This window comes from Hemicordylus capensis, chromosome 1 (genome assembly GCF_027244095.1).
Source record: "Hemicordylus capensis ecotype Gifberg chromosome 1, rHemCap1.1.pri, whole genome shotgun sequence".
In the NCBI taxonomy this organism is placed as follows: domain Eukaryota; kingdom Metazoa; phylum Chordata; class Lepidosauria; order Squamata; family Cordylidae; genus Hemicordylus; species Hemicordylus capensis.
This window is the reverse complement of record NC_069657.1, coordinates 33,153,320-33,370,326: the sequence shown is the minus strand read 5'-3', so window position 1 is coordinate 33,370,326 and position 217,007 is coordinate 33,153,320. Positions and strand designations below refer to the sequence as shown.

At 43.9% G+C, this 217,007-nt stretch overlaps 4 protein-coding genes, 2 long non-coding RNA genes, 1 other non-coding gene and 1 pseudogene across 13 annotated transcripts; 5 read left to right on the top strand and 3 right to left on the bottom strand.

Annotated features, from left to right (window-relative positions):
• Positions 1-12,554: 12,554 nt before the first annotated feature.
• On the bottom strand, positions 12,555-12,625 carry TRNAS-UGA (transfer RNA serine (anticodon UGA)). The gene has a single exon. It is a non-coding gene; the product is annotated as a tRNA-Ser (tRNA).
• Positions 12,626-17,165: 4,540 nt separating this feature from the next.
• Positions 17,166-17,340, top strand: LOC128341423 (uncharacterized; annotated as a pseudogene).
• An 8,716-nt stretch (positions 17,341-26,056) lies between these two features.
• On the top strand, positions 26,057-41,522 carry LYSET (lysosomal enzyme trafficking factor). Of its 3 annotated transcripts, XM_053253847.1 has the most exons (3): positions 31,512-31,759; positions 36,392-36,511; positions 40,592-41,522. In XM_053253847.1, exon 3 carries the CDS (start codon positions 40,608-40,610, stop codon positions 41,001-41,003), a length of 396 nt encoding a protein of 131 aa, XP_053109822.1. In that variant the 5' UTR covers positions 31,512-31,759; positions 36,392-36,511; positions 40,592-40,607; the 3' UTR covers positions 41,004-41,522. The 3 variants fall into 3 exon arrangements, with proteins under 3 accessions (XP_053109832.1, XP_053109822.1, XP_053109813.1); XM_053253857.1 differs by lacking the exons at positions 31,512-31,759; positions 36,392-36,511 and adding an exon at positions 26,057-26,202; XM_053253838.1 differs by lacking the exon at positions 36,392-36,511 and having other exon boundaries at positions 31,517-31,759.
• A 4,833-nt stretch (positions 41,523-46,355) lies between these two features.
• LOC128326649 (EKC/KEOPS complex subunit GON7-like) lies at positions 46,356-47,648 on the bottom strand. The gene is made up of 2 exons (XM_053253870.1): positions 47,363-47,648; positions 46,356-46,667 (listed from the first exon to the last, which is right to left on the bottom strand). Exons 1-2 carry the CDS (start codon positions 47,550-47,552, stop codon positions 46,558-46,560), a joined length of 300 nt encoding a protein of 99 aa, XP_053109845.1. The 5' UTR covers positions 47,553-47,648; the 3' UTR covers positions 46,356-46,557.
• Positions 47,649-49,006: 1,358 nt separating this feature from the next.
• UBR7 (ubiquitin protein ligase E3 component n-recognin 7) lies at positions 49,007-77,073 on the top strand. Its single transcript, XM_053253878.1, has 11 exons — positions 49,007-49,403; positions 51,312-51,445; positions 52,021-52,081; positions 53,265-53,357; positions 53,796-53,849; positions 54,318-54,423; positions 58,602-58,757; positions 60,890-61,038; positions 61,662-61,824; positions 62,846-62,907; positions 76,727-77,073. Exons 1-11 carry the CDS (start codon positions 49,230-49,232, stop codon positions 76,817-76,819), a joined length of 1,245 nt encoding a protein of 414 aa, XP_053109853.1. The 5' UTR covers positions 49,007-49,229; the 3' UTR covers positions 76,820-77,073.
• Positions 77,074-87,382: 10,309 nt separating this feature from the next.
• Positions 87,383-107,984, top strand: LOC128335886 (uncharacterized). Its single transcript, XR_008311762.1, has 3 exons — positions 87,383-87,728; positions 96,797-96,949; positions 106,672-107,984. It is a non-coding gene; the product is annotated as an uncharacterized LOC128335886 (long non-coding RNA).
• On the bottom strand, positions 88,685-204,506 carry BTBD7 (BTB domain containing 7). Of its 3 annotated transcripts, XM_053274650.1 has the most exons (12): positions 204,328-204,485; positions 172,521-172,708; positions 150,955-151,137; positions 148,230-149,309; positions 112,237-112,445; positions 109,191-109,266; positions 106,279-106,439; positions 105,860-106,003; positions 103,702-103,891; positions 101,350-101,528; positions 99,068-99,496; positions 88,685-94,426 (listed from the first exon to the last, which is right to left on the bottom strand). In XM_053274650.1, exons 2-12 carry the CDS (start codon positions 172,600-172,602, stop codon positions 93,611-93,613), a joined length of 3,549 nt encoding a protein of 1,182 aa, XP_053130625.1. In that variant the 5' UTR covers positions 172,603-172,708; positions 204,328-204,485; the 3' UTR covers positions 88,685-93,610. The 3 variants fall into 3 exon arrangements, with proteins under 3 accessions (XP_053130625.1, XP_053130634.1, XP_053130644.1); XM_053274659.1 differs by lacking the exon at positions 150,955-151,137; XM_053274669.1 differs by lacking the exons at positions 150,955-151,137; positions 172,521-172,708 and having other exon boundaries at positions 204,328-204,506.
• On the top strand, positions 204,467-207,777 carry LOC128335880 (uncharacterized). Of its 3 annotated transcripts, none has more exons than XR_008311761.1 (3): positions 204,467-204,703; positions 205,930-206,091; positions 207,423-207,777. It is a non-coding gene; the product is annotated as an uncharacterized LOC128335880 (long non-coding RNA). The 3 variants fall into 3 exon arrangements; XR_008311758.1 differs by having other exon boundaries at positions 204,469-204,703; positions 207,418-207,777; XR_008311760.1 differs by having other exon boundaries at positions 204,514-204,634; positions 207,418-207,777.
• The last annotated feature ends 9,230 nt before the right edge of the window (positions 207,778-217,007 follow it).

Genomic DNA, 217,007 nt, shown 5'->3' with positions numbered 1-217,007 from the left:
CATGAAAACCCCAAATCCACAATCCCAGAAAATTAGAATATTACATGAAACCAATAAAACAAGGATTGTAAATAGAACAATATCGGACCTCTGAAAAGTATAAGCATGCATATGTATTCAGTACTTGGTTTGGGCCCCTTTTGCAGCAATTACTGCCTCAATGTGGCATGGCATGGATGCTATCAGCCTGTGGCACTGCTGAGGTGTTATGGAAGACCAGGATGCTTCAATAGCGGCCTTCAGCTCTTCTGTATTGTTTGGTCTCATGTCTCGCATCCTTCTCTTGGCAATGCCCCATAGATTCTCTATGGGGTTCAGGTCAGGCGAGTTTGCTGGCCAATCAAGCACAGTAATCCCATGGTCACTGAACCAGGTTTTGGTACTTTTGGCAGTGTGGGCAGATGCCAAGTCCTGCTGGAAAATGAAGTCAGCATCCCCATACAGCTCGTCTGCGGAAGGAAGCATGAAGTGCTCCAAAATCTCCTGATAGACAGCTGCGTTGACCCTGGACTTAATGAAGCACAGTGGACCAACACCAGCAGATGACATGGCTCCCCAAATCAACACAGACTGTGGAAACTTCACACTGGACTTCAAGCATCTTGCATTGTGTGCCTCTCCATTCTTCCTCCAGACTCTGGGTCCTTGGTTTCCAAATGAGATGCAAAAGTTGCTCTCATCAGAAAAGAGGACTTTGGACCACTGAGCAACAGACCAGTTCTTTTTTTCTTGAGCCCAGGTAAGACGCTTCTGACGTTGTTTGTTGTTCAGGAGCGGCTTGACAAGAGGAATACAACATTTGAAGCCCATGTCCAGGATCCGTCTGTGTGTGGTGGCTCTTGGTGCACTAACTCCAGCCTCAGTCCACTCCTTGTGAAAGTCCCCAACACTTTTGAATGGCCTTTTCCTGACAATCCTCTCCAGGCTGCGGTCATCCCTGCTGCTTGTGCACCTTTTTCTTCCACACTTTTCCCTTCCACATAACTTTCTATTAATGTGCTTTGATACAGCACTTTGGGAACATCCAACTTCTTTTGCAATTACCTTTTGAGGCTTTCCCTCCTTATGGAGGGTGTCAATGATGGTTTTCTGCACAACTGTCAAGTCAGCAGTCTTTCCCATGATTGTGATTCCTAATGAACCAGACTGAGAGACCATTTAAAGGCTCAGGAACCCTTTGCAGGTGTTATGGATTGATTAGCTGATTGGAGTGGGACACCTGGAGCCTAGACTGTTGAACCTTTTCACAATATTCTAATTTTCTGGGATTGTGGATTTGGGGTTCTCATGAGCTGTACACCATGATCATCACAATTATAACAAATTAAGGCTTGACTTATCTCGCTTTGCATGTAATGCGTCTATCTCATATATCAGTTTCACCTTTTAATTTGCATTACTGAAATTAATGAACTTTTGCACGACATTCTAATTTTTTGAGTTTCACCTGTATATATAGATGTTACTTAAATAACTTTTCCTTTTATTAAAATGAAACATAAAGAGAATTTAGGTTTCTGCTGTTTCACAATGACTCGCATAACATTCTCGGAGAGCTCTTAGATTCTGCCTCACAACATCTCTGGACTAGAGGCCTGATGGGTCTGTATTTCACTTTGCAGCAATCACGTGGTGAGTGTGATGGTTATTCTGACATAGGATTTGTCCTTCACAGAGCAACATATGTGGCAAGTGTTATATTATACGTGTACCGCCAACATGCTTGATCACTTTATTTCTTTGGTCCTCTGGCAGCCCAAAATCATGCATATCCCATATGCATATGCCATCCTGTCTGAGATTTGCATATTTGGGGTTTTTAATTAATAAACGCTAAATGTGCAAAATTATAACATCTTGCAACACTGAACAGCAAGAGCAAGATAATTTGCTGGTAAGTGAACTCCCACAAGCCTCAGGGACATATTGCCAGGAGGCACAGGCAGCTGCAGAGAGAAGGAAAGATAAGTGAAAACTGCCCCTTCCTGTTACATGCATGGAATTCTTTTTTGTGTGCACAACATTAGTCTGGATGTCAGCCATAGGAAACAATCACACAGGAAACTCCTTTGCAAAAGCCATTCTCTGCATCTGGAAATACTGCAGTTGGGGGAGGCTGTTCTTTCTTCATTAGCCACCTCTCTTAACAATCCCTTTTGTGATGACAAAGATCATATTATCCAAATATATTACAGACTCAGCAGTGGTAGCAGGCAGCTCTGCCCACTCTCCCTCTCAGCAAATGAAAAGTGGTGTGATTGTTTGTTTATTCATTGTTCAATTTATATTCCACCTTTCTTAAGACTCATCCAAAGTGATTTACAAAGGTTAATACATTCACACTCCATAAAATCACATTGAAATTTGAAAATAAATTAAAAGACAATTAAAAAAACATAAAAACACCAAAAACCAGCACCCATAAAAAGACAAACATAGAGTGGCCAGAAAGCAGAGAGACTGACAACCTCTAAGGGGCAAAAGCCTGAGCAAATAGGGGAGTTTGTTAGTTGTTGTTGATAAGCAGTCATCCCTTTTAAAAAGGATGTGGTAGCAGTGACTCTTTCTGACCCTTGAAAAGTGAGAGAACGAATTGCTGCTGCCACTGTCTTATTCTCCCAACCCTGCTGCCCCCAAGTCTGTTCTCTGGGGTTGGAAAGAAGCTAATCTCGCTGAGTTTCTCCCTCCTCCACCTCTGTCCTCCCCTTCAGCAGGTGGGCCTTCCTCCTAGAGCAGGGCTTCACAACTCAAATGCCCTAGTGGGCCAGAACCATCCACAACTTGTCATGCAGGGGCCAAGGTCAATTTTTAGCACATTATTACATTAAAATTAAAAGATTATTAATTACTTGTGGATCTATTCCCCCTATCAATGGACCCAAGAATAGTGACCAGAAAATAGGTCCTGTACCTGCTCAATCAGTGGGGCCCTGCCCTGGAGTGCAAGCAAGCCCAAAATAAATGCCAACTCCTCTCCTCTCCCTAAATTGTCATTGCTTTCAGGCTGCAATCCTAGGGATGCTTACATGGGAGTAAACCTCACTGGGAACACCATGGAACATATTTATGAGAAAACATGCATAGGATGGCGCTATAAGGCAGTTTCCAGCCCCTGTGTTGCTGCAGGATACCTGGGGCCCAATAAAATATTCCCCGCAGGCCAAATCTGGCCCCCTGGCCTTATCTTGTGCAGGCCTGTCCTTGAGCCTCCTTGTTCTGTCCCAACTGTGCATGTTGTTATTTCTTACAGTGCCCCTAATCTCTGTTTTGAGAACTGTCATAATCTTCCCCATTTGTATCTGTTAACAACTGGTTAGGCCTTGCTGCTACCATGCACCATCTAGTTGCACCTAGAGAGGACATTTTTCTCCCCCTGCTTAGGCCGGTTTCCCTCAAAGTAAAAAGCCTCCCCCTCAGCTTCTTTTTTGTTACCACCAGTTGCAGCCTGAAAGGTCTCATCCTCCTACCTCAGTCATATAACTCGGTTTATTTGGTTCAACTTTCCACAAATCTTCTTTCTACAGTTAAGTTCATCCTCTGCCCTTATCAGTGACTGACTTTATGTTCTGTTAATAAAGTTGAAATTTAATTTAGAAGAAAGTGTGGATTGAATGTGAGTTTAGCTGTCCGGATAGACAGACAGCCTAACACAGAAGTGGGCAAACTTGGCCCTCCAGCTGTTGTTGAACTACAACTCCCATAATCTCCAGCCACAATCAAGTGTGGCTGGGGATGATGGGAGTTGTAGTTCAACAGCAGCTGGAGGGCCAGGTTTGCCCACTCCTGGACTAATGAATGCTGAGGCCAGAACATTCTTGTGTTATCACAGGAAAGGGATTCTGGAAAATAGTCCCTTTCCCAAAAGGGAGGGCAGGAGAAGACAAGCCACTTGGTGTTCATATCTACCCCACTTCCATGCCACTTCCATGGGGCACATCAACCCTGGGACCACATCAGCCCTGGGACCCCAGGGGTGGGCAATGGGCTGCCCCTGAGCGGAATTCAAATGAAGACAGTCCACATGATGCAGGGGCATATCTAGGGTAGGGCAGGCAGAGCATGTGCCCTGGGTGCCACTTGAAGGGGGTGCAAATTCTTAAATTTAATTTTTTAAAAAATAAATGGCCACCAAAAACAAAATGGCCACTGCACATGCTCAAATGGCCTCTGTGAGGCCTAAGCCATGCCAGGCCTCACAGAGGCCATTTGAGCATGCACGGTGGCCATTTTGTTTTCAGCAGCCATTTAAAAAAACACACAATTATTTTTAAAAATGGCCACGGCACATGCTCAAATGGTCTCTGCGAGGCCCTAGAGGCCAGCGGTGGGAGGGGTAACCTTTGCAGATGCCCCCCTCCCACGGCCTATAGGAAGCACCCCGAAGGGGCTACAGGTTTAAAAAAAATTAATTTAATATAATATAAGTCACTGTACACATATTCAGTTTGGCACTATGTACAGAGAATCAGGGATTGTGAATACAGAGCTGAAACTTGTAAGCTAGGATTGTATTCATTTGCTCTTTGCTTCTTATGATAAGTGAGTTAAATGTGGTGTCTTAACAATATGGCTATTAATGGTGAGTGTGTCTTTGAATCAGTGTGAAATCCTTAGTATTAAGGCTCACTGGGAGTTTCTTGCTCTCTTTCTCTCATTTTAACTGTCTTTCTGAAATACTAGAATATATTCCAAGCAGTGACACAGTTTACTCTGCATATCCTTTAATTATTTTCAGAGTATCTGGGAAAAGCCAAATTCTCCATTTATTTTTAAAACTGATGTAATAGTGATGCTACAATGCATAATAGAGAATTAGATAGGCACTTCTGTTTATTTCCAAGTATACCTCCAAATAGTATTTGGGTATTTCATGAGCCCCAGCATACTGAAATTTGTAGTTTTCCAGCATTTTTTGGTCTGGCTACGTCCACTGCTAAATAGTTTTTGAAATTTTAAAAGATTAACGAGCTTGACTTATATTTTTCAGCTGATATTATAGTAAAGTTATCTAAAAGATGGGTGTCAGATGTTTGGACAGGGGGCGCAATTTCAGTGCTTGCCCTAGGTGCTATTTTCCCTAGATACGCCTCTGACGTGATGTGATTCAGATGATGCCCCCACTCGCATAATTGCACCAAAAATTTGTTAGAGAGCTTGGAGGGGAGATTGCTTTATCTATCCCAGCTGCAGCGGAAGTGCACAGGGAAGGAGAGCACTGCTAATTAATATTGTCCGAAGACATGGAGTTAAACTTCTAAATCAAGTGGTTTATATAGGGAATCTATCGGGGAGATAGATAAGGCCCACATGCCTTGCTGCGAGCTACAGACAGGAAGAGGGGGAAAGGAAAGAAGGAAGTATATCTCAGGTGAGAGAATGAAACCTAAGACAGTGAGGCTATTCTCACAACCCAGGTTAGGGCAGACAAGCCAGGGTTAGGCTGCTCATATGGAGCGCCAGGACCGAGGCCGATCCCAGTGCTGCCGCCCCACCTAACCCACATTTTTACCCCAGCCTTTAGCCAGGGGATTAAGGGCAAAGGCTCACCCTTAATCCCCGCACCAAGGTTGTGTGTATGCTCAGGCTGCACACAGCCCTAGCATACACATAATTGGGCGCTCTGGGTCGGGCACTCCTTGCGTGGTGTATTTAGGGATTCCTGGCGGCCAGGACTTGTTTTTACGGCCTCCAGGGATCAGCGCGACCAGGAGCAGCGCGGATCACGTAGCATGGATTTTGTGGGACGAAGCAGCGTGGATCATGTGGGCACATGAGCAGTGTGTCCCACACATTGGGGGGAAGTAAGCTTGATCTTGCCTCCCACCCCGTGCCTTCCCCGCCTGCAGTAAATGGTTGCGTGCATGACCTTTATCAGTCTGACAAAGGGAGATCCGAGTCGAGAAAGCATGGTCAGAGAGGGAATGCCCTTACTGGCTCTCTCCCCCTAGTGGACAATATGATTGCTGGTGCTAAGAGTAGATGCCATCAGGAGCTGCATCTCCAGCAAAAATCACCAGTATGAACCCAGCTGAACTGAGGGGGAAATGCCACTTGTTCTTTCTAGAACATTCACAGTCTGGGCTGAACTGAGGTACAGAACATGCCCCAGAGAAGATCTTCTGACAAGGAAATGTCCTGATCATATTAAAAGTTAACAACAGCAACAAAACACCTAAGAAGCTGAAGAGGTTAAAACAGTGTAAACTATATGTGTTCTGTAATTCTATTTTAAGGTTACATAACTTTATGTAAGAGGGGATGTTGGGCTTCTGGACAAAGCATGTAAGAGCTACTACAAAATGGCTGGGATCAAAAGTTTCACTGTAGAACAGCCTAAGGTCTTCTGCTCACCCCAGTGGGATTTTTGACCTTTAGCAGGAGACTTCAGTGCCTTTGTGGCCATTGTGGCTGGGGATGATGGTAGTTGTAGTCAAACATCATAGGAACATAGGAAACTGCCATATACTGTACACTGCATTGTACACATTGGTCTATCTAGCTCAGTATTGTCTTCATAGACTGGCAGCGGCTTCTCCAAGGTTGCAGGCAGGAATCTCTCTCAGCCCTATCACCATGTGGAAAAGATGGAGCATTGCCATGTACCAGAAAGCGGTTTACATCCGGACTTACCTGATAACCCCCGGTGCATAACCTGGCGGTAGTCTATCCTCCCCCTCTCGATCTCCTTCGGAGAGTTGAAAGCCAGATCTTCCGTCTAGTATGGCACACAGCATCCTTCTCTTTGGCCCGTGCGGTAGCATTTAAGGAGGTTGAGCGGGGAGGCCTAGCCCTACCTGCCCTACAACCCTATTCTGTAACTGAATTCATGTCCTATAATTTGGGAAACTGGATTTTCGTGAATGTCCATAATATGTCTAACCTCCTGCAAAAAACCTGGGTCTCGTTTTTCGCTCTGCGTTGGTGAAAGTCAGCATGAGGCATAGCATGGTGGGGGAAAGGATCTTTCAACAGTAATATCACACAAGTATTAAAAAGAGAACACCCGGACTACTTGAGAGATTTGCTATTCACACTTAAAAAATGGAAAGTTAAACCAGATCTATTTAAAGGATCCTCCTCAGTTAAGCAGCTAATGAAAACAATTTATGGAGAGATTCTAGAAGTGGGTTTTTAAAAACCTGATTTAGAACGTAAATGCTACAAACACTGCACTTCACGGTACTTGTTGCAACCCGATCACCCTATCACTCTTTTTAGGAGAAAAAGGTCCCTTTCCATTTATGGGAAACAAGGTGGCGTTTATACCACCAAGTACTACCGCTTAATGCGGCTAAGCCATGGCTCCCAGAGGACCAGCAAGAGTGTCCTAAAATCACCTGTAAACAGAAAGCTAGTGAGCTAGGCAAAACATTCAGGGAAACCCATTCACATTTCTTAAAAGAGTGTGTGGTAGCCAAAAGAGTGTGGCAGGGAGTAAGCAAGTTGTTAGAGTGGCCTGATTTGGAAAAACAGACTTGGGAAGATCTAACCTCGGGTTTGAGCGATAGAACCTCTTTTCGAGGTCTCAGAAAGAAACCTTCAAGGAAATGGGATGGAACAGGTGCCCTCATACTAGGGAATTGGAACGTTCCCCTTCTCGTAATCAGGTTAGTAAACCTATATGTCATTTATGCAATGCTCCTGCATAGGAATAGGGAGGGAAGACGAGACCAAGAGGTTCACGTGGACGAGACAGTAAATCTCTTCTGGAAAAGTTTGTATGGTTATGTGCAAAAAGACAAGTGTATCTCTTCTAAACAGCAATGGGACAAATTATGGAAATTGACGTTGGATGTAACCCTCCCCCCCCCCCCCCGATTACCTGATGTGCCTTGTAATCCCCCATTCCCAAGTTACAGTACTGCCTGCATATACTTTATAACCCTGTTGGTTTCCAAATCCTTCTGTGTAAATCTTTGTAGATATATGATGTACAAACAACCACTTTGTATATAATTGTGCTTTGGTAACGTACTGTATGCTTTGGTAGTTTGTTGGTTCAATTAAAAAAAAACTTGTCCTCAAAAAAAAAAAACACCCCCCAAAACTTGTCCTATCTTGGAGAAGCCAGGGAGGGAACTTGAAACCTTCTGCTCTTCCCAGAGCGGCTTCATCCCCTGAGGGGAATATCTTGCAGTGCTCACACATCAAGTCTCCCATTCAGATGCAACCAGGGCAGACCCTGCTTAGCTATGGGGACAAGTCATGCTTGTTACCACAAGACCAACTCTCCTCCCCTAGCATGTCACAACGGCTTGGGCTCTGGATATTTAAGAGAACATTTTCTTTGTTATGTGCCCCACTGCCCATTGAGGTCACTAGAGGAGGTCCGTCTCCAGTTACTGCCAGCTGGTCTGGTGGCCACACGGAGACCAGACAGGCCTTCTCAATTGCTGCCCCGAGGTTGTGGAATGTGCTCCCTGCTGAGATACAATGCTCCCCATTTCTGGCTATTTTTAAAAAACATTTGAAAACCCATCTCTTCACCCAAGCTTTTCCAGCTTTTTAAATTTGTAGGTTTTAATTTTATGCTGTTTTTAAATTGTTGAACTGTTTTAACCTTTTAGATTTGTTTTAATTGTTTTTATGTCACTGTTAACCTCCCAGAGACGAAAGTTTGGGCGGTATATAAGTTAAATAAATAAATAAATATTAATAATCTGGGAACCCAAGTTTGAGAATTCCACTGAATGCAACTCCTCTCAGTTTCAAAAGTGGGCCCATTGAAGTGGAACCAGTTTGTAAGAAACACACTTTGGGATGTGCAGAATTAGCAGAATGGTTTGTTGGACCCTGGCTAATAACTGCATACCAAGGAGTAAGGACACTGAAGGAACAGAAATAACTGGAGGGATGCTTGAGATGCAAAGACACAAGTCTTGTTCACACAGTTGTTTGAATCTAGATTTAATGTGGGTTACCAACACTGAATGATTGTGTGAACCCATGTCAAGGTGAGAATCTCGGGTCATAAACCACCTAGGCATGGGTTCACAATCACTTCAATGTTGGTAACGCACATTAAACTTAGGTTCAAATTATTGTGTGAACAAGCCTATAGGGTAGGCCAGTGTTGTTAGGAGAAAAAAAATAGTATGGATGGGATTTTCTCAATCAGCTATAAATTATGCATTCAATAAGTTTCTGTGTCATTTAACTGCAGGGTATACTGTCACAATTTTTAAGTTGTATTCCAACTCAATAATAGCATGCAAGCTCACCTGAAAGACAGCTTGCCTGCCATTACCAATAAACTGCAAAGCACCATTGCCTGGATGCACACTGTTGGATGTGTTCTAGGCCACTCTTTGTTCACGCAGGCAGAACAATGGTGAGATCCAACAGACTTGTCTAGTGCCTGCCCCATGTGACTTGTTTGTGCACTGTCAAACACGCCCCAAAATCCTCTGTAACAAGCAAAGATTATGTATCTCTGTCCAGATCCAGCACATGCTCCTTCACAGCCCTAGTGCACCAGCTGCATCCCTTTCTGAAGAAGGCAGATCTGCCAACAGTGACCCATGCCTTAGTCACGTCATGGCTAGATCACTGTAACCAGATCTGCATAGGGCTGCCCTTGAATATTCGGAAACTGCAGCTACTACAAAATGCGACAGATAGGATTTTATTTGGAGCTGCCTGCTAGAATCGTATTACACCCACTCTGAAAGAGCTGAACTGGCTACGAATTTGTTTCCGGATCAAATTCAAGGTGCTGGTTTTGACCTTTAAAGCCCTTAACAGTTTGGGTGCTGGATATCTGAAGGACCGCCTGCTCCCAAGGGTTTCTGCCCACTCAACAAGACCATCAGAGGGGGCTCTGCTCTGTGTGCGGACGGTGAGAGAATCTCAGCCATCGAGCACACGGGACAGGGCCTTCTCAGTCATTGCCCCCAGGCTTTGGAATGATCTGCCAGCTGGCATTCGCTCCTCAGCCTCTATCACAGTTTTTAGAAAACAAGTTAAAATGTGGCTCTTCACCCAGGCTTTTATATGATAGTATAGTTTTTACTGCTGCTTCTCTGTGTTTCATGTGTTACTGTTTTATGTAGGTTTTTAAACTTTTAAGTAGAGATTTTGTAAGGCTCCAAGGGGGAGAAGGTGTATTCCTGGCCTTTCTTGAACCCAGAATTACAGGATGGGAACAGACAAGGTCAGCCTCAGAGTAGGCCAGGGGATGAGGTTACTTCATCACCTCAGCCCTTTTCCTAGTTTGCTGCATCCAGCCAGTTCCCTCTCCAGGGACTTTTACACAGCAGGCTTTATCACGGGTTTACTGGGAGGCTTTACTGCAAACGTGAAGTTGTCCCAAAAAACCGACACAAATAGTAGATTTTTTTTACCCCAGATATAAATAGGACTACACTCCAGCACGCAGTGAAAAACCCGAATTGTGTGTGAACTGTCATTACTTTGGGGTAAATCTGTCCGATATGTAAATGCACCTCCTCCATTCTGGAGGATATGTGAGTTAAAGGGCTTTAAAAGCCCTGTGTGAAAAACTTCCAGGGGAACTTACTTATTAAATTTCTGTAGTGACCCATCCAAAGGCTCTGGGCAGTGCACAACAGTAAAATACTACAACAAACAGCATTTAAAACAAACAGGTTATAAAACAATATTAAACAAATCTAAAACAGTTCAGAACAATTAAAAACCAGTTAAAAATACTTAAAAGCAATTTTAAAACCTTGGAAGTTTTGCAGGTTGTTAATTTTGTCCCCAGTAGTAACCAGCAGAGCACTAGGGATGAGCACACACTCCAGTTACTGAATTGGTGGCAGAAGATGATTTAGTTGTTGCAGCTATTTAGAGAAAACACATGGAGATTCTTGTAGAACTAAATACTAAGTATTTATTGGTTAAGTACACTTGGATAGGAAAGACCTAATCCTTAATCTAAAGGACTGCATAATGAATAGGTAAGGAAGGAGAGAGATTAAGAGGAATTTCTCTTAGGCTCAGATTTTAGACTCACAGGAAGTGCTGAAGAATGAGATCAGGGATCATAGAGTAGGGACAGATAGGGAGATCATTACTCACCATCTCTACTCCCAATGCCCCAAGTGGTCATTAGGATAGTTGGTGCAAAAGGTCAATGCACTGGAACTCCATCTCCAACAGGAAGGCCAGGCCAAACAAGTAAGTCTTTAAGGCTCTCTTGAAGGCCAACAATGAGCCTAGACTACAGATATCTGCCAGCAGCGCATTCCACAGGCCAGGAAGTTTTACAGACAGGGTTCCCCTCCTCCCCAAATCCACTCCTGACTGGAGTGTGCCAGTCCACATATTCGCTGGATTTACCCCCAAACTCCCTGTGGGCTATCAGGGACCAGGACAGACAGAACTTTGATTCTCCCCAAGGGAGGCTGCAAATTCTGGCTTAGCCCGAGTTATGTCCAGGATAAAAACATCCTCTATTTCCAGCAGCTTTTGAAAAAAAACTCCGGGGTTTCTGCTTTCTTCGAAGGTGTTGATGGAGGTGCTGATGGCTATATGAAGGGTCCATCTAATCCCTCATATTGAAATGCCTCGGATCTTCTGCAAAGCAGATTCGCTCTTCAGATACTCCAAGGCATAGAGCCATGTGTGTGGGGAAAACCAGGAGCAGCTACAGAGAAGACCCAGTTCCAAGTCGCCACCAGAATACCAGTGGTAACTGGAGACAGATCTCTCCAAATGACCTCAACATGCAATGGGGATCATCCAGAAGAAGGTGCTGTCTAGGGTAACTTCTGACTCCCATGCTCAAGAGGAGCTCTTGTCATTGGCTGCCTTGGCTTCAAATGTCCCAATGCAGAGCTGAGAGGACTTCAAGCCTGCTTCAAGCCTTGCCCCATTCCTGGACTCACTTCCTGTTTCCTGCCATGCCCAACATGGCTGCTTTACAGGAGCTGTTCCCTGCAGCTCTCCCTGCTTTGCCTGCTCAACCCCACTGGCACCTGACCAGCCTGGAACTATTTCAAGCCCCTGCCCTGCTCCCTTCAGGGGAAGACAGAAGCCCCAAAGGAGGGATGCCGCGCTCCCTGATGGACTCCACAGGGCCGCACAGGCAACCAGATAAGGCGGCATCCAGACAGATATATTCTATTTATAATTAATCCCTGTACTTTTAAATTGTGCATTGTTTTAATTATACTGTAAACTGTTTTGGGATTATTTTAATGAAAAGTGGTATAATATCAAATAAATAAAAATAAGTAAATTGCTCCTTTTATCTTTCTGCTCTTATATGCTGAGGTTTCTCTGCTCATGATCTTAGCTCCTTCAGCCCTGACACCTCAGACAAATTTGCTTCCTCAGACAATTTCTCCCTTGCTGCCCCCTTATGCCTGGAACTGCCTCGCAGAATACCTGCTTCATGTCACCTCTTTCCTCAAACCCCGTCTCAAAATCCATCGTTTCCACGAAGCCTTTGGCAGAACCCCTTAGTTGTAGGAACATAGAAATGTAGGAAGTTGCTTTATACCATTGGTCCCTCTAGCTCAATACTGTCTACATTAAATGGCAGCAGCCCTACAAGATTGCCGGCAGGAGTCTTTCCCAGCCCTATGTGGAGATGCCAGGGATTGAACCTGGGACCTTCTGCACTCAAAGCAAATGCTCTTCCACTGAGCTATAGTCCTGTTCTCCATATCCTACTGGAAGCAAACCTAAGGGTGTGAAATAAATACATATTCTTCCCATTATACTCTCCCTCTGTGTCAAATGTTGTGTCAAACGTTATAGATCAGGGTTTCTTAACCTTGGGCCCCCAGATGTTGTTAGACTACAACTCCCATCATCCTCAGCCACAAAGGCCATATCTGGGGATGATGGGAGTTGTAGTCCAACAACATCTGAGGCCCCAAGGTTAAGAAACCCTGTTAAAGATTGTAAGCTCCTCAGGGCAATGACCTGTCCTCTTGTACTTTAACTTTTTAAAGCCCCCGCCCCCCGCTCCCCATATTAATAATGCAATATTTTCCTCCACATGAAAGCTTGTACCTAATAAGATATATACAAATATTCTTGCGGGTTGTCTGGCCAGAAGTCTTGCTTCCCTCCTCTTTCCATGACCATTCTTCCACATTTTTGTCTTCATTATTAGAACTGCCCTTTTTATGTTCATGATGAGCCTGTGCCATTGTATTTGTTTGTCCATTCACAATTTTTGATCCATGCACCCATTCACTTGTAATAAAAGCTAAATGTTAGAGTTAACATAAAAGTTAGAGTGCTGGACTAGGACCGGGGAGACCCAAGTTCAAATCCCCATTCAGCCATGATACTTGCTGGATGACTCTGGACCAGTCACTTCTCTCTCAGCCTAACCTACTTCACAGAGTTGTTGTGAGGAAAAACCTAAGTATGTAGTACACCACTCTGGGCTCCTTGGAAGAAGAGCGGGATATAAAATGTAAAAAATAAATAATAAAATAATAAATAAAATAAACCTGGCTCCTTCACAATCCTGTCTCAGAGTTCCCCCACCTTTTTACAGCACATCACATCTATACATTAAATTATATATGGATGTGCAAGTGAAACAGTGCAAATTTCATACTATTTAAGATGGAAAAAGATATAAAACCAAGCCAGGTTTGCAGTTCTGGGCAGAAGAAATGCCTGGATCTAGAAAATACACACAGATTCCTGCCAGGACCCTGAAAGATAAACTGAATTACACAAGTGACGGTTTAGACACACCCTAACAGTTTTGCTGAGCTGTCAATAGCTCTCTGCAATACTAGGCATTGTTTGAACTGGCTGGCCCTACAAGGTAAACAGCATTACCAAATATATGGCACACACATTCTCCAAGGAAAGAACAACATGTAACATTAGGAATATATTAATCGCTTGTGATCTTTCATGGACTTATTAACTTATTACTCAGATCCTTTAGTGACTAGATAAGCAGTAATAATTAAGATGCAGGGTCTGCTTGCCCATATAGGTGACCTAAGTGGTTGCCTAGAAGAGCACCAAGTTTTATGGGGTGCCAACGCTGCAGTATCAAAGTGAATATTTCTAGCCTTCTTGACATGATGTGACCTCCCGATGCAACCGCAGAAAGCCAACGCTGCAGCCACAAAATCTTAGCAAAGCGCCCTTCTCCTGAAGAAGATTTGTTTGCTCTCTCACTTGCATGCAGGCATGACTGCCCCATCTTGAAGGGATCCAGAATCTTCCTCCAGCCATGGCACACATTCTTCTCTCATTCTGGTTATCTAGGTCTCCCCACCCCACCCCACCCCGCTAAGCCCAGCTGCCAGTGTGGGAGGGACCAGAATGGAGCAGTCAAGCACACGACTACAGTCTACAGATCACAGAATAGAAAGGCTGTGCCTTCTTATTTCAGCCCTGTTCAAGGAGCAGTTTGGCAAGCTTGTGGATCACACAGAGCTCTTTTTCAGTATTGGAAGTTTGTTAATAGCAATGGGGCTCTGGAGGAGGATTCTGGAGGAGTCTACAGGAGTTGGGGGAGGTCTCCATGGAGTAGTGATTGAGGGGGACAAGCACAGATTAATAACTGAAATAGTTTGGCTCCCAGCAGTAAGAGATAGTGGAAATAATATTTTCTCTAACTACTACAAAGGGGAGGATTCACATCAAACCCAGCAAAGATCAGCAATGTGGCTTGATGTAAGTGGTTGTATGCTGTTTCAAGATAACACATCAACTTGTTAAGACTAGATTTTTCTTAGAACAATGAAAACAAACAGAAACCTCACCACCAAACAATCCTTCTATTTGTTTTTACAATATGATATGTAGGGAACAATTGACATGCAAAATAAGGTCTCAGCTTTCTTGCTTTTGCTTCTTCCAATAGCATCCTAAATCTCCCTTTGCATAGAATTTTGAACTGTGCATCACTGTTATTCCTGTAATGCTGGTAGTTTACAGTAGCTTTGCATATCTTTTAGGGCTGTCATGTTTTTCTTGGCTCCTGTGTCATTTTATGTGATAAGCAGAAAATCAGCAGATTTTAACCATCACTGCTTTCATATTCAATTAATCCTGCTGATTCTGAAAATGTACTCACCTGAGTGTGTGTGTGTGTGTGTGTGTGTGTGTGTGTGTGTGTGTGTTTGTGTGGGCAGGGGAGGAGTAATATTTTGCCTAGGGTGCCAAAAACCCTAGGGCTGATCCTGTTAAAATGGATGACCATAAGCTATTCATTTTAACTATTTCTGATTCAATTTCTTTCAAATGCAGCATGGCACCACATGTACATGGTATTCAGGAAATACTATACAGTGGTCCCTCGACTTACGAAGTTAATCCGTTCCGAACACACGTTCGTAGGTTGAAATTTTCGTAAGTCGAAAAGCGCACCACGGAGGTCTGGAAACATTCGTAAGTCGAGGAAACCGCATCTATAAATTCGTAAGTCGAGGAAGCCTCATCTAAACTGGCAACGACTTCCGGTCATTTTTGTCGTTCGTAAGTCGAAAACTTCGGATGTCGAGTAGTTCGTAAGTCGAGGGACCACTGTAGTAGTTATGAGATAAATCTCCCCCCCACCCCAATAAAAAGGGTCTCGGAGGAAAACAATAAAGGCTTGGGGGAAATATATATAATTTGCTATTGCAGTGGCTAACAGATTGAGATACACGTGAGGAAGTCCTTGAATCTCACCTCTGCTATTAACTCATTAGATGGCCTTGAGCAAGCCACTCTCTGTGAGCCACACACACTGGATGTGCTTATCCCATTCGCCTTTTTGCTCTTATGATTACTGTTTTTTTTTTCTTTAAAACATTTGCAAAGGTGATTGTTACAACTTGTATATTTCTTTCAAGTAAAGATTTCACCTTTGAATCAATTATTGTGTGTTCTCTGTCTGTTATCCTTACCGCAAGCTTAGATGCAACACCACCCTACCTAGACTGAGTGAGAGATGGTGGGCTTTTTAGTGGAGATGGCCAGGAAAAATAAAGCATTCCACTTGCTGGCAGCAGTAAGGTTGTCAGATCACAGGGTTGGTTGAGACCAAGCCTTGACAACCTTTCTTTTAATCTGATCCATTTAACCTAACTATGGCTCCACCTTTATTTACCTTTACCTGCTTCTTCTACAATTTATACTGGATTCTCTGGATAAATCACAGAGTACAGCAATATCCTCCTCTCTAAAGCTACACTGTGTGAGAGATAATTTCTTTGCAGTTTCTCTCATGCTTTAATAATTCTCTCTCCCAAAAACTGAATACCAGAATGGGTGAGATCTAGTGGTATAAAATAGGACTTGGTTTCCATAGATGGTATCTCCCATCAGGAAGCAGTGATGGCTCCAGAGCAGTGTTTCCGAACCAGGGTTCCTCCAGAAGCCAAGCCACAACATCCCACAGGGGAACGGCTCGCCCTCTTAAAACCCAGAGGAGGGGAGCCACCCACGGCTTGCCCCGCTACGCCCACAGGGGGCAAGCCAAGCCACCACACACTCCACCCTACCCTGGTAGGGAGGAGCTCCACCAGAGCTGCGGACAAGCCCAGTGAGGTTTCTTTCTTCCCCTGCAGGAGGATGCCAGACCACCTGGAAACCCCCAGAGGACACCCTGGATGATGTGCCACCTCCCACCCACAAGTTGAGACCGGGTTACCCCGCTCTCCTGGCTTGGACTCTACCCTGGACTCTGTCCAGATTCACATACGCGTGGAACCGAAGGAGGACTTACATACAGTGGCGATGCCTTGCAGCTCGCGACTAACTCAGATGGACACTTGTTTTCTTATGGCTGTCTTGACCTGCATGTATGTATGTCTGTAACCTCCCGCCTCGGGAACGCGATCAATAACATATCTGCATGCTAAATGAACCATGCCAGCACAGCGGCTGACCACGCCAGGAACTCCTGCTGACAACACCCCTGGAGGACCCCCTGGACCTGGAGAAGACCCTCCGCCATCAAGGACCCACGCCCAGAGGTTGCAATTGGCAGAAGAAGATTGGCACGGCCCTGCCGGCCACACGCAAGGTGAGGCTGGGATCTGACCCTCCCTTGGACCTTTTGGACATTCCTCTCACTGAACTCTTTTAACCGGACTCTACCCAAACCCGTAGGAACTCGCGTACAGTGCTATATTCTTTCTACCATTGCAACCACACATTCGTTAGTACGTGACCGTGTTTTATCGGGAAATTCTATTCACTGTTGCTTTTGTAAACCATATGTTAAACATTCTCTAATAAAAGTCAACCTGTTCTTATCAGTTTAATATCGGATATGTCCTTTATTTAAGGACTATATGTCAATTCAATTTTTAGAGCTAGGAAGTGAAATGAAGCTTGCTTCATTCACTCCATGCATCAACCTGGTATTGCAGTGTTTCCAGGAATGGTGCACCTCCCTTTTGGGAGAATATCACTAGTTAAAAAACAGAAAATATGCGTTTTCATTTTCTTCTCTTATTTTTTTCTTTTCCTCCTTTCGCTTGTTTGAGTTTAAACAACTCCCAGCATCCCCAGCTACCAGGGGCGTAGCTAGAGGAGAAGGGGCCCGTGTTCATCTCTCTCTCTGGCGGCCCCCCCAGAGTGAGGGAGATAATGAAGAAAATAGGGAGGGATAGAGCTGGAGGGCCCTCAGGAGCTGGGGGCCCATGTTCTTTGAACCCTTTTACTCAATTATAGCTCCGCCCCTGCCAGCTACAATTTAATGTGGCTGGGGATGCTGGGAGTTGTAGTTCAGTAACATCTGGAAGAACCCTGGTTAGGAACCACTGCTCTAAAGCATGCCTGAATATGTGGAAAGAAACAAGTACACACACATACACATGTTTCTTTCCCTCATTAGTGGAGATTGTTTTTTCTCAGTAGCAAATACTACTGACAAATAAAAGGGAGTGCTATGGCAGATGCTCCCAAGCTAGGATGCCCAGATGTTGGACTACAGAGCCCATCATCCCCAGCCTTTAGCCATTAATCCTGAGAACACTCCTTCGAGGATTAGGGTGCTGCTGCTAAATGCCAGGTCAGTTAACGCAAAAACATCTCTCATCCACGATTTGATTGTGGATGAGCGTGCTGACCTGGTATGCGTGACGGAGACCTGGTTGGATGCGCTGGGCGGGGTTGGTCTCTCTCAGCTTTGTCCTCCAGGTTTCCAGATCGTGCAGCAGCCCCGCCTCGAGGGTCGGGGAGGAGGCGTTGCGGTCATCTTTCGAGAGACCCTCCCCGTTTCCAGGTGCCCGGTCAGGCAATCTCAGAATTTCGAGTGTTTGTCCTTGAGGGTGGGCCTCCGAGATAGGCTGGGGATTCTGCTGGTGTACCGACCACCCCGCTGCACTTCAGTCTCCCTACCTGAGCTGGCGGGGGCGGTCTCGGAGGTGGCCTTGGGTTCCCCCAGGCTTATTGTCTTGGGGGACTTCAATGTCCACGCTGAGGTCCCCTTAGTGGGTGCGGCTCAGGATTTCATGGCCTCCATGGCAACCATGGGCCTGTCTCAGTTGGTATCGGGCCCTACCCACGTGGCGGGACACACTCTGGATCTGGTTTTTGCCGATCGGGAAATAAATGATCTGGAGGTGGGGGAATTTGAGATCACTCCCTTGTCATGGACAGATCATCACCTGGTGGGGTTTAGTTTGACTGCTCCGTCTGCCCTCTGCAGGGGTGGTGGGCCGATTAAGATGGTCCGCCCCCGGAGGCTTATGGATCCGCTTGGATTTCAGACGGCCCTCGGGGAGTTTCCAGTGTCCAGAGCTGGTGACCCTGTCGAGGCCTTGGTTGATCTCTGGAATGGAGAGATGGCCAGGGCTGTTGACACGGTTGCCCCCAAGCGCCCTCTCCGGCTTGGTGGAGCCCGTTCTGCTCCTTGGTTTTCCTCGGAGCTTAGGGCGATGAAGCAACTCGGACGACGGCTGGAGCGACGCTGGAGGAAGAGTCGTCACGAATCCGATCGAACACGGGCTAGAGCCCATTTTAGGGACTATGCCGTGGCGGTGGGGGCGGCGAAGAAATGTTTTTTCTCCGCCTCCATTGCGTCTGCTCAGTGCAGGCAAACAGAGCTGTTTCGTGTGGTGAAAACATTGCTCCACACATCCCCCCGGACAATGGGGGAGGAGTCATCTACGGCTCTTTGTGATCGGTTTGCCTGTCGCTTTGCAGATAAAGTCGCTTGCATCCGTGCTGACCTGGACTCCAGAGTTTTGGCAGTTCCGGCAGACGTGCCTCTGGTACCATCTGGTCCCGTTGTGTTGGATTCTTTTCAGTTGGTGCGGCCTGAGGATGTGGACAAGATCCTGGGCAGTGTGCGGGCAACTTCGTGCGCTCTTGACCCTTGCCCTTCATGGCTAATAAAAGCTGCCAGGGAGGGGACAGGTAGATGGCTGGAGGTGATCGTTAATGCTTCGTTAAGGGAGGGCAGGATGCCATCGTGCCTCAAGGAGGCGGTGGTAAGACCTCTATTAAAAAAGCCCTCCCTTGATCCCTCCAACCTGGACAACTATAGACCTGTGTCTAACCTCCCCTTTTTGGGCAAGGTGATGGAGCGTGTGGTGGCGTCCCAGCTGCAGAGGGTCTTGGATGATACGGATTATCTGGACCCTTTTCAATCTGGCTTCCGCCCCGGGTATGGGACTGAGACTGCCTTGGTCGCTCTAGTGGATGACCTACGCCGGGAACTAGACAGGGGGAGTGTGTCCCTGTTGGTTCTGCTGGACCTCTCGGCGGCGTTCGATACCATCGACCATGGTATCCTTCTGGGCCGCCTCTCGAGTATGGGAATCGGAGGCACTGCGTTGCAGTGGTTCCGGTCCTTTCTTGAGGGGAGGGTTCAGAAGGTGGTGCTGGGGGACTACTGCTCGGCCCCGTGGCCGTTGGCCTGTGGGGTCCCGCAGGGATCGGTCTTGTCCCCCATGCTGTTTAACATCTACATGAAGCCGCTGGGAGAGGTCATCCGGAGATTTGGACTGAGTTGTCAGCAATATGCGGATGACACTCAGCTCTATCTCTCCTTGTCATCTGATCCTAGGGAGGCGGTGGATGTCCTGAATCGGGGGTTGGAGGCCGTGATGGGTTGGATGTGGGCTAACAAACTGAAACTGAATCCGGATAAGACGGAGGTACTGTTGGTCAGTAGGAGAGCCAATCGGGATGAGGAGATTTTACCGGTTCTGGATGGGGTTGCACTCCCCTTGAAGGAGCAAGTACGCAGCTTGGGGGTACTACTGGACCCGGCTCTGCTTTTGGAGGCTCAGGTGGAGGCGGTGGCCAGGGGTGCCTTTGCACGGCTTCGGCTGGTGCGCCAGCTGCGTCCCTTTCTCGAGAAGGCAGATCTGGCCACGGTTACCCACGCCTTAGTCACGTCGCGGCTGGATTACTGTAACGCGCTCTACGTGGGGCTGCCCTTGAAGAATATCCGGAAACTGCAGCTAGTGCAAAACGCGGCAGCGAGGGTTTTATCCAGAGCTGCCTGTTGGGAACATGTCACTCCCATTTTGAAAGAGCTGCACTGGCTGCCGGTTCGTTTCCGGGTCCAATTCAAGGTGCTGGTTTTGACCTTTAAAGCCCTAAACGGTTTGGGCCCAGGGTATTTGAGGGACCGCCTGCTCCCAAGGGTTGCTGCCCGCTGGACGAGGACATCTGAGGGGGCCCTGCTCCGGGTGCCGACAATGAGGGAGGCCCGGTTGTCGTGCACTCGGGACAGGGCCTTCTCTGTTGCTGCCCCCAGACTCTGGAATGCTCTCCCAGTGGCCATTCGTTCCTCGGACTCCATCACGGCTTTTAGAAAGCTTTTAAAGACTTGGCTTTTTACCCAGGCTTTTACATGATTGTTTTCTACTGCGGCTTCTCTGTGTTTCTATTTGTTGTATTTGTTGTGTTGTTTTTATGCCTGTTTTTATATGTTTTTGTAGTTTTAATATGATGTTTTTATTGTGTTTTTATTGTATGTTTTTAACTTTTGTAAACCGCCTTGGGGTTATCTTTTTAATGAAAGGCGGTATATAAATGCAAAAATAAAATAAAATAAATTGTTGCTGCGGATAAAGGGGGATGTAGTTGGACTACGGATACCAAATGGCGCAGCGGGAAAATGACTTGACTAGCAAGCCGGAGGCTGCCGGTTTGAATCCTCACACTAGTATGTTTCCCAGACAATGGGAAACGCCTATATTGGGCAACAGCGATATAGGAAGGTGCTGAAAGGCATTATCTCATACTGTGTGGGAGGAGGCAATGGTATACCCTTCCTGTATTATACCAAAGACAACCACAGGGCTCTGTGGACGCCAGGAGTCGATACTGACTTGACAGCACAATTTACTTAGTTGGACTACATCTGGGGCAGTGTTCCCAGGGATTAACAGGGATTCCCAGCTTTTGTTGATTACCACTCTGAGAATCCCCAGCTGCAATGACTTTTGTGTGGGGATTCTGGGAATTGTAGTCAACAACAGCTGGGAATCCCTGTTAGAGGGAACACTGATCTGGGGACCCAAAGATGGGAACCCCTGTGCTTAGGGACACTATGGCATGTGGGCTTGCAAATGTATAAATTTGGAATGAAATGTATTTTTAGTAAATTTGAAGTACATTGAAGTACATTTGAAGATCCACCTGAAGATTCTATATCTCCCCAGAAGATTCTATATCTATATCTGGGGAGATTTATCTGTATCTCCCCAGATAAATCAAGGTACCACCCTGGGGAGATATAGATTAAGTTATTCTATATAATATTATGAGAATAATATTATGTGAATAACTCCACATGTAGAACCCTAAGGAAGGGTGGGATACAAATGTCATGTTATTTATGTACTTATTTAGTTGCTTTTACATATTTAAATCACCCTTTGTTTTAAAAAATCAAAACAAATATAAATCAAAATCAAAACAAATATGATATCATTAAAATAATAATGTTACATAATATTATTCACATATTAAGTTATTCACATAATATTATTCATAATTAATCACCCTGGGGAGATATTTATTATTTATTTATAGAATATTTATCTATATAGAATATAGACAAATCAAGGTACCACCCTGGGGAGATATAGAATCTTCAGGTGGATCTTCAAATGTACTTTTGATTTGTGATGAGAAAATGCAGATATATGTGAGCATTGACCGTTGGTTTACTAAGAGAGATGATTATTTATCCTTTGGGTCTGAGGCCGCATTGAGAAGCATCATGTCCAGATTGTGAGAAATCAGCACTCCACACTTTATTTTGCACTGGTCAGACCTCATTTGGACTACTGTTTCCAAATATGGGCTGCACAGGAATTTGAGGTGGGGTCTTAGCTCAGTGGTAGAACAACTGCTTTGCATAAAGAAGACCCCAGGTTCAATCCCTGGCAGCATCTCCAGGAAGCTTTACAGACAGGGCTGTTACCTGAATCTTCTTCGGAAGAGTGTGTGTGCATTCACACACCAGCCAAACTTAGCCCAAAGTCCCTTCAAGATCCTTGGACCCACTCCACACACAAATTGGGCTTTGTCTTGCAAGTTCTAGCTTATCTTGGTGTATTTCTAGGTTTTTAAAATGCTGGTTTTAAGCTACTTTTTCTGAAAACGGAGCAAATAGGGAGAGGCACTGACTTAGAATCATTAGCATGATAAGAGCCATACCCTCTTTAGAAAGCTCTCACCCGCCCCCATTGGCTAGAAGGAAAACATGAAGGCATGCCATGTGAACTTGCATCAAAACAAAACCCGAGAGCAGAGGGGAGGGTCTGCTTCCCTCAATACCGCGAGTGTGATTCAAAGTGACTTCAGTGGCTTCATTCAACATTTACCCCACAGCGTGAAGCCATGTGCTAGGGCTAGGAAAGACACCTGCCTGAAACTCTGGAGAACTACTGCCAGTCAGTTTCGATACTGTGCTAGATGCATCAATGGTCTGACTCATTTAATATACAGGTGACATTTTGTGGAAGGACAGTGCCTTGTAGTGATGCATCAGGCAGAAATTAATCAGGAACATCACTAGGAAGTGATTAGCGAAGGTGCATCTTTTGAATGTATGCCTGGATACATCTCACCCCAGTCCAATGTCCAGCTGAAAGACCAAGACAATAGGGTGGGTGCATAGCAATGTTCTCTCTAAGGCTTGCGTGCATGTGTTCACACATTTTTTCATGTCCGCTCAGTTAATTTTATATTCCGCTCAGGTTTAATCAGGAAGGCCCCACTCTGAATGCTCGTGCACACACACTGCCTTGATACTGCCACCTAGAACAAAACTCATTCTGCACACAGATGAGAAAAAATAGAGAACACTGGTGCATAGGATCTCATTTCTAAAACCATCATGATATACCAGACAGTACAAAGTCTTTACAGCTTCTATGGTGCAGAAGTTAAGATGGGAACCTCAACTTGCAATTTCCATTCTCTTTAGAGCATGAGTGAAAATGTAAAGCTTAACTCTCATCTTAAACTGAAGTTTTTGGATTACTGATTTATTATTTTAATGGTATTGTATTGTATTTGTTTTGATTTTGTTTCGATTTTGATTTGTATTTGTTTTGATTTTTTAAAACAAAGGGCGATTTAAATATGTAAAAGCAACTAAATAAGTACATAAATAACATGACATTTGTATCCCACCCTTCCTTAGGGTTCTACATGTGGAGTTAACTCATTTCATCTTCATAACAACCCTGAAAGATTACACTGTAAGAAAATACCTTGCTGTAGATTATGCAGTAACTTTCATGAATGAGCAGGGATGTTAGACTTCCAAGATTCTTTTGGATGTCTAACTCCTATGATTGAATTGTCTCCAAAGATGGCTAATTCTTGACTTGTGTCTCTGTCTCCGACACGGACAAGTTCACTTCCAGTAAAGAAAAGATATCAGGGTGAATCCACTGAATTAACTGCTGAAGAAGCAACATGGTGTTTTCCATTTTGGAAAATAGAAATATGGACAGACAGATCAGACAGTGGCAGACTGGCGTCTGCTGCATAATGTTTGAGTAGCTACTAGCTACCAAGCAATCATTCAATCCAATCTCTCTTTCCCCCAGAAAGGAGATTGTGCATTTTAATAACTACGGATTTATTCTGAGATAAGTCGTGGGCATAGGGTCAGGACTAAACAAGGGAAAACAAGCCCCAAACGCATAACACAATCCTTCTGTGATGTATTCTGGTCAGAAATACTTATAACAAAGGGTGGGTGGGTGGGTGAAGAGTGCATAGAAAGACGATTTTCTCCATAGAGGGGTCCAGATTTCCCTCTCCATTTCAAATTGGGGGGGGGGATGAATAAGGAAATCTTGTAGTGTTGGGCTAGGACCCGGGAGACCCGAATTCAAGTCCCTGTTCAGCCACAAAAACTCCCTGGGTCATTCTGGGCCAGTCACTTATCTCTCAGCCTAACCTACCTCACAGGGTTGTTGTGAGGATAAACATAACCATGTACACCACTCTGGGCTCTTTAGAGGAAAAGCAGGATATAAATAAGGTTGGTGGTGCTTCTGAATCCTAGCCTCAGCAGAGGCCCTGATTCAGCCCTAAACAAGATAACCTGTTCAATGCCTTGTTTATGGAGCATCCTTCCATGTGATGCCTGCTGCCCTCACTTTTAAATTTTAGGTGTCTGGCAAATTCATCTCATTTATAAATGAGATTAATGGATACTAATCATTCATAAAAGAGCCTGAATAATCTTGTGTATTAGAAACATGAATCTGTGTTTACATTCATGCCATGGACCATATATAATGATATCAGTGCTTTAATGTCAGGAATTAATGACTTTTCCATTTGTGTGCCATTTCTAAACTTGCTGCCAGCAAGAGAAAAACGATGAGATTTTTGTGTGCAGTGCCCTGAATATCTTGTTCAAAAATATTAAAAACAACTGTTTGGCAGTTGATACAAAACTACAATACAAATGTACAAAACTACAATTTTGTCAAAACGTTGTTTCCAGGACCTATTGATAACAGTTTATGCCCACCAAATATAAAACTATGTTCCCATGTCTCCAGTTTCTCCAGCATTTGGGAGAAACAGTATTATCAATACAATTAAGGTTTAATTGATACAGGTACCAATGATTTATTTTATTGAATGATTTCTTCTCCTTGGTAAGGTAAGGACCTTACCTTAAATGGTTGTTTCTTCCACAACCCTATCCCTAAATGAGATAATTTCTCCTCAGTTTGCTTCCCATCATTTCACATTAAGCCTTCCCTTTGGACCAATTGTCAAATGGTTTTATAGTGAGCTATTTTATTCCTGTTTCTTAAAGTGTGTGGTTTTTATCTTGCTCCTGACTCTTGTCTTTTCAGCTGTTTAAATATTTTAGCTGGTTTTTTTTAAAAGCCCTTGTTAAACAATCCTTGTTGTTTTAGTCTGTTATTACCCACTGAAAAGTGGACCACAAACACTTTAAAGCAGGGGTTTTCAAACTTGGGTCTCCAGATGTTGTTGGACTACAACTCCCATCTTTGGCCACTGTGGCTGGGGATGATGGGAGTTGTGGTGCAACAACATCTGGGGACCCAAATTTTAGAACCTCTGCCTTAAATAATAAAGGAACATGATAGCAGTAAAGGCAATTGGCACCAAAGATCTATTGAAGCTACACTTCCAGCTGGAGTTTGGGACCTCATTCCTATTTGCAATGTTGAACATTATAACGCTTAAGGTAAAATGTGCTGTCGAGTCAGTATTGACTCCTGGTGAACACAGAGCCCTGTGGTTTTCTTTGGCAGAATACAGGATGGGTTTACCATTACCTCCTCCCACGCATGAGATGATGCTTTTCAGCATCTTCCTATATCACTGCTGCCCAATATTGATGTTTCCCATAGTCTGGGAAACAAACCAGTGGGGATTCAAACTGGCAACCTCTGGCTTTCTAGTCAAGTCATTTCCCAGCTGTCCCATTAGGTGGCTTAGCCTAGAGGAAAAACCTGAACCAGAAAAGCCTTTTCAAAAATCCCACAGCACTTGCCAAGTCTTATTCCTGAAGGTATAGCACTCCACCTACTGGTCTTCAGTAGAATGCAGTGTATAAGAGAGAATTTCATTGGGGGATTTAACCTAGTGCTTTCAGAAGATGTTATAGATTTTTCAGGTTCAGGGCCAACTCTCACACACATTTCTGGTGCAGCACACAGGAGGACTGTACCACCTCCATTTTATATGGGAAGATGTTTATCTGAAAAGGACCCAGCATGGGAAAAACAGAACAGAACTTGCCATGCCAATGTGAAGGCTAACTTTCAAACATAGTTTCTGGTAAGAAGTTTTGAGAACACCAGGCTTCTTTTTTTAAGCATACCTGCCAACATGTCCCTGTTTTCCCATTCACCTGAAGCAAGAGTGAATGGAAGAAGAGCCACTGAAATTGACACATGGGATTTACTTGAATAGTAATTGTGATTACTTCACAGTAATTATTTGTGATTACTTCACAGTAACTACTTCACAGCCTATGAATATCTGCTCAGAAGTTTCCCCTTGAGTTAAATAACACTTATTCCTAGATACACGTGTATATGATTGCAGCCTTTTTTATATTTATTGTTTTTCTGATCCAGCAGTGCACTGCAGTCATTCTGTGAAACTATTATTATAGCTTGCTGTAGAAGTCTGTGTACAGAGAATCCTTTTCCTGGAGTAATAGAAGTTACTCCTCCCATAAGATCTGGGCTTTCATTTGTAAGAGTAATAAAATACAAGAACACATGGGAGATGTGTTTTATATGGAATAAGCCATTTTTAATCATTATGTTATTGTCACCCTTTCCCCCCCAATCCCTGATTGGGCAGCAAACTTCTGTTGTTAGTGGTGAGGGAAATGTACCTTGCACCTGCTCAGGAGCACACTCATCACCTGCACTTCATGGATTGTACTCTGAATTTGAGCCTGCCGGTGAAAACACAGGATAGAATCTGGTCCTGGTATAAATTAAGCCTGGGAGGGGAGGAAGAAAATAAAGCTAGTCATTCTGCATCAAGGAATAAGAGCTGTTGGGGTTCCTATTCCCTTTCAAGTTTTTCCTGGAAGCTCCCTTTCCTTGTTGCAAACCTATGGAAGCTGCCTGCCTTCACTAACTGAAGAGGCAAAGTGCTTTGTATAAGCTCAGAAGCACTCTCCATTTCTTCCCTATGCTGAGCTCTGGATCAGATTACATTCTGGAGAGCTGTGGAATTGTGGAGGATAGGGGAAAACCATCATATGATATTTTAACCACAGTGCCAATGGAAGGGTAACACAGTTTGGTAATGAGTGGTAACCTACCCATGAGCCTTAACTACAGGAGAATGGGTTTTAACAATAATTTTATGCAGTAGGACTAGATTTTGAAGAGAGGATTGAGAAAAGCTAAAGTAGATAAAGACATTCAAAAGGTATCCACCTAAGAAGTGGATTTGTTTTCAGTTTGGATTAAGCGGTGGGGGGGACCCCATCTGACAGATGACAAAAATGATAAGTCCTATATTGCAGCTGGTTCCACTTCTTCACATGCTTACTGTAGGCTAGTCTTGCTTCACTGGGAGTTGACATGGAGCTACTACTCCAAAATTGGTAGGTTAACAATTACAGTTGATATGTCACTATTACACAGAGCAACTGCTGTCCTTTTAAAGCTCTCCTTGGGGTGAAAGTGAGAGCTCACAGTCCCACCCTGTACAAATCAATTGAGAAATGCAAGATTTTGTGTAGTTATGTTTAGCCACTGTGTGTTTAGCCAGAGTGGGGGTAGGGGAGCCCTGAGGGAAGGGGACTCCCACCCACACTGGGTCTCAGCTTGCTCTTTGCTGTTTCCCTTGCACCTCTCTGAAGAATAGGGTGGCCAACATTTCATTGCCAGAATGAGCGACACAAGTTGGTGGCGGCGGGGTGGTGGTACTCAAGAGCCTGAGTATCATTGATGTATATGTAATTGATTTATATGCTATTGAATAATGCCAGCATTGTCTGGGTTACCTTAGAGAGTGCCTTCTTCGGTATGATCCACATCGCTCATTGAGGTCATCTGGAGAGGTCCGTCTCCAGTTACCACTGGTACATCTGGTGGCGACTCCGAACCGGGCCTTTTCTGTCGCTGCTCCTGGTCTATGGAATGCACTCCTGGCAGATATCCGTCGTTTAGGCTTGCTGTCGGCCTTTAAGAGAGCCCTAAAAACTTATTTGTTTGGCCTGGCCTTCCAAGGCTTGTAAAGTGTTGTTATTTTTAAAAAGTATTTTAATTGGTTTTAAATAGTTTTAATTGTTTTTATATTGTTTTTAGCACTGTGTTTTGAATTGTGTGTTTTTATGTCTTTGAAGGAGTTGTTGTACACTGCCTGGGGCCTCTGGATGGGGCGGTTTATAAGTGTAAATAATAATAATAATAATAATAATAATAATAATAATAATTAATGAAGATGTAAAAATATTATGGGACTTCCGACTACAAACAGACAAACATCTGCCACACAATACACCAGATATAACTGTAGTTGAGAAGAAAGAAAAACAAGTTAAAATAATCGACATAGCAATACCAGGGGATAGCAGAATAGAAGAAAAAGAAATAGAAAAAATCACCAAATACAAAGATCTACAAATTGAAATTGAAAGGCTGTGGCAGAAAAAGACCCAAATAATCCCAGTGGTAATTGGCACCCTGGGTGCAGTTCCAAGAGACCTTGAAGAGCACCTCAACACCATAGGGGCCACAGAAATCACCATCAGCCAATTGCAAAAAGCAGTTTTACTGGGAACAGCCTATATTTTGCGCCGATATCTATAATAACCAACAGTATTGACGATACAATTCTGGCATCCCAGGTCCTTGGGAAGGACTCGATGTCTGGATAAAACAAACCAGTCAATAACACCTGTCTGACTGTGTAAACAAGAAATAATAATAACAAGCCGACCCCGCACAGAGCATCTGTGTGCTCTTTGGGGCCGGCTACCTCTCTCCCCCTCACCCGCCATTGCCGTTGCCGCACCTTGCTGGTCTCTGCGGCCGGCCTCCTCTCCCCCACCCTCTTGCCGAGGCCCACCACTGGCCGAGGCCTGTGGCTCTGTCCGGGCCCACCGGCGCCGCCCACGGCTCCGCCCCGGCCCGCTGCCGCCGCCTGCGGCTCCGCCTGGGCACACCGCCGCCGCCCGAGGCCCGCAGCTCTGCCTGGGCCCGCGGCCTTGCCTCACCTGGCCTCGCCCGGCTGGGCCCGCCGCCTCGGCTCCGCGGCCACCATGGCCGCCCACAGCCTGGCCCGCTGCTGGTTGAGTTTTCCAGGGTGCGCCTTAGCCAATCAGGCGCCGTGCAGTGCAGCCAATCAGCTGGGCTGCCGGGACGCACGTTCGAAAGGCACACCCAGGAGAATTAAATATATAGATAATAATAATAATAAATTTAGAACATATTCAAGTTATATCAATTTTCAACAAAAAACTTTTCAAAATAAGAAGCCGCTTCCCCCTCCCCCCCAAATGAGGGACAAATGCTGTCCCTATAGGGACCAACATTTCATCCCTGAAATAATAATAATAATAATAATAATTATTATTATTATTATTCAATTTCTATACCGCCCTTCCAAAAATGGCTCAGGGTGGTTTACACAGAGAAATAACAAACACATAAGATGGAACCCTGTCCCCAAAGGGCTCACATTCTAAAAAGAAACATAAAATAGACACCAGCAACAGTCACTGGAAGTGGGACTGGGGGTGGGACGTGGTGGTGAAATGAGGGACGTCTTGCATTATGAGGGTCAGTTGGCAACCCTGGGGGAAAAGGTGTGGAAAGAAGGGGCCCATCTTAACTTTTTGTCCCAAGGCCCACTCCAACCTTGCTATGCAGGCGTGGAGCCAAACTGCCAGCAGCCCATGTCTGGCCACAGCGGCGGCCCCACCCCCCACATCTGACGTCAGACAGGGGGCGTGGTCTGGCTCCTGAAAGGAGCCGCATGGCTCCGTTCGGGAGTTTGAGTAGGGGTGTGCAAGGTCCGGAGGCCCCCTGGTCCGGCACGGGGGGCGCCTGTTACTTTAAGTGCGGGGGGTGGTAGTACTTAACACACACCCCCGCCGCTCTTCCCCCTCCGGCGCTGTTCCGTTTAAACATCTTCTTGGGGCGGCAGAGTTCCGCCCTGCCGCCCCTGCCCCCGTCGTTATTCCTGAAGGCTTAAAAGAGACGAGCACTAGCGGTGCGCATGCGCCCTGCACGGCAGTCAGTCTTTATTAATACAGCCAATGGCCAGAATTACAAAAATAAAATCATTTAGAATTAACAACTTCATTCCGAATAACACCACAAATATAACAGAATTTAGCAACATTGAGTAAGTTCTCCTCTTTACAATCCTTTAAAATTAAATTTAAATAATCAGTTTCAGTTAATCCTGGAAACAGGATAAGTTGAGGTGAAATGTATTTCTTCCTAATATCACTGTAAAATTGGCAATACAAAAGAACATGAGCCGTCGTCTCAACTTCTCCCGATCCACACGGACAAACACGGCAATGATAAGGAATATTTTGGAATCTCCCCTGCAGCACAGCTGTATTCAAGGCGCGCCAGCATTAGAGACGAGCGTGCGCACTGCGCAGGGCGCATGCACGCCGCTAGTGCTCATCTCTTTTAAGCCTTCAGGAATAATGACGGGGGCAGGGGCGGCAGGGAAGAACTCTGCCGCCCCAAGAAGATGTTTAAACGGAACAGCGGCGGGGGGGGGGGGTAAGTACTACCACCCCCACCCCCCACTTAAAGTAACAGGCCCCCGCCCATCCGGACCTCCGGACCGCCGGACTGCCGAACCGGTCTGCCGAACCGGTCTGGAGGTCTGTAACAGTGTGCTGGACTGAACCATGCACACTACTAAGTTTGAGTCCAGCCGACGTTGCAGGTGAGAGCTGCTTCTGAGCGAAACCAGCAGACATCAGACACTGGGGGAGTGTCAGGGCCACGAGGCAGGGCCTCAGCTTGGCAGCAGCTTGGGTTCTTTGAACCCGTTCACCCAATGATGGCTCCGCCCCTGTTACTATGCCCCAGTGAACTCAATTGGAAGACAAGAGTTATCTGGGGGGCCACCGTGAGAAACAGGATGCTGGACTAGAGAGGCCTTCAATGAGGCTGATCCAGCACCACTGTTCTTATGAAAAATGGTCCGACGTGGTATAAGGCAGCTTAAGAACAGCCCTGCTGGATCAGGCCCAGGCCGGCCCATCGAGTCCAGCATCTTGCCTCATTCACACAGTGACCCACCAGCTGCTTCTGGGAAGCCCACAGGCAGGAGCGGAGGGCATGCCCATGCTCCTTTAGCTGCCTATGTTCCTTTAGCTTCCCATAAAACCAAGAATTCCTTCCCTCCATGGTCACACTTTCCCACAAAGTTCCTTCCCACTACTTCAGCCTCATTGACCAACTCTTTCCTATGGGTTAGGCTCCAGTCAGTACTTTTTAAAGGTCTGTCTCTCAACAGAGTGGTTGAAGTCCCCTCTCTTCTACTAATTCTCGCTTCCTCGATTAAGGACTCCGTCTCCTAGAGGGACGGCATGGCAATACGGAACTCAGAAGTCTATCGCTTTCTTATCTCTATGGGCTACCGTATCATATCGGCGTGCCGAATGGTGACTGCCGCCCGGAAGTGGGCCAGGAGGGCGGGCCCTCGGCGGGCGGAAGGGATGGCCGGTGCCCGGCGCGGGAGGGACGCAGAGAGTGGCTCGAGTCGCGCGGCGCCCTCTCCCTTCCCCCCCCTCCCCCGGCCCGGAGCAGGGGGCTGATGCTGGGCTGCTCGCCGGTCCTCTCTTCGCCTCTCCTCCTTCTGTTGTTCGCGTGTTTCCCGGCGGAGGAAGGTAAGGGCGGCCGCCGGGCTGGAGGGAAGCTTGCCTAGGAAGCGGTAGCCTGGCTGGCGCTGGGTCGGAGGAGGAAGGGGCTGCTTTTCTGTTTCGCCTGCCCATGGGGGAGCCTGTTTGAGAGCTGAGGCTCAGGTTTATCATGCAACATGCTCCCCCCGCCCCACACTCGCTGGCAGCCTTTCCCCTTCATGTCTCTGACCGGGGCGGGATGGATTTTTGTTGTTAGTAGTGAGGGCGATGCACTCTGTGCATGCTCAGGAGCATGCTCGCCTGCACTTCATGCATTGTATTCCAGGGTTGAGCCCCGCTATGGAGAACACAGGGTGTAGCTTGGCCCTGGTCCAAATTAAGCCTGATGGGGAGGGAGGAAAGAAATGAAATATGGCTGGTGATTCTGCACCAGGGAGTAATAAGAACTGCGCGGGTTCCATCCCTTTTCAAGTTCCACCGTGGGAGCTCTTTTTCCTCCTTGTGAACCTTAGGAGCTGCCTGCCTTCACTCGCTTAGAAACTGAATGTACTTTGTACAAGCTCGGAGGCACTCTCCTGTTCATTTCTTCATGTACCCCTATGCTGAGCTCAGGATTGGATTGTGTTCTGGGGACATGAATTGTGGATTATAGGGGTAGCTGTCAGATGTCAAATGATATTTTTACCACAGTGCCATTGGAAGGCTGTAACCTATTGCACTTGTAGTGTTGAATGAGTGGTAAGTAACCTACCTATGAGCTCTATGTATTGCAGAAATGGGTTTTGGTGGAGTCACTTTGTGCAGCAGAACTAGATTTTAACCGCTTTGAGAACTTTGGTTGAAGGGCGGTATATAAACGTAGTAGTAGATTTTGATGAGAGCATTGCGAAAAGTAAAAGTAGATAAAGATCTTTATCCAGGAAGTGGAACTGTTCATGTGAGTTAAACTGACAAACGTCTGACGGATATGACCAAAACATAAGCTCCAGAATATAAACTGTAGCTGGCTCTAGTTCTTCATATGCTGACTGCAAGCCAGTCTCTTCTGCTTCCGTGGGAGTTGACATGAAGAGTCTACTCCAAAATAGGTAGGTTGACAATTACAGCTGCTTTGTCATAGTTACAGAGTGCAGTTGCTGCTGTTGACCTGGTGATATGGTCCATACAATATAGGTAGCTAAAACAGCAACTGTTATTGCTGTGGTTAAAACCACGGAGACTGGTTTGGTGAAATTTTTTACTGTTGACAGCATAGTGTCTCCTAGTTTCACCTATCGCTTGAGGCTTAGATCTTTGGAGGAAAAATGGGGAATAAATGTCCTAATCAAAGGACATCTAGTAACCCTAAGTATATCAACTCCACTGATACTTGTGACTCTGCTGATTAACTGTGTCACGAGTAGGAGGGTGGGTTGAGAATGTCAGTGGAAGAGCAAGAAAAGTAAAGCCACAATGAATCTCCTATGTTATCTTAAGTTATGTTATTTCTTGTCTTTGTTTTATACAATCAAAACCATCCTTTGTCCCTTGGTGTTGGTCACATCAGGGTTGTGGCTTTTTGAACAGTCTTCTTCGCTATCATGGGGGAATGATCTGCAAAATAAGTCCAGTGGTAGGAATGAGGCTTGTAAAAGTATGAGTGTTGCCCTGAGACTTTGCCCTGGAACATACGGTCCAGTGATGCATGCATTCAGATCTGGTTGTTCTCAAAAGTAAAGCTTCTGCAGGGCTAGCTGTACATGTTGCTTGGTTTGATTGATTGATTGAATTGAATTGATTGTGCTGGAGGGAAATGGTTGGTGTGTTGCCCCTGAAGCCTTTTGCTTGCTGTCGGAGATAAGGAAATACTTAGTGTCTAAAGTAAGTGTGCCTTGGAGTCAGTGTCGACTTCTGGCGACCACAGAACCTTGTTGTTGTCTTTGGTAGAATACAGGAGGGGTTTACCATTGCCATCTCCCGCACAGTATGAGATGATGCCTTTCAGCATCTTCCTGTATCGCTGCTGCCTGATATAGGAACCAGTGGGGATTCGAACCGACAACCTCTGGCTTGCTAATCTAGTCATTTCCCTGCTGTGCCATTAGGTGGCTAATAAATCAGTGATCTTCACTATTTTTCAGGCAGGGGCCACTTGGGCAAAAAGTGTGAGAGCCATTTCTCACTATATTGACTGCTGCACAGTGCTGCACCTTCCTCAGTGTTGGGAGGGCCTTTTAAGAGAGTTGAAGCCCTCTCTAAAGAGCACTTGAAGGAAAGCACTGGGAAGGGCTACACTTCTCAGCACTCTGTGCATACCTTCCAAGAAGGTGCAGGGACTTGAGGGTTACATTTTCCTCAAAGTAAGCTGCCCTTTTCTCCCCTGTGCTGGGCAAAGGGCAGCATTACACAGTGAGAATGGTTGTCTCTGCATGGTGCCAAGGAACTGTGCAGACTATTCAGCTTTGGCCACAGCTTCAGACAGCCCCAATAAAAAATTAGGGTTGATGGGGGATGCCTTTGCTCACCCACCCCACCTTACAACAAAGAACGTCACAATATACAGACAAGCTCAGATTTGCCACAGCGGGTACATGCATTATGTAGGCAGTCCCAGCTCCTTGACAAGTGTTCCTGTCATCTGTATCTGTAAACATTTGTTTATCACATTCTCACTTTAAATTTTAGCTGGACATTAAAAAAATAACAGCAGCACTCTAAGTTTTTCATTGAAAAATATATTTCAGGTGCTCTAGAGGTTTCATACAGGCTTCCACTCAGTAATCTTTATAATATTCATAATACAGGGCTAGCCAACTTGAGGCCCTCCAGGTGGTGTTGGACTACAACTCCCATAATCCCTGGCTTTTAGCCACTGTGGCTGCAGATGATGGGAGTTGTAGCCCAGAACTGCTGTAGAGCCTCAGGTGGGTCATGCCTGGACTAATATTATTATCTGTACATTGTAGGTGGAGATTAAGAGGCTTTCCTAAGCCCCCTGATACAGGGTTGAGCAGAAGGAAGGCAAAGTCCACTAACAGACCACTGGCCAGTTTCCTGTAATTTCCTTATAACGCTCATTTCTTGGATTTTTTGTCTGCCCCAGCAAGGCACTTCTTGTGTTTTGAAGCACAGGGGCATAATCGGGGTCACTTGTGATAAGTTTATTGTATATATTTATTTGACATTCCTATCCTAATTTCCAACCCTCAAAAAGGTCCCTCGGGGCAGATTGCAAACATCAAAATCAATATGATCCACATACATAATAAAACCACAAGAGCCTTCCAGTGCTCTTAAATTGTTTTAAAGGGTCTTTGATGTTTGTGAACCGCCCTGAGCTATTTTGTAAGGGCGGTCTAAAAATCAATCAATCAATCAAACAAATAAATTTACAGCCATTTAAACCAGCCTTGACAAGTTTTCTTTGGCTCTAGGAGTCAGCCTCAAAATGTAGGAGCCAGACAATGGACACTGGACTCATGGCAAAATTACCAAACATAGTGATGGACGTTGTGGAGCGGGAGAGTAAATGGGCTACTTTACCAGTAACATACTTAGAACAGCAACAGGCCTGCCTGGGACAAATAAAGATTTTATTAAATAACACTGCCTCTGAATATCCTAGTCAAAATGGGGAGCCAGCGTGGTGTAGTAGTTAGAGTGCTGGACTAGGACTGGGGAGACCCGAGTTCAAATCCCCATTCAGCCATGAAACTAGCTGGGTGACTCTGGGCCAGTCACTTCTCTCTCAGCCTAACCTACTTCACAGGGTTGTTGTGAGGAGAAACCAAAGTATGTAGTACACTGCTCTGGGCTCCTTGGAGGAAGAACGGGATATAAAATGTAAAAATAAATAAATATAGGGAGAGGTGATCTGTTCTTTAAACGCCTTAACTATTCAGAGCGCTTGAGTATGCTCTCTTGCTCTGTAAATTTAAAATACATTGTACCATGAGGATTCCAGTAAAAGTAACAATAACTGGACCATGCAGGATTGAAATCAGCTCACACTGCCCTGACAAATGTGTGGCTGGGACAAGATTTGAAGTAGGAACTTTGTGACTCATAGGCAGTCTGCCAGCTCAGCTACCCCATGCCAGCTCAATACTCTGTTCCTAAACATGTGGTCATGGATTGTATTAAGGAATAGGATTAAGGTACATTAACTTGCCACGAAATATTGCCTTTTATGGACATTTGTCACTCCCGCTGCACCTCGTAATAAAAAAAGATGTGAATCTGTGACTGTAGATCAAACTGATCTGACCTGCACTGCAACTTATCAAAGTTGCTGAGGCACAAGAATGTCCCTTAACTTGCTATCTTTATGAACTGTCTTTGAAACAACATCTGCAACTGCATCATGTAGTCAAGGATGAGTTGGTTTCTGGGTGTCTCATTTCCTAGGGGGCAAAAGATGGTGTCTGCATAGCAAAGATGGCTGAATTGAAATGTCCTCTGATCATCATGACTGTCCATGTTCAACTTGATAATGATGTGCTCTAACTGTTGCCTGTTGAAAATCTAAATAAAAACTTAAACATATGAAAATAAGAACTTCCTTGTTCTTCCAAGTTCTGTCTAGTCTAGCATGCAGTTTCCAAAAGCAGCTGACTACATGTCTTTGGGTGCTCATGTGAAAGGCCTGATGGTGATGATACTCTTATTTTTCCCTACCAGCACATACTCTTCAGAAGTAAACTGCCTTTGTGTGTGGAAGTTTCATGAATTACAGAAAGTAGCCATTGGTAGATCTCCAACAATTGCAGAATTAGACCAAATGAAATAAAAATGAAATAGGTGAGTTTAAATATGCATGAAAATGTAGGCTACCAGACTTATCCTGGTTAAAAGGAAAAGAATCTATACAGTATCTTTAAGGAGATCGAGAATATAGGGAGTTCCTGCCTTATACTGAGTCAGACCATTGTTCCATCTAGCTCAGGATTGTCTGCACTGACTGGCAGCAGCTCTCCAAGGCTTCTGGCAGGACCCTTTCCCAGCCCTACCTGGAGGTGCCAGGGATTGACCCCGGGACCTTCTGCATGCAAGCAGATGCTCTACCACTGAACGATGACCCCATTCTCAAAAGGGAATATTCTAGAGCAGACAGTGTTCACATGTAGTCACCTATCCACATGCAAACCAAGGCAAACCCTGCTTAGCAAATGGGACAATTGCTCTTTATATAATAAATTAAACATTTATATAATACTGAGTATCAGAAATATACTCACTTCCACATGTTGGTTTGCTGCTATCTTGTAGATTGCTTTTTTAGGAATCTCCTTGAGAGAGAGTGAGCTGGTTCCATTCTGGCATGGACCTCCCTTCTCCTTGGCCTGGAGTCTATGGGAGGGAGCCATTTGCAACAGGGTGATAAGTCTTATTTTGCCATTGCTCCCTTCAGAGTTCACTGCGGTCATGATTTGAAAACAAAGCTGTAAAAAGACTTTCTGATTTGATTGTTACTAAGGTCAGGCAGAAGGCTCTCAAATTTGCGAGCGGAGTTTATATTAAGCAGCTATTAAAAACACTAGGCATTCCCTCTTGGCCACAGTGTGTGTTTGTGGGGTGGGGGTAACCTATAATGTGTTTAGTAACTGCTTGATCCAGTCTTGAATTCTGCACTCAGTTAAATATTTTGGGATGACTCATGATTGCAGGGAATGTTTAGTTCTATAATGGATTCTTCTGACCAAAATGTGCTTACAAATCTCATGGTCATTCTGGAGTGAGTGATACCAACAGCTACATGATTATTACTTGGCTGTAGTGTGCATTTCTCCCCCTTCTCTCTCTCTGTCTTAAATAGGAGATGGAGATTATGGTCAAAACAAGTTCTACAGGTTACAGCTATTAAATGATAAGAATACTTGCAATAAAGAATGTACAAGGACAGTATTGTTGAGCACATTCACCTGAAGTTCAGTGGCAGCACTGGAGGGTTTAATTTTACTCAGATAAGAGAACACTGGTGAGCTATAGTGTGTTTGCAATATATTTATTTCCAGCTATCAAGGGACATTAATGTTCTTTTGTTAAGTCCATAACTACCTGTTCGTTGTCTGGTGATAGGCCCATTTGTAGTCATCAAGACAGTCAAAGGCCTAACAGTTTTTTGTGTTTTTTTTTTGGCGGGGGTGCTTGTAAAGACGGGCTACATGGATAAAGCAGACTAACATAAAGAGTTAAAGTAAAGAGCCCCTGGTGGCACAGTGGTAAAACTGCCGCCCTGTAACCAGAAGGTTACAAGTTCGATCCTGACCAGGGGCTCAAGGTTGACTCAGCCTTCCATCCTTCCGAGGTCGGTAAAATGAGTACCCAGAATGTTGGGGGGCAATATGCTAAATCATTGTAAACCACTTAGAGAGCTCCGGCTATAAAGGGGTATATAAATGTAAGTGCTATTGCTATTGCTAACATGGCTGTACAGTCTTATAACCAGCTGTAGTGGTGTGTGTGTTCAAACAGTAGCTTGGTGCAGGTAAAGCAATATTCTGTGATGGCAGAGGTGGGCAGAACCACTAGGCCTTGTCCAATACCACTGCCAGCTATGGACACTTTCTGTTAGCAAAGCCCAATGTGAGGTTGTGTGGGTATTCCTGCAGACTTATCGGTCCTTGGTCTGCAAATATGCCACACAGTGGAGTCATGTGTGGCTGCCCTTACCAGTGCACAGCTCACATGATGTGGGCCAGCTGCAGCAGGTTCAAAGGGGGTGAGCCAGTACTGGGATTGTGGTTGTGTGCTAGCTTTCAAAGATGTTCACTAGTTGTGTTTGCCTCCATATGAATAGTACTCAATGCTCTGAACTGCTTTGCTGCCATAATGGCTAATAGGATTGGGTCATCAGACATTGTCTTTCATAGTAATGGACTGACTTTCCCTCCGTCTTCCAGGATAGAGGACTTTCTTATTGAGCATGTGTTCACTGTAGTTCTCTCTTTCTAGTCTAAAGCAGAATTCAGGTTGATCAAGTCTGTAATTCATGGGGTCTAGGGAAGAATTATTATTATTATTTAAAATATGTATATACTTTTTTCCTCAAAAAAGAAAAAGTTCACAAAGTGGTTTACACAGCAAAATATAATTCCTTGGCCCAAAAGGGTTCGCAGTCTAAAAAGGGCAGACTGAGAAGATGAAATTAAATAAGTAGCCCTGCAACTGGGATATCTTGCAGCCACAATAACAATTGCATGCTCAGGGACCAACCAGAATTTCCTTGTGCTTCTTCTCAGTTCCTAGTCTAGGTCAAAGTTGAGATAAGAAAAAGTTGTTTGAAGATCATGGCTTTGGACTACTCGAATGGTTTATTCTTATTGGGAAAGAAACAAAGGCTAGCTAAATCAGGGCTTATCGTAGGCATGGAATTTCCTCAATATTTCACTGCAGAAAAATGAAGTAAACTCACAAGGGAGTCAAATATGATAAAGGTTTGGGACTTGACCAGTCAAAATGAGGAAGCTTGGGTAATCCCAGGCTGAAACTTGAAACTGAAATGACTGGCTCAGCATAGTCTGTTTGCCCTACGTATGAGTAGCCTCAATATGTGATCAGGCACTTTTGTGGGGAGATGTTAGTAAGAGCTAAGCTGTACTAGAATCCATTTGCAGTATGTTTGATCAGTTAAAGAGCTGTTTTGAGGCTTCCACGGAGTCGTGTTACTGGAGTAGAAATGTGCTGCCGTGATTTCAAAAATGGATTCTGACTGTATCCATGTCCTAAGGTTTCCCATTCAGTTGCAGGGCACATACATGGCTGCAGGGGTGTGTGTGTACTTCGTTGCTCATGTTTACGAAAAGCTGTGTAAACTAGCTAAATGTCAACTGGCACTCAGGACTCTCATAAGGTGTTGATTAATGCAAGGCAGCTGCTGTGTGGTCCCTTTTGATGCACTTTCAAAATTTTACTCACTAGAGATGCAGCATCAATTCCCAACTCAAGTCAGTGCAACATGAGCAGCCTTCTGCATTGTACATAATCCTCCCTAAGGATCATTGGGCTTCATAGGAACCTGCTTTCTCCCACGGCCATCCCTGTTGAATCCTCACAACAACACTGTGAAGTAGGTTCAGGTTTTAGAGAACAACTGACTTGAATGTGCTACAGGGCTGAGCAGAGATGAAACTCTGGTCTCCCCGATTCAAGCTGGATGCTCTCTAATCTTAACTGCCTTTAGATCAGTGAGAAGCTGGACAAGGCTGAAGAGAAAACTAAACTAACAGAGTTCTATCAACAGTGCAAATAGATAGATAGATAGATCTCATATTTTGTCAGTTTTGTGATGACATGTTCCTGGATGACCAAAGAATGACAAGAGGGAGTTCTAGAAACAGACAGGCTAGAACATCTCCTACATTATCCACAGTAGATGATAAATTATCAACTAATGTTACTGAGCCACCTTAAGTCACCGACACTGTGTGGATATCAGCCAACTATATTAAAGGCACTGGCAGGCTAGACAGCTCAACTAGCAGCACTTCTTCCCAAGCTGGGAACAAGTAGTGAAAGAGGAGAAAGCAGGTTCCTATGAAGCCCAATGATCCTTAGGGAGGATTATGTACAACAAACTAAATAAACTGGACAAAATGAACTAGAATTATTGCAGGATATGTACTTTGAAGATTGCAGCTTACATTCTTTTGGAGTCACCATCTAAGCCAACCCGTTTGTTCCTTTTACTCCTGTGGAAAATGTATTACCCTGTGCTTAGTATGTTGCTGATATCAAGAGGAGGATTTAAGCAAAGACTTGAAATACTGTAGTACTTAATTCACTTTAGTGATGCCACATAAATGTTATGGCATTTTGCTATTCCTCTCCCCCCCCCGCCACCCCAAAGTGCTTAATAATTTGTTTTCTTTTTGTATGAAGGTGCAGAGCATGGAGAATGATGAACTTCCGTCAGAGGATGGGATGGATTGGTGTGGGATTATATCTAATAGCAAGTGCAGCAGCATTTTACTATGTCTTCGAAATCAATGAGACTTACAATAGACTTGCACTGGAGCACATTCAGCAACCTCCTGAAAAACTCAGAGAAGAAACCACCTGGATGCACTCCTTAAAAACACGACTGCTGTCCCTCCCATTTTGGCTGTGGGCCCTTATCTTTTTAATCCCCTATTTACAGATGTTCTTGTTCCTTTATTCCTGTACAAGAGCTGATCCTAAAACAGTGGGCTATTGCATCATTCCTATCTGCTTAGCTGTGGTTTGCAATCGTCACCAAACATTTGTAAAGGCCTCCAATCAAATCAGCAGACTGCAACTGATTGATACTTAAATCGATCTGCATTTCCCCATGAGCTGTTTTAGCTAATCTGAAGATGTTTGGCTGCATCAACCGAACAACAACAACAACAACAAAAAATTGGAACTACAAAGCCTTTTTGTCAAAATGTTCAACTACTGAATAAAGCATCTGCCTTCTATTTTTTAAAAACAAGTTTGATTTTAAGTATGGGTGCAATCTACATGGTGGAATGGCTGAGCCTTCTTTGAGACTTGAGGGTGACATTCTTCATATTGCCTTACGATGCAGAATTTCTACACTCCACCTGAAGTTTTTGTGGGAAAACGTATTTGAAACCTTACTTCACTGTGCATCCGCTTCCCCAAATCTTTCAGCTTTCCCTAAGAGGAGAATCAGTGAAAATGGACTCTTCCTTTCTTATAATGTATAAAGTTTGGAATGATCATAAAAGTGGCATTTAAGACATTATGCTTCCCCCCCACCCGCCTTTAATAATGTTGCACTCAATAAAACAGGGCTCCATTCACACTCATGAGTGAAAGAGAACGAGGCCTTTGTTACTTGTCTATTTCTAGCTAGGAGTGGTTTAGTGTAACGTGCTGGGGCCTGTTCTTATGAGACTGGAATATTCAACTATATAATAACATGTGTTGTGTATCAAATACAGGAACTTGCATGCAGTACATTTTTAATTAGTCCCATTTCTCTTTAAAATACATGTGGAAAGAGAGACCTAATTACGGCTTTTACCTTACAATATTTGACATTTATTAACTGCCTCTACCCATGACATCTAAAACTGTGCACAGCAATTAAAATACAATAACATTCTGTCCAATAAAAAAGCAATCAAACATTAAAACCAACAATTAATAGCAATAATAAACTAGCCCCCAAAGCTCAACACAAACTTGCTGAATAGAAGATGCACAGTCCTGGCAATCTTTGAAAGTTGTAAGATAATAAAAACATTCCTATCCAAGTATCTGGGCTAAGCAACAGACTTTGAAGCTCTATCCCTGTTCACATTGTGTTCAATGTATGTACAGTGGTATACTTACTGTCTGTTCCCTGTGTTGAGGGGTCCTGTTCCCAAATTCACCTTAAAATGAACCCAGGTACACTCATTCATACAACCATGTGCATGTACACAACACCTATATGCACATACAACATAACATCTGAATAGGACTTTTGTGTCCCTGTTGCTTCTACCACAGAGCATATTATACTTTTCTATTGATTAATGTCCTCAGTAAACATGTGATTTTCAGCAATTTCCCCTTCCCTTTGTAGCTGCCCATGCCCTCTCAAAAACATGTTCCTGAAAGTTGGAAGACCCTCAGGAGCAGATCTTTGGGGGCCATGGAGTGGGGGGAGATGAATTGCTAAAAATTGCCCCTCTTGTGTGAGCAGAAGCATTTCACTTATACAGTGTTTACTCTGGATTCTGTTGTGCTTAGTTCTGTCTCCATATGCAATCTAGCAGCAATAAGCACAGGAGAAACTGACCCCCAAATTTCATTTCCTAGACTGATTTAGCAGTAATGGCCACAAAAGCATAATGCTGGGCTACAGCACTTATGCTGGATCCTATACACATTTTCCTGGGAGTAAGCTCTATTGAGCATAGTATGCCTGACTTCTGAGTAAACATGCATAGATTTGCTCTTTGCCATAATTTATTAAAGACAAGAACAGCATCCGAGATCTAAAATTTAAAAGAGAGAGAGAGAGAGAGAGAGAGAGAGAGAGAGAGAGATATTGATTTAAAGGGCAAATGCCTGGCAGAAAAGAAATGCCTTCAATAAGATCTTAAAGGCTGAAAGGGAGGAGGCAGACTGAATTTGCGGGGGGGGGGGGGTTCCAAAGTGGACGGGCGGCAACAGAGAGAGCCCTAGTACTACGGACCTCACTGAGACCAGGGACCGAAAGAAGGGGCAACCTGAGAAGATCTCACAGGACGGGGCAGAAGTGGCCGGGAGAGGCAGTCCTGAAGGTAAGCAGGTGCTAAGCCCTGAAGGGTTTTAAAGGTGAGAACCAACACTTTGAATTGGACCCGGAAGCAAATAGGTAACCAATGCAGAGAGGTGTCACACTATCATATCTCCTAGTGCCCGTAAGCAGGCAGGCCACTGCATTATATGCTCTTTGCTGTTGAATAATGAAGTGAGCAGTGAAAAAATAGTATCTTCTGTTCATAGTTGGAGGACTTACTATAAAAGGTTTAGAGCCACTTTGCAAATAAATAGAGAAATCCTATCAACTTGTCTAATTGTTCACATACTTGTAGCTTGAGCCAGATGCCTGAAGAGAACTACTAGCCCTGGGAGAGTGACTGACTTGCATGTCTAATTTAAAGTGTATAAAGATCTGATGCTGTACCAAAAAAAAGCTCAACTTGTAAGTTCTGCTTTTGGATACCCAGACAGCTGACCGGCTTCCTACAGGCTTTGTTTTGGGACTGCTGCAGCAGAATAGGCAGCTCTTGATACATATGTGGCCTGAAGAGACCACTTAAGCTTCTTAGGCCAAACATGTGCGTAAGGGACCACATGAGGTGCATTTCTGCAGCTTTTCAAATAAGCATCCATAGTTTTGATTGATTTAAGCAGGAATGAAGGGTTTTGCCATTGCAACTTCATAGAGATGAAATTTAAATGCAGAGAGATACTGCAGTCCTGTAGACCAAATTGAGGTACACCTGGTTATAATTAATTTGCTCCATTGTCCTGTACATTGTAATACAGTAAAAAGAACAAATTAATATGAAGTGTTATAATCAATTTTTCCTTTATTTTTTTCAAGTAAAAGTAAACTCTTGCATTTACTTAGAACACTGAAGCATTAAGCTGAATACCTGTAAAAAATGTAAAGTTCCAGAGCTGGTGCTTCATCATTTATTTATGTTGGAAAGTTTTCAAAGTTGCAAGTAGCCTATAGTCACAGGCTTGCTTCACAGGAGTTATTAAAAGAAAACAATATGGCAGTTCCTACTTTAAACAATGTTATTGTAACACCTGAGAGCTTAATGTACACCACTTTTTTCTGGGTGGTATACACAAGAAAGCCAGTATTACATTATGGGCTTGGAGACTAAAATTTGTGTTTCTACATATACATTTGGAAACTGCAAATGAACACTGTGTGTATTTATAATAGTACCAACACTTCTGTTGTATAAAAACAACTGTAGTGTTATGGTTTCATTCAATACATTTGATAGGAAATAGGTTCCTCTGAATAATAGGTAAAATTATTCAGACATGAAACATTTAGCCTTCAGTCACCAGACCACTGCGCTTGTAGACATCCTGTTCAAACATGTCACTTTAGGTGATGTTTCTCACATGCATCACTACTGAAACTTTTACCCATGCTGTGCACTGTGAATGCTTGAGTTTAAAAGATTATCATCTTCATGCCAGCAACCTGCCATCCAAGAGTATGGGCTGTGCCAGGTGAGTGCATCTAACCCTGTTGCACACTGAAGCCTATGGTAGTTGGGCCAGCTAGATTCAAATCTACTATGGAACCATTGCCTATGCTACGTATGTGTTACTTGCATACTGGTTGTGGCTGCCATGTTTTCTTGCGTACATAGGTGTGCAGGTACAGTATCGGGGGAGATGGCTAGACAACACAAATGACACAGTTCTGAGGAATAAGGAAATATGATGGTCAACCTGGAAACCCTTACAAACAAGATAGGAGTACAAAAGCACCAGAGACATTGCTTAGGTAAGAAACTTTGTACAATTATCCCATATTACCTGTCTTATTAGTTCTAATATTTTGGGGGACTATATTGCATCATATGTGAATGCCAAGCCAACCAGGATGTATAATTTGTAAGAAGGAACGGAACCTATTTGCCAGGACAAATTCTGCTTAGTGGATGCAGTGAACAGACAGGTCCCAGAGTTGCTGAAGGAGAAGAGAGCATGAAGCCTTTCCATAGGCCAATACAAGCAGATCAAATGAAAAATAAGGCAGCACCCTTCCATGGGCCAGTACAAGTACTGTATTACAAATATAAGATCATATTGTTCTTGTAACTGTTATGAACTATTGCTCTTGTTTTTCACAAAGTTTCAGTGCAAAATACTGTTTAGATTTCTTGGGTCACAACATTAAACTATTACATTCTTGATTATAGGCCAGAATCTTATTAGTCAGCATCAGATATAGTCTACTAATTGGTTGCTACAGCAATTAAAACATATCTTTTTGCAGCTGAATAGAGTATAAGTCAAGGAGCATATTCCAAAATGGCTATGCAGATCAGATGCCTTTTGCACTACATAATTTCTATTTTCATAGTGGAAAAATTATGAAATTAATTTTAAAAATTTATGCTCTGCATACTTGCAAGGACACCAAGGCTTAATTCAGACATCATGCCAAATTATTAAGGAAACTCAGCTATGTGTGAATTGACAAACCATAGTTTGTTATTGGCCAGGAAACCAAAACAAAATCATAGTTTTTGCAAATTATAATATGACATAACTGACTTGACAAAGCGTACCAGAGGCTGCTGCACCATGGAGAAGGGAGTGATATCATGCAAATATAAACCAAAAACAAAAGATAAGCATATCTAAAACAGGGTTTCCTGGTTGTATATTTGGAAGTCCGAACTGGTGTGAGCTCTGGATTATGGTTAGGACAAAGTTATTCTGAACTGAGGGGGAGGGTGAAACTGATAAACATTTTTTGCCCATCTTCTAAAACTCCAGTAAGAAAAAATGTCAACCCTGTGTTTACTCAAAAGTAAACCATACTGTGTTCAATGGTGATTACTCCCTAAGTGGTTCAGTGAACAGCCTATCAAAGCAAGAGAGGAACTTGTTCCTTCAAACCCCATTGAAGGCAAGGAGGCTTGGAAGTTACTAGCTAATTATATTCCCATTATTCACGGTGGGAGTAGGGGGAGGCACTCCATAGTAGCATCAGAGCCTCCTGACCTATGCAAGCTGCACCAGCAGCGTTTAAGGGGGATTGGGAACAGCAATCTATCACTTAGGTGGGCAGCTCACTGTGTGGGATGTGGGCCAATGTGTTTAGGACTGCAGTCATACACACAGTAGGATTCTTACCACCATACATAGATTTCTCTCTTGAGCTGTTGCTGCTTAACATGCTTTACAAGGATCAGACAATCACAAAGAATGCCTCCTTGTGCACATGGAAGAAGACAATTGTTACTGTTTCATTTTTAACCACTATTTCACAGCAGCCACTATCCTCATGTTGTTGGTACACCAAAGGCATCTGAGATACTGGGTGCAAAGAAAAAGATCAAATGCTAAGAAATACATATTCAAAATTGTTTAAAAATATTTAAGCAGCAAAACATTGTAAAACAGCACAACCATCTCTCATGCATGCCATTTAATTTAGTTGGTTGAACATTTCAAATGATTCTCTACAAGACAGTATTTACAAATGAACAACAAACTTTCCTTTTGTATTAGTAAACAATTAAAAGGCCAATGTATTTTTAGTTATCAAAACAGCTCAGAAAAAGTGCCAATGGGATAAAATTCAAATTTCTTACAAAAGAAGTTTACAACTCCCATCAGGAGTGAGTTTTTGTCCGTTTTAGTGGTGGTCCATCAGGACATGCTTTGGCATTAATGTGACTTTCTTCCTCATCTTCATCCTCTTCTTCTTCATCCTCTTCATCACCTTTTTGGTTTTTTAAAAAAAGGATAATTATATTAGCTGACTTCATACAATAATCCTTTTTTCATAAATACCTACCTCAACGCTCCCATTTTACTTGGTGAATATATATTTATTATTTCCACAATTTAAAGTTTTGCTTTATACTTAGTCTTCTGGTTCGAACAGAATTTGAGAGCTCAACCAGAGGGTGGCAAAACAGCGGTAGAAAAGTGGACTTTTCAAGAAGATGTAAGCAGAATGTTCTTTAATATGTGGGGAGGGGTCCTAGTCTATGTAGTAGAATGTGGTGGGCATACAGTGACAGCGAGTAGGGACTATGTACTATTTTTAATTTTGTATGCAGGAGAAGAAAAGCATGAGCACCCTCCACTCGCAGTCTTCAGTTCATCTCCTCAGGATTGCATCCCCTCATTCAGCTACGGGGTAGACCGGTGCTTAAGAGAGGGTTTTGTTTTGTTTTGTTAAAAGAGGAGTTGATCTATCTGTGGGGTAGCAAGTCGACTATCAAAGGCTGCACCTCCAGGTACAGTGGCAGCGTTCCTCTGAATTATATCAGGTGCCGGAAGCCAGCCACTGGGGAGTGCTGTGGCCCGTGAGGCTTGCTTGTAAGCGTCTCAGCGGCATCTGGCTAACCGCAGCGGGGCCATATCCGGCAGGATTCTTCTCAGGATGGGAATTCAAGAGCAGCCCCTCACCTCCAGACCCAACGCGGTCCCCGCCGCCACCGCTCTCTTGCTGCACCAGACGGCTGAGCAAGGCAGTCGTTTGTTCCCGCAGCTGGGCCAAGCCGCTCAACAAGCCCCGCAGCTCCGCCTCGGGCTCGCAGCGAACCCGCAAGGGTTGCCTCTGCCCGTCGCGGCCTGTGAATTCCGCCCGCAGCTCCATCTCTTCTTCCCGCTGGAAGCAAGCAGCCAATCAGGTGAGGCACCTCCGCTACCCGGCACGTGCACCCGGAAGAGAAACCCGCCCACAGAAACATCCTGTTGGCGAACCATAGAGGTAGACAAAAGCAAGAGCGTCGACGTGTTTCGAAATAGTTTGTTTCCTTTTTCCGGGCGGAAGTGAGCCGTGTCCATAGAAATTCATGGAATGGAATCGCAACTTTATTTTCCCCAGAATGAAACAAAACGGCGTTTGTGTGGGAGACTACCTGTGTGATCACTGAAAGATATAGGGGCTGGGGCTGTTCTAGGAAGAGCACCTGTATGCTGGCATGCAGAAGGTGCCAAGTTTGAAGGCTCCAAGTTCAAATGCCGAAGGAGATGCCAGGTCCTTGGCATCTCCAAGATAGGGCTGAGAGAGACGCCTGCCTGCCTGCAACCTTGGAGAAGCCGCTGCCAGTCTGGGTAGACAATACTGAGTTAGATGTACCAATGGTCTGACTCAGTATATGGAAGCTTTCGAGGTTCCTTAACTGTACTGTTATTATTATTTATTCGATACTGCCCTTCCAAAAATTGCTCAGGGCAGTTAGAGAAACAACAAACAAATAAGATGGAACCCTGTCCCCAAAGGGCTCAGCCTCACAATCTAAAACATAAGATAGATGTCAGCAACAGTCACTGGAAATACAATGTAGCACCAAAGACGCGAATTCATGCGCTCTCTAACTCAGGTTTTATGTTGTGTGATTTTTATATTGAGTTTTGAAACATATAAAAGTGCAAGGCGTCTGGATGGAAGTCAAAGGAGCACAACAGGCTTCTGCTGGCCACTGAACGAGGGATTTGGGCTGGGAGATGGCCTGAGGGGGTAATTTAAGCAGTCTGACCTTTTTTGCAACTTTAGGGGTGTTTTGTCTGGGGGGCCTTTTGGCTGGAAAGCGAAATGTGCTTCAGGCACACATCTAGTCTGCAGTATTCTTCAGTCTTGACTTTCGCAGCCTCTATTAACATCAGGGGACTATATCACAGGGCTATTGTAAACCAGCCACAGCCCACTCACCCACCATGGTGATTGTCAGTGGCAGGACATGTATTGTCAGAGCCAGGGCAATTTTTAAAATGTCTTAATTTAACATACACGCACACTTGAGTTAGAAAGCAAACACATGCCTCCCTGTTTTTGCTGGTACCTTTTTTCGGGGCGGGGGAGACACGTTACCGTCTTTCTCACTTCCTCCCTGGCCAAGATAGAAAAATATAAACCCGGAAGTCCCTTCTCCAAGTAGAGATGAGTCACTCTGGCCTTTTCTTTCTCCTTCTTCTGGAGTCCCAAACCGTCCTCGGGGCTCCACCCACTTCAATCACGCACCAGCCCCCCCTCTTTCGTGTGTTTTGGTCACGGGGCATAAGGCGCGTCATCATATCAGGCATTATCTGCTACCCGCCCGTATCCTTCGCGTTGTGATTGGCTCTGGAGGCTCACGTGCGCTTCGTCGGGGTCACGTGCCCTCGCTTCCTTTTGTTCTTCGTGAGGCTCCTTTGATGCCGCTGTTGTTGTCGTCGTCGGGGCTGGGGGCTGAGCTTCCGTTTCCGGCGGTGCGTGGGGCGCCCCCTGGCGGAGCTTGAGCGGTTTCCCGCCTTTTCCTCTTCGCGGAAACGCCTGGGCTGAAGGATCGGGATGGAGAAGGAGGCAGGAGAACCTGAGACCGGCCTCGGGGGCGACGAAGAGGAAAGAAATGCGGAGGAGCCTGTGGTGTCGCTAGCCGAGGTGCTGGCCGAGAACGAGGAGCTCGAGAAGGAGGCGCGCGCCGTGCTGGGCGGGAGCGACCACGAGCGCTGCAGTTACTCGCAGGTGGGGGAGGCCGCCCGTCATGGAGGGAGGAGGGACCCGCGGCCTACCCTGTTCAGCTACGGGCCCCTCCTCTGTGGGGTGGAAGCGAGGGGGGTAAGGAGTAGTGCTGTATTGGCGTGGGTTACTCGTTGACTTGGGACAGGAGTAGCCCGTCTCGGACTCCCAGTGATGGTGGACTACGACTCACCTAATCCCACTTTTCGTTAGGGATGAAGGGAATTGTAGTCTATCAACAGCTCGAGAGCCTCAGGTTGCTCTCCTCTTCGCCCCCCCCCCCGGAATATTTGTAAATCGCTTTCCCAACAGGGTCAGGTGGCATAACAGTGTTCACACAAGTAAATAAGGAGCAGTGAAACAGCAGCAATGGGACATTTTGCATAAGCAGTTGCAACAACAAGGTACCAAGAATTCATGGCTCCTGGAATTATTACCGGCTTTGAAACAACAGATTTAACTTGACCTGCTGGGAACAAGGAGACCAACTGAGGGAGATCTTGGCGTCTTCCCTTCTTGGTCTTGGGTTACTCTGTCAGGGATTGCCAGATGGCATTCTGAGTGGACCACCTTAGTAGCTTCCAGACTCTGGGATTGCCCACCAGGTGTGCTAAAGCGCGTTACACTGAATGGACATTGTGATGGTGCTGTTCTACCAATATTCAGTAAGGCCATTCCCAATCTGTCCTTCCTCTTAATGGAGGAAACTCTTTTGCTGCTCCAGGGGTGTTTTCTGGCCAGTGCTCATCTTTACAGTTTCTGTGCTTTTTTTGGTGTGTGTTGTGGTCCTGTAGAAAAGTCAGACTTCACTTTAAACTGGTGTTCTTCCACAGCCCACTTAACAGTGTTCAGTGTTAAGTTCAGTCCACTTAACAGTGACCGAAACAAGACATAAGCTTTTGCTATGTGTGTGTGTGTGTGTGCGTGTGTGTATGCCTAAATTTATGAACTTTACTTTAGATTAAGACTGTTCTTGTGCATAGTGAGCAACAGAAATGTCCTGCCCTATCTCTTAAGGTGGGATTTCATGCCTGATGGTGATATATAGTAACACTTTCCCCCACCCTAATACTGATTAAGCTGTGACAAAGACAGTCAAAAAGATCAAGTCACACATTTGCCATGAGTACCTGTGGCCAGTGTTTCCTCTAAGGTGGGCACATGTGTGTGTACACACAAGTTTTTTGTTGTCCAGTCAGTTAATTTTAGATCCCATTCAGGTTGAATCAGGAAGGCCCCTTTCTGAATGCACGTGTGCACACACTGCCTTGATATTGTCACCCAGAACAACTCATTTGGTGCACAGGTGAAAAAAAATTAAAGGGAACACAAGTGCTCTGTAATACAATATGGATTTATAGGTGCCTTCTTCAGTTCTTAGATTTTAGGCATTGGCAGTACTAACGGCTCTCTTACTTTGTACCCTTTCTTATGTCAGAGACCTGGTATCTGGGTAACCAGAATTTCAGACTAATCTGAATATAGTTTGTTTTTTACTGATAAAACACCATTTACCATCCCTGCAGTACTTAAACCTTTATAAGTAACTGTTTCAATTAATAAAGGTTTACTGCTCATATATTTGTTGCTGTTTGTTCAGGAGTAAACATTTTAGTGAGTACACAACATTATTTCATTGCTATTTATATACCTTGGCTGTGGAACTGCCTGTCTAAATGCAAACTGCAGTGGCAAATAACTTCTGGTTGAATTGGAAATAAGTGCCTGGCCCTGTGTGTTCGAATGGATTCTACTTAAGAAAGTAGGAGCCTTTATGGAATCTTCTGTGAGAAAGAAAGCTGGATCTGGTTTTTGTGATTCAGATGGCTGCTTTTGCTATCTCACTGTACAGTGAATTCCCAGTGTGTTATTCTTTTCATTATCTGAAATTTTATGTTGCTCTTGTCTTGTCAGGGTGCAGTAAAGAGGCAAGCCTTGTATGCCTGCAGTACGTGTACACCACCAGGAGAAGAACCAGCAGGGATCTGTTTAGCATGCAGTTATGAGTGTCACGGTACCCACAAGTTGTTTGAACTGTATACAAAAAGGTAACTTTAATTAGATAAAAAAGTAACCTTTCTATTTAAAGCAACTAAATGTAAGAATTGGGCTGTTACTTTATATCTTTCTACACAAGAAAAAGGCTACTGAATAAAAGGTTTTTAGCAAAAAATAAATCTTACTGATAAGAGATGCAGGGCATACAACATTCCTTATGTGAGAATTAAAGAAAAACCTTTATTGGTAAGGTAAAATGGTGTTTGTTTCACTTCCGAAGATTCCTTCATTGGTTCTCTGGAGCTGTATTTATGGTTTGTGAGCCTGCAGTGAAAGACAGGTGAAATGAGCAGTGCTATGAGCTAAATAAATGAAAAGCTCAGACTATACTGTTCACAAATATATAGCTATTATAATGCTTGTAAACCAGGTAAAGTGTGTTTAAACATTTGAGTAGGATGGAATCTGATGGTTGGAAACTAATTGGAAGTATAAATGTTATAACTAGTTACCTATAGAGGTTTTTCATCCAAATATTAATACAACTGTGGCCTGCCTGTCTGAGATGTAGGAGAAGTGCACAAGAGTAAAACCCCCTTAGTATACTGGCTTTTTTTCCTTCCAGAAACTTCCGCTGTGATTGTGGGAACAGCAAATTCAAAAATTTGCAATGCAAACTACTTCCAGTAAGTATAAAAATAAGTTTATTTTTCAAGAGAAGCAGTAGTTTCCCCCCTCCAAGCAAAAGGAGTGCTTCCTGTAATGTCTTTGTTAAATGTGTGAGCATTTCAGAAGTAGAATTAATGCACTTTTTTTTATACTTGAGAAGTTGTGAATATTGCCTTAGTCAGCTTTAGATGCCTAATCTGATTGGGAGCCCCTCTGAGATAGTGAACCATTTCCTTATTTGTATTCCTTTGGCTGTGTAAACTCGTTTGAAAACTTTGTTGAGAAACTGTAAATAAATAATAACCACTGGTGGCCCTGAATGGGTCTGTGTTTGCCCAGTCACAAAAGCATGTATTCAACCAGCTCCGCACAGACTGGTTGAGTACCATAATGCATATGTGGTACAGTATTTAGATGCTCTTTCATCTGGATTAGTTATGTGTATGGAAACCTGCATCAGCGCACAAATTTCTCTTGCTAGATCGGGGGTTATCTGTAAGCATACCATTAACATGCTTTTGGTTCATTTGTTATACTCGTTCAGTTTTGGAGGAGTACTGGTCAGTGTTCCTGTGACCAGGATTCCCAGATGTTAAAACTCCCATTATCCCCAGTTGCAGTAGCCCTTGGCAGAGGATTATGGGAGTTGTAGTCAACATCTGGGAATCCCTGTTACAGGGAACACTGGTGTAAGTATGTTTCTTAAGTTGTGGTAGATACGTTTTGCTACAAGTGACCTGATTCACATAGGCAAGGGTCAAGAAATGTTGGCTCAGTTCACCAGCCAGACAAAATATTTTACAAGTCAAGATGGTTCCTTAAGCTATGTTGGTATATCACTCATCAGGATTTTTACTCGTCGTGAACATGTGGACTAGTGGATTTCCTGAGCTGGATCAATAGGTGCTGTGGGGGTGGGGGGCTGCCAACATTCCGTCGTACAATCCTCTTTCTTCTGATTAGCCATTATGTGTCATGGTTCAGAAATGTTTCAAATTACATCATATAGCAGAAGGCTCAGGCCTGAATCAACAATCAAGAAGAGATACTTGATATGCATACAGTATGGCAGGACATAATATCAATGTTAAGTTCTTCCTGGGGTAGTTACATTAAGATAAGTAACTTGGTTTAAGGGACCTTTATCTAGATACTTGCCCCCATGTTCTGTATTCAGGACACATCTCAATTTATTTCTAGGAAAAGGCAAACGTGAATCCAAATAAGTACAACGACAATTTCTATGGTTTATATTGTGTTTGTAAAAGACCATATCCAGATCCTGAAGATGAGGTAAGGTATTGATGGCTCATTGTTGCCTCTAACCTGAAATGCAAATACTTTTTAATGCAGTGATAGTTCTTATTTAAATCAGGGCTCAGTAATTTTACTACATTTATCTTGTTGTCATGGAGGCTAACATAGACACGAAAGCATGAAATCTGTCACAAGGCCTTATTAGTTAGATGTTAAGTGCTGGGAAGGTACGAGTGGGAGGAGGCAGCATTCTCTGAGGTAATTGGGACCCAGACCATTCAGAGTTTTAAAGGCCCAAGCCAGGAAGCAAGTTGGCAGCCAGTGCAGATATTTTAAAATGATAATGCATGAGAATGTTTGCTTAAGCCCATCAATAAACGAGCAGTAGCACTTTGCAGAAGCTGAAGTTTTCAAAGCAGCTCCACACAGATCTGAAGAATTCATGTGCATTGTAAAACTATGACTCTGTGTTAGATTCCAGATGAAATGATCCAGTGCATAGTCTGTGAAGACTGGTTTCATGGAAGGGTAAGGCTATCTAATAAAATCCTTTCATTAAATAGATGAAATGAGTTGGAAATGCAATAGTGAAAAAGTAACCTGATGGATCAGATTTTTCTAACTTGTACAGGACTTGCAATCCTGAGCCTGCTTAACTGAAAGTAATAACAGATCCCATAAATATTATTGTGGAATAATAAAGTGCAGGTTCCATCCCTATGCCTTTAATTCTGTTGGGTAATTAAATCTCTGTTTTATTGGAGCAGGCAATGGCTTGATAATTCTAGCTTAACTATTTCCCAAAGAGAAGCTGTAATGCTTAAGACTTGATCTGTTTGAGTGGCTGGCTCCTATTGTATGCTGTCGATGTATGGATTGGGATATGAAAGATCCTGATGCTTGGTTAGGACTGATAACTCTGTTCCATTTTTGTGAAAGAACACTTATTTGTAACTCGTGTGCCATTGCCCTGTGTTCCTGTTTTCTTTTTCTCAGCATCTTGGCGCAGTCCCTCCAGATAGTGGGGACTTCCATGAAATGGTGTGTCAGGCTTGTATGGATCGCTGTCCTTTCCTTTGGGCATATGCCTCACAGTTAGCAGGTGAGAAGAATAAGGGCAGCTGTTGTACTCATGCTTTTATTCATAGAATTATTTATAGTCTCTTAACCTATTTAAATGAAAGTAAAAGCCACCTAATGGCGCAGCAGGGAAATGCTTGACTAACAAGCAGAAGGTTGCCGGTTTGAATCCCCACTGGTACTATATTGGGCAGCAGCGATATAGGAAGATGCTGAAAGGCATCATCTCATACTGTGCGGGGGGAGGCAATGGTAAACCCTCATGTATTCAACCAAAAGAAAACCACAGGGCTCTGTGGGTGCCAGGAGTTGAAATCAACTTGACGGCACACTTTACCTCTAATTGCATATAAACCACTTCAGTTTCATTGAAGTAAATGGAACTTTGGCTTATTCAGGTTTTATATATTTACTGGGGGATTTTTATCCCACTTTTCCATTCAGACAGCACCCAAGGTATCTTAGTATTGGAATAAAAAATAGAATTAAACAAACCAACATAATGAAATAGCAGTAAAACCAGTACTAGATCTTACTGTTGCAGCTCCTCTTTGAAGATTCTGTGGTGACCATAGAGGGAAATAGCTGCATGTTGTCCAGCAATTACGGCCAAGTAGCACCAGGTGGTTTGGCACCTGGGTGTGCAGTACTTCCTGATGTGGACAGCTAGATAATGTCTGGCTCTTGACTCTTCCTGGCATCAGTGATGAAGGGTGAAGTCTGCAGGACTTGGGGGCAAGGTGATATAAAATATCCATTCCTACCAGGGCTTGGATGTTACTGTTGCTCTAGTTGCTTATAGAGTGCTGGACTAGGACTGGGGAGACCCGAGTTCAAATCCCCATTCAGCCATGAAACTAGCTGGGTGACTCTGGGCCAGTTACTTCTCTCTCAGCCTAACCTACTTCACAGGGTTGTTGTGAAAGAGAAACTCAAGTATGTAGTACACTGCTCTGAGCTCCTTGGAGGAAGAGCGGGATATAAATGTAGTAGTAGTAGTAGTAGTAGTAATATATAATAACTCCATATAGCAATGGAGTTTGGATTAGACAAGTGTGCTGCATTAATAATGAACAGAGGGAAAATAAGAAAAACAGAAGGAATAGAACTGCCCAATGGAACCAAGATCAAGAACCTGGAAGAGAAAGAACATTACAAATACTTGGCCATTCTGCAGGCTGATAACATCGCACACACTGAAGTTAAAAGAAAAATGGGAAGTGAATACATCAGGAGAGTTCGAAAAATCCTAAAGTCCAAACTCAATGGTGAGAACACCATACAAGCCATAAACACCTGGGCTATACCTGTTATCAGATAGACTGCAGGAATAATAGAATGGACCCAGGCAGAGCTAGAGACGCTAGATCGTAAGACCAGGAAAATCATGACCATCAATCATGCTCTGCACCCCCGCAGTGATGTCGATAGGCTATACCTCCCTCGCAGCTCTGGTGGAAGAGGAATGCTGCAAGTCCATCAAACAGTAGAGGAGGAGAAAAGAGGCCTTGAAGAATATATCAAGGACAGTGAAGAAGATGCACTTCAGATGGTCAATAACGAGAAACTATTCAACACGAATGAAACAAAGCAGGCCTACAAGAAAGAACAAGTTAAGAACCGAGCAGCAAAATGGAAAAAGAAGCCACTGCATGGTCAATATTTGCACAATATAACTTGAAAATCAGACATCACCAAGACCTGGCAATGGCTTAAGGATGGCAACTTGAAGAAAGAAACTGAGGGTTTAATACTGGCTGCACAAGAACAGGTACTAAGATCAAATGCAATAAGAGCAAAAGTAGAAAAATCAACAACAAACAGCAAGTGCCGCCTTTGTCGAGAAGCAGATGAAACTGTGGACCACCTAATCAACCTGTTGTAAAAAGATCGCACAGACTGCCTACAAACAAAGGCATGGCAAGGTAGCAGGGCTGATATACTGGAACATCTGCAAAAAATACAAGCTGCCTGTAGCCAAAGATTAGTGGGTCGATAAAATTGAAAAAGTTGTCAAAAATGAAGATGTAAAAATATTACGGGACTTCCGACTACAAACAGACAAACATCTGCCACACAATACACCAGATATAACTGTAGTCAAGAAGAAAGAAAAACAAGTGAAAATAATCGACATAGCAATACCAGAGGATAGAAGAAGAAAAAATAGAAAAAAATCACAAAATACAAAGATCTACAAATTGAAATTGAAAGGCTGTGGCAGAAAAAGACCCAAATAATCCCAGTGGTAATTGGCGCCCTGGGTGCAGTTCCAAAAGACCTTGAAGAGCACCTCAACACTATAGGAGCCACAGAAATCACCATCAGCCAATTACAAAAAGCAGCTTTACTGGGAACAGCCTATATTCTGCGACAATATCTATAATAACAGCAGCAACATTGACAATAAAATTCAGCCATCCTAGGTCCTTGGGAAGGACTCGATGTCTGGATAAAACAAACCAGTCAATAACACCTGTCTGACTGTGTAAACAAGATATAATATTCTGTAGCTGTGGATCTGGTTGTAGTAGTCTAAATTCTAGCTATTTAAATGGTTTGTGGTCAAGTGCACATGCTCTAATGCTCTCAACACTATAACCCCGCTGCTAAAGATACATGAAAGAAAATCTTAGTTTGAGAGCTGGTTGTAACAATCAACCAGCAGCTTGCTTCTGTTGAAGGGTAGAGGGACTTCAGTGGTCTACCCATGTGAGCAGTATAGCACTAGAGCTGCCTAGTCAGGCAAGATTGCAGCTTGTAATTTTCCACAGAAGGGAAGGAGCAATGCCTTATGTGTGTGCGCGCTGCTTCCACATCCTGCTGCTATTGTGAGCAGCTTGATTGTGTAAACAGCCTTTGCTCAGTGAATGGCTGATTGTCAGAACCAGAAAGAGTATATTTGGACTTCCAAGAATAGCGATTTGTGAATGGATTTCAGGCTTGCTGGTTGCAAAAAGGGGCAGGAGGGCAGTGGCACAACTATTCAGGAGGTCCTGTGTCCACGCCCCACCCCCAATAGCATATCAGTATTGTGAAATATGGTGCCCTTTTTCTTACTGACAGCTGATCACTGTGGTGGGTGTTTGACTACAAAGCCTTATGCAATCCCAGTCAACTGTTGGACAGCAGGTGTGGGAGGGAATTTCATTGAGATGACGCCTGCACTGGTGCTAGGAGCCCTCCCTCTTGCTGTTTTTTCCCCCTTGATAGTTGCTGACTGCTGGGAGAGGCTCAGCATTCTAGCCCAGATAATTTTGCCTACACACAGCAGCATGAGCCTAGCTGTGAAATATTTCAGACAATCTTCTTTTCTTATTCTAGTATTTGGAAGCATGATGCATGTGAGCAATTGTCCAGAATGTTTATATTGACTATGGGGCTTATACCATTCATATGTTGTGGACCTTAAAGTCCAATATCTTATTTTGTGTTAGAGGAAGCAGCAGGCAAGACTCTATCCCCAGCATCCTCATTCTATTAACGGATCACTTTATTTCTAGTGTGTTTTTAATTGAATCAATTTATATTGATATTGGGAAGTTCTGAAGTTTGAAGCCCATGAGTTCAATGCCACAGATTGCAGGAGGAGCTGACAGGAGTGTTGTCAGATACCTGGCAGGACAAGCTGTGAGTCTGAGTTGTTCTAGGACATACTTTAAAAGTAGCTCAGTTTTCATGTATGCTACTTGAGAATTTTTGTGATCTGGAACAGGGAATTTTTGCTTTTTTAAAAAAAGATGTGTAACTGCTATTCAGTAAATTGGTAATTGCAGCATTCTTCCAAAAATATGAATAAAATGTGTCCTAGCAATGTGCTGGTCTTCATTTAAGGCATATGTTTCCCTCTGTTCTAGCCATAATTGCTAGGGTCTCTTTGCATGAAAGCACAGGTTTTGTGGAATCTTTTTCATGAAAACGGGTGAGGCATAGAAGGTGAAGAGCGTTGGCTGACATTTTAATGGAAAAGTATGTGATGGTGACTTATGTGATTGCTGTATGCTTGTAAACTAAACCAGCTGCACCCCTTGGAAACCGGGTTCAAAGATGTTGTAGTGAATAGTGTATGATGGGCTAGATCTGTCTAATCAAATGTGACCCTTTGCTATGGAGTGCAGCTGTAATGCTGCCTAAGACTTGGAAATAACCACTTGTTTCATGGACATGCTAATATCAGCTGTGAATGTCTGTCTTTTGTAGTTCCCACTGTGACCAAGGTTACTCTTGCTACTGAAGATGGAGTTGTGCTGAATGTTGAAGAAAATGAAGATGTTAAAAAGGAAAATGGCGCAGATCACCAGGTGAAGACTGAAGAAGAGAAATTGGTACAAAATAATGAGCCATCCACCAGTTCTGGCTCTAAATATTCTGAGGCAAGTCTTCCTTAGTTCATGGATCAAACTTGTCATTCTTGTCTGAATTAAAGTGGTGGTGGGTGGAGAAGGTGAGATACTTCTAAATATGTCTTTGTTTTAATAATTATTCAGCAGCCATTATTTGCATTCAACTTTCAAGAGCATCTTGGAGAGGCCTAGTTACTCCCTGCTAGCTGATAGTGGCTGCTTGCCCTCAAGAGGGTATCCGCTAGGACTGATTCAGCAGGCACAGACCTCTAGTGGTCTAGTTTGGTCAGGCACAGTATGGCTGTGCATGCAGTAAACACTGTGTGTCTGCTTGGTAGCAATAGCCTTGGGTTAATTCAGGAAGCCTCCTGGTGCCATAGTTGCCTCTAATACATGAACATGTAACTCCATGGGTAGCCACTAGTGTGATTCACATGGAGTTTCAGCTTGCAGACAAGCACTGGAGTGTGCATATTTCCTAATGCAGTAGAAAATTGACCGAATTCTGGGAGTTTATCCAAGTAACTGCCCAAGCTTTTGGGCAGACTGTGTGGCTTGGGAACTTGGCAGTAGCCAATCAAAGCAGTGTTTTTATCTGTCCCTAGTAGTGTGGTATATGGATAATGGAACAGAATGTAGCATGCCAAAGAAGACCCCCAACTTCAGGTATATGCTGATGGGATCTGAGCTGTTGGTGATGACGAGAAGAGAGATCTTGGGGTTGTGGTGGACAGCTCATTGAAAGTGTCGACTCAATGTGCAGCAGCTGTGAAAAAGGCCAATTCCATGCTAGGGATCATCAGGAAAGAGATTGAAAATCAAACTGCTAATATTATAATGCCCTTAAACAAAACTATGGAGTGGCCACACTTGGAGTACTACATACAATTCTGGTCACCACATCTAAAAAAGGACATTGTAGAACTGGAAAAAGTGCAGAAGAGGGCAGCCAAGATGATCAGGGGCCTAGAGCACCTTCCTTATGAGGCAAAGCTACAACACCTGAGAGCTAGTGTAGTGGCTAGAGTGCTGGACTAGGACCGGGGAGACCTGAGTTCAAATCCCCATTCAGCCATGAAAACTAGCTGGGTGACTCTGGGCCAGTCACTTCTCTCTCAGTCTAACTTACTTCACAGTATCGTTGTGAGGAGAAACCTAAGTATGTAGTACACTGCTCTGGGCTCCTTGGAGGAAGAGCGGGATATAAAATGTAAATAAATATATATATAGAGAGAGTTGGTTTAGGTTTAGTTTAGAGAAAAGACGACTGCGGGGAGACATGATAGAGGTCTATAAAATCATGCATGGTGTGGAGAAAGTGCATAGAGAGAAATTCTTCTCCCTCTCCCGTAACACTAGATCCAGGGGTCATCCCATGAAATGGATTGCCAAGAAATCTAGGACCAACAAACGGAAGTACTTTTTCATACAACGCATAATCAACTTGTGGAATTCTCTGCCACCAGATGTGGTGACAGCCAACAACCTGGATGGCTTTAAGAGGGGTTTGGATAACTTCATGGAGGAGAGGTCTATCATCGGCTACTTGTCAGAGGGCTATAGGCCACCTCCAGCCTCCAAGGCAGGATGCCTCTGAGTACCAATTGCAGGGGAGTAACAGCAGGAGAGACGGCATACCCTCAACTCCTGCCTGTGGCTTCCTTCCAGCGGCATCTGGTGGGCCAGTGTGCAAAACAGGATGCTGGACTAGATGGGCTTCCTTGGGCCTGATCCAGCGGGGCTATTCTTATGTTCTTAAGCCTGTAGAGTATTTCTGGTGATGAGTTATTCTTACATCTTCTGCCATTTCTTTTATACATCTCCTTGTTATGATTTGCCTAGTTGGGGTGTTTATCACTTTCATGTCTTGGAAAAACATTGGGATTAATACTCTGTGGGAATCTGAGAAATATGGGCAAGTTAAGGTAGGTAAGGCTGGTGCCTGCTGCCTTGGCCCAGTCCTGTGGATATAGCCTATTGATGTTTCAGTTTTTGGACCACCATAATACCCAAATGCTGAAAAACCAAGGTCAGAAGATAATTTTTTGGACAGCTAATAAATAAAGACGTTAGAATGCACAAAGTCTTTGGAAGTTGAAGTGAAAAACTGACCTTTCATTTTACTGTAGACTGTTAAGAATGAAGCATCCACCTGCAAGCTGCCGACAGCTAAGAATGAAGCATCCACCTGCAAGCTGCAAGAACTTCAAGCCAAGCAATATCTAAAGAAAAACACAGCCACGTTTTGGCCACATACCTGGCGGAGCAAACTGTGCACTTGTAGAGAATGTGTGGTAATGGATTTAAAAAAAAAAAAATCTTCCGTTTGCTGCAGAAATATTCTAGATGATAGGGTTTGTTTTTTAAAACTGAAGTGCCTGTGTAGAAATGGAAAGCATGGGGAAACTTTAACTGGCAGTAGACACTTGCTGAATTTTGTCTAATATATTTAATGAATAGTATAGAACAGCTTGCAAAAAGGCAAACTAGTGTTGCTTGCCCTGTGTGTTCTATTAGTTTGAAAATCGTATTAATCAGTTGCCATTGGAGTCTTTGAAACTGAGGCTGGTAATTGGGAAAGAGAAATCAAAGTGTGTGAATGTAAGGAGAGAGCCACTGTTGTAGTAAAGTGCCCTCTGCAGGAGGCCTCTCCCTTTGCCTGCAACTCTGCAGCTGCATGTTCTTCCACATACAAGATGGCTGGGTTTGCCTTCCATCTGCCTAGATATTTTTTACCAGTGTTGTCTCCCTGCTTCCCTTGGCTGGACTAAAGTCTACAAGTTTCAGCAGTTTACCACAGCAGTTGAAAGTGTTCAGTTCAAGCAAACTTCTAAATGGACACCTTTTTAAAAGAAGCCAATGCACAGGTTTCAGATAAGATATGATGTATAAATGATGGTAAATATTTGTGTTTCAGAAAATGTACTCTGATCTGGACATCCCATTCCTAACAGATGAATGTGATACAGTCTTAGCCTATGAGAACAAAGGGACGAGGGATCAAGAAGCAGACAGGAGAGATCCTTTAATGGACACACTTAGCAGCATGGATAGAGTTCAACAGGTGGAACTTATATGTGGTAAGTAACTTCATAGTGGAATTAACAGTTAGATAATATTTCCGTTTTAAAATCCAACACATCCTACTATATTTCCCAGGAGCAAATTGTGACTACGTATTGGGGATGAGATACAGTGCTTCCCTAAGAGTTCCATTCCATTCACAGCTGGTGAAATTGGGGTAGGAGGGCGGAGCTCACCAACTGATGGATGGCTTCCCCTGATTACCACTGGGGTTAGCACTCTTGTCAGCCAGTTGGCTCAGCGTATTACCTCTTGTCAGGACTGTAGAATGCTGGACTAGGACCGGGGAGACCCGAGTTCAAATCCCCATTCAGCCATAAGACTAGCTGGGTGACTCTGGGCCAGTCACTTCTCTCTCAGCCTAACCTACTTCACAGGGTTGTTGTGAAAGAGAAACTCAAGTATGTAGTACACCGCTCTGGGCTCCTTGGAGGAAGAGTGGGATATAAATGTAAAATAATAAAAAATAATAATTTTGTTTGTAAATGATATAGTTGAGTAGAGTATCCTGGAAAACCTCAGATAAAATTCTGTATGGAATACATTCACTTGTGAGCCACACTAAATTAGGTTTTGCTGGGAAGAAGAAAGTGAAAAGAGGGAAAGCAGAGAGGCAGTAGCTGTATTGAGTGTTCAGACACTTTGTACAGACACTAGCTGTACAAGTGTTCAGATGCTTATACATGTTCTTGTGTGAATGACTGACTACCTGTGTTCATTTAAGAAGTGAACCTGGGTACAGACCCCTCGAATGCATGGTAGAAATGGGAAGAGTACTGCTGTACCTGTATTGAATGCAACGTGTGACTAACTGTACAGATCTGTTCCTGTGTACACTGTGCACTCATAAGAGTGTTGAACAGAACATGTGAATGGAGCTAGTGTGGCTAAGGTAATGTCTTTAACTGGATCTGCTCTGGTGCCAAGTGGATAGCCACACTGGAAGTAAGAAAACAATCCCTGAAGTGAATGTATTGCTCCAGCAAATCTTTTTATTTTTTTTACAAATCCACCCAGAATACAATGACCTGAAAACAGAATTAAAAGACTATCTGAGAAGATTTGCAGATGAAGGGACAGTAAGTATATTTAAGTTCTTATTCAAGTGAATACTCTTAAGGGATCTTTGGATAACAGAGTTGTACATGAACCGGTTCAGAGGCCCTGTTACGGACCTCTAAATAGGGGTGTGCACGGAACTGCCAACTGCGGTCTGGCACTGGGTGGGGGGGGGTATCTTTAAGAGCAGCGGCAGGATTTACTAATCCCTCCCGCTGCTTTCCTGCTTGGCGCCCGTAATTCTACGAGTAATTGGGGCGGCAGGACACCAGCCGACGTCGCTGCCCCCACGCGACCGGATTACGGGCCAAATCGGCCCAAACTGCTGCCGCCGCCGCCGACCACCCACCCAGCCGCCCAACACAAGGCCCGATTTCGGGCCAAAGAAGCCACCCCCACATGGCCGGATCACGGGCCAAATCGGCCCAAACTACAGCCGCCGACCACCCGCCCAGCCGCCCGAGTCCCAACCCCAACAAGGCCCGCGTCAGTCGGGCCAATCAGGGCCCCACAACTCGAAGGAGAGGAGCTTGCAAACAGAGCTCCTCTCTCTGCAAAGTCTCGAGCCGAACTGGGGCTTTGGGTGCAAAGGACGCCTGGGAGTTTTGAAGAGCAACGTCGGGAAAGGGGCGGCAGGGAGGTGTTTGCTTAAGAAGGGGGCAGCAGTGATTAGTAGGCAGGAGGGAAGTGGGGAGCAGGCTAGGCTGTGCGTTGAATAGGCATCTCACCAGGTTCACGAAGAAGGCTTCTAAGGATTTGTTCATTGCTGGAGAGAGCAATTGAGAGCGGTGCAGGCTTCAGGTGGAGGAGAAACGCGGGTGCTGGAGAACAGGAGCCTGGCGTGCAAGCTTCAAGCAGGCTGGTGGTAGTTTGCTTAGAGTGAGGCGGAGAGCGAGAGCACCATGGCTGTGGAGTCTTGACTACTCACTGCTCAGCAGAAGTCACCGACAGTTCCTGTCCATGGAAAGAGTTCCTGCTTTTAGTCCCGCGGCTTCAGCAGCAAACTCTGGGATGGCTCTTGAGCACAGATCTGCTGGTTAGGCAAAGCTTGCTGGCTCTCTGTTTGGCTTGCGCCATTTATTTATTTATTTACACAGTCAGACAGGTGTTATTGACTGGTTTGTTTTATCCAGACATCGAGGCCTTCCCAAGGACCTAGGATGGCTGAATTTTATTGTCAATGTTGTTGCTGTTGTTATAGATATCGTCGCAGAATATAGGCTGTTCCCAGTAAAGCTGCTTTTTGTAATTGGCTGATGGTGATTTCTGTGGCCCCTATGGTGTTGAGGTGCTCTTCAAGGTCTTTTGGAACTGCACCCAGGGCGCCAATTACCACTGGGATTATTTGGGTCTTTTTCTGCCACAGCCTTTCAATTTCATTTTGTAGATCTTTGTATTTGGTGATTTTTTCTATTTCTTTTTCTTCTATTCTGCTATCCCCTGGTATTGCTATGTTGATTATTTTCACTTGTTTTTCTTTCTTCTCGACTACACTTATATCTGGTGTATTGTGTGGCAGATGTTTGTCTGTCGTCGGAAGTCCCATAATATTTTTACGTATTCATTTTCTACCACTTTTTCAATTTTATAGTCCCACCAATTTTTGGCTACAGGTAGCTTGTATTTTTTGCAGATGTTCCAGTGTATCATCCCTGCTACCTTGTCATGCCTTTGTTTGTAGTCAGTCTGTGTGATCTTTTTACAACAGCTGATTAGGTGGCCCACTGTTTCATCTGCTTCTTTACAAAGGCGGCACTTGCTGTTTGTTGTGGATTTTTCTACTTTTGCTCTTATTGCATTTGTTCTTAGTGCCTGTTCTTGCGCAGCCAGTATTAAACCCTCAGTTTCTTTCTTCAAGTAACCATTCTTAAGCCATTGCCAGGTTTGGTGATGTCTGATTTTCCACTTATATTGTGCAAATATTGACCATGCAGGGGCTTCTTTTTCCATTTTTCTGCTCGGTTCTTAACTTGTTCTTTCTTGTAGGCCTGCTTTGTTTCATTGGTGTTGAATAGTTTCGTTTTATTGACCATTTGAAGTGCATCTTCTTCACTGTCCTTGATATATTCTTCAAGGCCTCTTTTCTCCTCCTCTGCTGTTTGATGGACTTGCAGCGTTCCTCTTCCACCTGAGCTGCGAGGGAGGTATAGCCTATCGACATCACTGCGGGGGTGCAGAGCATGATTGATGGTCATGATTTTCCTGTTCTTACGATCTAGCGTCTCTAGCTCTGCCTGTGTCCAGTCTATTATTCCTGCAGTGTATCTGATAACAGGTAAAGCCCAGGTGTTTATGGCTTGTATGGTGTAGCTGCCATTGAGTTTGGACTTTAGGATTTTTCTAACTCTCCTGATGTATTCACTTCCAATTTTTCTTTTAACTTCAGTGTGTGCGATGTTATCAGCCTGGAGAATGGCCAAGTATTTGTAATGTTCTTTCTCTTCCAGGTTCTTGATCTTGCTTCCATTGGGCAGTTCTATTCCTTCTGTTTTTCATCATCATCAGTTTTATTACGGCCGTTGGCCAGCAAAAATGGTAGTAACAAATATACACAGTACGTCAATAAAACAATGCTAAAACACAATATGACAGATTACAATCAATAGTAATAAATTATTTAAAAACAACAGACAGCTCTCGCAGTTAGGCACTTAATAGGGACCTCAACCTAATGGCAATATAGAAAAATTTAGCCACAACTGCTGTAGTCCCAGGGCTCGAATCCGCGAGGCAGTAATAAGTATAAAAGAGATCACACCTTCCGGGAAATTTAAGTAACAAAGGGGAAATGAGCTCTTCTCTAGCGTCCCGATACAACGAGCAGTACAACAACACATGGGTGACAGTTTCCAGAAGGCCAACGCCACAAGGGCAGAAAACCGCAACAGGATTATCTTTTGTAAACCTCCGATCCAAAAGGGAAGAGGGCAACACATTGAACCCAGCCCGGGCAAATGCAGCCCAAAATTTGAAAAAATGTAGCGTTGTCAAATAACTAGCACCTCTATCTCCCCAGGGTGGCAAAATCCCAAAATGTAAAGGGGAGCAAGTCCTATTGGCCGAAGACCTAAGTTCCTGCCGTTCAATATCGTGCAACCGGAGAAATAATATTTCCTTCACCTTATTATATTCCCAAGTGAGGAGTTCTGAAGGAGAAAGGCCCAGTTGAATAATTTTATTATTTACAAATGTTAGCCAAGGGTTAGGATAAGAATCCACCCATAGATGTTGGGAAAAAGAAAATTCCTGAATCTCAGAACAGAGTTTACTCCATCTAGTGAAAGTAAGCTCCCAGGCTTTACAGACAATAGAGAAAGACCCAGATTCCAAACATAGAGCAGAATAAGGCACACATCTAGGCACTGCAAAAATTGCTCTCAGAAAAATAGACTGTACTCTCTCCAGTTCAGCTGTTACACCCTGGATCCATAGCGAAACTCCAAAAAGTAGTTGGGCCACGATCTTAGCACGAAATACCTGGAGTGCCATGGGAACAAACTGGCCCCCTTTAGAGTAGTAAAATCGCAAAAAGGCACTGAGGGTATTGCGGGCTTTGTGAATTGAAGACAGCCTTTGGGTTTTCCAATTTAGATTATATTGAAATGATATGCCTAAATATTTATAGTTGTAAACCTGCTCAATGTGGTTCTGATTTATTACCCATTTATATAGTTTCCTGGATTTAGAGAAAACCAGGACCTTTGTTTTTTTGTAGTTAACTGTTAGTTTGTTATCATTGCAGTAGCCGGCAAAAGCACACAACAGTCTTTGTAAACCTAATCTGGACTGAGATAGCACGGCTGCGTCATCGGCATAGAGTAAAATGGGCACTCGTTTGTTAGCCAGCTTTGGGGCATGGGAGTCCACACTCTCCAGAAATGGAGCCAAATCATTGATAAAGAGATTGAACCGTGTCGGGGCCAAGACGCAGCCCTGTCTAACCCCTCGAGTAGAGGGGATAGAATCAGTTAGGGCCCCATTGATAGCATATCTAACCCGTAATGAGGAATTGGAATAAAGCTGCATCATCAAAAATAGCAATCTCTTATCTTGTTTTTTCAAGTTTGGACCATAATAAATATCTGGAGATAGAATCAAACGCAGATTTTAAGTCAATAAAGGCAACAAAAAATTTACATTTGGGGCCGCTAGAGTATTTCTTTGCTAGATGGTGCAAGATCATACAATGATCGAGAGTAGAGCGGCCTGCTCTAAAGCCTGCTTGTTCAATCCCGAGAATTTGATTTTCTGAGATCCATGCCTCAAGCTTATCCAAAAGGTACAGAGCATATAATTTGCCAACCACTGACAGCAAACTAATGGGTCGATAATTGGATGGGTCTGAATGGGAACCATTTTTGAATATGGGAACCACTATTGCTGATTTCCATTGCTCTGGAACAACACCTGAACTATTGATCGATGTAAATAAATTAGCTAGAACTAAAGCCCACCATTCTATATTAGATTTTAATAGTTCAGGAAGAATAAGATCAGGACCAGGAGCTTTTCAATTTTTAAGGTGACCTATTAGATCCATTATTTCAGTGGGCGTAACAGGAGGCCAATGGGGCAACTCCCCAATCAGAGGGAGAACAAAAATCTGGGCTAGGCTGGGCATCCATTATAGACGGCAAAAAAGTGAGATTCCCACGATCTAGCCGGAATTTTACAAGGGATACTAACCCGGCTGGTTGCCAAAACCAATCTCCAAAAAGTGTGGCTATCTTTATTAGTAGTGGCCATGATAAGCTTGTTCCAGACATTTCGCAGTGCTTGTTGTTTAGCATATTTAAGAGTACTTTTGTATGCCTTTTAAATCTGATAGTAGATTGATGGGACTGTTTGTTCTGTACCCGATCTGTATTCTCTATAGATAGTCAGCAGTTGTTTACGTAAAGCCTTGCAATGCAGATCAAACCAGTTATTAGCTGCTCTTTTACTATAGGTCTGTGTGGAATGTAGCTTACTACAATGTAGGAACTTTTGCATAAAAGCAGTTTCCAATTTTCCGTATGCAACAATTGTTTGAGGTCCCAAGTGAGCTTGCACAATGGAATCAAATAAATCTCTACCTTCGGGAGAATCATAGAACCTGGAGATCTCATTTTCTACCTCCTTGGACCATTTTATTTTGCAGCTAAGATTGGCAGAACTTTCCTCCAAAAGCACAGGGGAACAAATTAACCCTCCTTTCTTGAGGAAGATCTAAATAGATGTTCATGGGTAAGTGATCACTAAAAATTTGCTCACCCACTTCAAAGGAAGATACATAGGGAAGGATCGATTTGGAAGCCATAACATAGTCCACTACACTATTTCCCCGGGAGGAAAGAAACGTATATTCCCCAGGAATATCTGAGGGTATAATACCGTTTAAAATGGTCAACTCATGTATCTTAGTTAAATAGAGCAATTGAGCTCTTGATGAGTTGATACATTTATCTTTAGAATAACGGTTAATGAGAGAAGCACCATCTATGCAATCTCCCCATTTCCAAAAATGTGAGGCCATCAACGTTTTATCATCGGTACCACATCTGGAGTTAAAATCCCCCATAAGAATTACAGAAGCATGGGGAAAATTCAATAATGCTTTGGTTATATAGATATCCAACTGTTCCCAAATTGTAGTAGTGGAATTAAGTGATTTTTTTCCTCTGTTCATTATTAATGCAGCACACTTGTCTAGTCCAAACTCCATTGCTATATCGCTACTGAATATATGGACAGTGTTTAGCAGTGATTCGATTTCTGACTGGGACTTTACATACAACTTCAGATCGTCCATGTTCAGCAGATGGTTGATTTGACTTGATATTTTAGATGTTTGGTATCTGAGGCCTGTTTTGTTTAGTATTTGTGAAAGTGGGGTCATGGCGATTACAAACAACAGAGGGGATAGTGAGTCCCCTTGGAAAATGCCTCTTCTAATGCTAACCTGTCCAAATGTCTCACCATTGATTGTTAACTGTGTACTCCACATGCTCATTGCTTTTTTATAAATATCTGAATGTTTTTGCTGACACCAGTTGTTTCTAAACATTTTAGTATCCATGTGTGAGGCAATGAATTGAAGGCTTTCTTGTAGTCAATCCATGCAACACTTAGATTTGTTTTTCTTCTCTTGCAATTTTCTAAAATCATTTTGTCAATCAGCAGCTGGTCTTTTGTGCCTCTGGTGTTCGGGCAATTTCCTTTCTGTTCAACTGGAAGCTGTTTGTTAGTTAATAAGTGTTGCATCACTTCATCTGCTATTATTCCAGTTAATAATTTGAACATGGTTGGCAGGCAGGTTATCGGTCTATAGTTACTTGGAACTGCACCTTTTGCTGGGTCTTTCATGATGAGATGAGTTTTCCCAGTTGTTAGCCATAGTTCAATATCACCTCCTTGCAAAATGTGATTGAATTGTTTTGATAGTTGTTTATGAAGGCTTGTTAGGTGTTTAAGCCAAAAGCCATGCAGTTCATCGTCACCTGGAGCAGTCTAATTTTTAATTTTCTTTGCTCTTTCACTTATTAATTCTGGTGTTATTATTAGATCTTACATTTGTTGGTTACATTTTTTGACCTCTTTCACCCAGCCTGCTTTTTTATTATAATCTATTGGATTGTCCCATAATTTCCGCCAGAATTGCACTGTTTCTTCTTTATTTGGTGTTTCTGTTTCTTGCAGTTTCTCCTTCTATGCTTTGGTAGAAATGTCTCTGATTCGACTGGAATTGGAGATTCTGCCTGTGTTGTGTAGTTCTGGCTTCATATCTGCTAATCTTTTTTGACACTGCTGTTATTTGCTGCTTTATTATTTCCAGGACTTCTCTAATTCTCCTTGAATCTAGGTGGTATTTTTGGATCAGATACTGTTTGGTGTTTTCATTCTTCAGCTTCTTGTCTTTCATATCTTTCAATTTACTAGCATCTGATCTAAGCCTGGAGATTTTATTTTCTAATCTAATCTTCCATTTAGGTGATGTACTACTTTCTTTTTTGACAGGTTCATTGATCTTATATCTGAGCTCTTGTGGTGTTGTTGTTGTTGTTGCTGCTGCACTGTACATTAGTTGGTTTGTTTCTTGCAAATTATTGGTTGTTATTTCTGCAAGTGCAGCATTGACATCTTTTAATACCTGAGCAAGTTGTTTTTTGGCAACTGTTTTTAGAGCTGGAAGGCGAATCCTGGTGGTTGTTTGGTTCTTGTGCTCAGTTATTTTTTGCTTTAGTTCTTGTTGCTTTTCTGTTAAACGGCATTTGGGTTTTTGAGGTGAAGGCAAAGGGGAGGTTACCTGGTTTTGATTTTGAAACAGTTCAGCAACAGTGGCATCCTTCTCCACCTGCGCCCGAGCAACTGCTTCAGTTGGTGGTAATTCTTCTTCCATATCTTGAGCCTGTGTTGCTCTTTGCAGTTCTTCCAGCTCAACTCCTGTGAATACTTTGTTTCTTATTATGAATCTTCTCTGATCTGCTAGCCTTTGTTCTGTTATTTCTGTATCTGGATGCTTCTCTTCCCAAATTTGGTACATCCTTTTAAAATAACCTCTTCTAGTTGGACTAGACTTGTAATAGCAGATCATTATTTCCTTGTTGGCATTTTTCGTATATTTTTTTCGGTTAAGCGACGTTTCTTCCAGTAACTTCGTTGTCTTCAGCCCTGGTTGCTCAACTGAAGATCCTGAGTCCTGTTGCCCACTTGCCACCAGATGTCAAGGGACTATAGCACCTGGCGCGGTCCTTGTTGACTCGGGCAACGACCGATCCAGTATAGATTTAGTAAAGTTACATCTCACCATATTGTTGATGGGAGAGGCACTCTTTGTCTGGCTCCTCTGGTGAGACCTGTCCAGTATGGTTGGACCTCTGGCATAGCTCTCACCTTCCTCAGAGCATGCAAGCCCCACAACTACGCCAAGGTAGTGCCTCACCGGGGGTGATTATTATTATCTTATATATTATTAATCCCTGTAGACGTGCCTCTGTGGGGATGCGTCCCGGCAACCCAGCGGATTGGCTGGGAAGCCGAGGCGCCAGATTGGCTGGGCGGTGGAGCTCACGCGCGGCAGTATTCATGAGACTGTTGAGCTGCTGCCCAGGGAAATGGCGGACGGCGGCGGGACCAGCTGTGGCGGGCACTGCGCGCCGCCAGTGTGAGGAAGCGGCAGCAGGAGCAAACGGGCCAGCAAGCCGGTCAGAAACCACAAGCGGGGCGGGGGGGAGAGAAGCGAAAGGGTGGGCGGCGGTTAGAGACACCTGGGGGAAGAGCTAGGGAAAAGGGGTTGACGGGGGGTAACCAGGGAGAACTAGGGGCACAGATGCTATGCGCCCGGTCAACTAGTTGTTGTTGTTATTTTAATCATTATTATTATTTATTCGGTTTCTAGACCACCCTTCCAAATATGGCTCAGGGCGGTTTACACAGAGAAATAATACATAAATAAGATGGAACCTTGTCCCCAAACGGCTCACAATCTAAAAAGAAACACAAGATAGACACCAGCAACAGTCACTGGAGGTACTGTGCTGGGGGTGGATAGGGCCAGTTACTCTCCCCCTGCTAAATAAAGAGAATCACCACGTTAAAAGTTGCCTCTTTAGTTGTAGTTGACCCCATAGTCTGAGGATCTTTCCAAACTTCTGATCATGGAGAGTCAAACTAGATGTGACTACATGATGCATCTCTGATACTTTGTTTTCTGTTGAGAACAGCCAGGGAGAGAAGGCCAAAGAAGGGGTAGAGGGGCTAGGTGCTCCCCCCCTGCTAAATAAAGAGAATCACCACATTAAAAGGTGCCTCTTTGCCAAGTTAGCAGGGACTCCAATTTTTGTAGTTGCTTCTCCCTTTGATTTCCATTCCTGTTATCCTCTGGGTATTGTCTTTTAATTATCAAAATTAGCTCATGATATTTGGTCAGTCAGGGAACACAGGATCTCAGTTCATCTTCTGTTAGCAGAGTATTGTTCTATTGTCATTCCCCAAAACAAATCTACATCTTCTCCTGCCTTGTCCCAAGAATGGTAAAATTCAAAGATATTAAGAAAGAAGGAAGAAGCCAAACTATGTGTGTTAGAGAGCAATTAAATTACTACTTGTGTACATCTATGTGATTCTAAGAAAAAGAATGTTTAAAGTAACATCAAAAGGGGGTACTTGTGTGAGGCTTAATCAATACATTTGACTAATGCAGAAGCATCCTGTCAGCAAGTTAAGGGAATTACCGGAGAGCAAGTTAATTTTAGCAGTGTGAGACTGGTAACTAACCCTAACCCATTGTGTCTCTTGTGAGTTTCACAAACACTGATACACAATGCTAGATTGCCCCTGCCTTCACAAATCATTTACCAGGCAGTCATGAGGTCTGGGTGTCATGCACTGGTCAGTTCATCTGAATTCAGGCATTAATTGATTCCTTAATAAACTGAAATTCAGACACAGGCCTGAATTCTACACAATTCTGGGTTGGTAATTCTGGGTTTAATGTTGGGGTCAGGTTGTCCCCAACACTGCCACCCTCTGGGACCATTTTTAAAGACACTGCTGGCAGGGGAAACAGAGCATGGGGAGCACCCTCCTTGCTCCTTAAAGATAAACACACACACCAGCCACCACTGGTTCCGTGCACATCCCTATTGGATAACTGACTTCAACACTGGCTGCAGAGAATTACGAACGCCTGTTAGGATGGAAAGATTTTCTGCGCAATTAGTTTGAGCTGATAATACAACCATATATTTTGAAGAATTTAACAAAAACTCTCATTTTGGTTAAAGGAGCCAGCGTGGTGTAGTGGTTAGTTAGAGTGCTGGACTAGGATCGGGGAGACCTGAGTTCAAATCCCCATTCAGCCATGATACTAGCTAGGTGACTCTGGGCCAGTCACTTCTCTCTCAGCATAACCTACTTCACAGGGTTGTTGTGAGGAGAAACTCAAGTATGTAGTACACCGCTCTGGGCTCCTTGGAGGAAGAGCGGGATATAAATGTAAAAATAAAATAATAATAATAAATAATAATAATACCACCACCCTTGGGAAGACTCGATGTCTGGATAAAACAAACCAGTCAATAACACCTGTCTGACTGTGTAAATAAATAAATAAATAAATAATAACTGCCCGTTCTTTTAAAACTTGAGATGAAAATCTGAGAGTTCACTTCAACTGCTACAGTAAGAACAACTTATTTTAATTAATGCTGCTACCTAATGCTTGGTATTTACACTCCTATAAAGGGTAGGATTCCCCCCCCCCCGCCAGGTGGTGGTAACCTCCCCACTCCCCCTTTTCTTTGTGGAGCCTTTATGGATCCTGCATTGTAGCAGGATCGAGAGAACAAAACATCTTTGGATTATGGTTCTGGACAAAAACATGATTCAACCGCAACCTCTGCAAGGTCTTTCCAACCCCACACAGAGCAGGATCCAGATTAAGTTTGCTATGACTAAGTATCATTGAAAGTTGCAGGTTAGAGGGCTTGACTGTCGCTTCCCCCTTCCCCCACCCTTGCCTGGACTTTACATTTGGCCCCCTCTGGGTTGTATTTCCATCTTCTACCCTGCCAGCTTGCTGCCTTCAGAAGAGCCTGATATCAAACACCTGTGTTAGCCCAGTAGTCCTTTGTGGCAGGAGGGGCTGCTGGGTTGCCAGAGGCTTATAAATCACTGAAGGCATGCCTGAGGCATGGCCAGTGGCCTGCCTGTAGGCGGCTGCCAAAGGGGTCCAGCTTTGGGGGCTGGGGGGAGGCCATATCGTGGTGGGTGGAGGTTTGGGTTAGAGGGCTGTTCTTATTGTCCTGAGTTGTGCCAGGCCTATTTGATGAGATGTGCTTGGCCAATCCTGAGTGGGATGGTGCGGGGGTGGGTGGGCTGCGTCTGTTGCTGTGGTGGTGGGGAATAGAAGAATTGGCGCTGGCAGAGCAGCTGTCCATTTACAGGGGAATTTAACTATTTCCACTTCCAACTGCTCTGTCAACTCTCATCACCCTGCAGAGGTGATGGACCTATTGGGATGGTCTGCCCAAAAAGGCTGCTGGATTCAGTAGGTTTCCAAAAGGCCTTGGAGGGTTTTGAAGTTGGTGCAGCCAGTGATTCTGTTGATGCCCTGGTGGGAACCTGGAATAAGGAACTCACCAGGGCAGTAGACACGATTGCTCCTAAGCGTTCCTCCAGACCTGCTTCAAAAATGGCCCCCTGGTATTCTGAGGAGTTGCGAGGGCTGAAGTGGCTGGGTAGGCGACTTCAGGTGGAGAAGATCTCGATTCGAATCTGACAGGATGCAGCATAGGACCCATTTGAATGTTTCTGCAGTGGTGTGTGGCAAAAAAGGGATTTTGGTCAGCGTGCATTGCCTCTGCAGGTTCCGGCAGAGCTATTCCGGGTTGTGAGAAGTATAATTTCTGCTTTAAATCAGTACCCAGAGGCACTCTGCTGTGACGCTTTTGGTGGGTTCTTTGTGGACAAAATCTCCTGTATTTGGACTAACTTGGACTCCACTATTTCTGCAGGGTCTATGAAGGAGGTGTCCAGCGATCCCTCTTGCAGTGTTAGGTTGGATCAGTTTCAATCTGTGACTCCTGAGGATGTGGACAAGCTGCTTGGGGTGGTGCGGCCTACCACTTGTTCTTTGGACCCTTGCCCGACCTGGCAGCTTCGATCTAGCAGTGAGATTGTTGGAGGGGGCTAAGTTAATATAAATGCATCATTGAGGGAGGGTAGGATGTCTCCATGTTTGAAGGAGGCAATAGTTAGACCTCTTCTTAAGAAGGCTTCCTTGGATCCCTCAGCGATAGATAGTTATAGGCCAATCTCCAGTCCTCCTTGGTTGGGCAAGGTGATTGAGAGGGTGATGGCTGACCAGCTCCAGGCAGTTTTGGAGGAAACTGATTATCTAGACCCATTTCAAACTAGCTTTAGAACAGGCTACGGGATTGAGATAGCCTTGGTCGGTGTGATGGATGACCTTTACCGGGGAATCGACAGAGGGAGTGTGACTCTTGATTCTCTTGGATCTCTCAGCGGCGTTCGATACCATCGACCATGGTATCCTTCTGGGTCACCTGGGGGAGTTGGGGATAGGAGGCACTGCTTTGCAGTGGTTCTGCTCCTGTCTCTCGGGTAGATTCCAGATGGTGGAGCTTGGTGTGAGTTGCTCCTCAAAACGGGAGCTGTTGTATGGAGTCCCCCAGGGCTCCATTCTGCCACCAATGCTTTTTAATATCTACATGAAACCGCTGAGTGAGGTCATCAGGAGTTTTGGTGCTGGGTGTTATCAGTATGCTGATGACACCCAAATCTACTTCTCCTTTTCATCTGCATCATGAGGAAATGCTGTCCATTCCCTAAATGCCTGCCTACAGGCAGTAATGGGCTGGATGAGGGATAGCAAATTGAAGTTGAATCCAAGCAAGAAGGAGGTACTCATTGTAGGGGCTCAGAATCTGAGGGATGAGCTAGAACTCCCTGTGCCGGATGGGGTTATACTCCCCTGGAAGGAGCAGGTACTCAGCTTGGGAATACTCCTGGACCCAGGCCTCACCCTGGTATCTCAGGTGGAGGCCATGGCCAGGAGTGCTTTCTATCAGCTTCAGCTGCGTCCATTCCTTAAAGAGGACAACCTCAAAACAGTGGTGCACCAACTGGTAACCTCCAGGCTCGACTACTGCAATGCGCTCTGTGTGGGGCTGCCTTTGTACGTCTGGTGGCAACTCTGAGGCAGGCCTTCTCTGTAGCTGCTCCTGGGTTGTGGAATGTGCTCCCTGCAGAAATCCGTAGTTTGAATTCTTTACTGACCTTCAGGAGAGCCCTTAAGACTTATCTGTTTGGCCTGGCCTTCCTGGGTTTTTAAATTGTTGTAAGGGATTTTTAATGTATTGGTTGGGTTTTTTAGGGTTTTTAAATTGTTTAACTGATTGTTTTATGGTATATTAACATTTTTGTTTTTATTGTTGACTGATTTTAACTGTTTTGTTTGTAAACCGCCCTGAGCCAAATTAGGAAAGGCGGTATAAAAATTTAATAGAGACAACCATCTTAGGTTGGATCTTGCCCATTGAATGGTGATGGCAGTCTTTGTCCTACAAAAAAGCTACCGATTTTACCTGGGTGCAAACATTTTGTAAAGCTTAAGCCAGTGGAATTTCCTAGTACCTGGATGTGGGTTTTGGGGGTGAGTAATGGATACCTGAATGGGTCATTGGGAAGGATTCTGTACTCCTCAGTATGTGTTAGTCTTCTATCGCTGCTGGTTTTCATTTAGGCAGTGTCTAATTGCCAGGGAAACCTATGTGGAAATTATACCCTCTGAGCTGGGAGTCTTTCCTCAGTGGCTGGCTTTGGTTGGGATTACTTAGTAGTAATGGTGGTAAAGCACTCTTGAAGTGTCCAGCCATTGTTCTTGCTTGTGCCGTATATCTTGCAAAGCTAAGATCTTCGAGCATTCCGAGTTCTGGAATTGTGCTCTGTATCACTCTTACTTGAGTAGTGTGATTCCTGGGAAGTCTCAGACTGGGGGAAGGCAAGCGTGGCAAGGTTGTCTGCAAGGAGCAGGGGGTGTCTGGTCTTGCAACAAGCAGTACACATGGGAGTAGAGGAATAAGACTCAACTTTTAAAACTATTGATATTAAATATCGTGAGACTGTTTTTGAGATGGGTTTTTTGCATATCTGGTCATTATAACCACTTTGTTTTGAGTGTATCAAATCTGGAGGTATGGCATAGAGTGACCCACTTTTGAACACAATTTGTTTCATAGTTGGAGCTCTTGATTGGAAAACAAGATCTCAAGTGTTTTTCCTGTTTCCTTACATGCGAAGTTAACTCTGTGTGTGTGTCCCTTTATTTGCGAACAGGTTGTTAAGAGAGAGGACATTCAGCAGTTCTTTGAAGAATTTCAATCTCGAAAGAGGAGGAGGACAGACCGGATGCAATACTACTGTAGCTAGGCTGGCTTTTGGAAGTCAAAGGACAAGCTTTTCAGTCATCTCCCCTAGTTTTTTATTCTCTCCACTCCTGTTTAATCCAATTTATTGTTCATCTAGGCTTTTGCCCTATAAGATGTCTATTGCTTTGCAGCTGAAACATGTGCTTCAATTTCATGGCAATTCTGCTGAAAAATAACAGAATAATGGTTTCATAACATGTCACTCATCTTGAGGAAGGTGGGGGTAATGCTACATAAAGGTTACTTAATCTTTGATCCAAGATTTCCTTGTCCTAACTTAAGATCAACAAGCCTCATAAGTTGGTATAGGTGACTAGTGCTGATGGCTGAAAGGAAAGTAGATCAGGAAAAGATCATTATACCTAGCAAATTGGCCTAGTCTCACAAAAATGTAAATTTCAGTACAAAGGTTCATATCAGCTCAGCTTACATGTATTTCCTATACTGATTTCTGATTAATCCTGTTTTTAAAAGCCACACCCTGACTACAGGATCAAAATAGGGATGAATGAACCTGTTGAGGTGCAGTTTTTAGCACATATTCCAGAATAGTTATTGTCTGGAAAAATTCACTTACTGTACAGAACATTTTACAGTGAAATGTCTGTTTTACTTTCTTGCTCCTTTAGAATATAAAGTGCTGTCTACAGCATGGTTTTACAAAGTTACAACTGCTTTTTTTTAAGACTGCACAGGAGGTCTCATGTTGGAAGCTTATCTTGCTCAATTGTGTTAGTTTGTAAATTAAGAGGAGTAGCTGACACAATTAGTAAACAAATTTAAAATATGAAGTTGTCACCTTTTTGTAATCACTAGATAAACTGAAGACAGGGATACTGAAAAGGATGTTAAAATCAACTTTCAAAAGCAGATCAGTTTTCTAAAGCTTCACTTTAGAAAGCTTTACTAATCACTCTTAGTAAATGTCTTGATGTGTATGTTCACAGTACTCAATGTTAGTCTTCTGACATCATTTAGGTTACACAGTACATCTCAGAATTGATTGCCATTAGTGATGAGTTTGGAAATGTTGAGAAGATAGGTCGGAAATAACTTGGGGTAAATATCTACAGCAAAATGGGGTAGAGCTTTTTTTTACATTTAAAAGCCTTAGTACCAGAATGTCTTTGCACAGAGAGTCCTGGGGAGTTGAACTTTGGCACCCTTATGGAGGATTTGGGAACCCTCAAACTACAGTTCCAAGTTATCTTTGCACTGGAATATCACTACAAATTTTTGCTGTCTAATCAAGAAGTAGTCACATTATCTTGCCCCAAGGCAGGAAGATGTTTGTTTTTACTATGCCAAAGCCACTCATTGTTTAAGATTTCAGTGTTGTGTGCTGTTTTTCCCCAGATGTTCTAACATAGTAAAGCTGCTGCCCTCTATTCTAAAGGAAACACCTCTTCTGTTTAATAAGGCATCTGTGAAAGTACATACACAACTCAGCTACTCTTGTCTAGATAAGGAACACAAAAGGCCTGATCAGAGTGATCTGGCATGATACACTATGTCACTGAGCAGAACAGACAGGAAATTTGTTTTTTAAAAACTGTGCTTTCACAAACTAACAGCAATAGAGGTATTGCTTTAAATAAGCCAGCTGGAAGTGTTTCAGGTACGACTAAGCAATGATAGGCTTGGATTGACACCCAAGGATATCCTGAACCAAGAAACCAGTAATAGCTGCCTTCAGATCTTACACTTATGCAGCCTTCCTTCTAATTATCAATCTATCATAAATACTGGAACTAGCTTTAATAAGAACATGCCATGCTGGATCAGGCCTAATGGCTATCTAGTCCAGCACTGTTACACACATGACCCACCAAATGTCTTGGAGAAGCCTACACACACACACACACACACACACACACACACACACACACACACACGGTGAGGGTTCCCCCTCTCCACCTGCAACTGGTATGTGGAGGCATCTTGCCTCTGAGACTGGAGGTGGCCTGTAGCCACCAGACTAGTAGCCATTGATAGACTTGTCCTGCATGAATTTGTCTAAGCCCCTTTTTAAAGCCATCCCAGCTGGTGGCTATCGATACACTGTGTGGCAGAGAATTCTATAGATGTGCTGTGTAAAAAAGTACTGACTTTGTCAGTCCTAACTTTCCCAACCCTCAGTTTCATGGGATGACCATGAGCACTGGTTCTAATGCCAAGCGGCGGGGCAGGGAGAATCTGCCCATTCCCTGCTCGATGCATAATTTTATATACGTATATTCCCTGCCCCCGGTCACCTCTTTTCCAAACTAAAAAGCTCCACATACTTTAGCCTTGCCTAATAATGTACGCCACCAGGCCCCTGATCATCTTGGTTGCCGCCTTCTGCACCTTTTCCAATTCTACAGTGTCCTTTAGTGACCAGAACTGCACACAATACTCTGAATGTGGCTGCGCCATAGATTTGTATAAGGATATTAGCATTTTTATTTTCAATAGCCTTCCTAATGATCCCTAGCATGTAATTGGCTTTTTTCACAGCTGCCACACACTGAGTTGACACTTTCAATTAGCTGTCCACAACCCCAAGATCTCTCACCTGATAGCTCAGAACCCATCAGCGTATTTGTGAATTTGGGGTGGGTTTTTTGCTCCAGTATGCATCACTTTACACTTGTTTACATTGAACCACATTTGCCAGCCCATTTGGAGAGATCCTTTTGGGTTTAACTACCCTAAATAATTTGGTGTCATCTGCAGATTTGGCCACTTTGCTGCTTACCCTAACTTCTAGATCATTTTTTAACAAGTCAGAACACTGGTCCCAGTACTTGTATCATCACCCATAATTATTCTGTGGAGGACTCTGGTCTTCCTGGGTTTTCTGCCTTGTTGGATTCTATCCCTTTGATATACGGTGCTATTCCACCCCCAATCTGCCTCTCCCTGTCCTTTCTGTAGAGTCTGTATCCAGGAATGATAGTGTCCCATTGGTTCTTACAATTCCATGAGAATGTCCAGTATGTCCGTTTTCATTAGCAATGAAGCATTCCAGCTCACCCATCTTGGCTTAGAGGTTTTTGGCATGGTATATAGCCACCTATACACAGAGTCTCTTACCTGGCATTGGTGGGTCCTGTCTCCCTTACTGTCACATGACCTTTTTGAACAGGTGTCAGCTCTACTCCTGGTTCTACTCTGTCCCCTTCTGGTTTATCAGAGACATCTGCACCCTTGCATCTTTTGCTTGCCGAACCAGATAACACCCCGTTCCCGTCAAGAGTAATTTTTAAAGCTGCACTGTGACCTTTTTTTTTATTATAAGCACTTTTAATAATAAGCACTAATAATATAATCATATGTGGAACAGGTAGCATTTCATAGAATGCTACCCTGGGGGCTCCTGAACTTCAATATGCTGCCCACATTTGGCTTCCAGGACCACCTGACTGCATTTGTGCCAGTGTGCACCATGACAGCTGACTCATCCCACCACTACCTAACAGCCTATCCAGACACCACATGACACCCACAACCTTCGTACCAGGCAGGCAGGTCACCATACTGTCTACATATGAATCACAAACCCATCTCTCTATGTCCCTAACAATTGAATCACCCTCTACAAGGAGGCCTTTAACCCTCAAAGGAGTATTCTCTGTGTGAGAGGATATGGGCACATCACCCAAGGAATGGTTCCCTTCTATGGGAACATTCCCTTCTTTCTCAGACTGATGTCCTCCTTCTCAGAGACCTTCATTCTCCATGACAGTAGAGGAGCTTTCAGCCTGGGACTGGGATGCCTCTATCACATTCCTGAGGGTCTCACCCAAATACCTCTCAACCTGCCTTTTGCTCCAGGTCAGCCACCTTGGCTTTGAGGTAAGAAACCTGTTCACTAAGAGCCAGGAGCTCTTTGCATTATTTTATTTATATTTTCATTTTCTTTTTAAATTTATTCTATTCTATTCTATTTCTATATTGCCCTTCCAAAATATGGCTCAGGGCAGTTTACACAGAGAAATAATAAAAGGTTGGATCCCTGTCCCCAAAGGGTTCACAATCTAAAAAGAAACACAAGATAGACCCCAGCAACAGTCACTGGAGATACTGTGCTGGGGTTGGATACGGCCAGTTACTCTCCCCCTGCTAAATAAAGAGAATCACCACGTTAAAACGTGCCTCTTTGCCAAGTTAGCATTAAGCACACACCCATGACTTCAGTCCCTCAGACAGATAGTCATACATATACTCAGTGTGATACATGGGAAAGCACTCCCTCCCCTCTGGCCACCTACCTTCATAACTGGAAGTTATGAAGAATATGTAGAGCTTGTTTACTTTAAGCTAGATTTTGCTACAGTTGTCAGTTAAGTAAAGGTTTTAAGCTATGTTCTCCAAGAAAATTTAAAAACTGGGATAGTACTTACCTTCTCCTCGTGCTGAGTGTCCCCTTTGTGATCAAGGGGGATCGTTTGTGTGCCTCCCCACACACTTCCCACCAAACTCTGTTTGCCAGCTCCTGTTCGCAGAGCTCCTCTGGTCTGAACCTTGTCTTGTCAAGAGCTGCTTTCAAAATGAGCCACTTCAGGAATGTGGCTCCTCCCAGAAGCTGTGTGACTCACCTGCAGCCAATCCCCCCCTCACTGTCTCTCTAGGTACAACTGGGAAACTACCCTGTCAAGAAACACACCTTTAGGCAGCCAGAATTCAAACCCTAGAAAATACTAGCCCTAACCAACTTAGCTAGTCCTTTCCCCCCTTGTTTCTTGTCAATTTATATAGTTTGCTGCCTCCTCTGCTCTGAGTCGAGTCTTGCCAAGAGCTCCTTTCAAAAACAGCTGTGGTGATGCATTATTCTGTGGAAATGCATCTTGTTGCAAAGTAGCTCTTGTTCTAGCTTGATGTATCACTGTGAGAAAGGATACCCTCTGCAATAGGTCCATCTGTCTGATTCTACAAGAAAATCATGCTGTAGAGCAATATGCTTAATTCTTGGCAAATTATCTAATATATGTAGAACCACCACCACATCTGAGAAGCATGTTACAATCTGTAGCTTTCTTATATCATTAGAGTGAAGTCTGTATCTGTGCTCCAGGAAAAGAACCTAAAGATCAAAGTGAACTTGCTTATGCCTGGAATTAATCTATGATGACATTGGTTATGCTCCTACAAATAACTATTCCAAAAAGGGGGGGAAATCTATGTAAAGTGAAAAGGGTTAGTGACATGAATGTTTAGCCTCAACACAATTCTATATATAAACTGGCCACTTCCAGAGCCATGAGTGAACCCTTAGCTGCTACTTTGACCCCCACCCCCAGTTATTAAGTACAATGGACAGGATGGCTAAAATCACTTCTAAGAGTTGAAATATGTTTACTAACTTACATAACCTCATCCAAAGGAATGCTGCTGAATAAAGACAGCATCCATAGTAACTATAATAGCATTATCAGGAATATGATCTAAGTCACAGATGAAAACTGCAGAATCTTCGATGGCAACTGAACAACAAGTGTTTTGAGAAAATAGTCCACATATTTAGATAATGGTTGCAAAACAAAGTACAAACTAAATCATGGGTCTGTGGAAGGTTTTGAATATTTTCTTCCCAAGATCAATTAAAAAATGAACAGGCATTTGGGTTTAAACATTGAGGAAATTATTCTGCTTGTGTTCTGTATCCTAGACAGGCCCTCTTCTCTAGAGAGCTAAACTGCTACTAGTTCTAGTTGGATCCTTAGAGCATTGAAAATGAAGTGAAGAATCACAATTGTCAAACCTTGCTTTGAATGGCCACTGCTCCTACTCTTTCTGCTGGTTTGACAGATAATGAATCGTTGGCACTTACCTGAAAGGTCATTCTCCTCAGAAGTATGGGTTGTTTCTGCTAGGAATCATGAGTAGTCAGGACCTCCTGCTCCTAGACAGGGCCAATCAGAGCTTTTGCTTCTCAAGAGGAGGGAGGGGCAATCCCCTCAATCTTCAGTTTGTAGCCAGATCTCAGATGCTCCGAAGGTAATTTAAGGTATAGAATAGAATGAACCAAGGAACAGTAATGTGCCCTAACACTAACTCAACACCCTCCAGGGAGAACAGTCCACCCCAGAAAGGAAACTGCCCAACAGACATATAGGGGACATCAAGAGAAACTCGGATAAGACGAAAAGACAAGACAAACAAGCAGGTGGGGCAGATACAATCCATACTTCTGAGGAGAATGACCTTTCAGGTAAGTGCCAATAACTCATTCTCCCTCAGAAGAGGGTTGTATCTGCTAGGAATCATGGGACCTACCAAAGCCCCTGGTAAGGAACAGGGCGGGAGTTATGGAGTCTGGTCCCTAGATGGGACTACTTGCTGGAGGACCCGCCTGCCAAAGGCGGCATCAGCAGAGGTCCAGTCATTGATTTTGTAATGCCTCACAAAAGTAGATAAAGAGCCCACGTGGCAGCCCGACAGATGTCAGCCAGTGGTGCCAAGGTCGAAAAGGCAGCCGAAGGAGCCGCTCTCCTGGTCGAATGAGCGGTAATCCCCTTAGGCATGGACACACCAGCAGCTGTATAGGCTAGCTGGATGCATTGACAGATCCAGCGGGCCAGTGTGGAAGAGGAGACCCTTCTACCCAAGGAACATTCCCTGATGGAAACAAAAATGGATTCCGAGCCCCGGAAGGACTTGGTGCGTCTCAGGTATATCTGGACCGCCCTATGCATGTCCAGTGTATGCCACTCTTTTCCTTGGGGGAAGAAGGGTTAGGACAGAAGGAAGGGAGCATCAACTCCTGGGTCCTGTGAAAAATGGAATTAATCTTCGGAAGGTAAGTTGGGTCAGTGCGCAGCAAAACAGTCTGGGTAAACTAGACACAGCTCCTTCCGCACAAACAAGGCCCCCAGGTCAGAGACCTGCTGGGCGGAGGTGTTAGCAACCAGGAACAAGACCTTTAGGGAAAAGGAGCCTCAGTGGCACAGACCGCAAAGACTCAAATGATGATTTAGTGAGAGCCAAGAGAACCAGGTTCAGGTCCCAGGTAGGAAACCTGAGGACCATGGGAGGCTTCAGGATAGCCACCCCCTTAAGATACCTTTGTATGTGGGGGTGCAAGGATAGAGAAGGGACCCCTTGTACTACCTGGACCGAGGAGATAGCTAACACTTGATGGCCGAGGATATTGGGGTCTAAGCCATTGTCCAGACCCTTCTGCAAAAACCCTACTACTTGGGCCACTGATGCCGAGAGTGGGTTGACTCCTAGGGAACCATACCACTAGGAGAAGGCCTTCTAGTGGACTGGTACACCCTGACTGTGGATGGGTGCTGGGAGACCAGGATAGTGTTCTGGACAGCTGATGAGTACCCGCAGGCCCCTAAAGAGCCTCGCTCAACCTACATGAGTGGAGTTTGAGCCATTTTGGCTCCAGGTGGAACACCGGGCCCTGGCTGAGAAGGTGGTTGTGGGACCCCAGGGACAAGGGGGATGAGCTGGACAGCTCCACTAGGTCCGAGAACCAAGGCCAGTGAGGCCATTGTGGAGCCATCAAGATAACCTCCGCTCTCACATGGCAGCTTCTCCAAACCGTCCGTGGAATGATGGCGAAAGGTGGAAAGGCGTAGTTCAGACTGGAGTGCCAGGGAAACATCAGGGCATCCACCCCTTCAGCCCCGGGAGTCAGGTACCTGGTCAGGAAGTGATCCAATTTGGAGCTTTTTGGACTGGCAAAAAGGTCTATGATGGGCCAGCCAAACTTCTCTACTATCCACTGAAAGACCAGAGGTCCAGAGACCACTCCGTGGGATCTAGCTGAGACCAGCTCAGCCAATCTGCCACAGTGTTTGAGGCCCCGCTTATGTGGTCAGTCTCCAGGGAAAGAAGATGGTCCTATGTCCAACTCAGCAGAATGGAGTTCTCCCGCATTAGGGACTGGGACCTTGTCCCACCCTGCCTGTTGACATGTGCTTTGGCCATGGCACTGTTGGTCTGCACCAGCACGTGCTGGTGCTGTATGATGGGCAGGAACTCTGAGGGCATATCTGATTGCCCGCAACTCAAGCCAATTTATGGACTGTGTGTTTTCACCTGCTGACCAGAGGCCCTGCGCCACGAGGCGCTGGCAATGACCACCCCAGCCCAAGAGACTGGCATCCCTTGTTTCCTGGATGCGATTCACAGGAAGAAACTGTATGCCTCTCCCCAGAACCGGGGACACCCACCATGCCAGGGACTGCCAGACTCGGGGCGGGAGGGACCTCAACCTGGATCTGTGAAGGATCTAATCCTGATGGGGAAATAACATCCACTGAAGGGGCCAAGAGTGGAACCGAGCCCAAGGCACTATACCTATGGTTGAGAACAGCAGTCCCTGAAGCTGACTTAGGGTCAGTATGTCGGACCCGGGGCAGGAGAACAGAGATTGGTATTTAAGAAATAGTTTGTGTCTATGGAAGGGATATGGTTCCCCTGATAGTATTGATGAGGGCTCCCTGGTGGAGGACTTCAGTCGTTGGGGAGAGAGAGCTCTTTTGGTAGTTTATGATAAAGCCGTGTGCCTCTAACACAGACAGGGTCGCCTGGACGTCTGCCTGACCCCTCTTGAGTAAAAGACCAGATCAGCAAATCCTCTAGAAAAGGATAAAGATGGAACCCCTTGCTCCTTAAGTACGCCACAAGAGCTACCATAAGCTTGGTGAACACCTGTGGCGCAACTGAGAGACAGAAGGGGAGAACCCGATATTGGAAGCGTTGTGGTAGGCAAACTGGAGGAACCATTTGTCCTGGCCATGAATAGGGACATGGAGATACACCTCCTTCAAGTCCATGGAGGCCAGAAAATCACCCCCCTGAAGGGCCATCAGGATGAAGTGGAGGGTTTCTATGCGGAAACTCCTGGACCTCAGGAACCGGTTGACAAATTTCAAGTCCAGGATGGCCCTCCATTCGCCATTCCTCTTGGGAACTAAGAACAGGATGGCATAGACCCCCCTTCTCTTGCTCCCCCGGGGGAACGGGTTCAGTCGCCTGCAACATCAAGCAATGCTTCAGCCACTTGTGGGACCGAGGCGAGGGAAGAAAGCGGTCTGGAAGCTGAGAGGTCAGTTCTAAGGAGCACCCCATGCTACGGTCTGGAAGAGCCATGCATCCAAGCAGGTGGTCACCTAGGTGCAGGCGAACTGCAGCCATCCCCCCAATCAGGTCCGAGGGGTAGTCATTGGGTAGAATTTCATTTAAGGCTGGGCTTGTAGGCTTGTCAGGCATGCTGCTGCCTGGAGGAGGCATGGTCCCAAAAGGAAGGTTAGGGTTTTGACCAGGAAAAACCTGTCCTGCCTGCCCTGATGGGGCCAAAAGCTACATTTGTAGCCCTTGGAGCAGGATGAGTTGGATGGAAAGGAATTATGGTCCTGATGTTGCATAGCAGAGGGCATGGCCTTTTTCGTGTCTTTCGTCTCGACTAAGACCAGCTCCAACACCTCTCCAAATAACTCCCCCCTCCTTTGAAGGCCAAATTGGCCAGGTTGCTTCTAGACTTCTGGTCCACCTTCCAGTTTGGGAGCCAGAGAAGCCGAGGGAACTTAACATCTGAGGCCAGAGCCCTAGCTGACAGCTGGGCAGTGTCCGAAGAGGAAACAGCCATAAAGGTGGCAGCCTTCCCTAACTTGTTGAGCCCCTGACGCAACCCAGGCAATTAAGGAAGAACCAGGGGAGCTAGCTGGTTCCTCCTGAATTGGAAAGGAATTCAATTTCAAAGGAAAGCTGCGCAAGCGAAGATGGAGCTGGCCATGGATGCACGCAGGGAAAGAGCTGTAACTTCATGAGTCCTGCGCAGCACTGTGTCACACTTTTTATCATCCATATTTAAAAATCTTCATCCCCATCACCAGCGCTGCCCCTTCGGCATCAACGGAAGGCACCTTAAACTTATCCATAACAGGCTTACATGAATTGTAGAATCCCCAGCAGGAACCTTTCTGTTGCCCAAAATGGCCACCACGGCAGTTTGAGCGGGAACAGGGATAGTGGCGGGTACGGGCAGCCAGGGCAGCTTACCCAGTTAGTCTGCTACTACACGACAGAGTAGGGCAGCAAAACTGGTGGGAATCTCCTCCCCACCATCCGCTTGAGACAGAGCCCCAAGCCTTGGCTGGGCAGAAGCGCTTGGCGGGCAGGGGAGTGAGAGTGATCAGCAGAACTCGACTGCCCCATAGAGCTTCCAGTGCCTCTGCCCTCTGGGCATCCCACGGCTGAAAAATCACCCGGCGACAAAGCCACCGCGCTAGCCCCCCCAACATCTGACAACCCCCCCCAAATTGACGAAGCCCCCCTTTTGTCGGCTTGTGAGGCCATGACCTGGGTGCAGGTGTAGTAGCCGCCACTCACTCGGCCTGGCACACTGAATGTGCCACAGAATCCTCTGAGAGGGAAAGACCTCCTTCTCGCTGCGTGAGGCGTTAGCAGCCATCAGAAAGGGCGCGCTTAGAGCAGAGGACTTAAAAAAAAAAAACCCGCAGCACCTGTCTGCCCAGATTGCCCTGACTATGCTGTGACAAGGAAGAAGACTGAGGATAAAGAGACAGGCCTTGGAAATCGAGTAGTAAAGTAACGGAACAATCAGGAACAGCAGCTGCTGGAGCGAGACAGGGTGAAGAACTGAAGATTGAGGGGATTGCCTTTCCCTCCTGTTGAGAGGCAAAAGCTCTGATTGGCTCTGTCTAGGAGCAGGAAGTTGTGACAACCCATGATTCCTACGGATACAACCCTCTTCTGAGGGAGAATTCCTCTAATATCTTGTGAATAATAATGGACTAAGATGCAGCGGAACATTGTTCTCAACCGTCAGTTCTTTGGTGAGCATTTTCCAATGTGGGCTGTTGGACATAAAGCTGGAGTAAACGTGGAAGGAGGCCTAAAGGGAATATTACATGGCGTCTGGTCTCTAAAAAAATATCCGTGATGTAAGTAATGCACAACTGCATTGTATGTGCATTTGTAAGGGATCATATCTAGGAGTAGGTACAAAAGACAACCTCCCCCGCCCCCCCCCCCCGCCCCCAGATAGCATATTGTAGCATTTTTTATTGTTTCTCCCCAGGAACAATTCCCCTGTGAGAATTACAAGTTTTAACACACTTTACCCCTTATTCTCATGCTTCTCTCCAGGTATTGCAGCTATATGGTGTCATGTTTTCCAAGTCCCATATTCATATCCTTTCTCTGGCACCAGTGTTGCTCTCTATGGCTTGTACCCCCCACCCCCCACTTCTGGATCTCTAGTTAACAAAGGTGATAGTGAGCCTCTGGGTTGAGCTTTGAAGTATTTGGACAAAGTCTTCCTTTTCCCTAGTCCAACTGTATTTAAACAATGGCCATTTTATAAATTTTGTTAAACAAAGTAAACACTTAATACAGGTTTATTTTCTTTGCCAACTGCAAATTTAGTTCACATGCTTGATTGTGTTTGAGGTGGAATACTCCTGTATGAAGAGCACTAAGGGAAAATGCGCAAAACGGCAGCCAAACTCCACTGTAGAGCACTCCTTCCAATCCTGGTCAAAAAAGTAGGTTTTTAAAATTTGCACCGCTACCCAAAAAGCAAACATCAGTTCTGTCCAGGAATTCTATTATATATGTGGCAAGCTACTCCCTATCCAATGAGATTTTGGATAGTCTAGCACTTTTGATGTAGATAAAACATGGAAGTATCTTATAGTAAAATGCAGATCGGGGACTTCATACATTCCTAACAAGTTGCTACTTTAAAAACATATTAATATGATCAGGTGTGATTTGACAGCTGTGCCTGGTAATTAAGATTGTTCTAGTCCCCCAAAGAAAGGGAATTGTTTCTATACTTCAGCATCATGCAGACAGAACATTGCCACTTTTGACTAAATCAAGTTTTACACATGTATTTTTCTAGACAAGCCATTTATTTGAAATGCCAACTATATGTAGGATAAAGTCAGTGTTAACATGCTTCTCAGCAACAGTAGAAAAATAGAACCAGTGAAAACCTTTTTACAACTGTAATGGTACTCAAAAGAGAAATGTATTGTTTTACAATGCATCACACAAGACTAGAATTCAATTCTAGGAGGTACCTAAAAAAATACTATATTTTCTTAAAAAACCAATATGTACAATTGAAGCATAAACAAGTTTTATAAAGTACAGGTTATGCAGGTTGTAGAAAAAACACTTGCATAGGACATGAAGTTGGTTTAAGAAAATTTCTGAGCCTTTAGCATTGAAGGCACTTGACTTTATACCAGTAACAGCACAAGAACAACATATCATGGACACTGAACACCTTCCAGAAATACATACATGTACAGAATTGCCAAATGTGTTTTTCCCCTTCAGCTTTCCCCAACAATCCACACATAACCCTCCACCATATAAAACACAGTCACCGGCAGTAGCTAGAATTGTACGGCCACTCACAGCCGGTTTCAAAATAAGTTACATAGGAGATGGAAAAGTTTGTAATATTCCAAGTCTACAAGCTAAGTAGCAGGGAAGGGCCAGTCGCTTGATTTTCTTTTGACAGCAGGAAGAAATAACCAGACAAGTAAAACGTACTGAGACAGCTATTGTGACTTCATGAGGAAAGAATAACTTTAAAAATAGCCCTAATCGTGTTCTTAGAAGAGTTATTTCAAAACACCCTGGCCAGGATCTGAAGTGCTATGTACACATGGGAGGTTTTTCATCTTCCCTCCTCGCAGCAGGCCCTCCCTGACAAAAGTCAAGGTATTTTTGGAATGAAAGCCCCTTACATCTCTGGAAGCAGGAGTCAGATGCACATGGGGTGTGTACACGGAAGCACTTTGCAAACAGGCACCTTTGAATCCTGGCCATGGGTTAAAACAAAGTAATTTTTCCATAGCAGGGTGAAGTTGTGGACAAAATTCTGCACTGTCTTGAAGTAAAATTAGCTAAGATTATAGTTAAGTTTCCATACTCAAGTATCTTTTCTTGTAAACCAATTGTTCAGTAAGCAATTATTTCGCTTTCAAAGCCACAGCTGTACGGTTACTAAATACTTGGAATTCTCAGCAATTTATTCAAAGTGCTTCATGCATACAGAGGATTATTATTTCTTTAAGCAGCTAGAATTGTATTGTGCATGGAAAACAAACACGCAACATAGCTGTTGAACTGCTACAACATTAAGCAGTCTGAACTTGCTTTATGTGCCCTGCTATCTGGAGACAAAGGGACTGAAGCTGTGAACTTCTGAGCAAATTGTCTGTCCAGCAGAATGTACAAGTTTCAGTTATGGCACAAATCATGATGCTTGATCAATCTATTCCCAAGCCAAGAACATCTGACAGAACAGTTTCATTCCCATTGGGTCACATATAGTTAAGCTAGGCATTAATTAACTTCTTGCTTGTATGCTGTTTACAAATATATAAAGACAAAGATGTATTTTTTAAGGAAGCACAAGAGGAATATAGGATGACATCTTTATGTGGGTCAACGAAAGAGCTACCTCAAGGGCCTGCCGAGGCTTTACTGACCTGATCAAACCTAATACACAGTTGCTGGGGAAGTGGAGAACATTTAAGCCAAAAAATTTCAATGTGCTATGAACACATCAGAAGAAAAGACCGTCTGACATCCAGACTAACTTAGTGCATGCACGCTGCAACAGCAGGACAATCTTTACTGATCTCCCCTTCTCTCTGCAGTCCAGTGTGCCTCCTGGAAATATATCCCTAAGGGTCCTGCAACTCTCAAAGACTTATTTTCAGGAAGCACAAAGGGCTGCAGCGAGAAGGGGAGATCAATGAAGGCTGCCCCGTTCTTGTTGTGTTAAAAATCACAAGTTCAAAAACTCGTATCTAACCACCTCATATTTATAGGCATTTTCCATCTCGGTTTCCAGCTTAATAGGGATTTAGTTCTGAATTGTCTAACTGTCCAATTGTCTCCAGGTCTACCATATAAAATTATGCCCCTTATCACGATTTGCCTTCATCATCCAGAACATTGTCCTGTGGTGTGAAAAGGCAACTTAACTTCAAAAATTGAAACTTTGATTTCTAGGAGCCAATATGTATTTAAAAGTTTCTTGCCAAGCTATTCCACAGTAAAAACCAAGTGTAAACTAATCCCCATGGATTATCTCAACCAACTCTATAGCTACTATTGAGACTGAGAACGTACCCCTCAAATCTCCCATGTCCAGAAACTATCACATCACACTACCAGTTTGTTGAAGCAGGTTTTTGGTACATGTCTCTGTTAAGGACGGACAAAATGAGTTAATTGAAAGAGCAGAACATCTAAAATCTAGTATATAGGATATGGGTTTAGTGGGTTCTTGTTTGGGAGAGTGGGCTTAAAATGATAGTTCAGTGGGTGTGAGAGTGTATGTGGGGACAATCAGAACAGATACAATCCTATTCTAAATTCTCTACAAGGCAAACCCAACCTCAAGAATCACATCAACTTCTATGCCACAAAAGACTACTAAAAAGCACTGGACAAAATGAGGGGCAATCCAATGGATTCCTCATCTTTATTTGCAACCATTTTTATTTTATTTTATTTAAGAAAAGGCAAACATCAAAGGACCAAACAGCCATTTTTTAACTTGACATAGGCCTGATAGAATATGGTCTTGTGAATGAAGACCAAATATGGTCTTCTGTGTCAGCAAGGCTACAAAGAAAAGAATGAGGCTTGCTAAGCAAACAACATTTTAAATCCATCATTATAGCCATTTAATCCAACCATCTGCAGAACATGTTGTTCTTAAAAAGGCATTGTAAAATTGGATTTACACTTTGAAAAGACAACACCATACGTGAAGTGTAGCAAAGTTAATGTGGTGTGAAAATTCTGGAAAAATATACCATCTTCTCTCCCCTCACACCCCACATGAACAAAAATGAATGAAGGCTCCCAAACATCTGCTCTCTTTAACAAAAAGTGTTTTCCCCAAAAGAAGTCAGGATAGGAGAAGAGCAGCAGGAGTTGGTATTTAAAAGACAAATATCCCCAAAGATTTGATTAAACACTGAAACAACGTTTACATTTAAACAATGTCAAGTATCTAAAAACAGAATCACCTTTAAGATTAGAGTAGCCTTTAGCTAATATTCTGACTGAGGTCCCCTGGTGATGGAAGAGCTTTAGAGTTGGCCACCATATCAAGTCAAGCCTTTGTTAAGAGTTACCACAGTGGTCTTGCAGCATTTCCATTACTTGCAACAGAAAGATGTGATAAGTACCTGCAATTACTGACTGTTGAAATGGCCTTCATTAGTGGCAATGGACATGTCTAAACTATCAGCCCTACGTCTCTGTGTTCATAAAACCACGGAATCCCCACCACCTTTCATGAACAAAAAAGAAAATGTTACACACATTCAAAGGGCTGGGAATGAAGAGATTAAGTGCTAAACCGCTTATAGCGAATGAAGCTACAGCCATTACTCTTCAATCTGTGATTTCTGTCCACAAAGCAAGAGATTTACAGGACTGGTTCAGATATAACATGGAGCCAGAATCTCCTGGTTTATTTTGAAACTTTGGCTAGAATAAGCAAGGATTGCCTCTTTTGGATGGAATAAGTAGTACTAGCTTGTTCTAAGCCAAGATCAAAAGCAGGATCTTTTCTCCCCTTGTGTGCACAGAAGAGCACAGGAGCTTGTACCTCCGAGGGTAGGAGATGCTGCCCGAAGCCATGATTCAGTCTTGCTCTGTGTTATGTCTGAACCAAGCCACAATGTCAAGGAACACAGGATGACATCACTAAGTCTGCAGCCCTTGGTTTCTTAATTAGAGGCAGAATAAAGAAGGCAGTAAGCATTTCCCCTTAGTGCCTCTGCTGGAGAGGGAGCCCTCCTCTTCCAAAAATGGAGCATTAACTCCAATATCAGATGTCAAGCAACATCTTCATACCTTCCTAGGCTTGGTATGAAATCTCCCCATCTCTGCATAGCCTTATTAAAAAGGAAAACTCGATGAGTGTTTACAATACTGGCAATTTGCAGCACTAGGTATAAGCTAACCTAGGGAGTAATAAGCATTTCTTAGAGGTTCCATGACAGTTCATCCAAGAATGCACAAAGGGAGTTGGGTTTCAAAGAACCCCAAGGGAGTTGTACTCCTCACTCACAAAGACAATCCCTGGTACCAGCATTAGTGAGGGCTTGCTACATTAAGATGAAGGCCAGCTGCCATGGACTTGGTAAACAGAACAGAAATATTAGGCTGGATTCTTGCACTAGTGGTAGACAAGAAAGGTTTCAGACCTCACCAGCGCAGTGAGATGTGCTGTTCTTTGGAATTCCTATAGTCATTCAAAAATAATGACAGACATTGTCACCATCTTGTACGAAAATACATCTCAGCATGTGCAACTCAAATGCACATGCAAAACTGGGAGGTGAAAGATTTAAACACAAACACACACACCCCCTCTGGAAGAGCATGAACATACAGTCCTTTAAAATGTGACAAAAGTTTAACATACTAATACAAAAACAAAATTAAATGTACAGGTGCAAAAGGCTACCTTCTTTTTAAGGTGATGACTAATATATATATATATATATATTTATATATATATTTAAAAGGTTTAACAAAATCTCTTCAGAACACAAACCCTGAAGCAGCATTCCAAATAAATGGGTAGCTCGCCGCTCTAATGAAGCCATGTATGTACACACACACACACACACACACACACACACACACACACACCCTCACACACTAGCGGCTGGCATGAATGAACTTGCCCAACAAAAGTCAGGCCAAAGGTTGCCAAGACTAGGCATTTCCCGACTCTTAGGCACAGAGAAGACGTGGAGGGTGGCTTTCAGAGGGCAGATTTTTTGTACAGGAAGTCTGGTTTGCTAGGAGACCTCCTCCCTCTGCTTACTGCCTCTTCCCTTTCCAGTTCTGCATTTCTCTGCGCTTCATGCTCTAGAGGTTCCATGTCTCCCAGTCTCCGGCTGGATTGCTCTTCATGGATTTCTGAGCTGTATGCAGGCAGAGAAGGCCTGCTAGAGGTTAGGCCGTAGGTTAAGTCTGTTTCTGTTTTTGTTCGTCCCCTTGCGTGAGCTGGGCCATTCCCAGCATTCTCTTGAGCAGCTAACGCCAAGTCCAGCCGCTGGGGAGGCTGCTCTAAGACATCGAGGTGGATCGGTTCATTCTTGTGTCTGTGTGGATGCCCTTCTTGAGAAAGTGCATAGTCTCGCCTTGAGTCCTCTAGCTTTTTAGGAGAGATGTGATTCGATAAGTGGGCAGCCTTTAAGCCACTGGGAGATGCTTTATTGTGGCTATACAAATCTGGGCCAAAATAGATGCCTTGAGAAGGTGAAGGAGTGTGCCGGCCAGGGGCTGGAGTGGAAGGCCTGCACGCAGCATTGGAGAAATCATAGAAATCTGGGTATTCCTGCTGATTCTCTCTAGTATCCAGTTTTTGTTCCACTGAATGTTTTTTCCTGGAGCTGTGTATGTGCCTTGTCTGAATGCATACGATGTGTTGGGGTGGTCCTGGTCCAACCTCCAAAACAGGCTGGCTTAGTTCTGTATCAACAGTGAGCTCTGGCAGCCGCCTGTCCTTGAGAGACATTGTTGACACACCCATAGCAATATCTGGCATCAGCTCATTGAGCACAGGTTGAGTACTCTGTGGGGTAGGGGTGGGGGTGGGAGGGGAGAGAGAGAAAAGAAACTTTCAGATTGCTTGTGCTGTTTGTTTCCTTACATGCGAAAGTCACCTTTCCCACCCGCTTCTAGTACTACTTCAGCCCACAGAAACCCAAGCTTATCACAGGCTACAGCTAAGAGACTTGGAGCTCCAGTGCCAAAGTTTTGCTACCACAGAACTGTAATCTCAGTATAATGTGCATACAAAAAGAGAGGTCCACTAGCTCCAACAAGAGTTGGCTGCTGAGAAAAAAGTCAGGCGTCTAAAAATTGGTGACACGTGGGTGAGCCTTCTCAGTCCCAGCTCTTTCCCCTAACTTTATACATATTTCTCTTTTGCGGTCTTGTTTTAATGATCGCCTTTTATTCTGCATTTTAATAATTTTAAGGTGAATATGTTGAATTTTCTTGTGTTCTTCAATTTTGCTGTAAGCCGCCATAAATACCTCTTTGAAGAATGGCAGGATACATCTTTTAAACACACAATACATATATTTCACCAGAGTTTCATAGCGACCAGCTTTAGAGCAGATTATTATACAGAAGTAACTCCCCAAACCAATTCTTTTATACATTCAAACTTTATCAACTAAGCAAAAGAAATCAGAGGCGACTATGTCAACAAGCCTGTAGACAGTGCCTGATACTCAACAGTGCTACTCAGAAGTTACTCTAAAGCAGAGCTGCAAAATTTTAAGCACAACTTCCATCAGCTCCAGCCACAGTGGCCAATAGTCAGGGATGGTGGGAGATGCCGTTCAACATCTGCAGGAGGGCCAGAGTTGTGCAGACCAGCAATAAAGGATTACTTAATTAAATTACTTGAGAGTAATTGAGTCTGGATGTCAGCCAGTGATATCAACATAGAATATCACAGTAGATGAAGTGGCCCTAAAAATTCAAAGTCATTTAGCCCTATGCAGCACACCTGGTCCATGCGTTATGCAAACTCTTAACACTACAGAAGAGGAAGCAGGAATTACCCAAGGGCAATTTAGGAGAATGTTGTCATATGTGCAGCCTTATTAGAATGACTTCCATCTCCTGGTTAATGGTAATTTTGAACTGCTTATTAGAAGGATATAAACCAGATTAGGTAATTTGGCAGTCACATTATGAAAGGCAGTTTTCATACTGAAATATTCAAGACGATTTGCATGAGAGAGGAGATTCAGAAAAGGAATTTATTTCAGAAAAAAACAAAGTGTCAGCCTTTCACATATTAAGCAAAAACACATCTGGTTGTCAATTTGGTAGTCAGCTAGTCTGCATTCTTTGCAGATCACCTCTGAATGCTGTCAACAAAGCATATTTTAATTTGCAAAATAAATCCATGGTAAGTTACTTAAATTGATTCAAAATCATCCCATGTTCCTTTCCTTGAGCACTCAGCTTTGACTTTACCAAGTGTGACTTATCTGAGTCAAGCAAGATTTAAATCTTTGGACTGCCAAAAGAAACAATACTTCAGCAGAAATCCTTGAAACTTCTGAAAAAGTGGTGCTTTGTAAAATCCAAGCAACATGAGCTGCAAGGTCCCAGCCAGGGCACTCAGAATTCCAAAACCTGTAATGGCAGCTCATCTCCTCCTCCTTATATTGAGTTCACAGCAGTTGAATTCCAATCCAGCTACCACAAACACACAGCCAGTCAGCTTTGTCCAATAAAATACTTTTGGTGTATACTCAAACAATATGGATTTAGCAGTAGGAAACAATCTAGATGCAGCTTTCTAAAGAATAATTACAAGGGAAGAAGATTTTACAGATAATGGAGAGGAGGAGAATAGGACTTATTTCCACTTAGGTAGGCAGAGAGATTGTTAACAATGTATTTCCAGAATTCAAGTTTATATCAGGAGGACACTGGTACAAGTGTTACTTCATTCACCTGGCCAATACACCAATAACCAAGTTCTTCCTAATTTGTTCCAGGCCTGCCTTTGTTGTCGTCTGCGGTATGTTTTATAACCCAGCAAGCAGGCCAGTTTTGTGTGTTTATAGAACAAGCTGGTTTTATAGGTTTATATTGGACACTGAATTTTCCTCACTTTCAAAGCTGCAGCTCAGCAGCTCTGGTCTGTATGTTAACAATAGGTCTTTTGCCTTGAAACATGGAAATGGTGAATTCTTATGTTAGCTCTTTCGCACCCTATCAAATGATTTAGCTGAATACAATCTGATTTTAATATAAAGTGTATTGTGGGGAGGGGGGGAGGATCCTCAGAAAGCTTTGGATGCCACCTATGCTTCTTTCAAAGCCTGGGATAACTAAATACTTATGAGTGCAAAAGCAGAAATCCACTTCCACTAAAGCCACTCTGTTCTACCTAATTTGCCCTCCCTAACAGAGGTTTGGAGAGGAAGGAGCTCATTTCACTGCAACCATCTGCCATGAGAAAGTGTCTCTTCCCCCAACATTGAAACAAGGGGTGGCTTTACACCTGCCGGTGTCCCCTCGGCAGGACGGGTTCAAGTCCCGAAAAAGGTGGAATGTTTCCTTGGTGAGTAGCAATTGCTGATTGTCCATTAAGGGTTGAAGTCCCTGTTAGTTAGGTTTCCCACAGTTAGCGGAATCCATTTTTAGCATGAGAACTGCAAGCGCTGAGGGGGCAAGATAGAGTCCAGACCGGCTTGCTGCTTGCATAAAAGGGGAACTAACTATGAGTTATGACCTATGACATATAACTGGTTCTTTTTCTGTAGCTATCTGTAACCGTTTTCTTAAGGACTAGTATTTTTAAGCCTGTTAAAATAACGGGCGCTAGTTGGGTTCATGAAACTGGGGGGGCCGCCTACTGTTGGCTGCAGCAGTAGCAGCAGAGCCCCTCTGGAGGGAGGCAGTGGCGGCCGCCGCGAAGAAGCCCCTTGAGAGCTGCCCCCGGAGGAGGAGGAGTGAGGAGCGGGGCAGGTGCGCGCAGGGCCACTTCCCCAGGGACGGAGGCGATGGCCAGGCGCCCAGAGCAGCAGCAGCAACCACGGCTCGCCGTGCTGAGCTGCTGCCTGCGCCTCCCTCCCTGGGCTGGGCGTGAGGAGGAGCTGCTGCTGCTGCCAGGGGCAGGCGGGTGGAGGTCTTCTCTGGCGCTCGGCAGGCTCCCGGCGGCTCTTCCCGGGGGGACAACGACGGCGTCCTGGGAACCACCTGGCTGCTTCCAAGCAGGAGGCGGCGGCGGCAGCTCCGCGCAAGACCCCCCCCCCCCGCCCGTCCGGCTGCCGCTCCCCTGGAGCCGCCCCCCGCCAACATGGCTTTGCAGCCTCCAGCCAGCCGGACCGCCCAAGGGACAGTCGCCGACTCTGTTCTTTTCGGCCGGCGAGCCAGACCCGCCGCCGCCTCTCCTATCCCTGCGGCCGGGCTGGACCCGCCGCCGCTGCCCTCCCAGTGGCCGCCTCTGGCCTTTCCGCGGCCGGGCCAACAACCTCCCCGGTCCCCGTTTCTCCTCCTCCCGGACCGGGAGCCAACATGGCCGCCTGGTGCCTGCGGCCGTTTCTCCCTCGGCCGTTCTGGGCATGCGCTAGAACGGCCGAGGGAGACACGGGCGCAGACACGGACACGGGCGCACACCGAGGGATCTTATTATAGAGGATGCTTTGGTGTATAAATGTGCTGCTTCTGTATCAAGTCTTTGTCCTGCTTTGAGTGCGAGCTAAGCAGCACCTTTGCTACTTAAGGGCAAATAAAACTTTGATCCTAAGTCCTCTTGTTTGGGCTGATTATTGGGCTCCATCCGCCCAGGAACGAACCTCCCCTATTGGGGTCAAGGGTACCCCAATACATCATACCTACCTTGAAAACCTTGACTTTATAATGTGCGTATGGAGCTTCCCACCACACATGGCAAGTGTCCAATGAATAAACAAATTTTAGGGTAATGTTATGTAACAAAATCATTCTAACTGGATGACCTATTGTGCTACTTTGTTACACACAAAAGACAAGAGGGAAACCACATACCCTTTTTTCACACATGGACACAATTATAACTTGCACCACCACCCCCATTACTCGCAGAAAAACTGCATTTAGGTTTTTAGAAAGTATGCCACACACCTTTGTATCACCCACACCTGTTAAGAGGGCAGGCAGCGCCTGTCTCAAGTGGTTGGCTGGCAGGGTGTGGATGGAAATCCTTCCCACTTGGGAGCTCAGTCCCTCAGGTGCCAGATCCAGGGAAGGCAGGAGGAGAAGGAAAGCGGGCCTGAGCCAAGCTGAGGCTGATCTGTGCTATGTGAAAAGTTGCTTCCACAGCTTCTCTCTCCATCTCTCTCTCCCTCCCAAATTAACACTGGTATGTATAAATAAAATATATAACCCACACCCACTTAAATCTCTGCCACCCTTGTGGGGTGCAAAATCACATATACTCCACAAGGTACAGTATGTGTTAAAATTATGGTAATGTTGTGTGCAACCACTATGAATAATCCAGAGCTGTACTTCCCAATGACTACTCAGTTGCTCTGTGATTAAACTGAAGGCTAACCATTTTTAATACCAGCAAGTTCCAAACTCATAGGCCAAATCCCATTCACTTCACAAAGGAAATACATCACTATACCTTATCATACATACACCTGTGATATCAGAGTGACCATGTGCATATATATATATAGGGTGCACTTACCACTTGCTTTTCAGCTGCCATCACAGCTGCGGCCGCTGCAACAGTCTGTCTTCCTAGTCCTATAGTATTAGTGCAATCAGGAGGTGTGGCTTTGACGCTGGATAAGTAGATGGGCGGGGCAGGTTTAGGGGCTGTTCTGGCATGGAACAATGAATGGTTACAGGGATACGAAAAGGACCGTGACGGATGCTGACTCTGCGACCTTTGCTTCCAGCCAACTTTGAACTGGTTGTGGATTGGAGTAGCTGGTGGATGATAAGGAGGCGGAGGAGGGGGCAGTGGGGGATGGAAGGCTACAAAGGAGTCGAGTTCTGTAAACATGGTTTCTGCAGTGGGTGTGCTGTTGACGCGGCACCGCCCCGACTGTCTCAGGGTCAAGAGTGGGCTTTCATCCCCAAAGTGTTCATCGGGAAAGAACTTGTGTGGATTCTGCAAGATAACACAGAAGAGGAGGTGGGGGGAAGAATTTATTGAACTTCCATTGCAAGACAGGTATTCGTTGCCAAGGTCTCCCTCCTCATTATGTGCCCCAACTCCGCATAATTTGTGAGTCGGCTTTTTAAAAGGTCTAGTGTTCAGTCAATATTTCAGCAATAGGAACGACTAAGCAAGGCATCCTACTCAACCGTTTACACCTTTGCTCATATAGTGAAACACTTGGCTGTGCCTCTTCGGTGTCCATAATCCAATAGGAGAATGGCAGTTCTGCACTACTATTATTTTGCAAGTAGAAACACACATCATCTCTGGTGCTCTGGTTTTGGAGCATGTGGCCAAACTGCCTGAGTGTGCAATTTGGCAATAGCTGACAAATGATAAGGCGGGGGATGGGGATCTACAGAAAGGCTTGTTGCATAAATATGGCTTTTGTAATAGGCATGCTATTCACACATACTGCCCATTTCCCTTGCCTCTCCTCCTCCCTGTTGCCCCGAGTCCCCCCCACCAAAAAAAACCATTTGAAGGACCCTCTGCAATAGGGCAAGATGCACACAGGTGGTGGTGGTGGGAACTTGCATGCAATAGGAAGGTGCCTCTGCCACTTTTCCCAGAATCCACCCCGCCCCTTCTTGCAGCCACCCACACTTCATCTTGCACCATGGCTGAGGTCCCTTGACTCTCAGGTACAGCTCCTCAGGAGGCAAAAGCCATCATGCCACCTATTGTGGCATTCACTCATGCTCCTTTTTAAAACACAAAAATTTCCATAAACAAATCCTTAGATTATTAACCACCACTGGGTGGCTCCCTCCATGAATCAACAAAAAGCAGCATAGCACAATACTTTCGGGTGTGCATTTTGCGGGCAGCAGTGTTTTTTCTTAAAGGTACTATTTTTTAAAGGCTCAATTCTTTAGGGCCTGAAACAAACAAAGTTAAAACATTTGTTTCCATTTTTCCTCCAGAAGCACATTGGTGCATTTGGTGAAGTTAGGATAAAGGCTGAATTGTTACTGTAGGTTTTGAAGCTAGGATTCCTACCCTAGTTTTGCTGTTGCTGGCCTTTTGTTCAGAAGTTTTAGAAAGCAGGTGGATTATGAGTCAGTTTTGTGTTTGGGAGCAGGTTTATTTTTATACCAATTCACTTGGAACTTGCCAGCCAAAGCAGCAGAAAGGAGTTCTGGGCAGAGGCTCCGGCTTCTCTCTTGTTCTTCACTGTGAGGCCTGGGAGCCACAGCGGTGGCTTTCATCAGCCCCAGGTGCTGCCTGCTGATTAGGCCTGTGCCAAGGGGCAACCCTACTGCCTCCCTTGCCTACCCCCACCTGCCAACATGTGCTGAAGGGATTGTTCCCACTGTGCAGCGCTGCACCTTTCCTAGTGTGCCAGGGCCTATCCATGAAAAGGAGCCTTCTCAGATGTCTCCCCGTGACATCTGGGGAGGTGCACAGGGAGCGCGGGATGTGCCGTCCTTCCAAGAGCTTTCCCAGGAGCTCTATGACTGGGCCTCGATAAGGCTCTGTCTCTCCATTCCCCCGGCACTGCACAGATGTCAGTACAACAGGGGAATGACTTTTGCACAGAAGACATTTTTATTTTTTTTTGCGCCAATGTGGCTCTCACTTGGAAAACTGTTAAGATCACTGCACTACGCAGCCTTTCCTTCCTTGTCTGTGTAAAACATAGCCGCAGTGCCCCTTAATATTCCTGTAAACCATTCCTCAACAATTGGCTGTCCGCTCCAGCTATGATGAACTTCCTCTTAAAAGAGACTTACATGTGCTTAAGCACCAAGAAAGTAAGACAGAAAAAGCTGCCCGTCTTTGCTGCTGGCATTTCCTACCTGCAAGAGTTCAGCAGCAGAATCAGGCAGCCCAAATTCCCTCAGTACACGGATCTGAATCTCATAACTGACGGTGGCTCCTTCTCCACAGTTCAGAGCATAAGCTCTTTGCACTTGTTCAGTGTGGCGGAGCTCCTGCAGCCGCTTGACCATCTCTTTCACGACAGAGAGACGAGGAACTGAGAGAAGAAAAAAGCCAAACAAAGAAAATGCAAGTTGAAATCAGTGTTCCCTCTAAGGTGTGCGCATGTGCGTGCAGACATTTTTTGATGTCCGCTCATTTAATTTTAAATCCCACTCAGGTTGACTCAAGAAAACCTCATTCTCACTGCATGTGCGTGCACAATGCCTTGGTATTGCTGCCCAGAACAAAACTCATTCCATGCACAGATGAAAAAAAATTAGAGGGAACATTAGTTGAAATGATTTCTCATGGTATTATACTGTAATCTAGCTCTAATCAGTTTCACAGACCACTACCAGTATAATATTTCTAACGATCTGAGTCTGGACTTGCTTGTACTTTTTAATGACAAACAGGAGATCAACTTTTGTGCAAGTCAATAAGTTGGAAAGAGTTAAGCACAGAAACGGAACCCTCTGAACTGGACTTACTGAGCTCCACAGAAGTAGATAAGGCAGGGCTGAAGGATCCCCAGTCTCTGCCGTTTGTACCTCATGAAAATGAACCATCAGATATGGAAAAATGTGATGGCCTCACATACGGAAAAAGATAATGGAGAGATCCACCTTCCAGACCCCTTCTGCAAATAATCACCATTTCCTAGTTGCTGCATGAACCCAGTGGATGCTCAACTCTTCCCCATTCACTGCCAACATGCTCCAATAGGTCTTAAGAGTCCCAATCTGCTTCCATCTCTCCAACACGCCCCTCCTTTTTACGTCTCCCTTCTTGCAAAAGCCACTTCCTCCCCTTCAGCAACCTCCCTGCTAAGAGCAGCTTCAGCCACAGAAGTCTTTTTGACTAAATACCACTTCCAGGGGTTTGCTGATGCCATGAGAATTTTGTTTGGTGCCTGGGGTGTTCACGTAAACGTAAAATAAAAAACTCTGAGATTTTTTGATTCAATCAGTAATTTGGGGAAGGTATGCACCTCCGCAAACCTGGCCACTTGAGAACCTCTTCCTTAAAAGCATCAACATGGAAGAAAATGCACACAATACCATCAATAAGGCTGTTTGCCACAATGCTGGCTTCTGCTACAGCAACCACAAATAAGACTCTCTTTGCTTCTCTATTGCAAAATTGTTCCTTTAAATCCCTTATTATGCATTTATTTTATGATCCCGGATATTTTAAAATCTCAATGTTACATTTCCTCTGGAATGCAAGTAGCCAACTTGAGATTGGTTTTCTTGGCACACATTTGATGGTTTTGGTTGAGGGTTGAGATCACAAGACCATTAGAGAGCCAATAACAACTTCAGAAAATGCAGCATTAATGCCCCTCCCCACACATTACACAACTTCTAAACCAACATCAACCTGTAAAAATCCCACTGTTTTAAAGGGCACTTAGACTGCGCGCGCAGAAGGCTTCCTAAAGACTTTTGCAGCCCGGCAGGGAAGGGGGCGGGAGGACATCCCCCTGCCGCCCGCCCGTTTCTAGAGAGCGAGCGGTCGGGTCCGGGGCGAGATTTAAGGGGGCGGCAGGGGGCTTCAAGGAGGCTTCAAGGGGGCGGCAGGGAAGTATCCTGCCGCCCAATTTTTTTTACCACGGAGGAGCCATCGTCTTCGATTGAAGCGGGCGGTGAGGGATCCTGCTGCCGGGTTTTTTACAATAATTACGGCGCCAAAGCGCGGGAGGGGTAAGTAAAGCCCCCCCGCCCTTAATGGAACCCCCACCCTACCCTTCCGAACCCCAAACCGCCCATGTCCGGAGGCCAGTAGAATGGCCTCCGAACCGGTCCATGCACATTACTAATATCTTGCATCTTTTCATCAATGCTTTGATGAGCAACATTTAAATTATGTACTAAGGGAAGGGAAGACAAAGGGAATGTATATGCCTGCAGAGTTTGAAATAAAAGATGAAACATCTTGTGTATGCATACTTTTATTTATCTGTTCCATTTTCTATTTCAAAATTACAGAACTATTAACAGGACTCCCCATTTGGCTTCTAAACCTATACCACAGTCAATAAACTCTGATTTTAATCTTTGAAACCATGAGGATTAAAATATATATTTTAGAATGGTTCAGACTTCAGGGTATGAAGAAGCTGCTGGGCACCATTTTCCTCTGCAGCACAACTACAATCCCTGTATTTAACAATATTTAACATTGCTTACATTACACAATTTATTATAGATCAGCTTTAGACTTACCTGGGATTTCATTGGCTACAACTGAAGGAGGACTAGATTGAATACTGCTTATCTGCTGGTGACTTATCACATGACAACACTGCGGAACTGCATTGTTTACCATGTAGAGGGTATCTGGTACATTGGACATTCTAACCATCCGTAAACGAACTAGGTCAGTCTGCTCTACCATCATCTCATCCAGAATTGACTGAAACAATATAGTGAGAACAGGGCAGTTACTAAAAGTTTGTTCTGATACAAGGTTTATTATCATAATGAACTAGCCAATTCTGTCAGTACGACACCACAGATATGACTTTTCTTTTCCAGGTACAAAGAGCACAGGAACAACAGTTAGAGGCCTAATGATATCAGATGCAAATGGCTAAATGGAACATTAAGGACTTTCTGCTCATGAACATAAGTTTTCCTTCAAACATAAAAATGTTTGTTTTTCACCATTAAAAAGGGCCAGCTACTGCTCTTCTGAACCAAAGTTCTACACTTCCAGCTCCTCTAACTCTGAACTAAAGAGTGTGAGAGAGATAATGGAAAGAAGTCTCTTAGCTGCCTGAGGACTTCATTCCTCATTCCCACAAAAACATACTACCCATGGAACTATTCTTAAGCATAAAAATTGCTGCGAGTTGTGAAGTTCATCTTTAAGACATTTTAATACTTGTTTGTTCAAGGAAAAGGGGGCACATGCTAGTCTGCATATAAAAGTCACAATTTTATATTTATTTTTATTTAGCACACTTGAGTGTACAGGCTCCCAGCTGTGTAAGGACTGCAGGAAGAGGAAAACAGGCCTCTATTCACTCTGTGCACAGGAAATGTGGTGCTTAAGGAATACCGAACCCCACTGTTGCTTCCAGGTTTGCTTTGTGGTCCTCCAGAGCTGCCTCCTACAAGAGGAACTATAGCAAACAAGTCCCTCATTAGAAAGAAAATCAGAAATTATTGAGTCGGGGGAAGAGCTGAGAAAAACTGAAGGAGAGAGGGAAGAGTAAGGAAGCTCTTCTCAGTGTGTAATAGAGGGGCAGAGTGATGGATGTAAAGATAGCAAAGAAAAAATCCTGTTCTGCTGAGCTATCAGGATCTCTGATCACTATTTGGCCAGAAGTCCATACTTATGGAGTCAAATGGTAAATCAAAGAGAAGTAGGTAGAAAGCTGAAAGGTTTGGTGGTAATCTGTCTTTGCCTGGATAAGATGTAGATCAGATCTGGGTTTTGATGTCATGTTAAGGTGGAAATTTTCAATATTTGTTCACCCTGCTCTTGTTAAAACTCCACAGAGCAGCTAACAATGAAGCACATGTGTTAGGAAGGACTGCAGGGACGTACCAGGAGCCCTTGCACCACTTACCCAGCCCCCCGCATTTGTGCTATTGTGCCAGAGCCCTCATACTTCTGAGCACTGTCTGTTCTCCAGAAGTGCTCTGTAAGACTGGAAACTTGTAACCGATGGTCAGCAATGTCTTTTTGATCTCACAGTGTGCTTTGGAAGCTCAAGCAGTTCTCAGAAGTACGAGCAGGCTGGTACAGCATTCAAATGCAAGGGGGCTGTATAAGTTGCATAAGGGCTCCTGACACATCCAGTCCCTCCTAACGCACATGCTTAATTAGTCAGGATGTCAGCCAGTAACATTTGTACTCTGTAGATTTACTATTTCTTTTCAACATACTTCTGAATGCAGAATCTCTTCCAGCAAGGCTGTTCTTATAAGACAAGTTAATGGCAGATAGGACTATCAATGGCTCCCAGTCTCGATGGCTATAGGCTACCTCCCGGCACAGAGGTAGGATTCCTCTGAACACCAGCTGCAGGAGAACAAAAGCAGGAAGAGAGGGCATGCCTTCATCTCCTGTGTGGGCTTCCCGGAGGCATCTCGTGGGCCACTGAGGGAATCAGGATGCTGGACTAGATAGGCCTTGGGCCTGATCCAGCAAGGCTCTCCTTATGTTCTTGGTAGTTATCAGGTTAGTTCAAGACGGCACAACATTGGCCCTCCTGCAAATGTTGGCTTACAGCTCCCATCATCCCTGACTACTGGTCGCTGTGGCTGGGCATGCTGGGAGTTGTGGCTGTGGATGCTGGAGGGCCAAAGTTGTGCAGCCCTGGGTGAGAGTTACAAGGCAGATGTTCTCAGAGGTCTAAAGCCTTCCTCTTACCTTGGCTTCTTCCACATACGGTGAGAAGAGCCTCGGCCTCACATAGATCCCTGCATTCTTTTGCCGCAGCCACGCATTTGACTTTCCACCCTCTGCTGTTGGTAACATGTCTGAAGGAGGAGTGCTAATGAGACCTCTCTTCATCTTTAAGGGGGGAAAGGAGACTTTTTAAAAAACACATTTATTTTTAAATAAAAAACACATTATTTTTAGGCACAATACACAAACTATTTTCAATAGGTTCAGGCAAGGTGATTATGAAGCAGATTGAGGCAGAACAGCCAATCTAAATCCAAGCTCTCAGCCAATTTCACAGCATAACCTGCACAGTAAAGATCACCCACAGTATATTTCACAAATGAACAAGAGTTTTATCACTGTTATTATATGTCCCAAAGTAAGTTTAAGGAGACACTTACAGAATCAGTCAGCACTTCACTGTTAATTGGCAAAATATGTTCAATACGGACAAATGGCAGGAGAGGAGAAAGGATCTCTTTCAGTTCCTCAATGTCAAGATCTCGCCTTTTCACACCTCTCTTGTTCACACTGTGAGCTGTGCCACTCAGCAAATTAGGCTCTGCAGGGGTGGGTGGGGGAAGCAGATAGTTTCAATTAAATAAATAAGTAAGCAAGCGCACACACTTCTCTATAAAGCTGGCATGTCTACCAGTGTTTTTGAAATAGCAAATGCCCACATTCCATGGAAAGCCATCTATTGCAAAATTATGTTCAGACTTGTGTTATCACTGAAGCCACAAATCTATGACCCAGGCTTTCTTCAGGACGTTATTTGTTCATCCTCATTTCAGGATCTCCTGAGAAACAAGATTCTTCTAGGAGGGGAAGCGAACTGCACACTAAATATCATCATGTTAAGCAAATTCATAATGCGGCATTATCGACCCTTGAGACGTCCATAATGCTGGGGAAAGCTGAAGGAAAGAGAAGAGGATGACCAGCAACAAGGTGGATGGACTCGATTATGACAGCATTGAATTAAAAGACTTGATTACAACAGCAATGAATTACAACAGCAACCTTAAAGGCCAAGTTGAAGACAGATAATCCTGGAGAGAATCTATCTATGTGGTCGCTAAGTGTCAACACCGACTTGATGGCATTTAATCAAATTCATCTGCTGGTTAAGCTTTGTTGGTGTTATATTAACATTTAGACCCTTACAGAGATAGAATGAACAGCTCTGAAACACATCCTGGAAAATAGGGGTGTGCATATGTGGGGCGAGGAGGGCGGGAAGATTCAGCCTTCCACTTTCAGGAATAGACTGTTTTGGTGACTTTTAAAGATAGTAATTTTCCTTTCCATCATGTACTTATAACATATAATGTGACAATTAATACATGTCTTAAGAGAATATTTGTAAAATCGGATGGAAGCAAAAGGCTATCTAGTAGCCACTGTTCCCTTTAACAGGGATTCCCAGATGTTGACGACTACAATTCGTAGAATCCCCAGCTGCAATAGCTTTTGCTTGGGGATTATGGGAGTTGTAGTCAACAACATCTGGGAATCCCTGTTAGAAGGAACACTGCTAGTAGCCTCCAACTATGAGGCATCATCATCCACCTACCAGCTTTTACAATTAACCAAACAAATCCAAGTCACCACACGTAGAGAGCTAGCATTCAGCAGTGCTAAAGACCCACACCCTGGGTCTGCATAATGACACTTAACCAGGGCTTCCTATGCACTCTGATGCACAAAGCTCATCCTCAGGTTCTCCATTAACTTGAGCGGAGTAGGCAGTTCTTAGTGCTCATTGCTGACCACATGGAGCTGCCTGTACATCAAAGCAAACCAAGCAACTCTTAGGGATGGGGCTCTAGCTCAGTTGTAGAGCATCTGCTTTACATGCAGAAGGTTCCAGGTTCAATTCCTGGTATCTCTAGGTAGGGCTGGGAGAGACTCCTGCCTGAAACCTTGGAGAGCCACTGCCCGCCAGTGCGGACAATAATGTGCTAGATGGACCAATGGTCTGATGCTTCTGTTCACCCAGGCTTTTAACTGATATTGTTTTGATTGTTTTAATGTTGTTTTTAGAATATTATTTTAAAATTTTAAATTCCGTTTTAAATGTCTTGTTTTTAAATGTCTTGTTTTTGTTTTCAATTAATGTTTTACTTTTGTTTTTATCTTGTTATAAACCACCCAGAGACTTAAGTTTTGGGTGGTATAAAAATATTTTAAATAGAATGAATGAATGAATAAATAAATAAATAATAAAGCAGCTTATTTTCCTATGATTTGGGGAGTTCTGTAAGAACACTGAAGTTCTTGTGTCTCCAAGAAAGTGTCAAGATCAGAGTGAGTGATGCCAAAAGATATGTTAATAATTATGGCACTGAGGCATAACCCATCAGGAACACTGAATGAAATGAAGTAAGAGATGCCAAAGACACACCTGCTGTTATTCATTTAGTGTAGTGGGGCTTGAGGTAGAGAAAAGAGGGCCCATTGCTTAGTGGTAGGAACATAGAAAGTTGCCTTCTACTGAGTCAGACCCTCCCATCTAGTTCAGTATTGTCTACACAGACTGGCAGCAGCTTCTCCAAGGTTACAGGCAGGAGTCTCTCTCAGCCCTACTCTGGAGACGCCAGGGAGAGAACTTGAAACTTTCTGCATACATGCTTGCAGATGCTCTTCCCAGAGCAGCCCCATCCCCTAAGGGAAGTATCTTGCAGTGCTCACACATGTATGAGCCCCTGGTGGCGCAGTGGTAAAACTGCCGCCCTGTAACCAGAAGGTTACAAGTTCGATCCTGACCAGGGGCTCAAGGTTGACTCAGCCTTCCATCCTTCCGAGGTCGGTAAAATGAGTACCCAGAATGTTGGGGGCAATATGCTAAATCATTGTAAACCGCTTAGAGAGCTCCGGCTATAGAGCGGTATATAAATGTAAGTGCTATTGCTATTGCTAAGTGCTATGTAGTTTCTCATTCAAATACAAACCAGGGTGGATCCTGCTTAGCAAAGGGGGAGAATTCATGCTTGCTTCCACAAGACCAGAGTGCATGCTTTGCATGCAGAAAGCTCCAGGTTCAATCCACAGCACCTTCAGCTAAAAAGGGATCTCAAGTAGCAGGGCTGTGAACGATCCCTGCCTGAAACCCTGGGGAAAGGCTTCCTGCAAGAACAGACTAATCCTGGGCTATGTGGAATAATGATCCAGAAAGATGTAGATTCATATGCTACTCAGAGTTCACAGTGAAGGATCCAGACTTTGCTCAGTGTTTTTAAAAGTTAACTTAAAGCATAGCAGCTTTTTCACTAACATATATATCAGATTTGCCTGTCAAATAATTACTTACCTCGATCTGCTATTCTTTTCATCAACTGATGTTCACCCCATTTAATAAGGTACTTCAGAACGTCTTGCTCACTTGCCTATCAAGAGAGCAATTTCAGACACTGCATTTAACACAGTCCGCTTGGGGGCAGAACAAAGTATCACTGAGGACGCATGCACACACACAGAGTTTCTAATCCAACAATTGTTGGACTACAGCCAACCAAGCTTCGTCCATGCAAAGAGCACTTCTGATCCAAATCTACTACTCTAGCTCAGAACACCTCATGCTTTCTGAAAAGATACAATTTCTATTAGAAAAGATACCCAATTCTATCATTCCCACAAATGCATTTTCCTAGGGCAAAGCATTCTGATTTTCATCACAGACATAATCTAAGCTCTCCTCTTTCCACAAATCCAGCCAGTGAATCATTCTCCCCGAAATTTCAAATACATCCAAATGTTCAAGTGTCTAAGTGATACATGAAATGTGGCCACCACCAATGATCACATTATACCACTGCTATGGTATCTTTGATGTTGTGGGGGTAGGATCTTTTTCCTTCTTAAGCCCTCAACACAGAAATCTTTATTTTGTTTAGGCACAGTATTTAACACTGCATGAGGGAGAAATCCAGTGCCAACAGTTTTACAGAGAGAAAGGTGATTTAGATGGCACATTATACCTACAGAGTCATGTTCTTGTCATGACTTTAAAAAAAGGTTAACAAGCAGCCAGGACTTGAACATGAGTCAGCAGAGCAAAAGAACAAGCACACAGAGATGTTGAATACATTGCTGGCGAAGGGCTGATTTATACAACAGATTTTCTGTCTATGCAAGCACAAGCATGCAATACCATCACACCCACAGGAATTGCTGCTGGCTAACCCATGATCATGTGGTTTACACACTGAAGCTAGCACATGCCCAAAGAAGCAAGGACTTGCTTCCATAGACCAAACCCCCCCAAGAAACTTTCTGTAAGCTGGCTCTAACTTTCTTTTTTTAGTACTTTGGATTCAACAGCAAGCTCACATACACCCAGCAAATATAAGCACTTGTGAATAAGAGCGCAAGCCTCTATGAGAAGGAATGATTCAACTATCATGTTAGCTTTAGCTTAACTCTGTGTTCCACAAGTTCAGTTACCAGGTCACCATTGGTGACAAGGGTGAAGCAAAGAGACCTCTTCCCTCTGCTGTCCACACATCACAGAAAGTTTAGGGGAGGGGGAGGGATCTTTCACTTCATGAAGGGGTCATCCCTGCCTGCAGCCTCCGGAACACACAGATGGTGCACCTTTGAGTACATTCCAGCATGGCTCCAGGAAAGAGGACGCCAATCCGAGTTCCTTGGAAGGGTGAGACTGCTTGCCTCTTGCAGAGCTTTGAAGGCAATAGGAAGCAGCAAGGTCAGTGAAGGCCACTGCCCTTCCCTTGAGCTCCTGAAGACCTCAGGGGAGGGGAGGGGAGGGGAGGGGAGGGGAGGGATCCAGCCGGGCCTGGAAGGTATTCAGAAGCAGTGGGAATTTCTCTCTGCTTCCAAATCCTTGGGACTGACTCCTCCCCTCTCCAAATTTTCCACATGTGCCGGAGGAGAAGAGGAGTGGCCAGAAACAATAACTGGCTACTATGGCCAGCCAAGTTTTGTAGGCCACTGACTTAGAAGAGGGGTCTGCTTCAGACAGCATACACCAAAATATGGTTTAGAAATAGTGAACAAGCTTAAGGAAGCTGTGGGCTTGCACACAACAGGAGCATGAAAGTGTCTGATTTTATTTATTGAAAAAAATAAAATTTGGAAGTTTCCTGTTATCTATTAACCCGGCAAATTTTGGTTTGTTAACTGCATTCAGAAAAGGCCAAGATACCAAATCAGGATTAAAATGCTGTTTTCCCAGCTCTAGTTAAATCACAGTTTCAAGTGTATACATAATGCAGGCTTGTTTTACAGTTTTTTGCTTATGCACAAGAGAGGAAGGGATGAGGGAAGACTATGGTTCCCTTGAATACATTCATGAAGGGCTAAACCACACTTTAGCGTTAACATCGGAAAAGTATTAATTTGCACTGAAACATGACGAGCACTGCCTTTTTAATTAAAAAACAATCAGTTAAGTCTTTGACATTCTGGTGTTGGCAAAATAAGCAGACTATAAAACAAATGTTTTCAGAACTCCACATTCAGAGGAAAAAAGCATGCAAAGATTTATTTAAAAATCAATTAATAGGTACTGGTTTAATTGAGATGAGGGGGAAAACACAATGTAGTTTTTCTTCATTGATTAACTTGCAGAACTGATTAGTAAGGGGAGGGGGAATATCTTTCAGAATAAAAGATATTGCCCACATAATGCTCAAGGCAACACCAGTCTTGGCACACAGAACCCAGCCTTGGCAGTGTTGTGCACGAGTGCAGTTGCCCAACTCCTTAAAACAGCGCACTCACACTTGCGCAGCACTACTTACACTGGAAACTGTTTTAAGGAGTTGAGCAACCATGCTCTTGTGCAACAGCTCCAGGGCTGGCTTCTATATGGGCAACGATGTCAGCCAATCGAGAACGCCGAAGTTGCCTTGTGCACCATATGGGCCATTTTGTACATCTACAAGGAAAAACAAATGTGTCTAAGTGAGTAGCTAGGTTTCCTTTTTTCTTCCCCAAGACTTAGGTTTTTAGCGTGAGAACTACTATATAATTTCCATAAACCTCTGAACAGGCAAGGCAAATATTAAACCTAGAAGAGTTTCACTTAAAATAATTTGCAACTGCTTCTAGACTATTATTAGGCTTTCAAGACATACTTTATACTGCCAGTTTGGGTTGGGTTATGTGCCAAGAAAGCAGAAAGCTTTCCTTAATCACTACCTCTGCTTGAGGCTTGTGTGTACATATGCCAGAATAAAGAGAGAAAAGAGCCCGTTTTGCACACTCTCATTCAAGCAGGATCCCCCCACCACCACTTGCAGCTAAGGTTTAAGATAATTGCGCTGATGTTCTACACTAGCCTGATTCAGAACAAAAATGGCTACAATTTGACAGAGGAGAGACGAAAGTTGTACCTGTAAGTAGTCCGATTGGATAGCAGTCTGCAGGTGGTCTTTGCAGATTTCATAAAAGACATCTGAAGTCATGACCTGGGTAAACTCCTCACAGAGGAAATGCAGTGCTTGGTGGTATACCCACTTTGAGCCATATGGCTGAGAACTCCACTTGAGAATGGCAATTAAGGTGTCTAGCGAGATGCTCTCAGCGATGATATCCTCACAGCCTACAGAAAGCAAGACACCAAAAACAGTTCAATGATCAGGAATGAATACTAAGAACAGAGCGCAAAAAGGTGCCTACAGAGTGGAATTTGGTATATAACACTATAATCATCTTTTAAAAACAAGATTACACAAAGGATCAGACTATCCATGTACAATTTAACATGGTTGTGAATGGAGTACAAATTTCAGTGCAAGGAAGATAAATGGTTTCTGGAGAATAGCGTCAATTCTGATCAGCACAGCTTCTCAGCATCTTGGCCAAAGGCTTTCTCAACACCATTACCAAGAGGCTGAACATGGGTCACATACTTGCAGCGCATAAACACAATGCTATGGCTGCTCCATCTGCTTTTAAAACAAGTTGTTCTAGTAAGAACTAATCAGCCTACTTTCCTTTCACTGTCTCTACAACTGGACTGAATTTGGTTCAAATCAAGGTTCATAAGTTAGATCTCTTGCAACTCAAATATTCATGTATCCACCATCTTGGATCAAGGTAGATGACATTATTACAAACTATACCAGTGAGGTGTCCCTGTGTGTCACTCACTACAACTGTATCAAATATGGTTCATATGGGTTAGACCAGGGATTCTCAACGTTGGGTCTCTAGATGTTATTGGACTTCAACTCCCATAATCCACAGCCCCAGTGGCCTTTGGTTGGGGATTATGGGAGTTGAAGTCCAATAACATCTGGAGACCCAATGTTGAGAATCCCTAGGTTAGACAGTCCTCAAGTTAGTACACTTGCACCTCAAAAGTTCACACGTCCACCATCTTGGATCAAGGTTGATGACATCATCACAAACTACACCATTGGGACATCTCTATGTGTCCATACGGCTGTAGAAAATTTGATTCAAATCAGTTAGACTGTCCACAAGAAAGTGCACTTGCACCTCAAAAGTTTACATGTCCGCCATCTTGAATTGGAGTGGATGACATCATCATACACCATGCCATTTGGGCATCCCTATGTGTCCCTACAGCTGTAGCAAATTTGGTTCAAAACAGTTAAGCGGTTCACAAGTTAGCCCACCATTTTGAATTGGGTTGGAGGACATTGTCACAATCTATGCCGTTGAGGTGTCCCTATGTGTCCCTACAGCTGTAGTGAATTTGGTTCAAAATGGTTAAGCAGTTCACAAGTTAGCCCACTTGCGCCTCCAAAGCGTATGCATCTGATATCTTGGATAGGAGTGGATGGCATCATCACAAACTATGCTGTTAACATGTCCCTGTACACAATTTGGTTTAATTCAGTTAGACAGTCCACAAATTAGTCTGCTTGCACCTCAGATGTTCATGCGGCTGCCATCTTGAATTGGAGTGGATGACATCATCACACACCATGCCATTTGGGCATCCCTATGTGCCCCTACAGCTGTAGCAAATTTGGTTCAAATTGGTTAAGCGGTTCACAAGTTAGCCCACTTGTGCCTCAAAAGTTTGCACGTCTGCCATCTTGGATCGAGTTGGATTACATCATCACAAGCTACGCCGTTGAGGTGTCCCTATGTGTCCCTACAACTGTACCTGATTTGGTTCATACTGGTCCAGGCGTTGCAAAGTTGATAGCGGGGGACACATGGACACATACACAGAATGCCGGGTGACCTAATAAGCTTATGGAAAAGTAGGCTAAAAAGACACACCACAACCTCAAAGGGAAGCTTTTATTATAGTTCACTTTATATTGAGCTGCATTATCTAACACACTAGAATGTTCAGCATAAATTAAACTTACCTCCAGGAAGTATGTTTGTTTAGTTGCATGCCACGTGCAGTGCACATGGAACTAGCTTAATATTTTTCTACACAAGTTTAATGCTTCACTATATCTGCTGTTAATAGGATTTGTACTGATGAGTAGCATCTAGACTTTTATCGAAGCTCCATCAGTGAAAGTTCCTTCTGAGAATGGAAGCTCCCCTTACATAAGGACCCCTTGTGTGAGAACAGCTCCCATTCACAGAAGGGATTTGTGTCAACATCCACTAGGGATGTTCAAATCGATTCAAGTTGAATCAATTCAAACTCAAATCAAGTCACCTTTAGAATAAAGGGGCTGATTTAAGCTTGAATTGATTTGGGTGCCATTCTGGCAAGCTCCCCACCCCCCACCTGCTGATTGGTCTTCTGGCACTGGCTTCCGAATGGCTGGAGATCTCTTTGCTTCTTGGTTGACTTGTTATCATACAAGTCAACCAAATGTGTATCCTGTCTCTGGGGTGATTCCAGTGGTGATGGGGAATAGAGGAGGATGTGACGTTGGCAGGGTAGCAGGCCATTACGGGGGAAGGGAGATCAGAAGCTTAATAGCTGTTACCCCTTCCAGTTTCTCTGCCAGCTCTTTGACCTTGGGGAGCAGTAACAAACCCCCACAGAACCTCACCTTGCTTCTCTGTAATGCCAGGTCAGTTCAAAATAAAACAGAAATCCGTGATCTGACTGCGGATGATGGAGCTGCCTTGAAATCTATGAGTTGATTGTGGATGATGTATTACAGAGACCTGGATAGGGGAGGCTAGTGGTCCAGTTTGGACCCAGCTTCTCCCAGCAGGATATTTGTTGTAGAGCAGGTGAGAGGACATGGGGGGGGGGAGTGGCTGTGGTACCCAAGACTAAGATCACCCTTACCAGGGTTCCTGTCAGGGAATTGGCCTACAGTGAATATGTGTATGTACCTATGTCTGGAGACCAAGGATAGATTGGGACTTCTGTTGGTATACCATTCACCTCACTGCCCAACAGAGTCCCCAACTGAGCTGGCTGATTTGGTTGCGGAGCTGGTGTTGAAGTCTCCCAGACTGGTAGACTTTAATGTTTACTTTGGAACCAATTTATCAGGATCGGCTCAGGAGTTCATAGCAGCCATGACAACTATAGGCCTATCCCAGGTGGTCTCGGGACCAATGCACATTGCTGGTCATACTCTCGATTTGGTTTTGTGCTCTGATAAGGAAGGTCTTCTGTGGGTGGGGACTCCTGTGATTTCCCCATTGTCATGGACAACCACCATCTGGTTAAGGTTGGACTCACAGCTTCAACCCTCCTCCGCAGGGGTGAAGGACCTATTAGGATGGTCCTCCCCAAAAGGCTACTGGATCTCATAAGATTGCAAGAAGTCTTAGCAGGTTTTAAGGTTGGCTTTGCCAGTGATTCTGTTGATGCCCTGGTTCAGACTTGGAATAATCAACTCACTAGGGCAGTAAACATGATTGCTCCTAAGCTTCCTTTCTGACCCACTTCTAAATTAGCCCCTTGGTATATGGAAGAGCTACGGGGGCTCAAGTGGTAAGGTAGTCAGCTCGAATGTAAGTGCAGAAAGACTCAGCTTGAATCCAACAGATTACAATACAGAACGAAATTTGAAGATCTATGCTCTGGCAATGCGTGTAGCAAAGAAACCGTTCTTTTCTGCCCGCATTGCTCCTGCAAGCTCACGTCCAGTGGAGTTGTCTAGGGTTGTGAGGGGACTGGTACATGCCCATCCCCTGAATGAGTATTTGGATCCATCAGGTACCCATATTGACTTTTTAAAAATTTTTACAGATAGAATCTCTCGTATTTGAGGGGAACTAGATTTGCAGAGTCCACTGTGGAGGTGTCCAGAAGCTCCTCTTGTGTGGCAAAATTGGATCAATTTCAGTTTGTGACTCCTGAGGATGTGGACAAGATACTTGGGACAATGAGCCTCACCAACTGTTCTCTCGACCCTTGCCCAACACATATACGTTCTAGTAGCTAGGTTATTGGAGAGGGCCTTGTTAATATAATTAATGCTTCTCTGAGGGAGGACAGGATGCCTCCTTGTCTCAAGGAGGCAGTTATTAGACCATTCTTGAAGAGGCCTGCATTGGATCCCTCAGAATTGGGCAATTATAGGCCTGTCTTCAACCTCCCATGGTTGGGCAAGGTAACTGAGAGGGTGGCGGCGTCCCAGCTGCAGGCTGTCTTGGAGAAAGCAGATTATCTGGACCCATTTCAAACTGGCTTTCGGGCAGGCTATAGGGTTGAGCCAGCCTTGGTTGGCCTGCTGGATGATCTCAAATTAGGAATTGATGAGGAGAATGTGACTGTGTTGATCTGTTTGGATCAATTGGTGGCTTTCAATACCATCAACCATGGTATCCTTCTGGATCGCCTGTGGGGACTGGGTGTAGGGGGCACGGCTTTGCAGTGGTTCCGATCCTACTTCTCAGGTAGGTTCCAGATGGTGTTGCTTGGAGACTGTTACTCTTCAAGACAAGAGCTCCAGTATGGAGTTCTGCAAGGCTCCACACTGTCTCCAATGCTTTTTAACTTCTACATGAAACCGCTGGGAGGCCTGTCTCCAACCTTCTGTGGCTGGGCAAGGTAATTGAGAGGGTAGTGGCCTCCCAGCAACAAACAGTCTTGGAGAAAACTGATTATCTAGACCCATTTCAAACTGGCTTTCAAATGGGCTATGGGGTGGAGACTGCCTTGGTCAGCCTGATGGATTATCTCCAATTGGAAATTGACAGAGGAAGTGTGACTCTGTTGGTCCTTTTGGACCTCTCAGCGACTTTCGATACTATTGACCATAGTGTCCTTCTGGAGCATCTGAGGCGGTTGGTTGTGGGAGGTACTGCTTTGCGGTGGTTCTGCAACTACATCTCGGGCAGGTTCCAGATGGTGTCCTTTAGAGACTGTACTTCAAACTTTTGCAAGGGTGTCCCTCAGGGCTCCATATTGTCTCCAATGTTGTTTAAAATATATATATATGAAACCACTGGGAGAGATCATCAGAAGATTTGGTGCAGGGTGCTATCAGTATGCTGATGACACCCAAATCTACTTTCCCATGTCAACATCATCTGGAGAGGGCATAACCTCCCTAAATGCCTGCCTGGAGGTGGTAATGGGCTGGATGAGGGATAACAAACAGACTGAACCCAGATAAGATGGAGGTACTCATTGTGCGGGGTTGGAACTTGGGAGATGAGTTTGATCTGCCTCTTCTGGATGGGGTTACACTTCCCCAGAAGAAACATGTATACAGTCTGGGGGTGCTTCTGGATCCAAGCCTCTCCCTTGTGATCCAGGTTGAGGCAGTGGCCAGAAGTGCCATCTATCAGCTTCAGTTGATATGCCAGCTACGTCCGTTTCTTGAGATAAACGACCTCAGAACAGTGGTACATATGCTGATAACCTCCAGACTGATTGCTGCAATGAGCTCTATGTGGGGCTGCACTTGTGTGTAGTCCAGAAACTACAGCTGGTTCAGAGTGCGGCAGCCAAGTTGGTATCTGGATCATCTCGGAGAGACAATATTACTCCTGTATTGAAAGATCTACATTGGCTGCCGATAAGTTTCTGGGCAAAATACAAGGTGCTGGTTATAACCTATAAAGCCCTAAATGTCTTGGGTCCTGGGAATTTAAGAGAACGTCTTCTTCGTTATGAACCTCGCCACCCACTGAAATCATCAGGAGAGGTCTGTCTGCAGTTGCCATCGGCTCATCTGGAGGCTACTTGGGAACGGGCCTTCTCCGCTGCTGCCCCAAAGCTTTGGAATGCACTTAATGCTGAAATAAGAGCCTTCCCATCTCTGACAACTTTTAAAAAGTCTTTAAACACACATCTATTCACCCAGGCTTTTAATTAAATATTGTTTTAACAGATGTGAGCCACTCCGAGCAGCAGTGGACTGGAGGAGCAGGCCATAAATATTTTAAATAAATAAATAATAAATTAACATCATTTTAAGATGTTTTAAAATTTAAATTGTTGTAATGTTTTAACTTTTACTATATCATTTATTTTGTTTTAATGACTTTTTAAAGTTTTCTGTTGTCATTTATTTTAACTAATGTTCTAACTCTTTCTTTGCTTGTTGTAAACCGCCCAGAGATGCGAGTTTTGGGCGGCATAAAAATAGGTTAAATAAATCATCATAATCATCATGGGATTTGGTGCAGGGTGTTATCAGTATGCTGATGACACCCAAATCTATTTTTCCATGTCAACTTCATCAGGAAATGGCCTAGCTTCCCTAAATGCCTGCCTGGAGGCAGTAATGGGCTGGATGAGGGAGAACAAACTGAGGCTGAATCTAAACAAGATGGAGGTACTCACTGTGGGAGGTCAAGACTTAGGAAGTGGTTTAGATCTGCCGGTTCTAGATAGGGTTGCACTCCCCCAGAAAGAGCAGTTACGTAGTCTGGGAGTATTTCTGGACCCAAACCTCTCTCTGATTTCTCAGATTGAGGCAGTGGCCAGGAGTTCTTTTTATTAGTTTTGGCTGATTTGCCAGCTACATTTATTTCTGGAGATAAATGACCTTAATACAGTGGTGTATATGCTGGTAACATCCAGACTTGACTACTGCAATCCTCTCTACATTGGGCTGTCTTTGTATGTAGTTCAGAAACTGCAGTTAGTACAGAATGCAGCAGTCAGGTTGGTCTCCAGGGTTGTCTGAAGAGATCATATTACACCCATTTAAAAAGAATTACACTGGCTGCCAATAAGTTTCTGGGTGAAATAGAAAGTGCTGGTTATTACCTATAAAGCCCTAAATGGCTTGGGTCCAAGGTATTTAAGAGAGTGCCTTCTTCATCAACCCCACCGCCTGTTAAGATCATCTGGGGAGGTCCAGTTGCGGTTGCCACCGACTTGGTTGGTGGCGACTCGAAACTGGGCCTTTTCTAGAGTTACCCCAGGACTCTGGAACATGCTTCCTAACAATATTAGAGTCTCCCCATCTCTGAATGTTTTAAAGAAGAACCTAAAGACATATCTGTTTAGGAAGGCTTTTAGTTTATAGTTTTAAAGCTTTGGTTTTAGAGTTTTTATTGCATTTTAAATTGTTTTAATTGTGCTGATGTTCTAATGGGTTTTATATTGTGAACCACCCATGGAATTTTTTTGTTTGGGGTGATATATAAATGTACTAAATAAATAAATACAAACCAAGTGTTGTCATGGGCAACTGTGCCCCCACTGGCTGGGTGGAGGGAGGGAGCGAGGGAGAACAAAAAAGGAGAGAATTTCAAAATGTTTTCAAAGGGCCTGGGGAGGGAAGGCAGAGAGAGTGTGCTCTTGAAAAGGATACATCAGGAGAGGAAGGAAGGAATAAACCAAGGAAGGTATGATTTTGTGGCTTTCGTTTCTCAGCACTGAGTATAATATGCTGTCCTATTGCTGCTATATTAACTATCTTGTTTTGCTGGATCTCAGACTGACAAAGGCAGAACTTGAGTACGTGCCTGCCAGCCTGCTCTGAGTTGTGGTTTTGTCTGTTTGTGAGGTGGTGGTGTGGTAAGAAATGGACAGTGGCAGCCCAGAGGTGTGTGTGTGTGTGTGTAATATTTCTTGGTGATTGCTGTGATGAGCTCCATGTCTGGCTGTGAGACTGACTTGTGCTTCACTCACTGCTCTGATCTGCTCTGCAATCTGTATTGCAAGGTGTACTCAGTCAAAATGTGGCTGAAGTTGCTCTAGTTGAGCTCATGGCTATGCTTGCTGGCTAAGGGCGCTGCCTTACTTTTGCAATACTGCAGTAAGGAGTCATAATTCTATGTGAGAGTGCAACTTGTACCAATGATGTTACTGCAGTGTAGGCACTGTGGCTGGCAGTAGATTCTGGGTCAGTGATGCTTTTTGGGCTATGTTTGGACTGTTTGTTTGGCAAAATATGGTGTTCTGTGTTGGGAGGGACTGTGTGTTTCTGTTCTGCAGTGCTTTTCAAGGCAGGGTTGCAAAATCTGTGACACAGGGAACAATGGGGAACTTGAATCACCACATTGTTCCCCATGGCTAGGTCCTAGGGACACCAAAGTGGGTTGGGTAGTGTGGCATGATGGGTGCTATCTACCACCCAACCCACAAAATAAATGGGCAAATGGGCAATTTAATTTATTTTAATCTTTCCCCAAATCCTCCATAGGATCCTATGGGTTTTTTTAGGGACAAGTTAAAAAACCACCTGATTGCCAATTTCCTTTGTGGTTTGGGTGGTAGGTAGCACTCATCATGCCATACCACCCAGTCCATTTTGGTGTCCCTGGGACCTACCCATGGGAAACAATGGGGTGATGTGAGTTCCCCATTGTTCCCTATGGCCAAATCATTCAAACTGATTGACTGAATCAGCTGGCATGGCTGCTATTTCAACAAATCGATTCAAGTATTTTGCTATTCTATTCGAGCTTGAATCAAATCACAAAGTCTGATTTGTGAACATCTCTAACATCCACTAAAGGTATGGTTGCTGCCCAGAAAAATTAATGCGATTACGCTGCAATGAGCTTTGTGTTTAGTCACTAGAGCTAAAATTCTCTTAAATACTGATATCTCAAAAGCATTTTAAAGGCTATTTTCTAACTCTATCAAGGGTGGCTCCGGGGGAAGGGCATGCATGGGCAAGCACCCCACAGAAAAGTGGTCCCCACATCACCCCCATTTCTGTTTCAGAAATGTAATATGTGGGACCCAGATCATCCATCCATAATTGCACTTTGTCCCTTCTGCGCCTCCTTCATCCCCCCCCCCCACCCCCGGTGCTGCCATTGACCCCGTTCCAGAATTTTGTCAGATATAATTATTCATCATCAGTAGTGTAGTATTTTAGTTTAGCTGCTAAGAGTTTTGAAAGCTACACACACACACACACACACACGCATGCATGTCATGGAGGAATATTTTGTCAGACAATTACTCTTCAGAATTCACTATTTAATGATCAGATTACTGCACATTAATTATTTATAAGAGCCCCCATGCTACTGAGATAAAGGGTGAACTGTTTTAATGACACAAAGTGAAGAGACCAGCAGCCCGTCATACAGTTGATTGTCCAGAATAGAGAAATGATTCCTTTTAGGAGATTATCTAATCTATTGGTGGCAAAAAGGGCTGTCAAATCCAGCAAAATGGAAAGATAGTATTTTAATTTGGAAGCATTTCTAAGATACACATGCAGATCATGACAGTGCAAATATAAAAATATATGCAAATATTTTTATACACTTCAGTTCAGGCTTGCAAAATTAGCCTACTGAAGTATCCAGCTTCCAAAATTGCAAGTACTGTATGTCTTACCTCAGCCAGTCTAAAAGTGGGGGTGGGGGAGACAGGTTTTTTTCTGGCTGGCTACCCGAAGCACAAGCTACTGAACAAGCCTGCTTTAAGTGGCCCCAAACCACAAAACAGCTTGCAAACACAATGCAATGCAACAGGCTGCCATTTAATCATTCCCAAAGCCAATACACTAAATACATCCTCTGTGATTCTGCCTCCACTAGTGCACTATTACAGGCATCACTGAAGACCGGGAAGTATACAGACGCTTATGAACATGCAAGGCTTCAGGGTCAAATTCAAGTTTCATCCATCCTTGCCACAGAGATTATATTCTAGACAAGTTAAGCCACTTCATGATGCAGAAATAGGCCAGACCAGTGTTTCTCAACCACCGGTCCCTGGACCGCTGCCGGTCCCCGAAGGGTTGAGTGCCGGTCCCTGACTGGGAGTCAACCCCCCCCCCCCCCGAAATCAAGGCACTCACTTCCTCAATTTTGCACATGGCACGGAAGAGGAAGAGTATCACGGAGGCATGGGACCCTTCTTGTGCCTTGCCTCCACGTGCTGCTGAGATCTTCCTATAGCTATCTTATTCCCTATCTTTACAGCTTCAAACTGTATGCGATGCGGGGGCATGGAGGAAAAAGTATGGCAGTGGGCGCCACTTGAAGGGCTGCTGGTTCTTGCATGCTCATTGTTTGCAGCCAAAGGTTGGTTGATTGAAACCCAGCTGCCTGTTGTGGTCGAGGCGCCTTGAGAGGGAACACTGTTTCCCTCTTGCATCAGTGGGGCTTGCTTGTATGTTGTTTTCATTGGCCCCATGTAGCTTTTGAATTTTTCCAATGGCCCAGCATCCCCTCTCCATTGAGTAATCACAAGCACCTCCACTCCAGACATACTGGAGACAAATTTGTTCACCCAGGCTTTTAGATTCAGGGGTTCTCAACCTTGGGTACCCAGACGTTGGTGGACTTCTACTCCCATAATCCCGAGTCATAATGGCCAAATGCCATTGTTGTTGGGGGTTATGGGAGTTTAACTGAGGGACCCAAGATTAAGAACTAAGAAAGATTAAGAATTCAATGTTTGCAAAAGATTCCAAATTTAATTATTTTAATGCTTATATTATTTTCATTCTAAACTGCCCAGAGATGCAAGTTTTGGGCAGTATAGAAGTCTGATAGATAGACAGACAGACAGACAGATAGACAGACTTGAAACCCCTTTACTAACTGCTGGTCCGGGAAACTGCACATGAAGAATGTAGCGGTCCTTGAAACTCTGCACGAAGAATTTAGCGGTCCTTGACTCCAAAAAGTTTGAGAAACACTGGGCCAGACAATAGCAGGGTTTTAATATAGTGAAGGATCATGCGGTAGCTTGTCAAGCTACAGAAATGCTGATTTCACAGTTTGATTATTTCAGCATTAAGCTGGCAGACAAGTGATGTTTTCACCTGTTCCCTGCTTTTCCCTGATTATGTCCCCTATCCAACTTCTGGGCACAAACCGACAGATTGAGTGCCTCTAATTATGAATGCAGAAGGATTTGTGATCCCCTTCACTCATCACAAAAATGGCTTTTAAAAAAAACAAAAGACCACACACATTTTGCAAGTGAAGAACAGACACCAAGATTATGCTGACTTTGTGCAAGACTACACAATCAGTCCACGAACAAAATGAAGCTTGAAGCTACATGCCTCTTGGGTCCACTGGAACAGAGTGATATTAGATGTTGCTTATTTCACCTGAAGATTTTAAAGCAGGAATAACTCCTTGCATCCAGCGGATCCACATTAGTTCCTTTAAAAATAACATTAAACAAAGCCTCGTTTATACATACAGCAGTTGTGCCTGACTTATGATCTGTGAACCAGTTAAAAGAAGTACTTTCCCCTTGAGGCAGTTTAGCTCCCATATTCTTCTCTGAAGCAGCAGCATTTGGAGGACTGGGAGAAGTAAAAAAAAAAATAAGAAATTAAGTTCTAAAATATTCACATTGGTTTCAGAGGCTGTTCACATCCTAACCACGGAAAGCCATGCATGAGACAAAAGAAAGAACTATAATGATACAACCACATCTAAACTGCTGATCTACTGTAGGCGCTTCTGTTCTACAGATGTCTCACCACTAGCAAGCATCAAATGAGAACAGCAGGCCCAGGGCGAAAAATTGTTCTAGTAGATTTGAAGAACAGATTAGTGTTTCTAAACAAGGCACATTAATTTTCATCATTAGCGTCTACTCTTGCATGATTATTCTCTGTGCATATTTCTAATATGCAATTGTATAAAAGCTGGTTATATACACTCATATGCAGGCAAATCAAATAACTCCCAAGATCTCCTTGAATGTAAAAGGGTAGATGAAACAATTATTTTCACTCAAAGGAACAAAGCAAGCAGCTGTTGAAATAACACTCAAATGAGAGTGAGATTTCAACAGTTCGTTCAACTGTGCTAAATATGTTTATTTCAAAGTGACTACTATTCATACGAACTTCTAATCTGCAAGATCACACCACCTGCAGGGTTGCTCTGGGGTGGGGAACAGCAAGAAGATGAAGATGATGAAGACAACAACAACAATGAAGGACAGCTGTAGCCATTTGCTAAGAGGGGGAAATTGGCAGCTGTAGAAAGCCAAACAGTAGTGTACAAAAAGAAACAAATGCGACTAGCCTCTTAAACTGACCGGTCTGATATTGATGAAGCTTTAGTTAGAACGGGGTAGGGCAATCTTGGCTCTCCAGCTGTTGAACTACAACACCCATCATCTCCAGCCACAATACATGGTTGCTGGAGATGATGAGCGCTGTAGTTCAACAACAGCTGGAGGAACAAGGTTGCCTACCCCTGAGTTAGAAGCAATTCAAGATTTTCAGGTGCCTGAGCAGGTCATGAAAAGCCACCCTCCACCTCTCTGCTGGCAGCACTTGGCAGCAGTGCTGAAAGCCATTCTGAGTCCTCTTTCTTTTTAAATCCAGTGCACCAAGGACCATGTTGAGGGACTATTTGCACTGCCAGTGAGCAGCAACAGGGAGGGAGGGCAGGTGAGGAAGCAGTCGCAGGAGACAAGTGCACCGGTGGCTGCTAGAGGGGTGCAGGTGTGGCAACCACTTCCTGGCCCCTGATAATCTACCACCGGAGGTGATCACCTCAGTTCATTATGAGGCCAGTCGTGGCTTCAGTGCTTCAAGTAGCTTCTTCCCTCTCTTCATGACCCGAAGAGGTTGTTCACATGACTCTTACTGGATCAGGGAGGACGGGAGGCAGGGTCGAACCTACTGTCTCCCCCCGACTATCATTAATCCTCTGTGTGGCACATGGCTTGCACACCCACCCGATCCACACAGCTCCGTGCAGTGCAGAGTTCTAGGAGGCTGAGAAAATGAAGCTGTGCATTGAGGGATTTCCCCCTCAAACTGGGTGCTCAAGGCACCCAGCTCTGTGTCTGCTTGAGCTGCCTGCCTGCGCGCACACACATACATACATACACACACACGACCTGGAAAAAAGGGTGCGCTTGTGCCTTTTTACCCAAGCCTGTGGAAAATTCCTGGGCTACCCAGGGAAGCAGCGTTGGGATAGGCCTTGATCCCAGGGCTTCACACGAGCAGCCCTACTCAGGAAGGGTTGCCCAATTGCTCGTGTGAACAGATTCAGAGTATATAATGCAAAAAGTGGAGTAATTGCTTAACTCATAGTAGGTAGCACAGAATTGTAAATATTGTTAGCACAGAGGGCATTATAGCCCTGACTACCTATGTTGCTAATAAAAACTTAAGCTTTTGCGGCTTGCATTTTGCCAATAGGCGCACCAACAGATCAGAATAATCAGTTCAATGAATTCTGCTTCAAACAATGGGTGCACACAACCTACATCTTCTGAAGCAAAAAGCAAAGCCCCACATCAGTTTTGAGTTCATCATCCAGGACAGTAACCTGAGCTCGTGAAAAAGCCTGATATTATTGTGGCAAATTCAAAACAGAGCAGGCTTGCTTCAATATTAACTTACTGCAGACTTCAGCAGCTGAGTTTTTACATGATACATCTAGTAGTTAAGCAGGCATTCATGAGGGCCAACAAATAAGCACAAAATTTACATATGCTTATGTACTACATGTAGTTTTCATACAAGAGAGAGTTCTTGAAATTTAGGGAAATGGTCTACCATCACTTGAAGATGCACTCCAATTACTAGATACTACCACCCAACTACACCTACAAAGATTAGAATCGGCCGGACAATGGTTTTTCCTGTGACTCTCTATGGATGCGAAAGCTGGACTTTGAAGAAGCAAGATAGAAAACGTATTGACACTTTTGAACTTTGGTGCTGAAGAAGACTTTCGAGGATACCATGGACAGTCAGGAAAATAAATGGATCATAAAACAAATCAATCCAGAATTTTCTCTCAAGGCACAAATGACCAGGCTCAAACTATCAGACTTCGGACATATTGTGCAAAAACCCAGCTCCCTTGAGAAGTCAATAATGCTGGGAAAAGTTGAAGGAAAGAGAAGAAGAGGGTGACCAGCAGCAAGGTGGATGGACTCAATTATGACAACAATGAATGCACCGCTGAGAGACCTTAAAGGCCATGTTGACGATAGATCATCCTGGAGAGAATCTATCTATGTGGTTAATAAGAGTCAACACCGACTTGACTGCACTTAATCAATCAATCACCACCCAATTTGGCTTATATTGAGACTGGACCTAGTGCCCCTGAAAATCAATCTCCAGCTTTGCCAACATTATGCTTCTCTTCTGCTTGCGTTCCTACAAGTGGTCCATATGCTTCAGCTAGTGCAGGAAATAGAACCAAGTAGCTGAGATATTTTATATTTTCTAAGAATAGGGAGCAGACATTATTGTTTCCTTGTTCCAATAGACTTGGATACATCCAGTAATCAGAGGCTGGCACCTAGTGAGGCTAATCTAAGTCAGTGTAATTCCTCTTGCATGCCATTTTAACACTACCATAAACTGCAGACCTTCAAGCTTTTACAGTATGTCAAATTTCTCTCCGCACACACACCTCGCCCCCCCACCCACTCCCACACACCCTTTTTCATTGTTTAACATCCAGCCTGATGAAGATTTCTCCAGAATTTAAAAAGTGTGCAGCTTAGGAACATAGGAAGCTGCCATATACTGAGTAAGACCATTGGTCTATCTAGCTCAGTACTGTCTTCACAGACTGGCAGTGGCTTCTCCAAGGTTGCAGGCAGGAATCTCTCTCAGCCCTATCTTGGAGAAGCCAGGGAGGGAACCTGAAACCTTCTACTCTTCCCAGAGCGGCTCCATCCTCTGAGGGGAATATCTTACAGTGCTCACACTTCTAGTCTCCCATTCATATGTAACCAGGGCAGACTCTGTTATGCTAAGGGGACAAGTCTTACAACTGTGTGTCATTTGGATTGGTCCTAATTATAGTTATTAGGAGACTGTGCCTTTAGATTTTTTCCTAATAGACTACTGTGCATACCTACAATTTTTATGCTGGCAAAAGTTACTCCTTTAAGTATAGTTCCACAGTCTGCAGCAGGGATGCACAACTTTGACCGTTCAAAGCTGCTGTTGGACTACAACTCCCACCTTCCCTGACTACTGGCCACTGTGGCTGGAGATGATGTGAGTTGTAGTCCAACAGCTTTGGCAGGTCAAAGCTCTATGGCCCTGGCCGAAAGCACAGTCTTCCTTTAATGTTGGTAGCAAGATCCATAAGTTGCTTTAGGAATTCTTCCAGTGTATTCCTTGTCCCCACAGAGGATGGATGAAGACATTGGCTAGGATAAGGAGCTGATCAGAGCTTATCCAAGGGACTTGTCCTCCATGAATTTGTCTAAAGTCACCCAAGTTGGTCAATCTATGTGGATTTTCAATTCCAGCACATCTTCCGTATAAACTGCTCACTGAACACCTAAAGGCACCTCTGTAGCTAAAAGTGTTATGGCAGAGTCAGAATTTCTGACATGACAACAATCACACTGCATGAGCTAAATTGCTACCTAGGAAAGAACTGTGGGTCAGAAGGAGAGAATGCTGCCTAGATGAAACTGAAGCAGAAGGTGGAGCTTCAATAAGGGAACAATGGTAGGAGTGGGCAGAGAAGGCAGCCGTGTCAGCAGACGGGGACACCGTCTGCCAATAATGGTTTGCATTTGTTTGGAGCCCTGCTTCCCCCAAACACAATCAGGCTGCTTCAGGGAACAAAAAAACTAGGTCATTGCTTTGAAATGGCTTCCCTGTTGGAGTCCAATTTCTTTGAAATGTCACAATTATAACTCAACTGTGTAAACAGGCCAAGTTAAACATTTTTTGTTTTTTTGTTTTTGAATGATGTACAGATTCTCATTGTGGGGTGTGTGTGTGTGTGTGTGTCCTTAAGTGGCGCAGTGGGGAAATGCTTGTCTAACAAGCAGAAGGTTGCCAGTTCAAATCCCCGCTGGTCTGTTTTCCAGACTATGGGGAACACCTTTATTGGGCAGCAGCAATATAGGAAGATGCTAAAAGGCATCATTTCATACTGCATAGGAGGAAATAATGGTAAATCCCTCCTGTATTCTACCAAAGAAAAACACAGGGCTCTGTGGGTGCCAGGAGTCTAAATCGATTCGACAGCACTCTGTGTGTGTGTGTGTGTGTGTGTGTGTGTGTGTGTGTGTGTGTGCACCTCAAAAATATCATCCCAAGTCGGAGAGCCAGCGTGGTGTAGTGGTTAGAGTGCTGGACTAGGGCTGGGGAGACCTGAGTTCAAATCCCCATTCAGCCATGAAACTAGCTGGGTAACTCTGGGCCAGTCACTTCTCTCTCAGCCTAACCTACTTCACAGGGTTGTTGTGAAAGAGAAACTCCAGTATGTAGTTTGGGCTCCTTGGAGGAAGAGAGGGATATAAATGTAATAATAATAATAATAATAATAATAATAATAATAATAATAATAATACTAAAGACCTTGAAGAGCACCTCAACACCATAGGGGCCACAGAAATCACCATCAGCCAATTACAAAGAGCAGCTTTACTGGGAACAGCCTATATTCTGCGACGATATCTATAACAATTGACAATAAAATTCAGCCATCCCAGGTCCTTGGGAAGGACTCGATGTCTGGATAAAACAAACCAGTCAATAACACCTGTCTGACTGTGTAAACAAGAAATAATAATAAAAATAAGTATCTGCCTGGACCCAGGCAGAGCTAGCGACGCTGGATCGTAAGACCAGGAAAATCATGACCAATCATGCTCTGCAACCCCGCAGTGATGTAGATAGGCTATACCTCCCTCGCAGCTCAGGTGGAAGAGGAATGCTGCAAGTCCATCAAACAGTAGAGGAGGCCTTAAAGAATATATCAAGGACAGTGAAGAAGATGCACTTCAAATGGTCAATAACGCAAAACTATTCAACACCAATGAAACAAAGGAGGCCTACAAGAAAGAACAAGTCAAGAAGCGAGCAGAAAAATGGAAAAATAAGCCACTGCATGGTCAATATTTGCACAGTATAAGTGGAAAATTAGACATCACCAAGACCTGTCAATGGCTTAAGAATGGCAACTTGAAGAAAGAAACAGCGGGTTTAATACTGGCTGCACAAGGACAGGCACTAAGAACAAATACAATAAGAGCAAAAGTAGAAAAGTCAACAACAAACAGCAAGTGCCACCTTTGTAAAGAAGAGGATGAAACAGTGGACCACCTAATCAGCTGTTGTAAAAAAATATCGCACAGACTGACTACAAACAAAGACATGACAAGGTAGAAGGGATGATACACTGGAACATCTGCAAAAAATACAAGCTACCTGTACCCAAAAATTGGTGGGATCATAAAATCGAAAAAGTTGTCGAAAATGAAGATGTAAAAATATTATGGGACTTCCGATGACAAACAGACAAACATCTGCCACACAATACACCAGATATAACTGCAGTCGAGAAGAAAGAAAAACAAGTTAAAATAATCGACATAGCAATTCCAGGGGATAGCAGAATAGAAGAAAAAGAAATAGAAAAAATCACAAAATACAAAGATCTACAAATTGAAATTCAAAGGCTGTGGCAGAAAAAGACCCAAATAATCCCAGTGGTAACTGGCACCCTAGGTTAAAAAAAAGCAGCTTTACTGGGAACAGCCTATATTCTGCAATGATATCTATAACAGCAACAACATTGACAATAAAATTCAACTATTCCAGGTCCTTGGGAAGGATTCGATGTCTGGATAAAACAAACCAGTCAATAACAGCTGTCTGACTGTGTAAATAAATAAATAAAAATTATTAATGAATAAAGTCACATTTTTAAAAAATAAAGTGATAAGTGGGGTGAGGGTGGGGAGGAGGCCTTTTGGGTGCTAGATGTATTACCTTTTGACCGTTTCAGCATTCACTGACCCACAATTCTGGCATCACAGCAACTGCTCTGAACACACTAAGACAGTTCACACAATCATTTAGGGGTGGGTTGGAGAGCTCCTACTTCATTAGCCGCACATTATCAGAACCTCTGTTTGGGCTTGCAGACCCAGAAAAAACACACGATTAGGCCAGGTTCATTGTTGAAATCGGGATCTATAAGCATATAAAGTTCTCCAAGGCCTAACATGCCTCCCCAACATGGTTTGCACTGCCAGAAGACTGGAAAGCCTTATGCCCTCTGGCCACGAATTACCAACAAGAATATGAAACCAGGACCATAGAGTATACAGGCCCGTCCTTAGGGTGGGGCAACCAGGGCGACCACCCAAGGCTCCACGCTAGGACAGGCCCGACAGGGAGCAACCTGCCCTGCAAAAATTGACCTACCTCCCCTCTCCCAGCTTGGCCAATCTGTAGAGCTGCAGCCTGCAGGAGCCACACACAGGCTAGCCTGCTATCCAAAGGCTCCCTGCACAAGAGGAGACGCTGCTACAGCTCCCTTTTGGACTGATTCTCAGTTGTTCAGCGGGTGGGCGGGGCTTCCAAGGGCTTTTCTGCTAGAGCAGGACTCCCTGAAGGCCTCCCAGTTTCCTGAAGCTCTCCCCAGTCCCTAAAGTTCTCCAGCCAGGAGGAAGAGTGGCCAGCACTGGCTGCCCACCAGAGCGCTGTGCACATCCTCGGCCCTCCCTGCCCTACAACCCTGGGCTATGCTGAGAGCTTGTGCCTTCCTCCTCCTTCTCAGAGCCAGCAATGAAAGGTATGAGATTTCCCTTTTTTCATAACTCCCTACCCCCTTGTATATTTATGGAATGGCTTCCTATAGGGCTTTGATATAGGGCACAGATATAGGACAGGGTGGGAGGGTTCTGAATATTGAAAGTGAAATGGATTGGACAAATTGCTTATTTTATTTTATTTTATTATATATATATATATATATATATATATATATATATATATATATATATATATATATGTAAAAGGTCCTACAAGCAGCTTGTTCCGTGGCAGAAAATTACAAAAACGTCTGGAACTGAAGCTCCCCTCCATGGCCCATCATTCCACCCCGATATGGAGGAATCTGCCCTTTGTCTTCATAAAAAAGGGTAAAGGCACCCCACTTTTTGCCCCACCCTTTAGATAACCTTGAATGTCTTGGCAAAGGGCTTTGATATTGGGCACAGATATAGGGCACGGTGGGAGAGCTCGGAATGTTGAAATTGAAATGGTTTGGACAAATTGTGTTGAATATTTTTTGAATTTTTTCCAAAATAATAATAATAATAAGTCCTATAAGAGGCTTGTTTCATGACTTTTAATATTTTTTCCTATTACAGTAAAGCTGCCCGAAAGAGTTCTGTCTATCCATGGAGTACCTCACAATTACTGAAAGTAGGGCTAACTGTAAACATCTAAATAAACTTTATTTTATTTGTACATGCACTGTGTTCAAGTTGGTTTGCAATCCAGAACGTTTGAGAACTGAGCACGTGTTGTGCTTTTAATCCCCCACCCCCACAAATGAACTATATGACTAAGGACATGTCTAAAAATCTCACTCACTTACTCACTCACACTATTTACACAGCATGTCATCAGTTGGTATGATTTTGTAACCATACAAAATGTTAAGCCCCCCCCCCCCCCCCGCACATGCTGATTTGCCCACAGCACCACACCCCCGTAGGGACGGCCCTGAGAGCATGTTTTGCAAAGCATGGATTTCACTACTCGAAAAAGCTTGGTAACATCTGCAAATTTGGCCACCTCGCTGCTTACCCCTACTTCTAGATCTTTTATGAATAAATTAAATGCACCAGTCCCAGTACAGATCTCTGGGGGACCCCACTTCTTACTTCCCTCCATTGTGAACTCTCTCCATTTATACCTACCCAGTTTCCTGTCTTTCAACCAGTTAGCAATCCACACATGTACTTGTCCCCTTATCCCATGACTGCTAAGTTTTCTCAAGAGTCTTTGATGAGGAACTTTGTTGAAAGCTTTTTGGAAGTCCAGGTATACTATGTCAACTGGATCACCTTGATCCACACACTTGTTGACACTCTCAAAGAACTCCAAAAGGTTGGTGAGGCAAGATTTCCCTTTGCAGAAGCCATGTTGGTTCTCTCCCAGCAAGGCCTGTTCTTCTGTGTGCTTAACAATTTTATCCTTGAGGATGCTTTCCATCAATTTGCCTGGAACAGACATTAAGGTAACTGGTCTGTAATTTCCCTGATTGCCCCTGGATCCCTTCTTGAAAATCAGTGTTACATTTGCTACTTTCCAGTCCTCTTGTACAGAAACTGATTGCAGGGATAAGTTATATATTTTAGCAAGGAGGTCGGCAATTTCACATTTGAGTTCTTTCAAGACTCTTGGATGGATGCCATCTGGCCCTGTCAATTGGCTAGGTTTCAGTTTTTCCAGACAGTTTAGATCATCATCTCTCATCACTTCTACTTGACTCAGTTCTTTAGCCTCCATCCCTAAAAAGCCTGTTTCAGGAATAGGTATGTGCTCAGTATCTTCTGCTGTGAAGATGGACGCAAAAAACCCATTTAGCTTCTCTGCAGCCTCCATATCCTCCTTAATAATCCCTTTCACTCCCTCATTGTATAATGGTCCAACTGCCTCCCTGACAGGTTTCCTGCTTCTATTTAAAGAAGTTTTTGTTATTCCCCTTGATGCTTTTAGCTAAAGGTTTCTCTTTTCGCCTCCCTTACTGTCACCTTGCATTTCTTTTGCCAGTTTGTGTTCCTTTCTGTTCTCATTTTGACAGGTCTTCCAATTCCAGAAGGAAGTCTTCTTCCCTTTTATGGCTTCCTTGACATTACCTGTTAGCCATGCTGGCATCTTCCTGGACTTAGTGGTACCTTGCCTCCCTCTCACCCTGACTGTGTGAATCAGCTTACTATTAGTGTACTGAATATTTTGCTCTGGGATAGCAATGCCTAGATGCTTCAACCGCAGGGAAATCAAGTGGGGGTTTTGACACTAGATGGTATGTGCTTCCAAATGAACCATTAAAATTCTTAACACTTCTGAAGATTTACTGATACAGTAGAAAAATTGGACCATTTGCTTCTTGCATACCAAATTCAAATGAAGTGATGTTTTTATAAGCAACACTGAAGTACCAATTTTACACACTTATTAAACTGTTTGGAATGGTAAAAGGAAATGTACTTGTTGCAATGGGAGAATGCAAATACGTCAGAAATGTCTACTGTCAATGTTAAACTAACTGTGCCATCTATGGTAGCGAATAAGTTGCATATGCAGAGGATGGGCCTGGAAGAAAGTTGAGATATATTCTTTTCTCTCTCTCTTTCTCTCTCTCTCTCTCTGTGTATATATATATGGGGAATAACTTTTTAACACAACCTTTCACACACACACACACACACACACACACACACACACACACACACGTATGTGTGAAAAGTTGTATTAAAAGTTATTCCTCTCTCTCTCATTCATATATATATATATATATATATATATATATATATATATATATATATATATGACAGTTAAAAATCTGGCACCTGATATTATGTAGACATCACTGCTATACCATTGCTCACTCTGGGACACAACAATCTCATGACATGCAATGTCTTCAGAATTTCTGCCAAAAAGGGGCCAGCTACAATCATCACTGCACTCACGCCTGACACATTCTGCTGCCTATACTATAAAGACACGACTGTATTCTGTACAAAGTTCTGAATTATCCTAGTTTCAACAAGCAATTTTTATGCTAGAGACCATGCACAGAGTACAGCCAAAAGAGAGTGTGCCTTTGACTACAGAGAGCCTCACCCATATGCAAAAGCAATGCCACCAACACTGTACAATGCAACTGCATACCAGCATGGGCTACAGCCATGATCATTAGATTGCCCATATGCAAATGACAAGCAGTTGCTATGAATAGCTGCCTCATAACAATTTAGGACACGCCTCAAAGAGATATAGGTCAACTGAAGATTGGAATCCTACTGATCTGGAATTCATTTAAATTAATAGGACTTACTGCAGCATAAACAACCTTAGGGTTTAGAAGGTTTTTTATTATTATTAATGTCATAGGGGAGGTAATGTGAGTTAGTATGCCTACTTTATGTGCACAACAAACCAGAGCATTAACAAAACAGAGGGAATTTGAAGCTGAACGCAAAACTACTGGCAAGGACAGTACACTACAGGGGAACGCTGGCGCTGAAAGAAGTGCATCAGGCCGAGGAACCTTTAGCTTTTATTTGACAACAGCTTTGGGGGGGAAAGAGTAATAAAGCAGACAGTATGCTAATTATTTTGCTGGTGAACAAAAGAAAAGATTGATAGCATTAGTGTTCTTGCACAGGACTGCAAAGAATAATGATGAGATGGAAGGAAAATTTGTACATTTTTATAAACATCTCTATGATTCAGATCATCCCCAACGAGAAGAAATCCAGGTGTTTCTGAATAGTATAATTGTCCTGATAATGAGTAATGAGGATAGAACTTTTATTAATGCTCCTTTTAAAATTCAAGAAATTCCAAAAGTATAAAAAATCTTTAAAGTCTAAAAGCACAGTGATTTATTGGGTTGTATCCAAATGCAGTCTTGAGTGCTTTGAGACTCAAGAGAAAGGGTGCAATTTTTGTGCTTTCAAGGGTGGAGGGGGCTGTAGAAGGAAGGGAGAAATCAGAAGGAAGTGCACCCTTCCCCTGAGTAAGCAACAGAAAGCACAAACAAAAGGCAGAGTCTGGATACAAACCAAGGTTTCTGAATTGCACATAGACTTAATTAATCAATAGACACGTTCACAGAAAACATTATTAACAAAGACCAGTATTTTATATTTGGTTTTGATTAGGAAGTCATGTGCTACTGACAGAAAAAGCTCTTGATTTTGCTGTGTTTTCGTCTTTAGAACCAAACAAGATCTTTATCTCTGAGGAATCTGACAGGGTAGATCCTGACTGGCCAAGCACATGGACACAAAGGAGGCTACGCAGCCATCAGTGATATGCAGAGGAAACTTTACCATACAATCATACAGCATTATTCACTCAATATAGTCATAGTGCCTTAGCTGAATGCAGCATGTCTGAAGCCACTTGCTGAGAAGCCCCCTTGCCAGCTACATGAACTCTGTTGGTTGCTGCATTACTAGATCCAAGAGGGAAGATAGTTTCCAGAGAGCACTAGGCAAGCATATCTTGCAGCTGAACCACCACAATAGGAGGGTTCAGACAACACAGGAAACAGTGAACCGCCGGTTACTGCAGCATGGCAACTAATCTGACTTCTGGTGTTGGGACTGCTATGCCAACACTGGCCATGTTATCCCAACCCATCAGTGTTGGCGTATTCTACCCTGCTTGTGGCTCTGAACCCATCATCTATAACCAAATTCAAATCTTGGTTACAGATGCTGGGTTTAGGACCACAAGCAGGACAGAATACGTCAACACCGACGTGTCTGGATGACATGCCCAGAGTTGACATAGCAGCCGACACTAGAAGTTGGGCTCACCCCTGCACTCTGAGAACTGGCATTTCCTGTGGTGTTTGTACCTGCCCAATGTAATCTTGCTCTTCCAGCTTTCTATATCCAGCAAGTGACATAGCAAGTGAAGTGACCCTGAAGGAAAGGATGTGGCCCCAAGCTTCTGTCCCAAACACTATTTTTGAATTGTGACAATAAACTGACTGCTCTTCACACCATTTACCATTATTCGAATGAATCAAGTTTGGTACCTACATACTACAGATACTTGGGCTCTGATTTTCAAGTACTTTGGACCCTGTAACTAGGAGCTTCCAACTCACCAAAAATTAAGTCAAGAGCCTCAATGTCCTAGGAGAAAAAAGTATAAATGAAAACTGACTGCAGTATCTTGCAATGAATTTGTCTGAACCAAGATCATTAATATCTGATCACTCCATCAGGCCTGCTTATGTAGGATCACTCTTCTGTGAGCCAGAAAATTTCAATTTACAATTTTCCAGCTCATAGAAATAGTGATCTTGTAACTCCAGTGATTAACTCCTCACACAAAATAGACCACTCATTTGAATGTCCCCCTGCCAACAGGTGTTCTTTTTGAAAACATCTGCCGACAGAATAGAATTACAATTGACTGTGACTACATCACCAGATTACCACAATAGTCTATAATTTCAAATTTATAAAATTCAATATTAAACAATTGCAGGCAGTTTTTGGATCTATGTTCAATATAATGTATTTTTCATCAAATCACTGAAGTAACTAAAATTGTTGATACTGAAATGGTTTTTGATAAAGGCAGCAATTGGATAGAGCATTTAGTGGGGTGGGATGGAAGTACTTATTCGGAGACAAGCTGCTAATGTAAAATGCCTCACTAAGCTAAACTATTCTTAATACAGTACTGCTATTTCCCTGAGTTCTGCCTGAATATGTTTCTTCTGAGGCACGCTGAGTTCTTTTGACTTGTTTTTAAATCAAGTTGTTTGGGAGATGATGAATGACAGCTTGTTCCAAATACCAGAGTGTAGTTTCTGAATAAGGTATTAACCATTTAGTACACACCATGCAGGGTTTAATTTCTAATCATCTCATTTAAAGACATAGTCCATTCCATGTAAAGGTATCATCCTCCAACTTTATGTAGTCTGACTTGTTCATTGGTATTGTGGCATTGTAGAGCTAGCTAAAGCCAGACTATGGGAAACACCTATATCGGGCAGCAGCAGTATAGGAAGATCCTGAAAGGCATCATCTCATACTGCAAGGGAGGAGGCAATGGTAAACCCCTTTTGTATTCTACCAAAAGAAAACCACAGGGCTCTGTGGAAGCCAGGAGTTGAAATTGACTTGATGGCACACTTTACCTTTAAAGCCATAAGGTCTTCATTTAGACATATTACATTTGCCCCATATTACTTTTGCTCCATTTTTACCATTTTAAAAGATTTTCACCTATCTATTGCTTATATATAGGCTTATAAACCAGATGTTGCCCGACTTCCATTTATTGCTTTAAGCAAGTATCTAACATATTTTGCTTTTTTAGTGCTAATCATATTTGTAAGCTACCTTCCTCCAAAGAGTTCAGGGCAGCATACATGGGGACAACCAGTGTTCCTTCTAGTTTTTTCATCTGTCTGCCGAATGAGTTTTGTTCTGGGCAGCACATGCATTCAGAGTGGGGCCTTCCTTATTCAATCTGAGCAGGATCTAAAATTAACTGAGCGGACATCAACAGACATGTGAGCATATTTCTTCCATCTCAGAGGGAACACTGATGGGAACCATCACATTTTATTGGGGATCTAAACCATCCTAATTGAGCCCTTGGGGTCAACTAGAAAATCTGTACTCTGTTGGAATATTTGTCAAATTCTTAAACAACCACCTTACAACAGCTTAGCAGTCATAACAAACAAGTTTCATCTACAGATTCCATGCATCTAGTAAGCAGTCTCTGAACCAATAAGGGCAAGTCTAACAAAGCACTCCATGTACACCAGGTCTCCCAAGCATCAAGGCAGACTGACTATTTCAGTAATTTTCTGCATGACCAGAGGGCCATATGCTTTTACTTCATTTAGCTTTTACATAATATACCCCTTGCAGGTCTTGTTTAAGGAAGCAGCACACACCGCCACCACAACTATTTATTTTAACAAAAGTTCTTAAAGCAGTCAGACACACATTCTCAGCCCTAAGTAATGAGTGAGGAAAATACCCAGGCTATGTAAAGGAAGAGGCAGGTTGTGTTCATTGCTTTAAAAATTATTATTTACTAGTAGGTGAGGGCCGTTGTTGACCAGACAAAGCCATTTTGCATAGATTACACTTATATTTAATTTCTTGAACTTTTCTATATGTCATAGAATTTTATTTTATTTTTAAATCAATGTGCTTCTGAAAGGGACGTAAAAAGAAGTTTGAAATTTGTAGGATTTCAACTTCAAACGTTCGTTTTCTTGAATAATGGCCATATATTGTAGATTTGAATCATCATGAATTTGAATTGGAGAAAGATCTTCTGCTCCTCTTGGGCATGTCATTTCTGAATTACTGATCTGACTGAAAAATCTGTTTAGAACAGTTAAAATCTGATTATACTCAGAATTTCTCCTTAAAAAAACCTTTCCCCCAGTATTTGAATAATAGAATAAATATTATTCTATTGATAATGAATAATGAATAATGAATAATGAATAATGAATAATAATAATAATAATAATAATAATATTCCAGTGTAAAAGTAGTTCAGCTAATTTCAGTGACAGGATTGTGTACAGAAAGTTTGTTATCTGTAGGTAATTGGGAAGTATGCCTTTCTGTTGCACAAACAACCACAACCACTTCAAAATATATAATAGATTTAAAAGCATATGGAGTGGGTAGCAAGACAAGGGGCAGGAGGAAGGAAAACAAGGAGAGACAATGGATGAAAGAAATATACTGATGGAATAAAAGGCAAAAGGCAGACAAGCAGCACCGAACCATAATTGTGGCACTACCTGAGCAGGAAGAGGAGATGAGGGTGGAACAGCATATTTTTCAAAATATGTTGCAGTTTGAGCAAGGGAAAGTGAAGAACTCCATCACATCTCTTCTCCTGCCCTGAGAAGAGGAGACCCCGAATACCCTAAAGCATTAGTAACAAATGCACATGATGGACATTTGTCTCCTGGTGTGTGTGTGTGGGGGGGAACTAGTCAGCAGAACAGGATACAAAACTAGCAATTCGGGATGAGATCTTCTCTCCCCCCACCCCAAATATGCTTAATGCAACAAAATATATAACCTTTGTCCTTCAACAGTAGACTTCCAATAAATGTTTTGATGACTGGATGGTGGAATGTGGTGGGAGGAGTACAGGAAGAGAGAGAGGTTTAGAGACAGTCCCAGGAATGGTAACAGGAAAGACGCTTGTAGCAGAGTTCAGAAAATGCACCAGAATCTTTCAGAACTATTTATCTGATCTCTGGAGACTGAAGTCATGTTTCAAGTCTTTCAAGTTTGTTTGCTACCATAGTTTCCATAACAGTTACAATTCTGGCTCTCTAGAGAAGAATGCAGTAAAATATTTAACACAAAAATCTTTGCTTTTTCACTGCCACATTTTCTTCCACCTCATTCAGTCCCATCCTTATGGCAGATCTAAGGCACAAGCTTGATTTGCAAACTGTTTCTGCCCTGCTTATCGCTCTGCAGCCTGCACTTCCTTTCCTGGGCACAGGAAGCAGCATTCTTTGCAGCTCCCCTCCAATTCTGCAATAACCCCTTACTTCCCATTACAAAACTCATGCAAGATCAGAGAATTTAAGCCATTACCAAACTTCCTTCAGTTGAGTAGCCAGTTAATGGACAGAAGGCATACATGTTCTAGTTGTCGATTTGATATATTTTTATACACCTATTTAATACCCAGCCCTCAAGAATAGGGTAAGATATACAAATCCCTTTCAAGTTCAGGATATCACTGTGCAGGTCCAAAGGCATTTATTGATAACAACAAGTGAGCCAGTCTATTACATTCTGCAAATTATGTGTTTGGAAACCCAATTTCTAAAATTGCCACAGTCTTACTACTTCTACCGGAAAAAAATATAACCTCATTTATAGCTCCGTAACAGCTAGCCATGCATTCAAGTGATGATGAAAGGGTTCAGACTAGAAGACCTATTTAAGACAAGTCAGTATTTATTCATAGCATCTGAGCATCAAAAAGAATAAAGGAACAAATCTTCACATGAGAAGATAGACCACTGCTTGCTGAACCGACTGATCAATATTATTCAAGGCACTTCAGTATTTGCCATTTAAGAGCTTTTATTCAAGTACTCCACAGAGTTAATGGATTGATAATCAGAATACAAAATATACCACAAAGGGATTGAAATGGCAGGACAATTCTCAGCACTTAATATTAATGGGTAGCATCCAAAGTATTGCTGGCGCAACATGAGTCAGCACAAGGCATCTTTCCCACACTTCTCCCTACCGAAACTCCCAAACCCTCAGAGAAGCCACTGCTGAGTGCTGGGGGACCTTTGGAAATGGCTGGGATGCAGCGTGGGGTGTGTGTGCGCGCTATAGGGGGAGGGGATGATATCCTGAAACTGTGGCTGCAGTGCTGCCTTCACTAGCACTTTGCAGTTTGCAGATATCCTCCTCTTCCCACCCTGAAGCCACCCCATGCGCTTGCTGAAATGTCCTCCCAATCCTCAGGGAGCTTCAGTAAGTAGGAAAAGCATGAAGACAATGCCTAGCACTAGGATACATTGTGCTAGCAATACTCTGAATACTATCCAGTGTTTATGCACAAAAAGGCATACAATTGAACAATGTGACCCAGAAATGGAACAGAACATTGGTTCACCTAACCAAGTATGGTATGTGGTATGCTGCTCTCTGGCAGAGATATCTTTCAACCCTGTAACCTGCATAAAAAAACCAACCTACCCTGTCATTTATATAAATGCCAAAGCTTTTATAAATCAGATTAGACACTGCATTAGTACTGTAAACATATAAGATACAGGTGTTACTGTGACTATTACCCAATACTGTTCATGAATCTAATCAATGCTTTTGCTCTAGTGGCCTTATATAACTCCAAATTTTCTTCAATAAATCACAACAGAAAACCACCAACAGCCAAGTCTCCCATGGCCTTTCATCCAAGCTCTCCATGAATGAAGTACATAACGGGGGCGGGTGGGGACACACACCCAGTAACTAAAAAAACCTCAACCAAGATCCTTAACTGGAGATGCCAGGGATTAAACCTGGGACACTCTAGATACCAAGTATGCACCCTATCAGTAGTGGCTCATCCTAACAAGCTGGGGGCCATCAAAGGAGGCACAGCTGCCTTGGCTTCCTGGCAGCAGCTCAGGTTGCTCCTCTCTCGTGCCTCGCCTGGGAGCCATGCTGCCTGTAGGCTGACCATTTTTCAGGTAAAGTTTTATGGTTAACTACCTGGTGGATGGTCAGCCTGCAGGCAGTGTGGCTCTTGGGCAGGGTAAGAGAGGAGCTACCCAAGATGCTGCTCATGGGAAGCCAAGGCAGTTGTACCTCCTTGGGCATCCCCCTGGCTCATTAGGACCAGCTGCTACTGTACTCCATTCACCTGAGTCATGCACCTCCCTTCAACAAAAGGCAACGCGCCCCCTCTTCTCCTCAGCATGAACATGCAAACCTCTGCTTTTCATTTTCTGCACTTGTCTGTGCTGAACTACCTACTTCAGACCCAGAGTCAGTCATTTATACCTGCTGTCCTTGGTGTGCATTAGATGTACGCATTTTATTTTGAAATGAAAAAATGAACCAAATTGGGCGCATTGTTAGTTCTCCATTCATTACAAAACCAACATGGAGAGGTCCTGAATGAAACAAATGACTTAAGCCATTTGTTTCAATTGAGACCCCCATTAATTTTCAAAATGGAGGGGGGGCATTTACCTATTGAGCAGAGTTTTAAACTTCCTTCTTTGAACTGTATTTAGTGTTTAAAAGCAGAGGCAGAGCTCTCTTCGACACCATCACTTTTATTCCCAGAATTTGTCATATGGGGCTTTCTGGGGGTGGGGAAATTGTAGCACTGGGAACTGGTGGCCAAAATGAACTCTAATGCTCCTTTAAAACATTAAATACAGTTGAAATACACGGGGGTGGGGGGAGCCCGTTGCTCTGCTGCACTAGAGGGACTATCACCCTTCTTCCTCGTTACAAGAACTAACAGGGATAATGAAAATGGGCAGATTTCATTACAAAACAAGTGCAGTTTTCTGAATGGAATAATGAAATGAATGAGGGTTTTAAATAAAGAACATGAGTGGAACAAATCAGCAACAAAAGTCCTATGCACCCCTAGTATACATGATTTTGCTTTTAGTACATTTGGCTTTAATCAAGTTGTGGCCAAAGTCCCCAAGTCTATGAGCTGTGTGCAAAAAACGTCAGAAAGTCGTGTGCCACAGTTGCTGTGTTATGCCTTTAACAGCCCTAGCATCTATTCTTTCCCCTTGCACCCCAAAATCCACACTGCTTCTGTTCCCACATCACCTTCTAGTACTGCATCACATCTCCCAGCTTGACCATATCACTCCCTGTTTTCCAACCAACTTATCATTCTGTCCTTTTTTAAAAAAAACCAAACCACCCTCATATGGTCCACAATCCTCAAAGAGCAAACTGTGACATTACCATTCGTTTCACTCAGGATGCTGCCATTTCCCCTTTTTGAGCCTTCTTGGGCCACTTTTGTCTAACTCTTCAAAAACTTGTGAATACAGTTAATGTGGAATATAACGTGAGAAGCAGATAGCTGTAATCTAAAGGATAATGCTAGAAATTGGGCTGTTTGGTGCTATGGATCTTAAGGATGAACACTTTCTTGCTCCAGTTAACAGTTCTGGTTTTAAGCTTAAGAATTAGGAGTAGCTTATCACCATCTTTACTACTGAGAAAGCACTCCTCCTGAGGAACAGCTGTGCTAAGAACAGCTGATGTGAAATTTCCAGGATCATAAATGGAATAATATCTCTAATCCAGGTCAACAGAACGTCATCAGATTTAAAAACTTGTAATATGTGGTCTGCAGAAGGGGAGGAGGAAGGGGAGAAGTTCTTCATTTTGAATTGTCAGGAAATAATGCTTCAGCTAAATCCAAGCCAACATTTAATTCCAATTTTATTTATCACAAAGAGGTGTTTGTGATTCTTCAGCCCTAAGATGCTCAAGAGAGGTTTACGGATTACAAAGATTAATTATTTGTCAATGTTTAACATGGAAGACACACAGCAGTATCAGCACAACTTAAAACAGAAGTCCAGCATTTAAAAAAAGATAGAAACATTAACCTGAGGAGGTCCAGGCTAATATATAAAGTTATTTCCCTGGCACCAAAAGGGCACTGGAGTCACTGCCAGGTGAACACCCATGGGAAGAGTATTCCACAAACAAGGGTGCAACAGAGAAGAGCTGTTCCCTGGTCACCACCCACTTCACTTAAGGAAACTGGGGAATCCACAGAAGGGCCTGAGAGGATGATCGTAGAATCAGGCTCAGAAAGTGATCCATCAGGTTCCCGGTCTCAAGCCACTGAAAGCTTTAAAGTCCTATGAAGCAGCACCTTGAACAGTGCCTGGAAATGGAGCAACCAGCAGCCAGTGCAGTTGATCAAAGACTGCTGAGACATGGTCTATTTAACAGGTCCCAGCTAGTAGGCTAGCTGCTGTATTCTGCAATAATTGAAGCTTCTTAGTCATCTTCAAGGCCAACCCCATGTACAATGCATTAAAAGGTAAAGTGTGTCTTCAAGTCGATTTCGACTCCTGGCGCCCACAGAGCCCTGTAGTTTTTCTTTGGTAGAATACAGGAGAGGTTTGGTTTACCATTGCCTCCTCCCAAACAGTATGAGATAATGCCTTTCATCATCTTCCTATATTGCTGCTGCCTGATATAGGTGTTTCCCAAAGTCTGTGAAACAACATACTGGCAGGAATTCGAACCAGCAACCTTCTGCTTGTTAGTCAAGCATTTCCCTGCTGCACCACTTAAGGTGACATTACAGCATTACAGTTATCCAAATCGGATTTTACCAGAGCATGGATAGCCACAGCCAGACCTGCTCTCTGTTCAGGAGGGATCACAGCTGGTAGTTTTGTCCATTTTCATAGGAAAAGGGGGTTAGGAGGGGTAGGAGTTGTGAAGTAGCCACATTCCAAGATCACAAACAAATATACAGGTGACTGAACACATGCAGCTGGCTATATTTTAACTTAACTACTGCTTCAGTCTTTTTTGGACCAATACTGTATTTTTTTAAAAAATGTTGTATTATAGGCAGCATCCAGACTAATACATCGTGACTAAGCACCATAGACAGACACAAGTTAGTAACAAGTAACTAGATGCTGTCCATGGTTTTTTACTTTTCTTGTTGTAAGCAAGGGTTTGTGCCTCTAATTCCAGATTTGCACAATTCCACGCCTTCCTCCAAAAGTGGACTGCAAACAATGTCAGAACTGAAAGACCGCCTCTCTCCAAAGGAGCCTGACCACCCATTGATATCCCCAGGAAAGGCCCTGCTTAGTGTCCCACCACTCTGGTGGATATTCTGGATAGGGCTCTCTCAGTGGCAGTGCCCAGATTACAGTTCACTTTATCTGAGGAGGTACACATCTAGTCATGCCCCTTCCTGTCTTTAAGGAACTGGAAGACAACCCTTTTCCAACAGACTTTTGACACAGTCCAACTATTGCTGGGGCCATAGATGGGGATGATATGAGGAGGCCCAACTGACTCCATTTTGTGCTAAAATGACAAGCTGCCCCCATGGGGTGGGGGGCAGCCTGAAATGCTGTAATCAGATAAAGAATGTATAAAAATCCCTTCTGAGAAAGGAGGGGTGCGCTTTTGCTTTGTGAAATTATTCCCAAAGTGCCACCTTTGCAGAATAAACTGGTTTTTAGTTTGAACCTCCACTCTCTTGGTGTGTTAATTGGACTGCACGCCAGGCAAGAGCCTGGCTTTTCAGCATAACAGTGGCGAGGTTGTAGTTCAGTAATGGAGCACCTGCTGTGCATGCAGGAAGTCCCAGGTTCAAACCCTGGTATCTCCAGGTAGGGCTGGGAAAGACTCCTGTCTGAACCTTGGAAAGCTGCTGCTAGTCAGTACAACACTGAACTAATGGACCAATGGTTTGATTTGGTATAAGGCAGCTTCCTAGGCAGGGGTGTAACTATAATAGGGCAAGGGGAGACGGTTGTCTGGGGGCCCACTGCCGGGGGGGGGCGGCAGAGGGAAGTCACATGACTGACTCCCCCAGCCGCGCACCCACTCGGGCTTCCTTCAATTGTATTCATCCTCCGAAATGGATGTGAGTGTTAAGACCTGGAGCTACCAGAACAGCATGTCTTTCTCTAGTACCATTAAATGACTTGCATCATCCACAATTTACAAAACCTTTAAAAAAATAATTTAGGATGATGTTCTATTGTGGCGCGTGCGCACACCCACACCCACACATATATAAAATAAATTTTACTATCCTTTTTGTTTCCACTATTCAGCCCCATTTAAGATTTCTTGACTTCATGAGCTGAGCTTCAGGTGTGTGTGTGCATTTTAAAATCTAATCTCTGGGCCCACTACAACCTTGCTACATCCCTTTTCCTAGGTGAGTTTTTAGAATTGTAGGCTGCTGATTCTGTTTGGTTTTTGCCATCTTGTTTGTGGGCTTTTTCTTACTGCTTTGTCTGAATGAGAGAGGTGTGTGTATTTTGTGTTATTGGACTGTTATTTTATTGTTAGCTGCCTTGGGTGCCCTTTTGGGGCAGAAAGGCAGCATGTAAACTTTAAGATCAGAAAATAATCTCATGATGTAGCATGCCTACTTCCTTGCACAAGTATCAGCAGCACTGCTCTGGATGAATCCTTGAAGTGCTCACAAGTTAAATGCAGCTCTGAAGCTTTTATCACCCTAATCTAATTATTCACCGATTTCTCTCACCCCAGTCTAATTTGATATTGACATGTGGAGCTTTGAGACACCAGAGCATTGTTCCTCCTGCTGCATTGTAGCTTAACAAACAAGAGCCAGTGTCTGCAGATTTAAAAGCCTCTTATTCCTCTGAAAGTTCCCAAATATGTCCCCAATATGTCAAGGAAATTATTTCAACTCTTTTGCATAATCTGCATAGCAAAACATTCTAAAAACTCCAGTCTTCTTTAAGAGATCACAATGCCTCCATATGGAATTGCAAAGAATGAGGCTCTGTGTCTATGTACTCAGTTTTTCTCAAGCTGTTTAGAGCCACAAATAGAACATGACTGCATGGGGGGGGGGGGGAGAGATACCACAAGGAGGGAGGGCACACAGTGGAGCTCATCTACTGATTTCTAGATGATGCACTTTCAGTATCTTTGTTTTTCTGATAGAGGCCCATAGCCAACACAACACTACTAATCTTTTCACTGCAGTTCAGACACTGGTAATGGGCTGTAGGCTCCTGCACTCCAACTACACAACTCCCCCCAGCCACCACTTCCTTTGTTTGCCTTAACTGGCATGGTTTAGCATTACATCTACCCCCATCTCCAGTGCTTTTCTCTTGAACAGGCTTTTGCAAACCCATGTCAAATTCTAATTAAGATGGGAATTCTCTTGAATGTTAATTGTAATTAGCACCACAGTTAAGGCAAGGGGGGGGATTCATGTGGGGAAGGAAGCATGCTATGGTTAACTAGGATTAAGGGGTCAGTAGAGATTTAAACCAGGCAAGAGAAGTTGTGACACAGAAGGGAAACAAGTTTCCTACACCAAGTAACAGATCAGCACCTCTGTTGCCCTCACCTTCCAGTCATGGAGTATGTTTTTCAAGCCATGAAGATTTGTTTGAAGTGCAGAAACAAACCCCACAAATCACATTAGGTACTTTTACCAATATTGAAACAAACTGGGTTGCTGAATTTAAGGTGAGCACAGGATGACCATAAGAGCAAACAATAGACCACCACATGAGTGCAAGTTTTAAAAGTAATGTGCAAGTCTTGTGAGAAGAGTCATGTGATCTTGCTCTCAAATAGTACCTATATGTAGAGATATGCACAAATAGTTTCAGTGCCTCTAATCTGAGGTGCCGAAATGATTCAAGTTCCCCTGGCCATAATGTTTCAGCGGGGGTGAGGGCCTTTAAATGGATCGAGGCAGATCTTACCTGCCCTTCCGTCACTCCTCCGCCGCTGCCCCAGCATGGCGCTGTCCATAACAAACAGCCCTGCTGTCCATTCTTATGATCTACGCCGTGTGGGGGCTTCCTGTTTGGGCACAGTAGATTCCATTCACAGCATCCTGCGGGCATAGTCACGTAAATGGCCGCCCTGGATATGCACAAAATGCTTTGTGCACATCCTTACCTATATCCTGATCTCAGGGCAGGAATTTTATATACAGTAGAAAGGTGAGATCACCCAGGGTATAGGTGACCTGAGCACTCAACTAAGAGGCTAAAACATCTTTCTATAGCATTTCTCATGTTATACTCACATGCTTCTGAGAGTTCTTGCACAAATGGAAGAACAAAGACAACATAATCCCACACAAGGTTACTTAGAAGCACCACTGTGTTTATCATGGGTTATTCCCAGGTATATCTGCATAGGATTCCATCTTTAGTTTCACCTCCCACAGACTGTTCTAGAACAAGGTGTAAAATACTCTTAAGTGAGTAGAATAAATCTTCTGCTTAAAGATGGAATCTTTGGATTAATCCCACACATGATAAGAACATCCACATAAATTATCTTGATTTGCATAATTTCTCCTGAAATGCAGACATTTAATTTCCTGAATGTGAGAACAGATCTGATTAAAGGGCTTTCTGAAGTCAAACAAAGCCACTTCCACAGTCTGGGAAGCATCCTTTTTTATTCAATAGCAGATGGCTAGACATAGTTCTATCAAACCTCTTGAAGAAAATAGGAAAAAAACCTAGCAAGTAATGGCTGACATCCTGACGAAGGAAGCACCAGTGTGCCCAATGAAACACTGCTCCTACACAGGTTATGTTGCTGCATTCCAAACTAACATAGCACATGCACCTGGGGGGGAGTGTGCACAATTTTTGCTGAACTCCCCTGTTCTCAGAAGTCCTCCCTGCAATATGAAAGTAGGTCCCTGAGGGTGGCAGAGCCCTCAAAGGCCTACTTTTAGGTCACAGGGAGTGCTTCTTGGGACAGGGGAGATAAGTGAAAATGCCACCCCACCCCTCACATGAACAGCAGAGAAACACAGGTATTACAAAGAGCAATCAAATCACAGGTTTCCTCTGAGGCATAAACAGATTAGAAATGAAGTGATCTCCAAGATACGTATTCCTAGTGGGGGTTAAATGCTTAGTTGATAAACCTATTAACAGCTAGAAAGGTGCATCCAATTAATCAGACAGTAGATATTTTAAAAATGAATATAAAGACTCACAAAAACAGGCAGTAGGATTTCACTCACACAGAACGAAAACTTTTTAAGATGGCACTTGTTGTGGCACATGCATGCATCATCTAAAAACTAAATAAGTAATTGACTAAGGTGTCCTTTAAGTGGATGACAATTCCAGTTCTTACATTTCCTCCCAGAGAAATACAATCAAAGAGGTTTTGCCAGCAACAAGATGGTTCCAGAACGGCATTCAGTAATATAATGAAGAACATCTTTAACAAGGAAAGCATTTAAATTTGCATCCAGATTAGAGAGCCAGACATTCTGAAAGAAACAAAATGAGGACATACCTTGTGCAAGCATATTAAACTCCAAGAAGAGCGCTATGTGGTAAAGTTCCATAGCTTCTTCAGCCCTCATCATGTTTGGCTTTCCTGCAACAAGAGCCTGAACTTCACTTAGACTCCCCACTGAGGGACTGCTGTGCAAAATTGAGAGGTCCACCAAGTCTGTGTACATACAGTTTAAAATTACTCTCACATATTTTTTTGGTATGATAGATTCATCTAGTATAATCCTAGTTGGAGTCCTTAGAGTCCGATCTGTTATTTCTTCACCCGTCCGTATCCTCCGCTGAAGTAGATGTCGGAAAAAGGGTGACCGTGATGAAATAATAGCTTTGTGGGCTCTGAGCTCCTCATCTAAACAACTCTGACTTCCACCATAAGCTTCAACCAGTTCAGAGTCAGATGAAAAGCTGAGAACCACATCATAGGAACACATATAGTCCAACAGCCCACGCATATCCACATCTAAAGAATTTGGTGTTCCAAATTCCTCACTAAGCTGCATGAGGATGTCAACATTTTGAAATCTCGAGTCCTCCATTCCAAACTCTCCTGTGTACAGGTAGTGTAACAAAGCAGAAAACATGGGCAGGTCAATACCAGCTGTGTTGATATCCATTATAATCTCCGCACCGTACTCTGGTGAAGATGAAAGTAGGCTCTTAAAAAATGGGCACCTTGCTGCCAAAATTGCACGATGCACAGGGAAACAAGTCTCTTGAAATATTAAATCTACATCTGTACAGTATTTAAACTCGTACAGTTCAGCCATATCTTTCTGCAGCGTTCGGGCTTCTGGTCTTGCCAAACTAGCTTGTAGAGAAAGTTCTTTTAAGGCTGAAGTTCCTTCATACTCTTCCACTAATGCATTAACATCTCTAACATCCCAGCCTGAGAGGAGCTCACGCATTTGCTTGGCATGATCAGCAGACCGGCTAGACTTTCGGCGCTTAATAAACTTCTTTTTGAGGGTGGCAAGGCCAGAGCTTTTCTTTTTCTTGTCTTGTGGCTTCTCGTGACCATGGTCAAGACTGTACAGTTTGGATTCATAGCCATAGCCTTGATGGGAATAGGATGATGTTCCTGAAAGGGAAAAGGAGAATGCCATGTGGTTAAGAACTGGATTTAATGGTGGAAAAGCCTGAAATGCTGAAGCTTCTGGTTTACCATTACAGGAGAACCTCATTGTTTGGAGAACCACCATTTGCGGTTCTGCATATCAATGGGGTCTCTTATTGACACCCATTTCCACTATTGATACTAGAGGGTTGGAAGTGACCATGTAGGTCACTTCTGGCTACCACTGTGCTCCAAGGAAGCCAGGAAGAGACAGAAGGAGCCATTTTCTGGCTCATTTGGGTTTGTGCGGACTTTTTTCTTTTTCTTTTTTACAGTTGGGGCATTTCATTCTTTGGGGGGCATTCCTGGGCACATGGGGGACCTGCAGAGCACGCCACAGTAAGTTCTGGCCTGTTTGAGGGTTTTAAATTCCCCCCTCCACCCTGGAACCAAATGCCTCATTAAGGAATGGAGTAATGAGTTTCTCCTGTATACTAATATTTAGCAAAATTAAATTATACATCTTCTTATGTGTTTAGTGGCTTACAATAACAAGAAGTGACCTTACACATGTAAAAGCAAAAGCCTTCGAAGAAAGCACTAGAACCAATAGAAAACTTAAATACCAACAATCCTGACATTAAAAGTCATACAATAAACCAAGTAGGAATCACCTTAGATCATTCATGTTTAGCAACAACCTGAAATTAATGGACCAGTTTTCTTTTTCTCTCCCGCCCCATCCGCCACCTCCACTCTTTGTTTTCCTGCTTTTCACATCTGCTGTAATATAAGAGACAGAACTGGCCTGATAATTATCTGGAACATGAGACCAAGTGGAAAATCTTAGTTGTTTTCCTGTGGTTTTACTATTTTTGTTTCTTGTATGCCTTTTCATTCTCCCATATCTCACATTTGCCATTCACAAAGTATGCTGTGAAAGCCAATACGATGAAATATCATGTAAGATTCACAAAAACAAAAAAGCCCAAACTAAGGACAGATAGGATTACTGTGTTTTGCTTGCATGACTTACCAACTTTCAGTCTGATCCAGAGCCCTGTCTGCACTTTTATGTACGTGACCTTCTGTGTAAAGCTGGTAACTTTAAAAATTGGAACAGTAACTTCTAGCAACCTCCTATTTATTTATTTGATTTATATACCGCCCTTCCAAAGTGGCTCAGGGCAGTTTACATGGTCCATCACACTGTTAGTTGCAATGGAAACTACTCTTAGTTACATTGTTTTATTTTTAAATTTAAAATATTTATACCCCACCCCTCCAGAACACTACTTCTCAGAGCAGGCTCACGATAATGAAACAGATACTACAATAAAAGTTAATAAAATTAATAAAAGTCAAGACACCAAACTATAAGCAGTGGATAAAACATTTAAAAGTCTCTCTAAAAATATTTGTGTTTAGATTTAAAAAACCAACAACAACACTGAGGCAGGGAACATGGCAAAGCTCCTCTGGGTTTTGTTTCATGCTTTCTTTTTACCAAAAAATGCAGTTTGTTTATATTACATTTTACATTTTAAGATAAACTTGTTTATTTATACATTTTAAGATAAACTTATTCTTATATTCACTTTTAACAAAGACCTAAAAAACAAAGAAAGAATGGTTTTCTTATTCTTTCACACAATACTTTTTGACCTGCCTTGAAAATCCATTTTGAAGCTCTCTTCCGGAACACTGGCTGACATCCTAGCAAACTGTGTGCATGAGGAGGGACCATGGGGATGTGATGGGGACCTGCGCTCAGCTCCCCCAATCCCTCTGGGCACATGCTGTTGCACAAGCGGGCGAAACTTCCCAGGTCTGCCCAGGGTCCAGAAGCAATCTGTAAGAGAGGAAACATGTCACTGACCCTCAGCAATGCATTTTCTCTCTTACAAATTGCTTCCAGAGCACAGGCAGAACTGGGAAGTTTTGCCTGCTTGTGCAACAGAGTGCATAGAGGGACTGAGGGAGCTGCATACAGGCCTCCGCCACAACCCCACAGTCCATCTCTATGTGGATATTTGTTAGGATGCCAGTCATTGTGAATTAAGCAAGTAACCTATTTATCTGGATGTGCACCAGTCCTTTTCCTAGTTAGCCCACAAATGAGTTACAACTTTCTGAAAGAAAACATGAAGATACTGTAACTACCCCAAAAGGAACAGGACTCTGAATTTAAGACAACCTCCTTATTTCTAAAATAAAAGGGGGGGGGGGTAGAGAGCCTAGTCTTGGATTCAGATAAATAGAAATGTTGGACTTACCATGAAAAGTTCTTTTTCACAGCCAAGGAGGTCATCCTCCAAAAGTATGGGTTGTTGACTGAGCATGCTCCAAAGACAGGACCAACCTAGAACTGAAGGCGTGGCTAGCTTCCTGTGTAAGAGGAGACCAAATCCCAGTTCCAAGACTGATGTGCCTCACTTCCCGTGAAAAGGAAATAGAAGGTGTAGGACAGGTACACACAAGCAGAAAAAATGTCAGAGGACAAGACATGACAAAAAACAAAGCCTGCAAAGCTAGATATTCCCTGCTAACTTGGCAAAGAGGCACCTTTTAACGTGGTGATTCTCTTTATTTAGCAGGGGGAGAGTAACTGGCCGTATCCAGCACCAGCACAGTACCTCCAGTGACTGTTGCTGGTGTCTATCTTTGTTTCTTTTAGATTGTGAGCCCTCTGGGGACAGGGATCCATCTTATTTATTTGTTATTTCTCTTGTGTAAACCGCCCTTGGCCATTTTTGGAAGGGCAGTATAGAAATCAATATAATAATAATAATAATAATAATAATAATAATAATAATAAGAAGAAGAAGGAGGAGGAGGAGGAGGAGGAGGAGGAGGAGGAGGAGGAGGAGGAGGAGGAGGAGGACTCGATGTCTGGATAAAACAAACCAGTCAATAACACCTGTCTGACTGTGTAAACAAGAAATAATAATAATAATAGTAATAGATATGGCTGGAAGTCACCTCCACCCAGACATGCCTGCCCTAAGGAAGAACCATGAACATTCCCGGGTGGGCCGGATGACCTCCTTGGCTGTGGAAAAGAACTGTTCATGGTAAATACAACATTTTTTCCCCACAGCCCAAGGAAGTCATCCTCCAAAAGTATGGGACATACCCAAGCGAAGATAAAAAACGAGTGGGGCAAAGCAGAGATGTGAATCAGACCACCTGTTGGAGGACAGTGTGACCAAGGGCAGCCTAAGCCACATGGGATGAGGAAATGCTGTAATGCCCGATGAACGGAGTAACTGAAGACCAAGTAACCACTTTGCAGATTTCTAGCAAGAGAGTATTAGCAGAAAAGGTTGAGGATGTAGCTGTGCTGCGGGCAGAGTGGGCCGTGACGCCGTGGGGCACAAGCAGATTGAGGGACTCATAGGCGAAGGAAGTGCAAGACTTTATTCAGGTGGCAAGGGTGATCTTGGGAGACCTTGGTGCCCAGGGATGATTTCTAGAAAGAGACAAAAAGGGAATCTGAATGATGGAAGGCCTTGGTTCTGCACAGGTAGATCTGCAGGGCACGCCCAACATCGCGTAAGTGCCATGCTCTTTCCCTGGGACGAGTCAGTGATGGGAAGAAGGACAGTAGTACCATGTCCTGTGACTGATGAAACGTGGAATTGACCTTAGGAAGGAAGGCTGGGTCTGGTTTCAGGACGGCGGGCTCCAAAACCCTCCAGGCAGAAGTGATAGTCACTAAGAAGAGGACCTTAAGGGAGAGGAAAAGAAGGTCAACATCTGATAGAGGTTCAAATGGAGATCTGGTAAGGGCATTGAGGCCTTTGTTCAGGATCCAAGTAGGAAACCTACGGATAGTGGGGTGTGCCAAGTTGGAAGCCCCCTCCAGAGATAGCGATGAAGGTGAGGAGGTGGCACCAGAGGACAGGCGAAGAACAGAGGATAAGGCCAACGCCTAGCATTTCAGGGTGCTGGGTCGGAGGCCCATGTCGAGACCAGCTTGGAGGAAAGAGAACCTCAGACATGCCCGCCAGCAAGGGGTTAACGTGTTTCCTGCATACCTACCTGGAGAAAGCCATCCAAGAGGCTTGATATATGTGGTTTGTTGATGGTCTAGAGGCCAGGATGGTATCTTGAACTGAGGGGGTGTAGTCCTTCTTGGCTAACAGTGCACACTCAACTTCTAGGTGGCTAGAGGAGCCACTGAGGCACTGGATGTAGAATGGGACCTTGAGCAAGAAGGTCTGGCCATGGGGGAAGGTGCCATGGTGGACTGACTGACAGTTGTTGCAGATTGGAGAACCACAGTCTCCGTGGCCAAAATGGGGTGATCAGGATGAGTTCTGCCTTATCAAAGCAGTGTTTTTGGATGAGCTTGCCTATGACTGCGATTGGGGGAAAGGCGTAAAGGAGGCTGGGCGGCCAAGTAGCTGTCCAAGCATCTGTCACTTCTGCCCATGGGAAGAAGCAGGAGAAAGACCTGGGAAGGACATGGTTGCAGGGAGAGGCAAACAGATTTCACCAGTGGCTGTGCGAAGCAGCGAATGACTTGGAGAAAAACTTCCTGATGGAGGGACCACTCTGCCGGGTCTATCATTTGGCAGTTGAGCCAATCTGCTTGAATGTTTGCAATGCCCTGGAGAAAGTGGCATTCTACCCACAGGAAGAGCTTGTGGGTCTGTCATGAGCGTCCAAGACCAGGTGCCTCCCTGCTGACTGATGTGCAACTTGGTGGTCACATTATCTGTGCATACAAGGATGTTCACGTGATGGACCATAGGGAGGAACTGAAGCAGAACTAGCCTAACTGTATGCAGCTCCAGCCAGTTGATGTGTTTTTCCCTCACATGGAGACCAGACACCCTGAGAATCCTGGTTGTTGCAGTGGGCACCCGAGCCCAAGAGGCTCGCATTCATGGTGACCAGAATCTGATTTGGGATGGTCAGAGGAAGGCCCTTCAACATGGGAGGTGCAGAGACTGACATACTTTTGGTAGAAGGATGTCCTTGTGAGAGCAAGCCATGATGTCCTCCTGGAAGGGGAGGAGGAGCCACTCAATGTGCCATGGGGTACACTCCAGGCATGCAATCATGGATCCGAACTGGGCTAGTGCCATCAAGTCCGCTGAAGGGGCACGAAGGAGTGGATGAATGAATGCTATCAATTTCTGGCACTTCTCCAGCAGCAATTAGATTGAAGGCTGTTGAGTGTCAAAAACCTCCCCCAGGTGCTGGAGAGACTGGGATGGAACGAGGTGGCTCTTCTGGTAGTTGACCAGAAAACCATGGGCACTTAGGATTGAGAGAATTTGCCCAACTGCCTGCTGTGCCTGAGAGAACAAGGGCACCCCAAGGAGGAGGTCATTCAGAAACAGTTATATGTGTGCTCCACATTCTGATTTGTGCGACCAACGCCACCATTATTTTAGTAAAGACCCTCGGGGCCGAAGAGGAGGGCCCTGTATTGATAATGGTGGCCATCGCAGAAGAACCTGAGGAACCATTGGTGGATGGGAAGGATTGGAATATGAAGGTAAGCCTTGGCCAGATCAATGGAGGCCAGAAATTCCCGTGGTGATATTGCTTCCTTGATCGAATGAAGAGATTCCATGTGTAATCTTCTTTTGTGGATGAAGCGGATGAGCCCCTTCAGATCCAGGACCGCTCTCCAAGACCCATCCTTTTTTGGCACGAGAAAAAAGAATAAATGCCGGGCCATATCATGGCTGAAGGTACAGGTTTGATGGTCTTGATCTGAAGCAGGTGTTGAATGGCCAGCTTCATCCGTAACTGTCTGTTCTGATCCATGGATTTTGGTGACCTGGTGACGTGGTCTGGAGAATGTATCTTGAAACCCAAGGCATACCCATGGGCGACGGTGGAAGTACCCAGTGATCTTCTGTGTAGGCTTCCCACTGTGGGTAGAAGTGGAGAAGCGTGCCTCCCACTGGGGGGGTAGTCATTGTTTATGGGGGTGGGAGGAAGATGAAGAAAAGGGTCAGGACAGGCAATCCCTGAACAATCCTCCTCCCCATTGCTGTCACTGGTTGCGCCAGGTAGGACGGTATGAGAAACCTTGGTTATCTTTGAGTGTAGAAAAAGGGAGTTTCTGGAACTCCTGAAGGGACGAAAGGGCTGGTTAGTGGACCAAAAAGGCCTACGAAAATCCCCATGGGCAAAAGGGAGGGCCTTTTTCTGATCCTTGGTCATGACAAGGATCGGGTCCAAAGCCTCGCCAAAATGTTGGGTGCCTGTAAAAGGAGTAGCTGAAAGGTTAAGTTTAGATTTGGAATCCACATTCCAATGCCTCAGCTATAAGGAACAGCGGACTGCCACTCCTGAGGCCATAGCCCAGGCTGCATACTGGATACAATCCAGACTAGAGTCAGCCTTAAGGGCCGCAGCCTTGGCTATTTTGTTTAGACCCTGAGTAAATTTTGGTCAGCTCGGGGAGTGGGGGGTGGACCATGGCAGCAAGCTCTTTCACCCAAAGCATAGACATCCTGGCAAAGATGGAACTAGTGGTGGCAGCCTTAATGACAGTGGCAGTATGGTTCTTACATAGGAGCATATCAGACATACGATCTTCGGGTGATTTGAGCTGTTCATCCCCCTCCTTCACTACTACTGAGGCTGAAATCAATCAAGCCACGGGGGGTCAACAGCGGGAACCACCAAGCTACATCGTTAATAGCATGCCTCGCCTTAGAGAGCATAACCTTGAAATCAGGAGAGAATAGGCAGCAGGACAATGGAAGGGGAGCCATGGAGTTTTCATCTGAGAGTTCTCTTTGCTCTTTATCCTATGTGGAGGCATTACTGATTTCTCAAAACCCCTTCTGGTGAGGAGGAAAGATGGCGATTTACCCTAAGTGCATGAGGGAGGGAGAAAGGGTGGGTGGGTTGAGGGTAAGAGATGAGCTCTGATCATATCAGAGCATTGGCAAGCAATGAAATCTCCCAGCCAAGCTACAATGTCTGGAGGGAAGGAATCTTTGCCAGGCACGGCACAGTACTCACATCCTCCCATTTGTTTGATGGGGTAGATGGCCCTGCTGGGGTCAAGGGCTGTTCAGGATGCATAGGAATGGGTTGTGCTGGGAACAGAGTGGAGGGGCACTCCAGTGGTGGTGTAGCTGGTTTGGAGAGAGACAGCACAGCGGGGTACAGCAGTAGCATTCCCACTGGAGGCGCAGGCTATTCTCCCTCCTATGGCAGCCTTGTATCAGGCACCGCAGGCATAGCTGGAATCTTGATCACCTCCTCAGGCAAGGCGAGAGGAGGGATTGGAGGCAATAGGGGCCGACTGCCCTGGTCCAGTGGCAGACTGGCATCGTCAGGCTCCAAATCCTGCAAGCAGTGAGGTGGGTGTTCCTTACATAAAGACTGAATCCAGAGCCGCTCGCTCAGGCTCACAGCAGAAGCTGGTGCCAAGCTCATTTTAGAAGATGGGCCGCTCATTTGTTTGGCGTCCTCTGCATGTTTAGACCTCTTCTTGGCTTTTTTGTGGTATTTTTTAGAGACCTTAGCTGTGTTAGCGGGAACAGCCAGCTGATCCTGAGAGCAGTGTTCCCAGTGTGGGGAGTTCGATAGAACATGCTCCCTGGGGAGGGGGAGAATCGCAACGAAGCGATCTGCTTCTATAACAGTGGGGTCATGAGAAACCCAGTGTGAGAACACTCCATAGTTCAAACAAAGAGGGCTTGGGGAAAAATGAAAGTAAAGAGAGATGCTGATAGGGCCAAATTGAAAAAAACAAATAAAGGCATTATTTAGAATTTTGGAGGGATAATTTTGACTCCCCTCCGCCCCTCCGCTTGTACAATACTAAGATAGGGAAGGTAAGAGGAATCACAAAAGATATGAAAGCTAGCCAGCCAAGCAAAAATGAGCAAAAAGGTTGCAGGAGCAACTGAACCGACCTGTTCGTGGAGCAAGGACAGGACCGGAACTAGGTTTGGGTCTCCTCCCACAAAGGAAGCTAGCCATGCCTTCAGTTCTAAGTTGGTCGTGTCTTTGGAGCATGCTCGGCTTACAACCCATACTTCTGGAGGATGACCTCCTCTGGCTGTGGAAAAACAGTAGTTCTTAAAGCTACATCAGGGCTGCTCAGCTTCTACCTTCCTGTAGATCTTGGCCTACAACTCCCATACTCCCTATCTACGGGCCACTGTGGCTGGGGATTATGGGAGTTGTAGTCCAAAAACAGCAGGAGTGCTGAAGCTTAAGTTACATAAAAGCCCATGTAACTAAATTAAAATCTCAGCTAACATCTCTGCATCTCCCCCTCCACACACCACAGATTCACCTTACCCTGAATCCTAGAAGCCAGCTTAAACAAGAAGATACTACAGTACTTGCAAAAAATGTTAAGGGAAGTGAACAAGAGTGCCCAAAGAAACAAATTTTTAACCTTTCCTCAAAGCCCCCATAGTGGGTTTCAGAAAAAGCTTAAAATTTTGTTTAAAGTCACCCACTTGTCCATTTCTTTTACAGGTTGGATTGTAGATAGCACCCATCATGCCCTACCACCCAAACCACTTTGGTGTCCCTAGGAGCTACCTGTAAGGAACAATGAGGTGTTTCGAGTTTCCTCCATCAGGTGTTTCAAAGTCTACCAAGGGCTACTAGTCTGATGTCTGTAGGCCACCCTCCAGCCTCAGAGGCATGATGCCTCTCAATACTAGTTGTAGGGGAGCAACAGGAGAAAGGGCATGAACATATCTCTTGCCATCCCCCTTTTCTTCTTCTGATAATTGTACTATTGCTGCTTGTTGTATGTACATTATGTTTGGTCTTGTACCGTAAATAAATAAATTTAAATTTATCTCTTGCCTGTGGGCTCCCCAAAGACATCTGGTGGGCCACTGTTTGAAACAGGATGCTCGACTAGATGGGCCTTGTGCCTGATCCAGCAGGGTTGTTCTCATGAGTTAGGGTTCCCTATGGCCAGAACAAGCTGCACTCAGAGTGCACACAAGTTTTGAATTGCAGTTTGCAATGCATTTTGCAACCCTGCCTTGAAAAACACAGCAAAACAGAAGCACACAGTCCCTCCCAACACGGAACACCACATTTTGCCAAACACACAGACCAAAAATGGCCAAAAAAGAATCACTTACCCAGAATCCACCGCCAGCCACAGTGCCTGCACTGCAGTAGCATCACTGGCACACATTGCTCTCATACACAATTATGATGCCTTACTTCCTAACATTGCAACAGCTGCTACAGCAGCACCCTCACTTAGCAGCAAGCACAGCCATAAGCTCAACTAGAGCAACTGCAGCCACATTTTGACTGAGTACACCTTGAATGCAGATTGCAGAGCAGACCAGAGAAGTGAGTGAAGCACAAGTTAGTCAAGGCCAGACATAGAGCTCATCATCCCAGCAAACAACAAGAATTATCACATACATACATACATACATACACACACACACACACACCTGCCATTGTCCATTTCTCGCCAAAACATTATCTCTCAAACAAAAAACCAAACCACAGATGAAATGAGGCAGGCACCCAAGTTCTGCCTTTGTCAATCCGAGATCCAGAAAAACCAGATAACGTATACAGCAGCAATAGCACAAGCATAGCTAGATGGACCATATACTTCTCTGGAGTATATCCTGCGACACTGCTGGCTGCCTGCCTGCATTTGCTTAACACTCAGATTGGTGCTGGGCCCCAGCTGACTGCCTGACGCATGGGTCAGGGCATCAGTCCATCTCATCATGGACCATGGCAGTAGCATGTGTGAGCAGCACAAATGAGCAGACTAACACATCTGGGTTTGGGGTTGGTCAGGGTGGGGCAAACTGCCAGTGGTGTTGCAGTGTGTGGGAGTGACCATAAGTCACTCACCTTCCATGTCCAGCTCTAGATAGCCAAGCACTGGGTGGTTGGCCTTCAGGAAAACGAGCTGCTCCACCAAGTCAGCATCCAAGTGTGAGCGATGGGGTTTCACCATGTCCCTGGCCATAGAGAGCACGCTCTTGCTCTGGACACATTGGTGGGCAGAAGAACTATCCGGCAACGGTCGCCAAGTCCGGCCAGACTTGTGTTGCCCCAAACTGGATCAGCTCCATCTCTCAGCCTGCCACCAGCTCCTGCAGGTACTGTAGTACACACTGCTCAGTACTGCCATAGGGCTCCTCCCGTCCCCCTAGCAAGGTGCCGAGGAAGCCCTCTGTGCAGTGTTCCCTCTAAGAAGGATTCCCAGGTGTGGTTAACTACAACTCCCATAATCCTCAAGCAAAGGCTACTGCAGCTGGGGATGCTAGGAGTTGTAGTCAACAACATCTGGGAATCCCTCTTAGAGGGAACACTGCCTCTGCAAAACACCGGGTGGAATGCCGAGGTGAAACTACTAGCTCACTTGGCCCTGCCAGGGACATGATACTGCTGGACCAGGATGTGGTGGTGGTGGTGCTGCTGCTGAGGGTGGACTTCACACTAACAGTAGGTGCTCCAGCACCTTTCTCCTGGTTGCACACTAGTCTCCTCTCCTCACCTTGCCTAACCTCTTGAACCAGGAGGTCCATCCACCTGGGCAGAAAGTCAGGGATAACAGCTTTGCCCTTCAACCTTGGGTTACATAGGCAGGACAAAACATGCTCTGTCGATTCACCCACAGGTGTCCTCAGCTGACCTGCCACAGTGATTGCTTCCTCAGTGGTCAGCGTGGACTGGAGTTCACCCATCATCATCTCAAGGAGAAGAGTGACAGGCAAGGCCTGGCTGAGTGTAACGGTCTCAGCACACAAGCTGTTTGTGGTAACAAAGAATGGCTGAAGTGCCAAGACAACCTTGGAAATGAACGCCCAGTCCTGGTTGGACAGGTTGCACACTTCCAAGCCACACCTCCTTGCAGAAAGTAGATGGCTGGCTCTTGCTCCTGCAGGTGCTGGAACAAGAGAAAGGTGGAGTTCCACCAGGTTGGAACATCTTGAAAAATCAGGTGTTCAGGTGGGCCAAGTTTAAGCTGCCTCTCCTAGAGAATCTGCCTACCCTTTTCACTCTGGTGGAAGTGAGCTGCTATCTTGTGGCACCTGTCCACAAGAGCGGCCATGGCAGTGCTCAGCGCCATCAGCGGGGATATCTCACCTGGCCACAACCCCTGAAAGGCTAAGCGCATCCCATATGACCAGGTTCAGAGTGTTCGCCCCACCATGGATGAATTGCTCAGCTGCCCTCACTACGTCCTGACCATTGTCAGTCACCATGAATTCTTGGCAAACATTTGGCTGCCTGGATAGCTATCCTTCCACCTGGTGGCTCGCCATGGCCACCAACAGCTCATCTCCTGTGTGGTTACTGTCCAGCTGAGCCCACCTTTGCTTTGCTGCATGGGAGGGGCTGGCCACGCCACCAGCAGCAGATGTCTCATCGCTCTCCTGACTCCACCAGTGCGCCGTGAGCGACAGGAAAGAAGCGTACATCCCACTGCGGTTGGTTCACAGATCCACAGTGAAGTGCACGCTTGTGTCAGGTGCTGCTGCACACAGCTGCCCCAACATGGTTTCCCTGCAAACCTGGTACAGGGAGAGCGCCACCTGCACCACTGCTCCTGCCTCCTTGGGGCCCTCCAAGTTATCTGGGGATCGAGAAGGTCCAGGAAGAGGAATTACTTCCTCCTGCTCCTCCTCAGACCGGGGTGTGTGTGTGTGTGTCATACTGCCAATGGGGACTGGGGAGGATGGAGAGAGTGATCTGGCTAGGCTAGCAACTGATGACACCTCCTCCGCCAAAGGAAGAGATTCTTTCCTGACAGGGGAGGACCGACCCCACTAATTCTACCTCAGCCGCCACAGGATGTTGTGCTGAAGCACCAGGCACCTCTGGAAAGGTGAGCCAGCATGGCATCACAGCAGTGGGGACTTGTGAGTAGGCCCCTCTTGCCGCTGCCCAGGTCCACCAGCACCACCCCTTCCTCTGCCTGCCAATCTGCTCCTGGCTCTGCCTCGCACCCTCCTGGACATCTTGGGGCTTTTAAAATTGAAGCTCTAACTCTGATGTGTGTATGTGTGGGTGGGGGGGAGAAGCACTTTTAAGGTGGGTATTTTAAAAAGGTGTGTGGGGTTGGGGGTGGTCTATTTATGCTGTGTGTGCCACACAGAATGCTATCTATAGAACTGTCGTGCACAGAAAAGCTAGAAAAATTAAATCCCCCCCAAATAAAGAAGCAGGCTTGGGGGTTGGGGGGTTGGAGGGGAGTGAGCAACAATGAGATAAGTCTAAGGGAAGGGGAAGGGGAAGGGGATTCCTGTGGCTTCTCCTAAGTTAACCCACTCCTCCTGTCCTACAGTCCTAGTGCCTGCCTACCTAATCCCTTCCTCAGACTAAGCACTATTTAAAGAACTATAAACTCTCTAATCCGATTGGGTGTGGGGTGGAGCTTACCTTCCAGCATCTTCTGTGGGAGCCTGGCCAGTTGCTGCTCCCCAAGGCACTTAGGCAGAGACTCAACAGTTGGGGGAGGGCAGGTAGGCACTCACCCACCCAAAAGGGTCACACCCACACCCACACCCCAAATCAGAAAAAGCTGGGGGGGGGGGCGGGGACAAGAAACACCAGGGAAAACACAGAGAACCTGGGCAGGCTGGATACCAGACAGAAGTCACAAAACATACCAGCCCCAGGTGGGGGGGGGGAGGAGTCAAATTCAAGCATGCTGCAACGAGTCTGAGGGGCTAACAATGAGACATTATTTCAATTATGTACTTCTTTCAAGTCTGTGCCCAAGGCAAAAGCTGACAAACATCATGGAGTTTAAATTTTGAAATCTCCTGACATTTACTAGCTTCCAATCACACAGAGGGGATTAAATGTCTCCTCCCCTCTGACCTGACCTTTTCTTTTGTGGCAGCAGAGAGAAAAACTAAATAATTTTATCCATGAGAAAATGACCTGTGAAATGCTGTGAACATTAGAACACTTTCAACATATTACAGCCCACACATGCTTCTGAGCCAGTGATATTTTAAAGGTAGAGTACTGCTACCACTAATGCATGCTTACTAATAGTGCCTGTCCTCACAGCTTGCTCATGTACACAGGACGTGTTGTAGTATCCACATAGCTAGAGCCCAACATCTGTAGGCTTGAAAGCATGCAATTTAATTTATACATTGCCCTTAAATATATTATTGGGACAAGCCTCAGTTGCCAGAAGCCTTGTAGGGAGGAGGAGGCTTTAACATCTGCTTCCCAGAGACAATGGCTGCCTAGTGGTGAGAGCCTGAGTGGTTGCTGTCTGCTGCTGTCAGCTTGCCAGCCTGGGTGACCCCTAGCTTGTGGGGTTGTGGCTGCCCTGCAGGTGAGTCTGTGCATGATCGGGGCCAGAGGGGGTGAGTCAGCAGTTCCTGAGGGTCAGCTGCTCAGAGCAGCCATTTTTCTGGGCTTATAAAAGGATTGCTGCACTGTCGCGGTAGGCCTGCCACTGGCAGGGTCGTCACTGAAGGGGCGACACCAAAGGGGGGGTTGCCCCTTTGGGGGGAGCCACTTGAGGGGGCAATGAGGGTGAGGGCCTGGTGATATTTTTTGGCTTCTGTTGTTTTTAGATCCTGGGTATTTCAGATGCATCTTGGTTTATCTGGGTATGGGGAGACAGGGGTGTGTGTCCATTGACTGTGGGATGGTTATTCCAGTGGTGGTGGGGATAGAGGAAGTAAAGTTGGCAGGTCAGCGTGTCATTATAGGGGAAGTGAGAAATCTATTAGGTGTTTCCCCTTCCGGCTGCCCTGCCAGCTCTTTGACCTTGGGAAGCAGTGCCAACCTCCCACAGACTCTCACCTTGCTCCTCTGTAATGCCAGGTCTGTCCAGAATAAGTCAGAAACCATCCATGATCTCATTCTGGATGAAGGGGCAGACCTGGTATGTATTACAGAGACTTGGTTGTGGGAGGCTGGTGACTCTATAAGGTGGAGTGGCTGTGGTCTATAAGAATAACCTTTCCCTGACCAGGATCCCTGTCGAAGTGTCTGACCATATTGAATGTGTGTACCTAAGTTTGGGGACCAGGGATAGACTGGGATTTCTCTTGGTGTACTGATCACCCCGCTGCCTGATGGAGTCCCTAACTGAGCTGACGGACTTGGTCTCAGGTTTGGCTTTGGAGTCTCCCAGGCTTGTGGTGCTGGGGGACTTCAATGTCCACTTTGTGACCAATGCACATTGCAGGTCACATGCTTGATCTGGTCTTTCACTCTGATCAGGGTGGTGTTCTGTGGGTGAGGACTCCTGTGATTTCCCCACTGTCATGGAAGAACCACCATCTGGTTAAGGTTGGACTCACAGTCATACCCCACCTTCGCAGGGGCGAGGGGCCAAGAATGGTCCGCCCGAGAAGGTTATTGGATTGAATGGGGTTCCAAGAAGCCTTGGAGGGATTTTGTGTTGGCTCTGCGGGTGATCCTGTTGATGCCCTGGTAGAGAACTGGAACAGCAAGCTCACTAAGTGCAGTAGATATGATCGCACCTAAGCATCCTCTCCGACCCACTTCGAAATTGGTCTCTTAGTATACGGAAGAACTATGGGGGCTGAAGCGGAGAGGTAGAAGAATGGAGCGCAAGTGGAGGAAGACTTGACTTGAATCTGACAGATTACAACATAGAGCTTATTTGGAGATCTATGCTCTGGCAATATGGGAGGCAATGAAGCGATTCTTTTCGGCCCGTACTGCATCAGCAAGTTCACGGCCGGCAGAGTTGTCCAGAGTTGTGTGAGGGCTAGTGAGTGCCACTCCTCCCTTGAATCAGAATTTGGAACCATCTATTACCTGCTGTGATGTGTTTAATGATTTCTTTGTGGATAAAATATTTCGTATTCTGGCCGACTTTGATTTAGACCTCACAATTACTACAGTGTCTGAATCGGAGGTGTCCAGTGACTCCTCTTATGTGGTCAGGCTGGATCAGTTTCAGTTTGTGACTCGTGAGGATGTGGACAAGCTGCTTGGAGTGATGTGATGTGATGTGATGTTCTCTTGACTCTTGCCCAACATGGCTAATACTATCTGGCAGGGAGACTGTCGTAGAAGGCCTGGTAGAGATCATAAATGCTTCTCTGAGAGAGAGCAGGACGCCTCCTTGTCTTGGTCGCCTGATGCTAAAAGAACACGAATGTGTATCCTGTCAGTGAGAGAATTTAATCAGCGTAGTATCACTACTGAGAAGATCCTTTTTTCTGTTGCTATCTGCCTTGCCTCTGATAGCCGGAGCACCTAGAGAAGGGCTTGGGATAATGAACACAAGGCACTGAGAAGTTGATAATGAGGTGGCACTCTTCCAGGAAGCCATGCCCCAAGTCATGAAGCTAAGTGTTAGCACTTTGGACTGGAAGCAAATTTTCAGTCTTTGCTGGACAAGGATTGGTGTTATGCACACAAGTATCAATGAAGCAACATACCCAGCACATATGGTCCCAGTTGGACCTGGGGTGGGTGCAATGCTACTGTCTGAATACACATGGAAGACCTAAGTGTGAATAGGGCTACAGTTAACCAACAAAGGGGGAAAGTTATGGCATAAACTGAAAGCCTCCACAGTTGAACGCCGCCTCCTTTTTCTCATATATAGTCTATACCAGAATACCCATGTTAAAGTAAGGTACACCATAGCAGGCCATTTCTCCAAAGCAATTTTAACATATAGAGGTGTTAAACAAGGTTGTATTTTAGTACCGCTCTTGTTTTAACTTTTATATAAATTCCCTTGTTGCCTTTTTAGCAAACTCAACTTTCACCCTCCAAAATTGGCCTCTAAACCAGTACTGCTATTACTTCATGCAGATCCTGCCATACTACTATCCCAAACACCAATTGGCTTGAAAGGGGCACTTAATTCCCTTGCTCAGTATTGCAATTAACCCTTCAGATTAACTATACCAAAACTAAAAGGTTTGGAATGTCCCCACGGTCACTGGCTCAGTCAATTGATGGATGCAGGATTGAGCAAGTCAGCTGTTACAAGTACTTAGGTATGGTTTTTCAATTTTCCGGCAGCCGTAAGGCCCACTCTGAGTATGTGCTACAAAATGCATTTAAGTCCACATCAGCCATTTTGGCTTTTTTCTACTCCTGTTTCATTCCTGCTGCAATAAGGTTGTTTGAAGCCAAAGCCCTTGCTCAATTGTTATACGGTGCCCAACTTCCATCTGCCAATTCTGTAGTATTAGAAATTATACAATCCAAACTCCTTAGGAAGTTATTCTGAACAGCTCATGTTGTTCCCAGCACTGTTTTTCAGTTGGAGGCTAGTCTCCCCAAGGTAGAAGCCAAGATTTGGCTTTCTATATTTAAGCTTTGGCTTAAGCTAAATCTTTAACCCCTGGGGTCAACACTGTTGATGTTGGTAAGAACATAAGAACAGCCCTGCTGGATCAGGCCCACGGCTCATCTAGTCCAGCATCCTGTTTCACACAGTGGCTCACCAGCTCCCACTGGAAGCCTACAGGCAGGAGTTGAGGGCATGCCCTGTCTCCTGCTGTTACGCCCCTGGTAAATGAATTCACTTCCAAATGGGAACACTTAAGCAGAGGCTGCCTACTTATGGCCTATCACTGCAAGCATTAATAGTGATGGGTTTTGACCAGGCCAGACTGGTGCTTGCCCAAAGAATCTCAGAGGTAGAATGGCAGAAAGACCAGAGTTTCATTCTAAGGGGAGCAGTGTTGGGAAATCCAATCTCGAATACACTCACTGCTAGATATTTTAACTGGATTATTATATTGGCTAAGTATCACAGGGTGTTTACCCAAGCACGGTTCAATGTTCTGCACATTGCAGTGCTTGAAAACAGATTCAACAAAGTCCTGTTTGCAGAGCACTGTGTCCCTGTGATTCAGGAGCCATAGAAACAATAGTGCATGTGCTATTATATTGTAACTTTTACAGGGACATTCCTAGTATATACATTACCCCATATTTACTAAATTTCCCAGGCTGTTCTGATGATATCTTTTAGCAGACCATGATGATGATGATGATGATGAGATCTCTTATGCAGTTGCTAGGTTCTGCTAGCAGAATTTGTAAGACCATGTTATGTAGTTGAATAATAAAGTATTACTATCTACTGAAGATAACTGTTATAAACTGAGCTGATTTTTCTTTTTAACATGTTTTAAGGAATTTTATGTATCTTTTTCTGTGTTTCTGCTGGTCGGTGACAGAAAATAAAATACTACTACTACACTTCTTTGTAGATGACAATCTTACTTTAAACTATAGTAAGGAAGATTTATTATGCACCGTGGAAACTGCAGTGGAAACACCACTGGCTTATAGGTTTAGCTAAAGAAGGCTAAACTTTCTGACAAGAGCAAGAAACAGCAGTATATATTCCATTTTTAATTTCAGTTCTACTGGGGTGGGCGGGGAGATACATGATCAAGCAGTAGCATTAAGTTACCCAAGAAAATGAAAGCTAGAGTCACAAAGAGACCCATGAAGGAAGTCAAAACATGCACTGTGCATGAAGTCACCTTGAGATTTTTCTATTAAGACCCTTTGAATAATTGCTACAGAATGCATTCCATATTCTATTAAGTCCAGCAGTACAAATTCTATTCATCTTGATTACATCCAAAACAGACAACATAACGTTTATCAGACTTAACATCTGGAGAGCTGTTTGAGGACATTTTACCTGAAAAGCAGGTTTGTTACCCAATTAAAGAACTGTTAAGTTGATTTAATTGTATACATTTTAATCAACTGAATCTACATAATTTATATATCAATAAAGCAGTTCTGAAAGAAGGGGAGAAAAAAATAGTAGTGCCTACTACAGCTCCAATGCATCATCTTAGAAATGGCATTTCCTGCTGTTTGACAAAAGAGAATGGTTCTTCTGAGATGGCAATTGCCACCTGCAGTTTGCAAGTACTGGAAGTCTGTTATAAGTCTGCTGCTTGATTAATTGGGAATGCCATTTTAGTTGGTTAAAATCTTTTCATCAGTTAAATTGACTGAACGATGGGGTATTTTGCATTTTGCTAAACAAAACTGATGGCAGCTGAATGATGTAGTATTACTAAAAAGGCAATTTGATGAAAGCTTTCAAGCTACAGAGAACCTTCTACGCAGAGAGTCAAAGCAATTAAAAAGTATGGGTTGAACTGAACCCAATTCCTCTTCATTACATCCATGTGTTATGTGAACATGGAGAGCTATAGATTCAAACAGGTGAAAACAGGAGTGGATTCAACAGATGGTTCTCCAATCTGAGGATTCATGATCCAAGCCATTTCAAGTAATTCCACTGAAGGTAAGAGTACTATTCTAATAATTCCATTCAAGATAAGAGCATCATTCAGTTCGCCTGGAGGAACTTTAAAAAGATACAGCAGCACTGCTCAAAGTCACGTCATCTACGTACTTGAAATTATGGGCAAACATTTCTAGAATTAGAATTTGGGCAGAAGTGACTTTCCCACTCTCATCTATAAAAGTAGATGGGTTTTTTAAATATATAATTTGTAAAGCACTTTTAAATTTATACATAGTTAAATACTTAAAAAGCAAACAAGTAAAAATTGTGTATGAAAGAATCATTCATTACCAAACACAACTATTCAGTTTCTTTTATAACATAAATATCTTTAAGTGTTATAAGTCAGCTTCATTAAGATAAATGAGGACACACTGTCAAGTTCAATAATTGGAGCAACCCAGACTGTGTTACTGGAATTATTAAGCCAGGTTGGCTAATGAGTATAACTCTCCCAGCCTATTAAAAAGGATGTCAACCTTGACCCAAAACATTTTAGATCAATCATTTTGCTAGATATGACCTAATTTAAAATTATGGCTGATTTTAAATTGTTGCATTGTTTTAACTTTTTATATGTGTTTTAATTGTTTTATGTTAACCGCTCAAAGACGAAAGTTTGCGCAGCTTAGAAGTTAAATAAATAAATAAATAAATAAATAAATAAATAATTCTGAAAATTGGAACAGTGGGAAGTAGAATATCAATTCTTGTAGGAAGAACAGGAGAGATTTCAAAAAAAGGACGTCACAATTGTTCAGTGCTTCATTTTACAGCACCTAACCATGAAATTGACTTCTAGCTCTCATAACAGTGTATACATTGCCTTTGTGTATTTGTCATCCACATTTGGTCTGGTGGACAGGCAAAGATTATGGGCCAAACTTTCAGCTACTAATGTGGATCCAAGATTATTGATGTTGGTACAGAAATTGCATCACAACAGTATGCTAGTGAAGTTGGAGCCAACTGGAATTCTTTCAGAGAAGATTAAAAATAAATAGATGGGTTAAACAGGTCTTTATATTGGCCCTGTTTCTTCTTCATCTTCTTCCTTTTTTCCACCATCCATTGGGGGATGGAAGATTTTGATCCTTCTGGATCAACATGGTTCTTCTTTCCCTCACTAAGATCAGTCTGATGAGGATGCTAATTAGGTTTAGTGAATATTGTCAAAATGAGACATCAATTATAAGATCAAAAATCTAAGGGAAGTTGACATTTTGGGCAAAAGATGTAAAAAATATTAATGGTGTATACATGGCCAGGAAATAAGAACAAAGTCATTCTTTTAAGTATTGGGGCATAGGTGTGGCATCAATTGGACAAGGGGGACAAATGTCCCTGGACCCAAGGGTCAGGGGGCCCACAAGGAAAGGCCTCTAGGGTGCCGTCCCACCGATATTTCTCATCTTCACCACCAGGGGGTGGTGGTGAGCCAAGCAGAGCAGGCCACCCCTACCCACCCACCCACCCCCCGTGGCGGCAGAGGTGGGCGCTGCTCTTGGTGGGCCTCTCCTGAGCAGTTTGAGTATGGATGTCAGATGCCCGTGATGTCCATACTCAAACTGCACAGGCCAGAGAGGTCCACCAGCCACAGTGCCTGCGGCCGCCACAGGGGATGGCCTGCTGCTCTCGGCACACTCTCCACCCCTGGCAGTGAAGATAAGAAAAATTGGCGGGGCAGCAGGTAGTGGTGGCAGGGCAGCCCCCCCAGATAACCTGGAGGGCCCCAAGGAGGCAGGAGCAGTGGCGTGGTGAGGTAAGGGGGGGCCTTGTGGCAGCAGGCAAGCAGTGCCGCTGATGATGGGGAGATGTAGGGCAATGTGGAGCTTGGGGGGGGGTTAGGTAAGTTGCCCCACCACCTTGCATCTGGCGTCAGGCGCAGGGCATGTGGCTTGGGGCACATTGATGAGGGGGCCCAAGAAGCTTGCTATGTCCCTGCATTGGGGAGTACGCTTTGATGAGCAATTGACCTGGAATAGTCATAGATCAGCAACCAAGCTTTCAGTCACTGGAACATTACAACAGATATTTCAATTCTTCTATACTAAAGGATGAGCAGCTTTAGTTTTTGAGGAGCAAGTGCTCAACATTTACAGAGGGAAAGCTGTGGCCTACATAATGTATGTCTTAGAGCTATTGGTAATAGGTAATAATAAAGCTCTTGAGATCCTGATGGACAAGTTCATTAGAAGACTCCTGCTTCCAGGAGTTTTAGTGCCCATTGTATGTGCATATATGGGATTACCTTCCATACTGGCAAGCACTGATAAATCAATCTTGCAATTTTGTGGAATCCAGATGCCAGAAAAATAATCTGTTTTATATTACCAAGAGTACTAAGGGATTGGAGGCTGGGCATAAGTTCTCCCCCCCCCCCCCCAATCTCCCTCCCCCTCTATATCTCCCTTCCAATGGAGAGTGCCCCCTTTGTTGAACCTAGAGTCAAACTGAGGGGTCAAAAATATAAACTATGACTCAAGAGCTGATATGACTCAAGTGCTGATTGGGGGGGGGGAATCAAGCAATTAAAATTTTGTAGATGGTACGCCTCTCTGAAGGGAAATGATATAAAATGATAACCACTTTATTTGAAAGTGGTAACTTTTTCATGTGGAGGAAAGGGTTTACCGAGCCAAGGATGCAAGCTATGCCATCAATGTTCCTTAATGGGAGGTATTGTCATATATACCTGATTTCCCACAGATACATTTGTGGAAGTGGAGCCACTGAGGATATCCTGCATTATTAGTTGCACTGTGGGCTGTACACTGACCTCAAAAAGAAAGGACTTTCTCATCTAATTAGACAACAGGGTAGTTTTACAGAGAATGAGATAGCCATCATATGCTTGGCAGATGAAAATTATTTTGTCACTCAACAAGTTGCAAATTTGCTGGGCTGTCAGGAAACTACATGCTGGTTATCTGACTAAGATCACAGTGAATTGTAAAGGTAATAAGCATATCTGATGCCCTAATAGTATTGTCGGTTATGTCACACCATGTATTTTATAGACCATGTTGCAAAGTGCTTTATCTGTTGAGATATTTTATTATTTTACTTTTATAATCTGGCTATAATGTGCCCAGTTGGAATGACCTTTGGTTATAAGCAATACTGTTATGTATGATCAGATGTTGCATAAAATGGGCTCATTTTCTATAGTAATTCTGAAGTGGGAGCAGCAAAACACAGAGAAACTAGAATTATTACAGGCAATATCAACAGGGAGTTTCCAGAATGTCCCACAATGCTGGGAAAACGAAGCCCTTGCACAGTAAGTAGATGGACTGCCTTTTTCAGTCAGTCTAGTGAACAATATTGCAACATTAAAATTCCCTTGACTGATCAAGCCAAGATCCTTCTAGTATAACATTCTATTTGCAACAGTTACCATACCAGCAGGTCAACGTTTCTTCCCCTGCATGCTGTTTTCTCACTGAAATATTGCTCATTTGAAGTTACTACTTTAGGGGCAAAACGAAACTTCCAAAGAGCAATTTTTCAGTGAGAAAACAGCATGCAGGGAGAAGACCTGACCTCCCCACAATCAGGACTGTAGACCCTCCACGCCGTTGGCCTTTTTTTTTTTTTTTTTGAAAGGAGGTGCTTCCTATTGGAAACATGTCTCTTACAAGTGTGTTTGCATGCACTAGTTTGGCCCTCACAAGACAATAATCTGGCTTCTCAGCAAACCTGATTAAAAACTCTCTCATAATAACTTTTACAAACCATGTGGGCAGAATTTCAGTTGTCTAGCTAGAAAAACTGCATCTAAGAAATAGACCGTAGTTTATGAAAACACAAGCCACAAAAAAGGTTGGACTTTATGGTGCCACAGGATTCCCTAACACACCCTGGAATTCTTTCATGTTTGCAATAAAATGTCTTGGTCAGGGAACTGAAATAGGCATCTTACTGGGCAAAATCCATACTTCCCCCCACATTTTGGGAGTTGTACACAAAAATATAGATTAGTATATTTGCAGGGGAACATGGGGAGATCAAAATATGAGGGGAAAACTAGTCAAAAGCCATAGAATGACAACATTATCTTTCATTTTTAAACTAGATAAAGCCTGAATTATTACCACAGAACTTTGTTCATTCATGAAATTTGTATCTGTATGAATGCATATATTTTGTTGCAGAATGGTAAGACTAGAATACACAGACAGCTATCTCCTGCTGTGTGCCACCTTTTAAAGAGTGTCACCTTTTAAAAGAAGCAATTCTCTTTATTTAGCAAGGGGAGAGCGCAACTGGCCCTATCCATCCACCGCATAACATCCTTCTAGTAGCTGTTGCTGATGTCTATCTTATGTTTCTTTTTTTAGATTGTGAGCCCTTTGGGTACAGGGAGCCATTTTGTACCGCTTTGAGAACTTTGGTTGAAAAACGATATATAAATATTTGTCATTGTAGTAGAAAATACTGGTTGGCTACCAAGCTCTGCCACAGCTTGTGAACCCTGATCATTACATCAATTACAGTGAATTCCATGTTAATTATGTGTTGTATCAAACTCTCTTGTCCTTCCTAAACTTAGTATAAAGCAACTTCACTGGATGACCCCAACTTGAGGACTGAAATAGGGAGAACAATTTCTATATTCAAATCTTGTGAAGGAGACTAGTACAAAGCCACCTAGTAAGCTTTGTGGCTGATTGGGAATATGAATTCAGGTCTCCTTACTAAATCACACAACTTAATTGTATAGCCACTGAAACTTTGAACTGGAGTGGGGTGGGTGGGTGGGTGAGGACTCAGATAGCTAGCTGATATGTATGACAACTGACAATGCAATGTCAGTTTTAACAACATTGAAACTGTGAATACCCTAAGTTATCAAACAGAACCAAACTAGCTTGGCTTATTAAGACTGTTATTTTTTATAACAGACATTTGAAGGCAGCCTATACCCTGGAAATATAGGTTGTGAAATGTTGATGGGGAAAGCTATAAAAATTTACCTATGAATGTTTGTTGTGCCTGAGAATTTCCCCCTACCCTTGGGGAACACGAATGAGGGTAATTCGAAGCATTAGCACCCATTTTCTTCAGTCACTCAGGCATTCCACTTGCTGGCTCATCAGCGCACAATCCCATAATCCATGATAAAACTTCAGACATGGTTCAAGCAGGTTCTTTGCCGTCATTTCTGAAAAAATAAATAATCATTACTACTTTTCCTAGTCCATGGCTGTTACTACTACGAGTTCCACACTACATCTTTTCAGCAAGAACATCCAGCTTTCACAGTTTTATAGGCATGGCAGCTGTGGCACCACCATCTAGAAAGCATGAGAAGCCCCTTTCTTCCCAACCTTGAAGCAGGAGAAGTGGGCAGGGATCATCCTGACAGCTGTGCAATGATCCCTACCCCTTCCCCAGCTTCAATGCTGGATGGAGAGTTGTGGGTTGTTGCCAAGGTACCTGGAGGACCAAATAAGAAAGCCCACTGCTCTCTTTCCTGCTCTTTAACAAGAGCAGGAGGTGGAAGGGTCTGCTTGATCATTGTTCAGTTGCAAAGCTCTGCAAAGTGTTGCAGCTCCAAACGCTCATAGATGCACCTCCTGTTCCTGAGCAGATGTGGTAGATGGGGGGGCATAGTTCCCCGTAACAAGAATTCCCCAGCTGTTGTTGACTACAACTCCCATCATCCTCAGCTGCAATGGCTTTTGGCTAGGAATTATGAGAGTTGTAGTCAACAACATCTGGGAATCCCTGTTACCAGGTACACTGGGGCGGGAGGTGGATTCTGGTTTGGCTGCTGCTTGGCCAGTAATTTGGGTACCAGGACTCAGCAGCAGCCAAGCAAGCCCCTCCATGCATTTCCTGTTCCTGCTCAGAAGGTGCACAGGACACAGCAGTGGCCGAACAGGTTCCCCTCGCACATGCCCCCCCACCGCACATTCTTTAACTGAACTAGTGTATTATGGGACAGGGTTTTATGCAACCACCATAGTAGTTTGCAATTACAACAAAGTACCAACAAAAGTACAGACTCCAAAAAAACAGCCATTACTCAGTGTAAGCTTTTCGCTAAAATGTTTGCAGTTGTTAAACAACTAGAATAAAAAGACACAAATTTTAAAGCAAACAAGTTGATTTTTATCATTGCTGGTCAACAAATGGCTATGGGGTGTTTGAATAAACAAATTCCAAATACTAGAATCTATTTTTCAGTCATACTGGACATAGTGTGCTGAACTAGAGCCAGCGTGGTGTAGTAGTTAGAGCACTGGACTAGGACCGGGGAGACCCGAGTTCAAATCCCCATTCAGCCATGATACTAGCTGGGTGACTTTGGGACAGTCACTTCTCTCTAAGCCTCTACTTCACAGGGTTGTTGTGACGAGAAACTCAAGTATGTAGTACACCACTCTGGGCTCCTTGGAGGAAGAGCGGATATAAATGTAAAAATAAAATAAAAATAAATAATAAATAAACTCATGAACACATAGAAGGTGCTGAACTGTTTTAAAGCAATGTACTCTGCACAGTGGAGAGATGAGTGGTGGTTGGGAGACGGTGCAGCATAGATGCAACATGCAACATTACATATTACAGCAGCATGTAGGAACTTGTACAAATGCACTCCCTTCCCTGTAGCACTTAGAGCCTAAACAAAAGGTTGACAACAATGAAACACAGGAACATAGGAAGTTGCAATATACTGAGTCAGACCATTGGTCTATCTAGCTCAGTACTGTCTTCACAGACTGGCAGTGGCTTCTCCAAGGTTGCAGGCAGGAATCTCTCTCAACCCTATCTTGGAGAAGCCAGGGAGGGAACCTGAAACCTTCTGCTCTTCCCAGAGCGGCTCCATCCTCTGAGGGAAATATCTTACAGTGCTCTCACTTCTAGTCTCCCATTCATATGCAACCAGGGCAGACCCTGCTTAGCTAAGGGGACAAGACACGCTTGCTACCACAAGACCAGCTCTCCTCTCCAGGATTCAGTCCAGGATTACCTCCAAACTGCTTATCTGGTTCTTTAGGCAATATTACCCTTTCAGAGCAGGAGTTTCACTCCTTTCCAGATCAGCTTTCCTACTGACCAAAAGCACTTCTGTCTTATCTGGCTTCTCTAAGGATGCAGGCAGGAATTTCTTTCAGCCCTTTCTTGGAGAAGCCAGGGAGGGAACTTGGAATCTAGATGCTCTTCCCAGAGTGGCTCCATCCCAAGGGAATATCTTACAGTGCTCACACTTCTAGTCTCCCATTCATATGCAAACAGGGCAGACCCTGCTTAGCTAAGGGGACAGGTCATTCTTGCTACCACAAGACCAGCTCTCCTCTCTTTTGTCGGGTGAGTGAAACAGAACACAAATCTTGATATATCATACAGCTCTGCACTCAAAACACTAGTCTCACAAATAATGAATGGCACATGTATGAACTCTCTCTGTCAAGTAATTGCTTCTTATGGGATGTCAGCCACTTTACTGCATACAGAAAACGTTCAGCTAAATCCTCAATGACAAGATATATTAAAATGACTCATTTGACAGCAGTGATGTTCTATGGAATGAATATAAATTGGCTCTGGTCCAAACCAGCACAAGAGGGAGGCTTATATGTTCAGTGGGCTTTTTACCTTTCCAAACAACAGTATGCCAAATCACAAGCTACATCTTCAGTTCAATAGAGTTTGTCAAGCATTATGGCTTCAAAAATATTTAGAAGCATCCATAGAAATTCATGGTCTAGAACAGGAGTTCTTACGTACAGCAAGCATTCCTGTTTCATACTAAAGGACAACTGTGGATGCTACTCATTAATTTCTTCAGTACTATCCCTACAGGGATAGGAAAAAATACATTCAGAATTCTAGATGCCAAGCTTTCAAGAGTCTGTCAAATTTTCATTTATGTTTGTATACCATTGTTTGTCATAGTATACTTGGGACAACAGTATACAATAGAACAACAGCAAACAAAACAATAGCATTTATTAAAAATTCACAGTAAGCATTGAACTAAAGCCACAACTGTCAGGGAACAGAGGAACTACTTATTTAAACAGAAATCTGAATAAAAAGGACAGTCTTCAATCTCCTCCAAAAAACTGGAAGCAAGAGAGCCATGCACATCTCATCTAAGCACAAGTTCACAGCCTGGGGACAACCACCAAGGCGGCCCTGTCCTGCATTCTTGGCTAATGAGCTGCACTAGATGTCGGCATGCAGAGCAGTGCCCTCCAGACAACCTAGTCAGGTGGGTAGATTCAGCTCCCAGCAGACAGCAATAATCCAATGCAATGGGTAAAAAATATCAAAGCAGATCCCAGTCTATTTAAGAAAATCTTCAGAGTAAAATTTCCTGAAAAAAGAATATGCAAGTTCTATGCAAGTGAGAAAAAATGGACATGAAACTTCTCCAGAAAATTTGCAGTTTAAAAATTTCCAGAAAACTCACATCTCTGGCCTCTATAGACTTTGGTGAAAACAGAAAGATTCATGCAAAATCATGAATTCTGCAATCATACCACTTGAAAGTCTGCTACATGTGGGTTACTGATGTGTTCTTATGTTTCTCATCTTGCATGCACAACCATGAGGGCAAGTCTTTTTTCTTAATTAAATCACTTACATACTAGATGTGGCTGATTTTAAGTAAGATCCTGGTTCAGACATACCACTGAATTGTGGTAAAGCACTATATGAACATAAGGCAGTTGTAGGTTCAAGACTCAGACCATACAACACCAGCCTTGCAGGAGTTGCATTGGTTGCTTGTTTGTTTCAGACACAATTCAAGATGCTGGTGATTACCCTTAAAGTCCTCCACGAATACGACAAATATTTATATACCACTTTTCAACAAAAGTCCCCAAAGCGGTTTACATAGAAATGAATGAATGAATGAATGAATAAATAAATAAATAAAATAAGATGACTCCCTAAAGGGCTCACAATCTAAAAAAGAAACATGACACCAGCAACTACATCTATCCCAGAGAGGAGGAATGCTATGCTAGGGATGGATAGGGCCAGTTACTCTCCCCCTGATAACTAAAGAGAATCACCACTTTAAAAAGGTGCCTCTTTGCTCAGTTAGCAGGGGACTACATGAGCAAAGTGGTTTTGGATTAGGATAGTTGAAGGACCTTCTACTCTCACATGAATCTACCTGCCCTATAAGATCTAGCAGAGGGCCTTCTGTGTGTGCCATCTCCAGCTGAGGTTTCTTTGGCAGCCATGTGGGGTAGGGTTTCCTCTGCTATGGCCTCTTCCCTCTGGAACGCTCTCCTATGGAAGGTTCAGTTGGCTCCCTCTCTCCTATTTTAGATGGCTGGTGAAGACTTCATTTTAAAATACTGTAGATATGTTTTTGATATTGGTACTTTTATTGTGATTATAGCTTTTGCAAGTTGTCCTGGGACTCTCTGTAAAGTAGTCGGATATACATCTTTTAAATAAATAAATATTGTATTTTATTATTATTGTAATGTGTCTTTGAGCTCTATTGAAAAAGGAGCCAATACAACCAATATACAATAAAATACTATAACACTAGCCTTCTGCCCTTGCCTGGTTAATAGTTCAGAACCTTTGTCCATATTGTATTTCAGCCTCCAGCAAAAGTTTTAATTTGAGGCAAACTCCCAGGCTAATTGCTGCTCAACTCTGGACTTTGTCACTTCTCTGGCTGGAGGAAATGCACACATTTAATTAATACTATCACTTCTAGGGTCAAAACACTAACATGAGCAAAGGTGAAAAACCAACGTGGCTCAGATTCTTTTTACAAAAATCTCTCAAGCATGTCAGAGATGCTTTCTCCCCGCACCCTGCCCCCAGTTACCACAATGGCAGAATAATATCCACGTCAAGATCATTACAATTTCCTTGCTGGTTCAGATCAAGGTCCAGCTTGTCCCACAGTTAAACAATGATTTTACTAACTAGCAAACTCATCACAGGGACATTTAAATAGTCAACACAACACTAACAGTAGCTACAGTTTCTGTGGCTGAGGCACCTTTTTAAAGTGATGGTTCTCTTTTATTTAGCAGAGGTAGAGCATGAGCAACTGCCCCTATTCAACCCAGCACAGCATCCCTCCAGTGTTTCTTTTTAGATTATGGACTCCTTTTGGGAGAACCATCTTATTTCTTCTTCTATGTAAACAAGTCTGAGAATGCTTTTGCTGAGAAGTGGTATATAAATATTTGTAGTAATTTGTATGGATATGGGACAGAAACTGCCTTGGTCACCCTGGTGGATGACCTATGCTGGGAGGTATGTATGTATGTATGTATGCATGCATTTCTATACCGCCCAAAACTTGCATCTCTGCAAGGGTAGACAGAGGGAGTGTGACTCTGTTGATTCTCCTGGACCTCTCAGCCACTTTTGATACTATCAACCATGGTATCCTTCCAGGATATCTCTCCAGGTTGGGACTTGGGGACACGGTTATACATTGGCTCCACTCCTACATGAGGGTCATGCTCAGAAGGTGGTGCTGGGGGATGCCTGATTATTTTATATATATATATATCTTTCTCATAGTATATTTGCAAAGTTGTCTTCAGTTGCAAATCCAAAACTCTTATTTCAAAGTTATCATTTTACACACACCAAGATGTAAAACTCCTGCTAACTTGGCAAAGAGGCACCTTTTAATGTGGTGATTCTCTTTATTTAGCAGGGGGAGAGTAACTGGCCCTATCCACCCCCAGCACAGTACCTCCAGTGACTGTTGCTGGTATCTATCTTATGTTTCTTTTTAGATTGTGAGCCCTTTGGGGACAGGGTTCCATCTTATTTGTTTGTTATTTCTCTGTGTAAGCCACCCTGAGCCATTTTTGGAAGGGCGGTAAAGAAATCAAAACAACAACAACAACATTGATAATAAAATTCAGCCATCCCAGGTCCTTGGGAAGGACTCGATGTCTGGATGAAACAAACCAGTCAATAACACCTGTCTGACTGTGTAAACAAATAATAATAATAATAATAATAATAATAATAATAATAATAATAATAATAATAAAAAATATGTGCCTGATCACCAACTAATGTAAACGATATAAAATCAAAGCGAAAAACTTTTGAGTAACCAACTGAGCCCGAATTTAAAGGAAAAAGTAAGTTTTGAAAGTTTTGTTATGAAGTCGAATTGAGCTCGAGCTCTCTTCCCCCCCTCGCACACACTAAATATAGAAGTCACGGAAAGGCAGTTCACAGAATTAAAGGCAATAGCCACAGACCAGAAAGCAGAATTCCAGAATGTAGAGTACAGGAGCTCTCTCACAAAACGTCTAGTCCCGAGCGAGACAGAACTGGAACTGGGGAGCTAGCTACGCCCACAAGAATCACATGGTCCAGTTCTGTCTCGAGCATGCTCAGTTCCTAAGCCTTCCTGAGGATCTCCTACCACCAGAGGAAAAATGTAATGACATGACCTAGGAATTTAGAACCTTCATTCAGTCCTATATAGAATGTAATGCTGGCTCCATTTAAAAAACAAACACACAATCCATAGGAATCAGTCCTGAGAATCTGAAGTATATCTCCAGCCCTGGTATCCATATTTAAAAATGATCCTCTTTTCACTTCTTTAGCATTTGGAAGATGGACATAAACCCTCTAACACACACAGCAATTAATTTTCCAACTGATTCCTAGAACTATGGTTATACATTCAACATTTTAAACCACTTTATTAAATTATTAAGAAGTCAGGAAGCATTGGTTCCTTCCAAAATCAATCCTCAGAATAGATGTACAGGCTTGTACAACACAATACGCAAACAACTCTCCCCAAATTATTAACAGCACTTCAATTCGCTATTTTAAACCTATAATTGCAAACCAAACTATTTCCTACTTTCTTTGGTAAAGATGAACATAAGCAGGTAACACAAGCTGTAACCAGCCAGGACCTATGCCTGCTATACAACAACAAGATTCTCAAATTTTCTTGCAAGTTCCCACCACTTTTCACAACTTCAGAATGTCTAAGGCAATTGGCGATAATCTAGGCATCTGGGCTTGCAGCCAGAAGTCTCTAGACCTGGATCTCCAATTTAACAAAAGCTCTGTGTGCAGGCAGGGCTTTGGGTAACAGCCATGCTTTTGTATGCAAGTTTCCTCTCAACACTAGCATTTTCATACAGTTTTCCACTGGGACTTCAAAGAGATTTAATGACAAGGTGAAAAACAAGACACACATATTGTGCAGCCAAATAGTTCAAAGGTATCTCTTCCGTGCAAAGATGGCATTCTCAACAAAATGTGGGGGATTTTTAATACATGAACTAATGTTATTTCGACAGATGCATTTTGAACTCATTAACAGTGTGCGTGGAAGAGAAAGAAGAGACCAGAAGCACTATTCCAGTTCATAAGTTACTCACATACACTTTTTGTTAGTAACTGTTTATCAATAAAGCAATTAGGAAACACCAGAACACAAGTGTCATGTTCTTCTAGGAGAGATAAATATGGCCATTATATCAATACTACAAATCTTCCAAACCTTCTCCCTGCCCCACCCCTCTCCCATGCCTGCTGCTGGGCAAACATGGTAGAATACAGAAGTAGTACAGTACAATAGGCAGCAGAATCAGCCTGCCTCTGGCCTAAAGTCAGGCCTACTACACGGCTATTTCAATTTTACCATGACTTCCCTCAGAAACATGTAAAAACATTATTCAACAGTTAAACTGAGGAAGCATTCTGTTTAACCTGAAAGCTTGCATATTGCTTTGCCAGTACTGGCTGACCTCTAAAAGTAGTGTTAGCTATTTAACTCAATATATACAGTCATCCCTAGCCAACTGCGAGGGTTCCGTTCTGGGAAAACCTCACGGTTGGCGAATTCGCAGTTGGGGCAACATAGAAAACAACTGGAAACAGGAGGTATGGGGAAACGACTGAAAAACAAGGTTAAAAGCAGGGGGGAAACCCCTAACCCTCAAAAGTCACCCGACAGGCGTGGATTAAGCTTTAAAGTGCTGGGGGAGGGGGCAGTGAGGGAAAATTAAATCTTTTTGTTCTTACTTTTAAAACTGCCGCTGTGCAGCAGTGGCATAGCGAGGATGGTGGTGAGAACTCCTCTCACCTCCTAAGGCAGTGGAGAGTCAGGAGGTAGCAGAGAAGGCATGAAAGAGCTCCTTACTTGGGCCCACTTTTCTCCCAAATGATACAGATCAGGCTGATTTTGGGCCTCTGTGCGCAAAACAGTTTGCCCAATCTGTATCATTTGTGAGGAAGGCGGGCCCATGTAAGGGGCTCTTTCATGCCTTCTCTGACGCTTCCAGACTCTCCGTCGCTTTCAGCGCCCATTCGGGAGGCGGGTGGAGCTATCACCACCATCCCTGCTATGCCGCTGCTGCACAGCAGCAGTTTTAAAAGAAACTGATCCTCTGAACCCCCCAAAATGGCCCCCCAATACCTGAGAAAAACTGGGCAATTAAAAAAAAAAAAAAAACCTCACCAAACCATGAATATTCAAGTCGTAGTTGGTGGGGGATGTCTCAGTTTCCCAATCGCAGATACTCAAATCCTTGATTGGGAAAACTGCGATTGACAAGGGATGACTGTTAGTGTTTATTAAGATTGCCTTTTGGCTGGTATCCAAGTTTGAGTAACAAACTTCCTTTGTTACTTAAGTAGTATCAGGTGACATAAAGAGACAACATTCATCATTTTCAGATAGATGATTCCATTATTTTTAACCTGGCTATATTTTTTTGCATCTCTCTCATTAACTACTCTTTCATTTCTTTTGGTCATGAAAACATCCACTCTCAACACTCCATTAACACTGAAGGCAGGGAGTTATTTTTTATAGCTTATTTATTATTTCATTAGAAAGCATTAGACTAGGGCTGCACAACTTGGGGCCTCCAACTATAACTCCCATCACCTTCAGCCACAGTGGCCAACAGACATGGATGATGCGAGTCCTAGTCCAACAACAGCTGGAAGGTCAAAGTTGTGCAGCCTTGTATTAGACAGCTCACCAATTCATATGATTATCTAAAACCATGATCCTTCCTCATGTGCCAGAAGATTAAAATTTTCTGCTTTTGAAATAAACACATTATGTTCTACATTATATCTGAACTTGGTTTAAACAAACCAACTAGCAAACTATGATTTGATATCCTGAATTGTTAATAAAAACAAGCCATAGAGCCCCAAATTCAGACGTAACAGGGAATCAGGGTTAGTTAGAAAATTAAACCAGAAGCTTTTGATCTCCTCCTCCGCACACCAGAGAGGGCAGGGGGAAGTCTGTGCACAGGGCAGACTCACTAACAATAATCTAAAATTTAACCATACTTAGACAATAATCTGAACAAGGCCAATACACAGCTAAGCTTCAGTTCAGATACTGCATCTCTCATATTTGCTCACACAGATGGGCACTCAAATATGGTCAAAACAGATCACGTAACAAACAAGGCCCAAGTCACATGTCAGGCAGAACACAAAACAAATAATAAAATTTAGCAGTGCATTGTAGCATCCCCAAGTCTCAGTAAAGACAAGACACGTATAGTTGGATTAACTAGGGCCACTTTATTAATTTAATTAATACAAATCCTGCAGCGAGGCATGCCAACTCAGAGTGCAGTAACCCCAACTAAGGGTCAGTCTCATAAGGAGGACCCCCCAACCCTGGGTGACAAACTGGACGTTAGTTCTGCCCAGACTGAATCCAGACATCCTAACAGCCATGGGGTGAAACCCCGCTGAGGGGAGGTAAGACAGCCCCACCTACCCAGGCCACAAGATTCTGAGTGGTGGGTTCCAGCTTGCCCCGAGTAGGAGTGTATCCCAGTTTAAGGGCCGCAAGACCTGCAAGGGCTGTTCCTCAGCTTACCTACTTGCCACTAAACAGTCTTCCAGTCAAACACTAATTAATACACTTAAACTAACCCACACTCATTGGCCACAAGAGTTGGGCAAACCTCTGTTTAGTCCAGCTTACCCCACCTCACCAAAATTCCACAAATGACTCACTACAGGTCCTGAAGAGGAAAAAAATCAGTACCCTAATTAGATGGGTGAACACCATGCCTCAGAAATAAGGCCTCACTCCACACCTTGATATCAAGGTGTGGAATAATACAATTGCTTGCAAAATTAGGCTTTTCTACATAGAAGCCCAATGTCATTGCCAATATGCCAATTGAAGACAGGAGTGAGGAGACTTCTAACAATTCCAGACGTCCCATCAGTCTATTCCAGCTGCACCAGGGAGGCCCAGCTGTGTACTTATGCCTGATCTCAAACTTGACAACTGATCAGAGCACAGAAAGAAAATGACCACCACTGAAATTGGAAAACCAAAAAAAATTAGCAATTCATAATCCACCACTGATAACGCTGCAAAAAAGGCATGGGGGCTTGGACACCCATGAATCAGAGGGAAGAAATCACGATGCTCCGTACAGTTAGTTAAAATCCGTGAACCTATTTGATAGCCAAAAAAGGTGAGCGCTGTCAACCTAATTACTCAAAATTCAAGAGAAGTCCTAGAATTAATTATGTGTGGACTAGGCTATTGATGTATCAGAAATCAACTGCCATGTTGGGAAATAATCCCACTCCCACCAGGTGGTAGTGTTCTACTTAATTGGATAAATGGGGAAAAGGGGGGGGGATTTTAGTGAAGGATAAGCCAAGTATCTAAATGCACAACCAACCGAACCTGGAACAGCCACAACCTTAAACTTAAACCTGAAAGATACCAGAGACTAGCACTTGATGTAAGAATCACAGAAGGGGAATCAACGCCTGAGAAACAGAGTGAATGAGAATTCACGATGCACCTTGCAGATAGTTTATAGAATCAATAACCCGTCTGTTAGTCAGAAAGGTGAGAGCTGCCAACTAGATTGCTCTAGATTCCCAAAAGAAGTCCTAGAATTAATTGCATGTGGCCTTGGCAATTAATACTTAGAACCAGCACAAGAAACAGTGGGCCAAGACTTAGTCCTAAATAGTGCCCACACCAAGTACAAATACATAGCTGGAGTACTGGTGAAGAACAGTAACTGAAGCATGATCCAATCTCAACATAGACATAACACAAATTGGGAAGGTACCATCAAATTCAAGCAAATATAGGGGAGCATTTTCAGGACAAGATCCAGAAAAAACTGGCTAGTTTAATAAGAACAATGTTCAAAATAGTCAAAAACAATTCCATTAAATATTCATATTAACAAATTCACCAACAGCCAGATGGTATTTACTGAAAGAGTTATAAGAATTCAAGTTTTAAATGCTGGTCTCCCAGGAATAAAATAATTCTAAACATTATGAAATGTTTAGAAGGCAAAGATTTTCATCATAACTGGACCCTTTAGGTCATTAAAAAACACTAACACCACCAACACCAACACCTCCGACAGGTGGGGTGGTGGTGCTGAAAATTATGAACCGAACGGCTCAATCCCGAGGACAGGCTAACCCAATAAAATGATCCCATGGATAAAATGTTAACACTTAAGAAAAAGACCAGCTGAAAGTAAACAGCATACATTTAATAGGGAAATTCTTGATCCACCAACATGAATAGCTCCTATGCATCACCCGCGTGTAGATAAAGGTTATCTAATTAACAAAGCGAACACTACTAGGGATGAATAAACTGATGAAGTAACTAATGTACTCTGATTCTCAAGAAGGGTTAGGGATTGGTGAGATTCAGAAAATTGGAGACCAGTTAGCATTAACTGGGGTGCTGGGTATTTGATAGCAAACATACTTAAAGATGAAATTGTTGATACTTAGAAAAGAGCCTCGCTGAAGAAAAACCAGCATGACTACTGCCAGGGGAAATCTCATCTAACCTATCCTATGCGTACATTGAGTGCATCAACAGGCATGTATATTATGACAACATCCACCCCGATCAAGATAGTGGACACATGAACATTTGAGGCTCAAGAGATCTAACTTGGGGACCTCAATTTACCAAATTTAATCCATATGTAGAGACAGTGAAAAGAAAGCATGCTGATTAATTCTTACCAGAACAACTGGTTAGCTTTTAAAATAACTTCTAATTTGAACTGAATTCTGATTAGCCTGACTCCCCACCCGTTTAATTTGATTAATTTTATCTCCTTAATTTTACATTGTCTCCATTCCACTGTTTGAGCTGCCCCAAGCAGTAGCGTACTGGAGGGGCAGGGTATAAATATCTTGAATGAAATAATGAATAAAAGTAATCCAGTTGACACAAAGTATATGGACTTTCAAGATTCATGAACTTAACAAGTTCCTTACCGAAAGCCTTTGATTAAATTTAACAGTTACAGAATGGGAACAGTGTGATGTAATGGTCAGTGTTGGACCAGGCCTTATGAGACCTAAGTACCGGTCCCCATTCATCCATGAAATTCACCAAGTGACTCTGAACCAGTCACTTACCTCTTGGCATGCAAACTGGTAACTAAACAAAGAATGGAAACAGAGGGTAGAAACAATGGACATTCCTCCCTTAAGTGGAAATAAGACCTGATCTGTACTGGGACCTGAGCTTAAATGAAGTGCAGTTAATTGCTACAGATCAGGACTTCTAAAATAACTCAGACAAGAATACCAGCACAAACTAGCTCAAAGCAACCAAGTAATACTTAATTATTATTTATGAGGAAAAAACACTGACACTGAGAGCTAAGCAATTCGCTCAAGACCAGTGATGGAAGGTTTTTTGTTTAAGAACTTGGTACTTTAAGGCAACAGCAAGTAAAACCCAAGTATATACAACTGGGGAATTCTTAAGGCTTAGACTCATACAACTTGACCAATTTTGAAGGATCTTTGGGAAAAGATACTGAGAGTTTACCTGCATCTCTGAGTGCAAAATGAGGTGAAATCAGCAGAGATACGCTGAAGATAGATGTGCTTGTTGAATGGCTGCCCCTCATGCAGCTGCTAAAGATACACATGATGGAAGAACAAATGAGCAGCCACTACAACGGTGGGGCTGCCATTGACAAAACAGTACTGCTCAGTCAGAGCAGGATGATGATTCCCTACTACCCCCAAAATTACTCTCAAATTATTACTTTTAAGGAAAAACTGTAACCCTGAGGTTTTGTTAGATGAATTGGCGTGCGGACTCTCTTATAGGTCTAATGCTGTAATAAAATCCCTGACTTTTGAAAGGTTATCTCCTGATTTGGATTTTTGTAGGATTTTTACAGATGGTTCTAAATCTGCTCAGGGTGATAGTCTCCGCTGCGTTCGTTATACTCAATTTGGGAATAGAAAGGGGTTATAGAGTGTCTGGTGGTGTTAGTATAATGACTGCTGAATTGACTGTGGTGGTCCTGGCCCTAGAATGGATTCAGGATATGCGTCCTGGGGGGTTTGTGATCTTGTCGGACTCTTTGTCAGGTTTACAGGCCATTCAAGGGGGCAGTTTTTTGAATAGGTCCCCTGTGGTTGCAGAAATCTGGAATTTGAATAATCTTCTTTCGAAGGGTTTCCGTGTTCGGTTTGTTCTCATATCGGGATCTTTGGAAATGAACTCGTGGACTCAATTGCAAAACGATCTTTGGACCGTTTATCTGTAGACTGAGATTCCTTTCAATGTTATGGAAGTCAGAAATTGGGTTGGGTCAGAGATGAGGGAGAGTTGGCAGAGGGAATGGGATGATGATCTTATGGGTTGGAGGGTGTATGCTTTTTGTCAGAAACTGAGTGACTTTCAACTCTTCAGTATTTCGGGAAGGACCCGACAAGTTTCCCTGTTTAGAACATTGACGGGACATTGTTCTACTAAAGATAAGTTGTATCTCCTTGGAAAATCTGAGAATGATTTATGTCTTTTGTATGGCGTGTCTGAGACAACTGATCACCTTTTGTGGGACTGTGTTCATTTTTGTGATGAACGTGAGTGTTTCTTTTTGTCCCTTCACTCTGTTAATCTACATGGTAGATCGCTTCAGGAACTTTTTTTGGACCGTCAAAGTTGGAAGATTGCTACATCTCTTTTGTGGAGATTCCTCAAGTCATCTCGTCTTTTTGAATATTTGTGATGTCATCTCATCTTTTCAAACACCTGTGAATTTTTTGGATATCCAGTAGGTGGCGTTTGTGGGACCTCAAGGTCCTGGTATGCCATTACCTTCTAGAAGAAGCAGCAGCAGCAGCACTGTAAAACTTTTCATTAGAAGAAAAATGACCTAAAAAAAATTACTCTATATAGATGGGAAAGTATTGTGTACTAGCCAGATATTTTGTAAGAGTAAAAAGGGTGGAGAAAAAGGTGGGGGTGTTAACCCGGCAATATACTTGAGTTGCCACAACCATCTCCTTAGGTGTAGCCAGTTTATGTGCAGTGATCATCCTGCTGCCTTAGCCCCAGGGACTGACCAAGAGGCAAGGGAGCTGGCCGTTTATGAAGCTGCTCAAAGTAGAAAACAACTAAAATCAATGAAATTTGAAAGGGAAAAATAATCAATTGGAAGGAGCACAAAAATGCTTAACTATTTGTAAGTTGTTTAACTGTGAAAGCAAGGAATGAACCAGTGAAAAGTAGAAAGTAACAGTACAAAAGTTAATTATACAATTAATTCTTAAAGGGACAAGAAACCAGATTAAGGTATAAGCAAAAAAGCACAAGTGCTTGTAAAGGGACAATGAAAGAATAGTAACAGTACTTAACAATTATAATTGACCATTTTAAAAGACTAGGCAAACTAATAGACTTGTGAAGGAAGAGCAGGGGAGTAAACAAATTAAGGGGCAGTGACTTAATGAAGAAAGGAAGCAACAGGACTGAAACCTATCATATTTACCAAATTTAAGGGGGCAGGGGCAATGGAACCTACTGAAGTGTAAGAAAAAGAGAAGAAAAGTGACTTAATTAAACAATAATGAACCGCCAAAGAGTATGGGCAATAGCCCAGAACTAAAGTGGCAGCCTCCTTGGAACCAAAGAGAAATTGAGTCACCACAGCAGTCAAAAAGGAATAGCCTTCACTGCTGAATCACCACCACAGCCCAGTCACTTCACAGCTGAAGATAGCCACTGCTCAGTCCAAGCAACTAAGAGCGAGTGCTATGCAGCCGGCTTCTTAAAATGCCGCTCCTGAAATAGGATTGGCTGGTCCGCGTCACGTGGCAGACTCCAAAATGGCAGCCTCAGTGCTTGCTTCAAGTTCCCTAGAGCACAACCCAGCCCCCCACAGTCACATGAAAGCGGTAGGAGCAGCATTCTCTATATTTCAGCTTCTGGATGACTGACTTCCTTTTAAAATAAAAGTTCAAAGCTGCCAATTTTCTTAATGTTTAATATACTCCACAGCCATTGACCTCTCTTATTTTTACCATGTTTGAGGTGTGCTTCAAAGCCTTGACCAAAAGTGTTCAGTTATGGCTGCAAAGAGATACGTGCATACACTAGAACTGGATATCCGAATATATCTTCATCCCCACTTCCACTTTAATGTTGTAAGCAGAGCAGCAGTGAACAAGATGTACCATTCTGAAGCAGATTATTCACTTTATTATAAAAATGGCTATTTTCAAAAATTTATTTGTATCATAGAAGCAGAGGAAATTGCAAGAAAAGTCTTTTCTCCTGGACATATATAATGGGACAAGTTTGTCACTTTCAATAAAAGGAGTTTGCAAATTTGAAGCCCAAGGGCAATTTATTGCCTTTAAACATTTTCAGATTGCAATAGTGCCATGTATTAATTTTGTAAGCTTATCTGCTTACATAACACACTAGCTCAAATTGTGTGTTTTGAGAGATAAAGTTTAAATTGCCTGAATAATTAACATATTACAACACTTTCTCCTTCAATGCTGTAAGTTTTCTTTTTATAATTTTTCTGCATGCATTTGTTGCGGATTGGATGTTGACACATTGTTTAACAGTTGATTATATAGAATGCAGAGGTTTTTGCATCTTAATTGCTCACCAGCTACCACAGATGACCTCAGCCTTGTTTCAGAAACTGGAAGGTCTGTTAATGAGATCACTGTGTTGCATCTCAGTACGTGCTACAATACTCAGGTACATATGATCCAACACTTTCCAAAACACTGCTTTAAAAGAAGTACTTTAATATTCAGTGTTATAAGAGTAAAATAAAAAGAAACATTGACTTACCATGAAGAGTTCTTTTTCAGCTATAGGGAGCTAGAAAATGATGGGTTAATATCTTTCATATTCTCTGAGACAGGGGCCAATTACATTTCAGATAGGCTAGTCACCCAGCATGCAGCTGGCCCTCAAGCCCCAGTTCTGGGATTGTCAAGAGGCGAAAGACTTAAAAGAGATAAGCATTAATGAAAGAACAGAGGTAAAAATAGATTAAAAAAAACCTATTCCCTGGGATTAAAAAACCAATCACCTCAAACTGGCAACCCCTTCCCCATCCTCAGAGGGTCAGATGACCTCCTATAGCCAAAAAAGGGACGTCATCCTCAATGATGGGACATACCCAAGTAGAAAACAGGAGGAAAAGGGGAGGGAGTGGAGGGCTGAGACCACCTGCTGCAGGACTGTACGACCCAGAGCCGCCTGGGCTGCATGGGAAGATGGAATTTTGTAGTGCTTTATGAACAGAGGGATGGATGACCAAGTAGCTGCCCCGCAAATCTCAGAAAAGGGGACGTTTGCCAAAAAGGTTGCAGAGGTTGCCACACTGCGGGTGGAATGCGCTGTGATCCCCACAGGAGGAGGAAGATGCAAAGACTCATATGCCAGGGAAATGGAGGCTTGGCTCCACCTGGCTAAAATTGATTTGTTAACCTTGGAACCCAAGGATGAGGGCTGGAAGGATACAAATAAGGAATCAGACCTTCTAAATGGCTTAGTGTGTTTGATATAAATGCAATTAGCTCTGCAAACGTCCAAGGTTTGTCAAGCCCTTTCCCTTGGATGGACAGCAGATGGACAAAAGGAAAGAAGAACCACCTCCTGTGCTCAGTGGAAAGGCAAGTTGATCTTTGGAATAAAGGTGGGATCTGATTTGAGAATCACAGAGTCCTCCTGAATACAGAATTCTTTGTGAATGGACAAAGCACCCTTTTGGCTGAAGTGATGGCCACCAAAAACAGAACTTTAAAGGAAAGCATCTTTAGAGAAACTGTGTGTAAAGGTTCGAAAAGGGAACGCAAAAGTACGTTCAAAACTTATTTAAGTCCCATGAGGGAAATCTATGTGCTGGTTTGGGGTGGGTGAGACTAGATTCAATGCTTCTCTCAGAAAATAACAAATATGCAGGTGTAAGCTTGAAGAACCTGAAGTAGAAATGTCCAGGACTGAAACTAGAGCAGACGTCTGATGCTTCAAGCTACTAGGTTGGAGGCCCAACTTCAGACCAGATTGTAAGAAGGACATAACCTCTGGGACTCCCACTGACGCAGGCCAGATGTGATGTCTGCAACTCCTATGGGAGAAAGCTGCCCAAGACGCTTGGTAGATACAAATAGTCGATAGTCTACGAGATGCCAGGAAGGTGTTCTGGACATGGTCAGAATACGCTCTATCAGCTAAACGTTTAAGCTCAATCTCCACGCATGAAGATGTAGCCATGTTGGGTCCACGTGTAGGAGTGGTCCCTGACATAACAGGTCTGTGCGGAGAGGAAGTTGCCAAGGAGGTTGGATAGAGAACATCAGTAGGTCAGAAAACCATGGCTGACGTGGCTAGTATGGTGCCACCAGAATTAGCCCCGCCTTCTCCAACAGAAACTTCCTTATGATTATGTATAATTGAGATTGGAGGGAAGGCATACAGTAGACCATGTGGCCAAGGTAACACAAGGGTGTCCGTCTGTTCCACTTGTTGACATAGGAACCTGGTGTAGAAGCGGGATACCTGTGTATTGTGGGCAGACATTGATGTGAACATGGTTCATCCCTGGGTCCGCCTCTTAGTCAATCAAACAGACTCAGTGGGAATCATTTAGAGGCTTTTATTGCTACTGCAGTTTAGCAATAGGTAATCACTGGGCTTACGCTCTCAAACTGATTACAGTTTGGTTATAGGTGCATCTTACATTTATACAAACAATCTGAATGATGCTGACACCCTAGACACAGTATACGTGACAATAAAATGGTGGTCTAAGTATCTAGTACGCATGCGAATGATTCATTGTTCATCTGGTGATTACTTCTTATTTGGTTAAATCCTGTTTTCTTAACTGTCAGGGAAGAACAGTGAGAACCTTGTGAGAACCAAGTTTCATAGATACAATTTAGTGGAGAGAGATAATGATGCTGATCATGAGAGGCAGTGATGTCCCTGAGCTGGGCTGGGGTTACTTTAAGTAAAAATGAGGTATTCTGGACAAACATGGAGTTTCTTTGGTTTTCTAAACACATCAATTCCCCCCTGAAAAACTGGATCATCCTGAATCTTCAGGATATATGGGTTTGTAAAGGTACAGCTGTATGTATGGGTCTTACATTATGGCGAGGTTTAAAGGTTCTCATAAACATCTGAATTAAAGCTGGAATGCATTATAAGCAGCAACATGTGATTATCAATAAAAAGAAAATACATGCTAGAATTATCTTCTTTGCCCATAAATCAATAGGCTCTCCATATTAGTTAAATGAAAGTTCTGTTTGGAAATACTAATAATAGCTCTTTCTAACACATAAACTCCTAATGTTGGAAATATAGTTCTGCGTTTTGTGTAGCTAAAGGATTTGGGACATATGTGGTTTTGGGATGCCTTAAGCATATGTGATGCATTAAGCATAGATTTTACAGAAATAGTAGGTGCTGAATGGGCTGTACATATGGCAATAAAACTAGATAAATTGCATACAACATCCTAGAGCTACAAACATAATTAGTATAATTCTATAAATCAACACACATATCCTTAACCACCCATATCTGGCATGATTTGATATAGATAAAAGGTTTTACACACAGCAGCAAGGTGTACTTACAAAGGTCATATAACTTATAGCAAGCAACATTGTTTTAACCCATTTTTATCCCAAATAAAGTATCAATAACAGTCTTGCATTGTGGAACCAGGTGCTTCTGGCGATTAATGGATTACCAGCTTGTGGAAAGCAATAGAAATGACAAGTTATGTACAATCACATTGATTAAATACAGGTGTCTATAAAATTAGCAGGTAAAGCTTGGGCTAGCTTAATGTCTTTAGAGTGCAAAAGAACCAGTAACTTGGGGATAGGTGCAGACTTGCAGGTAAATGCTCTGGGTAAAACAATGATGATTGACACAATATGTCAGTGAAGCAAGTAAGGAAATGACCAGAGAGCAAACATGTGAGGTCCATGTCCTTACAGCACAGGAGATAGCAGGGTTTTCAACATAATGATAGCACATAGTCACTACATGAAAGTAATATAAGAAAGTGGTGTAAATCATCAACTCCCACCCCCCTTAGTGTCCTCTAAGAGTCTGTCATGGCCAAAAAGGAAGCCATGGAGAGCTTTAGAATTCAAAATCTAAAAGTCCTTTGGTTCCCAAATCCAGAATTGGGATCCTGATGGCTACTGTGATTTCTGCAGACATCTGAATGGAGAGCCCACTCTGCCGGATCTATCATCTGATGGCTGAGCCAATCCGCCTGTAGGTTCGCTGAACTGCTGAGATGTTCTGCTTGAATAGATAGACAATTCCCCTCTGCCCAAGCAAAGAGGAGGTCGGATTCCTTCATCAACACTCATGACCTTGTGCTGTTCTGATTGCTGACATGCGACTTTGTCATCACGTTGTTGAATTTAACAGAAAAATTTCAATTTGATTAACGAAAAATGACCCCCTTCCCACCCTGGCACACAGGAGAAAGGAAAGGAGAATAGAAAGGGAGCTCTCATTTCGAACACTGTCTCCAGAGCAAGACAGTACCGGAACTGGTGCTTGAGGGCCAGCTGGGTGACTAGCCTATCTGAAATTTAATTGGTCCTGTCTGACCATGTGAAGGATATTAACCCATAATCGAACATAGGAAGCTGCCATATACAGAGTCAGACCATAGGTCCATCTCGCTCAGTATTGTCTACACAGACTGGCAGCGGCTTCTCCAAGGTTGCAGGCAGGAATCTCTCTCAGCCCTATCTTGGAAAAGCCAGGGAGGGAACTTGGAACCTTCTGCTCTTCCCAGAGCGGCTCCATCCCCTGAGGGGAATATCTTACAGTGCTCACACGTCTAGTCTCCCTTTTGCATGCAACCAGGGTGGATCCTGCTTAGCTTAAGGGGACAAGTCATGCTTGCTACCACAAGACCAGCTCTCTTCATCGAGGATGACCTCCCTATAGCCTGGAAAAATCTACTGCCTCATTTAGTTAAGATAATTAACTGGGACAGTTTTCTTTCTGCCCCCTTCAGAAGGAAATTATGTATTGTGGATTTGCACTCAACTCTTCCATCAAATTTTGAAGTGATCCTTTCTTGTCTATCTTGAAGTGGGTTGTGGAGAAAACTTTGTAAGTCCTATGAAAAGAGTTTCCATTGTGTTATCTATCATACATATAGCTTCACAATACACTACAAAGTGGTATGTCACACAAAACAATGAGGTCTATCCTTTTGCATTTAAAAATTCTGGGCATGACCTTGCCAAAATTAAGTACAGTAGTCCCACTGATTTCAGTGTGAAGGTTAAACATGTGCGCCTGATCCTTTCCCATTAAATTAAATTAAATGGACCTTAAAAGTGTGTAAATCAACAGTCCTTAAAAGAGGATCATGTCCTATCTTGTCAACTGTTGACCATGAATGAAGAACTCAATATGGTCCACAGGTCTCTTTGGACATTCAAAATTGATTGCTAGCAGGAAACACATGGCATTCCTACTGCCTTGCAAGGGATGGTTAGCCTTTTCTTTCTCAATGTTCCTACTCTGATATTATATTCCTTAAATACAAAGTCATCCTAACTGTTTTGCTTACATGCTCAGTGACCTTGGAATTGTAGACCCTAAAATTTTCAGAGGTAACACTGACACTAAGTTTATGAAAAGCAATGTTTTTCAAAGTGATAGGCAGAATCCTTTACAAGTAGTCCGAAAAGTGATTGTCATGTGTTATTGGAAACAGTCTTAAAAACAAGCAAGATGCAGGATTTCACAAAACCTGATAGGCCACTGAAAAATCTGGCTAGACAGCAATGGAGAGCAAAGATTACACCATCTTTCTGAGTATGGGGAATGGATTATGAGAACACAGTTTCTACTATAGTAGAGGAGTTCATCCAAGAATTTACCATCTCAGGAAGTGTAAGACATCCAAGTAAATACATGCAGTTACATTTGAACCCTTGCCTCATATTGATGAAAGTCAAAATTAAGCCCCAAGGCAGGGATCTCTCTGTTAATGATACTCTGTAGCATATCTGTATGATCCCTACTAACTGAGCAAAGAGGCATCTTTTAAAGTGGTATCTTTTAAAGTGGTGACTCTGTTACACTTATTGGTGGTGAACTGTTCATATCCAGTCCCAGCACAGTGTATTTCCAGTGGCTACTGCTGGTGTCTACTTTGGGGTTACTTTTAGATTTTGAGCCCTTTTGGGACAATACATTGTTCTCTCTTTTTCTATGTAAACTGCTTTGTGAACTTTTTGTTGAAAAGCAGTAAACATTCATCATCATAATGTAAAGCATCATGTACATAGATGGTGTTATAACACAACAGTAGCAAGGAGGCAATAAGAAAAAGTGCATATTAGTCTCGCCTTAATATAACAGTTTATGCATGCTCAAAGAGCAATTTAGAAGGTGTTTATTTTTTTAAATGGGACAGTGAGAAAATTTAACAGGATGTTTGTGAGCATACCAAGATGTCTCATTTTGTTGGGTTTTGGCACGGGCAGAGTCTACTAGCACAGACCCTGTCACTTTGAAAAATTCTCCTCTGTACAAATAAGCAATTTTATAGACAAATAAAGGGCATTTGGAAGAAAAAACTAACAGATGAGATCCCTAGAGACACTAAGGACTCCCAAGCTATTAACTAAACATGGCAAATTATGATCAAACAGCGTACAGCTCTACAGCAATCTGTCAGAATTGCTTTAGAAGCACACAGCTGAGAGTCTAGACTATTTTGACAAACACATCTCATTCTGTCTGTTTGCATTCTCTTTAGAATGATTTTAAAGAAAAGAAACCAACTGCAGATCTTTTAATATATTAAAGTTTAAAAAACTGACACTTGCAAGTGCTGCTGTCTTCTGAATGCCAAAAACAAGTGGCAGGAGGAGTCAAGTCAGTTCTGCACAATTAGTTATGTGAAACTCTGTGACCTGGTCCAGTAATACTTACATAGGATTCTGAAGCATAAACCAGCAATTCATTAAGAAGACAGAGGTCCTAAGAAGAGGTACAGGTCCACCAAGATTTTGCTCATGAACGTCTTCCTCAAATAACTTGAGGCAGAGGTGAGAAAAACAACTATCTTCTCAGGCAGGATGTAACTTGCCTAGGGAGCAAGAGGTTGGTGGTTCAAATCCTTGCTGGTATGCTTCCTAGACTATGAGAAACACCTATATCGGGCAGCAGTAATAAAGGAAGATGCTGAAAGGCATCATCTCACACTGCACGGGAGATGGCAATGGTAAACCTCTCCTGTATTCTACAAAAGAAAACCACATGGCTCTCTGGTCACCAGGAGTCGACACCGACTCGACAGCACAACTTTACCTTTTACTAGTAGCTACTCTTGGTAAGTCACCTTCAGTGGCACAGCAGGGAAATGCTCGACTAACAAGCAGAAGGTTGACGGTCCAAATCCCCGCTGGTACTATATCAGGCAGCAGCGATATAGAAAGATGCTGAAAGGCATCATCTCATACTGCACGGGAGATGGCAATGGTAAACCCCTCCTGTTTTCTACCAAAGAAAACCAAAGGGCTCTGTGGGCTCCAGGAGTAGAAATCGACTTGACAGCGCACTTTACTTTACCTTGCTCTTGGTGAGGGGGCATTTGGGGGCAAAGTGACCCTGCTGCCATCTAAGGAAAAGTAGCCAACTCAGCAAGATTTCAGTATTATGCAATGTGGGCAGGGTTTCTGCTGGAAAAAAAAACAAGCTCACATCAGCAGGCTCAGCTCTGCCAGTTTTGTGAAAAGCATCCCAAGGCACTCAACATGAAGGTGTCATTTGCCAGTAGGAGTTCAAAGGTACTGCCACAGCCAAAAGAACCTCACATTCCTCCAGTCTACAACTGGCTAGTGACCTTTCATGGTTGAAGTGAAGAGAATTTTTCAATTTCTATTTTTAAAAAATAGATCAAATTAAAAAGCTTAACAATTCTTCTTTAGTTTTAAAAACTTTTAACAACTCCATATACTGAGTCAGACCATTCATCTATCTAGCTCAGTATTGTCTTCACAGACCGGCAGCAGCTTTTCCAAGGTTGCAGACCGGAATCTCTCTTAGCCCCATCTTGGAGATTCCCGGGAGGGAACTTAGAACCTTCTGCTCTTGGCTCCATCCCAAGGGGAGTATCTTACAATGCTTACACTGCTAGTCTCCCATTCATATGCAACCAGGGCAGACCCTGCTTAGCTAAGGGGACAAGTCATGCTTGCTACCACAAGACCAGCTCTCCTCTCCAAATGTTTTTTGATAGCTGATCCAACCTTTTAGTAAATTTGCTACAGCACACATGTAACTGATTTTCAGCAATCTTAGATCACAGAACTTGAAGGAATCAGAAAGCAATAAAAGCCAAAACATACCAGAGCATGCTGGCCACAAGGCACAGAATGGGAACTAACAATGATCCATGCCCAAAATGGCTACAGGACAGATACTTGTATCAGATCTAAAATGAACTAATGTGTTACTGGAAACACAGCAGCAGATGCATTATAAGGATAAAACATTTGTCCGATACATTAGGAAGTCAGCCCAGTAACTAGTTTGCACTCTACATGCTGTATAAGAACTATGAAATGTCTCAGCTGAATCTACAATACAGACCAGTTCAGATGTCACATGGAGGCATGGCTAAATCTTGGTTCCTTATGCAGGCATCTAGAAAATTTTATTTATTTATTATATTTCTACACCGCCCAAAACTTGCATATGTATGCGTACATGCATGCATGCGCACGTACGAATACATACTGGGTTTTTAATGTATGTGCATGCATGCATATGTACGAATACATACTGGATTTTAAATGTTTTAAAAGTTTTAAACTATTTTAATTGTAAACCTCCCAGATATGCAAGTTTTGGGTGGTATAGAAATGAAATAAATAAATTTCTAGATGCCTGCATAAGAAACCAAGTAGCCATTTTGGGCATGGATCATTGTTAGTTCCCATTCTGTGCCTTGTGGCCAGCATGATCTGGTATGTTTTGGCTTTTATTGCTTTCTGATTCCTTCAAGTTCTGTGATCTAAGATTGCTGAAAATCAGTTACATGTGTGCTGTAGCAAATTTACCAAAAGGTTGGATAGCTATCAAAAAACATTTGGAGAGGAGAGCTGGTCTTGTGGTAGCAAGCATGACTTGTCCCCTTAGCTAAGCAGGTTCTGCCCTGGTTTGAATATGGTTGCATTACTTCCAGTACCACACCCAAATTGGCATAAGCATAGCTAAAGATATATACATACATACATAGTCAAGACGTATTACCCACGCCTTAGTCACGTCATGGCTGGATTACTGTAACATACTCTACGTTGGGCTGCCACTGAAGAATATTCGGAAACTGCAGCTAGTGCAAAATGAGGCAGCTAGGATGTTATCCAGAGCTGCCAGCTGGGACCCTATTACCCCCGTTTTGAAAGAGCTTCATTGGCTGCCAATCCAAGGTGCTGGTCTTGACCTTTAAAGCCCTAAATGGTTTCGGCCCTAGATATCTGAGGGACCGCCTGCTCCCAAGGGTTTCTGCCCACTCGACGAGGTCATCAGAGGGGGCCCTGCTCCATGTGCTGACAACGAGGGAGGCTTGCCTGTCGTGTATGTGGGACAGGGCCTTCTCAGTCATTGCCCCCAGATTTGGAATGCTCTCCTGGTGGGCCTCTGCACCCATCACCACAGTTTTTAGAAAGCAAGTAAAATCTTGGCTTTTTACCCAGGCCTTTAAATGAGTGTCCTGTTTGCTGCCGCATTGTATCTGATGATTATATTGTACATGTTTTTAAACTTTTAAATTAGATTTGTATTTTTATATTCATTTTGAATTTTTATTGTCTAGTTTTTTCTGGTTTTATACCATTTTAAGTCTTATTGTGTAGTTTTTTCATGCTTCTATATTGTTTTTAAATGTTTTGTAAACCGCCTTGAGATTTTAATGAAAGGCAGTATAGAAAGTTATCAATCAATCAATAAAATGACAACGCATTGATCATCATGTGTTGAACTGACCTCTTCTACAGTGGGTGAATACAAGTATATCACAGTGGCAATCTAGTCACAGAAAAATAGGAAGCTGTCTTATACCAGATCATTAAGACAGATCATTGGCCCAGCTCAGTATTGTTTATACCAGAGGTGGGCAACCTCTGTCACTCCAGCTGTTATAGGATCATAGTAAGCTGCCTTATACCAAGGCAGACCCTTGGTCCATCTAGCTCAGTATTGTCTACACTGACTAACAGTGACTCTCCAAGGTTACAGGCAGGAGCCTCTCACAGCCCTACTTGGAAATGCCAGGGAGTTAGCCTGGGATCTCAGATGCTCTTCCACTGAGCCATGGCCCCATATCCTACCGAGGCTCAAATACAGTCTCCCATCCAAATGCAAACCAAGATGGACCTTGCTTAGCAAAGGGGACAAATAATGTTTGCTACCACAAGATCAGCTCTCAATAAATGGGGATGATACGAGTTGTAGTTCATCAAAAGCTGGAGTGCCAAAGGTTGCCTAACCTTGGTCTATACTCACAGGCAGCAGCTCTCCAAGGTTTCAGGCAGGAGTCTTTCCCCACTTAGAGGTGCCAGGGATTGAACTTGGGACTTTTTGCATTCAAAGCAGATACTCTACCACAAATGATGGCTTCATCCTATTATTTACATATTGCCATCCATGTACCTGACAGAGTAATAGAAATACCAGGTCTCTGACCCGAGTAGCTTACAAGCTAACTTTCAATAGTGGAAAGGTAGGATAGGATAATGGGATAATAATGAGCAAATCCAGTTACCAACATCAGCTGAAACTGAAAGAAATTGAAGCCAAATGCTTCATGGAAGCAGTGAGCTTTGTGGAGGAATTTGATGAAAGAGAGGTTCATATAAAAATAGATGATCTGGGCAGGAGTTCCTGGCATAAATGGCAGCAATGGAGAACAGGCAGAGTAATTTAAAAGGACATGAAACATTGAGAGGAATGGTAGAACTAAAGGTCATGGTTAATAAAAAACAGGAAACAAGAATAGAAAGATGAGCAAGACCAGACTGTGTAAAACTCTGAAGGCAAGGAAAAGCTGTGTGCACTATTCTATGGAAGGAACTAGAAAACCTGTGCAAGGATTTGAACATTGCACTGTCCTAGCAAGAAGAGGGTGAATGGTTTTAGCAGCAAGATTTTAGAGGAAGTTGAGAGAACAGAGTCATAAAGAAAAAATGGAGGAAAAGGGTTGCACTAGTCAAGATGGTAAACCACCAGAGTTTTACCAGAGGGAACTGCAAGGAAGAGGGGGATTTTTACAGTGCTGAGGAAATGACACAACCTGCCAATAACTGAATATGGGAAGCAAAGGGAAGGGGAAAGAAATAAAACTGAAGATAGTGCTTGAATAGGGTGGGTATCAATGGTTAGAGAGAGGAGACGGAAGCTTAGGAGGAAAGAGTTAAGTCCTGGACATGCTGAATCTGAAATAGCCAAGAAGAAACTGATTAGGCAGATGGAGATGCAGAACTAAATGGAGTAGAGGGGGAAAGCTTCAAGAAAGAATTGCTAGCTGTCACCAATGTATACAGTAGATGGTACCGACAAAGGGATTGTGTGTGTGTAGAGAGAGAATCCTGAGGGAACTCAACAAACAGAGAGAACACTTAGGAGAGTAATTCTCCAGTGGAAACAATGGTGCTAACTAGTCACAAGAGCGTACTTGAAGCATCTTTCCTCTCCTGAATGATCTCTCTCTAATCACTCTTATATTCTGGCCACTGGTACTGTTTCTAGATCAGGGCTGCTCAACTTTGGCCCTCCTGCAGATGTTGGCCTACAACTCCCATAGTCCCTGGCTACCGTGGCTGGGGATTATGGGAGTTGTAGTCCAAAAACAGCTAGGGGACCTAAGTTGAGCAGGCCTGTTCTAGATTTAACAGAAAACCAACTCCTCTCACTAAACTAAATTTTACATTGACTTCTACATATTGGATTTCAAAACAGGCTCCAAAACAGGCTCCAAAGCTGACTAAATAGTGCTACAACATGCCCATGCTTGTAGTTCAGGATGATCTGTGAAAGCAGTCTAGTATTTCATGTATCACTATCAAACTTTAAATCAGTCAACACCATTTGGTGCAACCAAATACAACAAAAGCATACTTATGGCTTAGCAACATAATCTGAATATACAGAGAAAAACTCATTTATATGCTAAAAAGACACTCACCACCATGAACCCAGGGAACAGAGAGGGAACAAACACCACACAATCTTGATCAAGGAATAATCAAGGTAAACCAGTATAGTGGATTGATACAGGAGAACCACAGAACCTTGGGGTTACTCCACACATTATGTTTTTAGGTACACACTTAAGTAGTGTTCATGAAATTGCTCTGGAGTATTGGTTGCGCACTCCTGACTAACTTCTTGGGCTAATGTGGGGAATCAGCTAATCTAGAGGAAGCAGTTCATTACAGTGTTGAATTTGTGCAAAGTTTTGGTCTGGAAATGACAGAGACTGGGATACAATGCAAATAGATTTATTAAAGATAATAAGGGTAAAGGAATGCAGAAAGATTGATCAATCAAGATAAGCAATACAATATTAACTAATAAAACTAATTTAAATCTCATGAAAGAGGCGTTTTAGTCTGAACTCCAAATTAGCTGTAAAGAGAGCAAGAAGCAAGAGTGTTTGAAGCACACAATGTTTGGTATACCCAACCCAAATCCTTCCAGTGGGGTGTATGTCATCTTTGAAGCTCAGCGGGTGTCAAGGGACCTCTTCCAAAAGACCAGGCAGGAACGTGGTCACTCACGACTAATGTTTTAAATAAACAAAAAACAAACAAATAAACTCACATCTGCTTCAGCCAAGCAACCTCTTTTGTGTATTTACACAAAGAGGAGCTATGAGGAGCACCGTCCAGCCTCACATTTTTCACTTTTGATCTGGGGATTGCTACCCCAAACTGCTTCTGCCAAGCAACTGGCGTAGGAATTTTCCATATACAGGCAGTTGAAGGTAAGTCACGCTCCTGTGAGTCCCAACCAAGATGGAATCTGCAAGCCTGCAGATCCAAAGGACAGCATGGGGTGCTTCTTGTAGCCCCCACAGTAGCAGAGAGTGAATACTACAAACATATTAACATATAAATACACTGACCAAGAAGAAACCACAATGATGCACTCAGTGTGCTGCATCCACTCTGTGGCAAACCTGTATTTACCACAATGCAGTGTATGAATGCCCCCCAGTGGGTCTTTAGCAAGTTTACATCTTTCAGCTTAACCTATGTCCCATAGAGGATGGAAGAATGAGAATAATTTTTAAAGCACTCTGTACAGTGAAACATGTTAAAATGATAGCAGCTGGCAACATTACAAGGCAAGGGACAGTATACACTGATCTCAATGACATCTTCCTATATCCCAAGCAAATTCTGACACCTATACTAATGTTTTAACTAAGAATTCTGCAATCTAAAAGCTGCTCATAATTTTTTGATGTTTTGCTCACCACCTTATGTTATCCATGCAATTCAGTGAGATCAATACAATTATTACTGCTAATTCACAACAAGCATATACAATTTTTTTTCACCTGCATACCAAGTTTTTTTTATCCTGAGCTGGATCAGTGCTAGACCTTATCTAGACTAGTGGGAAACTTGTAGCCTACAGGCCACACACTGCCCCAGAGTTTTTAGTTTTGGGTAGCAGGGTATGAACACGTTTCAAGTCACTTTCTAGCTTTCATGATTACAAAGGAAGTAGTACTAATATATAAAGGCATGAATTATTGATGCAATCTTCCATGTTGAACAAGTTGCCCATTTCTGTTGTAGGGCACATGCATGATGAGTTGCAATGAACTGGAAAGATGACAAATAATTTGATTCTGTTGTAAAGTTGCAGTTTAAAAACGTCATTGAAACTGGGTGTGTATAAGCCTGCACTGCAAAAAGAGTAGGGACAACAGGCAAAAGTAGTATGGGACACACTTACTTCATATAGCTAAAAAAAAACCCCAAACAATAATGAACAAAATTTAGTGACTCTTTGCAATAGGTAGCAATGAAAAAATACTACTGGTTATCGGGGTATCCGCTATATAAGCAGAAAAAAATGAAGTTGCACAAAAACATCCAGTACAGGAGAAATGAACTGTATCATCATCATAGCATTCCAAAGGCATTTTATATCTACAGTCTGCATCTATAAGCCTGCCTAGCTTTTCTGGATGCTAACAGGATAATAGCCTGCTTTTCTGTATTGCCTTTCATGCTTGAGACTCTCAAGATGCTTCCGAGAGCCTACTTGCAATATGGATGAGAAAATTTGTGCAAAATGAGAAAAGAGTCACCCCAGAACCTTGTTTAAAGGAAGGAAATGAGATTATGTGATCACAGCACAAGAATGCTCCCTTTTTGATCAAATATGGAATCTATTCACAGATGGAGGTGTACTTGCCAACAGAAAAGTGCCCCCAGCATCCTGAAGCACAGGCTACAAGGCATCCCATATGAGAAATTAGCTGGTTTCAGGAATGCAGAATCAATTGAAACACTACATTTCTGTAAATGCTATTTTAAATTACAGAAACACTACATTTCTGTAAATTCACTCATGGAAATATGATAATAAAAACACCAGGTAAGGTAAGTCAATTTATCAGCAATTCATAAGGTGGGGTTTCTAGGGAAGGAGCAAAGTGACTCAAAGTCCACAAATAGCTGAAGTCCTGTTGACAAGCAGTAAATAAAAGTTTGACATACACACACACTTCTGACTACAACTGATGCATACCAAATGATTTCTAGCTACTTAACTCAGTAGTTCCTCTCCACTGAGCGGTTTATTGATTCAATCTCTTTCCCAGCTTTTAACCAGTGGTGCCAAAGGCAGCTAACAAACCCCAAACTGACAAGCATTACATAGAATGAAATAAACACATTCTATATCTATTCCAAATTCCACCAGCAGTTTTCAGCAGTACCAACCAGTTTTATATCCCCTTTTAAACCCTCTCTGGCAAGCACACCAGAGGTCTTCCCTGGGGAGGGCATACCTAAGGCCTGACCAAGAATGACTGTTATAACCACAAACAGGGGTGTAGTGGAGGAGGGGTGCAGCGCTGGAGCAGCAGCACCAGTACTTCTCGGTGTTTCTGGCTGTTGGGGTGGGCATGACCATGGGGACAGTCATGGAAAGCTCCTGCACTTCTGAATTAGCAGCTGCATCACCGACTACAAATCTACTTAGTAGAGAAATCATTAAGGTATCATGAGAACGGAAGGACCACAAAGATTCACCTGGGAAATCCCAGTTATCTGTGCCATGGATATGAGGCACAAGTCCACCGCACAGCAAACAGAGATGTGTGCCAAATAATTTACTTGCTGCTTATTCTCACAACCCTATGAAGTAAAGCAGCACACATCCTGCTTTAGAAGTGGAAAAAATGAGGCAGAAAATTAATGAATTTTCTGCACTCGCAGGAAACAAAATATATGCAAAGGGCTGGTGCAAGGAGGCTTGGATATACTCATTCAGCACATAAGAACCTTGCAAGCCACATGTGACCTGCTGGCCCAACGCTTGTCCTTTGCCCAGCATAGATTTACTTAAGCCAAGGAATTATCTTGTGTGGGGCACACTGTTATTACTTATACAGGACCATCAATGGAGAGGGCACTTTACAAGATCATACTCTTTGCGGGAGATGTTTACTTTAGCACTTTAGTGCTAACTCACAGCAAAAGTGAAGTTGCTGTGTAAGCACCACTTGAAGTAGAACTGGAACCCAGGTCTGAATTCGAACACTCCCAAGTTAATGCCAAGGGCATAAAACCAGGTTGGGGGTGGGGGAGAATTGGGTAGGGGAAAGGCCAGGTAGGATAAAGAGTTGTCAAGTCCTCGCCTGGCTACGAAGTGGAATTTGGAACCGGGTAGAAAGCACAAGTGCTGAGGAAGAGGAGTCGGGGAGGATGAGTTTGGGGAGCCGTGTGTGTGTGTGTGTGTGTGTGTGTGTGTGTGTGTGTGTGTGTGTCACAAGAAGCATGAAAAACAAGATAAAGGGCGGGTGTTTCCCACAAGTGGACTGTGGAAGAAAAAGGGCTTTCGGGAGTGCAGCACTTGGGTTAAGAAGTAGAAGGGGAGGGGGGGTAAGTAACGCGGCCACCCAGAAAAGCGACCAAGCGCTGCTGAAGCCTTAGGGTCGCCTCTCTTGACTGTGGCCCCCACAGCACCTTGTTTGGGTTGGGAGGAAGGAAGAGAAGAACTCCTAGGACTGTGGGGAGAGGGACGTGGGGGGGGGTGGGAGTCAGGGCTGCTTATAGGCACGGAACGAGAGAAGGAAGAGGGGTGGACGGGGGGTCCTGCATCGCCACAGGGCCGGGTGTGTGGTGGGGGGCTACCTATCCCCCCCTCGACGGACAGTACTTTCTGCGCCCCTTTTCTCTCCCATCCCTCCCACTCACCGCGCATGTCTTCGGTGTCGCCCGGAGCCGCCATGACCCCCGACTGGGCTCCCGGCGCCGGCCCGACTCAGCGGCTCTCGCTACTCCCTCCTCGGTCTGCTCCGGCCGCCACAGCGGCCGCCATTTTGATCCAGCGATCCAGCCAGACTCGCTTGGGCGGGGGGGAAGGGGAGGAGGAGCGAGCGAGCGAGCGAGCGGAGCCTGCGCAGCAGCGCCCTTGGCACGTGGTCCGCTGGGGAGGGGTCAGGTGGAGGAGCCGCCTGGGACTGCGGACAAGGAGCCGCAAAAGTTGCGGCAACTAGAGCAGGTGCGAGGCTGGACTCGGGAGGGTCCCCTCGGATTCAGTGGGGTCGACTCGTGGCCTCCTCGCGAAGAGGTGACGGTTAAGCGTGCAGAGGGGTGCGGAAATGGGGTCCTATTCAGACATTATGTTGCAGGAGTGTACAGACATCTGTAGGCTCTTGCCTTATTATGGTTGTGTGTGAATGACTGGGGAAAAAGTGAACCTGGGTATACAGGCCCCCTCAAGTGCATGGTGCAGATAGGAAGTGTACTGCTGCGCCTGTGTTTGACTTAGCGTGTGGATAACTGTACCTGTGTACAGATCGGTACCTATGTACACTGGTACGAGTGTTGAAACATAATGTGCGAGTAGGGCTTCCGAGTAACGCTATCATTACTCGGAAGTAAGAAACAGACTTCTCTAGGAAAAGTCCTTGGAATTACCATGCTGTTCCTACATGCTTAACCCGTGGAGTTTAGGGTTGCCAACCCTCAGGATTGGCCCGGGGTCTCCAGAAATCGGAGACTCCTAGAGATGGAGGAGACAGTACTCTCTAGGAGACAACTGAAAGCAATCATGGAAATTGTAATGACTTGGAATTTTGAACAATTGGGGTTGGGGTACTCCAGGAATAGCTTCAGTCGGAGTTGGCAGCCCTAGCTAAGGAACACATTGGGACTTGCTTCCAGACTGTACACAGTGGCCAGGGGTGGTCACGCTGCACTTGGGGGATCGGGTGGTCCTAAGCTCCTGGCTGTGACCCACTCATTCCCTGCCGGCTTTGAAGTCTGCCTGTCCTCCTGTGTTCTTTTTTGCTTCTATTCTAGGTTTTTGCCTCTGCTGTAGGGATGGCCATCCTGAGATGCTCCAGCCCTCATGCCCAGTTGCATGGGAATGTTAGGAGTTGTAGTCCAACAACAGCTGGAGAGCCTCAGGATGGCCACCTTTGTGTGGCTGTTGGCCACTATCACTTCACTCTGCTGTCACTGCATTCGAGAGCCCTTTGTATTTTCCATGCCATCGTTCCAGCTGCTCCACTCCATATGTTGCCACACCATTGTGGCATCCTTCTGACACCTGCCATTCCACTCCGATGCTTTTATTCTATCGGAGCATCCTGTCCCAATGCCCCTCTGCTGTGGATTTAGTTCTCCTGCTCCTGCTCCACTCCTTTCCTTCAATGCCTCTGTCATTCCACTCTACGAAATAAGTGTGTTTCTGTAGCATATCAGAGCATTCAAGGCACTTCCTATGCATTGTTTTGTCATCTTTTCAAGAACCCTGTAAGACCAGTTTTATTATTCCCATATTGCCTACAGGAAGCAGAGAGAATAACAGAATCATCACATTTTAGAACTGGAAAGGACCTAGAGGGTCTCCTAGTTCAACCCCTGCTCAGTTCAGAGGGAGTTTTGTCCAAAGCCACTTAATTACATCGGAGAAGAGATTCAAAGACTGCCTTGGGCCTTGTAAGATTCAGAGTGAGTAAGAAAGCACCCACACAATTCCTTTGAAGGAAAAAGTCACACCATTGAGTTAGTCTGGCTTAACATTCTGATTCAGCAAATGAGTAAATGGGGTAGAGTTAAGACTATGACACCAATCCAGAGAATAGTCATGATTAAGTCCCATAGAAATTTATTGATTTAAATGATTAAGCTTAATTTGTTTCATTTATATCAATTTGGGTTTAAGCATGACTAGCTTTCTCTTGTCTGGAGATTGTGAATCCAGTTATTTTATATATATACTAGTGGGCCCGGGCGCAGAGCATCTGCGCCTCTAGCTGGATACAGCTGTTCCCCGCCGTCTCGGGGACTGGGGGCAGAGCCAGCCGTGCCACCGCCGCCGGCTCCCTCCGCCTCACCCCCCCACCATGCCGCTGCCTCCTCCTCCCTCCACAACCCCCTAGAGTGCTGCCGCGGGCGGCCAGGCCAAGAGTGCCGCGCCAGGTGGCCGGGCCGCCGGGCTGAGAGTGCCGCCAGGCTGAGAGTGCCGCCGCCGCGGCCAGGCCCGCCGCCTTTCCTCCGCCGCGGCCGGGCCCGCCGCCTTGCCTCCACAGCCGCCCGGCCAGGCAATTCTCTTGGGTGCGCCAGGACCAATCAGGCGCCCCCGCAGCCCAGCCAATCAGCTGGGCTGCCGGGACGCACAAGGCACGCCCAGGAGAATTATATATATATATATATATATATAGAGAGAGAGAGAGAGAGAGAGAGTGCCACCCATAAACACAGTGCTTTACAAACAGATTCCTGCCTGGAGGAGTTTACAGCCTAACATGTGACACACGGGGAATCCTAGAGAAAGGGGAAGGAAGTGGAGGTAGGGTTAACAGGGGAAGAATTTGCATTTGTACCAAAGGCTTAACACAAAAGGTAGTCTGTGAGCAGCATTCCCTCTAACGGAATTCCAGATGTTGTTGACTACAGTACCCAGCATCCCCAGCTGCTATGGCCTTTGGATCAGAATTATGGGAGTTGTAGTCAAAAACATCTGGAATTCCCTGTTAGAGGGAATGCTGGCTGTGAGGGAAGTAAGACAGGTAATGTAAGATCTGTGTTCTGGGATGCTGTTCCAGGCATGAGCTGCAAGAGAGACTTGCTTGAGGGAGCAGAAGACCTCCATATCACTGAGATAGTTATGCTGGAGAAGTGGAGATTATAAGCATGGATGTATCAGGTTATTAGAATGGTGAATCTGAGGGGTTTGAAGTGAAGACGAAGAAGTTTGTGTTGGAGCTAGAAGGGGATAGGAAGCCAGTGTTCTTCCCTAAATCCATATTTAGGTGGATATTCCTTCTCATTAAGATCAGCTGAAAACAAAGAGGCTCTTGTGCATCCTTCCATCTTCAGCTGAGAGGTATTTGAGATCCTTCTCCATGGTAGACCCCAAGATGCTCTGCAAGATCCATGCTACCCAACCTGCCCACTTTCCGATAGTCAGTGAAGACCTGGTTCTTTCAGCAGGCTTTTAATGAAGTTATGCTTTTGTCTGTATCTGCTGGTCTCTGTGCATTTAAGACATTTGTTGCTGCTTCTGATTTTTATTTTGCTGTAATTTGTACAATGTTTGTCTGACTTTGTTTAACCTTTGCTGTGAGCTGCCTTGAGCTTTTGCAGACCAGAAAAGCAGGAAATACATGTTTTTAAATAAATAGTTTTATTGTGTGCTTGAATCCTGATTCCTCCCCCCACCCCCAGCAGTTACACCCCGTTTGATTGCTCCACAGCAGAAGCTTCGGGAAAGATGGAAAGACTCAAAAGAAATAATGAAAAACGCCACGACACACTTAGAAGAAGCAGACTTCATCTAAAGGCACTTCCAGAGGAAGACTTTTCCTAAGTATTAACTGCAATATGAACTGCAACTGCACGAGAGAAATCATGCCAAAACTATGCCACTATGCCCATGCTGTTCACGACTAATCCAGACTGCAGTGCAGACCAGGAGGCTATTCACATGGGTGTGCAAAGCCAGGGTTAGTGAGCCCAGCCTGGATTTGCACGGATGTGTGAACCACTGAGATCAGGCTGATCACACAGCAAACGTGTCTAAGTAGTAGCACTGCTTTTCTGCCGGCTCCCAGAAGCCTCCCTGTTATAGTTAGACTGCAGGCGTATGAGGCTCACTTTTGACATGCTCAGGATCTTCATAGCATTGTGAGCTCTCCGCTTATTAGCATATCGGGGAACAGTCACTCAGTAGGACAGTTACTCCTAGATTTAGCAGCTGCAACAGAGCCAAATTGAAAGGGAACTCACCTCATGCCTTCCCCAGGCTGGGACACTTGCGTAGACTCCCAAAGTTAATTCTCAACAATTCTCATCCATATAAGGTCTCTCTGTACATCTCTCTGATCTTCCTTTGGTTTACCTCTCCTTCATCGATGCCTCAAACAATCTAAAAACCAATTATCTCATCAGAGAAGTCAGAGAATTATCTCATCAGAGAAGCTCGAATGCACATTCCCTTCTTATCAAAAGAAGGCTGAAGTGGTTGATAGGAACTCAGAGATGTACCCAAAAAAATGCTGATGAGATTACTAGGTATTTCCAACCAAAAAGAGTTCCAGTGTTTGCACATTCAGCTGCTCAGTTTGCATGGATATTCACTCATTGAGGAGCTTCACACGTGTCGTGTGAATGGGGTTTTTGCAGGGAAAGCAGGCTTAGCCTGCTCTCCTCACACGTGAGCAGTCATTCATTGCTGGGTGGCCAGATCAGCTGCCTAGACGAGCGGTTGCTCCAGTCGGGCACTTCTGCGCCCGGCTGCAGTTCCGTTGGGAGCTTCAGGGGAACGGGAGCAGCGCCCCGTCTACACCAACCCCAGGAAGGCACCGCACAAGTGCATGGTGCCTTTCTGGGGTCTCCCACCCACCCCAGTGTGTCAACCGTGGCTGACACGTGATCATCTAAACCAGGGGCGGAGCCACCATTGGGCCAACAGGTTCAAAGAACCTGGGCTGCTGACCAATCGGGCCGCGAGAGTGGTCCCCACACGTCCCCCGCATCTGACGTCAGACGCGGGGAGGCTAGTTTAGCTCCCGAGTGGCCACGCGGCCCTTTCGGCAGTTAAAGGGCAACTCTCTCTGGTCGAATGGAGGCTCAAGGCTCCGTTCAGCCAGACCACGCCCCCGCGTCTGACGTCAGATGCGGGGGCGGGCCCGCGGCAGCCACACACAGGCCGCGGGCTGTCCCGCTCCGCCAGTGATCTAAACAAAGTTAACAGAGCACTCGCTCTGTTAACTTTGTTTAGGTTAAGGGGTAGTTAGGTGGGCTAGCCGCCAGAGAACCACCAAGTTCATTCCGGTTTCGAGCAATAATGTGAATAGCTTCATTGAGTTGTAGTGCAGCACAGCAGACAAAACAATGGGATCTTTTGAAATGACCCGGAACTTCCCTGGTCAAGGAAGAAGGTCAATTGGAATGTCCCTTCAGGACACATTTTGGGCTTTATCTGCCCTTGGATTCTTGAGCCAGTGCGCTCCCCTTGGTCTCCAGTGCTACCCACTTGGTTACCACCTTGTGGAGTCACCCATTACTTTGGCGCTGCAGTGAACACTTGCTATACCACTTAGCTGTATTTTGCTCTGCAGGCAATATTGGTCTTAGTCACTCTTTTATTCCATTGTACCCCCTTATCCTCAAATAAAACTTTCTCTGTTTTGAACATCTCTTTCTCAGCCAGTCGTTTTCCTATAACCAACACTTTGCATTACATTTATTCTGATGTGGAACTGTTCCACTCTGAGCTAATTCTGAACTAAGCCTGAATTCAGTTTTGGGGGTGTTTACCAATCATCCCAGGGCAGTTCCATTAACAGTAGCCACCCTTGAAAACAAGGTTAAGGGCACTTGCGCTCCCTTCACACTGTTTTTCTGGTTGTGTGGCAGTTGCGGCTGCTTGTGGCCAGGGCTACCAGACAGTGGAGAGCCCGGGGAGTGGGATCCCCATGATGAACCACACACTTGCGCAGTGCATCATGGTATTTCTGGGGGGCGGGATGACACATCCCGGCCTCTGACCCTCTCCGCTGCCTGGGCGCACGGAGAATCATCTGGGTGTGTGGGGAGCATGCCCAGCAATGCTGAATGAATCGTCTGCAGGGAAAGTAGGTTTAACCCGCTTTCTTTGCAACTAGCTCTGGAGCCCTTCTCACTGCTCGTGAGAAGAGGCTCCAGGTCTTAACAGTGCAGACCAGGTCTAAGATCAGTGCGCAACCCCTAGCACCTTCTTGGAGCTACATACCATCAAGCCATATGGAAATTAAGCACTCAAAACTATACTGTGGCCTGTCTGCCCACCTCCATTCACAACATATTTAAAATAAGTATATCTGCTTTTATCCCTGAAATACTGGAGGATGTGCATCTTTTGGCAGGAGCTTAACTAGTACTTTATTTTGAAGACTCAAAAAGGTATTTCAAGGATATGCAGAAATTGATTCCATGCCCAGATGTATTTTATTTATAAAATAAAATCCACAGGAGGAGATCGGGTCTTGTGGTAGCTAGCATGAATTGTCCCCTTTGCTAAGCAGGGTCTGCCTTAGTTTGCATTTGGATGGGATTACATACTGTATGAGTGTTGTGAGCTATTTCTCTTAGTGCAGTGGTTCTTAACATGGGGTCTGCCAGATGTTGCTGAACTACAACTCCCAGCATCCCCAGCCACAATTTATTATGGCTGAGGATGCTGGGAGTTGTAGTTCAACAAATTCTGGCGGATCCCACATTAAGAACCACGGCCTATGGGGATGGGGCCATAACTCTGTGGAAAAGTATCTGCATGCTTGCATGCCAAAGGTCCTAGGTTTATTCCCTGGTATCTCCATGTAGGATAAGATTTTTTATTTTATTTTTTAGGACAAGATTTTTTTTAATTGAACCAACAAACTACCAAAGCATACAGTACGTTGCCAAAGCACAATTATATACAAAGTGGTTGTTTGTACATCATATATCTACAAAGATTTACAAACAAGGATTTGGAAACCCACAAGGTTATGAAGTATATGCAGGCAGTACTGTAATTTGGGGATGGGGGATGACAAGGCATATCAGGTAATCGGGGGGGAGGGGTTACATCCAACGTCCATTTCCATAATTTGTCCCATTGCTGTTTAGAACAGATACTCTTGTCTTTTTGCACATAACCATACAAACTTTTACAGAAGAGATTTACTGTCTCATCCACATGAACCTCTTGGTCTCGTCTTCCCTCCCTATTCCTATGCAGGAGCATTGTGTAAATGACATACAGGTTTACTAACCTGATTACGAGAAGGGGAACGTTCCAATTCCCTAGTATGAGGGCAGGGGCGTAGCTAGCCCACCGGCGGCCCGTGTGCAGCCGCAGCGGGCGCCCCGATAGCCCTGCCCCCTGCGTCTGACGTCAGACGCAGGGGATAGCCACCCCCTGTGTCTGACATTGGATGCGGGGGGCGTGGTCTGGCTCCCGAACAGAGCCTTAAGGGTCTGTTCACGAGTTCTTCAGCAGAAGCAGCTTAACTGCCAAAGGGGCCGCGCGGCCCCTTCGGCAGTTAGATGAAGGCTGGCACTGCATTCGCAGCGCAGCCCAGGAGCGTCCTGGGCTGCGTTGCGAACGCAGTGCCAGTCTTATCTCCTGAAGGGGCCATGCGACCCCTTCAGGAGCTAGTTAAGCTGGCGCTGCGTTCGCAGCGCCAGACTTTGTTTAGCTCCCGAAGGGGCCACACGGCCCCCGCTCGGGAGCTAAACTACCGCCCCCGCGTCTGACGTCAGAAGCGAGAGGCGTGTCAGGGCCGCAGATGGTGGCTCCTGATTGGGCACGGCCCGGGTTCTTTGAACCCGTTCGCCCAATGATAGCTCCGTCCCTGTATGAGGACACCTGTTCCGTCCCGTTTCCTTGAAGGTTTCTTTCTGGGACCTCGAAAATAAGTTCTATCGCTCAAGCCCGAGGTTAGTTCTTCCCAAGTCTGTTTTTCCAAATCAGGCCACTCTAACAAATTGCTTACTCCCTGCCACACTCTTTTGGCTACCACACACTCTTTTAAGAAATGTGAATGGGTTTCCCTGAATGTTTTGCCTAGCTCACTAGCTTTCTGTTTGCAGGTGATTTTAGGACACTCTTGCTGGTCCTCTGGGAGCCATGGCTTGGCCGCATTAAGCAGTAGTACTTGGTGGTATAAATACCACCTCATTTCCCATAAATGGAAAAGGACCTTTTTCTCCTTAAAGAGAGCGATAGGGTGATCGGGTTGCAACAAGTACTGTGAAGTGTGGTGTTTGTAGCGTTTACGTTCTAAATCAGGTTTTAAAAACCCCACTTCTAGGATCTCTCCATAAATTGTTTTCATTAGCTGCTTAACTGAGGAGGATCCTTTAAATAGATCCAGTTCAACCTTCCATTTTTAAAGTGTGAATAACAAATCTCTCAAGTAGTCCGGGTGTTCTCTTTTTAATACTTGTGTGATATTACTGTTGAAAGATCCTTTCCCCCACCATGCTATGCCCCATGCTGACTTTCGTCAATGCAGAGCGAAAAGTGAGACCCAGGTTTTTTGTAGGAGGTTGGACATATTCTGGACATTCACGAAAATCCAGTTTCCAAAATTGTAGGACATGAATTCAGTTACAAAATAGGGTTGCAGGGCAGGTAGGGCTAGGCCTCCCCGCTCAACCTCCTTAAATGCTACCGCACGGGCCAAATGGAAGGACGCTGTGTGCCATACTAGATGGAAGATCTGGCTTTCAGCTCTCTGAAGGAGATCAAGTTGAGGAGGGTAGGCTACCACCAGGTTATGCAATGGGGGTATCAGGTAAGTCCGGATGTAAACCACTTTCTGGTACATGGCAAGGCTCCATTTGTTCCACATGGTGATTTTAAGCATTACTTTTTCTTCTTCCTGTAACCTTGGAGAACCACTGCCAGTCAGTACAGTATAGACCAGGGATTCTCAACGTTGGGTGCCCAGATGTTATTGGACTTCAGCTCTCATAATCCCCAGGCCCAGTGGCCTTTAGCTGGGGATTATGGGAGTTGAAGTCCAATAACATCTGGGGACCCAATGCTGAGAATCCCTGCAGACAATACTGAGCTAGATGGACCAGTGGTCTGACTCAGTATAAGACAGCTTCCTATGTTCCTATTTAAGGAATTTCTATCTCCCCTTTCCTTTGGTTTTAAAAAAAAAAATCCATGAAGCACCTTACAATAAAGATCTCAATTAAACAACACACGGTAAGCAACAACTGTTGCAGTGCTGCTTCCTAAATGAAGTGACCTGGCAAGCAGCAAAAAAGAAAGGGGGGGGGGCGGATATACCTAAAATAATTCATTCAGGGGTACTGCCTATTGGAACTAAATGCTAACAGACTAAAACTAGCAGTGCAATCCTATGCATATTTACTCAAAAGTAAGTCTTACTAACTGCACTGCACTGGAACTCCTCTCTGGTAAGTATATAGTATTGCCTATGGCTGCAGTCTTGTGCTCCTTCAATTGGGAATAAGCTCTTCAGCCAGTGGTACTAAGATCTGAGTAAATATGCACAGTAGGGTGGCATAGCTACTAACATTCATTGTATTATTCATCTACAGAAATAATGCCCCACCTCAAACACGTTCACTGGTGACAGTAGCAATTCTTTGTCTGGAAGGAACTTGTCTTCCATATGCATCATTTCATTATAAATGCCAGTGTTTCAAAACACATCTGTAGTGTATGGTTGGAAAAGTTTATAACTAAGCAAACTCTGCAACTTGGAGTCAAGATTAGGGTTCCTCTGTACTGTAAGCTGCAGGGGTAGAACTACAAGATGCTTCGTGCCCTTCAGAACATGCAGCCTATAGTCTTGATTCCTCACTCAAGACAACATAGCCACCAGTGCAATATCAAAGAGCATTCTGAAAAATAAAAAGGAGTACCTGGAGTCTCTAACCTTAGTGCCACAATCAATCATGTACAGAACAGTCCTTTTTTCCACTCCACTCAGACCAGTTAATTCTGTTTTTCCTCAGTAACCTAAGCTATGACTTTATTGTGCAATGGATCAAAGATTTTTAGTCTAATTCTGTGAAGCCTTGCCCCCGCCCCCACCCGGTTGGTTGGAAGTTCAGTTCTTAAGATCACAGGGCAATATATCAAAGTGAAAAAAGCAAAGTCCCTGCAGTACTGTATAATCACTAGGTATATTAGGCAGAAAGGAAGACCGTGAAGCATAAATGGAGTTTTATTTTGCTAAGTCTGCATTTTTAGTCATAAGAGTGTCTGGTGTCTCCAGGCACACTTTCTAGATGACGAGCAACTAGTTCTAAGTTTCTTTGGCAATTTGGTTATTACAGTTCAAGATCAAGTCATTTTACTTTCTGACCATTGTAAAGTTTACGTTGTAAAGTTTGTGATAAACTCCACACAATTTGTGATAAACCACACAGACCACAGTCCTCTAACTTGCTGCTCTTAAATCCATTTGTGTGAATACACTGATTTTCAGAGGAACTCAGAGCAAAATCAGCATGCTATGACTAACTTCCTATGCTAAATATTCAGTGGCAAAAATTTATCTATAGGCTACTTCAAGGTGGCTTGCAAGCATACTACCAATACAAACATTCACATCACATAAGACAGTGGCAAAATGGCATAAGAGTTTAGCACCCCCATATTCTCCACTCATTCCAATTTTTTTGCCACCCAAAATTTGATGGGTTGTTTACGGTTGCCAGATTAAGCAACTTTTACCAGCAGTGAAATACATTGTTTTAACTGTGTTTTAACTGTGTTTTAATAGTTTTAAAATTTTAAATTTTAATGTGTCAATCTTTTTATTGGGTTTTATTGTCTTGTAAACCGCCCAGAGAACTTGCATTTTGGGCGGTATAAACATGTGATAGATAGATAGATAGATAGATAGATAGATAGATAGATAGATAGATAGATAGATACTATTGACCTAGAGGCTATAGGAGAAATTTTGGGTCCTCTGCACTGTACATGGATACATCTTTTACAGTATAGATCCTTTATATCCACCCCAGAAATAACAGCACAAGCTAACAGACAACTAACAAAATTTGAAGTAATGGTTTTGGAAGCCCTGGATACCCTCAAAGCTGTGGTCTCAAAATTACAGTATATGATTTGATTGTAAACTACACATTGATTATAAACCACCCAAAGCCTAGCCTTAAAACATCTTGGGAAAATGACTTCCAACAGGAAATCAAAGACTAGGAGTGGATGAACATAGGGAAATGGAAGCCAGTTATTTCAAGCACTTTAAAACTGGACCCAGAAAAAATGGGGCATTTTTCAAGCATTGGAAGAGGGGCATTATATCTGCCCCACTGGTCAGCATTCAATTAGTTGCATTTGAACCAGTAGAAATTTCTGGACACTTTCAAAGGAGGCCATACATAGTTTACATCACCGTAGGTAAGGTGTTCTAGTACTTGGGTGCTCAGATGTTTTTGGACTACAGCTCATATATCTCCAGCCATTATGACTGGGGATGATGGGAGTTGTAGTCCAACACCATCTGGAGACCCAAGGTTGGGTACCCCTGCTGCAGATGAATGCCTTAGTTATGTCCAGATTAATCACTGTGTCTTCTCCAGGAAAGGGTGCAGCTAAGGTTATCATAGCTTCAACTTCAAAAATAAAGACAACCATCCCATCATATATTTTTACTACTACTACTACTACTACTACTACTACTACTACTACTACTACTGTATTTTAAATTTAAAGAATCTGGAGGCCAGGTCTACCATTTGACTTGAGTAGGGCAGCCATGGTGGTGGCAATAGACCTGGCTGCCAGAAAAACAGAGTCCAGGTCTACTTAATCAGTTTGAGCAGGCCAATGGCAGCAGCAATGGTAGACCTGGCCTCCAGAGTGCTGAGTAGTCAGGTTTCCCCATTGTTTTGGATGGCATTAAGCTACTAGCTGGAGCAATGGAGGCAGGTCTACCCAGAGCCTCCTGCATGTGACAGGTAGACTGGGCTGCTGGTTCAAAGGCAGGTTTACTTGCTAGCTTGCTTTCTTAGACTGGTAGCCCTGGACTCCAGGATCCAGTAGACCTGGCCACTGACTCAAAGGGTGCCAGATCTCCCATGTAGCTTACACATGGGGGCAGGCAAATACCAAACAGATTGCCTTTCCTCAAGGACATTGCTCTTTTTCATGGGCATTCCTCTTTTTTAATGGGAATGAGGACATCTCCAGGGGAAATAAGGACAGATGGTAATCCTGTGTTCAGTTAGTGAACCAGTCTGAGATTTATCCCTTTGGCATCTATAGCTTAGACTATTTACTGGACAAACTACTCCTGGCTGGTGGGATGTTTTCATGTGGAATGTTTCCATGACCTTTTCTGAGAGCAGAGAAGAAGGTCAAACCAGCAAGGTGGAGCTGACTCACCTGAGTATGACTGAGGAGTGAATCAGCACCTGTCTGTTGGGTGGAGCTGCCATACCTACTTCATAATGCTGGTTATAACAAAGAAGAAAACCCTTTGTGCAGAAGGGGAGTTATGCAGTATTCACTTAAACCAGTGTTTCTCAAACTTTTTGGAGTCAAGGACCGCTAAATTCTTCGTGCAGAGTTTCAAGGACCGCTACATTCTTCATGCGCAGTTTCCCGGACCAGCAGTTAGTAAAGGGGTTTCAAGTCTGTCTATCTATCTCTCTATCAGACTTCTATACTGCCCCAAACATGCATCTCTGGGCAGTTTAGAATGAAAATAATATAAGCATTAAAATAATTAAATTTGGAATCTTTTGCAAACATGGAATATTAGGGGTTCTTAACCTTGGGTCTCTCAGTTAAACTCCCATAACCCCCAACAACAATGGCATTTGGCCATTATGGCTGGGGATTATGGGAGTAGAAGTCCACCAATGTCTGGGTACCC

What these genes read in the sequence shown, in the direction of transcription:
- LYSET (XM_053253857.1), top strand. Translation starts at nt 40,608, where the DNA reads ATGATGAACTTCCGTCAGAGGATGGGATGGATTGGTGTGGGATTATAT.
- LOC128326649 (XM_053253870.1), bottom strand. Translation starts at nt 47,552, where the DNA reads ATGGAGCTGCGGGCGGAATTCACAGGCCGCGACGGGCAGAGGCAACCC. An exon ending in GGACCGCGTTGGGTCTGGAG is followed by an intron (nt 46,668 to 47,362) that starts GTGAGGGGCTGC and finishes AAAACCAAAAAG; the next exon opens with GTGATGAAGAGGATGAAGAA.
- UBR7 (XM_053253878.1), top strand. Translation starts at nt 49,230, where the DNA reads ATGGAGAAGGAGGCAGGAGAACCTGAGACCGGCCTCGGGGGCGACGAA. An exon ending in AAGACTGGTTTCATGGAAGG is followed by an intron (nt 53,850 to 54,317) that starts GTAAGGCTATCT and finishes TCTTTTTCTCAG; the next exon opens with CATCTTGGCGCAGTCCCTCC. An exon ending in GATTTGCAGATGAAGGGACA is followed by an intron (nt 62,908 to 76,726) that starts GTAAGTATATTT and finishes ATTTGCGAACAG; the next exon opens with GTTGTTAAGAGAGAGGACAT.
- BTBD7 (XM_053274650.1), bottom strand. Translation starts at nt 172,602, where the DNA reads ATGGGTGCTAATGCTTCGAATTACCCTCATTCGTGTTCCCCAAGGGTA. An exon ending in GTTTAATATGCTTGCACAAG is followed by an intron (nt 112,446 to 148,229) that starts GTATGTCCTCAT and finishes TGCTTTCTGTAG; the next exon opens with GCTGTGAGGATATCATCGCT. An exon ending in GAAAAGAATAGCAGATCGAG is followed by an intron (nt 106,440 to 109,190) that starts GTAAGTAATTAT and finishes CCACCCCTGCAG; the next exon opens with AGCCTAATTTGCTGAGTGGC.